Source organism: Agelaius phoeniceus, chromosome 3, assembly GCF_051311805.1.
Source record: "Agelaius phoeniceus isolate bAgePho1 chromosome 3, bAgePho1.hap1, whole genome shotgun sequence".
Taxonomy (NCBI): Eukaryota; Metazoa; Chordata; class Aves; order Passeriformes; family Icteridae; genus Agelaius; species Agelaius phoeniceus.
The window spans coordinates 42,094,984-42,383,341 of record NC_135267.1 but is presented as its reverse complement, the minus strand read 5'-3'; the positions used below and the strand labels follow the sequence as shown (position 1 = coordinate 42,383,341).

Here is a 288,358-nt window from a genome sequence, read left to right as displayed (position 1 = left end):
CTAACTTGATACTAACTTGTTCCTAGTAGCAAAACACTTCCAAAGAAAGACATCACAGTGATGTTTGTTCATAAATCACTGATGCCAGCAGGACTCTCTAAAGATTCTTGTTTAAAAACAGCAATTAAGGCTTGTGTTTCTTTGAACATCAGAAGTGGACACATCTTTATGTAAACATAGTATGCACAGGTCAATTCTGTTGAGCATAGTTGTAGTTTCTTTAAGTTACAATAACATTAAAATAAAAAAGTGAAGGCAGGGTGATGCTCAGCAACAGCTTAATCTGTTTAACTTTAGAATGGAAATACTAACTGTTCAGTCTGAGACTGGGAAATAATTAATCCAGATGTAAAGAGAGAACCTTTGTCTTTGAATCTGTGCACTGTCTTTTTTAATAAGCGGGCATTAATGAACTATTTTATGTTACTTACAGTGTTGTAATTGGACACATATTCTTCAATTATTATAGCTACAATTAGAACATCAGGCTTGGAGAAAAAAATAAAAGATAAGTTTTGTAAAAATCTGTCCTTAACACCAGAGGATAGACTTCTTAAGGCTACTCCAAATAATGCCTCTTTCTGAAGCACAGAGGATCACATTCTGTAGTGAAGTGAAATCTCATAGCAATGTGACTTGTAGCATATGAAATTATTAATCCTGGGACCTCTGCAAGAGTTTCAGAAGAGTGTTTCCACTGCTAAATGGGGAGCAGCATCTTACAAAGATGCATCTGTCTCAGGCTTACCAGCAGATGGAGTTGGAACGAGTCTTGATATGCATCATCATTAACATGAATAAGGGTCATTTCTGGAATAGCAGCACATAGCTGGTGTACTAGTGACATCTCCATTTATAATATGACAAGTGTGCAAGATATAACTGGAAAGAGATTTTTATTCAAATCCAAGTGAAAAAAACACACTTGAGAAGCCTGGAATTTGTGCTGCAATGTCCAACGCAATTTGGTAAAGGTAATACAAAGGACAAACATGGCTTTTTTCTATTCACAAGCAACTGACTGGGTTATGTGACTTGTTAGGCTTTAAACTACTTCCAGAAAAAGTGAGGTTATGAATGACAAAAAAAGCACCATGCCAAAGAATACATTGTTACAGATCCTCTTCACATACAGCTAATTATTATAGCAAATTTCTCTATGACTTATCTGCATTAATAATTGCAATGACAAAAATTGCATTTTGGGCAGTCTGAGGCTGAAAACTTTTAGAAACTATTTAATTAAATCAAGAAGTTAAGAAGAGATAAAAAAACATTACCTTTCCCCTTCTTCCTGCTCAGTTGATGTAGGAATAGATGCTTCTCACCTAAAATAATAATGGAAAAAAGATGCTAATTGCTTCCACTTCCACGAGACATATGAAAAAAGACTCACCCTCTGACTATTGTATTTTGGTATGAGGACATTCCACGAGTCTTTACATTGGAAGAAGCTGTTCTGATTGCAGACCACAAACCTCTCGTTAAAATTCTTGAAGCAGAAACTGATTATCTGGCTGATACATTACAGAAGTGGACATTAAGGCAAAGTTCTTATCATTATGATATCATAGCTAAGCTATCTGAAAAACAAAGCAGAGCTTTTTTTTCCTGTTGACTATTAGAGATGAAAAGGTTACCGCAAAGAATCCTTCCACGTAGTCCTCCTGCCTTCCTCCCCCTTTGAGAAAGTAGGACAATGTACTTTGAAAAGAGTCCCTCAGCAGGAGATCCTGCTGCCTTGCAGGTTCTGCAGCATTTAAAACCCGGGCAAAGTAGGTGAGAAGTGTTGCTCTGAACTGGCAGTTTTTTACATTCACTCCATTAGGGTGCAAATGGCTAGAAGGGGCTGGACAGTGAAGGAGCAAGAACACAGAGTTCAGAAAGATTTGGGAATTTGACTACAAACCAGGCAGCCACCTTGCGAGCTCACCAGCAGCCCCCAGATGAACTCTGTCAGTCACTGCAGCACTGCCTCCCTGCACATGCGCTGGTAAATTGGAAGGAGCAGAGTGAGGGATAAACAAAAGACAGTTGACTATCAGTGGCCTACCTGGGTACCAATTTTGATGTCAGAAAAACTGGAACTTCTGCTGTGAAGGCAAGAAGTCTTTAATTTGGGAACTAGAAGGCTTAAGCACAAACAGAAAGAAAAATTGTGTGATAACCTAAAAGTTTTCTTTAGTGTTCTCTTCTGACCACAGAGGATGCACCTAGGAAGAGGTGGTCATTAAGTGGAACAATAACCTCTAATAATTTTAAAATTACATGCCTCTTCATTTTCACTTTCTACCCTCTAATCTGGTATTCCACTTCATGGGTAAAGCCTGGAATGAAAGATCAGTTCATCTTTTATGATCAAACATCACCAATGCTCATGCACTCCTACAGCACCTGCTCTGGCCACTGAAGCCTCCTTAGCTGCTCTTTGACCCTAGCAATGCTCAGCAGGGCTCCTTGCAGCTGGCAAGCACGAAGCTTCTTGCCCTGAGGGACAAGAATACAGCTGACTCTCAAAGGTGTTTCACAAAATAGATAACACTCAGGTAGATTGACCTGCAGTGTTTAATCCAGGAGGAACCGTGTGGCTATATGTATGGTTCCGTATATATATATATATATATATATATATATATATATATTTGAAAACCATACATATATATCATATATATATATATATATATATATATATATATATGTATATCTACTGGTGTATAACTGGTGTATATTAGGTATATATACCAGTACTGTAAGCAGCACCAGCCTATGCATATGCAATGGCATTCAAAAAGCTGCTCTGTGAATTTACTAGGTACTTCCTGGCATATCTGTAGCCCAGGTTATCTAGCACTCTCATAAATTTCTGGGCACACTCAGGAAGTTAGCAAAAGCCAGGAAACATTCCCAAAAGGCTGTTTGTATCTGAACCCCCTGTTCAATAGGAAGACAGAGCCAGGCTGCCAGCCCCTGCATTGCTGCATTTATAAGCTGAGGTGTAAACTCAGAGCTCACCTACAAGACAAGAACCTAGAACAAAAGATATAGACCGAAATCTTTTGAAAGAGACAGAGGGGAATAACTTTCATTCTGCTCATTTTTTAATGGTAAGAGCTCTAAATCAGGGTAGGGGAAATGATCCTTGGAGGATGGGTATCTACACTGTACACTATAGGTGTATAGTCAGCTGCAGGGAATGCCTGCTCAACCATGGTACTCCTTAGTATAAGACAGTGTGAGATCCTTTATGCAAAGGGGCTTAAACTCACTCATGCACACTGTAGATTTGCATAGCACCTGATTTTTTACATCACTTCTCCTCAGTGGAGGAGAAAGGATTTGAATCTGTCGCACCACGGTGTCCGGATCTGCTGCAGGAAGGAGGGCACCCTACGCACATCCCACTGCAGGAGCAAAAACCCCTCTAATTTATCACTAAAACCAGAGAGAGCACTATTTCACCAAAGACAACCAAATTACAGATTGTGAAGAAAGGCACTTATGTTACTAATTTTAGAAACATGCAAATGTTCAGAATTTGGCAAGCAAAAGCACCTCAGAGTGTCACAAATCAGGTTCCTCACCCCTGAGCATCACTCTGCAGCATGCTCAGGCACCTTCCCCAGGCTCTGGAGCCCATTCAAGACCCCAAGCTCTTTCAGGTGCTTTAAGAGCAGGAGGATAGTGACAATCTTCTATGGTTCTTAGGCCAAAGCTTATCTGAGTCTTTTCTGCAAATATCTTCTAAGTCCACTTGGATACCCTGCAGCTCCACATATTTCCATAACACAAGCTTTAAAAAATGAAGGTCCTATTTATTTTCTCATTTATGTGCATGTAAATTCGGTGCAACTTCACTGAAACCAGTGACTGAAACTGGCAAAGCAAAACAAACTATAGGAAAAATCAGGCTTTGCATTTCTTAGTTTCAGTTCTTGTATGTGACAAATGATTCTGGGGCCCTGTTTTGGAAGCATCTAACTTGAAACAGCTTTGCAAACCAAAGTACATAATGCTGTCTAACAATCAGTCTTCTGCAGGCTCCCAAAAGTGAAGTCTCACTATTGTAAGTCACTCTTAAAAATCTTGGCCATTTTTTCAAAGGATGTGTCAGGGTCTCAAACAGATGCAAAAGCAATGACCACTCAAATAGTTTGGTGTTTACAGGTTCATCAATCAAAAAGAAACACTTTGATCACCTGACATGATTCAAACAACATACTTGATATCTGATACCGGACCGAGATCATGCAGATCTAATAAACTTTTGGCTCCTGCAAATTTCTTTTAAAAAATATAAAAGAGGATCAGTTATAGAGAAGTTGATTAATATGCACTCTGTTCAAACAGTCTTGAACATCTGTGTATTAAATTCATTTATTAAATTATACCAATCTGTATTTTAATGAGTAAAAGATACTTATTCTGCCATCCATCAAAATAAACTCAGGAAATACTTAACATTATAATCATTTTTCTTGTTTGAACATGAGTTATGAAATATGAATCCCACACTAAGAATGCTGTACTTGCCATTATGATCAAATATGTTTTTACAGGTGCACCAAATATTCTGTTTTCATTTCATTCTCAAACTGTTGAAAATATAAACCATGTTTTATATTTCTTTGGTAGGTAATATTGCCTTTTTCCCCCCACATGGCACCCATTATTAGTGAGTTATTACCATGCCTTTTTTCAAACACACACTACATATCCTAAAGTTGCTTAGTAATGAAAATACAAATTTATGTAACATCTAATATCAAATAACATTTAGGGCACACTTTGGCACTGAAAGGTTTGGGGCACTAATAACTTTCAAGTGCATGTTAATATTGCCAGATAAGGTGTATACAATCTGTTGGGTTAAGTTCAGCCTTTTACAACTTTGCTTTTTTGGCCCAAGGAAAGTTAACTTTCAGGTACAGCAGGGTTTAATACATGCATGCACAGAACTTTTGTTTCTTATTGTTCTGATAATTGTGATTTTGATTTCCATTTTCTTTGTCTCCTTTTATTAAAAAAAAAAAAAAAAAGAGGAAGAGAGAAAAATCCTGGCAGACAGACAGCAAGCACAGCTGGGACAGCAGGTGAGCTAAATTGTAGATTTCTCCCCAGTATCAATTTGACACTATATCAAACACTAAGTATAGTCATTTAAAAAATTCCTTCCCTCTATTTGTACAGAGTGGATATTCTCAAAGAAAACAATATTTGGGAAAATGCAGCAAGAAAAAGCAAGATATGACTGCAAGGCACAAAGCTGCTCAGCTGGAATTGACTCCACATGCCTCTGGGCACTTCCATGGAGCTGCAATCCAACAGGGAGGCTTGGCACTGGGACTGTGATAAACAGGTAAAACTCACCAAATCAGGAATCCAGTCTGCAGTGCTACTTTCAGCAAAGAAGTGGGAACCTCTCCACTGATTTCAGCAGGAGTAGGTACAAGCCACGAAAGAACACATCAGCAACAGAGCCAGCACATTAGAAAAAAAGCAGTCACACTCTGGAAAGCCCATGTAACCACACATTAATCTGTTTTCTTTGTAAAACATATCAAGAGACTAGGAAATAACCTGGCATTTTTTTGGCAAAGGGGGAACCCCCTTCAAGGAAACCATCACCTCATGCAGGTGCTACCACAGCAGAAGTTACCACCATGCCAAAATTACAGCTGGGGCAATGTTAACCCTTTTCACAGGTATGTGGAAACCAGCTGTTACAAGGAAGTTCTATGGTGATTGACAAGGAGTAGTAACTTTGTCATAGCTGATTGTGTCCATACATGGCACTAGGAATGAGAAAATTTACCACTTCTAACTTTAAATCAGTATTAAAAAAACTAATTTTCTTAAAAGACATCATTGTCACTGCCTTTATGATTTTTACTCCCTGTCTAGTTAGTCCATCTCATAAAACAACATTCTAGGTAATTTCTTTTTGAGGAACTCACTATTTTTGTCCTGTACCAACAGTTTATGTAGATCCAGAAAGTAAAGAAAAGCCACTGGTCTGAACTCTCTAAATAAATAGGCCAAATAACTAATACATTGTATTCTTAACTACTGTTTACCTTGACATTCTCCTCCTTGAAACAGCATTCAGTCATGACTGAAAGACTTACAATGATGCAAAAAATCTATCATATCCTCACAATCTTACCTGTGTTATTACAAATATTAATTGTGGGCGTTGAAGAATTTTCCACTTTTTTTTTTAGGCACAATTATCTAGAATTGTATTCTGAATACTAGATTCCTCTGAGAACACTTCAAAGGTAAGAAAAAAAGTAAAACACATCTGACAGGAACATAACCACCACTTGGTCTACCAGAAGTATCTGAAAATCAAGCAGGTTCCTATCTCTTCCATATTTATTGGAAAAAGAAAATAAAAAAGGGGGGGGGGGGGGGGGGGAGCATACTAATGCCTCCAGCTGGAAAAGCCTAAATCCTTTTTTGGCTATTCTGCACTATAAAAACTGAAATATGGACATATTTACAAGTGTAAAAAAACCACAAACAGTGGGGTTTTAACCAGAGAAGCATTTTCCCTGACTTCTTTTTTTTATTATTTGAAAAGCACCTTCCTGGGTTGCATTCTATGGACAGGTTGGAAATATTTGAAATGTCTCCTTTATTGTCTAGTTGGGATGATCAACAGAGATTCATTGTTAAATGTAAACAAATAATTAATTAATTTTCTCTCCATTTTACCACTTCTAGTCAATGCATCAAGAGGAAAATCTTTGAGTTGGTGGAATGATTTCTGCAGTCTCACATGATTCTAGGAGGAATCCCTATAAATACAGAAATCACCTTTGTCAGCGACAAACAGGGCTTTAACAGTCATGGTTCTTATAAACTCCTCATCAATAAACATATCAAAAAAGAAATATGCATTAAGTGGCAACCCAAAGCCAGTATAGATTTGGCATGCATCACAGACAATACTTAGTTAAATGCTGAACAAAGCTCATCAGGAATATTGAGGATGTTTGAAGTTAATTACTTGAGCCATGGGATTCTTTCAGGGAATGTCTTTCATTTGCAGATCTCTCGTCATTCAGCTTCAGTTTGGACTCTCTTTCTCAGGCTTGCCACACATCTGAAAATTTGGCAACTATTTTATTACAAAGCATGAACTCATACTCTTGTATAAACTTGGAAAAGATTGGATAGTTTGGTAATTTCTCCTCCTTGGCCCCCACCCTGATTTGTGAACCAACCAGCATAAACCAACATAACATTTCAGGCTAAACCAGTAAAAGAGTCAGTAAACTACTCCTGGACTATTTCTTACCTGACCAAAATTTGGAAGTTAGATTCTCTACCCTTACTAAAGAGGTTGCTCAACCTTCTGCCATCCTAAGGAAACTCAAATAGTTTCCACATGTGTGTGGCAATCCTGCTCATATGAAATATTGGCAGAAAGTGTTTTCTTTCTTCTACCCATTAGAAGGCCAAATGGCTGCAAAAGGTTTTTCATGGGAAGAATTTGTTAATTTAACTAATGTTAAGAGAAATAAGAGAAGAAAATAGCAGTATATTTATCAGTCTTCCACAGAAATAAAAACTTCAGTATCTACAAGCAGAGAAATAACACTGGGGTCTAGCTCCTAGTCCCAAACACCCACCCAAGGATGCTGATAACAGTATTCAGAATCAAAAATGTGTTTTTCTACTAGTAAGCCTTTTCCTTTGCCCTTTATAGGCTATTGCAGGTATCTATGAGACATTTTTGTATCTAGTGGTCAGGAAGAAAAGTTTTGAATAGAGAGAAAACACAAGCTAAGACCCTTAAGCGTATAGTCTACCACCAAACTCTTATTGGGATTTAAATCTTCTGATGCTTCTGATTATTTTTTTGCCAAAGAGAATCCAACTTCCCTATGTCCTAAAAAATCCTTCCTCCGACTTCCATCAGAGGTCTTTGGAGAGCAAAGCTTTCTAATCATTATATTAAATAATAAGTTCTTCAAGACTTTGAATGCATATAATTAACCCAAGGGTGTAGACAATAAAATGCTAAGAGATAAAAGATTACTTAACATGGAAAAACCCAAATCTCTTAGAAAAAATAACAGATCAGAGCAGAGACACTCCATTCAAATTGAAGATACCGAGCAAGGACTAATGCTGGAAAAACTTTGGTATAAGAAGCAAATGCAAATTTAGCACAAGTTCACAAAGTTATATGGCTTTTATAGAGGCAAATAAATCTCTGAACTACATACAGAGGAAAAGGAATGGGTTTTTTTTCTTTTATCTCTGGACTCTGCCATGGTCCTTTCTACCTCAGTGCTTGGAAGCTATTAATAAATTGGAGGGATTACACAGGAAAGTACATGAATTGTCCAAGGTTTTATAGCAGTTGATTTAAATGAATATGTGAATTTCAGAAGGTTAAATGCTAAGCAGAGAATATTAAAAAAACATATATTTTAAAGTCCAAAACACAGACCTGTTTAATAATTCTGGCTGGGTAAGTTGCAACTTCTTTTGTCAACATTGGGAGACATCAATGCCTTCCCATAAAAAAAACTTGGTTCAGGTGTTCAATTTCTGTATGTGTTTAGGTGTAGAGCTCCCAGATGGCAGCAAAGGTACAGCACATCTGTGAAGCAGCTGCACATGCATTACTTCCACATATCTGAATCAAGGATTTCTGCTGGTTTTGGAACCAGCACACTTACTGTACATATGCTACCCAGTGTAAGTTCACCCAGATGTCCCTGGGATTCCTTAGCTGGCTGTCAAAGATGATGTCTGAGATGTCCTCTGCTATTAATAGTTGGACAGTTGACTCCTGGTTGCCTTTCTCTTCCCAAAGCAACTTTAGGGGATACATGCTTTGAAGTAACCTCAGCTACTTCCTAACCATCTTTCTTCAAGGAAGACCTCCCAGCTCTAATGGCAAGGAGCATTGCTATTGCTGCAGTAGATCAGTGGAAATGTTTATTTTTGTTTGTAATGTCTATCAAATTTACATGTCTCTCTCAGAAGCCATATCTTGTAAAATCTGTCTGCTAATGAGACTATTGTTTATTTCCTGTATGCTGTCTTTTTTATATACCACACCAAGAAAAGCAATTGACCAAGAGCAGACACAGCAAAGATAATGCAACTGCTGAGAAGATAGCTATAATTAAAAGCTATTATTTACCAATTTACCATGAAAAATATTCTAAGTGAAATATAAACTGAAATTTTCTCTTGGAGATAGCTGAAAATAGTCCCTTAAGACAAAGGAGTAAGAGATTGTTTATAAGGGCCAGTTCTCAGCAGAGGTTTTGGGAAGGAAATAAGCATTCTTCACCAGTTGCACAGTATATTGCCTTAGGCAGAGTACATTGATACTAAAACAGTTTGTCTTATTATTCATCTCTGTTCATTTCTGTAGTTGGTTTTGGTGTTGACATGAAAATAAATGAATAACAGAGTATCTAAACAAATGTTTTGTCTAATGGAGATCTTATAAATGACATGCCAGTTACACAAAATGTCAGATTCTCTTCTGTCGCTGTGTTTTGCATCAAAACAAAGTATGTGATTTATGAGAAAAACAATTAAATACAACCAAAAGTGCATGGAAAGACTCTTTCTAAATTCCACAGAGCTTCAAAATGGATTTTTTAAAAGAAGAAATAAAATTTACTGACAAAAAGCTTTTAACCTCAGAAGGCCCATGGGAATATTAAGAAACTTACACTACTCTGAAAAGAAAGACTAAGTGGAAGTTCCACAAAGCACTTATAGAAGGGGAACAAAATCTAAAATAAGACATGTAGAATAGATTTAGATTAGATTACAGTAATGTAATCCATTAATATTTGGTACACAAGTCTACAGTTCCCACAGACATACAAATATAGATGTGAAAAGTTTAAGTGACCATTGTCTCTACCTCCTAAATTGCGTGTTTCTTATGGTATCAACAGAAGGGAAGACAGACTACCCCAAAGAATGCCTAAATGAATTTTCTGCCCTAAATTCTTCATCAGAGTCTAGAGAAGCACTTGAAGGAGCATAGATTTGCAATGCCTAGTCCAATTCCTTACTCCTCTTGCTACAGCTACAAGAGTAAGCACCCATGGCTTTTCATATATTGGACTAAATCTTTTGTGGAATGCTTTTCCCTTCAAATACTCATCAGATCTGAGGTGGAACGGTGCAATTCCCTGCCCTATTTCTTGTTGACTGCTCTTCCCAGGTCTTAATTTCTGACTGGTCACCAGCTGCTCTTACCTACCACTCACTACGAGTTTTACTGATATTCCCAGTATCCTACTCCACTGTGACTGCCCATGGTGCAATTTATTCACTGATTAATCACTGCTTCAGAGGACATTTCTAATTTTTCCACTCTTTTGGGGACTCATGCTTGCCCAGACACCTGAATAGGCTGCACATGATGCATGTTACAAAATGTCACAAAACTTGATGCCTATAGTTAGCTGGCCTGAATTGCTGCTCTGTGAACAGAAAAGAAATAATCCTGTTGAACAAACCTGTAATTGTACCTACAGATGCATTTGATTTGTGCCACTCAATACATTTCATTCTGATAAGCTCCTCTCAGGTTCTTTAAAGGAAGAGGACAAGAAGGCCACTGGACCAAGCCAAGAAAACATTCTAGACCAAGTCAATAAAGGAGATCAAGAAGCCAGATGCTGATAACTCTTTTGGGGATGAATTAAAGACTGCTGATCAATACTTCTGTTGGGGCACATATCCTAGGTTCAAATGTGACTCCACACATCTGGAGTTAGTCCTGACTGGCCTGACTTGGGGCTGCCACATTTGCCTCCAGCCCATGGGCCCTGCAGCCCCTGCTCAGGCTGGAGCCTTCACCTCCTCCATGAGCCATAACATAGGTGCACCTGCCTCTGTTTCTGGCCACAGACCCTTTGACTTGGACTCAGATCTATGGACCCAGTTGCAGGCTCAATCTTGGACCAGCCTGGGGATCAGTGGACTGTCTCCAATTCTAGTTACCATTACCAAAGCTGACCCCCATCCTGACTCATGCTCTGTCTCTACCCTGGCCTCCCCGTCACCATGGACTAGCAGGTGATCTGGACTCCTGGCCAATCCCAGTTGCCATCCCCAGGCCTGCCTTACTCCCTTGTTTGGAGGCAATGGGATGGGGCTGGCAAGGCCTCTGCCCTGCTGGCCATGGCTCCCATCTACCCAGCCCTTAGGGAGCAGAAAACCCACGCTTGCATTCCAACACCTGGTCTTGAAAGAGTGATCCCACCTTCCCAGTGTAAATCCTGAGTTCCTCTTGCTCCAAGCTCCAGCCACAGTGCCAAAAGTGAGGTGCTCTTTGTACAATTGGTCAATGGAGCTGTATCAGTCTGCCCCATGCCCTACACCCTGCTTGCCATACACAGAATTGCCTTCTGCAGGAAAAATCTATCCCTCTTGGGTTTTGTGTTGCTGAAATGGTTCCCAAGGTATTAGTCTTTTTTCCCCAGCCCCACGACCAAAGAAGAAGTCGAGATCCCTCAGCTCTGCTTTTCAAGGTTGTTTATTTTCTCTTATCTAATACATTCTTTCTCTGACCCGCTGAGGTCTGTCTGGCAGGTCAGGTTGTGGCACACTGACAACCCTCAGGGCAGTGTTAACTTTTTATTCTAAAAACTACATGTACTTTATTTACAATAATTTTCCAATATCTATCACCTATGTTAGACAGTCTGTCTCTACTGTAAACCAATCAAAAAGTGTCACCATCACAGCAGAAGATGGAGGACAAGACTAAGAAGAAGAAAGACAGGACATGCCCAGATTCCTCCATCTTGCCTCTTGAACCCCCATTCTAAATCCCCAAAATTCTACTTTTCCATCCTGTGATAAATTAATTTTCATTCTACTCAAACCCTTGTGGCTTTTAAATCTTCACACAAAGTTGATAATTTTTTCCATGGGTTAAAATTGATGGCACAGGTGTTTTTGACTCTGTGCCAAGGTCTCTGAGCCCCGTGCCAGGGTCTTGAGCCATCCAGGGCAGTCAGAGGAATGTCCTGGGTTCCAACATATCCCCATGTAAAACTCAAGGGGGATTGATGCTTTTTATCCTCTGTGTTCCAAGATAACTCTTCCCAAGCAGATTGTTCAAAATTTTCCAAGTCAGCCTTGGAGCTAATTCAATGTACAAGCAGGGATACAAAAGTCCCAAGACCAGAAGGGCAGAGAAGGGGTGAGCAGTAATCCCCTTGGCAGGGGCACATGTAGGGTACCAGACCCAGTCCCCCAGAACATGCATTGCATAAATGGATAAAATAAATGGAAGTGGTCCAGAGGTCATCTGTGCTCCCTCTTCCATTCATATTCTAATAACAAGATGAAGATGAAGACTGCTTTTGCCTTTTCTTTTTCCCCAAGACATCTGCCCTCAAAACCAGACAGCCAATTTCAAATTACTTCAACCCTAAGAAGTGAGTTGCCTAAGAATTCTAATACTCTGAAGGATGTTCCAGTGACTTAAGAAGAGTTTGAGTACCTCTATTCTAGGAATGGTTCACATGCTCCACATTCTAAATAACACTAATAACTGTATCTGCATTCAAAGATAGATGACAAAAATTGTATCACACAAATATAAGATAATGGCCCTCCACACACCTTTACAGTCACCTGAAACTAACTGCTCCTCAAAGGAAAGAAAATCTGAGGGTTATGTAAGAAGGGTGCGTATTATAAACTAATGCATATCCAGCTGTTCTAAAATTTTGTCAAATCAAACAAGAATTATACCAAAATAAATTTGAGTAAATTGCTGGCAGTTGTACCTTCCAGTGAGTTAAACTGAAGGCAAACAAAATTTAAAAAGCCAAATATAGAATAATTTTTCATCACAAACTCAAAATATGGATTTGTTTAGCTGGGGTAATTGTGTCATATTGTACTGTAATCACTCAACAATAATGATATCTATGAGGTTTCTAGAAACAAGGTGGTTTTCTTCTTTAGTAATTTCCAAGAACAGTCATTTATTCTAGAATCATATTGACCAGAAGGCTTTAACTAAATTTTTAGTGAGCAGCTACAAAATACTGAATACCAAATAACTATGCTATATAATCCAATAACTAGATCTTAGAATAACTGTGGGCTTTTGTATGTACTGGGGAAAAAAACATGGTCGTGTATTCTTTCTGTGCAAGAATGCTAATTTAAACTGATTTAAGTAGTTTAAATTTCTAATCTTTCCTTTGATTGAAATATTTATGGGATTATTGATAGTCCCATAAATTCTGAGCACAGTAAAGACCTGCTCACAAACTGAATACAAATGTGGATGGAAAAGGCCAGATTTCAAGCTTCATTTTAGTTCAGAATTCTATAGAATCAGTATAAATCCACTTTTGAGTCCTATTATTTTAAGTAATTTGATTTATAAATGATGTGAACTAAAAAAAATGCCAAAATTTGCTTCATAGTCCTTTTATTTAACTTTAAATTCTGCTTTGAATTCACCAAGTTTCAAGTTTCTTTAGTTTCAGAGCAAGTAAAAATTCAATAAATTCTTAAGAAACATGTTATGGATAATTACCTTGTTAAAATTCTTGAAGCAGTATGGGTGTTTTTTACTGTACTTACCCTAATATTTGCCCATCGCACACATGTACACTATCATCTTTTATTTGATTCCATAGTTCCTCTTTCTTTGAGGCCTATATATTAAGGAAATAATATTGTTAGGCTCATTTGCACAATCAAAATATCCTATATTCCCATGATTCGTGCATTTCTCTTCTCTACCTTGATAAGGATTTTAAAATTACCTACCTGCACATGGCATGATGATTGGTAAAGAATGCTGTATGAAAGACTGTGCCGGTTAGAACTGAGATTACCATTTGTTTCAAAATGTTCCAGAGAACAATTGCCCACTGAGATAATGTATGTTAAGTAAAGAAAACATCAAACAGAGTTTAACAACAAAGTTGAATCATGTCTTTAAGGGAAATTCTCTGTATTTAACATAGTGCCCTGTGTTGCAGAATGCAATAATAGACTCTTTAAAAAGCTTTCTTACCTATTTTTCTATCAGTGCCATAAAAAATGCAGTTACAATTCATCATTCCAAAGAGGTGACCCTAGGACTTCAGGGAAACACAAGTAATTATATGGAAAGGATATGTTATAGAAATAATAAAATTCCAGTATAAAGGTCAAGCTATGTGAAGTATAAAGCTTTTATTAAAGAACCTCTAGCTCTGACCTAGAGACCCTCAAAATCATTATGATCATCCCTACCTCTCTTAAAATTAAATGGTTACGTCAAGAAACATATTTTAATATCTTCAGCATAACTTTTACTGAGAATGCTCTCTTGAAAGATCAGATTATAGCAGTATCATGAGGATATTTGAATAAAATACCAGTATTTATGAATAGCAACTGCACCCAGCCTATCTTTTACTTAATTTTACTCTTCCTTACTCTTCTGGTTCTTTACTTTTAAGAGCAATTTGGGGCAATATTTATTTTAGTCTTAGTCTAAAAATTAATGAAATAAATTCACTCTGGAGTAGTTTCTTATATACTGTTAGAACAGATAGCAGTTCCAAATTTGTCAAACAGAATATTAAAAAATCTTGTAAAAATCACAATAACTGTACCAAAGAGCACCTGTCTTAGCAGATGATGAGTTAATGAGTCCAAAAGACATTAAATAATAGTGAGAGAAGTACGGACAGCAATTGCTCAGTGACCATTCATGACTGATCTGCAAAACAGCATGGACAAAAATAAAAAGGGACACAAATGTGTATTTGAAAAGAAGAAGTGAATGTGCACTGAAAAGTGCACATTGATGGTGCACTGTGATATATTCTACATGATTTTTCTCCCTCCAATGTCAACTCTTGTGCAAACTATTTTCAGACATTTTTCTTAGCTATTATTTTAAATTTGCTTGTTTCACAGTAGAAGGCAAGGTGAAAATATTGCAATATAGGCTATAAAGAGTAAGACACTTGTTGTTCAAACATGATGGGAGATGCTGAATGAGATGGAAGCAAGTGGGTAAGTGAAGAACTGTGAACTTGTACTCACTTTTTTGTTAAGCTCCTGGAAAAACAATATTATGTAGGAAGACGGATGCCAATGAAGCACACATTGATCTGTAATAGATGTGGAAAACTCGAGGCTGGGAACCTTTAAACATCAATTAAAAGGGTCAATAGGTAATGAAATCAATGGGATTCTTGTCTCATTTTCAGAACAGGATTTGAAGATCATTACTTTAAATACACTTTTCAACTGGGAATATGAAGCATTTATATGATGGAGAATTAGTCTTTCCATGTTTTCCTGCAGACCTTCCTGGCAGAGATAAGAACATCCTTCCCTATTTTCCCCTTCTCTGAATCCACTTCATTCTTCTGTTCTGTTCATAGACATTTTTTATTAACCACAACCCCCAATTTTTTCTATTTTTTATCTCTATTGCTTACTGTATTCATTAGCAGGTGAGCATATATTTTTATAGAGCATGCATGAATAAAAATAACATCAAAAAATGTTTTAAAGTTACATGCAGAAGTGAGAGTGGCAGAAATAAGCTTGCCCATGCAACCCCAACTGATTTATGTTGAGAATATGCATTTTGATACATGCCTTCATTACATGATCATTAACTTTTTTTTTTCCATTGCACACCAGCCATTTCAGTTCTCAGAGTGGATGGTGTTTACTTAATGAACAGCTGTTCAATATTTACTTCATTGTTCAGTACATGGCCCCATTGTTCAATGGATGGCCTCGTGCCATCTTTGTTGCACACTATTCAAACCCTTCTCTAAGGGACATTAATTAACCTCCCCACGAGTTTTCTTTTATGATGCTAATCAGTATAATTTTGAAAGCTTTACAAATATTAATTATATCCACAGTATCCATGTGAGTTTTGTGCATAGCCTACAAACATGAGACTGAAGCGAGGAGATTACACTTAATAATATCCATGAATTTTGAGTATCCTGTCTGACACACCTGGGGTTTGATTTCATTGACCTAAGTGGCAGTTGGGAGTCTTCAGCATGTCTCCCAATATGTTTCCCCAGTCTGAAGCTGGCTACCAAAAATATGAAATACATTCTTTTAGCAGCAATCTATGCAAAGTTTAAGTTACTTCCTCAGTCACATATCTAGAGCTGAGATGGGAATTCAGCGTCTAGAATTGCATTCAGTCTTCATAACTGTATTCAGTCTTCATAATGAGACTCTCCCTTTCTCTTATTAAAATCTTTTGCTCCAGCTTTACATTCCTTCCCAGTTCTGCAACAAATGGGTGATGAAGACAACCTTAGCTGTGGTACAAATTCCAGAAAGATACTCTCTGTCCTCTCATGGGGACAGAGATCCTAGAGGTAAAAACATATGGACCTCTAACTAAAAGTTGCCAGCATACATAGGCAAATCTTTAAAGCAGAATTCCCTACTCTTTGATGCCTAGAATTTTAAATGTTCATAATGTCTCATTTCACACTTCCAATTTTCCCTGTTACTGATTCCATGCCCAGGTAATTTCCCAGTGGAGAAGGAATTGGGCATACTGGTGGATAAGAGACTGGACACAGGTGAGCTATGTGTGTTGGCTGCCCAGAAAGCCAAATGTGTCCTGGGCTGCATTCCAAGCAGTGTAGGCAGCAGGCAAGGGGAGATTCTGCCCCTCTAATCTCTGGTGAGACCCCACCTGCAGTGCTGCCTCCAGCTCTGGGGTCCTCAACACAGGCAGGACATGGAGCTTTTGGAGCAAGTGTGGAGGAGGCCACCAAGTTGATCAGAAGAAAGGCTGAAACAATTTGGATTGTTCAGCCTGGAAAAGAAAAGGCTTTGGGGTGACCTAATTGTGGCCCTACAGTACCTTAAGGAATCCTACAGGAAAGAAGGATCAAGACAATTTACATGGTGATGTCATGACAGGACAAGGAGGAATGGGTTCAAATTAAATGAGAGTAGCTTTACATCAGACATTAAGAACAAGTTCTTTACTCTGAGGATGGTGAGGCCCTGGCCCCTGCCCAGAGAAGCAGTGGATGCCCCATCCCTGGGAGTGTTCAAGTTGAAGCTGGATTAGGCTCAGCAAAGTCTAGTGCAAAGTGTCCCTGCCCCTGGCAGTGGCTTGGAACCAGATGGTCTTCAAGGCCCCATTCCAAGTCAAACCATTCCATGATTCTATGATTCTCTGAATTTCCTCTCTAGTTTTTGTTTTCCTTTAGTTCTCCCTTACATCCCTGAGTTCTTGTTTCTTTAGATATATTGTTTCAGTCCAGCCCTTTTCTTTCTCAAATTTAGCTATTGTTTCTTTTGCATCTGAGCACGATTCCCTCTTTACATTTTTTGTGATAGAACAAGGTTTATAACTGAAAACAGATAATTGTCATAAAGAATATAATGTCAGACCAGTTCCCTGCTCTCATTTTAGTGACCATAGAAGTGATAAAGTCCACCTTTTTTTCTACCACTGTGAGCTGAGGCATGCTCAGTTCTGTGGTGAGGGATGGTGCCTACTGAGCAGAGAAAGATCTATGGACAATCAGACACCTGAGGATGCTTTGGAGCTTTTAATCCATAAAACTTAAGTTTTCTTATCTGTATCTTCACCGAAGTATGAAAATAACCACCGAAGGCATACTTTCATTTTACAAATCAGCCCCCTGAAATTTTTAATTTCTCTTGCCCTAAGTATAGAGGCACTGGCACATTTCAAAGCCTGGATTTCAAGAACTTCAAGGACATGGGCAAAAAATACTTTTTTTTCCTTGCATCATTCCTAGAAATGGCAGAACTGTTTTGGCCAGAGCTTTCCAGAAAAGTACAGCCTGGGACAGCTACTTGGCATGGAAAACTTCAGTCAGAGCAGTTACAGTTTGGCACTATTATAAGTAGAGAAAATCAAAGTTTCATAATAGGAAGTATTAGGTAATTTTAATAATAGGCAGTTCTATCACCTATAAAACCTTTAAACATAAAAAAATATTATTTGTGTAAACAAATATCAAGAAAAGTCCTTTTAAAAAGTGTCCTCGTGAAATGGAGTAAAAACAAACATACAAAAATGTGAAATATCACATCCTGACTCTGAAAAATAAAGACACATATACTTCTCCACCTTAACACAGCATGTGTCTTGAGCTTTCTTCACCTCAGTCCAAAAACAGAAGAACAAAAAACATAGCTTTAATCTGCCAGAAGATCTTTTAAAAAGAAAAATATTAAGTTAGAGTCCTTGCGCTTCCTTCCTTCCCTGTATTAAAGCATGGATAGTCTAGGGCCTAACTTCTGATATTTTTCTGGGTCCTTTAATTTAGCTTAATGAATCTCCAAATAATGTATTTAATTTTCTATGTACTGCAATCTGGTGAAGCCTCTTTTTTCACCTCTCTGTCATTTTTCCATTCTGTAATAAAAAATCTATTGCCCTTGATTCCAGTCTCATGGGCCAGGACTTACCTCAAAACTTTAAAATGTCTTTCACTAACTTTTGAACAAATTTATTACAAAGAACTGTCCTCCTGGAATTAAATACACCAGGGATATTCAAGGAATATCAATTGGGAGTGCTTAAGACAGTTGAAAATCACATTTATTCAATAGTCCCTACTTTCTAAAGTCAAAGAGGGTTTTATGACTGCCTAATCAGTCTTGGATAACATTCTATAAATCTTCCACAATAATTTCTGGATTATTCACATAACTTTTTCACTTGCTAGAGAACAGCATTCAGAATCATATTCACTCTGGATGTAAAATCTTCATGTCATGGCAAATGTACCTCATCTTTGGAACAGTGGATTTAGCCATGAAAAACAGACAATACAGCACCAGCCCTACATTGAAAGAAAACCCACAAAATCTGTTCTGTTGTACTGAGGGCAGCAGAGGATTGACTTGAATAAAAGTGATCACAGGCTATGTGGATAGTTCAGAATTCATATCAACCAGCAGAAAGTCCCTGGGATAAAAAGAGTTATCTAAATTAAAGAGTTATATAGATATATATGATACAATATTACTAGTATATATTACTTCTATTGTTTACCATAATCCCAGGCAGTAAACTCACAGAACCTTGCTGGTTTAAATAAAATTCAAGAATGAACTGACTGAAGGATACATTTTAATAGCCCTTTGTCAGGGAGAGTTAACACACTTGCACTTCTAACAACAGCATTTTTATTAAATCTTTATTATGTTGTATTAAAAAAAGTCCCCTTAGCCCTCAGGTAGTTGGTTGATGCTGAGTTTTCAAATGAAATATTTATGAAGTTCTTTGTTTAGAAGTTTAATTGTATCTTTAAATGACTTTCATATGTTTATATGCTTTACCCTCCCATATAAATGCCATATGATGCTCTATCATACTGTCCGGAATAGTCATTATGCATTTCACCATCACAACTGTTACATAACAATAAGCAGAAAAAAAGGACAAAAGGATAACTAAGTTAAACCAGATCTTATACATGCTTATTTTGTTGGTAACACAGATTGTATCTCCAGCAAAATGTGTTTCTAATCATGTAACATAGCATAGTGCTGTAACGCTTTCCATATTTAAACTTTTGGTCAATGTATAATACTATAAAAGATACTAAAATGTACTCTGCACTGACCTTTCTATTTCTCTGCCATGGGCAGAGGGAAGGAGAAGACTCTTATGAGAATGGGGCTAGAATGAGAAGACCTAAGGAGTACTCTCTGAATGAAATTCAGTTTTGCTTTTATAAGAGCTCTGGAGATCTACCACTCCTATGATACAATATTTAAGGAAAAAGCATGGCTTAGAAGCTTTATCAGCCTTCCAAGAAATGAATGACAATTTTCAAAACACTTTCTGGATTTATCAGCTAAAAGGACATTTTCTAAACTAAACTAAAAGCACACTGGTGATTTGTGTCACTTCATTTGCAAGTAGTGCTGCATTAAATTTGACCCCACTGTTTTCAACAATGCTATTCAGGTGTCTTCTGTAGAGCAGATTTTGGAAATCTGGTCCAGGCAGTCTCTACTATTAGTCTTCAAAAGGTCTAGGCCAGTTAGATGACTTGATTGGAGATCCCAAATAGAGGTGTCCACAGCTTTATCTGTGGAAGACATCCACCCATCCACCTGTGCAGCCCTTTTCTGACCCACAGCTAGGGAGGGAGATCATGAAACCAACTCAACTTATTGTTAAAAGTGACACTCTTCTCCATGCCTTGGGCAGGCTGGAGAGTCACCACAAGATGAAAGCAAAGGAGAGAAAAAGATATGAGAGAAATTTGAAGGAATAAAAGGAAATTGTAAGTTCATTACTTGGTATGCTTAGCTTGTAGTTGCCAGAAAGGATGGGGAAGGATATGATATCTGTGGTGTATATGAACCATACATGACTATCGTGTAATCACAGGTTTTAATACAATGTTAGCTCACAGCACTACTCAAACACCCTCTGCAGATTTCATATTTGTTGTTCAAGTATTACATAAAATCCCTTTGAGGAGAGTATCAGTTCATGGCTCATGAAAACCAGTTCTTTTGGAAAACTGTCATAAAAAAACTCCTGTTGATCAAGAGGGCTGTCAGTGCATGACTGAGTAACATGCCCTTTCTAAAATAGCAAGTACTGTCTTGCTAAATTTGTCCTCTTGATGACAACTTTCATTGTAACAAATGGTCCCTAAGCTCTGTCTTTTCCATATAAAGAACCTCATCCAGTTATTATACTAACAGCCAACAACTTCTGAGAAATAATCTCACTTATTATTTAAGGTAGAAACCAGTGTTTTCCTATATAATACAACAATATAGAACTCTATGTGCAATGGGAAAAGCTCTGAAAAGTATCTCTAGGGACTGATTTCAGAAGCTTTTTTTAAAGCTGCTGGTAGTCTATACTACCTGCAAGAACTGACAATTTTGCAAGTTTTTGTACAACTGCTCCAACAATCATGCACATAACTTTGAAGTCCCATGTGTTAACTGCACCTCCTGAAAATTTATGGAAATCTTCTTATCAAAATGCCTATCTTGAAAAGACAAAGTTATAGCTAGATATGATCAAGCATGGTAACCTTTTAAGTCACATTAAAAAAATCAACTGCCGGGTTTTTTCCAATATTTTATAGTGTAAACATAATTCTATGCTATAATTTTACACCAAATTGACAGTAGTATTTCACCAATTTCAGTAATTAGTTAGTTAAATGTATCACACATAAAAAAAAATTTTTTTCAATATTTTTCCAATATTTTGTTCTCATACAAAGGCTGGATTTTATTCTAGTCTCATTGATATAATTCTATTTACTTCACAGTCATTACTTATTAACACCAATGAGAAGAGAAACGGAGCCATTAAATCCGTTTCCTCTCTTTTTCTTGATGCAACCTGATGCTTTTTGGTTTACCATGGAATGGTTGCACGGTGAGAGAGACAGATTTGCTTGTGTTTCTAATAATGTGTTCTCTTCAGAGAGAGTCAGTATTTGCCCTGCCCAGTTTGACTGGCTTTGCTTTAAAAATCCTTATTTTTGCCTTTAAAAAATTGGAGGTGGTAAAGAACACATCCATTAGGACTTGCTTTCATTTGGGAAATGTGACTGAAAGGAATATCCATTTTTGTCAGAGGGAACTATATTATTCAATTTCTTTTGTGAAGGGAGCAAGTTCGGTCCTAAAAATAAATAAAGCCCTTTACATCCACCGGAATGACATCCAAGAATGATGCTTAAAACCTTTCAACTCTCCATGTCAGACTTCATGACCCTTTAACATCAATTTTTTCTTGGGCAGCACTGTCCAGTAGTTGTTCCTTCTGTGTTTTCACCCCTCTCTGATAGGTGTCACTTGGCAGCAAGTGGTACCCCCTGCCTGTTTCTGCCCCGAATAATCTTGGTACTTCCAGCACGTCTCATAAGAAATTAATTCCACTTATTGTGCTGAACTTATTCTGCTTTCTGGAAAATGCTTAGCAGAACAGTACATGCTATTCCAGATAAGGTCTTATCAGAGAGCTGAATCAGGACAAATAGCCTATCTTTATGGAAGAACTGTTTTGGAAGTATTTCAATTGAAATTTAATGGAAATACCATTAAGCTTTGTTTGGCTTTGTAAAAGGTGATACAAAATACTCTGAATCAGAGCAGCTGAAAAAATACAATCCTCACTGATGCTCACTGAGAAAAAAATTTTCCCTTTTGAAAGGACTTGGTTAATTACTTTGCTTATTTGTGACCAAAACTGAAAAGAAAAGCAAAAAGCTCTGTCATTACTCATTATGTATGTAATTCATCACAGAATACAGTTCTGTTCCTCTGCTTATTAAGCTCTCCCAGACATTCTTTTGTGTTCTGGGCTTCTGAAAAAGCCTAAAGTAAAACTGATGCTGCCTAATTGAATCACTGCAGTCTTCTGCAAACCTCACTGATGCTTTCTCACCGGTACATCTAAGCTGATTTGGGATTTTAGATATTTAATGACCTGCATGGAAAAAAACCAACTTGATCATTCATTTTAAAAAAAAATTTAAAATAACAGTTTGCACTTCTTGTATTTCATTACGCTCAGGCAGGATTCTGCTGAGCCCTGCAGACCCCTCCAGTGCAACATTCTGTTAGTGAAAATGGCATGAAAGGATGAGCAAGGGTGCCACACAAAAAACACCTCAAAGTGGAGAACCACTTTGACTTTGATTTCTTTCTCCTTCTCTAACTGATCTCTCCTTTGAGGAGCTTTTGTGGGCATTACCAGCATAGTTGCAGTACTCTGCTGCCCCAACAGTGTGTGGGTCTGTCAAAAAGATCCTGGTGGGTTGGGTTGACATCAGCTCAAGAGATAAAGGCCAGTTGTCTGGTGATCCTTGAAAAGCATTTGGAGGCAGTCAGCTCCAGCAGTTAGCCAGGAAAGATGGGCAAGAATAGCATGCAAGCATTTCTCAAAGGAGATCAGTCAGAGAAGGAGCCTGCAGCTGTAGAGCAGGGAGGTGCTCTGTTATTGCTCTTGCTATTTTTCTTTTTTCTTGCCTTTAAATAAAGTAGATTATTATTCTTTAAGTAAATCAGGCTCACCCATGTTAGTCCTTGGTTGAGCTCTGAGTGTTAAGTTGGAGCACTGTGCTGAAAGTAAGGCCATGATTTTCAAAAAGTCTAAGAACTTTGGGCAGATATAATGCAATTAAAGCTGGGATATTTAATGTTGGCACATTTTGAATTATTTTCACAGTGGTGCAGATGAAACACTCCAATTTTGTAGAGAGACCTATTCAATAGCTGAACCACATTCCCATTCCCTGCAGTGCTGCTTCTCCCATGTACTGCAGAGAACAAATAAAAGAGAAGGATCAGGCTGTGCTGTATCAGGTAATGTTCTTCACTCTGTTCCTTCTCCCTCAGTTTCTTCTGTTCCATTGCAAGAGTGAGAGGGAATGTATTCCCAACACCACATCCAGGCTGGAACAGTCATATCCCAGTTTTTGCCCATGGTAGACAGGAAACATGCAATGATAAATCATGGGGTCACAGGCTGAAATCATGCCTGCAGATATGTTCAAGCAGGTTTATGGGCTTTCCTCACCTGGACATTCCCTTCCACCCCAGGGAAGCTTTGCTCAGTGCCACCAAGCTGCATCACTGTAAATTCGTGGACACCAAGTTGAGCAGGAGTATTGATCTGCTAGAGGCTAGGAAGGCTCTGCAGAGGGATCTGAAAAGGCTGGATCTATGGGCAAAGACCAATGGTATGAGGTTAAAAAAGACCAAGTGCCAGTCCTGCACTTTGGCCACAACAACTCCCTGCAGTGTTACAGGCTGGGGACAGAGTGGCTGGAAAGCTGCCAGGAGGAAAAGGACCTGAAGGTGCTGGTTGAAAGCAGCTGTACAGTGTGTGCCCAAGTGGCCAAGAAGGCCAATGGCATCGTGGCCTGTGTTAGGAATGCTATGGCCAGCAGGACTAGGAAAGAGTACTGCACTCAGCACTGCTGAGGGACATTTAGAGTGCTGTGTCCAGTTCCAGGCGACTCCAGGAAGGACACTGAGGTACAGGAATGAGAGCAGAGAAGGGCAATGGAACTGGTGAAGGGTCTTGAGCACAAGTCTGATGAGGAGCAGCTGAGAGAGCTGGGGGTGGTTAGCCTGGAGAAAAGGAGGCTCAGAGGGAACCTTATTGCACTCTACAACTTTCTTTAAGAAGGTGATAGTCTGGTGGGAGTCGGACTCTTCTCCCAGGTACCCAGCAACGGGATGAGTGGACATAGCCTCAAGCTGTGCCAGGAGAGGTTTAGGTTGGACATTAGGAGGAATTTCTTCACTGTGGTTAGACATTGGAACAGGCTGCCCAGGAAGGTGGTGGAGTCCCCATCCCTGAAGGTGCTTAATGAAAGACAGGACACGGCCCTTAGTGCCATGGTTTAGTTAGTTGTGTTGGGTCATAGGTTGGACTTGATCTCAGAGGTCTTTTCCAACCTGAGTGATTCTATGACTGTGTGACACATCACGCCCATTGGACTGTATCTTCCTCAGAAAGAGTTTTGCATGAAGGATGCTGTAACCAGTAGTGGTGTCAGATATTGGTTAACTGCTATGAGTAGAAATATATAAAATGTAAACATAGGAAGCTTGACTTTACAGTGTCTCTGCCTCCTGCTAGAACTTTTCCTTTGTATAGGCATCATAGGCTCCCTCATGGGAGGTAACAGACAGCAACAGCTATTCAACTTCTAGTTTTTTAGCAAAATGGCAATGAACTTTCCTAGCTAAACCTTTCATGTCCTTTTGGCAAGCCCCAAAGTCCTCTCCTGCCCCCAAATCCCAAATCTTTTCATCTGGGGATAAAAAGCAAGAAATAGAATGGAAGAGGTATTTTTTCTGATGGGCTTGTGCAGTTAGAAATCATAAAGAAATCTACATGCTAAGGTTCCAACAGAAACAGAGATTTGGCTGACTTCCGTAATCTGAATTTTGCATTAATTAAGTGTTTTGAATTTGATTAGAATAAACTAGCCATCTGATTTGGTCCAGCATTTGCCCCTTTCCAGACTTTTTAAAAAACATATACAAAATGATCCAGGATTCTAACTAAAGTAATGAGAAGGGAAAGAGGAGGATGAGGAGTTGAAGACAGAAAGATAAGCAGGACGCAGACAGAAAAAAACAGTTTTCATCTCCCTAGGACTTGCATTTGGATTGAATATCTGTTTTACCTTGTGAGACCTATACAGATAACACTCGTATATTGATCCTGAATTCACATATTTTATATTTTTTTTTTTATTGGACTGTAATTATTTTCTGAAACTAAGAAACATGAAATAAACATGGTAACAATTATTGGTGCTTTGTTCCTGCTTTTGTTGGATCTTGGAGAGGCACTTGACAACCCAGACCAGGGCTACTTTGACAATGTTTGAAGAACCAGTTCAGCCATAGGTTGATGTCAGCTCCACTAATCAGAACTGTCTCAGCAGATAACTGTATTCATATGTTGCACTGCACTGCTCTGATGTGCGTGGCAAGCTCCACCCATCACACAGGCTACTCAACATCAGCTTTCTTTTCAAGAAAATTTATCTTGAAACTATTCATTCAGTTGTGGTGTCATTAATTTTTCCTTTAAATATGCCTTCACCAATTCCTGATAACACACATGGAAGTGTGACTATCCGGATGCCATCTGGATGCCATCCAGAGGGACCTGACAGGCTTGAGAGGTGACCCAGTGAAAACCTCACACTCATCAAGGTCCTGCACATGGATCAGGGCAATCCCAAATCCAAATACAGCAGGGCTGAGAATGGAGTGAAAGCAGCCCTGAGGAGAAGCTCTTTGGGGAGCTGGTGAATGAGAGACACAAGTAACCCAGCAATGTGAGCTTGCAGCCCAGAAAGCTAAACCAAAAGAGGAATTCTGGGAAGTGATTCGGCCCCTCTATTCTTCTTTCCTGAGACCCTACCTGGAATACTGAATCTAATTCTGGGGTCTCCAGCATAGGAGAGGTAGCGTGTCTGAGGAGGTAGCATGTCCGGAGGAGGGGCTCAGAGGACTGGAACATCTCTGCTATGAAGACAGGATAAGACAGTCAGGGCTGTTCAGTCTGGGGGAGAGAAGGCTCTGGGGAGATGTTGTTGTGGACTTCCAGTGCCTAAAGGGGCTACAAGAGATGAAGAGGGACTTCGTACAATGCCATGAAGTAACAGGACAAGGGAGAGTGGGTTCAAATTGAAAAGAGGGTGGGTTTACAGTAGATAGAAACAAATTCTTCACTAATAGGGTAGTAGACACTGGAAGAGGTTGCACAGAGAAGTGTGGATTGTCCCATTCCTGGATGTGCTCTAGGCCAGGCTGGATGGGGCCCTGAGCAACCGGGTCTAGTGGAAGGTGTCCCTGCCTGTGGCCAGAGGCTGAAACTAAATGACATTTAAGGTCCATTTCAAAACAAACCATTTTATGGTTCTATGCCTGCTTCAGTCAGTGTGAAACCTTGGAGAAGAGCTCATTGTTACACCATCACAGCCTTGTAAGTAAAGCACGGGGAGCAGAAGGAACAGACCCAGAGATCAGTTTCCCATTCAGCTACAAGGAGCCTGAAACCTCAGCTCCCATTTCCCAGCATGCTGAACTGCAGGCTATGCACCACTCTTTGTTTGTGCAAACATGTGAGCATGTACACAGAGAGAGGAAGGGAAGAAGGTGTTGAAATTTGTCCTGTGACACTGCCAAGAATTCAAGATTCATGGGGCCAGACAGACACTTAACCGAGTCCGATTGTGTAATCTGCTCGGCGACCCACAGTCCTGGGAATAGAAGCAGTAGCTGTTGATTTGAATCCCCCATTTTCTCCCTTGACTTTGTGTTCTAAGTTATGCTCCATGTGGATTTACCATCACCTATGCACCAGGCAGCTCAGGTGCCACGTGTTATTTTCTTGTGCAAAAGCTATACAGCCTTCCGAGGACATACTTTCAAAACATTCAGCTGCAGCAAAAGGTGCCTTAAAGCACAGGCAGCAGCCAAACTGTACCTTTTACCAGAATATTTCAGACCTTAAAACAATCCTGGTTGTTATTCTTGGATTCAGGTGCTTCACATCAGTTGTGTTCTGGGCAACTTTGTATTATTCTGGATCTCATCTTAGACATCCACAACATAATAGACCTTTAGCTCCTGCTGTTAATTCATGCAGCACACCAGTGCTTTAGGTTTTCTATAGAGCTGAGCAGAGACATGTCTGAACTGTGTCCAGTAGTTTCATTACTCTGTCACTTAGGATGTATGTGTTCCTGTTCAGGAATTTAAACATTGATAGAAAAATTGGGTATGTTGAAATATTTTGCTGTTCTTTTGATCATCTAGAATAGTTTCCCAGTGCTATACGTCGTTTGAAGAGCACTTTTATGCTAAAAGTTGCTGCTTTTTGTTGTTTTTTTAATCCCAGACTGGAACTAAGTACCATGCAGTTGCTCTCACTGCCCCTCCTACATAGAGGTGAATCAGAAAGGGGTAAAACCCGTGGGTTTAGAACAGTTTAATAACTGAAATAAAATACGATATAACAATAATAAAAATAACAATAAATAATAATTATAATTAAAAGAGAGAGAATAAAGAAAATGAAGGAAATAAAACCCAAGGGAAACAAACAAGTGATGCTCAATACAATTTCTCCCCACACACTGACCAATGCCCAGCCCATCCCTGAGCAGTGATTGGCAGGTCCCAGCCAACTCCCCCCAGTTTATGAACCAGGCATGAGGTTCCTTGGTATGGAATATCCCTTTGGCCAGTTTGGGACAGCTGTCCTGGCCATGCTCCCTCTGACTTCTTGTGCACCTCCTCACTGGCAGAGCATGAGACGCTGAAAAGTTCTTGACTTTGGGTAAGCACTACTTAGCAACAACTACAACATCAGTGTGTTGTTGACATTATTCTCAGGCTAAATCCAAAATACACAGCACTGGATGAGCTAGGAGGAAAAAAATTAACTCTATCCCAGCCAAAATCAGAACACACTTTCAATGCAGATGTGAAACAGAGAATCTGCAGTTTCCATTTCAAATAAATAGTGAAAGGGTGTGTTGTCAAAAAATTGTCATTCAGTTGAATTAGGATCTTAGTCATGAAGTTTTATAACTTAAAGACTCATCTCACAGGAAGCAAAAGAAACCTGTAAGCAGGAGAAATAGAGTATGCCGAGCAGAAACTCATAATAACATCTCTGTTGATTCACCAAGATGCCACCTTGATCCCTTTATATGTGATTGGGATAGTGGCAGAAGAAACAAGATTTCTCCAAGGTTTCTGACTTGGCCATGCCTCTTTCTCTGCATGGACCTGGAGTCTGGAACCAAAATCCATGGTCCCAGAAATTTTGAAGACTAGCTGGAGTTTAACTTTTACTATTTCATTTAATAAAATATGTATATTTGTATAACACCATGGCTATGATGTGCCATGATCCTAACTACAGTTGCCATCTTGGCCCAAGCCTCATCTATCAGCAAAGCTGCGTTTCATTCAGTAAGACTTAGGTATATCTCACTTGGAATTTTTTGTTTGAAAATTCCTTGCAAGACAAAGCCCATGACCCCAGTTCTTTACTTATCTGTATTAAATTACAAGTGTTGTTGCTACACAATGAGGAAAATTTGTATCAGTCAGTTTTAAATGGATTGCTCTAAAATTGTAACAGACCACAGAAAGATTTTGGAACCTTCTGTTTATAGCAACCAACAGAAGTTTTGTTTCCACCCAGTATTTTCCATGACATCTACAAAACACCACTAGTGAGAAGGCTCAAGTGCTGAGATCACTGTTTGTCATGATGACCAAAATTACTTTACAGTTTCCCTGTGCTTCCTGTTCCCCCATAATTATTTGTTTTCTCTTGGATTATAACAAGACTGTAAATTCCTTCAGGTTTCTTTTCCTTTGTTTTTTACAACACTTAGCACAACGGGATCCCAAGGATCTGAAACATTTCAGTAATACTGCAGCTAATAATGAAATCACTGGGTTTTGGTTCAGTGTGGTTTACTTGCAAATCTTTAAGGATAGGGAAAGAAAAGAATTATTTTCAGAGTTCATCTTTTCTACCTCCTTCCGATATTGTTCACCCAGTTCCTGTTACTGGAGTTGGGTTGACTACGTGGTTGGTCCAGCAGTACAATTCCTCCAGAAAAGTTCTTTGCCTGATGAACAAAGCTGAGCTCAATGGCATTGTTATCAGCAGTGACATGGGATATGGTCCTCTAGTTTTGTTTGTACATTTTTTAAATTTATTTACTTAGTTGAGAATACTCACTCATAATAAATCAACTCCAAGCCACTCCCAAAGATCCTCTCCAATACAAAAAGTATGAGGTTACACCTGCTGACTGAAAAGAAAGCACACCCCTTAACTAGGAGCAGATTTCCTCATGGAATTCCAGAGAACAAGTTAACTGACTCCCTCTCTTCTACTACAGTGGAAATGTCTCAATTCCAAGATTTCAAGTGGCCAATGCCTGGGAGGAGAGAATCTAGAAAAGTTCTAAGTTACACTGAGAAGGAAGAAAAGGCAGGTACAACATTTATGTAATATAAACATGCCCCTCCCACTCTCCCACTGCTCATATTAGACAGAAATATTACTGGGAAAGGTATTTGGAGTGACTGCTGTGAAGGAAAAGGAAAAGAAAGCAGGGATGATGCAATACTTTGGCAAGTGGATGAAGAAACAGGAAGGGGTTTTGAAGTTAAAATGAAGAAAGAAAAGACAATAATCAGAAGAGAATTTTAAAAATCAGAAAAAATAACATCCATCATGTGAATATAGACATTGGTGAGCAGGTGCTATTGCAGGTGCTGACTGGTGGGAAGGAAAGTGAGTACTCAGGTTTTGGTTGATCCTGGTGAGAGGATGAAATGTTTCACTGAATGCATAAAAAACCAAAGTGGGTCAAAGAGAGGTAGAGGGCCAAGGAAGAAGGCTCTGCAGTGCTACCTGGAGAGCCAAGAGGAGAACAAGGGAAAGAAGTGAGGGAAGGGGGAAAAAAGAGAAGAGAAGAGAAGAGAAGAGAAGAGAAGAGAAGAGAAGAGAAGAGAAGAGAAGAGAAGAGAAGAGAAGAGAAGAGAAGAGAAGAGAAGAGAAGAGAAGAGAAGAGAAGAGAAGAGAAGAGAAGAGAAGAGAAGAGAAGAGAAGAGAAGAGAAGAGAAGAGAAGAAGAAAAATAGAGAAAGCAGGGAGAGCTCACCAATCTGTAACACCAGCAGCCTAAGAAACTCACTATTAAAAATCATTCCTGCGGATGGAGAGAACTGAAGAAAAAGGTCAAAAAGTTTCTCAATTTAGGTTTGCTTCCTTATATTTTAGGTCAGATTTTTTCTTATATTTTTTCCATATGCCCAAAATGAACTTCTTAAATTACTCTGTTTAGAAATAAACACATGGAAACAATAAACATCTAGAACATCAGCTTGCATGTTTCCTTAATGTATGCATATTTCTCTCCAATTTTCCACATGAAATGAGACTAATTCACTTAAATTTCTTGGGATCCACCTCTGTCAAAGTTTCCATGATTTCAGGGTTAGCTCAGTAGTTGGTTAATATCTTTGAGAGCATTGACTTAAAAAGTTTAAGTCAGCCACTCAACTTGTGCCTAGCAGAATATTTACACCATATTCAAGTGACCTCTGTCAATTTACACAGATGAGAAATTACCCTTTATTTCTTTTCCTATAGAAAATAAAATAAAGACAATATTATGCATATAGATCTAAAGGATCTATATGCATAATCTACAATCAAGGTTTCTTCAAAGGTTTTTCTACTTAGAGGTATTTTGTGCCAAATTTACTAATATATTCTTTGAAATTTAAATGTGCTGCTTTATATTCCACAGTTATCTGCAAATGTAAAATTAGTTCACAGTCTTCCCTTGGTTAATACTGACAGCAGAACTTGGTTCAACAAGAGTGTTTTTCTGGCAATCCTGGAGCAAAGAACTTGTCTTCACACTGTTTAACTCTGTTGTCCCCAGTGGCAAAAGGAGACGCACATGACAGCCCATGATCATGGTTACTTTTTGTAACACATGCCCTTCAAAAATTCCCACAACCACAAGCCAATACATGAGTGATGCCAGAAAATGCATACCTATGTGGTCCTTTTCATATCTGTCAATGGACTGCTGCCCATTAATTTGGCTAATCCTGTTTTGAATGTGCTGACACCACCTCCACAACATCCCAGGGCACCACAATGCAGATTTGCATCGCCTCTTTTATAAAGAGTAATTTTTTTTTCTGGTCTGTTTTCCCTTTTTTCATTATTATGCCCATGACATTTCAGATTCTGTACAGGTGATTCATGCCAAAATCTCACTGACTGCTGCTATGAATTATCTGCCCCAGTTCATCCAGGACAGTTTTACTCCTAATTTTGTAGTGGGAACATATTCCCCAGCTGGAAGGAGAGTGTGGCCCAATATGCAGAAAGAGGTAAGAGGGAGAGGATGTAAGCACAGCAGCACCTATTCAGGCACCATGAACTAAGAGAGAAGGTCTTGGGCTGCTGAGGAGATCTGTTGATGTATTAAACTATTCTCAAGGGCTAGTTTAATGTTTGGTGGGAGCCAGGAAAAGACAAAAAACCACTCCACTCCTACCCCTGCTGCTTATACTTTCAAAGACTTCTTGATAGTTTTTAAATAAAATATAATATAAATATAAATTTATAAATATAATTTTATATATCTATAAAATAAATATTTTATGCTGTTCTAACCCAGTGGTCCCCAACTTTTACCAGGTCATATGTTGTAACACTGGTTAGAAACTACCTCTGTGTACAAACTCTTTTGGACTTTATGTCTGATTGATTTAAAAAGTTTAGTGTCATGCAAACATGAAGAATACCAAAATAATCCATCACCTTCCAGTGCATAGTATTTTGTCTGTTTAATAGCACTGGTTACCAAGCATTATCAAATAGTGGAACTTATATACCAAGTTCCATGGTTTATCCACTGACAACTAGAATCTCTCAGTTAGAAAGACTTCCATTATGTATTTATTTTACATGATGTCAAACCCATCACAGTCCTCACTGCACAACACTCTCTGGGAAAGACATCACTGTGAAAATGAAGCTGCCTACTTCTATTTTTTCCCTGGTCTACAAATTCTGTGCTACCGTATTTTTTTTCATGCCTTCTCCTTATTACAATGAAGAATGATGGAATATTAATTACTTTGTTCTCTGTACACATGGATGTATTTTAATACATCTGCATAAATCTGCTAATTTGGTTTATGTATCACTGAACTCCTTTATGCTTTATTTTTCAAATTGTGGACCATTCTTTGGCTTCTTAGGCTTTCTATTTTAATAATATATGGACATGGGAAATGAAGAGTATGCCAGAAGTTGCAGTATTAAATTAGTAAGTTGTATGAGTGATATAAAAAGCAGAATACTGTCCCCACTTCTGCTCACTATTTGCCAGTCCCCATGTCACTTAAGGGTGTGCAACACTACACTTCAGTTGCCCTTGGAATAGCTTAGTGCTTGTTCTTACAGATTCATCATTATATATACAACTACTTTAGCAGGGATTTTTATGTAGGAGATTCCCATTGATGTTTATTTTTAGGTATCCAGTTTATTTACTTATGCTCTGTTTTAACCAGCATTTTCTTCACACAATATCTTTCTTTTCTGTGATCGACTGCCAGTGGTCCTCCCATAGAACTTTATCTCTCTACTCCAACATACCCTTAAAGGTTGTTTCATGTAAAGGCTATAAAAATGTCAACATGGATTAGCTACATTCATATTTTTAATTATCCAATCATTTGTGAAGGACCTGCTTTCAACTGAATGGCTCTGCAATTGCTTTGTTCCCTTCACTCACGGCTTTTATTAAACTTGACACATTGTAGAGCCTCTTTGACAGCCACACAGGAATCACACAAACAGGAGACAAGGAGCTAACAGAATTTCACCCAGGTGTTTTGACACCACCCCATCATATGCACCTCTCTGGAATATAGCTATGACTTTCAGGCCTACTGCAGGATAATCAAATCTGTCAGATGATGCCATTTTTCCTGCTGTTACCTACACTATAATAAATGGAAAAGGGATTTGGTCTTTTTTACTAAGTGAGTTTTAACTTGTGCAGATAATACTTTTCTATAACTGAGTTACAGCTGAACTTATGAGAATGATCCCACTATATTTTTATGAGCTTTATAACTTTTACAACTTTTATGTTATTAGATATCATTGTTAATGTCTCAAAATTTAACATTTCAAAAGTTGCTAAGTCCCATAGGCTAAAAGGAACACTTGAAACTTTTAACAGGCAAGCTCTTGTTTGACAACTTACACATAAGTATAAGCTTAAGTTAAAAAATTTAAAGTAGGAAAAAGCACTTGTTTCCAAAAGTATTCACTGGAACAAACTACACAGTGATATGATATTTGGTTTTGTTCTTAGTATCTTCAGATCAAGACTCTCCTGCAACTGCAGGTTAACTAACCAGAAGGTATCAGAAGCAGTAATTATTCGATATTTACCATTTCTATTCTGCATAATGAAATTATTTTGATTAATATAGTGTTATTCTGGTCATGAACTCCATGAACTTTATAGGATGTACTTTATAGTCTGTGATGATAACAATTCTTTATTTTGAAATCCACATGTCATTCTGATGCAGTAATATGTTTTAGAAAGTCAAGCCTAGGAAATCTCGATCTTCAAATTTTTTGGGAAAAATAATCCTACACGAGAAATTTTGAACTTCTTGACACAGTCCAACAATGTTCTGCGAGGATGTCAAGGTAAAAAAAACATAACCAGCTGGGCAGTGATGCATGAAACATTCACAGGAGAAAGCTTGCTTTTACGACAGTAAAAGAATTAATCAGTTCCACATTTTGAACATTCTATAAAACTGACTTTCCAATTTTTTCCTTCCCAATTTTTTTGAAAGTAGATTTCATATAGATTTGGTCTGCTTTGGTTTTTTTCTCAATCAGATTTATTTTTATGCCTATTTCCCATGCAGCATTTGTCTCTGTTCACATTGCTTGTCTGCTCAAATATTCCTCAGGGAAGCAGGAATGGGGAACTTCAGCCTTCCGCAAGGCCTCCAGTGAGGCAGTGGGTTGATCCATGGGATGTAGAAGGATGGTAAAGGTAGGCCTGTGTTACTGGATGGTCAGATGGAAAACAGGGCTTCTTTTACTCTTGCAGCACACACATTTCTCCAGTTTGCAGGGATAGGTCGTGTTTGGACCCAGCAGGTGTGGTAATTTGGAAATAGCAATCCCCTCCTGACCTATGAAGGAAGAAGTGTGTTCCCAACTCACATCACATTTTATGCTCTGCAGACCATGCAGCGCGGTGCAGAGACCCATTGCAATAGCTCCTCCTAAAAGCTTTGGTTTCTTTTATGAGATGCAATATTTACTTTGTGGATGTCAAGAAGCTGGAGAGGGTGGTTTCTTAGCAGTGACACTGTACGACACACACTTGAATCTTAGCTAAGGAGGAGAGAAGGTTGGAGGCAATAAGGGCTGCATTCTTATGTACATCTCAAGGGAACTGCAAACAATACCCACAAAAGTCTGATAAAACTCAGTGATCTGAGGCACAGACAATGAATGACTTTTTGCCACCTTCCTCCACACATAAGTATGTCCTGTTCCACAATCATCACCTTGAAATCAAGCCAGAGCAGTGGCTGTGGAGGTACATGCAACAAGACATGGTTAACTCCTGCTGTGTGAAAGGTGTTTGTGATGTGCCATTACCTCCCGCTTTCAATTCTAGCTGAATGTTTCCTTAATTGTTACCACATCACTTCCAGTTTTGTTTCTCTTTTCACTGTTTTTATTGGGAAAATATGCAGATATTTCCCCTGAAATGGAAGCTGGAAATCAACTTGAGATACGGTGAGGTGAGTCTTTTTCAGCAGTTGATTGCTCCCAGCCCTTTCACATACTCAAAGTAAATGCTGGAGTTGGAATGGAATACTTCAGTCCCACAGGTTCAATGCAAAACAGATTTTAATCTGCAGTTTGTATTTTTGCTGGTAACACACATTAAGATACTTGATATCTTAATGAGTTGCCATATTCAAGGCACTGAATCAGGAAAAATAGATTTCAGATGGAAGTTAAGCCCCCTGTAAGCATCCCCAAGCAGAACAACTTTTCAAACTGTGTGTTTTCCCTTTCAAAGAGGCACACATGCAAACAGATTGTTTAGGGCCTCCTCTGAGGCAGTACATACCTCAGGAACAGCCATGCCTCTCTGCAACTTAATGGCCACATTTACAGCAGTAATGAAAATGAGGCACGACTGATTCTCTACCCAGCTGACACAGCAGAGGTTTCATCTGTACAACTGAGCAGTCTTACTGCTCAAACCCAGTGGTACCTGCAAACTTTTTTGCTGTGAATGAACTCTGGTGTGTGCCACCCGTGGGTGTCTGTTCAGGCATCACCTGGGAGACAGCTTCCTGGCATGAGTGAAATGCACACCGGAGCCTGTGTGCTAGCAAACAATATGGACAACATGTGGCAGTACCTGGACCTGCACCAGCAGTGATTACTTTATTGGAAGAGATGGAGTCAGTGCGTGTAGCTCCAATTATTTAATGTCAAAGCATTAAGTAGCTATGAGAGCCCCGTGTGGGATACCCTCAGGACTGGTTTTGGTGCCCTATACTCTAAGTCTCCAAACAGACATACCTCAATGAGCACCTATGGCGCTCGTTTGTCAGGATGAACGGGCAGGGAAGCTGTGCTTCCAGAAGTTTTTGCTGCTGTAAGTAAACCCAGTGGAACTGTGTTGGTCAAACTAACAGACCATCCATCCAGTCTGCTGTAGAGAAAGGAGACTCCGATGTCTTTTGTCTCTGGCAGTAATTCTTCCATAGAAATACAATGCAGTTGAACGGGTGCTTTCCAAACACAGTCTACACCATTCTCACAGGCCTGGAGAGCTTTTATTTATCTGTGCACAATGTTTGTTTTTTAATTGGACATTATGGAAACTCTGACAGTAACGTAAAAGATGATTAGCAATAAAACAACATATAAACTAGTGGCTTCTAAATTTAATAATAGGCTAAATGTCTACATTCAGACATGGTTAATCAAAACCAGTTTGTAAACTTCATTTTATTCAGGTCAGCCAGTCAACAGTACATGTAATGCATACTATAAAACTGATTTAGGGCTTTTGGACACCCAAGCATCTACATAAACCAAGCAAGCATTAACCAGGTCTGTCTACTCATAAATTACAGCACATTGTTTTTAAGTGACCAGGATAAAAAGCAACATGCCGTGAACCATCTACATCATGCATTTTTCTCCTTTGACCAATTTCCCAGTTACTCTCTCAAATTATCACTCCAGTTTCTTCTTTGTTCATCCCTGTATTGTTTCCATATAACTGTCCAAGTCCGCCTGCAAGGCAACTAATCAAAAAAGGCTGAATCTCAAGAACATTGACCACTTGATAGTTTGCCCAGCTTATTAAAAATATGAGTTTGACATCCTGCAGCATGTTTCAGCAATTGGTTTACAAATTACAGAATGGCTAAATACAATTAAATTCATTCCATTGTGCATAATAACTATTTAACATATGCTGTGAATCTTGTACACAGATCAGGACTCTGCACTGTTTTGCTACAGCTGTTTGTCAAGTCTTGTTGCCTTGTACTACAGATCCACCAGTTCTTGTAACATAAACAGACTTGAGCTAGGTCATAGCTTTGTTTCAATTTTAACAAAGCTAAATAAAACCTCAAACCCCCATTCAGATGGTTTTAGAAGTAGTGATGGCCTTCCATAAGTGAAATTATTCATTTCTCTGTACTCACTGCAAATCAATATTGGGTTCCCTCACCTCTCTTAGAGGTGAGCCATTCCTAAGTACTGGAACAGTGCCTTGACTCTTTAGCTCAAATACAAGAACACAGGCAGAGCTGAAATTACTTACTGCTTATTCTAACAGCGGGTTTTGCATAAATTTATATCACTTTTCTTCCCCTTAAAAAGTTCATATTTTATCCACTACCATATATGTGATAATATATGGGCTCACATAAGCTAACACGACACAGGATCTGTCTCATGGATATTCCATGCCACTCCGCGTGCATCAGATCTGAGAAGCACGTGATCCATGACTCCCAGGGGATATGAAACACATGTGGGTCTGATTCTCCACGTTGTTATTCCAACTCTACACCCTTGCAACTTTAACAAAGTTACACCAGTGCAAAATTGTTGTACTGAAGTGGAGGATTAAACCCATATGTCTCTTTATATGAGCCAAATTTACAGGACAAAGATTTTCAAATGCATTCAGTAAACATTCAGACTTCTTCAGAGTTCTATACCTGTTTGGTTCTCAAATGGCACTTTTCCTGCTTAAGGAAAAGCTTTATCTTAAGGACAGCAACTGTTACTTGTTAAAAGGCTGTCAGTAAGAATCTGAGTTATTGAAAAAAAAGGCAAAAATATTGAGAAAATTTGCAACTTACAAAACACAAAACAAGACGGCATTTCCTCAAACTCAGTCAGCCATGATTAGAGCCCCTTTTGCATGTTTAGATCCATATCTCTTTGTAGAATCACAACCCATAACCTTTTGAAAAGTCTTATGATTTCACTGTCCAATTTTGAAAAGTTTCTCCTGGCCTCTTTCCAGACAGTACACCTGCAAATTAGTTTAGCAATATTTTACTGCAATAGAAAATTAACTAATTCTGTTTGATTTGGATTTGTATACAATTCTGCAAACTTACAGGCTATATGCTTATATACTAAGTCAGATACAGACAGACATTCATTAAATAAATATTGACTGATTGTCATGAAGTGTAATTTAGGAACAGGGATCTGTGCTGGAGCTCTGAGGGTATATTACTAGTTTAATTTAATAGAGAAACCAAAAAATTCAGATTAGCTCTCTATATAAATCTTCAGAATATTCCACTGTATTCAAAAATTTGATATTTCCTTCCAGTCGATGAAAAATTATTGAACCAGCCTAAAGAATTTTGAGAGCAGATTTTAATGCTATGCAAAAAATACTGAGGAAATCTAATAATGATGAAGATAATTACAACAAAAATAATAAAATAATATGATTTTAAAACTAATGATGTATTTTTATTTCAACAAATTATAGCTCAATTCTGAATATATGTTCTGAATTTTTTTTCCTTCAGGAAGTGTCTTTGATCAAGGCAGTTATTTATTTGGTTTGTTAAGTGTTTAAAAATTATTTTATACCTCCCCACTTATTCCTGTAATATGATTAGATATAGAAATCAATAAATAAGCCCCATGAACAATTTCATAGTTAGTTATGATAGTTTTACATTCTAATATAGTTATTAACATAGTAACCAAGAAACAGTAGTGACTTCAGTTATTGAATGCCTTGAGTAATATCTCATATGACTATCATTCATGGCCTAAGTTAGAATCAGAAGGGCATATCTAAATACTAAAGGTTTTGTGATCTAAACACCTTTTTGTTTTTAAATAATTATGTACAGATATTTCTTTAGGCTATAATATCTCTCACCTAATTCTAATACTAACAAATATTAGGAGATTGTTTCAGCCACCTGAATTTAGATGTCATATACTTGGGTGAAGGGGCTGAACACATAAGGGACAGTAAGGGACCCACAGAACTGGCAGCTCTGATGTACCACCAACAGTTTTCTAGAGCAGCAGCTGGAGGTGAGTCAGGAAAGAATAATATTCCCATTATAATCTGAATTTCTAGTTTAAGCAGTACAGTCAGTGGCACTGAAACAGCAATTCAACTCACCTGGTACACTTAGGGTAGGAATTGGTTCCTTAAAGAATTGGTTCCCTTCCTTCCATTGGGAAGCGTAAGAGCCCTTTGGGCATAATATCCATTCATCCCATCCCAACAGACATATGTAGGAGAGAGGAGGTAATCTTTCCTCTTCGTTGAAAATAAACACTGTCATAAAGCTGAATTACATGGTCACTTTTTTGGGATTTCCTTCATTTGCCCACATGTCTACTGCCACGTTAGGTTTGTTGTGTCTGAGATGACCACACAGTGATGGATGTTCTGCAGCAGCAGCAGCTGGGAAGAAAATGAATTGAGATCCTCTGGTGAGACCCTGGCATCAGAAGCCATCTTAGATGCCATTTTAGATATCTGAAACTTCTGACAGGTATTAAACAGAACTACAGAAAAGCCATACCTTTCACCTGTACTGAAAGTCACATGGGATCTCATACGTGGTGTCTCATGAATCCCATTTATACAGTCTATCACCACTGTTGCATGCCTACTCTGGAATTTGGCCTATAGATCAAAGTTTCTACCAAAGTAGAAGCTGTTGGTTGGAGCTCAGCTATATGGGAATTTTCTAAATTGACTATTGAAGCCTTTTCACCTCCTCCTTCATCTCCTCTGTGCTCTCCCTGGGATAATTTTTTTTCTAGCAGAATTTTGTCCCCAACTTTATGGAGTATGACTGGTCACTTCACATGTACTGCTGCTTTCCTGAACATCAGACTCATTAGATGACATTCTCCAGTATTGTCCTCTTATGGACAAGATAAGTAATGCTACCAGAAATGCATTAATTTAATGTAGTTTCACCTCTAAGTCCCATGAACACTGAATCCAGGATTTGATTTTGTGGTTCTTTTCCCCACATTTCCAAGGTTTCAACATTTCTTTATAAGACAATTAAGCACCATTCCAAGACAAAAAATATTACAGAAATGGGCAAAGATAGCAAACCTTTGGGCTTAGCCCAGAGAGGAAAAGAGAAGAAAATACTATGAGCATTTCTTTCTATATCTGAATATGTATCTAACATCTGAATCAAAATAATTTCTACTTAAAGAAGAATTACATTACAGATACTTTTAACAATGCTGCATACAGCATCACATAATGCTAAAACTTTCACGATGCTTTAGAAAACCAACAGGAATTTAAATGAGATATAAACCAGGCATCTGCTAATCCTTCTTCAAGTTTTGTTCCTTCTTTTCTTCTTGTTCACAATATGACTCAGAAGGGCAGATCCTACCTGATATAAAACAGTCCATCCAGCTTTATCAAAGTCATAGTTACGGTCACACTGAAGGAAAATCTGGCATGATGCATCTAAAGTCCAGATTTAACATTAACTGTGACTAATTGTGAATGTTGTAGAGGTTTCTTCCTACGCAGAGTTATGTCTTTACCTGAACAACTTTCTGCTTTTTATTATTAGGCCTAAATAGGACATCAAAGGTTATTTTTTTTTTAATCTTCATGGAAAAATGTCTCTCATTTCCATAAAACTCCTTCTTACTTTAATTTGCTTCTGAGGACTTCAAAACATCTTATTGTCTGTAGCAGAAGAAACATCTGTTGAAGTCATACATAGTTTATTGGCTGGAATCAGTGATAAAAGACAGCATAGAGACTCACCAAAAAATTTCATTGCTATCAACGTAAAACAAAATATTACAAAAAAACAAGCTTTTTTTTTTTTTTTCTTTTTTCATTTTAATAAGAGAAACATGGGGAAAATTTTGCAAGCCAAATAGACAGGAAAACTGTGATTTTAATTCATTAAGCCTCACATGATCAGATTTTGCATCCCAGCCAGCTGAGGCCTAACCACACTAAAAAACTGTTTCGTAATTAGCTAAGAAAGAGAAACAATTTATGAACAATGGTATTTCTCTCCACAGGATTTCCTGTTTAGAGGAATTGCTTTCTACACTAGAATTGATTTTGCTCTTTCTACCTACTGATCTATTTTGCCTAGTGCAGCCTGATATTAATTACTACTGGGTTTTTTTGGCATAAAACACCAACAAGGCCCCAACATCACATTGCAGATCTAAGCCAGCCTCCTAGAAGTGAGGTGGGAAGTATATGCAATGAAATTAGAACTGCCATATTTTTTCCCTTTTTTATTAGTCTTCCCCAATTCATCAACTCTCTGCCTTAGACACAGTGAATTTTAGAAAGACCACCTGGCAGGTTTACAGAAACCTGACTGTCTTATTGGCATGAAAATACAAAGGCAAATAACTTGAATAATGCTTCTGGTGATGAGAAGGAAGATTTGCAAGGTGGTACATTGGAAACCTTGTTTCATAAAATATACTTCTTGTGTAGGAGCAAGGAAGGAAGGAACGGCATCATCAGAAGGAACTGATACCTAGCAAGTGTGGTCCCTGGGAGGTACTTTGGCAATTTGATACAATTGTCTATTCAATTTTCATCGACTTGCAGGTGTTCAAGCAGGTTCAGGTGCTTCTGCTCAATTACTCTTTTCTATTTTGATATTCCATTTCCTTTTTAGTGGTACCCTACCTACTTTTTCCTTTATGTTTTGGGTTGGTTTTTTTTTCTCCCTTACACCCTAGAAAATTTAATTTTTCCCATTTTATTAGTAACTAGTTTCATCTTTTCCTTTTACAGATTCTCTCTTCTTTCCACCATGTTCCTTACTCTTATGCATAATTCTGTGTGAATCATTTTTCGCCCTCCTGATTCCTACTTGCCTTCTTTTCTATTAGTGCCATATATACCATTTTCTTTTACTTCATGTCCAGTTTTGTCCAGTTTCTCTTATTTTCCTTTTCCTTTCTTGTCTTTTTTTTTTCCCCAGGTTTCCCAGGTACCTCGGTTTCTGTTGTACACACATATTGGCATTAGGGAGCATGAAAAAAGGCAAGTAATGAAACAAAGTTAGATGAGGAAAACACCAGAGGTCTGGTTGTCTTTTAAACATTTATTTTCTGCATTTCATTTTTGCCTTTTCTGCATTTGCCTCAAGCTTGATGATCATTTTATTCCTCAATGTCCTTCACACTTTTCCAACAGCATCAGTTGTTTTTGCTTCAGGTAAGCATTGTTTATTGTCCTAGGTTGACATTTATTCAACAAAATGTGTCTTTTTCTGCATATACAATTGTGAAATAGGCGTAACTCTTAACTATGGATGAACAGATAGGTTTTGCCTTTTTGAGCCAGATTTCTTAATTCCAAGGTCCAGAGGTTTATGACTTGTTTTTTGTAGTTACAGATCTGCGGTCAGGATGCCCTAGCACTCAGCTGGAAGCATCTATGGCTTCTTTAAATATTTTTTGAATTTTGTTGTTTCACAAAACTCTGTAACATTTATGTCAAACATCAGTATTTCAAAAAAACCCAGAATATCAATAAGGATCTTCTTCATAACTGTTTTTTTCAAAGCCTGTAAGCCTTCGGTCTCCTTTAAGGAAGCTGCAGACTATTAGAAGGATAATAAAAATATTAGGATAAATTAATGATTCACAGCAGAATCTTTACAAAACATATTTTAACAAGGTAAAAAAAAAATATGTTATAGACATCTACAAAGTCAAAAGCAGAATGTGTAGTGAAGAGTCATTGCTACTTGTTCCTTCTCAGCGAAGGCTGTTTCTGCTGTTTCTTCTCAGCGAAGGCTGCCTTTAGAGAGGCTAGAAACAGCATAGAGCTGTTTTGTTTCCATGCCTGAGTTTCTAATCTCTTCCCATACTTATGAAAAAGGAAAAAAAGCCTTAGGATATTACAGATTTAAACATAACAAGATTATATTCCTCCTCAGAGGTGCACACTATGATGGATCTTGTGTTTTAAGATGGTTATGGGTACTTCTGTATTACGTATGAGCAAAACTATGAAGATTCTTGGAGTCAGAGAATGTAGCTGTATTATAACTTTACAGGGAATTTTTTGAAATTACACTATTATCTCTTCTTTTCTAAAAAACCAAGATTTCCAGGTAAAGCTTGGCATCATAAGCAGCACTTAATGTTTTGCAGTGCAACTTGTTGAATTTCTGTAGATAAACTACCTAAAGCTATACTTGCCAAACTGAGCAGCCACAAATTCTTCTTTCTTTGACCTTTCTTGCATATCAGAAGTTCCTAAGAATACAGACCTGCTATATTTATCGCTGTTATGGTGATTATCAAGCACACAATGAGCAACAGTAAATAGTTTGGGTCAGCAGTCAAAAGGTAAGATAATGCAACCCACCCACTTGCTGCTGCAAGAGACATAAAGTTTTGCTAAAGACATCAAATCCTGAAGGGACTGTATGAACATAACAGTAATGGGAGGAGTTATTCTGAAAAGCCAATACATAATTAAATGTAACATTCCTTTGAAAAAGAAAAATCCCCTACAACAGAGCTAGGGATACCTGAGAATGTAAACAAAGTAATTTTTTGCTACTGTTTATTGCCATTTGACAGTTTCTCTATAGGCTGTGTAAAACAGAAAGGTGGTCTTAGCCACCTCTTTAGGACTGCAGACCATAAAAATTCCTTTTGTGCTAAATACTCTTTCCATAGAAAATGATCTGTCTCATCTAGCTCTATGGCATATGGCAGTTGTTAATACAAAGGAGTCCCATGACATTTCATATGTCTTATAGAATCTTCTCTGGCCTCCAGATGGGTCTATTGTACATTGCTTGCTCCAGGGGGACATCTTGGGTACCATATGTCACAGGCATCAGGAATTTATAGTTTGGCAATCAAACAGTTGCCTACATCATCAGTAAGGGAATCTTAGATACCCAGCTCACATGCAGATGCACAAATATTGACAGTTATTTAGGTTTAGGCTCTGAATTTGAAATTCATTCTGAATTTAAAGCAATTTTAATTCTACCCCTCAAATTACAGAAGATTAATCCTGCTCTTCATGTTATCCTCCAGTGTAAGCATGGGAAGCACACAGCTGGCTGTCACAAATCAACTCCTTGATTTCCATTGCCTCAGTCGAGCCCCACGACCTTGTCAGGCACAGTGGTGAGACTGACTGGCCTGTAATTCCCAGGTTTTCCTTTTCTATCTTTTTTTAAAACAGGGGTTATGTTTCCCCTTTTGCAGCCAGTGGGAACTCTGCCATAATGCCACAACTTCTCAAATATGATGGGTAATAGCTTAGTGATTTCATCCTCCAGTTCCCTCAGGACCAGGGGATGAATTTCATCTGTTCCATGGACTTGTGCATCTTCATGTTTCTTAGATGGTCTCAGACCTGATCATCTCTTCCAGCAGGTGGTTCTTCATTCTCCCAATCCCTGCCTTTGCCTTCTGGAATTCAGGCAGTGTAGTTGGAACACAAGTTGGTGAAGACCAAGAGTTGTTGAGTATCTCAACCTCCTCCTCATCCTGGGTGACCATGTCTCTCATTTCCTTCCAGAGAGGGTTGACATTTTCCCTAGTCTTCCTTTCATCGCTGAGGTACCTACAAGCAAATAAGCTTTGCTTGTTGCCCTCAATGTCCCTGGGTGGGTTTAATTCAATCAGCTTTCCTAACCTGATCCCTGGTCCTCAGAAAATGTCTCTACATTCCTCACAGCCTACTTGTCCTCGCTTCCTCCCTCTTGTACGCTTACTTTTTGCATCTGAGTTTGTCGAGGAGCTCCTTGTTCATTCACACAGGCCTTCTAAGGCTTTTGCCTGACTTCTACTTTGTTGGAATGCATCGCCCCTGAGCTTGGAGGGGGGGTGATCCTTGAATACTGGCCAGCTTTCTTATGCCTTTCTTCCCTTGAGGGCTCTATCCCACAGTACATTACCAAGCAGATCCCTGCTTCTCTAAGTCCAGGGTATTGAGTTTGCTATGTGCCCTCCTTGCCACCCCAAAGATCTCAAACTCCTGTGGTCAGGAAGCTGAACCCCTAGCTGCGGCACCAGTCCTGTAACCATTTGTCAATCAACCAGATTTGACTGGCCCTTTCAAACCCTTGTGACTAAGTCCTTGTGACCAAGAGAACTGATGAAAAAAATAGCAGCTCTGCAAAGTTCCTTACTGTTATTCCTAGGGCTCTGCAATCGTTCCTCATCCTGCTCAGCCTGCTCCTGCCTGTACCACTGGTGCCCATGCAGAACAACAGCAGCAGATAATGCTTTGTGTCCTCTACAAGGCTTGGCAGTCTCTCAGTGACGTCCCTGACACCAGCCCCCAGCAAGCAGCACACCTCTCTAGAGAGCACATCAGGCCAGGAAATGGATGCTCCTGTACCTCCCAGAAGGGAGTTATCTACTACCACAACCCATCACCTTTTCTTATTTACACTGGTTCTTGTGCAGGGAGCAAATTTACATTTCATTGCATCACACAATGCTTGACCAAAGAATTAATAATGTTGTGTTTGATCCAGAGCTTCCAAAAGGAAGACTTGCTTATGTTATGCTCTTAAATTAATCTCATTATATTTAAATTGTTTAAATTATTTAATTTTTTAATAGTTTAAACTAAATATTTAAATAATTCAATTATTTAAATCAGTAAATCACTGGCCCTGCTGGGGTCAAAATTATTGTTCTGTTCATGAGGATTTGCTATTGGTGTTTCCTTGATTACTGATGGGTGCCTGCAATAACCAAAATATCACAGGTAGAGTAGTTATTTCTGCATGTAAAGAAGTTGACAATTCCAGTGCCTTATACTATACTGTGCAACAATGTTCTAATATTTGGCCTTTCAGGTTACCACAGAATTCAGGGAGGTCAGAAAATTACAGATATTTCCATTATTTTTGGCTTCTCAATTGATATGTTCTTCAAGTTCCTACAAGGAACACTAATTAAGTGCTGGAGGCTTATCCACAAAAAGTCTCAGTATTCATTACCCTCACAAATAACCCCTGCAATACTCAGAGCTGAGTAAATACAGGATACATACACAATTCACTGAGTTTACCTCTGCTTTTATCAGTATGGATCTGCTTTAAAGACTACCCTGAACTGATCAACCATGTTACCAGGGTTATTTGCTTTCTGGAAATGTTAGAGATCAATGAGGACTGAAATCCACTTACAGCAGGCACTGTGCCTCCTTCCTTTAATAGCCAATCTCTGCAGCAGTGCTTCCAGACTTCAAAGACAAGATCAGCTAACTCTTCTTGTAAAATAGGCCAAAGTCTACCCAGAGAGAGCAAAAACGTGTAAAATTGGATACAAACTGACAAGGCCTTCAGATGTACTGTATATGGTGAAAGAACTCTGAAAACCTGAAATATGTGTCTGAGGTTGGAGCCTGTGGAATTGCTGCAGTTTTGCCAACATAAAATTCTCCTACAGACTTGAAAACACATAAGAAACTTAAACATTATAGAACAAAGATGGATAAAAGGAACAAAAAAAAAATTCCAGATTTTACACACTTTGTGGTGAATTATATTTTTAGGGTCAATCCAAATGATATATTTCATAGATTATTATTATACAGTGAAAGAGTTGCTACTCAATTATTAATTAGCCAAGATGGTGGGTTGGCCCTGGCTAGCTCCCAAACACCCAACCACTCACTCAGTCAATTCCCCTCTCCCCTACAAGGCTGAGAAAGTAGAAGGAAGGTGAGAAGACTCACAGACTGAGTTGATAACAGTTTAACAGAGAAAATAAAGGTTGCATGTGCAAGAAAAACAAAGTAAGTAATGAATTCATTACTTCCTTTAGGCTTGCAGATATCCAGCCTCTTCCTGGGCAGCAGGGGCCCTGCACACACAATAGTTACTTGGCAAGACAAATACCATAACTTCCCCTTCCTCCTCCTTCTGCCAGTTTTTATTTCTGGGCACAATGACATAGGATATGGGATATCCCTCTGGTCAGTGGGGATCAGCTGTCCCAGATGTGTCTCCTTGTAATATTTTGCCTTACCCCAGCCTTCTCACTGGGGTAAGCAAGGGGGGAGAAAACCTTGATGCTGTGCAAGCACTGTTCAGCAAAAGCCAAAACATTAATGTGTTACCAACACTGTTTCAGCCACAAATCCAAAGCACAGCACCACACAGGCTGCTGTGATGAAAATTAACTCCATCCCAAGCAGAGCCAAAGGGAAATTAGAATTTGTCTGGGTGGCTGGATAGTAAATACATAATAAAGACTAATTAAAGCATAACTGGGTTGATGAAATGTGGATGGAGGAAGCATGTAGAAGAGTCACCAACTACCAGCAAATAGGGACTTGACCAAGGATCCCATTGTCCTTAAAACCACATAGAATCATAGAAAGATTTGTGTTGGAAGGGACCTTAAAATCATTCAGTTCCAACCCCCCTGCCATAGGCAAGGACACCTTCCACTAGCCCAGGTCTCTCAGAGTCCCATCCAACCTGGCCTTCAACGGTTTGCCAGAGTTTCAGCGATCCCACACAAATGGCAATGAGGAGAAAGCAAAATGTTTCATGAAGGTGGAGGATTTCATCCTCATGCCATATTACAGAATGAGCATAACACCCATCCTGTGGGGAGAAAAGAAGGAGATGTAATGCAAGAAGTATAAGTGTAAAACATTTTTTTGAAAACACTGCAATGTGAACAGTACATGCAAATTCTTTCTTCTGATGAAAAGGGGTTATCAAGCCAGCAAGACAGGCAAGTTATTTCAAAGTTCTTCCAGTTTTGAGCAGTTTTTGATACATCTAGACACAGTCCCTGCTTTTTACACTGTTTTATGAGAGAAAGTGTTGATTTTCTTTACATTAGCATTTCCCACAAACCCAACCACAAGTGAGCTCATTCACCTACTTTTGCAAATGGAAGTGGATTTTCAAACCTGATGTTTTACAGATTAAAAAAAAAAAGTTTTGGAACTCTGCTTTGGCCTGGAACCCATTCAACTGTCACTGAGGACAAAAATTTTTCCAGTAAAAAAAAAGATGAAAAATAATTTTTTTTCTTTGACACTCTGTACCTCAGATCATTCTCTTCAAGAACTTGGCTCACCCTGTTGTCAATACACATTGTTTGGTCACTGTTTTGGATTTCTTGCTATGCACAAGAAGTTTTCACACTATCTTTCGTAAACTCTTCCAAGAATTAATCTGGCAGGGTGCTGACCATTCTGGCCTGATCCAGAAAAACACTTAAGGCTGTCTTTAGGCACCCGAGTAGTTCTAACCAGACTGAGCTCATAATACTATTGTTTTACAAGATGGTGAAATATCTGTTTACTCATTAAAGTCTGAATATTAACATTCAAGATTGCTTGGTCTATCCATTACAGATGTTTTCTCCTCATAAATGACAATCAAAATTTCATTTGTTTGATGTTTATATCTTTGTTCAGTTTTCTACTCTATTGAATAACTCTCAGTGAAAAATTCCAGGCTCTTCTCAAACAATTTATTGTTCTTTTCTTTTTCTTCATTATTATTAATGGGAAATTCCAAACTTTGCAGATAAGATTTATATACACTTTCAAATAGGTCAGAAAAGGAGAATATCAGAAAAGTTTAAAAAGCCTGTTTTGCAATTTATGGCTTTATTGAAAAAAAAAAAACCAAGCAAAAAAAAAAACCCCAAACCAAAAAAACCCCCAAAAGCTTCAACTGCTTAAAATAATATAAAATTGCCAAAAACCTCTGTGACTGATGTACCACAAAGGAATCTGTCTTGCAAACATTTATGTGCCCAATTAATTTTAAGCACATAAGTAGCTTGTATACCTCACTGTACACTTTCATTAATGACCTAACTAATAGGAGACAGAATATGACTATTAAGCATTCAGATCACACTGTGAGAGGAGAAATAACAATGTCCTGTTGCAAAAAGAGTTAGGCTTTATATTTGCTACATAATCTTAGATTCATTTCAAAATCAAAGGGATTTTTCTTTAGTTCAACTAACTCTTTTATTTCCTTTGGTAATCACTCTCTTAATGCATATAGAAAAAACAATAACCCTTTTCCAAGCAATCTATTTAGATTCTCCTGTAACTGATCACCTTCTCATCTTATTACCATGACTGTATTCCAGACTGTGCTTATTTTTCCTAAACACATGTGTTTCAAGCAAGTCAAGCATTTTCTTTCTTCTATGGCTTTCTGATTCTCTGCCCTGGGAATACTTACCATCTATCTCCATGTCAGTGGATTTTAGTGGAAATATCCATATATTTCTTCTGCACTCATGAATATGTTTTGTTTTGGAGAGTCCATTTACTCAAGGGAAAATTCTTTCAATTTTTTTCCCTGGATCTTCAGGTTTATTTTTGTCTCAGGAAAGAACTGAGGGTATTGGCTTCTGGATAAAAAACACTGTGACTCTGGTCATGTAATACTGATAGATATCACCTCTCTTTATAGTGCATTAAAAATGCAGCTTACTTGCATGGCCTGACGTTAGAGTATAGAGATTAAAACACTAAAGTCTATTAATAGTGTGGTATTCTCAATGATACTTTTTTGTTCTAGGATCCTTCATCTTTTTTTACTAATTTTTAAGACAAGGCATGACTTTTTGTAAGACTGCTTAAGATATTTCTCAAGCTTTTGGCTGTGCCTTTCTGAAAAGATGATTGTATTTGAGCAGAACTACAATAATTTTTAACAAACTTATTATCTAAGTTTGTTAAAAATTATTTTACTTTACAGAAGCTTTTAGTTCTGTACAGTCTACAGTCTAAAAGCTTCCAACATTTCCTAGTTAAAAGAGTTCGAATGGGAAGGAATGAAAAAGATGGAGCCAGATTCCTCTCTGTCCCCAGATGACAGGATGAGATTCATTGAAACACAAGAAACTCCATTTCAGAAGAAGAAAAAGCTTTTTTTTTTTTTACTGCAAACATAATCAAACACTGGAACAGTGGTCAAGAAAGCTTGCGGAGACTCCGTCCTGGAAGATGCCCAAAATCCAGCTGGACACAAGGCTCTGTGCAAGTGGCTCTAATGCACCCTGCTTTGAGCAGGTGGATTTGACTAAGAAACCTCCAGAGATTTTTGACAACCTCAGCTGCACTCTGAGGGGATAACTATGAAACCTGACTCTTCACTGCTGATATTGAAATACCCCTCTAGATGTGGACAGCTGTCTTTCAAAAACTATAGCAGTAGAACATTTGGTCACCATAAAAACTGAAGTCACTCTAATAAGATTGATAATAAAACCCAAAAGCAAAGAGGAAAGAGCACTCTTCTGGGATAAGAGATGCTGACACTGGGATTGTTGTTTATTTCAGTCACTGGGAAATGTAAAACCAGTTTCCATATTGTTAGCAGTGAAAACTGAGTAAACTTCAAAATCAGAGTTCCTGGTGCTTCCTCTCCTTCCAGACACCATTACTTTCTCATTTGTAGATACAAAATATTTTAACTTCAGCAAGAGAGTTAAGGTAATAACCATTTTACTGCCTTTTTTCTGTCTTCAGCTGACAGACAGTTTCATGGTTAGTAAACTTCCTTAGACTATGAGATAACTTTTCAGTCCCAATCATATTTGTTAGGTACATATCTTAACTATGAAACTGTGAAACTACTATACAAAAGACATTGCTGCTGCTTTGTAGGTTGATGCATAGGGGCTTAAGATATTAAAATCTAATTGTGTGCCAACTGAGGAAGTCTTTATTCATCCATGACTACATGTTTAATATCATAGCCAAGTGCTTTTGAGCTTTGTTCTGATAAGCACAAAAGCTTATAAATCAGTTAAGGCAGGGGTTTTTTTAAACTATTTTTTATTAAGTGTATATAATCTAGCAAAGAAATTAAGAGTTCAAACACCAGTCATAGGTGAATGAGATATAGGAGGCATGTGTATACATAATTATAGTTTGTGTCCTGTAAAGATAATCTTTCTTATGAAACAATGAAAACAAACATAGAATCAAAACCACAAAAAATATGAAAGAAAGAGTAGAGAGGAAAAGATAACATGAAAGATTAACGCAATCTGCTGTATATTAGTCTGCTATCTGATACTCAAGAGTGTGCTCTGTAACACTGTACTATGACTCAACTGATCTGATTGGAATAAAGGAGTCAGTTTGTGATGAAAAGGTGTAGGTCTTATATATTCAATTTATTTATACTAGGCCAGTCTTCTGCACAAAGCTTTTAAGTTCTGGTAGAAAATGTTAACATTGCATCATAAACCAGTTCTAATAATATTAAAGGGTATTAACTTAGTAATATTTGCAGAGTACACTTAATATTATTTACAAAAAGGAAAGTAAAATAAAAAGAATATTCAATTTCCCAATTTCTATTTTGCAGGCATCACTAGTATTCTTCTAGCAAAACATTTTTCAGAAAATATTTACATTTTCTGATTGTTAAGTCTTCCTTATTGAAGAATATTTGTTAAAACGTGTCTGCCTAAAGTCTCAAGACCCTTGGTGTCAGTTTCCAAAAGGGCTGTGCTGTACCACCCTGCCAGCTTGTTTGGAAATCACTCAAGAATCTCTAGTAGGGCACTGTACAACAATGGCAAAATCCTCAACCTAAAAGTGTTATGTCACCTTTAAAAATAGGACTAAACTCACTTGGCTGGTGCCACTAGAGCCTCTACCACATCTTTTTTACATTGCAAAACTGTAGTCCAGATAGAGAATTCTGTGGCTGAGAGCCCTGTTATTCTCCTGGAATTTCATAGCTTCCAGGACAACAGCCTAATGTCACAATCTAAATGGTATCATCCCAACATACTCTCCTGGGGATGTCAATATATTTCCCTTCATGCAGGACTCTTCCACTGCCACCTCCCATCCAGGCAAGGAGCTCCCACAGACTCTCCATCACATCTGCATCAGAAGCCATTGTCTCAAAAGCCCAGGGGCATCTCAGGTGGCAGCAGAGACTCAAGTGTGGACAACTGCATTAAGGCCATATAGTTTGTTCTCTTATCTAGGTAATTCATACTAGCTGTACTGTAGACAACCCAATTTAGAGGCCTGCATCTGAATCTGAATCTAAATCCCAAACAGAATTTTGACTTGGCATCTAATATTAAGCATAAATTTCCATAACTGGAAAGAAAGTATTTTCCAAGTCAGCATATTGACCAGAATTCTGTTACAGAAAGCTTAAAGGAAGTCAGAGGTAAAATCCCTAATTTTTAACTATATACGTAGAACTAGACATTTAGAAGCATTGCAAATTCCAGTGCTGCATATTTATGCACTTCAGTATATTAAGGAACCATTAAATGACCTGATATGTGAGCATTTGCAAGTACAGGACCTCAAAAAATCTTCTGCATTCTTCCAGATAAAATGAATTTTACAGTAAAGTAAATAAATTGGCCACAGTAGATGGTTTTGGTGAAATACCTCAGAATTTATAAGCAAGAATACTGACATGATGATTGCACTGTACCATTACAATATTGCAATTACATGCAAAATAGGGTTTGTGGATCTCAGTCATTATATTAAATTGCCACATTTATCCTTAGATTGATTTAACATGTTTATAAAAATTTATTAACACTTTCTTACAGTACATTAAATTATCCCAGAAAAGACATGTTCATATTTTGAACCATCAAATTTATTTTGAAAATTTGTTTTTTTCACATTTTAAGAAAGTATTTAATTTTTCTTATCACACTTTAGAGAAGTACATTGCAATAAGAAGAACACTGGGATTCTTCTTCACATGTCAATGGCTGGCCACACTTTTCGTTTTTCAAAGCAGAAAAGCTCAAATTAAGAAACAACTTAGAAGTGACAGATAAAAGCTTGCAAAAAAACTGAAAAGGCAGCCCACTGGGTTTCTTGGATTTTTCTTAGCAGATTTCTTTGAGGATTTTTCATTTTGGAAGTTCATCACTTAATCTTTATTTTCATCATACATACTTTAAAGAAAATCACCATGATTTTCAACAGTCTATTTATTGTGCTACACATCACAATTGGTAATTTAGAAAAATTAACAGTTTCTCTAGAACACATTATCAAAGAACATGTATAACTCTTATGTACCAGAAAGATTTTTTTCTCCCACAAAATCCACTGATGCACATCCAAGAAACCCCTGGACAGAGCCTGCTGAAGATCTTTTGCACTTCATGTATAAGACTACTCAATTCAAATAATGTGTGCAACACTGAACCTAAGAGGCATTAATGCCAGAAACAACAACTGCACCATATCAAGCCCAGGAAAAAGTAATGGGACTAGAAAGGGAGATTTTCCAAAAATCAGAGGTTTTATTTCATCTGTAATATCGTTGATAAATGGAAACGCTACCATGCAAAATCTCAGCACTTTTTTGGCCGGAAAGGCACTCATGCTAATATAATGAGTCTGGATTACAGAGGTTTGCCAAGCTTAGATCATGTATAGATTAGTAATGATGCCTTTTAATGTCTTAATGACCTCTTAATGAAATACATTTATAATGCTACAATTTGGTGAGGACTCACTAAACATTTTTCATATCAGAACATGATGTTCAAAGCTAAGTTCTTAATAATAATTAACACATGTATTGTTCTTTTACTCTTCAAAGTGCTTTAAGAACATTAATAATTAGTTAAAAACCTGTGTGCTGGATGTATGCTATCTGTTTAGGCTCGAAGAGGCCCACAACAATCAAACTGGAGCTAGCCAGTAAAGTCCAAGCAGAAAATAGTCACTTCTTCTGTGTTCTAAAGAATTTTAGATCAAGGCAGGAAAGACCTGTCACAAGATAAATTAAATGCAGGTGGTGGCCACTTCATACAAATAGTATTAGACAAATAATATAAACATAGACTATACTTTTAAAAAATGTACCCAGAATATTAAAGCTTAATTAATTTTTTCTAAAAAGCAGAGGAAGAAAAGGCAACCTCTGAAACAAAAAACTCCCCCAAACCAACTGAAACCTCATTTTGCTAATTTATGTTCTCAGCATCCAAAGTGAGCAATTTTAGCATAAACAGTGGGAGCTTGTGGTGCTGATTCAAAACTTGCTAATGCTCACTAACTGTGAGCTACAACAAACCCCGTGTACATCACACCCCTTTGCTCCTGCGACTGATACGTGGCAGGGCAGGGATTAACTGATCAAAGGAGGGACTGCAGCTGGCTAAATTTCAGGGGCTCATCATCTGCCAAATCAGTACAGGTAGGAAAAGAAATCAGAGGTAGTTGTGGCCAAGCAAGGCTCATCTTGAGTACCCAGAGAACATGGTTGCTTGAGAAGAGAGGCTTTCCTTCTCAGGTTCACAGGCATATGTCCCCTAAGCCAGGGAAAACCTTATTCTGAGAACTTTCCTTCAGTGCTAGAGGAAAATAATTGTTTCACACTATTGTACTGCTTCAGATGGAACAATTAACTACTGCATAACAATGTGAATTCAGAGACTTTTCTTTTTATCTATGAGTATTATAGAATTTTAACAAATAATTCAAATATATCTCTGAAAATTCATGCAAGAAGCCAGCTATACATGAAAATCTCATTCTAGTTAGGCTAGATTTTAAATTGTTTTAATACCTAATGCAACTGATGTCTTTGTTTTCTAAGGAGAGACAACAGCAACTCCTACATTCACAGGAATATTGTGAAGATAAACATATAAAAGATTAATCAGCAATGGCATTATGTGCTTAAAATAAATTTACAGCTAGATTTAGTCAGTCGGAGTTGGGAAAGATTTGGCTGTCTGCTTATGATCTCAGTTTCAAGGAGAAAAAAGGGTTTATATTTAGTTGAATTTGAATTTCAGCAGTCAAAAAAGGTGTTACTTATTATCCTTTCTAACTTCCTTTGCCTTTTTTAGCAATGTAAGGTTTAAAATAAAGCAATACTCCAAGCTTATTTTATTTGAAGCATTATGAAAAAAATTCCAGTATTAAACACAGTATGTTTTAGCAAAACATACTTTTTAAATTTTATTTGAGAAAGGAAGAAATTAGGAATAGAAGAGAATTAGGTGATTAAAAGAATGGCATGAGATATTCAAATAATGAATTGTTACTGATTATAGCAAAGGAAATACCTTTAGTAAGGGGCAGAAGCTGAAAGTCTGATTATTTACGTATTGCGCTCACTTGGATTTCTTCCAGCCATATGCTGGAATTTCACTTTACCTTATGCTAATTTTTTGGCAAATGGCAGTATGATGCTTGTGAGGTCTTCAGAAATATGACCTAGAAAAAGCCGATAGCAAATTCTTGAACACACTTGTTCTACCTAAATTATACAGACAGCACAAGAAAGAAGGGGAGAAGGTTCAAAAATGCTATGGGATCTCAAGCTGCTGACTTCTGAGCCTGAAGAAAAAGTGACCAATTTCCATTCTTTTTCTTGGAAGGCGTAGCGAGGCCAAGTTTTATGGAGCAAGCATTGCCCTACCATAGCCACCTCCCTCCTGCCTGCTGAAGAGTCAGTCTCCCCAGTAAAGCAATTCCAATAGACCTCTGAAATCCAAGGCAGGAAATTCCTTTCAGCACTGCTTTCAGCAATGAAAAGGACTGTCAAAACACCTTCCCAGAGGATTACAGGGCTCCTGCCCAGGAACTAGCAGAGAAAGTTCGGCACTTACATGAGTACAATGCCCCCAGCTCCAGTCCATGTGTAACAAGAGCAGCTTTAATGCACATTTATACTAAGGCCAGTTAACACTTTCAAACTCAGTGCAAGAATTTCACTTCTGTTCCACAGACTGTTCAGAACTTCTAAAAATACACCAAATGTATTCTTCTCTAAGTGTGTGTGCTTCCCAGTTTGCAAATAGAATTGTTTTCTTAATTAAATACTGTCTTTTTGTTTTTCATATCTGGGTAATACATAATTTTACTAAAGACCTTTTTATAGTCTTCCCATCAACCCACTGCATATGCAATCACATTCCACATGCACAGGTATCAGTATGCATACATGTTTCTTCTGCTCTCTTTCAAGCATAGTAACTATGAATTTATTGGTAAACTTGGAAATGTTGCTAATTTCAGTCTTTTTAAATACAGTTGGTAAGGTGGTGCTGCTCACTAGAATTCAGTCAATGATGGCAGGCTGCCAGGACAGGATTGGGTTACACAAACACCTGAAAGTCCCAGCCAAGATGTCCCAGGGGATGTCTCTGTGTCCTGAGATGTTCAGACATCAGCTGCCAGACCAGAAAGAGCCTGATAGGTCCTGTCTCTCCTGTGCCAGACCCCTACATATGTCTTAGGTGCACAAGAACATGTCAAATAGCACTAGATTGCTACACATAGGCAGCTGAATCCAGTTTCCAATGACTTTCTAAGAAGAGTGAACAGCAAAACTGGCCACAACAGTGAAACAGCTGAGCTCAGTAGCTCCAGTAACAGCCTAACCTCACCTTTGTGCTATTAAAAAATAGTTGTATTGAAAATAGCAACTACTTGAAATGTTACCCCCCGCAAAGGAAACCCCAAGAAAACTAAATCCCCAAAATAATAGGTTCCCACAGACTATAATGGAAATAGCCACAGGACATTACACAGCATTTCTCAAATGGAATTGTCTGGATTTATTATTTCAATGTACCTTGTAAGTTAAGAGGAGTTTGTTGTCAATCATAGAATCACTGAATCCTAGAGTAGTGTGGGTTTAAAGGTCCTTTGAAGATCATCTAGTCCAACCCCTCTGCAATGTGCAGGAACACTTCCAACTAGATCAGGCTGCTCAGAGCCCCATCCAACCTGACCTAGAATGTTTCCAGAGATGGGGCATCCAGCACCTCTTTCAGCAACCTGTTCAAGCATTTCACCAAGCTCTTCAATAATTTCATCCTTAAATGTAATCTACCCTCTTGTTTTTTTGTTTTTTTTGTCATGTGCCAGCAAGCCACAGTCTAATATTTGTGTCATTGATATATTTCTATATTTTTAAACAGGTAAGTATTTCAGAGTAACAGACAAAGACCACCACCTCTGGCCTCCTCCTCACCCTTTCCCCCAATTATCTTGTAATTGAACTTGCCTTGGACCTGAATAATAAAACCAGTTGAAACTGGAGGGATGTGTCTGTCTATAATCCAGAAGAAAAAGTCTGCCATCTTTTAGAAGCCTGCAAAGAAAAAAAAGTGTAGTAATGTTACGGAAAGAAATATGCAGACTCTGCACAGTCTGTGTCCATGCAGCATTCTAGAGAGAGGCACACAGGAAAAGTTTCTTCACTACTGCTAACTGATTGAAAATATAATAAGCCAAAAAGAGGTTCCCTTCTCCTGTGCAGGGAAAATGATGTCCTGTGAAGTCAGAAACACAAGCACAAGATGAAAAGGCAGAAGAATTTATCAGAGAATAATGGATGAACCATTATAGGTGCTTTCACGGGAAATGTAAGAGAATCTGATTTGCTGCAAACTGGGAAACTGCCAGAAATCATGGCAAAATATCATCAACTGCTGGGTTCAAAGGGCTGTAATCAGTGGCCCCACGTTCAGTTGAAGTCCACTCACTAACAGCACAGCCAGGGGTCAATAGTGGGACCAGCACAGCTTAACCCCTGCATTCATGACCTGGACAATGGGCCAGACCCTCAGCAGAACTGGGAGCAGTGGGGTGAAGGTGCTGCCACGCAGAGCAACCTCAGTGGGCTGCAGAGATGGCCATAGGGGAACATCGCACAGTTCCCAAAAGGAAAGTATGAAGCTCTGCACCGGGAAAAGGAATAATTCCACACACCCACACAGGCTGGGGAACAAGTAGCTGGAAAACAGCTCTGCAGAGAAGGACCTGGGGGTCCTGGTGGACAAGTTTTCTTCAGGCCAGCAATGAGTCCTTGGAACAAGTAAGGCCAACAGTGTCCTGGGGCTGTGGCAGGAGGAGCATTGCTAGGAGGATCACAGCAGTGATCCTCGTCTTCCACTCAGCAGTGGTGAGGCCTCATCTGGAGCGCCGTGTCCAGTCATGGGATCCCAATGCAAGAGAGACATGGACTTACATGGGCAAGTCAAGCAATGGGCCAGAAAGATAATTGAGGGATAGAAGCAAGAAAAGGCTTAGAGAACTGGGACTGTTCAACATGGAGAAATCTCAGGGAGCTTCTACCAATATTTAGGGGAGTAAAGATACCTGATGTAAGGAAGTAAAGAAGTGGGAGCCAGTGACATGACAAGAAGAAGTGGGCAAACAGAAATAAGGGAAATAAGATTAAAAATTAAAATACCCCAAACCATCTTTCTTATGGTGAGACTGGTCAAACACTGGAAGAGGTTGCCCAGAAAACTTGTGGAGCCTCTATCACTGGGGAGATTCAAACTCAAATGATCATAGAGCTTTGAGTAACCTGCTACAGCTGACTGTGCTTTGAGCAGGGGAATTGATCTAGAAAAATCTCCAGAGTCCCTTCCTATGTTATCCTTCCTGTGAGTATCTGTAACTGTAGTTTAAAAGGGCAATGAAAAAGCAGAAAAATAACATTTTGCTTTGTCTTTTCTATGCTTAACTTCTAGAGTGAAATTATAACTATGTAGTTACACTTGTCTGTGTACTCCATTCACCATTTGTGCTAGACTCAAGAGCAGATGGGTTGACCTCTCTTTCATTTGATGTCTAAACCTCGTGTTTGTTTTGGAACTATATCTCTTTCCAAAATTAAACAAGGGAATAGAAAATCAAAGTCACCTACTCTGCCCTATAAAGTACTATAACAATATAATGGTGGCAGGGAAAGGAGAACAAGGGTTCTAAAATATTAGAACTTTCTTTCATGTAACACTGACATAAATTAAATGAAAATTATAATACATCATTAAATTAAAATTCAGTCACAGATTTTACTTCACCAACAACACAGTTTTAGAGTATAAAGAATATTGCATTATTATCAAAGGTACAGACAAAGCACACATGACATTTTAGGGGATTTAATGTAGTAAAACTTATGCAAAAGCTGTGGTAAAAAAGAACAATTTGATACATTTTAAAATGCTGAAGCAGAAATAATTTTAATTTACTATCTGCATTGGGACTAAAACCAAAACATTACCACAGCAGGTTTTTTGCTGCATATTGACCTCAAGGGCAAAGTAGTTGGTCCCATCACTAACAAGAAGGAAATAGTGTAGAAAGGTGTTTGGAAATTTTACCACTTTCTAGTGGTTTGTATTTCATTGTCGCCCTTTAACTCTGCATATGGGTCTATGACTGCTTAAAGGGAGACCACATACAAGTAATCATAATTAACAGTTCAGAATAAAATTCAATATTCTGCAAAGGCTAAGCAAAAATGTGATCCATGTTGCTGAGGCAAAAGGTTGGGCTAGAAGTGACTTTTTACAAGAGACCAAGTTCTGTACCTGAGCTGGAGCCTGCACCCCCTGAAACATCAGAAAATCTCTGATGAAGATTCTTAGCCAAACACAGCTCTCATTCATGACTAACAGTTCTCATGGTCAGTTTTAGATAGCAACAGGAGAAGGCAAGAGGAAAAAGAAACCACAAATTATTCAACTAGTTCTCAAACGTACTTATAAATGGAATTTATTTTCTTGAAATTCAATGTTTTATTTCATTTACAGTTTGCAGCTATTAAATATGAGGCAGTTGCTGTGTGAGTTGTTCCAGTACACACAGCTGCATTAACAGCTAGCTACAAACACTTTTTACACTAGTGGGTACTTTCAAGAACCAAATGTCTCTTCAGGAAGTTTTACCAGCAACTTTTTTTCATGTGCTTATGCAGTTTCAGCGATTTTGGTATGTTATTTTCCACATACATGCACTTTTTTCTGTCTCTGCTGCCTTAAAACTAATTTCCACTCATCTGTGGGCAACACTAACAACGACACTTCCATCTGTTCCTCGACAGGATTTTCTATCCTGTAACTGTTGACATGTAAAGGGCATTTTCTATTTTGTTTGGACATTAATTGTGCTTTCTTTGGATTAATCATTTTAAACAGAACTATGAAATAGCTTTAAATATATAGGTCATAGCAATTATTGTGTTATTTATATTACTAAACAAGTCTGCAGCAGATGGCCTCCAGGGCTCTGGCCAGAAGAACCTAACTCCTGCAGATTTATTTGGTGCTTAGAGATACTACCAACTAACTTCTCCAACCTGCTTGAATGCCATTGTGCCTCTCATTTGATGCCAGAAAAAATATTCCAGGCTTATTTGTTTCAGCACCAATATTCCTCCAGGCCTTCCTGGTACCTGGCTATATAAAATGTTCCTGCTTGGGCCATGGGTCAGAAGCCATGCCCCTGCAGTAAAATGAAGCAGCACCAGAGACCCTTAGCCATCCAAGGCATGCAGCCTGGCCACATCTACACTTGCTAGTACTTGGCTCCGTTCTTTTTTGGAGCTAGGTGGTACCACTGTGGCCATTAGACAAAGTTGTTATATTGTTATAGTTGTGTAGGGTTTTTTTCATTCATAAGTGCCTGAAAAATACAAAGAGTGTACTGCAGCCCTCCAGGGTGACTTCTCCGTTTCACAAATTGTGGGCTGGATGCAGTGTGATGGCATGGGCTGGGTGAGAATGCAAAGGCTGCTAGAACAGCTCTGGAAGCCCACATGAGGTGAAAAACATCATGTTTGGTGGAGGCTTTTTAATCCTGACTACTTAACATGGCTTCTGGTGCAAGTCCATGCCATTGAATGCACCCAGGACTGTTCATCAGAGTGTTCACAGGCCCAGAACAGGGCAATGCTTGACCAATCTGAACAACCAGTGGTTCAGCACTAAAGGACACTCACTGGTCCTGTTTTGTGTATCAGTAAAAATATAACCAGGGAAGTAATGCCAAATACTCATGAAAATCTGACCTTATAAAGTGCTACCCCAAGCTTTCATAACATAATTTTTTTTTCCCTATGCCTGAATTAAAGGAGCCCTTAAATGTATTTATTGTATTCCACCCTGATCTACCAGAATTTTTTATGCATGTGAGCCCCTTTAAGATCACTGTTTTTCAGGATACTGTTTGTTTAAGCAAGCCTATGCATGTCCAGAAACTCTGGGACCATTGTTCTATGTTGGATCATTCACATGCTCAAAGTTTTGTGTTTGCTGTACTGTGACTTTATATATTAAAAAAAAAAAAAAAGCACCTGAAACCAGTATTATATACATATATACATATGTATATAAAATAGATCATACATACAACCTTCAAACTTCTGATTCCAAAGCCTTGCAGTTGTATTTTTTAGTCTTATAATACAGGAATACCTACAAAAATGTTACTGCTGCCATTTATGGTATGAACATAACTCAAAGGCACAAGATCTGCATGTACTCACACTATTAGGCACAATGAGAAAATCAACACTATGTCAAGTTCATTTTTTTCCAAGGAGATGTGGAATAATGACATTTTCCTACCTAAAGTTTCCCTTAGCTCACAGACCAGGGCAAAGTGCAAAGTGAAAGAGCTTTCTGTGACTTCACTACTTACCAACTCTTGCTCATATCAAAAGAAATACATGCATTCATTATTTTAATATCACGCATGAGCTAACCTGCTGCTGACAAACCAATTTTATAAACAGTTTAATAAAATGTACTCTGATCAACAATACATCAAGCACCTCAGTGGTTCTTTTATATATTTACACATTAGACAAACTGAGTTCTGGAATAAGAAATGACCTGAAGGATTTGATGTGAATCTCAGAAAAAAAGTGATGTTAGTTGAAAATAGGAACATGAAAACTGTATCAGATCAGGCCAAAAGTCCATTCTGTCTTTGACAGCCTCCAACAGTTGTTCCAAGGAAAGGGCAAGTACATCAGGCTACTTCCCTGGTGCAAACTCTGGCAGAGTGAGAGCTCTTAGGGCTACCTGAGCCTTTAAAGAGTATTCTCATGTTTAACAGTCCCTGATAGATTTTCTTTCCATAAATCTGCCTTATCTTTTTGCAAATTCCAGTGAAATTTTAGGAATCTGTGACACTTCCAATGAAGTTTAAGACTACTTAAAATACTTTTTGTTTTGAGACTGCTGCCTATTAGCCTAATTTGTTTTCCAAAGGTTTTGCATTAGAAATTAAAATGAGGAATCACTGTCCATTCAACTTGGTTTCACAAACCATTGCCATTATTTCCCCAAGCTACTTTTCTCATTAGCTTGTCTTCCAATTTCCATTTTACTTTCTACTTACTATGTGAAGGAATTTCAGATCTGTGAAAAATTTTGTCACATTTTCCATATCTTTTGTAGTTACTGTACCCCTTCTGAGAGATAGGAACTGCAGTCCCTGTCCAAGCAGAGAGCATGTCATCATAACACAGAGTAAGAATCATGACATTCACTTCCCAATGGCTGCTAAATATTACCTGATTGTGGAAGCACAAGGCTTTATAATGCATCTAGACACTCAGCTTTATCTCTTTTCCTATATCCTTTATCTCATATGTCAACATGTCCATCATTTTATTGTTCAGTAGGAATCAAGAAGTCCTTCTGCAACCTGACAATTTTTCTTAAATCTAAATAACTCAGTGTGAACAACAGATTTTACTACTCCAGCGTCTGCCCCTTTTTCCAGATTATTTATACCTGTGTTGAACAGTACTGACCTTCAGACAAACTCCTTTTAAGTCCTACCTGTTACACAATCCATTGAATAAGATGATAATCAATTCCTAACCTTTCTTTTCTACCCTATCTTTCTACCAAGTATCCACCCATCTGAAGGTTGTAATCTTTATCTCATTGAGCTTGTTCACCAGTGCACACCACCAATTCACACACTAAGGTGAAGTATTCCAATTTTTGTTTCGAGTTTGTGCAAAGTCAGGAGCTTGTAAGACACAAAAGGCTGGCTCCCCAGTCATCAAAACTTTACGCTATTTATATGTTTGAGCCAACAATGCCATCAGCATTACACAATTTTTACATTAATTAGCACTCACACCCCTTATATCCTAGTTATAACCCTTGTTTCTCATGATAATTAGTCCATATGCACAGTTCTTTCCTCCATTTGAGTTGAGAGTCTGTTTAAAGTGGTCAATGAGCTGATTCTCATGATCTCCTACTGCTGGACATACCTTTCCCTCAGTTACTATTCAATTTACCTGCTACCCTGGCTTCTACTGGAAACATCTATTCCAACACTTCTACTTAAAAAGCAGCATTTTAGCATGAAAACCTCCCTGAGCTCCTCTCTGATAAGCATGGGGTTTAGTTTATTCATTACATTTTCTCTGCGCTCCTCTTACACCTTACCCAGCAGGCATGCAGACTCTGTGTCAGGTTCCTGGTGCTTAGGGAAAAAATTTACGGCTACTTTTATTATCTTCACAGAATCACAGAATCAATTAGGTTGGAAAAGACCTCTGAGATCATTGAGTCCAATCTAACAGCAGTATGTCAACTTGGCCATGGCACAGTGTCATGCCCAGTCTTTCCTTAACACCTCCAGGGATGGTAACTCCACCACCTCCCTGGGCAGCTCACTCTGAGGTCTAATCATCCTTTCTGTGAAGAATTTCTTCCCAATGTCCAACCTAAACTTCCCCTGGCGCAACTTAAGACTATGTCCTCCTGTCCTCTTGCTAGTTGCATGGTGTTCTTTTGCAAGTTGATCCTCAAAACATCATTTTTTTAAAAAAAAAATTAAGTGGGGAGGAATGTGTACAATTTAGTGTCTTGCAACAGTCCAAGTGCTCTGGTCCAGTTTCCTCACTTAGATGCAGCTAAGGGAAACATCCTTGGGGATGCTGGATGACAGCCAGCTCAAAATGAGCCAGGAACATGCCCAGGTGGCCAAGAAGGCCAATGGCATCTTGACCCATATCAAGAACAATGTTGCCAGCCAGACTAGGCCTTGGTGAGACTGCACCTCCAGTAGCGTGCTCAGTTTTGGGCCCCTGATTTTAAAAAGGTCATTGATGTGCTAGAGTATTTTCAGCAAAGAGCAACAAGGCTTATGAAAGGTCTGGAAAACATTATGAGGTATCATGAGGAACAGCTGAGGGAGCTAAGGGATGACCTCTTTACTCTCTAAAACCACCTGACAGAAGGTGATGGTCCCTTCTGCCATGCCTACAGTGAGAGCACCAGAGGAAATGGCCTTAAACGGACTGGGGAGATCCAGATTAGATACTAGAAAGAAAAAAAAAATTCACTGTAAGAGTTGTCAGGCATTAGATTAGGCTACCCAGGGAGGTGGTGGAGTCACCACCGTTGGGGATGTTTAGGAGGTGTCTGGATCTGGTGCTGGGTTGATGTGGTTTAGTGGTTTTGGGGTTGCAGCAGCAGCAGCAGCAGAGGACTGATGGTTGGACCGGATTATTCCACCTTGGTGATTCTACAATTCCAGCCTTCAAACATACTGAAGGATAAGCCTGCACTTCGCTACCCCCTTCTCTGCCATTTTTTAGTCACCCCAGCTCATTTTGCTCTTTCAAAACTACCTATTCATTTTCTCTTTGCCAGAATTCCCAAAGAAACCGTGACCTGTGAGAAAGAGTGAATGACAGGCAGGAGGAAACCCCCGAGACGCGCGTCCCGGGATGACCTCCCCTCTTGCTCCTGCCATTCCCAAGCGGGTGGCGGGCGCCTGAGGCCAGGTGAGCACGGCTGGCTAGGAAGGGCAGGGTCGGAAGGGCTGGGTAGTAAGGCTGGTCCCCTGCCTCAGGGGGTCGTAGCCACCGCCCTCACGGCGCGGGCGGCGGGGGGCGGGTCGGGCCCGCCCTCAGCGCGCCCCGCGGCCCCGGCGGAAGGAGCGGCCTGGCCCCTCCTCGCCCGCTGCTTCCGCCCGGTGTCGGCAGAAACAGCGCCGGTCGCCGCCGTGCCGGGAGCCGGGGAGCCTGCCAACGGGGAAGGTGAGTGTCGCAGCGGCCCTGCCCTGCCCTCCCCTGCCTCCCCTGTCCCTGTGCCGGGGCCGAGAGCCGCCCCGAGCCCGCGGGCCGTCCCCCTCCGCCGCCGTGCGGGGCTGACCCGCAGCTTCGCCCAGCAGGGAGGTGCCGCCAGCCCAGCTGTGTCGGGTGTCAGCTCTGTTACGGACCCGTTGCAGAGAATAACTGGTGATCTCTAGGCGTGCGCTTGAGGATGGACTGACACATCCCATGCCGAAAGAAATGCTTCGTGCGTGCTCCCTTGACTTGTTTTGTCATGGAGGAGACTTCATGAAACGAGTCCTAAGTGGTGTCTCCTTTGCCAGAAAATAACTGAGGTGATGCTATTTGTGGTGTTTTTTTCTGTGTGTTAGCGCTTGTTCCTGTGAAGCATCTCTCAGAGCTGAGTGATGCTTGTTATCTTGGTGGCGTGTTATAAAACAAGAAACGAGGGAAAAGTCTGTGACCTGAAGGGCCTATAAATAGGAAAAGAGGAAAATAAGATTATAAATTCTTAAAAGCTAGAAGTGAGATGAGATTTTTTTAAGTGGAAAGAGGTGTATGTTAATGGAGGTACTGGTTCAGAAAAGCAGGGCGTCCTGCAGGCTCACGCCCTCTTTCCAAACCTGCTGTCTGCCAGGTTTGCTGTCACTGCTGGTTCTGGGGCGTCATCCCTGTCATCACCCACCTTCATGCCTGTATTTACTACATAGGAGAAGAGGTGCCTGTGCCACACAGGGTGAGCAGCAGGTTCAGGAAACAAGTAAATGCTGGAATGGAAATGTGCAGTGAAAGAAATTAAGGTAATAATGAAGGGCTATTTGAGGCATGACAGTTGATGAGAGCTTTCTTAGTGGTAAGTTTTTTTTTTGCATTGCAAAAATTTAGAAACAGCTTATTTTCTTGAGACCTAGCTATAATAATAAAGCCTTGAATGACTTGAGTGATGCAGACTCTTATTTTTTTAGGTGTTGAATACTCCTGGCCCTCTGGGACCTTATGGTGCCCAGTTAAGGCCTGGGAGTCCCTCCACATGGGTCTGTGTCAGAATCTGGATATGAATCTGTATCCCGTGTGCCTCAGAGACTGAAGCCTTCAGTTACTAATTGTGATTACTACAGCTTCCTATTTTCTTGTGACATTTGCTTATGATGTCAATGAGGGAAGTGGTCACACGTTTACATGCCTGGGTAAGCGGCGACACTAAGACTTTATACCTTCCATCATGGAATTACTACAAGGTTTATATCAAAGCAGTCAAAGTCAGTGATTTTTTATGAATCTTGGACAGTACACTAAGCCAATGACTGTGAGACAGGCAAGCATGTATAGTTCTTCCTTATGTAGTTCAGATACTCTGAGTATCCACTCAACTTACAATAAGGTGCAGTCCAGGAACTTTCTGGAATAGATGTGCTGAGGTCTTAAAGAGCCACTGTGGATTTCCCCATCAACGCATCCTTGCCTTTGACTCATAGGTAGCTCTGGTTTTCCAAACATCCAGCCTCAAGGACTTCTGTGGGCCGGAAATCCACTAACTCACTAACATCTGTTAGTTTTTGACACACTTCTTGCTACTTCTACATAGCATTATCTATTTCATTTGATTCACAAGGACAATTACAATAAATTGTGTATGAGTAATGGTAAAACAAAATTTCCAGTATGACTGGCCAAGCCAAAGAACTTGTCAGTAAATTTGACAAGATTTACCCTACAGCTTCCTAATTGTATTGTTTTCAGTGCTGTTTTTTGTTTGTTTTTAGTTGATAGCTTTGATTTCTTTTAAATGAAACTTTATTTTCCCATTCTTGTGGTTTGTTGTAATGAGGGCACCTTGTCTGGAAAAAGGGGTGGTCCCAGTTTTGGATGATGTCTAGCTTATTTTTATTGAGTATTAGAATCAGAATTTCAAGGTTTCAGCTTTAGAGCATGCTATGTATGCATTTGTACAGAAAACATGTTGGCAGGATATGAAGGACAGGTAATTTTCCCTTACTTAATTCAGGCATGCTCTTAATAGCAATGTGACTGTTTTTTCTGCAACTGACAAACTGCTGTGTTGACACTGAAATGTTTGACAACATTGGATACCAGTTTACATGTTGAACGATGACATTTAGATGTCTTGTGAGGCTTGTAAACAACTTATACTGGGGGAAGTAAATCATTCTGGTAAAAAAATAATAATAATAGGAAAAAAACCATGTAATATGAAATGTCTGAGCTTAAAGAACAATTAAGTGTGAAACAAATGGCAGTTTTCACACTGAATACGAGCCTGAGTACATAATCACTGGTGAAATGAATGAGAACTGCTTGTTTAGCTCGATGGGGTTGCACAACCACCTCATGTAGTGTGACAGCACCTTGTTACCATATGTTAGGTAATCCTGATGTGCCAGAACAATGTCTAACCGGTGATGCTACAACTTCAGGTTTGGCAGGATTTCTCTCATCATTATCCTTGTTTCTTTCTTGAGTATTTTTGCTTCCTCCTGCTGCTACCATGCTGTTCACTTGGTTCTTTCCTTTTTCCATCTCATCTCTAGCTTCCGTTTAGATTCTGTTCCCATTGTCTTTTGTTTAGACCAATTATTTATTCAAATCTTTAGTTTTAAAAAAAAGCCAAAGCACTTGCCATACAGACTTTTCGCAGAGTCTGAGATTTGGAATGAGTATCAGGTGATAATTAGATTTTTATTTGAAGCTGTGATGAGCACAGGCTTTGTTCTTGTATGTATTTGTTCAAAGTCATGAGTTATCAGGATTTAGCAGAGTTATCTTGATGGGAGGAGCTGGGCTCTTGTGCAAAATGCTGTAATAGAGTAATTTCAGGGGTTACTGGTGTGGTGAGGAGCAAGCTGCAGTTTTCCCAGCATGGTGAATTGTCTTTGGATCCTCTTGTGACTGGGACAGTAGGTCTGTATGTCCGAGCTCTGGGATGTGTGGGCCTTCCTGCAGCACTGGTTCTGGAGAAACCTTCTGGCTCCTGCACCACTGTGTCCAGCCTGGCTGTTCAGTTCCCTGTCCTGCTCTCCTGATGAGCAGAGCCAGTGCTTCTTACTGGGAAGGACTCGGACTCCAGGCCTCACATCAGTAGTACAGACATATTGCTGTAGTGACTTGGAAAGGGATCTAATGCTGCTGTTACTCATGTCTTCTGATCGTTGCTTCTCCTGTTTGACTTCTGTGTCCTTTGCACAGAGCTCTGTATAGTTTGCTTTCATGTCTCTGCTTGCAGTGCCTTCCTAACCTGTTTGGGTGAGTGGATGAGTATCAGAATGTACAGCTGCTGCAGGAAACATGAGGAGGTGGTAAGCAGCAAGCATGGGTTGAGAGGTTACTGAGAATGCAGCTGTGACTAGTAAGTTGGTCTACTGTGAGTTGATGGGATTTTGACTAATTCTTGTTTGTCCTCATTAGAAAGCAAGAAAACCAGCAGCAGCTGGAGAACTAAGCTGAAGGTGGGATAAACAGTTGATGTAAGAACATACACAAGTTGAAATAATAAAATGAGAAGAAAAAGGTGTTCAGAATTTGGAGCATATTTTTAGTTAAAGGAGAATAACTAACATGGGAATATGGAAGAAACAAAGAAATAAGGGATAGTTCTGTGGGAAGATTTATGCTGAACAGCATAGGAAAAGATGGGGGAAGCCAGATCAAGGGTAGTGTGATGCTACTTGTGGACTTTTTTTTTAAATTGTACTTGTGGACTTTTTTTAAAATTTGATATTTGCTTCTTGCTAGTATTCATTATGCTCTTTGAACTTTGCATTGCTTGACAAGACAAAAGAAAGGGTAGTGCTCTCCATGAAGTGGTGAATCTTATTCTGATAGGAGGAGGAAAAGGAGTTATCAAACATAAGGTGAAAGAGATTTGCTTTTTTCTGCTTTTGCCTGTTATTATTGCTGCTGAAAGATGGATGTTTCTTCAAATGCTTAACTTCTGAGAGCTGTGGTGTCAGTGAATACGTAGGTTGCTGTTACTTTAAATTGCTGCATTTTTATGTTTCATTGAATCTTAGGCAGGTTACCTGTATTACTTAAACATCTGCCCAACAGAAATGTGGGACCTGTAGTTCTTTTGATGTAGGAGAAAAAATATGAGTATAGAATATATGGTTGAAGAGCCAAATAGTTTTTTGGCATTTTTTTTTTCTTTTGAAAAGTTCTCATTTTCCCTAGGAATAGTAGGAACCACATGGTAAAGAAGCATCATCTTTTTTTAGTGGGCAAGTTTTTTTTCCCAAACTCTTAGACCACAAGCAGGCTTATTTGCATGAATGTTTCCGCTCTCTCAATTCTGTTTTCAGTTTCTTCTTGTCCATGTGTCCTTGATAACCTAACCTGTTCCTTCACTCTTTTTTTTTTTCTTTCTTTTTCCAGCATATTTTGATATTTCTCTCTCTCCTTTGAAGCAATACCCTGTAAAAGGCCATGTCTTCTTCCCATAATTCACATAACTGTTCACTTTTGAACATGCTTTGGTATGTGTGGTGATTTGTGCTGAAGTTTAGAGGCCAGGGATGTTTTTTCTATATCCAAACACAAGCATGATGGGTTCTTGTTCATGATCCCACCTCTAACTTCACGCAAGTTTTAACCCAGTCTGTAATCGTGGTGTTGCATTTCAGTTTTGCCCACTGCCTCCCAAAATACTGATGATCAACATAATTCTAATAAACAAGTTGCATACTTTGCAAATTTTACTATATTTGTGACAATTTTTTTCGTGCTATCCATTCCAAAGTGATTTATTCTCCCTTTGACTTTCTGGGAAAGTTTATTTACAAGATACTCTTGACATGAGTCTACTGTCTTTGAAATTTGTTGGTCAGAAGAGACCTGGCATGTAGTAAATCCCATGGAGCTGGCTAAGGCCCCATGGAGAATCGAACAATAGGAACTGCTGAGACAGCAACATGAGTTCCATAAGGCAGAGCTACAGTATCCATGAGAAGCAAGAACAACATCCTCATTGAAGGGCCTGAAGGCAAGCTGGCAACCATCCGCCCATTTGTGATAAGGGCCCCCATCACCCTTTGGGGCAGAGAGGTTCTATCCCTGTGGGGGGCTTCCCTACGTATTCCCACTCAGGATCTCTAATCGGGGCCACTGAGGCATGTGTGCTGCCAGATACACTTCGTCTCACCTGGAAACGCCACAAGGCAATCTGGATTGAACAGTGGCCCCTCTCTAAAGCCAAGCTGTGCACCCTAAACACCCTCATGGAAGAACAGCTCGCGAAAGGCCACATACTAGAGTCCGATAGCCCTTGGAACTCTCCAGTCTTTGTTCTACCAAAGCCTGGGACAAACAGGTGGAGGCTCCTCCACGACCTTCACAGAATCAACGAGGTGAACGAGGACATGGGCCCTCTCCAGCCTGGCCTGCCCTCCCCATCGATGCTGCCTAGAGACTGGACACTTGCTATCATAGACTTTAAGGACTGTCTCTTCAGCATTCCTCTGCACCCTTAGGATGCTCCACGGTTTGCTTTCTTCGTTCCCTCTCTAAATAAAGAGGCTCCACTCAAAAGATATCATTGGTGTTATCTTCCTCAAGGCCTAAAAAACTCGCCCACTATTTGCCAGTGGTACGTGGCTCACATCCTGTCTCCCGTTGGGAAATTATTTCCAGACGCTATCATCCACCATTACATGGATGATATCCTGGTGTGTGCTTCAGATAAAGCTTACTTGGACAAAACAGTTAAAAAGACTATTGAAACCATAGAAAAGGCAGGAATGGAGATTCGTAAGGATAAAATACAGTACACCAACCCATGGACTTACCTTGGAGTCCAGATCTGGGAAAGGACCATCGTACCTCAGCAGCTCACCATAAACGACGACCCAAAAACCCTCAGAGACTTACACAGCCTGGGCGGATCCATCAACTGGGTACGTCCACTGCTAGGAATTACAACAGAGGGCCTTGCTCCCCTGTTCAATCTTCTTCATGGGCCTAGGGACCTGGACTCTCCCTGCACTCTCATGGCAGAAACCAGAGGTGCCATCACCAAAGTCCAGGAAGCTGTGTCTTCACGCAAAGCCCATCGCTTTGAGCCCAGCCTGCCTTTCCAGTTCATCATCCTGGGAAAAGCACCTGGATTCCATGGACTGATTTTCCAATGGGACTCCCAGCTTCGAGACCCTTTGTTGATATTAGAATGGATTTTTACAAATAGCCAGCCTACAAAGACACTTAGCACCTACCAGGAGGTCATAGCACATTTAATAAAAAAGGCTAGGACTCGCCTCCGCTCTCTTTCAGGTTGTGAGTTCGAATGCATATACTTACCAATAACTCTTACAGACTTTGAGGATTTGTTCCAGACCAATGAGAGCCTCCAGTTTGCCCTAGATAGCTACAGGGGCCAAACTTCAGTTAAGATCCCAAAACACAAACTTTTTAACCCTGATGTAACCTTCCGTTTGATTCCAAAACGAATCCAAAGTAGAAAACCTCTCAAAGCTCTAACCCTCTTTACAGATGGCTCAGGGTTTTCCCACAAGTCAGTGATTACATGGAAAGACCCCCAAACACAAAATTGGGAATCTGACATACAAAGAGTGGAGGGATCTCCACAGATCGCAGAATTAGCAGCTGTTGTCAGAGCCTTTGAAAAATTTAAAAACGAACCTTTCAATCTGGTCACAGATTCAGCTTATGTTGCTGGGATAGCTATGAGAGCAGAACATGCTCTTCTCAAAGAGGTTTCCAATCCAAAGTTGTACCAACCGCTCTCTAAATTGATACACCTGATCTCCCACAGAAAGCAACCTTACCATATAATGCATGTGAGGTCACACACTGACCTCCCAGGTTTTGTTGCAGAAGGTAACAGAAGAGTGGCTGCATTAGCAATGGCAGCAGAAACTGCTAATGTTCCTAACATCTTTGCCCAGGCAAAGTTGTCACATGCGTTTTTTCATCAAAACGTACCTGCCCTTATGAGAATGTTCAAGCTCTCAAAGGATCAGGCAAAGGCTATTGTTGCTACATGTCCGAACTGTCAAAACTATCAGATACCATCTATGGGGACGGGAGTCAATCCCCGAGGTCTGAATAGCTGCCAGCTGTGGCAGACAGATGTAACTCACTTCGCACCTTTTGGAAGGTCAAAATATGTGCATGTATCAGTCGATGCGTTTTCGGGAGCAGTATTTGCATCATCACATCCAGGAGAAAATACACTGCACACAATAAAACACTTTCTCCTCGCCTTTCCCGCCCTGGGAGTACCAAAGAAGATTAAAACAGATAATGGACCTGCCTATACCTCCCGCAAGTTAAAGGAGTTCTTCAATCAATGGGGCATAGCACATAAGACCAGCATACCTGCAAACCCCAGAGGACAATCCATTGTGGAAGGGACACATCAAACCCTCAAAAGAGTCCTCGATCAACAGAACAGAGACACGAGAATCATATCTCCAGTGGAAAGACTTTGCAAGGCTCTCTATCTCATCAACTTCCTGAACTGCACAGCATCAGAGCCTGACCCCCCAATACTTCGCCACTTTGCAAATATCACCCAAGCAAAGCTCACTGAGAAACCACCAGTGCTTGTGAAGGACCCTGAAACACACCAAATTGCTGGGCCTTACCAGTTGATTTCCTGGGGTAGAGGATATGCGTGTGTGCCACTACCATCGGGTCCGAGGTGGTACCCAGGAAAAAACATAAAACCATACCTAGGCACTGCAAACACTACTCCTGCAAACACAGACAAGAACACTCCTGAGGCAAACACAAGACCACCTCAAAACCAAACCAGCTCTGCCTGGAGATGAAGATGTCGCTGAATACCCACAAACACAAGAACAGACCGCCCCATCACAAGACAGCAGACAAAATTGAAAACTAAATAACATTCTGCTGCATCAAGCAGATGTTAGGTAGCCTTAACACAAAAGTGTTCTCTGAATTATGTGTTGTTACCCTTTTTGTATTTCAAAAAAACCCTATTATTCCCTCTTTCTAACCTTTTAAAACCCCTTAGCCTTCTACCCACTCCCCCCCCCCTTAGTGTAGCTTGGAAATTAAAAAAAAAGGGGGGGAGGAGGGGAACAGAGAAAAGAACAAGGGAGAAATCCCTCTCATCATAAAGATAACAAATTCTGCTTATATTCCCTATCAGAAACCCTATTCCTGCCCAAAGATGAAAAATATCTCCGTTGCTGCTGTCCTCACTGCTGCCTGGATGTTCTTCACCGTACTGAGTGCCTTTGGCTGGATTAGCCCACAGCCTAGCCATAATGTTTGGGTAACCCTAGCAAAAACATTAAAACAGGACAACATATGCTTGTCCATGGGGAAGCATTGATAACCCACTTTCCACTTCCCACACAGTAGGAATTCCCCTTGTAGCAGATGACTGGCCCGTCTATAATTCAGACTCCTCCACACCACAGGTAAGAGACCCAATGTGGCTGATACTTGGGACAAGTGGACAAAAATTTTGCCCGATGCTCAAGAGGAACCCCAAGAATTAGATCTGTTGGGGTCCTCCAAGGCCACATATTGTGTCAAATTTTACTTTAGATGTCCAAAAAACAATTGGCCAGAAATTGACCAGAACAAAACACATATCTAAAAGAGATATCACTAATTAACAAAGCCTATAACTCTCACGATTGGTGCAATTACACGGCTCGTGTGATTTCTGTGTCCTCTCTCCATCCCAAAGTATTACCCAAGGGAATGTTTCTCATCTGTGGTGACAGAGTATGGGCAGGGATCCCCTCCGGACTCCAGGGAGGTCCCTGTACCCTTGGAAAACTTTCTACCCTTACTCCAAACATCACCCTGTTACATAATTGGAAAAAAGAAAGCAAATCAAAAGCTAAAAAAGGTCCTACAGGGAATTTGATGAAAATGTGATCCTAAATTATACGATTGGAACAAACCAAAAAAGATTGCTGTCTCCCTGTTCTTACCCTGGGTAGCTGCAGCTAAAGCCCTCAGTGAAATCAGTTGCCTCGGGTGCTGGCTCAGTAAACAAGCTAACGCTACATCTGCAGCCCTGAGTGATCTCTTAAAGGAAGAAGAGACCACAAGACATGCTTCTCTCCAAAATCAACTTCCTGCTGCTTGCCCATGGACATGGCTGTGAAGACTTCGAAGGGATGTGCGGCTTCAACCTTTCTTCACGCTCGGAATCCATCCATGCGAACATCCAGAAACTGAAAGATCTCGTGAAGGACTTGAAAGTAGAGAGAATCCAGACTGGGTCAATGAACTTTTCAGGCAATGGGGATTAACAGGATGGGTTGCATCTTTGGTTAAGGGAATATTGTGGATTCTCCTTGTAGTTGTTAGTGTGTTAGCTATGTTCTCATGCCTCGTTCACTGTTTCAAAAGAACTATAGCGAACACTTTTTTTCTAAAAACAGAAAGTGGAGTTGTAGTAAATCCCATGGAGCTGGCTAAGGCCCCATGGAGAATCGAACAATAGGAACTGCTGAGACAGCAACATAAGTTCCTGTCTCCCTGACCCCCGCCCCAAAGCTTATCTCTGTAACCCTATAGGCTATGTTACTTAACCCTTACTATTGGTCAAGTCTGGATTCCCCTTAACCCTATAAAAGGGGCCTACTTTAGCCCATTCGACAGAAGAAGGGCTGTCGCTGGCGCCCTTCACAGACTGCCCCAATAAACATGGCTGTGGAACCCCAAGGCGCTCCCTTCTCCTCTCTCGCCGTCTGCTGCAGCCTCAAGCCAAGGGCTACCTACCCTAGCAAGCAAGAGCTGAGATCCTAAGAGAGCATGCAATCACTAAAGAGCTGATAATCACCAAGCTTGCTAAGGGGGTTAGCCCACAGCAATCGGCCTCGAGCTAGCCTAGCTTTCGGGCACTCTGCCTCCCTGAGGACTGCGCTCCTGCTCCCGGGCTATCTTGCACTGCTTGATAATATGGCCAGAATAGAGGCTTTATTATACTGGCATAGTTTTGTTTTTTCCCTGGAAACCTTTCTTACCATGTAGACATTGTACTTCAGCAGCAGCTTTTTATGTTCTTTCACGTAGATGCTCTGACTGAGGTTTTTTGCTGACATTGCAGTTTAGTCTCAGAATATAAAGTATATTTATTATACCTACATGTTATTCATGCCTACTACCTTCTGTTTATTCCCCTGTGAGATTTCAGTTTTAAAAGCCCTGGTTTTTCTCTGGATCCAGTACTTTAATGCAGTATTTGGAGGGAAAGAGATTTTTAAAAGTTGTTTTATTTCACCAGTAAATTTCAATAGTGCGTACAAATGAGCAGCTTTTTCTTCCTTTGAGACTAAAAGGTTTCCCAAAATCCCACTTTCTGTTCTGGAAAATGCTTCATACTACACCAAATGAAGCCATCCTCTTTGCTTTCATGCAAATGAAACTATCATTACTTCCTAGAGTAGATTTGTTTCGTTAAGCAGCAGCTTTCTTGCTCATTTCATTTTAGGTCATGGACATTCTTAGTGTTATCATCAGGCCCGTGCATTGACTGGGAAATTAGGAATTTGCTGGGAGAATAGCTACCACTTTCTTGTAATCTGTGGGATTCCCAACCTTGATTTTGCTTATGAAGTTACTTAAAGAAAAAACAAACCAAGACAAAAAACGTTTACTCATTTGGGGTCATTTTCATGTTGGTAGCTCTCAACAGTTCATAACCAGTTTGCTTTTGAAAAAGTGAAAGTTACCATCTTGTTGTGATTAAATAAATTAGTGAGTCATTATATGAAGGACCTCTTCCACTGTATCCTGAAATGTGTTTGATAAAACATACTCCACTTTTAGAAAGTCATGTCTTGTTCTTTTGGATACATTTGTGGTGTCTGGTATTGTGTGAAGCCTCAGGGACCCTTGGCCACAGCAGGGTAACTTCTCAGTGATTCCTCCATGCTCGCTCTCACTCCAGTGTTCTGTGTTTCTAACCAAGTGTTTAATTCTGATGGCAAATGGAGGAGCTTTGATCTAGCTGGTAACAAAGGACATGGACTCTGCTCTTGGAGCACTGGGCAAGCATAACTGGAGTTTTGTGACCTTTGTTAAGCTGAAGGTCTGTGATTGCCAAAAGAGAAAGAGACCAGGCATCAAACTTAGAGTGTTGTTGCCAGAGCCATAGTGAAACGTATCTGCTTGCCGACTGTTAAGTGCTGTGGACCACCAGATGATGCTTTCAGAGGCGTGGCTGCTTTCATAAAGGCTTCATAAAGGTTCATAAGTGTGCCTGATCCCCATGGAAGTCTTTCATTTGCTTTTTCACCTTCTTGAGAGCAGCAAGGAAGTCAAGGCCAAGAGTACTTCCTAATCCATTTTCCCAGGGTTTTGATCATCTTATCTGCTGAATAATTTTGTGCCACACCAATGTATCATTGTGGGATCTGAAAATGTTTTCCAATTTCTTGATTCTCTAACTCCAAAACTCTTTCAAATTATTTCAGAGCAAAGCACCTTTTTGGAATAAGGTTGGTGGGGAATCCATCTGTTCCTGATTTGAGTCCTCAAATGGATCTTTCCAAGCTAACAATTTTTGATTTGTGAATCCTGTCCTGCTTTGATGAATAGCTGTCTCAATAATTGCTTTTATAATGTTTGGCAGTGACATGTGCACCTTGTATGGTACAAAATGAATACCCAGAAGCTATTTTCCCTGCATCTCTAACTCTGGGACTGTGCACACTTTCTTGGTCATTGCTACAAGATTATTAATGGTAATATCATGTTACAAGGTCTTGCAGGTAGATCCAGTTTTTAAACTAAGTTTCTCCTTCTTTAAGTCTTTGCACAGTCCCCCATGTGTTGTCTATGAACTACTTTCAGACTTGAGAAGTGATACCTGTTTTCATTTTGCACTTCAGCTTTTTATCATTACAACCCTAAACATGAGTAATCTGTGCCCCATTTCCACGTGTCACTGATATTTTTATACAGTCTTCAGTGAAATTCTCCCAACAGTTTTACTCCTTGAGGGAGTGGCATGGGGGAATGACACAGGAACAAAACAAAGTGAAGGCATTGTATTGCAAGCTCATCAAGTGATCACTAAAAAGAAGGCTTCCTAATTGCTTCACTGGTTTTAGAGGAAAGCAGTGTTATTTTGTATAACTATGTTGCTTCGATTGATGTGTCTGCAGTGTAAATTTTTTAGCTTTTTCATTTTTACACATAATGCCTAACAGTTTTATTTACTAATTCAGAGCTAGTGTGAAAGGGACTTGTATACAACTTTGACAGAGAATTGTGCTGGAAAGTACAATGAAGAAATGTTTCATTTTTATGTGCTACTGGCTGCTGCTGCTTTTCTTACACAGAATTGGTCAAGATTTGTGACTGATGTCACAACAGCTTGCAAAGTCTTTGGCCTGTGTTTATTGTTTTCCCTGAGAAAATCTGGCATCCATTGTTTGTTGTTTGTCTAGATAAATCTTTGATGAGATCTGGGCATCGTGTGTCATGTCATAGCTCATCTCTCACATCATGAAATCCCCACTTCCCTTGTTCCTCTTTGCAGTTTTCTTACCAGGTCACTCTGTCCCTTTCTAGTTCCTAGCTATGAGCCTGTAGGTTCCAGTCTGCAGATCAAAGAGCTTATGTCAGGTCTAGATGATTCTCCTGTGGGAGTAATGTAGAAATTGTCAGAGCCTTAGTGTAGAAAGCAGCTGAAGGAATCTTGCTATTTTTCCAGTTATTCTTTTACATAGTCACATAAAATCACGTATTAGGGCAGGGTTTCTTTTTTATTTAACCTGGTACAGTTAATCAATAGAATACATCTACTTTAGTTTCCTATATTTTTGGGGAGCTGGTCTCATTTAGATTACTTTTCTCTGACCTAAATACTTAGTTATTGTCATGGACTATGTTCATGAAACTCTGCATTTACTATGGTACTAGAAAACTTGTTTGAGATCCTTGTTTTATCTCCTGCTTTATTTTTTTCTGCTGTTTTAGGACCATAAGAATTGTAAACTGTTGATTTGTGGAAAACTCTGGAGAAAACTTAGTCCATCCTTCTGCTGAGATCAAAATTACCATTTTGTCAGCTGAGCCTTAAAAACCTCCAAGAAACATTCCACTGCCTTGCTAGCAATCATCCATTGCGTTCTAAGCAGCTAGTTTTTTATGATGCCTTGGAGTGTCAAGACACAACTTGTGGCTGTTGCCTCTTGTTTTACCATCTTTCATTGCAAAGAAAGCTTTGGCTATGCTGCTTTTGCAGGTTTCCTTCAAATGGCTCTAGGTTGCTATTTGATTGCAGCATGGGAGACTGAAAAAGCACAGTTCACAAAGCTTTTCCTCTAGCCTAGTTATTTACTTGACCCTCCCAAGTTTTCTTGTGTTCTTGATGTGAGGGGCTTGAACAGAGCTGGGCTCAGTGTTGGAGGTATGTTTCTGATGAAAATCCTGAGTTTTGTAGGTGCCACTATTGACCCAAGATTACTTGACAGCTGACAGACAGTTGTTGATTATCTTTTAAGCTTGTTCAGTTACTTCTCAAAATATGCAAGTCAGTTTATTCAGCCTGCATTTCCTTGGCCTAGAAAAGAGAATGCAGTGGGAGACAGTGCCAAAATTCTTAATAACGCAGTGTGCATTACATTTACATATTTTCTTTCATTCTTGTGGCCAGGTATTTTATAATTAAGGGCAGTTGCATTGCTTAGCATCGTTTGCTCGTGGCAGACTGGTCTCTTTTTCTGATTAACATCTCTTCCTTTATGTGATCAGAGGAATTTACACAATACATGCTCCTGTGATTTTTTCCTGTGGAGTCAGCTGAGCCAGAGCTGCCTATAGTGCCTTGGGTGCTCTTTCTTGCCTTTTCTGCTGGAAAATGGCCATGACTTTAAATATCTTTTCATCCTTAACCATCAAGACCTCCACTGATTTACAGTGGTTTTTGATAAACAGCATCCTTGCAATTGACATTTTATGGTGTATCTAGTCCAGTCTCACGAATTTACATGCATCCATCTTTGTAGGTTATCCCTAACATGTAGTCCAGGTCCTTTCTCAAAAAGGTCAAAGCAGGTCATGTTGCTGAAAGCATTGTCCAGTTGGGGACTGTCCTGCCTTTCAGGGCAACTTGCATTATTTGATAGTCCTAATTGCATGTAGGGGAAACCTTTATTATTGGAATTTCCTTCACTGCAACTTTTGACTATGTTTCCTTGTCCTTTGGACATACATCACATGCTTCAGCATCCGTATAATCTAATTGGCTTTCTCTAGTACACTGATGTCTTGCTTGTCTGAGGAGTCCAAAACTAGACACAGTTCTCCAGATGCAGTCTTTCCAATGCCAAGCAGCAGGAGATACAAACATTCCAAGATTGCAGGCTATTCCTTGTGCAGCCTTGTATACACTCGAGCTTGATGGTTACAGAGGGTCATTACTGGCTCATTTTCAGCTTTCTAATAATTTGTGTCTTTTTTGGAAAGCCACTTCCTAGCTTTTGAGCCCCTAGTCTGTGTTGCTGCATTGGGTTGCTGAACTCTTGGTGCAGGACTTTCTATTTGCCTTTGTCTTTCATGTAGTTCCCACCTTTTCAGCCTGTCAGGGTCCATTTGGATAGCAGCCTTGCCCTCCAGTGTTTCAGCTGGTTTGTCCTCCTCCCCCAGACATTTTGCAGGACCCTTCTGAGAGTGGCTCCTGTCCTGTGTGGAGCCTTCAGTGGAGACATTGGACATTATTGCCCAATACTCATCCTTGAAAGACATCATTGGTACATTAATGCTTGTTTCATGTTCTTGGGTACAACTTCGAGTGGGATTTACTATTTTATTTTTTTTATAACTTTTTGTGAACTGAGATGAGGTCGACTGGCCTAGAGCTCCCTGGACACTCTAACCATGGTGGTTGCCTTTTTTTTCAGTTTCCAGGCATGGTTTCCAATCATAGAATTGTTAAGGTTGAAAAAGATCTCTAAGATCATAGAGTCTGACTGTTAGGCCAGCACTTCAATGTTCATCACTAAACCATGTCCCCAAGGACCACATCTACACATTTTTTAACACTTCCAGGAATTCCACCACTCTCCTGAGTAGCTTTTTCCAATGTCATTGTAACTTACCAGAAAGGATAGAGAGTGGCCTCACAGTAGCCTTGACCATGAACACCTTGGGGTGTGTCTCTTATGATTTTATGGAATCTTTTATGTCAAATCTGCTGCAGTTGTCCTTTCTCCTTTATTTTGGTATCACCATTGTTTTATGCAAGTTACCTTTGCCCTTGTGGTTATCATTGCATGTTTCACTACAGCATCTTGCTTCAGAGTAGGTACACCAACCTGTTTGTCCTGTCTTGTGACTGAATAGTTTATATGCCAGATATCCATTTAATTACTCTGATTACATTACATGGTGCTTGTCTGAGTTTGTGATAACTCTTTTATTGAACGCTCTTAAAGTGTCGATCAAATTTTGTTATTTCCAAGTTATCTTTGAAATAAAATGTCAAGTCCAAGTAATAGTGTAGGATAGAGCAGTTAAAATATGTTATCAGGAGAGGCATAAATAATTAGCCCAATGCTTGCAAAGTTCACTTAGCTTTACTATCAGCATTTTACTTTGGAGTCAGTTGAACCAAAGACGAAAAGAATTGGTCCTACAGCAGAGATAATCTCCCCTTTGTGGATAACTCTATTTCCAGGTGCTCCTGTCTGAAAAAATGACTGCAAGTGGCTTCTGGATCAGTAGGGAGACACCTAAATACATGTGTTGGTTTGCAGGTGCACCTGCATGTCTTCATATGTTTTTACTATGGTCTTTGTTAACCAGGAGAGGATTTTTCTAATCTGGAGGTGGCAACCAAGAAACTGATCCCACAATTATTCCCCTAATCAGTTCATGTAGTGACACCTAAGGCTTTGTATCCTGTAACAGGAGTTTGTTTTCTGGTAGACACCTACGTTAAGGGTGTGTTAATCTGGAGCTAAAGCCCTGTGAATTGAATATTTCAATATTCTAACAGAAATTTTTACACTAGATTAAGTACTCTTGACAGAAGCTGAATTTCTTGTAATACTTTTCCTACATTTGGTTGCAGAATTTATGTGCAGGGGTTGAAGAGAAGGAAGAAAATACTTCTTGGGATGTAATAAGGTCTGATTTCTTAGGTCGATGCATCTCTTTGAGTCTTGTTACCTTTCTCCATGATAACTTGTGAAAATCCCACCAGTCAAGTTTGTCCTTCTGTCTGCTCAACATTCTTGGAGCTGCTGTGGCACAAACTGTGCTCTCTCTGTGGGCTGACAGAGTCAGTAGGAGCCTCATCTCTCGAAACCTCTGCCTGTTAAATCTGTTTGGAAATTGATAGACTGTCTTATGATATTTCTAGGGGAAATGCAGGCAATTTGTGCCAAAAATAGATGCCTGTAATAGAAATACTGTTCTTCAAAGCTTCATTTAGGAAGGAGGAAGGAGATCCAGAGGTATTTTTGGCTATTACTGATTTCATCTTGAAACAGGTCTGAATAGTATTCTGGAAGAATATCCACTGTATTTTCCCTGTTTTTCTCTTCTGTCCATTTTTATTACCAAAGGCTGTAAAGTTGTAAATTAAAACTTAACAATAAATAAAAAATCCCTCAGACACTACATAGAGCTAATACAAAGAAGCCATTTGGGATTGTCTCAGGCAGTTTTTCAAATAACCATTTCTTCTTCTCTGGTGTGCAGTCTTCTTTTCAGGTATACTGCAACACTATGTGTTTTTGAAATTATAAGTTAAGTTAAAGACTGGACCAAAGCTACAACAACAGGTCTGTGTGAACCTGAAAATCCTCCTGTGCCAGTCCAAAATGTATTGCTGAGTTTTCTGTTCTCATTGCTTAACTTCTGACCTTAGTGTTGCAAATACTTCTTTTGAATGAAAAGTTGTCAATGGGATTTCCATTTAGATTTGTTATGTGAAATCAATTCAGAATGAAAAATATGCAACAGATTTTATTGTTTGTGATCATGATCAGAAACTTTGTCCAAAACCTACTTTCTTGGGTAAGAACTAGTAAATTTTGCTTCTTGGATTGTAAACACCTCAGAAAAGGAGTGACAACTTATGATTACTGTGGTTGTTGATGTAACTGGATTTCTTTGTTGAAACTGTTCTTGGCTTCTTCTTTCAGCTTTAAATAATGAAGAAATACAAGCAGGGATAATGCATTAAAATGTACCTCTTTATAGTTTGGCAAAATTGACTTTACTTACATTTTAGTCACTACAAGTTAGATAATATTATGGCAAACAATGAAGTAGTAAAGGTGTCTGCATAATCATTAAAAGAACTTTTTGGGGATGCTGGGATGAAATGGGCAGATGGGGGTACAAGGTTTCATCCAGAGAATTGTGCTGTAATTGGCAGCATTAAAGAATACTTCTCCCTTCCCTCCAGAAGTGTTTTCTGTTTGTACTATATTCAGGTTTTTTCATGGTGGTACTTGTTAATTCAAAACAAAACATTTTCTGTCTTTTCTGCATTGATTGTTCTTTACCTTAAACCTTTCAAAACCTCAGATTAACATTTGCAAAAGTAAAGAAATATTGTTTATTCAAGTGTACTCTTCTAATGTTGTCAAGTGTCATTACTTAACATTTCAGTCAGATCTGTTCCTTTTAAGCTGTGTAGCACTGAGGATTTTTCGGTGACTATTAGTTGAGGGTAGTGCCTCCCACTTAATAGTGCAGCAGACCTTGTAGATCTTTCAGGCTTTGGTTTACATGCCTGAAATTTCACAAACTGACTAGGAAATAGAATTTGTGTCCTTGTACTAAAAAATGAATGGTCCTTTTTCACTAAGCAAAAATAGTTGAAAACCTAATGTTATTTTTAACTATGCTTTTGACAGTTAAAGAACTTGCAAAGACATTCATGCACTAGTTCTGTTTGGTATTTTTTCATTTGTTTGCCTTCAAACAGCTTTCAGATTAATCTTCTCAGTGGACAAGTATGAACAAGAAATTTAAAATAATTTGCCTTTAAGCTAGAATAGAGCTTATTGTCCAGTTCATCATTGTGTATTTCTGAGACAGAAACTGAAAGATGATGCTTTCTCTCATATAGTAGCAACATGTATCACCCTCTCCAGCCCCTTCAAACATCAAATACTGAACTGGGCCTCAGATTACTGGATATGGCAGCTGTTGGGAGAGGGGTGGTTTGGCTGGGTTTTTTTGCAGTTATTCTGGGGGAAGGCATAATGACAAAGAGACAGCTCTGTAAGTATTGACCTGTTATAACAGTATCTTATTCTGCTCAACAGCAAACATGGGGTCAGAAGAGCCAGTGCCCTTACATGAAGAATTTATCTACTGTTGTGGAGCTGCCACCCATGTCTTGAAGTGCGGGCCCTGGAAAGACCTCTCAAAAGATGAAAGTAAAAATCTACCCAGGCTCTTGTTCATGATTATTCCTGGTAAGGGTCTTTTTTTTGTGTTTAAATCTAGAAGTTTGTTGATTGAAAGGGGTCCAGTTTCATTTTCAAAATTCTCACTATCTAAGTGGTAAATTCTGGCTTGTGCACATGGCCAATAACTCAATAATACTACAGTGGTGAAATTTCTTTGTTAAATTCGATTGCTACTGCTACCTTTATTTTTAACAGTAACAGAAGGCAGCACTTAGAAATTAGGATGTCTTACTCATTTTCTTAGTGGTGGTGGTTTACTGAGAGCATTGTAGGCTTTTGTTTATTTTCATTGCTCTTCTTCTATTTATCTCTTGTACCTTGAAGTGTTACTGCAATGTCAGCTGTGTACAAACTGACAGATGAAAGTTACAGTATTTGAGGAAAAATTCTAGATCCAGTTGTTTCTTTTAGTTTTAGGGTTTTTTTAATAGGAAAAGTTTTTTAATTTAGATTTTTACACATGAATTTTTATGCTTACTCTCTTGAACTCAGTGAGTATTGTACAGCTCCTAATTATATTTAAATGTGGCTGTCTTAAAATGAGAGCTCTAAACTTGCCTTTGGCATATGTTAAAATTAATGGAGAAGTTCTAAGTTTGTTGAAGTCTACCAGTGAACTGTAGGAATCCTGATCCTAGCAAAAGTAAAGCTTGAACCCACTCAAGCTGTGACTCTTTGACCACCTTACAGTTTGCAGATTTCTAATGCTTTCTGTTGTTTATTTGGATGTTCCGGATACTGTTGTTATTTCTCCCAGAATGAGTGGTACAAATAATGACTTTTCTGAGTATCCACAACTTTGGTTCACTGTTAGTGTACCTAGTGGCTATTTATGGGACTGTGTGTGGCTTGGTCTTTAGTAGTGAAAGAGAACACAGGTCCAATTTTTCAGGGGTTTTTTTCCAATGTTTTGGAAGGTCCATTGGAACATTTGGAATATTTTATGTTAGTTTCCTTGGGCACAGTGGTTTTATGCCTTTGCCTCCAGGAGCAGAATAGTAACTTCTTAAGCCAGTGAGAGTGAAGTTTAAATTCTTTTCTTAACTGAAAAGAAGCCATATATGAGTACATCTTGTTCCTGTTTTGTGGGGAATAACCTTTTAAACCAAATACTCTATGCAGTATCTCTTCAGTATCTCTCTGGAGGTACAAGCCTGATTTCATGCTTTTCAATTGCTGCTTTTTCTCAATTGTGGAAGGTTTAATTGAACAGCTGAGTTTAGAGTTCCTTTTCCCCACAAGTTCTGGAGCTTTCACCTGTCTTCAGACTGATACCTTCTGTTTGGGGTGATAGTAGAGACTGTAACAAAGATAAATCTGTAAAGCTAGATTATATCAGTGGAAAGATATGTAGGAGAGGAGCACAAAAGTCAAACATTAGCATCCAAGGCATGGTACCTCTGCAAGGCATGTAATTATTCTGTTCAAAATGTACCAAGTCACATTCATTGCATGGTCTCCATATTCACCATAGGAAACCTTTAATGCAAAAAATGTAGTGGCAGGGCTACACGGAGCTGATTTCTTGCAGAACAGTTCTGTGAAGACTCCTTAATAACAACTTAAGATAGATGCTCAGAAATAGACATCAGTGAAATATTCAGTGTACTTCTGTCATGGTCTTCAGGCTTTTGCAAGCAGCTGATTTATGGTTTTGATCTTATTTCGGAATTATGTTGGTAATAAGCTGGAACTTCTCTCACTGCAAAAACAATTTAAGACCTCAGCAACCACTATAATGCTCTCTTCACTTTAGGTACCCAAATTCAGTAGTGAATAAAGTTACCCAAGCTTCTTGCTGTGGCTGGCAGGGAGCTTAGTGGGACCTGGCATAACTGCATAAGGTGCAGTTTTGCTTCTCATAAAACAAATGGTGAGGTTTTTTTGCTACTGTTGCATGCCTCATTTTTAGCCTTCAAGGAAACGCTTATCTACAGTGCAAAAAACACAGCCTTAGGAGAGATATGGACATTTGGTCAATGTGTTCATGTACCTAAAAATCAGGATTAGATAGCATTTCCTTTGTGCTTTTGTAACTTCCTGAGTATTAAATGTGGAGCCCTTCTAGAGTCTAGCCATTTTCACACTTGGAAGGTATGTATCCATGGTTGAGATTCTTTATGGAATGAGGGAAAGAGGGGCAAAAGGACGGCTTGGTACTGTCAAGGAAAGCCAGTCAAGGAAAGCAAGTCAAGGAAAGCAATATTCAGACAAGGGCAGCTCTGACTTTAAAAAAAGAGAGCATGCACAGGCAAGTGTTGAGTGATCTGAACTGAAGGTGGTTGGTCCTGCTGCATTTGTTACTCTGTTCTGTGTATTAAACTGCTCTGGTACATACTTTTCCAGTCCTAGTGAAATTCAGGCATATGATTTTGTTAACACGTGGTCAAACCAAACAGAGTTGTGGGTGGGTATTGAGAAAGGTGACAAAATTCTCAGCTTCTGCTGGTATTGAATTGTTGCAGGAGATTTGAGAATAAATCCTGTGTGTATTTATTTTTGGTTTGTGTTTTAATCAGGTTACTTCAGAACAGAGAGGATTCCTCTTGGGTCCAACTTAGCTTTCTCCCTCTCCCCACTTTTTTAAAAAAACACCTCTAAAACATTTTTCTACTCTGAAATCAGTGAGTTAAAATGAAACAGGATTCTGCCTCTTGAGAGCTGATAGCTCACTGTGCTTGAAGCAGTTGAAAAACAGAGCATGCAGCAGGGTTTAATCTCATTTAACTGCAACAAGCTAATTTTTTTTTGTTAGTGGCAGTGTGAGTGAACTTATAATTTTAATAAAGCTTTACTGTATTAATTGAAATGTTTAATACACACTTTGTTTCATAGCATTTCTTCTTGTGTCCACAAAACCTCTGAATAGGAGTAATAATGTGTCTACTAAAGTGTAGAAGGTCCAGTTTTTCCTCAGTCTAGAATATATGCATATACTTGTTTGACTTTCTGAAGATAAATTCTTTTCTGTTAAAATTGATGAGATTTACTCATGAGAGTAACATTAAGTGTGTACAGATGGAGGATCAGGTACATGGTTTTCTGGATGTGTAGGTGTCATGAAAAGGACAGGAATTACTGGTTTTCCTCTTGTGTCCTAAAGGACTGTTTTCACTTTTACAATGTTTGTTTAGTTTAAAATTAGCAGTGAAATACAAAATCTGCTACAGCAATATTTAACATGTCTTGTGTTCATTGAAAAACATAATCCACAAAGTGTAATGGAATTTTTTTCTGTTTTAATAGTATCTATTTGTGCCTGTGTATTTATGAAACATTTAGTCTTGTAAATAAATACTCTACAAATTTTAAAACCACTGTGCTGTTTAGCTCATGACATTTTGCTTTTCATCAAAGTTTTTCTTGCATTTCATTGCAGGGGTACATTGGGATACCTTTGTTTCAGGCTTCCTAATTTGTGTTACCGTTGCTGTAAACAAGGCAATTTTGCAATTTACAGTCTTGTACTTGGTAAACATATATAATGTAAATAGGTTTTTTTTGGTGGTAAATCATGTTACACAAGTTTCATTCATTAATATACAGAAATAATTTCAGAATCTGGTTCTCTGGCCTGCATTCAGAGTACTCCCTATGCTTTGCCAAGTTTCTTGATCTGCCTGTTTGCAGTTGAATCACTGCTGGGTTTTTGGATCATGTTACTGTTTTACCAACTCATGCTGTCACTTGGTGATGTTTAAGGGCTATGAGGACTTAAACACACACTTTTTTCAAGTATAAAGATATTTCTTCTGAACTAATTCTCTGAGTCAAGAATTGATTATGCACAACATAAATTGCATATTTGGATTCTCATCTCTTAGGAGTAGTTGCATGTACTTATATCAACAACACTGCTTCACTTGAAGACTGCTGAACTATTTTTTAGCAGTGAAAGCAGTACAAACAATTTGTCTGGATTATGACAAGTCTTTAGTATTCTCTCTCTTGAGATGAGAGTTCCTGTTAGTTTTAAAATCTTTAAATTGCCATTTTTAACTGTAACATAGGGACTCTAAAAAGCTTTCTGTACCTTATCTGGCTTTGTCTTCACCTGCTGTTTTACTTAACAGTCATCACCCTCAACACTTGCATAAGGAAAGTTATAATAAGAATCACAATGTTATAATACTTCTCAATAAAACTAATTGTATAGTCCTAAAGCTTAGTTTCTTTGTATTTTGTTTCTTTGGCTCCCACCAAACCAGTTTCTTGAAAGTTATTAATTTTTCACTCTGCTCAGCAGTTACTGGAATGAATTGTTCTTCAGGAGGGTCTACTGTCACCACTGAGACCAAGGGGTAAAAGCATCTATTTCCTCATTCAGCAAACTGTGTAAAGCATGTTTAATTCTCTTCAATTTGGTTTTAGAATGGGCATTGATTTATACAAAATTTATGTGATTGAATGCCCTTGTTGGTACAAAATCTTCCTGTTATAACTTGGTCTGCAACAACTGAAGTAGATGTAGTAAGGACTCTTAGTATCAGCAGATGAGCTTGCAGTGTGTAGCTTTTGGCAACCTTAGCCAGGATATAATCTGGAATCCTGCATGGAATCTTGGCACCTCATGTGGATGGGTCAGACTGTTTATGTGAGGCAAAATCTGATTTTGGAGTCAAGACCATGAAGTTACTTGGGGAAGGTGCTTTATCTTCTCAGACACTACTTTCCAAGTCAGCAGCCAGGGTCTCCTCCCCCAGCACATAGCAGTGTCCGTGATTTGCCTTTGAAATGCAGCTGGAGAAAAGGGAATGTTGCTGGCAATGGAGAGACATATTAGGAGGAAAATAGATTTCTTACTTTCTGGGCAAGGTGTGCTCTGGGTCATGTATATTTTGTGCCTAAAGGCACTGACTGAGCTCCAGCAGTAATTCTGTGAACAAAGTTGAGAACCTGTTCTGTCTGAATGCATTAGGCAGTTTTTTCCTCTTTCTAGTTTTGTGGTTGGTTGTTCTTATTTGGAAGAATAGTACCAGAGCATCATTCAGGAAAAAAAGTCTGTCCTCATATGTTCTCTGCAGTTTTGTCACTACCGGCAGGATTATGAGAGCTCTTAGGAAGTTCAGTTTGGGGGGTTTTTTTTGTTTGTTTGTTTACTTTTTCTTGGTGGTTTGTTGGGGTTTTTTTTGGGGGGGGAGGTCAGGGGGTGGTCAAACTGAGTCCATGACATGACACCTGGTTCAGAAAGGGACTCCAAGGCCCAATTTCATCCAGCCTGATTAAACAGCTAATTCAGATGCCGAAGGAAGGAGCATAAATTTCTGGGTAGTTTGTAGAACCAGAGGGTAAGGATGGCACCCTGAGCATTTCTGCCTACTGGGGGGTTAGGTGGCTGCCCTGAGATGTGAATCTCCAGCTGTGAAGGTAATAAAAACTTCACTGTGTGTGCAGCCTCCTCTGACTCTGCATGAGCAGGGAGGAGCTGGACTCACATCTTAGATAATCCCTTCCAAATTCAGTGATCCTGCAAATGTGACCCCTGAACTGGCCATCCAGGCTCCTTGACCATGTGTGGATTCTGGTTTTGGTTGTTATTGGGATACTTCAAAAGGTAGTAAAATCTATGAATAATCTTAGATAAATACTTGATAAGAATTAGTCATCCTTTCAAAAACTGTATTTTGCTTCACAGCTGTACTGAACAGTGAAAACCTTTAACAATGAAACTGGGTTTGTTAAGTGTTGGGAACCAAATAGAATTAAAAATTGGTAAGGAATGAAGTATGCTGCTTTAATATAGTATAAGCAGAGGATGCCAGAAGAGGGAGCTGTTCTAAAGATTAGAAAAAAAAAGGGTGTTTTGGCAAAGTTATTGCTATAGTTGCCAGATATATCATACTACAGGCTTCACGTTCTCCTCTGAATGCACAGGTAAGCCTTGACTGATTCTCTACTGTATTATTATCAGAAAAAAAATAAAATTAGTAGTTTTATAAGACCATGTTACAGTGATTAACCAGTTATGTTAGTTGTTGAGGGTCATACAAATGCCTTTTACTTGCATTAGGAGGAGTGAGGTAAAGCAAGTTAAATTAGAGCAGAGAATATAAGATTGGAGTGCGGGGGCTTCTGTTCCCACCTTTCCATTGGGTTTCTTCTCAGTATATGGCCAGTCATCCTCACAAATTGTGTCCCAAAGCACCAAAAAAATCTTCATTCACATTTACAGTATTTGTAATTATACAATAACCTAAGCTTCTAAGCTAGCATTCACAGCTAACACCAAGTAAATAAATTAACATCGAAGCACAGCTGCATAGAGTGAGACAACAAATACTTCCTCCCTGGAATGTTTAAATCATTGACCAGCTCCATGGGCAGTTCCACTCTTACTCACTGTGAAAAATTCTTGTGCCAGGGCAGGTATCACCTCCAATGTACAGCAATAAATAGCCGAAGGACATTAAGGAAAATAACTCATCACATAAAAGTACTTCAGGTCTTTTTTAAAAGAATCATTCATTTAACTTTGGATTTGGGGGGTTGAATTAAGTAATGCTTCTACATGCAATGAGAATTTTTAGGTGAAATTCTGAAAGTGTAAGTACACTAGTACTTATGTTGAAAAAAGCTCCAGAGGTCCCCTATTCATACAATAACACTTTCTTAATCCTGTGTCACATATTTCTGGTGACCTAAAGCTGAGGTTGTTTCTTATGTGGATGTTTTCCATGATATTAACATTGTACTTTATGTGTTTATCTTTACCTACCCCTACTAGTGTAAGGTACAAGTTTTCATGAGTCCTGTTGCCTTTCCTCATTTTGATCATGCCATCCCAAAGAGAGTAGTGCTTCTGTTGTCCATCCTCAGCTGAAACAATGGAGCAGAGAAAAAGGAAATTTTAGATGTTCAAAAGTGAAGATGTTGCTATTTTGCACATCTGGTCCAGGGAATCAACTAAAAAATCTTGTTTGATTGGAGTCTTGGCTCTCTTGACAAGGCACTTGGGGGGTTATGGAGCTCAGAATGGCAGCTAGTCCAGCTGGCACACTTGAGTCACATGTGGCTGATCAGCATGAACCAAAAAAAGTCTGACTTTTGCATCTGATTTGTGTCCTTATTATATGCTGTTCATATCCAAACAGCTGAGCAGAATTCCTTCTGTGTGTGCACAAATACTCTATTTAGGAACAATTTCTCTTTCACATTTTATCTTAGCAGTAGCATTCATCCATTCTGTGATATTTGCAGTGCTTGAAATTAAACTTAGTTCTGCAGATACTGTACTGGATTATTTACCATAAACCATTGTTCCTTACTGCGTGGAGAGGATGGCTGTGAATCTGCAGTGCTTTCCAGAAGAGAGGAAGAGAAATGCTGTGCTCTTTTATCATGGCCTCACCTGCAGCATAGGGATTGAAGCAACTACTTGATCTTTGAATGTGTTATTTGCCTGCTGGGCTGCTCATTGCACTGGCTCAGAGAAAACTACCTGGTGTTCCTAAAATTTTCAAGAATGTCTTTCTCTGTACTCCACCTCTCTGTATTATAATCTTACATGATCAGTATAACATAATTAGAATTTTCCTGGAAAGTCTCTACCATTACCTGCTTTGATTAGCAGGTAACACTTCAGCAATTGAACCTCTCTTTAGATGTGGGTGGCTATTGAGGAGACTGGCCATTCATATAGCTCTTGCCTTCACACAGTTGTTAGAACCATGATGTTAGGTGTAAAGCAGATATTCCTGAGTGTAAAGTAGTGTGGAAGTTAGAAACTATTTGTAGAGTGTTCATTAAGACTCACCAGACAATGGAAATCCAAGAGATTATTGCTTGGAGCACTTAAAAAACTTCCTGAGGCCATTATTTTGCAATTCAAAATGTTTGTCAACAATACTGGCATAGGGTATTCCTTTTCCCACCATGCTGTGCCATTCCACCCCTCAGTTATGCCAGAACAATACTTTGAGAGATCATGCTGTGAATTAAATAAATACATACATTTATTTCTGGGGTCTTTTTACAGCTGGAACAGTTCCCTGTTTGGGTTCACAGCAGGGCCCCCACAGAGCTGTGCCAGTGTAATTCAGGGGCTGGTGAGCTGTGGTAGGAGGGTGGGAATGATAGTCAGGGGGAAAGGTGGGAGTTCCTTCAGCTGCATTTGTCACAGAACTTTCTGTTGTTAAATTATGGTGTCAGTCCCCAGCACTCAGCACATACATGAGTTCACATGCTCTGTCTGGAGACCTTGGCAGGAGCTGGTGCCCCACCAGCCTCTCCAGGTGGTAGTGATTCTCTGAGAATGCCTCTCCCTTGAGCCTTCTGCTTTTGTTTCCACTGCAGCTCCAGCTGAAGCTGCCAGCTCTTTACATTTGACCCTGAATTCTCAGATTCTGACATCGAGAATTTGTATTTTACATTGAGATGAACTTTTTCCTTTTTTCTGAGTAAAAGAATTGGCTTACCTACTCTCCAGTAACTGGTATGGGGGATGCAAAAGTCATCACTGAGAACAGACTACACTGTTGAGTTCAAGGTTTGTGCTGCATAACAATCCAGGTAGAAGTACATAGAGTAAGATAAAATGCTTTTCCTTTTCCCTATGATTTCTCTTCTTATCAGCAGGTAAGGAAGTAACAGCACAGTTTTTTATTTCAGTGAGACATAAACACTGCAAGACAGTTTTTATTCTTGTGCTTGTATGGGGTGTATGTCATTATATTTTGTGTATTTGCACTTTGCACAGGAGCAAAAGCATACACAAAAACACACACAAATCAAGAAACAACCCACCCATATCTACCTGATATTTCCAAAGCTACTCCTCCCAACTTTTCTAGCCATTTCTTTAGCTCTAATGCAAATATTCATGACTTAATTACAAAATCAGCCTTGTAATTTCCTCAGGTGATCGTGCATGTAAGATACTGTAAGCTGGAGTTGTTTGTGCATGAAAATTAAAGTATTATTAGCCACTGATTATTTGGTTTGTTTCTTCTTTATAAAATGTGAATAAGTATCACATGATCCTCCCCTTCACTTACTGAGGTAAATAGTTTGACTTCCTGAGGACGTTATTTGTAATAGATAATACTAATTTGTCTGTACCTATTTGATTTCTGTTTTCAGTCCACACAAAACTTTGAATATGTTAGTGAATTTTCCCCAGGCTTTTTCTCAGACGTAGTGGATGCCAAAGGATAGCAAAATAAAAGCTTGGCTGGAAGACATGCATGCTGGTAGAGTACCCCTTGAAGGAAAGGTGTGTGTTCTATCCCACATTATATATTAAAAAATTAAATTCTTGGGACACTGTTCTTCTATATTTTTGCTGCTTCTGGACTACTTGTTTGTGACTAATATTTTAAAATATGCTGACAGTTGAGCTTTGTTTACTGGGTCAGCCCACGAGCTTCCATTGTCTTTAGAACAGAAAAAAACATAGTCTTTCATTAAAAATAAAAACTTCCTCATGCAGAGAGGAGCCTGTATGTCAGATCTAGACTTGGAATATGCCATTTTTTTTAATTTCACAGTGCTCCAGAAGTAACTCTGATGGGGGCTTGGCACAGTTGAGCTTGTTAAGTTTGAGAAGGCAGAGTAATGACAGGATGGTTGAATGTCCAGCTGTGTTTGACAGTACTTCCCTCCACTAAATCTGGGTGGCAGATGGGACTTACTGAAGTGACTTACTGAAATTTCTCAATCCACAGCCTTCTTTTGGTGTCCTCTCCCTACTAATGAGGCATTTTCAGCATGGATCCTTCCTGCCTGGCTGTGTGAGCAGCATCAGGGGAGGAAGTGATCCCTCTCCTGCAGCATGCAGTGGCTTGAGTTGGCCAGAGTTATGGAAAAGTTGTGTTCTAGGGTATTTTGCTTGATTTGAAAATTTTAAAAAAGATCTGTTTCTCTTCATGGGATGTCTGAGGTGGGAAGGAAGAAGAAATTGCTTAGTGAAGGACTTACCTATGAAGGAAATCCAGTGTTTCCATGTGCATCCTGTACAAACAAAGGATTTAAAACATTTAAAGCAGCAGTGTATAATGTACTTACTTTCTGGGAGCTGATACCAGAAATACCTGAGCTACTACAAATTTGCCTTGATATTAAACATTTTGACTTAGTATCTGAATAGAATGAAAACTAAAAAATCCTCTTTCAGATTCTAGTTAACACATGATCTTATTTCTGTCTGATAGTAACTCTTATGGATCACTGAATCAGTACTAGAAATAAATATGACCCATTATGTTCAATATCTGGATTATGGAAAACAGTATGACCAGAAACTCAGTCATATCTCTTGCTCTTGTTTTTGTGTTATGGGCATGAGGGTAGATTTTGTTCATTGTCCTGATTTCCCTTTTTGAAAACAAACCTTGATTATCCTAGTTGGATTAAAAAACTCTCGTAGGAATAAGTAAATACATAGTGATACATAAATACTGCCTTCCATCTCTAAGTTTTAGATATTTTTTATCCATTGTCACAGCCTTCTCTTAAGAGGCAGAAACTCTTGGCAGTAGGTCTTGAATGGGTGAATAAATGTGCTTGTGAAGTGATTTGTGTTTTTATGTTTGCCTGAAAAAAGTGTTTCAGTTGAAGTCTTCATGGAGCATCTACTTAGGACCAGTATTAATACCCCACCTACAGGGCCTTTTTCCTCAGTCAGAAAAACAGTGGTGTCAATGCAAAGAGTCTGTTCCTAAGGATGTGTGTTGGTAAATCTTGGTTTATCCATGTTCAGGACAGTTTGTTCTTTTATCTTGCATTTCTGAAGACCCAAGGCAGATGCAAATGCAAAATTAGTTCTCTAAATCACCTTAGATTGTTGGTTTCAAATGCAACATTCTTGAAGTTTCAATACACAAAAATTGCAAAAACACATTTTCAGTCTGTTTTTCTGAAATTAACTGTCTTGGTGCTCTCTCTTGCCATTTATTTCCTGTCTGTTACTACCTTGATAAAACAAAACAAGCAATAGCCAAAACTAATAACCCCAAAGCACCCAAACCTGTGTGTTTTCTTATTTTTTTTTAATTCTTACCAGTGGTACAATATAGGAAAATCTGATACAGGTTTTAAAATATTCTTTTTGGTGCCTTTTGAATGTATTGGTTCCTTTATCCTTGTATACAATTCAAAAGTGATCAAATTTTCAGAGCTGTGTATCTGCACAAAACAAATAGTTTGTGGTTATCTTGGGTTTGAATTATTTTTTTCCCATCTTTGTCTTTTTCCTGCTGCTGTTGTCTCATCAGAACTGTGTTATTCAGATGTTTCATAGGCTTTCTTGTGAACCCATTTGACATCAAGTCTCGTGTTCCTCTTCATGCACTTCCTTTGTTCTCCCTCTTTCTTTTAGGAGGTTTGTTTTCTTCTGGTCCAATGCTGCTTCAGACCACGGAGCTGGCTGGAAAATTCCCACTGGGAATTCTAGACCCAGCACAGAACTCGCAGTAGCCTCTCAGCCAGCATTGGTTGTAGGATGGTTTGGGTCAGACCAACCACCTCTGGGGTATTAAAAGTAGTTTTTTTCTATCTTCATCTGCTTAAGAGACTGTGTATGTGTAGGTGTGTACTAGGAGATCTAACTAAATGTTTTAATTGGGGAAAACAACGCACAAAAATTATTTAATTGTAAGCACTAGAAAATTCTGGGTTCTGCTATTGAAAAGTGTGAAAAATTGGCTATTCCATTGAGAACTCAATTATTTCAGTTTTATGTCTCAGTCTTAACTCCCTTCCAAGAAACATTAGTTTACAGACACGTTAAAAAATAAAAATCAAGGCTTCTTTTGTATTTATGTACCTCTTTTGGTTGAGATGGCAAAAGTAATTTTGAAGTACATCTGTGGACTTTATAACCCTTGCAATATTGCTTAATTACAAAGTTCAGTAGGTTTGCAGTGGATGAAATCAGCATTTTGTACTTCATATCTTATCTGCCTGGATAGATGCTGTTAATTATTGCCATGGGAAAACCAGCATATACTGTCACAATTTTTAGCTGGTAATTTTAATTCACAAGCTTCAGGCATTCTTATCACTTGGGCAAAAACAGCTGTGTTAGGTTAATTCAGGTTTATCAGACTGTCTGTGGGATTTCTTTAGAGGTGAATGAACCTACATTTATCCTAAAAGTGAAGCAGCATTAGGGAACAACAGACAAGCTTATTGGCTTTGCAAAATATAATACAAAGAATGTGTATTATAAAATCCTATATGTAAGTTTTATAGCTCTGTCAAACTAATAACAGTGTATGTGTGTAGGTATATATAGGGAAAAAATGTGAAATGTTCTTGAAGAAACTCTCTAATAAGCTGTGTTACAGACACCTGGCTGAATCCTTCTGAGATTCCCTATTTTCACAACCCAAGCAAATATCTTACAGTGCTTTCCAGCCAAATTCACTATTCCAGAGTTAGAGAGGATCAAACAGAGTTTTCACATGTGTTTCTGTATAACGTCCTTGTAATGTTTTGCTCCTTGGCTGATGCTGCTCCCCTAGAGTAGAGACTATGAAGGGATACAGGACGAAGAATGCCAGACCCTGAGATGTGCAAACAGGTGAAAGCTTCATTGACATGAGTTTATGATGGTCACTCAAATGTTATTTGACATGTTTTATATGAAATCCCTTGACCTTGCATGTCAGAGAGACCTGTGTGTTGCCTTTTAAGGCCTGTTCACCAGCCACGGTGTCAGATTCTGCAGTTTTCTCCCAAGTGTGAGAACATCATTGTGTGTTTTGCATGCTCCATTTAAATTCTTCTGACATCTGCGTGGGCTGCTTTCCATTCATTAACATAGGGGAGTTGCATCTTCTTCCATGGTGGCTGGTCAGATGCCAAAGGCAGATTAAGTTTCCTTGAGCAAGGAACTTGTCACTGAGGCTCTTCAAGTTGGAGCTGGGAGCTTTGGCAGCTCTGTCAAGAGGCAGTGAGAATCATCACCACAAAAATGATTTTCATGTGTCCTGCTGTGCGCCCCTGGATTTCAAATTTGATTTACAGCTGCTCTTTTTATTTTATTTTTCTTTTTAGAAGCTGCATTTGTTTTTTCATGCAGGAGACTATAGTGTAAATACTGCAGCATACCCTTCATTCTGAAACTGTGGGTTATTTCTAAAATTACATTTATGGTAATTGCTGGCATATTTTCCAGTTCCTTAAAGTTCTCTGTAAACCCACTGCTGGCTGTGTATTTCCCTTCTTGTATTCATGTAGCTGCCTTTGTACTTTATGGTCCTGCTGAGGTCCCAGAGCAAGCAAAAAGCAACTGCTAGAGAAGTGCATAAAGCACCACGGCTCAGTGCCAGCCGCTGCTCCCAGGGATGGTCAGGCTCCTGGAGACACCACTGGAAGCACTGGGAACATCTCACAGGACAGTGCATGGAACCCAAATGCTTGTTTCAAAGCAAGGTGCAAGAAACCTTGTCATTGTTTGGGATGGCTGGCTTAGTTACATGGCAATTTTTCATTCACTCCCTGCCACTATTGGCTTTTACTATATACTGCTTAAATAAATCTTTCTCAATTCAGCTATCCCTTCCAGAACTGCTAAAAATTACTTAGTTTTATGTTTTAGTCTCAATTTCTTTTTAGCAAGCTGTATATATTTTTGACTTACATTTTTTCTGCAGAGAAGGCTTCTTTCTTGTTTTGGTGACTATCTTCATTTCTAACCTGGAGCATTTTTTCCATTGGGCTATCTAATGCTTGTGTTCTCTTACCTGTGGTTTCCATTTGACATGAATGTGTTCTGTTGCTGAAGAATTCAAAATGCTTAGCAATTTGTAAGCCATAAAAGCTGTCATTGCTTGTGAGGAATGGCTATGGTCTGTGACTTTTTACATGAGCATGATGTGTTTGTTGTTTTCTCCATTAAACTGATGGAGTTGCACTGATAATGCACTGTATGTAAGTTTAAATTTATCAAGTCTGAATAATTTCTCTTGTGGAAGTGCAGCATCTCAAATATTAGTATTTCATTTTAAGACAGGCCAAGTTTGACTTTGTGATGCATTGTATAGGAAATAATGTGAAATTGGGATAAAGGTTATTCTTTAGAAGTGATTTCCGGGTAAATATTCTGTTTATAGAAGTTGTTCTCTCTCCACTGCCTAAGTGTCTTATTGAGAAAGCAGATGGCATTTAAAAATCTTGATTTGATGGAAAAAGCATTAACAGGAAAATGCTTGAAAGTGAGAGGTAGGCAAATGCATCTTTATAAGTCATGTTTGTATTTCTACTTATTTGGGTGACTAAAGAGTAGTAGTTCTAGTTCTTGGAAGCCTGTATCTGCAGTATATAGAAGTGGAGAATATTCACCTCCTAAAATAGCTCTAAGTTCCACCTCTGCACTCTTAGTTGTTCTGTACTGTTTTGTGTTAGCTGTGGGTGGAACAGATCGGAAAAGGAAGCAGTGGATTCCCGTCTTCAAATTAAAAATGGAAAGACTTTGAGCTTAATGTAGAATAGCTGGGTGAAATGTCATGTGTTACAGAGAAAAACAGGGAGTATGGCAGGAGTCCTTTGCATATTGCAGCCTATGGGTACATCAGATAAAGTAGTCCTGCTGTTCTCATTCACTGTATAAGTTGTCCATTTGACACAGTCCTTCCATGAAGTGCTTGGAAATCTTTTGCAAATTAGACAAATCCTCAGTGTATTACAGTCTTGATTCTTTTTCTATTATGGTCACCATTTACAGCTATTGTTTAAAAGACTTCTGAAACAACATAAATGCTGTTGAAAATTAAGCACAGTTGAGAGTAACTGCTTAAGATGTGCTTCATGCTTCAGATGACTGCAATTTGAGATTTATTGGCATGCATGAATGATTCAGCTGCCCTGAGGTGTCTAGGATTGATGTGGTATTCAAATAACTGGAGTAACCTTCAAACCATGAGGGTTAACACTGCATTTACTTATGGTTTCCATTTTTTGACACTTAGTTGCTGAGTGATAGAGCATAGGCAGTTCTGGTTTACTGTACTGGGAAATCCTTCTAAAGCACAAATGAGCACTGCCTGGGTGCCCTCATGATTGACCTGGTAGTTCTTTATCTATAAAATAAAATAATTTAATTGAACACAGTCCAGTTGCAAAGATCAACCTAAAACGTTATTGATCACAGACTGCTGTACATATTAAGTCCCAGTTATTTCTATTAGCTGTTACTATTACTCTGTTATATGAAGAAAATCTTAATCAGTCCAGGTTTTTTTTTTTGTTTCCTCTCATAAAGTATTTTGACAGCAGCTCAATCAAGAACAAACAAAATTACTTTGAAGACATATGAGATAACCATTATTCAGTCATAAATATTGTAGAGGCCAGCTTTCAAGAGCAGGGACTATTAATCTGCATTTACTTAGGTCATTGCAAATCTGGAATAACTCCATTGGAATTGCAAGTTCAATGAAGAATAAATTTATAGCTGCTTTACACATGGTGATTTTTGCTGTAGAAATTTTCTGCAGAAATTTTTGCTGTTAAAATTCTGGTTGATTTTCATTCCCCTGTGTGCCAGCAGTTCTCATTCATGCCCCCTCAAGGCATTTTGAAATGCCAGTAGCAGTTCTAACAGGTCAGATCTCTCAGATATCTCTTACCAGGAGAAGATGCTTATGAGAATTGGGGTTTCTTTTTCATTTATGGATTTTCTCTTTTACCTGCCTAAAAAACACACCAAATTATCACAGCATAAAAGTCTCTTTTCCCTGAAAGAAGTATTAGATTTTCTTAGGCTTTGTATAATATTTGATGCAAAGCCTCACTGTTCTTCAGCTGATGACCAAATCCTGAGCAGATTTTACGTCTTAGGTTCACCTGCTGCTTATGGAAAAGAGCACTAAGATATCTAAGCTGCTGTCATTTCTCCCCATCCTTGTTCTGCATTATTAAAGGAGAGAAAAGTGTAAAGAAAAAATGTTACGATTGAGATTAATTTTGTGATTCCTTTATCTCAAAACTCCTAATGGTGTTATATTCCAGGATTAAACATAATGCAAAACATTATGATCATTTGTACTACAAAAGGCACAATTGATTTTGGATTGCTGCTACTTTTTTCTTCTGCCTTGCTGAAAGATAGATTTCGTCTGTGTATCATCAATCCAAGGAACTTGACAAATGATGTCAAGATTATGTTTTATTGTCTCTGGGGCCCTTCATGTTATATATTTTTGATGTATGAAAGCGTGATTCAATTGTATGGATATGTGAACCTTGTGAATTTTAAATTGTTTTCCTGGAAATCAACTTGCACAAATTTGATTGTGTTCTGGAGTTTTTACAAAATGACAGTTTCTTTTTTTAAAAGTCTCCTTTAATGGCAAGCTTACAAAGAGATGCTCAGAAATACATAATAACTGATTGTGATGTTTTGGGGTTGAGGATTTTTTTTTCCCCCCACTTCTGTATAGTCCGGTAAAAATAATGTTTGTCTAAGATCACTAGTTTTATTAAGATTTAAAACCCCCCAGAGACACTTAGTACTTGCAAGTGAGGGGTGAAGTGTGTGAGATACATTACCTAGAGGGAAAGGCTCCCTTCCTGTGCTCGTGCATCATCCCAGGGTAAGCTGTGGTACCACCTCTTGTGCACGTGGCTCTGCTCCGGGTGGCTCTGGGTGCCTCGGTGGCACTGGGCTCAGGGAACCTCTTGAGACAGCAGTGAACTTACTGTGTGCTACCTGAACAGCAAAAGGGTGGGAGTAAAACAAGAAAATGTGAAAACACCCACAGAAAGAGAAGTGGAATAACCCTTGTTTTTATTTCCATACACCGTTTTCACAGGTACTAATTTGATTATAGGTCTAATCCTTCTCTGTCACTATCAATACTTGCACAGCTCAGCCTCTGTTATTACAATGAGATGGATATAGAGGAGTTGACAGAATTTGAATGAAGGCTTTTTTGTTTTGTAATACACTGCTGTTATTTTGGAATGTTGTTGTCTTAAAAAATGACAGCCTTTTGACACAATACTGCTCATGCTGCCTTTTGCTGTTGATGATACCCAAACTAAGAATTGCCTGATGTGGGAGTTGAAAGACACATAACTGAGCAATCCCAGCCATGATGGTGAACTTTGCTGGCGTCTAAACAATAATAAAAAATCAGTGTAACTACTCTGGAAAACCAATAAATAAATAAATAAATAAATAAATATGAATTTAATGTTCTGATGTCTGTGTGGAAATTTTATGCATCATATGGAAATCAGGAAAGTTCTGCTTTGTCTTCATATGAATTTCCTCTCCAATTTACATCACTAGTGATATCCAAATGAGAAAGAAAAAAGGAGGAGCACAGTATAGAGTTTTGTTTGGCAATCCAGAGATCCCTTTCATAGATGTACTTTTATCTTTGGGACAGTATTTCAGTTTCCACTTCAGCAGTGGTATATGACTGTTGATATTTTCTATGTTTAACAGTGGATTTTAGAGTAGGCTGGTCTGAATTCCCAGGGCAAGCCATGGCCATTCAGATACCAGCCTTTTATGAGAAGTCCTCAAAAGCTGCTGAGACACCAGGAGGGAGGACAGGTTATCCCATGGTTCTAGAGCAGAAGAGTTGAAAAGGAAAGAGCTTCTCCACTGGTGTAAAAAGGGACAGATAGAAAATGAAGTTGCAAGCAGGAAAATATTTATTTGGTCCAATGTGTTTAAGATAAAATCATCCTTTCTTTTAGGGTCAGGACAGCCTTTTTGTATAGTAACAATGCCACATACCTATTTTGAAGTGGTAACACTGAGATATTTGGAGAGGAGGCATCTGGATCACATGATACATACTGTAGACTTTGTGATGTTTTAGTTTCACATTCCTGTAACTGGATGGGATAGATAAGCAAGCTGGTTGACCTCTGATGGAAAAAGATGTTTTCACTTGTGTTGGACTTCAATTTTAGGTTTTGCAATTTCGAAGTAATTCTGTAAAATGCTTCCCATGAGTGCCATTGGTCACTGGAATTAAACAAGTTGAATAGCGTAGGAGAAATGAACATAACATTGGGGAAATGAAAACTGGAAATGTACTAGAGAAAATAAATTAGCAAATTGCTGTGTAATGCTGTTTAGTTTGTTTTGAAGCAGATTGCTTGCTGTTGGAAGGTTATTATTGACTGTGCTTCTATGTTTTGTTTTTTGGCAGGTAACCCAGGACTGGCAGGTTATTACAGGACCTTTATACAGGCCCTTTATTGTGGACTGAACCAGCAGTATCCTGTCTGGGTTGTGAGCCATGCTGGACACTGTAAACCTCCGAGTGGGATGGAAATGATAGAAGGTACAGTACTGTAACCTGTGCATACAATTGTTTATACCCTTCCAGTTTCAGTGGCAAAACTTGTGCTTATTGAAAACAGATTGACATTGAGTTTTATTTATTTATTCATTGAGTTTTAAATGTCTCCATTGTATATCCACAGAACAATTTTCAGTTGTATGAGAAGAGAAGTTAGTGAAGTATTTTAAGTAAATTAGATTTGCCAGACAAATATGTGCTGTTAAGAGAATAAGAGAGTTTACTGTTGGCAGTTGTTAGAGACACATTACAGTGAAGAAAGTCTAGAATGTGTTTATGTTGAGAAGAGTAGATAGAAAAGTACATTTTTTAATTAAATGTCCAGTTCAGAGATTGAGTACGTTAGAAGAGATTTAATTATCTCAGAATTTAAGAAGAGCTGTACTAAATCAGTGAATTACCTGGAAGCAAGTCTTTCTGAGACTAGAGTATGGGATGTTTGCAGGGGAGAGGTTGCTTGTGTATCTGTTAAGAGTCTTTTGACATGCAGATCTGCAGCAAGAGATGGTGCTCCAAGCATAGTTAGATGGGGGAACCTGCAGTGAATACTGTCCTGAAAGCTGATTGATGTTGGAAGTCCTCTGGACTTGGTCAAGCTACAGTGGCGTAGCATAAATTGGCATTTCTGATATTTTCTTCCTATATCACACTGTGCTGACACCCCACTTTGGAGACCACTGATTTAGAGTGTGCAAGCATTTAAACTGTGCACTTGACTTGTGAATTATGCTGCCCTGTAAAGGGGTCTTAAATGTAGCAAACTACAAAGGAATAATATGCCTGATAAGATTAAGTTCAAGTACATTTTGGAAGTCTAATAAAGACTAAAGTAAGTTTTCCAACAGCAGCCATCAATCACAGACTACTTCCTAATTGACTGGAGGGATATCACTTAGCAATTTGGAAACTGAACAAAGCTACACCCTTCATTTCCACTTCTGTATGATATCCTTCTTTTCAGAGAACTCTTGCAAGCCCTGCCCCACAGAGGCACACACCATTAATTGAACATTTCTCTGCTGTAATTCTGCTCCCAGCAATCAATCCACTGTGCAAAACTATTTGAAACTTAATTTTACTCATTGAATACAATATAGAAGTTATACCTCAGTTTCAAAGTCCTTATACTCCTCCTCAGCTTTTAAAAAGACATTTGTTTTGAACACTACTATGAACATAAAACAGGCCAACATCAATGCTTAGGTGTAGGCAAAATTACAAAAAGGAGAACAGTTTTCTAGTTCTCTCTTATTTTATTTAAAATTAGTGTAAAACATATGCATAGACAGCAGGTGTACATCCATAGCAATGTTTTAAAGTGGTTTAATTCTGTGGACATCTGCTGTGGCTGGATGAGAAATAAGAAATAGAACATTTCACACAGAAGTAAGTGTAGAATCTTGGGATCATTACATTTGGAAAAGATCAAGGCAACCAAATGCCACCATACCCACTAAACTATATCATGTGCCACATCTGCTTGTTTTTTGAACACTTCCAAGGTTGGTGACTCCACCACTTCCCTGGGCAGCCTGTTCCAATGCTTAACCACTCTCAGTGAAGAAATTTTTCCTGGTGTCCAACCTGAACCTTTCTTGGCACAACTTGAGGTTGTTTTCTCCTGTTGTATCCCTTAGAGACCAACCCCTGCCTGCTTGGCTACACCCTCTTTTCAGGTAGCTGTAGACAGCCACAAGGTCCTCCCTGAACTTTTTTCCAAGCTGAACACCCCCTGGTCCCTAAGCTGCTCCTCAGCAAATTGGTGCTTCAGACCCTTCCCCAGCTCATTGCCTTTCTCTGGACACACTCCAATGCCTCAATGTCCTTCAAGAAGATGGAAGGCATGCTTTTGTTTGTCCTTAGGACTGCCAATAAACTACTTTTGGTAGGAAAGTGAGACTGGGAGTAAGAAAAATTAAATCAGAAATAAATTATTAATTTATTTGCCTAATAGTCTGTGTTTGCCAAGTGCTACAGAAATATGGAATCCTGTGATTCATATCTTAGTCAACTAAAGAGGCACAATTGATGTATTAAAATGTCATATACCTAATTAGTAGCTAGTCAGCATTCATTACTTAATGATACCATATTTGGTTAAATGATAAATAATATTCAAGATAAATCTCTAGAACTTGGTAAACAATATGGATGAGTATTGAGTTAGACACAGTCAAATCAGCAAGGCATGTTTTTCCTTCTGAATGACAGGAAATTTGGAGTGGCATTCTTAATAGTCAATTTACAAAATAAATTTCTAGTTAAATCTTCAATGTTCTATGGACTGTAGAAGATAATAGTGTGTCCTTAAAATCTGCTAAACTAGCCTTAGTTTATGGTTCTTGGTGAAAAAAGATAGGTAATGATTGACTTCTAGTCCATCAAAAGAGTGTTTCCACTGCTTGCTCTTTACACAGGGGGAATAGGGCCTTCAGACCATTTTGAAACTGAATTACATCCTAAGAAACAGTATGGGAAAAGCAGAGAAGTGGTGAAGGAATAATAAATTATCTGTGAAGGCATTGATTATGTGAACCTGAAATGTTAATGTACCATCAGTGTGAAGTTTTGAACTCAAATTAAGTTGTGCATAAAAAGAAATAAATTCTAGTGTTACAGGAAAAATTGGAAGTGGTATGTAGCTTAAATTTATTTGATATATTGCTTCTTGGCTGTTGTTATAATTCATCTGAATGGAGTTTGCTTTTGCAGCCCTCTGGCTTCTAATGAAACTGCAGAATTGGCTATGAGTGAGAATCTGCCTCTAGCTCAAGTGGTATAAATCCAGAAAAAATGACTGAAATTGTTTGGGTAAAATTGAATTTATACTTCAGCAAGTTAATAATCTTGTTAATTGCTGGCTAGTTGTCCACCAAATGACAGATAGAAGTGTGGGCATGATTAGCAGATATGAGCCATAAGTTTTTACCATCATGATATGCTGTGCTGGCAGGAAAGAGCCCAAAATAGTAGCCTGAGCAAGACAAAGAGTGTGGTGTTCTGTAAGAAGAGGTTATGAGTTATTTAGGACCATGATTCCCAAACTGTGATCTGGCTGATCAGATGCAGTTGGCACTTTAGCTGCTTTCCACTTGCTGAGGGGAATGAATAGTAACTAAGAATACTTTTCCAATAACACTTCTGTGTAAGCATTTGCTGCAGTGCCCTTGGAGATGCCGTGCCACCGTGATGTGTGGCGCTGGCAAGGAGTGGGATTGTGGTCTGCACTGCTGCAAACAGGAGAGGAGGAGGTCATGGAAGTTTGGTGTTCCAAGAACTTGGGTTCCTAAAAATAGGGACTTTTCCTTGTTGTGTATCACAGAATTATAGAATGGCCTGGGTTGGAAGGGAGCTTAAATGTCATTTAGTTACAGCCCCCCTGCCATGGACACAGACACCTTCTGCTAGACCAGGTTGCTCACAGCTCCATCCAGCCTGGCCTTAAACATTTCCAGGGACAGAAGTTACATGGACACAGGGACTCTGTATGCATTTGGTAGTTTTTGCTGGCTTGTGACTCATTTATTTTAAGTAGAATAGATGTTTTTAGCAATTGCTGATGAGGGAAAATACCTACATTGCTGAATCAGGTGGATCAGCGATACTGGCAGTTTCTTTGGTCAGTACAAAAACACCTCAGAATTAATCTCTGTTGTACTCAGAAGTTTTTGTCCTGCAAATCCTTATCTATGCTTCAGCCCTATATGATTAGTTATAACAGCTGATATGTGGCCACACTGAGGTATTGAGTGATAGATATGTTTAAAAAGCATTTATGTCTGGCATATTCGTATATATGGGAGAAAAGCAGTAGGAAGGCAGCTGGGCTGGCATTTCACATACATACTTTAAGCTTTTGCATATACACATTTAATTCATGTTACATACATTTAATTCACATTAATTTCTATTTCAACAACATTTTCTGCTTCCTAGGCATATCGATTAAAATATCTGAGAGTCATTGAAAGATGAATTATCTTTAATGTAAGTTCCTTTGAGGTTTAGTCAGTTATATTTCTGTATTACAGATGCAGAAAACTCTGTAGTCATGTTTATTGCCTAGAAAACATTAAAATTCTGCTTAACTGTAATGCAGATTTATATGACACAATGTCTCCCAGTGTGGTGGTATCACACTGTAGATACAATAAAAACCCCAAGTTTTGAGCATGCCATCACAGTAGAATTATGCTGGTTTCACAACTATTTCATACCAAGTGTTGTTTTTTAATGTATAGAGAGGGGAAGGTTCCTGTTCACAGAGCTGGCCTTGGCACGGATGAATCACATGGAGCTCCTCACGTGGTATTTATCAACAGTGAGGGACCCCAGGTCAGGGTGTGCACAGAAGGACTGGCTGTTGTCACAGGATGGGACAGGAACTGTCCCTGCAGTGCAGTCCTGCTGCCCCTCGTGATCCAGCAACTGCTGCTGCCCAGAAACCTTATTCCTTCCTTGGAAAAGGCAGCCTAAGGAAGGAAGCGTTGTGTGCATGTGTAAAAGTTATTAGGAGCCATTTAAATGTTGAGGTTTTTGTCTTAGCCTGGTAAGATCTGAATTTTACTGTATGGCTTTAATACTAAGTGTCTATTTTAAGGAAACAAATGGTCAGTTCATCTTATGAACCCACTGGAATGCTTGAAATCTAGATGTGCGAAAAGTAAGCAGCCCTAGGGATGCTGCACTACTCCAGTTACTTTCCTTTAAACCACATTCAGTTAATTATTCATGGAGGTCCCGTAATCATGCCCATAATTATGCAAATACATCCTTAGAGTGATATCTTGGCATTTGGCATTGACTTTATCAGTTCTGCTTAATTTTAAGCATGTGTTTAAAAGTCTTGTTCCATTCAAAATCAAAACTAAGAAAATTAAAATTTTGCCATATATGAAATATTTCTAAGTTGCTCTGTTGTTTTCTTTTCTGACCATTCAAAATGTTAACAATTTTAACTGTTTATATTATCATACCTTAGCAGCCATGTATTTAATTATAAAGATCATTTAAACACTATTAAGCTCATTTTGATACCACAATGTATATCCCATTGAATTTGATGGAGTAGTGACTAATTTTTACTGACATTACAAGGAATAGGACTTTGTCTTTACATTTCTTACGGCTATATGAAAAATGGGTTTCTGCATTCTCCTATTTCTTTCAGGGTTTTCCACTAAGTCTGTTGGCATAATATCTATTGAAATATTATTAAAAAATGTCTATGTGGAAAGCTTTTTAATCCATTCTAGTATCTTCAACTAATTCCTTGGTTAAAAGAACCAGAATTTTTTATCCATACCTACAAATAAGAAAAACATAATTCTGTTTTTAAAGATTTTTGAAAACTGATACAATCTTCTGGATCTTTATCCAGAAAAAAAGTTGTTAAAAAAAAAAAAAAAGGCAAGAATTCATCCATTAGAGAGTGCAATGTCTTTACTGCATTCCAGGAAACTTTGGATGTAGGCTTTGAAATTGTTTATGGGTTATTTTGTGCATTTCATCCCATGACATAGGTATGTTCTGATTTGATACCAGCTGATACCAGCATTTCTGTTTAGAAGCAGGTGGCTTTTATTGGGGGGGTGGAAGTGCTCAAGAATGTTCTACCTGGTCAAAAGGTAACAGTTCCATCTTCCGGTATCTGTCTGAAGTCAGGTCACCGTTCCCTGGGATGAGCAGTGCTATGATGTTTTAGAGTAGCTTGCTTAAATGTTTACCATACTGTTAAAGGGAAAGTAAAAACCTAATGTAATTTGAAAAAAAACCCACAATATTTAGATGATCAGGTTATTTTCGCCAGGGTGAATACTTAGGCATCTTTTAACACAACTCAATTTGAAAGATATTCTTGCATCTGCTAACAGAATGACAACAAAGTAACCCCACAGCAGGGAATAATTGTTATGTCTGAAGGTGTAAGAGGCCTGGATTTGTTTTTGTAGTTGAGTCAAAAAGTTTATTCACTTCACAGGTTGGCTGCAGGAAGGAAAGCTGATCAATAGTTTAATTTAGCAATTCTAATTTATATTAGGGACTTCTGATACCCACAAAACTTGCAACAAGTGGTGCAGATCTTGATGGGATCAGTCCAGGGTTTAATGACATTTTTATTTTTAATTGATAGTGATCTACAGCTGTAAGAGTGAGAAACTATCAGTAATGCACATCATCATTACAGATTCTAAAAATAATCAGGTTTGGAACATGGACTCTTTCTGGTTGGTTTTGTTTCAGTTTTAGGAATTTCCCTTCCTTTGAGGAGCAATGTATGCATCTCAGGAAAATACAGGAAACTGTAAGGCAGAGTGGGCAGAAGAAGTGACTGCAAATGGCCTCATTTGTAAATAATCAGTAATGAATTACTGTTACCTCTAGTGTATCTTAAATTTGTAAGATCTGAGTAGAGGCAGAGTGCTTGAAGAAATGATAAAGAACAAAATTATGTGGTACTGTGGATTCAGATTGAATGAGTGAGTCTCATTGCTGCTTGCTGGATGAAGTTTTTCTTTCTTCTAGTTTTGATACTACGTGGCGCTACTGTCTTTCTTTTAAGATAGACATATTCTTACCTTTCTAAAGGCTGAATTTGAGGTTTTGTCAATTAATAAATATATAAAAATAACCTCATTTACTACAGTTATTGAATTACTTGGTGTGGTCAGGTGACTACTTGTTTGCCAAGTAATTCCCCATTGGGTTAAACATTGTAGATAATTAAAATTCTTTGGCACTTTCATTGGCACTTTTTTTAGAACAGAACTATGGTTTCAAGCATATTATTGCTGAGCCTGCTGCCACTTCCTTCCATGCTATGGTTTACGTGATTTGGGGGATTTTTCAGTTAATCACAAAGAGGGCAATATCAGTGTTCCTAAATACACTTCAGTATGAAAGTACTTGAGCATATTTGGAGCTGTTTATGTCTAGAGTGCAGGTAAAACTCAGGTAATGTCTTATTATATAAATTACACTGTAAAGCCTCAGGCAGTTTCAAAATGTTTGTATTGAGCTGTTGGTTCAATGTCTGCTAATGTAAATGAGTGAGGAAACCAGACTTTTTACAACCGTGACTCCAGAACTGCTTGTGGTGAGCTGATTTACTTTCCATGAAGGACCTCTCACATGTGTAAATGAACACCAAAAATCCCTTATTCATCCCCTTCCATGAGATAAGGCTGCTCAAAGCCCAGTCCATCCTGTCCTTGAGGGAAGGGACATCCACAACTCACAGTACAGAATTTCTTCCTTATACCTGAACTAAACCTACCCTCTTCCAGTTTAAAGCCATTTTTCTTTCTCCTATCACTTCATAGCCTTGTAAAAAGGGCATGTCCCTCTCTATCTTGCTTGTAGTCCCTTTAAGTACTCAGTTTTGTACTGGTGGCACTTGAGTCTCTATTTCACGTATCAGGTAAAACTCCAAGTAGAATAAAGCCATCACAGCAGTACCTTGGACAGGTTGCCATGGTTGTATGCTGGGCATTTCAGGTGGGTGGCTAAGAAAGAAACCTTCAGCATTTTCTTCAGGAAGGTTAAAAGGAAACTGCTATCTTGGTAACAGAGAATTAAATGTTAAACAGTGTAACAGAACACTGGAGAAGAAAAGATAAAAATCAGAATTTAAAGCAGTCATTTCACAAAAATGTGTTTCTTCCCCAAAGATACAAAATTTGCACTGAACAGCATATGCAAATGGTTACTTAAAGCATCAGCAACTGATAAAGAAACCTGCTACATTTATACAAAGTACAAGGTGAAATTCTATTTGCTCTGCCGAGTTTTACCATTGATTTTCATAAATTCAGACTTTTGCAGGGGCTGTTTTGTCTGTTTCTCTCTTGCCAGTGGGGATCAGTGCTGGGAGTCACTGAGCCATGGTTGGTTCCCTCTGCTGTCAGGTCCCACTCGTTGTGTGAAGAGGAGCCCAGGCAGAGATTACAAAGCTTTTCAAGGCAGGTAGCATTGGGAGTGTTGGCTGAGTCCTGTGAGGTGATACTGCATTGCAGAATATTTTGCAGATGTGCTGTGCTACAGCCCTCAGCACTGCTAGCAGGGGGTCATGTTCTCTGCTGCCATAAACTGACATTTTTGCAGTTTTTGACAGCTCTTTGCAGTCAGTTCTGTGCTACCAGTTTACTGCAGTAGGAAATAGAAGATAATAATTCTGAAGGGTTCTTATAATCTATCAGTTTTGAGGGATATAGGTGAAAGATGGAAAAATGTTATACTTGCCTAAGTAGATAATTTATTCCTTAAAAAGGATGTTGTTGCTACATAATTTACAATATTAAATTTAACATTTCTATGAACAAATGAACATAGAAACCTACACTTTTCTTTATACTTCTATTGAAACAGTGTCATCCAAGATGAATATTCACAAGGGCAAAGAAAAAGACTTAAGTTTATTGGCTCCCATCCTGATGCCTATTATAGGAGCTGGTGAAACAGGAAGTGCATTACTGTTATTTTAGTATTATTCTGAAGAGTCATACTTAATTGAACATGTCAGTCTTGGCTGATACCACACTAATGAATAAAATTTTGGGATAGATTTTCAAGAAAAATTGTGGCTGGCCTGGCAAATTAAAAGTTACAGCTTGAATTCAGTAGAAGCATCAAACACTTCAGAAAATGTCACCCATCAATCTGTCCAATCACTGTGAACTACAGATTCTGTATTGTAACTTGGGCTGTTGTATGACTGCCCCTCTCAACTCCCTGCTTTTTCCCTTTTCTTTCTCTTAACATCATGGTGTGCACCTTCCCATTTTCTCTTACTTTGAAAATAATTCTTTTTATTTCCTGTCTGTGAAATAACATGGGTTGTCTTCCTTGGCCAGCTGTCCTACTCTGCTCTAAACTGTGGCTCTCCCTTGTTTGCTCTCAGTCCTTCTTTCTCTATTTGTATCTGTTTAAACTTCCCAAAGTTTTGAAGTGCTGTTTTCAATAGGTGTGACTGTTGGACTTGCCTACTGTGGTGCAGCACCTCATTTGTCATAACCAATGGAATCAATGCCTCTGAAGTGATACTCATCTATTTTTGTTCGCTTCAATACACAGTTTCTACTGTCCTTTCCTTACAGTCTCTGCTACACCTCCCCATTCTTGGTGGTGTGCAGAACATCATTCTTCTGGTTTTCTTCCATTGTTAATCTGTATAAAAGCAAGTTGTGTTGAAGTGTGCAGTGTTGTTTGTGTGGGTGAGTGGGGGGCATTGACACAGCCTTGCCCTTGGCTTCAGAAACAAGAAATATAGCATGGACAATCACCTTCCCAGGGACTCAGACCTTTTTGCTTTTTGCTCCTTGAGGTCATTTTATGTTGGAAATTCAGATCTGCTCCTATACAGGAATGGGTCTCTAGCTTGTACCCTGCAAAGTGTGGGGTTTTTTGTAAGTTTGTTTTACTGTTTGTTTTCTCTCTTCATAATACAATGCTGAGAATTCTTACAGATTTCACTTCCTGCAGTTATTCAGCTTACTGACTATAAAGTGCAGTCATTCAAATATAGAAAACTTTACCCTATACATTATGTAAATCACCCATATAACATTTGCTTTATGCTCATTAAAGTGCTTGGAATGGAGATGTTGATTGGTGTAGAACTGCATAATAAAACACTTCTTAATGGTGTTTGCCTTGCACTGGGGACAACCAACAAAATTCTGCTTCAAAGTTTGTACTGTTATTTCATAATTACTTGATAATAGTTACTCTGAACAGAGGGGAGCAAGACTGGAAATGTAAAATAAAATAAATTTTTAAGAGATAATTTTAAAAGTTCAGAGTGCTCCTGTATGCTTTTAATAAAAATCTGGGGTTCAGTAGTTGTCATGTTTATTAGTTCATTCTGTCAGACTACTCCTGTACTAATTTAATTATAATACAGCTTCCTTTGAAAAACATATTAGGTGTTAAACAAGTGTCCCAGCAATAGGTGTGTAGAAAGCAAAGGAAATCAATAGTTCAATTTGTATAATAAGGCCTTGTTATTTTTCTAGTAAAGAAAGTATTACATATGACCACTTCAGTATCTTGAGTAAATGGTAATTTATTTGTGGAGGATACCTTTACAAAAAGTAATTGCCCTAATAAACACTAATGAGTGGTGTGTTTATCTTAAAAGTTGCATGAACAGTTCCTGAGGGTGCTAGGGCCAGACTAAGGTCTAAGGGTTAATCTAAAACACAATGCTTTAAGACCTGGTTCTTAGTGTCAGGAGGAGTTCTTCAATATTTATTTAACATTCTTTCAGGGTTTCCATCCTATTTCTTTGGCATTTTATTGCTTGCTGATACAAATTATCCATGGTTCACTAATCAAGTGAAAATGAAACAGTCAGGCTTTGAGCAATATATCTTTAGGGGATGCCCATACTAGACCCACAAACATTAAGTCTCAATTTTTAAGCTTACAGTTCTATTTTAACACTTTCAAATGGCATGGTTCAGTTTTGAGGAATTATGGTCTTTTGCTATGAAGAAAAAAAGCATTCAAATTATTTATTTAATTTCCAGAATTAGACTTCATATTATACACACCATTTTAACAGCTAATCTAAGTAATTCAGTTACAGTTTCTGCCTCTTGCTACATAAAGGAAAAGAGAAAAACTTTCCAGGTGATACTTCAACTAAACACAGATTATTCAGTCAAAACTACTGCTGCTCCTACCAGTCTCTATGTGTTTGTAGTGGAAAAAAGAGGTGGTATGTAAAGTCTAAAACACTTGACCCAATATGTTGGTTTTACTTGGGTATTTGGTGGAGATGCAGAGGAATTTATATGTCCCTGAACTACCCCACTAGTTCAGTCTCCAGACACTTGTCCTTTCCCTGCAAAAGGTCCAGTTCTGAAAATTCTTAACCACATGAGCTTATAGAAGTGATTGACTGAAGTTTGTCCTTAGATATCCTGCTACCACTTCTTAGAGTCAGTGATCCATGGAAGAGGAAGATACAGTGCAGGTAGACCAGTGGTTTTTACTTCCCTTTCCTTCATTATGTGTAATTGCAAGTCACCTTTCCTCATGGTCCTTTACTTGTTCAGGAGTAATTCGGAGGTCTTCTTTATGAGCTGATCTTGGGACATACTTCAAAGGCACTCCATGGCAAGTAGACAAGTGTCCATATATACTTAGCTGAAATACTCACTCACCTGTTGTGACCAGGGCAGTTCAGAGTTTGGACCTGTAAAATTGTGAAATTTGGGAAGTGCAAAGGTGTGCAGAGATTTGAAGGTCCTGTTAGAAAGTCAGACCTCTGGTATCTTTTTGAATCTTCCAGTAAAAAGAAGTCTATGATTCAGCAGACTTTTTAATGAAAGGCTAACTTTTATGAATTGGCAGCCTCAAGTCTGCTCATAAAACTGCTACACTTTTTTTCTGCATAAGAATTTCCCTTGCACACACAGCAGAAAAACAAACAAACACAATTCTCTGTTATTTCCCTGAAAACCAAAGTCCTCTTTCCTAGCAAGATTAACTTGTTTACTATTCTTAGAGCAAACACTTTATGTTAATCTATCATTGTTTTCTACCTGTAGTTTTAGCAGAGGTTAGAAAAAGACATTCATTCAAGTGATGGTGCATTTGTTTTTCCAAAGGCACATCAGAAAATTAACGCTTTGCCAAAAAAAATAAAGAAATACAGTATTTCTTTTAATACACCTATAAATAAAGTCTTAAAATCATGTCTTGGCCCAGATGGGGTGTTTGTAGCATAAGGTACAAGTCGTATAATTTCTACTATCTGAAAACTGCTTAAATGCGCTCTCCTTCAGCCATGGCATGTATTCCACACCTGAGGTGAAGTCACTCTGGTCTCTTCTTTGATGTCGAGCCATTGGAGTGCTGACTGCCAGTGTGTTTGTGCAAGTCTGTTTGCTTACACAAAGAACCCATTTAAGCTTCTCCACCCAAGAAATTCATGTTGATTTTGGATAATCCCTGGGCGATTTTATTCTGTAAAATAAATAAATAAATCTTTCCGACTTGTGATGCAGCCCAGCTCTTGCACATTTTGGACTATTAGAAGTGTAGCATTTGTGTTGGGGAAACATGAAGTGACACGAGGCGTGGGCAATTTTATGTTTGTCCAGATGTCAAATAGGATGTCTATTTCAGTATTTCATGGTTATGTGACACTGCAGCTTCACCTGAGGAGTGTGGGGTTGGTCCATGATGAGAGTTCTGCATGAGGATTACCAGACCCCACACTGCATGCTCATTCCCCAGTGAGGCTTCTCTAGGAATAGTTCCAAGGTGATTGGGTTTGGCAATAAACCACTATTTCAGAAGAAAAGGAAAGGTTGTATTAAACAGCTGAAACAGTTCTCTGGGGTCAGCTGTCAGGACTCACTGGCAGTCTCAGAGGGGTTCTCTGTGTGTGCAACACAGGCCAGTAGCCAAGGGAATCAGAGCATCTTTGCTCTGAGTGTGTGAGGAGGGCTGCACTGGGGGTGATTTGGCCCACAGTAGAATGAGTGTCCATGATCATCATCAATCACAACTGACCCATCCATTCAATTAAAAATCACTTCTGCAGCCTCCACTCTCCCTAGCTCCCTTAAGGAAACACTGGTGCACAGGCTTGAATTGAGTGTTCTCAAGTCTGGCCAAAAGCAAGGAGGTAAAAGCCATTGTTTTCACTTTATTCTGAATCCCCAGCCATGTCCTTCCTCAGGGTTCTTGCTCTGGCAACACAACTGTTCTGAACAAGCCAATAGCTTTGGATATGTTGGCCAGAATGTCTACACTGCTATTTATTAGATAAATAAACATTAAATTAGGTATGTAATGTCTTAGCTAATTAACTGTATTTGTCTAACATAGTTAATCTAAACTTGGAAAGGATTGAGATGGGCTTAGACTGTCTCTGCTGTGCTGTTTATTAATTTCATGGCAGCAGTCTTCAGCAGCTCTTTTAGCAGATGCTGAATTCGTGTACGGAAAAGCCATTAACCTCATGAGACTGAATAATACAAATAAAAATTTGTCTTGTTTCCTCCTTGGTTTTTGGGGTCTTGTGAACCATGAAAAGTTCTCTACAAGATTTATGCACCTACTTTACCTCATCTTCCCTTGCTTTAACTAGAAAATAAGCTGAAAACCCTTATTTTCAATAAATGAAATCAAATGTAAAACATTAAAAGATGTGCTGATAAACTGAGATGGCAGGGCCTGAGTGAAACAATACAGAAATGATAGCAAATGATTACAAGGGACAATTGACTCACTCAACTCAACACTATATATATTACCGACACATATATATTGCAATTTGTGTTGAAATATATATATACTTAATATAACTTATTCTTTCACTTGTTGCTTTATCCACTGGGCCATCATGTTTCTACTATGCTGGTGTTTTTTGTGTTACGTATACCTGTAACTTGGGATGTAGACCACCAATTCCTGCATGAGGCTGAGCTGCTGTGTAATTTAATGTAGGAAAGGCAGCTTTTGCTAAAAGTAGAAACTAAATTTAAAAACAGTGTTTTTGCCTTAGGCTTTTATTTAAGGTTTTGGAAAATAGAACAAACTCTTTGTTTTCCATTACATGAAGAAAGCCTAATAAACAAAGCATCACTTCTCATCTAATTTTGCATTCCTTGGGTGTATTTTGGTAAACCCTTTTTTGTTTTGAGTAAATTGCTCTAAATTATGCTGGGATATGAGCATCGGTAGTTTTAGCAGAGATACTAGTTTAACTGAAGAAAAACTTTGTTGGGACTTCGATGGTAATTATTTAAACTCAGAAAAGATCCATCTTGAGCAATTATTTTGCTTCTAAAGGGTATGTTTCCTACAGATGATCAAAAAGGTGATGTAGTGCCAGCCCACTTGGGCTACCAGTTAGTTCTGTCACTATCAACCTCTCAATAACTTCACTACAGCAGTGTTAGTAATCTTTAGTATTTGAGGTTACTGTCCAGTTGCCATGAAATTTACTGTGTATGAATTAAAGCACTGACAACCATACTTTGATAAATGCTGTTCACAGTCATAGGCAGTTAACTCATAGTTACCTCTTTCCTCAAGCAGGTGCAGAACAATCTGAAACAGAACTACGATTCTGACTTTCTTGTACAGTAGTTTTTTAATGCATTTCAGTCTTTTTAATGTATTTATCTTTACAATGTCGTTGCCTGATGGACATTTTCTTCCACATTTATTTTTCACAGAGGGGACTGTTGCAGAGCTCATCAGAAGACATCAAGTGGGAAGTTAAACACCTTACTGGGCCAGTTAGGGCTGTGTGTGCACTCTGTTAGCTGCTCCTGAGTTGTTAGAGGTGGGTGGCTTTTGCCAGAAGCCTAGGAGCCATCTGTAGGACCATGGCTCAGTAACTTGCTGGTCCCCACTGTGTGTCCAAACTATGCTGCTAGGAGGTTTAGCTTACTTCAGGCTAAAACTGCACTGCTAGTCAGCCTGTAAGGAGCATAAAAGATCAGAGGTTTAATCTGTAGTATGAAACTGAATCCTGAGATAATAGCACAGATTTAAGAGATTAAGTGATGTTAGTACCACTCCATCTTGTCTAGATAAGCTAGGGCATTCATTCCTTCATTCTTTTTGTCTCTTTTCTGTTACTCTTTTTTGTATTTCTTCTTACAGTCATGTTGGTAGAGTAGTCCGGCATAAACTGGAGTGGTGTATCCTTAACTTAGTGTTTAGTTTAGTGGGTAAAGCACTTTTCTAGCAGATGAAAGAGCTGTGAACCCCCTTAGACTGGGGAACTTCAGATGCATGTCACCCTTGTAGTAAGCAAGTTAAAGATGCCTGAATTGCTGTATATTTTTACAGACACCAGTTCAATTTGTCTTGTTGACTTGCCAGGAAGCAAGAAGCCAAATTCTCTTCATAAGGGATTGCCCAAGCTCCTTTAGAAGGTCCATGGCAAAGCAGGAATGAAATTGTACAGTAATCTAGAACCATGAAGCTCTAACTTGATTTTCCTCTTTGCAGCTGAATTGACAATGAAAAGAACTTGCATTAACAGGGATATTTTATGTAGGTGCTAGTGTTCTATGTTGACACATAGGCATTTTCTCTTTTTCCTCATTCCATAGGACATTTTTGTGCATCTTTAATACAGGATATTTTGAATATCTGAAGGTTGCTAGTGCATGATGACATATATGATAGCTTGTCTTCTGTGGGGAGGGACTCATTCCTGGGCAGTATTGCTGTTGTAGGTCCTGATCTCTCAATGTAAAGTAGGATTGATTTAAGCTGATCCAATGCCCTGAGTTTGGTTTTGTTCTGAATGAAGGAGATTAAAATAGTGGATGATGTGCTATGAAATCTCCATGTGTTTACATATCTTGTGGTGGTTCCCAAGCTACACATAAGGCTTTACATCCGGTGCATGTGATTTATCAGTGAGTATTTTCCAGTGATGGTAACTAAAAATTAAATTTTTAGGTCTGGTGAGGGATTTTTTGGGGTTTTTTTGTGCTTGGTTTATTTGGGTTTTTTAAAATGAATACATGTTTTTATTTCAGTGTTCTACAAAGAAGAGGGGCAAAAAAAAAAAAAAAGACATGCCTGAAATTTTATTCACTGAACCAAAAGACTTCTTTTCTTTTATGTTTCAGACACAGATATTAAGGAGCTAGAGGATGTTTTTGGACTTAACGGACAAGTAGAGCATAAGCTGAACTTCCTCAAAAAGAATGTATCAAAAGATATAAAGCTGGTACTGATTGCTCATTCTATTGGTTGCTACATCACCCTGGAGATGATGAAACGAGCATCAGAACTTCAGGTACATGAACCTTCTGGAGTGGGAGTTGCTTTATTAGCAAAGCAGTACACGTGGTCAGCCTATGGCTAATGCCATGTATTTCCTGTCGAAACTCGATTCTGTTATACACAAACAAACAAACAAACAAACAAAAGGCTTGATCCTAGTAACATATAAAGTAACAAACATCCTAGTAACAAATAAATACATATTTATGACTTCCTTGTTCTCATTTTTAATTGATTTAGAAGCAAATCACTAGATGTTTGGCAATTGCATTATGTGTTACACCAAAAATTAAGACTGGTTGTGATTTTTATAGTGATCTCTTGTCTTGAGGCAAACCGATTGCTGGTTAGACATGGGAAAATGTATAGGAATGAATAGTAACATAAATTATGAAAGACATTGATTTTAAAATTTAATACAAATATCACTGCTTCTGCAATTCAGTCTTGGTTTGTGTAACTCAATGAGAGTGAGAGCTGTAACTGCATGTTCTGTATATCTGAACATTTTCCTTTGTCCCTGTGAAGCAGTAAGAAGGCTGAAGCAGGACCATATCCTTGCCCTCTGTAAATGGCAAACTGTGCTCAGTACTAACTGTCTGTTAGTGGCTGATAAATGGAGAATAGGGAGTTTTTATTCTTAAACATTCACTCTTACTAAATGATTGCTTCCTCCTTTACTTTATAAAACCTTCAGTGGAAGGAAGTTCCATGTTAGTGGTGACATGAAGTCTGGGGTTAATATATGCATGTGGTTAATATATGTAATGTATGTGGTTAATATATGCATATCCACTGCTTCATAACCAATTCCACCATTAACTTCTTCCTTTAAAGGTAAAAGGAACTAAAAATGAGAAACATGAGGATAAACTGACATATAATAACAGGCATATTTCACTTTGTGATTGTAAACAAGAATATTTTTAAACAAGAGAAATTTTACATATTTTCAGAAAGGAGCATTCTAGAAAATATGTGCATTAATTTGTCCAAACATGCCAACTTTTTAGGAGTCAAAATCTTTAGTCTTTATTGCTCAAATGATTTTATCTGCTTTCAATTAAACTAAAAATTGTTGAGTAGCATTTTTACACCTGGCTCACCGGATGCTGGCAGCTTTTTGTCAGTATTTTGAAACGTAGGGATCTTTGGGACCCTCTTAGACCTCATGGTGCATGGTGTGCATAAAGTTAATATATGGCAAGCTACATTTAAGATGCATTCAACAATAGAAAATATTTATGTAAGCCAGAGAGTATTGTGCAATCTTTGTCCCTTTGCCAAAAATAAGTTAACTCTTAGGTTTTATAACATATGAAGTGTGATAATAAGAAACTTGTGTTTCCATCTCTCCCTTTATTTTTACTGGAATATTTGATTCCCACAAGATTTTGAGCACATGTGTATTTTAGTAGCTAGATCATTTGATTTTATATTTGTGTAGTTCTTGGTGATATTTTTTCATTATATGAATTTTGGGTTTGGTCTTTAAATTCTCTGCTTTGCAAAGAGCCTTTCATTATTTACAATTTATTATTCTGAGCTAGAGGTTAATTTGTTGTATTTTTTATTCAAATAATCCAGTAAACATTTATATTTGGAATATATGTTTAGCAGATTTGATATTTAGAATCACAGCATCATAGAATTGTTAAGTTTGGGAAAGATCTCTAAGGTCATTGAGTGCAGTTGTCAATGCAGCACTGCTGTGTTCAGCACTAAACCATGTCCCCACAGTGCCACATCCACGTGTTTCTGGAACACTTCCAGGATGGTGATTCAACCACTTCCCTGTGCAGTCTGTTCCAGTGCCTGACCCCGCTTCACTGAAGAAATTTTTGTTTCACAATTTAAAGCTCTTCTGTAGTCCAACCACTTATAGACTAGATTGTTCCTCCCTAAGCATGCATCAAAAGGAGAAAGTACATCCCCCTTCTCTCTCCTCCTTGGTTCCTCTCCAGCTGTCAATTTTCACAGAATTACAGAATCATCGGGGTTGGAAGAGACTTTCAAGATCAAGTCCAGTCATCAACCCAGGACCACCATATTCATCCCTAACCCATATCCTCAGGTGCCTTACCCAGTATGCCTTTTCAACACTTCCATAGACACTGCCTCCACTACCTCCCAGGGCAACTTATTTCAATGCCTAACCACTCATTCAGTGCAAAAACAATTTCTAATAACTAATCTGAATCTCCCTTATGCCATTCCCTCGTATGTTTTCCCTTGAGACAGGGCAAAAGAGACTGACACCCATGTCAGTGCGGCACCCTTTCAGTTGTAGAGGTCTCCCCTGAGCTTCCTCTTCTCCAGACTAAAAACCCCAGCTCCTTCAGCCACTTTCCATAAGACTTGTCATCTAGACTCTTTACCAGCTTTATTGCCCTTCTTTGGACCTGAATGCTGCTGCTATCTAGGGCCCCTGTGCTCTGCAGCTAAATGGAGTACTGCATTTTTTTCCTTAAACTTGTGTGAAATAATGCTTTCCTCTTTAATTAAGAGAAATGAAATAGGAATTGCCAATTTATTCCAGCATGAATTCAGTTTTGGAGCCCATCCCTATTTTCCCATTGACTCTCAGGGAGGCTTCCACTGAGTGTTCCTTCAGGAGACCCATTAACACAAACTTAGTCTTAGGTTGGTGCCTTTAACCAAGTCTGATTAGTAGAGAAGGGCACACATGTTACATCCATACTTGTAACTAAGCAGGGCTATGGCACAGATTTTAGCACTGGGAAAGTGATGCTTTAAACTTGTCTTTAAGTGACTTTCTGGCCCAAAGGAAGCAGCAACTCCCAGTAGCACTTTTGCATGGTTCTGGGCTTGGCTGAGGTCCAGGACCATTCCCAGTAGTTAGTTTGGATGCTGGCATCCTCTTTGGAGGCAGGAGACTCATCTATGTGAGCGCAGACCATCCTATGCCCTCCTGTTCAGTGAAAAGCTGCAGAATAATTCCTGGCTGCTCTGTTTTCTGGCTCATGAGTAACCACAAACACTTTCCAGTTGTCATGGTGGGCTTCAAGTCTTAAGAACATTCACCTCTCCGTGGGAAGTAGAGCATCCAGATTTTGCCAGACTGCTAAAAAATTTTGGCACTTGGAAGGAAAAAAATCAGCCTCACTTTGTGAGGATGGAAAACTGCAGTAATGTACAGCTTCCTTGATTCCTTGATACTTGCTCTTAACCTCATAATCTTCTTCGCTCTTTATTCAGACAACAGAACTGAAAAATGAAGCTCAGTGACAAAATTATTTTCTCAGTTGTTGGAACATGCATCTGACCCATAAATATGCTACATCCTCCATGCATTCTATTCTAAAATGGAAATCCTTACTTGGAGAATTTCCTTGCATTTTACTGGCAACACTACTGAGTGTTTCCTAAAACACTCCATTTAATCATTAATTTAATCAAAGATTGACAAGTTTCCTTGCTAGTGAAATTCAATCTCTTACAGCATTACTCTTTCATTTGCAGTGATGCTTTTGAAATGCTAACACCTTTGTGGTAGTAAATTAACTCTTGTTGGTGAGTACAATATAAATATTGCTCTTCCTGTAAAACTCATTGAAGAGGATGAGTTTAAAACCTCTGAGTATTATCAATTTAAGAAAATTAAATTTCTGTAATATGTAAATCAAACCCATGCATTGCTACTGTGTCTCAGTGGTGTGAAGAAATATTGGGTATTGCTGGAATTTGTTGATTTCATAAATGATAGCTAAAACCACAGAACTTGGAATAGTTGTGCATAAAACACATGTCTAACTTGGAAACCCTGACACATCATTTCTGTGCACATACTGATTATTTCGTTTCAGTTGCTGAACACTTGATTGTGAGTATGGGAAGCACTTTCATAATGTTAGGAAAGGGAAAACAACCATGTTTTTAAATATGGGTACTTCAACAAGAAAACAAAGTTCTTTACTCTGGAACTACTGGAAATCTACAGGATCTGTGAGATTGTGAGATTGAAGGAGGGGGATTTTTTTAACAGTACAGGAACTACTAAGCATGTCTGACCTTTGAGATCATAGGGAATCTTTTCAGCAGGATTAAAGGAAGGGGTGACAGTCATTCAGTTTCTGTTTTGCTGAGATTAGAATCTAAATATGTCATCCAATACTCATGGTGTCACCATTACAGAAAACATCATCTGAAAGGATAGCAATGTAGCAGGTTGTGACTAGAAGTTCTTGTGTTTTATGGAAAGAGAGACAAGATGAAAATATATCCACTCATGAGAGAAAAAGGAATATAAATTTTTATTCCATATTTGAAAGTTTCATTTGATATAATAGCATCTGATTCCAATGTTGATTACCTAAATTAGATGTCATGGTACTTTAAACAAAGTCAGTTTATATTGCTGTTGTCTTGGTGAATTAACTTCCGATGGTCTCACTGTCTATTATAAAATATGCTTGGCAAGGCATATTTTTAACCACCTTGAATGCTCCTTTTCAACAGTAAGCTTATCTCAGATGTTTTGAAAAGTACAGTGAGACTGCATAAAATAGACAAGTATTATAGAAATATCTATTGAGAGAGGGAGTAATAAATATATGAATTTCTTGTTAGTTGCAGGCCTAAATGAAAAAGTGAAAAAAATCAGCATAAAAATAAAAATGGGTAAAAGACTTACATTAACACAAACTCAGTGACAATATTTGTGAAATTATTATACAGGGAAAGAAACAGATGGCTATGTTTAGCAGACTTCACAAGGGAATTGGTGTACATTTCAGATAAATGTGTATCTTGTGAAGAGAACTATGATTTTCTAGGCCATGATATAAAACTAAACTGGGTCTGGTGTTATTTTCTTCTTCAGTCCATCCATCCACATACATGAAATACATATTAAAAGAACAAGCAAATGGCATTGGTCTCATATACACCCACCTTCATCCCCCTTTACATGTTGAGGAAGCAAGAAAAGACTTACTCTGACACAATTTTACACAGATTTAAACATCGATATAAGTTCAGTTGCCTTCAGGGAGATGAGTGTGTTAATTTAACTTTATGGGTGTTTTAAGTGGGTCTCTGAGTTGGATTATTTTTATGAGACACAGAGAGAGATTTGGCAGTTCTATCAGTTCTTGGTGTATCGAGTCTTTGGAAGCATGTACAAGGAAGCCCAGGCGGTCTGAGACAGCAATTGAAATAAAATTTGCTTTAGTTGACAGTTTACACATTACAGAGTCTGCAAAATCCACCTTGGAACTCTGGATAATGCTTCAGGCAGTATCAGTAATTCTGATGGAGCAGGCAGTAAAGCAGCAATAGGAACGTGGGGCATATGCAAACATTATGCAGCTCGCTCGCCTGGAAGAAGAGAGAAGGAATGCAGATGATTTATTAAATCTAACCAAATAAAATAAATATGATATTGTAAGATACTTTATTAAATCTAACCAAATAAAATAAATAAGATACAAATAAAATAAAATAAGCATCAAAGAAGTTGCTATGAAGATTTGTAGAAAGTTTTTTTTTCCTAAAAAAGAAAATATGAAAAAATCTTCACATGAAAAGCTAAGGCAAATATAAAATATGCTCTCTGTTTGGGTGGGAGGCTGCAAAATAAGGAGATGGGTTCATGGCAAACAAAGGTTTTTAAGGGAAATAGTAACTTTTGACTGAGACACTCATAAAAAGCTTGGATTTAAAATTTCAACAAACCTTGAAAACACCATCAGCAAAAGGCCGATAACTGCAGAATGAGGTTGAAAGTGTCAGCTCACCCAAGAGACTGCTAGCAGCCATTATTTTCACTGCCTTGATGACAGACCCTAACCCTGAGGGATCCAGTTATATTGTCTTCTACCTTTCCCCTTCAAAAAAAAGCTTTAAAAATGTAAACTGTAAGAAAATGCAGCAGTCAACAGGCAGACAGCTCTTTTGTATAACCCTCAATGGACACAGCCTTTGTCAGCAGGAGCAGACACTGTCCATTACCATGTGCTGTGTAGGTCTGCTAGAAATTACTTCACAGGCAAACAACCCCACCTTGTAATACAGCGAACAAAAGAATGTTAAGTGTCTCAGGGATGCAAAAAAAAAAATTCAGGAAACTTAAAATGAAATGAGATAAACCCTGTTGAAGGTGATACAACTCTTAAGATGTGATGTACCTGAGGGAGGTTTATATTTTGAACAGTTTGCCATGTGTGTATCCATAGTGTACTTTGTGTGGTTTTTGAAGTGGGTGAGGCAGGTAGGTGTCACCTGCTATATCCTAGATCTCTATGGGGAATAATGGATTACATATCCTTCAATACTCTCCTGAGTCAAGAAAATTTGCTGTCCATAAGTGAAGATGAGATTGGTAAATAGCAGAGTGACAATTTTTGCAATTAAAAGACAGGCTTGACAAAATCAGCAACACTGGATCTGTCAGCTTGTAATTACCAAGCAGATGAATGATAGCTTTTGCTTTTAACACTGATCACATTTTAAGAGTGAGAATTCAGAGTTGATAGCAGCATTACCCTAAGATTTCCATAAGATTTGGATCATAAGCCTCTGATCAGAAGGCCTGAGATAAAGCTTAATTCCCAAAATTTTCTGTGAAAAATTATGTTTTGTTAATAATGTTCACTGAAATGTCAACTTCTCTCAACTTGTTTAATATACTGGCTTACTGCTCAGTTGAATATAGAAACAATATGAAAAGCAAGATTTTGATCTGTGATGATTCAATGAAGTAAAACTTAAGAACGATCATTCTGATTTCAAGAGACTTGATTTTTTTCATAACATAGCGTTTATTTCACTGCTAATGAAACATCTGATTTCAAGTGTATGTATTCAAAATTCTAATACACCTATAAAAATTATTTTTTCTAGGAAGTTAAAAGACATTGAAGTAGCCAAGCGTATAAACAGAAAAGAAAGAAAAATAAACTGAAAAGTGGAATCTATGATCATTCATCAGGAATCCAAAGTAAAACATGAGAATGAGGCGGAAATGAAGGACTAAAAATAAAAAGATGGTTAAAATGGTAAATGGCAGAATAACAGGATTTACTAAGTACTTTGAATTTTTACAGATTTGTTAATAAAATCTTGTTATTTTGAGTCTTCAGAAATTAGATTCATATTGTAATAACTAACTGAAATGATTGTATAAAAATGAGGGAATTGAAAGCAAGAAGTGAGTTTCAAAAACAATTAGGATTTCTGTATTTCTGTTTTAAGAAGAGCTCAACTCAACGCCCTTCTACAAGCCAGATTTCCAAAGAACATTTTATGCTGGGAGGTGAGATCTTTTGAAATTCTGCAGATGTGTGCACATAGCTCTTGAAAATCAGAGAGTCATCTCTTTGGAGAATTGGGCCAAATGATTGGAATTCAGTATATGTTGCACATAGCTTGAATTTTTTTAATGTTTTTATATGGCAGTTAATGTGCTTTTACAGAAGTCAACGGAGCCAAAAATCTAGCAGTTCTCATGCTGTTTTAATAGTAGGTGAAGGAGAACATAGCCAGTTAGGACATTGAAGAGTTGTTCATGAAAGGAGCAGGTGAAGGGATATTGTATAGTTTTTGAACATAGACTTTGCAAACAGTTAACCCTTTGAGCTCAGCTTTAGCTCTAGTAACCAATATCTGTTCCTAGAAGCTCTATATTAAAAGGGTATTTTGCTGCCAATTTAGAGCCCTCAGCAAAGAAGCTGAGCTACTTTGTCAGCTCTTGCCTCATGCTGTATGTGGTACAGTTGCTCAAGCCATGAGGAAGAACTTGGCTTGGAACTTTATGAAAGAGGTTACTGAAGATGGACAGGGTTGTAATTGCAAATATTTCCTACTCTGCCATATTGTTCATTTGTTCATTGCACATGATTCATGGTGAAGCCTAGGGGTATTCTGCTGCTTTGGTTCCTACCCAAGAGTGGTTTGTCCTGTTTGAAGAGTTCACTGCGGGAGTGAAAGGAATCAGAAAAAGACACAAACTTCATATCAAATACTTATAACATCTCTGAGCTTAGTTAGCACATCCATTGCATTGGAGGGCATTTTTAATACCCTGTAGAATTAAGTTCAGGCAAATACTGGAGACTTTTTTTTCCTGTATCACTCTAGTACTTCATTGATTGCTGATTATTGTAGGGGAGTTTTTGCCAATGCCACTATTGATCTTTTCAGATACCTGAGGATGTGTTCCATGACCATAAGCCTCTCTTTAGGGAGCTAAATCAAGCCCTAGATTTCTTCTTAGGAATCCCCATCTGTACTCTTATGACTTAAGCTATCTTCAAATTAAATGTAATAGAAGTCCTCTTCCTTTTCTATTTGTTTCAATGCGTAAGTGTTTGAAATACTTAATTTCTGGTGTTTGGATGCAAGTCTACTTATCTGTGGCATTTTGTGAAAAAAACTCATTGGAGTTTGCTCTTTTATGTGGAATTGAGTGTTAAGTATACATTTTAGCACAAGTTCAGGAAGGACAATGTGTTTAATTAACTTATTACCTTTGAAGTCCTGTAAGGAAGTTGAATTTATGTTAATGAAAATATGCTTTTAATAACTTTGTTACAACATTTTTAGTCACTGGAAAATGTTAAGAACATTCCGCTCCATTTCAAATTCCAAAACAAAGCATAGTTTTGTATAAGGAGCAGAATTTACTGAGTCTTAATTGTTCTTGAAAACACTGAATTTCTGCTCCTCTATTTTAAAACAGTAGTATGACTACTGCAAGTGTATTTTACTGAAACGGAAGATACAAACCCCAGTTCTCAATAAATATAATTTAAATTGCGACCTTTAATGGCAGCTGGCATGGCTCAGACTTTTTACCTGGCACTGGCAATTGAAAGATATTCTGCAAATTCTTGTTTTCAGTTGCACTAAAACCCTTACTTACCTGATGACCAGTTTTATTTGTGTGATAAATTAGATATGATAATTTTTCTCTCTTAGCCGATTTCTGCATATATTCAATTTGTTATAATAATTCAGGCTAGCAGTAGTCTCTAGTATTGCAAAGGAAGGAATTTTCTATTTTTCCCTTACTATTTAAAATCCTAACAGTTCTGGAAAGATGAAAGCAAGGATGGAAAAATGAGCTGAGAGAATTCCTAACTCCCTTCTCTCTCTTTTTACCTTCTTCTGATACCCTGACAAGAATTTGGGATATAAGTTCACTCTCAAACCTCAAATATTCATGGTTTCTTTTCATTCTCTGACAAAAATATGAAGTTCTGCTTAGTGTATACTTCCTGACTCACTCATCCTGTTTTTCACTGATATCACAAGGCAGAACATTACTGTTCTTCTTTCTCTGGCGTACAGCATTACGCCACTAAGCGACTTTAATTAGTTAAAATGGTAGGGGCCTGAACTCCTTCCAATATTCAATACCAGCTTAGCTTGTCTAACTCCTAACCCTTTGAGCTGAGAAAGACTATGGATCTGGTTTGACTGGATGCCTTTTTGAGGGCTGACTTAAGTGAGCGGTAAAATAAACCCCTTCCAAATGTCATGAGTGGAGCACTTAAAAATACAAGTCCAGGGATCTCAAGGCACTGATGGAAAATCATGGCCTTTCCTTTTCATCAGCAGAATGAGATTATAATTGTAAAGCTGGTTTCTCATTTACTTTGTTCAGCTCCATTTCCTTAAACTGAATGGATTGTCATTGAGATTTATTGGTAGGTATGGCTGTACATCTATGGCTGTGAAAGCAGTTGGTTCAAGACAACACAAAGTCTGATTGTTAATGTTTTCTTTTGGTTGAGCCACCTCTTCAGTTTAAGGGCATATTGCTGGTTCATCCTAAGTGGTAAATGTGCCAGGGCATGTGTACAAAGGTCACATTTGCCAGTCCCTGTGCCATAAGGGTACCTGTAGATGCAATGTGGTGATCTCACGGGAGTGCTACACTGAAAAAAAAACCCACCCTGTTCTTCCAAAATGAAAACGGAAAGAATTTCTGCTGGAAAGTGGCAGCTGCATTCTGACATTCATGTAATGGGAGCAACTGAAAGCTTTATGGTGTGTAACTGTGACACTGCATTCCAACATAAGCTTCTCCCTGCCCTTCTTCCAACCAATAAACTATTCTTCCTCTCTTTTCACTCTCACCCCTCCTAATCTTCTTCTGTTTATATGCTTTAATCATAATAGCAACAAATCCATCCCTGCTGGTATTATCACACCGTTGCAAATTTTGGCTGTCTCCTTTGGCACTTCCCTTGTAGATGGAATGACATTGCCCACTTTGATGGGGCTTAATTCTCTATGTAAAATACTGCCCTGTCAATGAATATTTTCTCTATTAAACTATTTTCAGTCCAACAATAAGATACAGATTTTTGGGAGAACAGTTTTCTCATTATTACCTTAACCCATAAAAAGGCTATTTTTTTTTTTTTAATTCAAACATTTTGGGCAAGTTTTCAGTTACCCAAATATTTGTAGTACAGAGTAATTTGCATTTCAGCCCTGTGAGACTTATAAATGTAATGAACAGTCTGTGTGTTTAATATTTTTTATATTTTTAATAATTTGCAAATAGTTCAGTACGTAGAGCTGACCTGTTGAAAAATAGTTTGCAGTGTCTGTAGAGAATACTTCTGAGACTTTTGTGTATTTAACAGAATTCTGAGCTTCAGCTGGAAAAATTCTAGGAGTACTTCTTACTGGAAAATATTTCAAGTAATGTGAAGCAACAGATAGTTTTTTCCTGTGCCATGACCCAGTTGTAAGGTGAGGTATGGAAAGTCCCTCTCCTATTGCTATAAAACAGGTTTCAGCATTGGAAGTAAAGTACACAGAAAATATTGATACCAGCTGAAAGGTGTGATTGAAAGTGTATTTATTTCAAAGGAAATTGTCAAAGGTCTCAATTTACTTGTCAGTCCAAGAGATTAATCTCTAACTACCATGATCAGTGTTTTATGGTAGCCATGGTCTTCATCTGTCTATCCAAGAATAGATAAGAGAGTCTTGGTTTCTAGAGCTGGGAATATTGTATCTTTGGTCATATCTACATGGAGTGTAGGCTGTCACGTTTAATATCTGGGAAATGATCCTTTGATCAGAATTTATTCCTGGGGCATAATTAAGACATATTAAATTCTTGAAAATTTTGCCACTAGTTTCAACAGGAGCAATATCACACACCCCCCTGTACTGTAGGTGTAGTCACAGACCAGCAGGAGTACTCAGAGAGACATTGGGCACAGTCTCATTAGGGCTCTTCTTTTTGGTTACTCTGTTTGTGATCACTGATAAAGGTGATTTCTTACTCTCAGCAGCTGTAGCTGGATACTGCTGAGATTTCCATGCCTCTCACTTGGTTGTCCTCAGTTACCTTTGTCCCATTCCAGTTCTTTTGTAATTAAACTCTGCAGAGCAACTTCTAGTATTCTCATAATAATACAGCACAAAGTTAATACTGTAGAAGCCTGATGGTGATTCATGTTTTAGCAGGACTCTTCATATGGAGAGTCCAATGAGTTTGGATGCAGGACTCCAGTGCATAAGGCTCAGAATCAAATTTATGCTAAGTCAGTGGAAAGGGGCCTTAAAGTAGACATAAATTTAATCACACCTCACCTTGGTGCAAATGACACTCAGATCCACATACCTAAGGATGTAATCATTGTACCCAGCACTGTATTTGTCATTACACTGGAGATCATGGTTTGAAATACAAATATATTAATAAAAATGCTGGTCCTTGAATTTTGTTTCCATCCAAGTGGAACTGCCAGGAAGCACTGGAAGCTTGGGGTCTTATAGGTGTACTTCAAATAAAATTGGATAATGTATGTTAAATAAAAAAGGTGCCAGGACATGGAAAAACCGTGTGATCACTGTAAAGTATTTTAAACAGATGCAAATTTTACCTGCTATATATATATATCATCAGGTAGAAGTTAAAAGAAAATAGTAAAAAAATAAGCAAAAGTTTTAATCCATTTGAAAAAATGTGTGGATTATAAATATTTTAAAATAGTTGGTCAAATTCAGATGTTGAAGGAGGTATCATTTATATTATAATATTGGATATGTTGAATGTAAGAAACAATAAGTTAAATAACATAAAAATTCAGTTTGTTGTGCTCCATTGTAAAGGAAGGTACCAAAAAGGAAGATACCAAAAAACCTTATGGTCAAGAAATATGAACCAGCTTACACAAAAAGGAAGTTTCCCTTAGATTTACTTGACTGCTTCTTGGCTTACATTTCTGCCATTTGCAAATAGTGACTTTGTCTGATATCACTGAGGTAAGCATTGCCCATACAACTTAATTCCCTTAAAAAAAAAATCCAAATATGACCTTACATTTTGCATCAGTTGGTGCCATTATAGAACATTGTGAAGTTGTGAGAACTGAGTTATGCCCAGTTTCACAAGATGGGTGAAACAGTGTGCCCTGTATCTTTCATTATCTTGTATCTCGAAGGAAGTTAATGCTATTGAAATGTTAGGAAACAACATACTTCTGAGGTTTTCAGGAAGATTTATATGTATGTTTTTTTTCTTAGAGAAACCTCCCAGGAAGTATATATCTATATACACTGTTTCCTGAAGAGCTGATATAGCTGATACTTCTTGTGTAGGTCCAGATAGGAATAGCTAAAACCATGGGGTATGTGGTTATATGAATTTGTGTTGTCATGAAGCCAGCCTGTTGTAGTCCCTGGAGTTCTCTCTTTTATAAATCAGGATGATGGAGACCTGTCTAAGTTGACCACCTCCCTTAAGGTCAGTAATAGTGATGAAGTTTTTTAGAGGTGAGAGGGGTCTGCATGGGCTGTACCTATGATCAAACAGAAACAAGAATGGTCTCCTCCTCAAGCTGAATTGAATATCCCAATCTATTAGAGTATGCTATAAGTAATTTTAACTATAAAGACATAAAGTTAATTCTGAAAAAAGGAGAGTGCATCAGACACCAAGAGGCAAAGACATCCTTGACATCAAAGGTAAATGGAAAACAGCACTTGGACTGGAAACAGCCCTTGTCACACAGCCAGCCTGAGCTTAGGATGTGAGTAGTTAATGGAAAAGACTGTAAAGAAAGCTAAGAGAGTACATCTGTTATGGTGGCTGTAGATTTGCACCATGTAGATACTGTAAATATCATACATATATATGTTTATGAAATTTATTTATTATTATTATAATACCTGAGATGTTTATGGACTTTTCCATAGTCCACCAAATATTTTTTGTCCTGATGTTAAGTATAGCTTCTGTGCCCTCATCATCAGATGATGCCCTCATCTGCCTTCCTTGGAAGCAGTAAAAAATGACCACAGGTAGAGAGTATATACAGTGTTCCCTATAGCACTGTAAACCTCATTTACATGCTCACAGTAAAATTCATTGAGTATTTGAAATCACAAAGGAATTCTCCACCAACACTGATCTCTGTGTTTTGTTTTGGTAGCATTTTCTCTAGGCTGAAAAAAAAATCCTTTCCTGGGCTTTTAAAAATATTTTAATTTAATGAGTTCCATATTAGAAAAGGGGGCCCATGAGAGTGATAGTGTTGTGAGTCTGCCATCTTCTCATCCTGTGCTGTATCATCAATTTTGGGGGTTTAGATCTTTTTCCAAAGCATCATAAAATATGTCATTGGGTGCTGGAGGATTTCTTACAGCTTGATGGGAAGGAAATACAGAATGGTTGTGGACTGGATTTAATGATCAATCTTGTGCTGGAGTGTTGAAAAGTTCATCTTATTAACAGAATACTTTGAATTATAAGTATTTTTTCCATGGTGTTCTCAACTTCACTTTTCTTCTGATTTTTTCTCTTTTTTTGGAGGAAGGGTGAAGGCTTTAGGAATAATGTGTGATTGGTTTTCTCCTCCTGAAAGGATATATTTCTTTCCTGAGCATAACCCTGCAGATATTCTGCCAGCTTGCTGTATAACTGAAACATAAATACATTTTTAATTTTTGAATGTTTTAAACATTTACACGAAAGAAGGAATAGCGGGGGGAAAACCCTCGCTTTTTAAGTGAACGCATTTGCTTTTCATCATTCATTTAGTCAACATCTGTAATATGCAGTCCCAGGGCCATGTACTTGCATGAGAAAAGTTGAATATATAAGTAACATCATCAGGCTTTATATTAACTAGTTTTTTACAGCTCCCTGACACAATGTTCTGGTTTGGGAAGTCCAGGCTGTCTGTACATCCATGTAAGGGGGCATTTCTCTTTCTTGCACCATTCCTGCTGGTAACAGTTCAACAGCTGGGACACTATACCTTGATGCAGCATAAAAATTTGTGTCAATGCAGACTCCTAATGCTGCTTTAACATTTTAGAGTTTTCATTTCTTTCCATCACATTTAGTTATGTCACTTGTTCCACCCATAATATTATTGAGTATCCTTTGCATTTATAGCCCTTAAAATTTTGTGTAGGTATGATTCTCCACCCCAATACCTTTTTGCTCCCATTTTGCCATACAATTAATGTGGTTTTTTTCTCTAAATATAACCTCTTCCAGAAATTTTATCATCCAAGCCCCTTGTTAATTTTAGGCTGTATTTGTGGCTCACTCTTGGTTGAAATCTTTCCATTTAGGATGTAGAGCACAGGATGCAATCTGCATTATCTCCCAGAGGCAGAGCTTCCTCTGGCATTTGTGATGTGTTTCCTCACTGTGTCTAACATGAAGTTGTAGAGCTTCTCTCTTGTTTGCTTTCTGCACCATATCATATTGCAAACTTGCATCTCCCACTTGTCTTTATAACCATATTGCTTTCCAAGATTTTTGCTACTCATTCATGCTTTAGATTATTTTTACTTAGCATATTTAAAAATAGTAGTAGCTTCTGAGTTTGTTCTGTGAGCTGAATAATTAAAATACCAAATTTAACTTAACCTCATTATTACACCACTGCTTTCCAGTTCAGGAGTGGGGTGAAGGTGGGTGTTGTTTTGGGGTTCTTTTTGGTGGGCAGGTATTTTCTGAACTTCTGCTTAGGAAAACTACCTTAAACATCATAAAACAGACACCCACGTTAGATCTCAGAAAGGTTGCTTGGCATTTACTGAAGCACCATATCCATGGAAACTGCAGTCTAGCTACAAAAGAGGGAGTGACAGTCAGTATGAAATACCTCTAGCTTCTTGTCTTATACTGCCTATCTGAAATTTGAAGATCAAATCTTCAAACATTCACCTGATATCATAATTACTGCACATTTTCAGTTTTTACAGAAGTAATACATTCTGGTTTTCTTACATTGCCATGTTAAGGGGCACCAGTGTATTTACAGTGTTTTCAGTGCTAGAGATCATACACTGCGGTGGATGGGCCTCTTTAGAGAACACTTGCTCAGATGCTGCTTCATGGTAGCATTTCGTTTCCAAAGTATTATTTAGAAGTGTGCCCTGCTGCTTCTCCCTGGATTTTGTTCTATATGATGAAGCTCCTAGTTAGAAGTTGTAGGTCCTCTGTAATTAGTGGGAAGCAGATAATTCTACTAGAAAGTGTTTTTAGATCACTTGATATTTTTTGAGGATCTGTCCATGACAGACTTCAGTTGGGAGTCTTGGGTGATTTAACTCCTATCTCAGGCACCTCAGTTTAGAACCAGTAGTGAACTTGGATAACACTGAACCAAGATGGACTCTGAAAGGGTGAAGGTTTGTTCTCAGTTATTTTCCCACCATTTCATGGTGCAATTTCAGCAGATACCTTTAATATCTGTGTTTGTAAACGCATACACAGTTAGTGATGGGCTGTTCTTTCTTTGCTGAGCATCTGATGAATGATCCCTTGATAACAGAGGGGAGATCTTTATATCCTTGCCAAGGTTGCCCCACAGTGTGTTTAGAACGTCATGCAGACAAAACCAATTATTAAATATCACTGAAAAGGTCAAGGTATTTCTGACTGATTGAGGTAAATATGCTAAAAATTGTATTTAATTTTTTTTTTTTATAAAACATACCAGGGCCCACCCTGTGGCTCCTGTCAGCAAGTGGCAAATACAGCTTAGATTCCAGCCATGAATATTCCAAGACCCAAACTTGATTGCTTCACAGACGTCCTGTATTTAGAAGAATCCCTGGTCTACACTGTTTTTTAACCTGTGCCCAGATGTCCTGCTGCCTTTGGCCAGAATCCTGCCAGAGAACATAGTAAAAGGTGTTGGTCTTGGAGCCTAGGCCCTAGCCTGGTTTCACTTACCAGTACTGAGGTTATGATGCAGACTGGAAAACGTTGGTTTTATCACATGTGAGGAGATAACGTTTTTTGTACTGGTTTCACCTCTTTCTATTTACAGAAGACATACAAGGGGGAAAAACCATGCTAGCTAGTCAACAAGGAGTGCCTCTGCTCTGATAAAGCTCAGGTTATTGCTGTGCTGACAAAGAGAACTGTTTGTTATACTGCTCTTCTGGCACAGCTTAGCTGCTCTGTGCATGTATGCATGCTTTACTGTATTTGTGAATTTGCTCTTTTAGTGTAAGATGTCATTAATATTCATGTAACCAGAGTGCTGGATGGGGATCTCTAGGTATTGCTGTATTTATTCAGGGAAGAATTAGAAGCATGTACCTGAGTATGTGCACGTGTGTGTGTGTGCATGTGTTGGACTTGGCACATGCCCAAGGTAATACCAAGGCCTAATGCCTTAGAGGTAAAGGCACTGAAGTTGTCAAGCAAAATTTAATCCAAAGTTTATGTGGGAAATGGGTCTATGGACTGCTTGCATGCTTTTATGCTCAGTCCTTAAAAGTTCATTTGATTTTACATACTCACATTTTATATCTTTGGCGCTATTGTTTGGGTGCATATGTTTCTATGTAAAAGGAAAATAGCATCCTGGCCTTGTAAATCATGTTCATCCTTAGGATCATTGCTCTCTGCTGCTGTCCTGTTGCATTTACACTGCTGTGCTCTAACCTACATGAAAACACGAACTGGGTCATTGTATGTTTAAAGGTGGCATAAGGTAGTTCTACTGAACAGTAATTTCTTCAGACACTGGGAGAGAATTTCTGTCTGTGTGTCTGTGCATCCTGAATGTGCCTTCACAGCCCTGCATGTGTTGATTCCCTTCAACAACTCAATCCCTAGCTGGATCCTCAGGATGCCTATGGAAATTCTACCAGAAGGTCCTGTGATCAACCCTGGATCCTTGATTCACTTTGTTCTCAAACTATGACAATTCAAATACCCTTAGTGAAGTTGAGCTGATAAACATGAACATGATGCTGTTGGTGACAGTCAAAAAGTCTGTTTTTCTTAGGGAGCAAGAGTTCCTTCAGCCCGTCAGAGAATTTAAGAGTGTTATTTAGTTTTACCAGCATGTTCACAGAGTTGCATATACTAACTGCATTTGTCTTTAAAATAAATTCAGCTCTTCAGGGAGCATGTTATGTGCCTCATAGAAGACATTTTGTAGAAAATTTAAAAATCTTTCCTTCTGTCACCTAATCTCACAGATTTTATATAATGGAATTAGAAGTCTGGAAAGAAAGAAATAGAAAAAAATAGAATGCATCTGATGCCGGGACACAAAGGGAAAATTTGGGCACTAAGAAACAGGAAATGTAGAAAATTTTAAAGGAAACTTTGAAATCAAGTGCTTATTCCTCTACCCTGTTCTATAGTCCCTGTATGTTGGGAGGAGTCCATAGAAGATGTTAACAGAAGATTCTTGTGCACTAAGCGGCCACTAGTGAACTAAGCCACCATGACATTATTTGTAATAAAAAATACAAACTTTCCTACAAAATGTTGGTTATTTACAATTTTTTACATTTTTGTTTTACAGAAACAGTTTGGTTACCCAGAAAAGTAACCTTCAGTTAAAGCAGAGAATTGTAATTTACCATACAGTTATTTAAAATATTCCAGCTTTTGCAACGTATATTTTCATGTGGAGTCATCTAACTTCACAAATTTCAGTTTATTTGTCTATAAAAAGCATGCTAAGACTTCTCTGTGGTGCTTAATTCTGATAAAGCACTTTGAAATAACAGTTGTAAGATCTTCTGTTAACTGTGTTTGAAATATTTGTTTTCTTACCTTTTTAATATGCCAAACATTTGTTTAGAATTACAGGAGATCCATAGGGTAAAGTAGAAGAAAATGCACACAGTATGTTTTTGATTTCACACCAGGAGAAAAAAAGTGTTTTGTCATTTGTGTCCATTCTTTGGCTCTTTTGCTGTCATGAAATCCTGTGGATTTGTTGATATTGAGCTGTGACAGAGTTCACTGGTGCAAAAACCAACGACATCTTAAACTGACCAAGAAGAAATTATTCAAGATTTTAAAGTAGATCTCTATATTTTACATATTATATTCTATTAATGAGTGAGTAAAGTGAAGTGAACGGGCAAATCCAGCAGGTCCTGCTGTGCGGAGAGGACAGCCCAAGCCAACACTGTCTGGTTTATCCTGTGCGTTTTCTTGGAAATCTGCTCAGCACAGCTGTGGCAATAAAGCACAGAATACTTCCCTGATCCTTGTTGTTTTGCCTGCAAGTTTCTGCATACTGAGTAGAAGAAATTGTGTGATTAATGTGGCATTCTGTGTCAAGGATAGACTGTAGATTACTGTTAAGTGCATCATTATGTTATCTTTGAGAAATTTACTAGGTTTCACCTGACAGATAATAGCTTTTCTTCTGCCAGCACAAGAGGGGAATAACAAACTAATACATGGAGTGACCTAATATATATCAAAAGAAATGCTGCTTTTGACAGAGAAGCAGCTCTTGCTTTTTGAAGGGTTTTGAAGGAATTTTAAATTAAACTTCCTCACTTGTTTTCTTTCCAGAGCTGGTTGTGTGGGTGCAGTGCTGTGCTTAGGCTCTCCATTACTGAGCACCGGATGGTGCAGTGACTCTGATGTAACACATCATGGATTGTTTCCTTCCTTCTGCCCCCTGATTTGAAGTCTGAGTTCCCTTTGGGCTCTGAAATGCATAACTGGTGTGGGATCTGAGCCTTGTGATCTTTTTGGCGGTGGTTATTGGTGGTTATAACCATTTCTGCCATCCCAGTTATCAAGAATGGGTTATGCAGCAGAAGCAAGTGCTTTCCAAAAGCCTCCCTGCTCAAAAGCCAGCGAGAGCCTCCAGCAACCACTGCTTCTGTCATTAAAGCAGAGTGAACCGGTGATTTATTTCTGAGGAAGTTTCACTTTCTGGTATTTTCTTCAGTGGACCAGAATATTTTTATTTTATGGCTCTGATAGAGATATCTCAGCATACCTGTGGTCTGTCATGAGCAGGGGTGGTCTGTTCATTGAGATCCAAGGGACAGGACTGAGAAAGCATGGCTGTAATTACTGTATTCACCTACTTGGAGCCTCCTCTGAAAAAAAATCTTTGAAATGGCTCTTGCTCTTTTCTGTTGGTCAATGTTTGCCTTTTTGCATCCTGACTGCTTTTCTCTCCTGTTTTGTTTCTATTAGCAAAATGTCTCTCTGTATTAAGAGCAGGTAGCATGGTGTGACAGCCCTCTCCAGGCCCTGGCTGTGTGAGCTCAGAAGGCACACACCTGGGGGCCTGAGTCTGCAAACAGCATTTCTTGTGTAATCAAAACTGGCTGATTTTAAAAGCATTGACCTCCTGTTGTTGGCATTGAAGGACTTAACTGCTCTGAAAATTAAGTGACTTCTTTCAGTACTGGTTATAAGTGGCATCCAGTTTTCAAGCATGATTTTACATTCTCAACACCATCATTTACCAGTCCCTCAAAGAAGTGGTATTACCCATTCAAACTTCAAATTGTAGCTGAAGAATATATTTCAACTCATTCAGTAGAAGGCACATAAATACATAAAGTGGAAAATATTACTGTGGGGATGTTTTTAACTTTATCCAATTTGCATACTTGTAGTATTTTTATAAGGAAACCATTTAAACATTTTACAAAAATCCTTTGCTGGTGTGGTTGAGACTATTAAATTGTGCAGTGTTAAGCAGCAACTTATTGGAAATTTAATGGTTTGGCTTTTTTGTACTCTGTTCTCATTTTAATCAAAACAAAACAACTTGCAACTTTTACTGCAAATCCAAACCCAAGTTTGGTCATAACCCTTATGCAGTGAAGCTGTGAAGGTACTCAGTTGTCATTTTGTCATGTTGCTTTGGATAGATTTAGATAAAAGCTCAATTGAAAGCCTGGATTGTACAGGAATGTATGTGTGGAATCTTGCTAGAAGCCTTTGCTTTATTCTTTAATATTTATATGGACCAGTGATCCTGGGAAGTGAATCATATTCATTGGGGATTCTTCCTAAACAAAGCACCTTGGTAAATACCATGCTGTTACGGAATGGGTATTTAATATTCCTTGTTTTGAGAGCTCACTTTTCCTGTAAAATAAGTAGTTTCTCTTCCCTCTGTGTTCTAAAATTTACTGTGCAGGTCATATATTCCTGAAGTTAATGGACTGATTGCTCTAGATACAGAAATATATAAACAGTGTCAAAAGGGAAACTCCCCAAGTCCCCACTCCTTCCTCCTGTGGTGCGTGTTGAAAGAATCAAGAGCAGAACATTCTGGGCTGGTTTGTTCTCTGGATGCATGCTCAGGCCATGCACCATTTCATTCTCTCTGTGATATATACACACTGCTAGATGAGGGAGTAGGAGCTGCCTTGGCATCCACATGAGTTATGTGAAGAGTTTGCAGGTAATGTTAGCTTTTGGTTCTTAACAAAATGTAGAACTTCTGAGACACTGCATCAGATTATAGGCCCTTAAACCATTTGGGGTTGGAGCCCTGTGAAATGTAGAGTTAAAAATTAATGATTAAATAGAAGCAGCTGCCTTGGTGACTAAACAAAAGAACATCTATTCCTTGAATAGTGAACTTTAGTGTAGGTGCTGTCCTGAGTGTTGAAATCTCACAGTTCAATAGCATGATAAGTGAATAACTGGTAAATAAATTGGCCAGTTGTACAAATACTGTTGATTGTCACAACAATCAATAGTGACAATTACAGTATAATTTAAGAATGCTTGTACTGTTTTTAGTGGGTTGACCAAAGCAGAGTCAAGGATAGGTGGTACACATCCTGGACACGAGGTGTGTTTGCCTTCTGTCGAATCACTGGCCAACTTCCTGTAGTCCCTGGATCCATTTGAGTCTCTGTTTCCAGAGTCTTCTCTTGCTCAGCTCTCTGCCTTTCCATGTGCTTAACAGATAAATATTACTGGACTTTGAATTGGGGGTAGTGTAAACTAGGTGAATCTGAATATTACTCTCTAATATTGTTAATATTTGTGCATTATATCTAAACTTATGGTAAAATATACTGTATTTTTGTTATATAAATAAATATTTGTAATACTTCTTTTATTTTGACTGATGGTTTTCTCAAGAAACTTAAATGAATTATGAGGAGGGTTACTATAAATAAAGGCATCATTAACCTTTGCACATTATTTAATGGTATTTATATGTCATTCATAGTTATGACAATACATGGTGGTTATATAGCCAGTGTCCTCCATTTTCAGAATAATTTGTTTTATATTAATTCTGAAAAATTTAGCTTGAATAAAATTCTGTGCCATCTGCCTGATTTCAGGTAGTGTAAACTGTGTATAGATAAATTCCAGGCATTTAAAAAGTAAAAAGACAAAAAATTATTAACTGATGGTGAGCATTTGAATCTTATTAATTTCCTTAATTTTACCTGAATATTTCTACTTCATTTATTTCAAGACACAAATAGGACATGCTTTTTTGTATGTGTCATTATAACAAATTGGGTTAAATCTCATATCTACATTTCTGTTGCAAAGAAGTTGAACTAAATCTTTTAAGTAATTCTGCAGCCAAATGCACATTTCAAGATCATGGCTTGGGAATTCAGCAGTACATTAAGAAATAGTGGATAAATGTTTAAAAAATACGAATTTTACATTTCTCTGTTATTGTCTGCAAAGGGTTTAAAAAAGAAATTAAATAAAATTATCCTGCATTTTTTAAATTTGTGGGTCATTACAAAATGCAGGAATGTACAGGATGGGGTAACAGTTTTCTTGGTTTCTCCCTTTTCTGCCAAGGTTTAGCAGCTTTCTCTGTGGTTAGTACAGCCATCCAAGCAACTAATCCTATATCTATAAACTGCAATGTCAAAGGATTAAAGTGTGCCTGGGAACGCAGGTCAAATCTGCTTTAGATCACAACAGTTTGGGTTCAGCTCCTAGCTGAAATATCACACAACTACCATGTAATTTAGTACAAGTTTTGCATTCCAATACTTCAGCTGCTGGTTGCCTTTAATAAAAAGAGGCCCAGGATTGATTTCCCTGAGAAGGTATTTTTCTTTGTCTCAAACCAAAGCAGTATCAGCTGGAAAGCAGAAGGATTTATTAAAATAGTATTTTTATATAAATAACTCTTTCAAATTCTGCTTTTAAAATTCTGTAAGAAGTACAGTTTCTGATGGTGGGTGCATGACACAGAGGTTTCCCTTCCCTCTCTCTGTCTGGCTGAACACAGTGACTTAGGAGACAGGGGGCAGTGGTGACAAGTTCCTGCCTGGCAGTGTGTCTCCTCTGGGACTTCTCCACCCCTCCAGGTGCCCCGGAGTGACAGCTGTGAGGCTCTGCAAGAACAGTAACCAGAACAATGGTTCACCTGGCTTGAAGGTGTTGCTGAGGTTGTCAGTCTACAACCTGCTTCTATAAAAATAGCTACCATGAAAAAAAACAGACGAGTCATTTTCCTTCAGACTCCTTCTGAAGAAAACAGACCCACTTCTTACAGAAGCCTGCTGCCTCCCTGAGCTGGGTTAAAGATGTGAACAGAAAGCCTCCCATCTTCCCACGCTGGTACAGCTCTTGGATTATTATCAATTATTCTTCAGGTAGATAGTAATGAAATTGCAACAAGCAGCCCAAGGACAATCAAGAGAGACTTCAGGGCCTTGGGACAACTGGTTAAGGAATCAAAAGCACAGCTGGTATTCTCTGGCCTTCCAGCTGCAGGGAATGATGAGGGAAGAAACAGGAAGAACCAGCAGATCAGTACCTGACTCTGACCAGTTGTTCTCTGAGTATCCAGACATGGACAGTGAGCAGAATGAAGCCCCCATAATGTATGGGGAAATGGTTAGTGACCTGCTACCCAGCACAGACACACAGTTGTCAGTGACCAGCAGGACAAGGGCAATGATTGTCACCCTGTACTGGGCAATGTTGAGGCCATACCTCGAGTGCTGAGTTCAGTTTTGGGTCCCTCATGATAGGAAAGACCTTGAGGTACTGGAGTGTGTCCAGGGAAGGGCAGGAGAGCTGGGAAGCACAAGTCTGATGAGGAGTGGCTGAGGGAGGTGAGTGGAGAAAAGGAGTTTCAGGGGGACCATATTGCTCTACAACTACCTGAAGGAAGGTTGTGGCCAGGTGGGGATCAGTCTCTTTTTCCAAGGAACAAGTGATAAGACAAGAGGAAAAGGCTTGAAGTTGTGCCAGGGGAGGTTTAGATTGGATATCAGGAAAAATTCCTTCACAAAAAGGGTTACCAAGCACTTAATAGGCTGCCCAAGGGAAGTGGTTTATTCACCGTCCCTGGAGGTATTTAAATGATGTATAGATGTGGCACTTGAGAATATGGTTTATTTGTGTATGTGGCAGTGCTAGGCCAACAGTTGGACTCAGTGATCTTAAAGACCTTCTCCAAACTAAAGGATTCTGCGATTTTATTATATTTCCTGAATTTTTGCAGTTTGTTCTGTTACAATGCCCAGATTGTGTAAGCATTTCTGGGTGGCATTCCCTGCCTTCCATTGGAGGGCTGCTGGGACTGGGAGTGCTGCACACAGGTGTAGAGGCATACATCAGCTGCATCTCATCTGGGAGTAAAGAAATATAAAATATATTTTACAAAAATAAGAATCTAATTTACACAACATGTAGAATAATATGCACTAAGCAGACATATGTAACTGCATTTATTGATATTGAGTCACCAAGAAAGCGCAGCTGTTTATTCCTTATTATCTACCAATGCAATATCCAGATCCTCTCTTACTTTTTTTTATTGATACTTCTGTTAGGTAGGGCTGTATCTCTTTGAGGGTTATTCCTATGTGAGTTATTGCAATATATTTTTACTTCCAGAAGAAAGTTGCAATTATTCTTTTAGAATATTTGCTTGATGTTAGCATTGAAATACAACTATGAGTAAATGTATTAACTCAGTTTTGATTAGTATGGGTGGGTGTGACTTTAATTCATTTCTTTTTACTTTAAGGCTATAGTGTATTATTGTAACATAAACTAATTACCACCTTCAGAAAGTCTATTTCATTATAAGATATAAAAAGCAATATCTTATGCCAGTGTACCCATTGTAGTGAAGAGGCTGTATGCTTCTTGTTCTGACCAAGTTTACCTGTATTAAGCTGCAAATTGAAAACCCTATATGTTGTCAGTTTTTAAAGTTACCATCACAGCAGCTGACATTTTTAAATTTGTTTGTTTGGTTTACTTAGAGAAAGCAGTTTACCAGGTGAAATGAAAAGCGGTGTACTTTTCCTGAGATAAAAAGCCCGCCGGGACTGAGCCGAGGGCTCCTGCCTGCTGCCCTCTGCTGGGGTTACTCCTGCTGGTGCTTCCAAAGGCCACTCACCTCTTGAGTTCTTATCATAAAACATCATTTTGTAACTGTGTACTTGTTTGCTTCATGTTTTAAAAGACTGAATCTGGGCACATCACACACCTTTGGGGCAATGTGCCTGGAAGCTCAGTCTCACTGCGATGGAGGCTCATGTAAAGGTTGGGTCTGCAGGCTGGGCTGTGCTGCTGTGCCTGGAAGCTCAGTCTCACTGCGATGGAGACTCATGTAAAGGTTGGGTCTGCAGGCTGGGCTGTGCTGCTGTGCCTGGAAGCTCAGTCTCACTGCGATGGAGACTCTTGTAAAGGTTGGGTCTGCAGGCTGGGCTGTGCTGCTGTGCCCTTGCTGACGGTGCTTTCTGTGCCCTGGCAGGTCCTGCGCTCCGTGCTGCTGTTCCCGACCATCGAGCGCATGGCTCAGTCCCCGCAGGGCAAGCTCATGACGCCCCTGCTGTGCAAGCTCCGCTACGCTCTCTACATGCCCGTGTTCCTGCTGTCCTTCCTGCCCGAGGGAGTCAAGGCCTCCCTGGTGAGGTTTGCTCTGCGGGGGATGAAGACCTGTGATGAGTCTTCAATAACAACCTCCATAAATCTCTTCAGTGTCGACTGCATTGGTGAGCACCTTTCTGTGTTAAACCATCTTTTGTATTTTTCTCATTTAGTAAATGTTGATTTAGTTTTTTAGTATTAAAGCATGAGTTTTGAGGAATAACAGATCTAGTCTTTTCTAAAATTAAGACCATGGGTACAGGAAAGTCTTGTATGAGTAAATTAATCTTAAAGGCAAAATAACAAAATATTTTCACAAAGAATATATATTTCTTAAGCAAACTGACCTATACTACTGACATGATTTCTCATGTGATTAAAACACTCTTTTTACAATGTACTTTATGTGACTTACATCTGCTTAGTTTTTGCATTTCATTCATATTGGATGGTGAATGTAAATCAGTAATCAGTTTCACAAAGAGTTCTTTGCATCTGTTTTTATTAAGCTGTTTTAGCCAGCTGTGTAGATTCTGTCATCTGAATTGGAATATTGGTAAATTCAGAAAAGGACCTTCAGTCTACAAAGACTCATAGAATTTACTTTATGCACTGAATTTCAGCACTTTTTTGGGCACAAAGAGAAAGATTAACGCTCCTCCAGTGTATATTGTACATATATTTTACACATTCTAGCAAGAGAAACAACTTTTAAGAAGCAGAATAATTTCAGATATATTATGTTAAGTTTAGAATGAAAACCAGAACGTGAATTGTGCTATACTCCAGGTATTTTGGTAAGTTAACAGTTTAAAACAATTTGGAATGGAATTGACATGCTAACGCAGTAATAATAGCAAGAAGGAAGTTTTGATTGCGTTAATAGTAGTAAAAACACATTCCTACATTTCCAGTTGGGCTCTGTCTTCTATCAGTTAAATTTTACTTACTAATCATCCAAACAGATGTGCCAGAGTAACTGGGATTGCATTGAGGGGCTGTGCCTTTCATGGATCTGTGGCTCTGTGTGGGAGGCTCCCTGTACGACTGTAGGGTTTGTGCTGCCAGCCTGGAGAGCCCCACTTTTACAGACTGGACATAATGACAGGGCACTCCCTTGCAGTGCCCTGTGCCTGACAAAAGCAGACTCCTGCTTGCTAATACACATTTCTGATTGAACTCCTATAGTTTGTGGCTTGAATTCCTATTAATTGATGACAGTTTCGTGGTGAGCAAGGAGAAAGCAAGCATGCAGTCATACCTACATGAGGTGCTCAGGTGTCTTCCTTTGATAGTTTTGTCTCAGAAAAAGGTATGTGGGGGTCTGTGAGGTCACATCTCCACAAGCCAGGAATCCTTCTCTGGTCCCCACAGATAAACTTGTACCTCTAAAATACAGGTTATACACAGCCAAGGTTGTATTGGAAATGGTCCTTGGCCTGTGTTAACCTCCAAAAAACAGGGCCAGCCATTGTTTGTATGTGTTGTTTGGCCCAGGCCACAGTGCAGCAGCAGGAATAATTGAACAGAACGGATTTTGTGTTCTGCTGTTGGAGGCTGACCCTCTGAGCTCTTTAGTCCCCAGGTGAATGAGCCAGGTTGATGTGTGCCTGTCAGCCTGTTGTAATTTCCTCTGCGTACCAGTGTCTGACCTGTGTCCTAGCTGTAAGGTAAATTAAGGCAAGAAACCAGGCTGAAGGCTCTTCACTCATGGGATGTGTTCTCTGCCTATGTTCAGTTTGTTGCCTGAATTAATTCTACCAGAATGAAAACCCCTGGGAGCCAAAGTCTTGTAAAACTTGCATAAATAGGCCTTATTGATGGAACTAGTTCTTTTGGGCTTGTGATAGCATCTCTCTCAAGTAGAATTCCCCTTTGGTTTGCATCTTTGGAAACTGATGGTGTTTTACAGCCCAGTGACTCAGGACCACATGTGTGGATTAATAATCTCTGAGCATCCGGATATTGCCTGTTAACCTTCTCTTTTATTGTTTGAGGACAATAGAAAATGTTAGCATTCAGCAAAAATTTGATAAATCTAGCACAACAACTGAGTGTGTCTTATGAGACTGCTCATCTGTGAGTTACTGAAGCCTCTGAATTTTTGGTAGACACTTTTCTGAACACTTCCTTTTCCCCTAAAAAATTACTAGATATAGTTCAGAAACATTCAGCAAATGAGGTTGTTTCTTCTCTCCAGGAAGGTTGCATGTCAACTCATTAAAAATATACATATTGCCTTTGGCATGTAACTCTGTTGCATTACTGTAATTGTAATAAAAGCTGTGATTAAGGGCAGAAAAGATGGTAAAAGTTTCCTTAAATCTAATACGTCCGTTAAAACAACCCGACCTGCCAGGGATTTGTTACCACATCCAAAGCTTAGTCACAACAATGTTTTCTCTCCTCTGAAAGGAAATGAGATTTGAAAACTTAATTAGAACAGAACTCTAAGACCAAGTGCTTCTCCCATTGACACTGAGAGTGAAAAGCTCCATTCAGTTGCTGCAGGATCAGGCCATTGGCTGAAAGAATCAGTGAAGGAAGAATTACATTACCTATTATTGCCCCACTTCCAAATTATGTTTGTTCCTGCTTCTTATCCAAACACGTCTTTCTGTTGTTCTAACTCCATAGTTGATGATATATGGAAGCCCCAGTTACACAGCAAGAGGAATTGTGATGACACTGTCCAGAAAGGGAACATAATAAAATGTCTTGTCCCAAAGAGGAAACAGCACAGAAGGAGAAGAGACAGCAGGGACTGTAAAGAAGATGGATTGTAAGGAAGGATGGGAACATACAGTGTATAAATAATAAAGGACCTATAAGAAACAAGCAAAAGGGGCTGAAGGGCCTTTGCTTACCTGGTTTAACTTCTAGCAAAGATATCTTACGGCAGAAAAAAACATTATAATGAACAAACAAGCATTTGGGTACTTGTATTTATGAACTTAGGAGATCAATAGACAGAAATATTAAACATCAGTGACCCTGACTTATCTGAAACATTGTGACTCTGTTTATTCAGGCTAGCAAAACAAGGCTACCCCTATCTAACACAGCAGTGGTGGTTCTACAAATCATGTTTAGTCCTGAAGTGCTGGAATACTTTGGCACTCCAGTGCCCTGAAATTTGTAAACATTTTTTTGGTGACAGATGCCAGTAGCAGACTTACAGTGACAGTAAACCATTCTATCTACATGGAACAGGATTTATTGTCCAGCCGTTCGACTGGCAAACTTCCTCCATTTGTTTCTGTAAAATTTCCACAAAAGCACAGACATTACATAATGGGTAAACACTGCACAGCTTTTTTGAGAGGCAGGCTCAAAGGTCAGAGGTTAATGTCTGGATGACAGGGAAGATACAGATAAGCACAATAGCAAGAAAAACCTCTAACTGGCCCAAATGAGGTGGGTCCTTTGTGATCTTGAACCTGTGACTTCCCTGGAGGAATCTCCCTGTTTGTTTAACCTGGTCGGGGAGCAGGGTAGCACTGCAGCCTGGGCCAGGGCGAGGTCTGCTTTGTACTGTTGGGGCAGGTTAGGAAGGAGGGGACTCAGAAGCCTGAAACAAGGCTATCAGATTCATTTAGGCTGTCACATAAGTGAAAGCTGGAAATAAGAGATGCCTAGTTAATTTAAGCATCCAACAGAAGTTGTAAAACAAATAAGATAAAACTCCAGAATTGTGTTTCAAATTTTATCTTGTTCCAAGTGTGGAAACATTCAGATTTCATGTGGAGGGTTTAAATTTCCCTTGTTTTACAGAGGCAAAAAGGGCTATAGCAGTTTCAGGCACTCCACAGGACTGTAAAGAAAGCAAGTCCCAGCTGAGGTATTGAGGTTTGTCTCCCAGCTGTAGCTGCTTCTCCCTCTCAGATGTACAGGATGACAAAATTAAATCCCTGAGGTGCCAGGGAGTAAAAGATTTTATTGTGGGATACATTTTACACAACTATAAAATAGCATCTTTGAGATTAATTTACATCAAAAGCCAGTAAAATGTAAGCTTTCAGTTGCTATGAAAATGGAACAGAAGTTTTTACATTGATGACTCAAGTTATTTTAAAAGTTTATTTCCAGGAAGCCAACTGGGAGGTAGCATTCTGGGTTTGAATTACCCAGCCTCAGGAGTTATCATGGCTTGAGATCTGTTTCTATTCCAATTCTTTTTATTTATCAGAGAGATTTGAAATGTGACATTATGGTTGGTCTCCATCTGATCACTATGAACATCATGCTGTCTGAGTAGCTGGCTCTAAAGCAGGAAAGGCGAATCACACCCTGCAATGACCGATGCGTTTTACTGATCACAGAGGGACTCTCTCTACTAGAAACCAAAAGCAGAGGGAGATAAATGTCATTCAGAATCCACTGACTGTTCTTTTTGCTTCAGATACCAGAAAACAATGTGTTCCAGATTTTCTATGCAGCTTTTACCCTTGCTGCTAGGACAGTCACATATCTCATACTTTGTCTGCATTAGAATTTACAGCTGCTGATTTCTAGTGAGAGTCTTGTTATTTGTTTCCTGCCTTCTTTGAAAACTCATTTTACATTTTCACCTCAATTTCCTGACAAGTAAGATGGGAAATTTTTTTGAGATCTTTTCCTGGGACTGAAGTGCTGTGGAAATACCCATCTAACCAAAATGTTTGGGTAAGGACAGCGCATCCTGTTGTGTTCATGGAACTCAGTAGCACCTCCACCTATTCTGCTTGTTTTTCAGATATAAAAACCTGTGCTTAAGGTATTAGGTAAGCACTTGATAAAAACCTTCACATGAAATTGTGAAATAAGAGGTTTTGCCCCTGAAAAATGTTTTTAAAAGCTATGTAATTGCACATATAAAATTTAGTTTATATGTGCAATTACATAGCTCTTTCTTGCTCTGCTTTTTAAATTAAAATGCAACAGAAGTTATGACGGGCAGATGGAAATTCAGCACAGAAGGCATAGTTCTATTGATTTTTATTTTGTTTTATGGAAAAAAATCAGAAGAGCTCTGCCTTCCATGCTGAATGGAACAAAACCCATCCATTGAGGCATGCACAGCCAAGGAGGATATGCACATTATATACTCATCTAGGTTTTATTTTTCAAATGCTGTACCACCATGTTTAAAAAAGAACCCAGTGTTCAAGACAATGGATGAGCTATTGGCCAGCATCACATAGCTGGTCAGCAGCAGAGCTCTACATAGACCTGCATCCCAGGGCAGCAACTTGATCTACTGAACCTGCCTAGCCACTAGTTTAATCTAAAAATACATATATGGATGTCAGTCATGAGCAGCTTCCCCAAACCACACTGGCCAGACAGGATGGTGCATGCAGTGCATTTTAAAATAGAGACAGAAATTGATACTACAAAGGATTTCAGGTAGCACCTTTCAGTCTCACACCTACATCTTTACCATCCTACCATCATAGTAGGCAGGAGAATAAAAGCTTTCCCTACACTCTGGGCACTGGGTAACTGTGCAGATCTTTGAACCCAGACCAGAACATTTTCAAGTTGGTTTTCCAGGCTGATGGAAATCCAAGTCCTGGTAGTAAAAAGTGATTGCTTTATTTCTTCTGATGAATGTACATTGCAGATAACTTCTGGCTACAATGCAGAAACCATTTCAAGGATGTTTTATATTTAAATATGTGTAGAATTTCAGACATGATGGATAGCCAGACAAAATTTCATGGTGAACAGAAATTACTGACATGGTACATAAATTCCATCTACATAAACTAAATCATGTTACATCTGTGCAGAATAGTGCAGTATATCACAGGTGGGCAAAAACAGTGGAGCTCAGCAGGTCTCCTCTCTTCCTATGTGCATTCTTTGATGCTCAGTGGGACAGAAAGAGGTCAGAAATTATACAACAGATAGTCTCTCCTTCTTCACTAACATCTGATTAATTAGGCTTCAAGAGAAGTCTGTCCTGAAATCAGGTAACTCTACAGCCATCTCCTGAAAGATGTTTTTTGCCCCCTGAATTTGCTCTGCCAGAAGGCTGCTTTGGTAGCCCAGCAGCCTGGCCCAGTGTGCAAAAACCTCTGGTCCTGCAGCGTTTCTCAGCAGCCTCTTGTGTGCTGTCACAGCTCAGTCCTATCCACTTCTGACATTTTAAGTGATGATCGTAATATGTGTTTCTGCAAAGTGTTTAAGAGCGTGTTTCCTTACCTGTGGAAACACAGTAATATTTTATCACCTGCTTCGAAGGAAAAGGCGCCAAAGAATAACAGTCTTTAATATTTTCATGTTTCCTTTGCTACTGTTTATTTTCCTGTGTGATGCCTGACTAAAATGTTTGTTTAATGTAGTCGGACAACTCACCTTACCAAGGCAGCACTTAAGCTGATGGAAAAACCTCACATCTGCTCTATTCTTTCTGTGTGAATAAACTTTTCCTTATTTCAGAGTGGGATGCTCATATTAAATTACTGGAGGAAGGCAATGACTTTTATGTATTTATAGTCCTATTTATTTATTAAAGTTAATCTGCTTCATAATTTACCCCATTTCCAAAAGAAAGAAAGATGTTTAATGGGGACTTTTATTACTTGCAAAAGCTTTTACTTTCCTGTGAAAGCCTTATGAAAATAATAGTAATAATGTGGAAATTTCTCATTTGGTCTGTTTCTGTTAATTATTCCTCTCTTTCTTCTTGGGGGAAAACCCAACATAAAAAACTCCCATCATAAATATTACTCATAAGGCGTGAATGTTTTGATAGTGGAACTGCTGATCATTTCCATGAAATGTGAGGCACAGTTGGGATTTGGTTGGGGAAGGGGAGATTGTTTATTCACCCCTGGTGAGGCTAAATCCCCAGGGACACGATTTACGCCCACAAATTTACAGTGAGTCTAATGATGTGTTGCAAATGGCATGAAAAAGGAAGAGGTAACATCAACAAAGCAGAAGGGATGTTGAAAATAAGTATATGCCAGTGAAGTGCTACCAGCTACAGTTGCTTTGTGTTAAACTATGCCAGACAATTATCTGTGAGCTGGCACTTTATTTTTCCTGGGCCAATACAACCCCCCCTGAATTCAGGGGAAGGACTCCCTTCTGCAGTAGGCTCATGCCTTTTGAATGAGACCTGTCTGCCAAAACTCCCCCAAGGAATATATGAAGTAGAATTCATGGCTCTGATATAACTTGTGTTTACTGGTTAGAAATTTAGCTTGATCCATCGAACTCCTTCATCATGCAGTACCAGCAAAGCACTTAAACTCATGCTAAATCCATACCCATGGGTAAACTCTAGACATTTGTCTTAGAATAAGTTTTTTTTTTTCTGAAAATGACATTTACAAAGCTGGTAATTTATTTAGGGTTTATTTATTATGTGACTGAAGGGGACACTGGTTTTAATTCCTATGATCAGCTACATGTAGCTACTCTAGCATCCACTTTGCTGCTGCTCCTTGTCATGAAGATGTCCACCAGCACTCAGTAATTCTATAATGTGACAATACTGACAAGGAGAAAATTCCTACAGAATCTTCATGGATCTGAGAAGGAAATGGGGGCTTTTCTTAAGCAAACATAGTGGCACAAGAGATTGCTTTCTGCTTAGTGCAAAGGCCAGGTCTATTTAAAGCAAGCTTTAAAAGAATGGATTCTGTTTATGAGTACAAAGTGGTATAAAGTCCACCTTTCTTATGAATCAAAGCCACTCCAGTTGAAGAATGTTCACCTTTTTCAAAGAATGGGTGATCCAGATGTTGAATTTCATGAGGCTTCCTCAGTAAAGAATCAGCCCTAGGTCCCAGTCCTGAAGGGCACTTAAACTGACCTCCATGTAGCTACTCCTAGGCTAGACCCCTGTCTAGCAAAGCAGGGTAATCCCACAGAGCTCAGGCAGGAACCACAGAGTGGAGATGCTGAATTGCTGCAGACAGTGTCCATCCTGGCCATTCCTTATGGACTGAGCACCACCTACAGCAGACCCTTCTGTGTCCCTCTTGCAGACACTTCCCATAACCAAAGTCTGGATGCTGGCAGAACTCCCAGCATCACAGCCATCTGCCACAGAATGAGAGCTTAAGCTGGAGATGAATTTTTCTACCTAAGGGACAGTTCTATCATTTGAAGATGGTGGGAGTAGTTCCAAAGTAACTTCAGGCAGGATTAAGCCTGTGGACATTTCAGTTTTCCATCACATATGCCACTTCATCTGCACATGCTTCATCACACAAAGTAAATGAATGTTTTTCACACTCCGCAACAAAGCATCTATTGTTTGCAAAGCACCTGGGTATAATTGTTGAATAACTTTTTATTTTTGCCTTTAGCCTCTACTCTGCTTTCTCAAACACAGCTGACTGATTTTCTTGTATAGTCCTGCTCTTTCTGCAACTGTAGTACCAAGCAGATTGGAGAAGCCCATCCATAACAATTGCAGCTGTTTCTGCCTCTTCATGTCCATCATGGTTATACATTAACTGCTATGTTTGCATTCTAAATTCAAGTGTAAACTTAAGCAGACCCCAAAGTCAATGTTTATATCTTTTAAACCTCTAAACATCAACATTTTATCTAATGTGTCTGTGCATGTGTGGAAGCACATGTTCCTGCATTAGTCATCCTTGATACAAAGCAGTTCCTTCTGTTTGATGTTTTAAACAATAAGTTATACGATATTTCCAAGATTGCTGTTGGCAATAATTACCGGTAGAAAATATGTTTTCCTCATAGGAAATTACAGTGCTGTTTGGTATTATTAGTTCTTACCACTGTTTTCTGACTCCTTTAGAGGAATGACAGAGATTGCTTCCTCAAGAGCAAAGGATAAACTGGAAATGAAACTAATGTTACACTTCACTGAAGAACCTTACAGTAAGACAGGCAACTTACCAGGAAGAAAATGTGATCAGATAGTAGTATATTTCTTGAGGTAAACTTATTTTCAAAAATTAGTCAACTATTTGCAGGTTATTTTGATACAAATGCAGCATTTAAGAGCTGTATTGCAGCATGTCAAAGTTCAGATAAACTGCACAGCACATGAAAATCACAGACTCGCAGAGTGGTTTGTTTTGGAAAGGACTTTAAAGATGATCCTTGCCATGGGCAGGGACACTTTCCATTAGAAAAGGCTGCTCAAAGCCCCATCCAACCTGTCCTTGAACACTTCCAGGGATGGGGCACCCACAGCTTCCCTGGGCAACCCATTCCAGTGTCTCAGCACCCTCAGAGTAATAAATGTGTTCCTAATATCTAATCTAAACTTGCTCTCTGTTGATTTAAAGCCATTCCATCTTGTCCTATTACTCCACACCCTTGTAAATCCCTGTCAGCTCTTGTATAGACCCATTAGGTATTGGAAGGTGCCATAAGGTCTCCCAGAGCCTTTGTTCCTCCAGCCTGAACAGTCGCAACTCTCATGGGAGAGTCTTTGGCCATAATCATCCCATTGAAGTCAGATTATTTTATTCTTGTACCCTCTGCATGAAGTCCCTTGGAAGGACAAGAAAAACTCTGTGTGCATATCTGCAACTCGATGTTCAGCAGTAGCAATTTAGAAATAAACTGTAAAATCTGTGGAGCAGAAATGTTATTTTTCCTGATAGCCTAAGTAGCCTCTGTGATGCTGAAGCCAACTTGACTGGGGCTTTTTGCACTCCCATGTAGTATAACTCTTTCTTAGATGCAAAAAAAAAAGAAAAAAAGATCGAGTCAGGCACGCAGGACTCTTTCCTTTGGTTACAATTACTGGAAAATTATCAATTTAATTTTATATTGTCCAATTTACCTTTACAGAGGCCAGGAGTGGGAATTTAAAGTTGTCAATGTGCATATTTTAAAATATTTCTGAAGCATTTTGTAATAACAGATTATTGTGAAATTATCCTGCTGTGAGGCAGATTTGCTAAGGGAGGCATTAATTAAATGTTCTGGAAGAAAGAGACTGAGAATTTGTGGAGGTTTTGTGGAAGTCTCTTGTGTGACAGAAGAAAGCATCACTTCAGGCTTTTCCATGTCAGTATTGCCAGCACCTGACAAAAGACGTCCCCAGTCTCTGCATGGTCCTTAGCCAACACAAACAACAGTCTGATGTAATAGCAGTAATAGAAATTAAATGGCAAATGGTAAAATAGCAGATTCATTCTGTGAAAAAAACCTGACAGTAAATGATGGTTTTGTAAGGCAGAGCATCAGAAGTGTCCAGGGAAGCTGTAGTGTCAATATGGGAAAGAAAGATGTATGGAAACAAACTGTAGAGAGTGAGAGACTAATGACAGGGTAATGAGGTTACTTGGTTTTCACAGGGCATAAGACTTGGCTATTAAAATCACTCTGCTTCCTCAAAAGAATATTTTAAAGTATGCATAGTGGTTGAAGCACTTTCAATCAGACCAGTGTCATGGGAGCTTTGGCTTCCTTAGCCATGAAAAGGTGATTAACATTGAAACATTTAGTAAAGGATGCTTGATGATGAATTCAAGGGAGAAGATAAAAAATCCCTCTGTATTATCACTGTGAGCAAATTTGTGCTCATGAATGATGTGAAATTATGGTAAAGAAAGAAAATCGTAAGGGAGAAAAGGACTACTGGAAGGTGGTAGATGTGGCAGGTGATGTGCAGGTCATGTAAATTTCTAAAGTTTGGAAAATAAAATCACATTGCCAACCTTTAAAAATCATCAAAATTATTAGTTAATTGTCTTAACAGACACAGGTGGGAGAACTGACAGAGCTGGAATATAAATATGAAGGGACCTAACACTCTTGGGAAAGAAGAGCAGGGAGAAAGGAGGAGGATGTGCTTGTCTTAGCATCCACATATTAAAGACAAGAGACCTGTTGAATATTACATTCACCAGAGCATGACAGATGGAATTAAGGGACTTCTAAGAAAATTTGGAGCTATCCAAAGTGCAATATGTAATATGGTTGATGGTTGTAGAGTAGGGAGTCCACAACATACACTGTTCAGCTACTTCTCACAGTGCATTGCTTTACCTATATATTTATATATATAAAATATATATATATCTATATAAAAATATATATTTAATAGAGCAGAAAAAGAAATTGGCAGACAATATATGCAGTTTGATACAGAGGATGATGCCTCATTTGAAGATGAGGCAGATTGGCTTCATATTTTCACAAAAGGGTCACACCTGTGCTAGAACAGAAATGCTTAACACATTTACAACATAAAGCTCTATTCACTCACTAATCTCCTTAAATCCTGCCATAGTCAGTGGAGAAATAGGTAACACTTGTCTAATCTGTCTAAGTCAGTACTTAAGGATGAGATGAACCATGTACTTTCGTCTGACTGTGAAGAAAGAAAAATTAAGCTTTAGATACCCACATTTAATCAGGTGAATCCTATGACAGGCATAAAATAGAGTTGTTTAGACTGAACAGGAGACAAATGAAGAACATAGAAAGAGTTTTCAAGTAAAGGGCAGTAATTTAACTTACATGTCCATGGTAGATGAGGTAATATATAATGGAGTACATTGCAACAAAAGTGATTCAGGTTAGATTTTAGTTAATGATATGAGCAGAATTCTAGATGGGATTTCCTATGAAGATAATGAAACTTTCATCATGTGTGCTTCCTAATGACAGGACGCATAAGTACCTGCTGAAAATAACATAGTACCATTGATTCATCTTAAGAAAAAGACACCAATGGAGATCCCTTCCAGCCCTGTAATGTCAGACACACTGATTAAATAGACAAGAGTAGCATTGAGGATTTCAGAACCCTTAATGAGGGACAGTTTACCTTAGAGGAACCAAGCAAAACAGGTGAACAGATGCAACATAGAATGATTGAGGAAACCCAAATAAAGGTAAAGCATGCCTAATGTCAGACATTAGTTAAAAGCAAATATGAAAGTTCATAATGTGACTGAATTTGGGTATGTTTTTAACCTTCTCCAGTTAGCATTCTCCAGCTATTCAGACTCAGTTGAGTTAGCACTGCCATGCATTGTCCCCATAAGCAGTTTGTGTGGGGGAAGAATCTAATTCTGTGGAAACAAGCCATTCTATTCCACTTGGCCTCAGGGTCTCAGAATAGTTTCTGGCTCCACTTCATACACTGGTGCAGATACAGCCTACATTTGTACCTGCAAAAGCAACAACAGTTTGGTTGTTGAAAACAGACTGTGGAAGTTTGACTTCACAATTGTCAAAGCAGAAGCTGGAAAGGTGCATTTTGTGTTGGCAGAAGGGTAAAACAGACTAGGAAAGGCTTTTTACTAAGCTGTTGATCAGTGAAGGGACAAAGGACTATCCAAACAAAGCCAATGTGGAAATATGTGCTTTACAGCCTGGCCTTTATGGAACAATTTAGTAGATTTTTCTGTAACCAGTGAGTACTTGATGAAGGTACAATGAAAGGCACTATAATTTTCCAAACCATCAGGCCATGTTTGGGAGAACTATGCTATGCACTGCATTTAAGAACAAACCTATAAGGCTCTAATGTCAATGAAGGGCAAACTAATAAAGAGCTTTGCTCAGATTTCTGTGTAAGAAATGTGGAATAGCTAAGTAAATTGTAGCCACTCTTCAGTTTTTTATTTCAAGTCTAGTAGAACTGATGCTCAGTACTTGTAATAATACACTAAACAAGAATGTTGTTTTTTTAATAAATAGTGACAAATATTGCTGAAAAATTAGCTCAAAATTGGATGAATATAAACACCATCATACTGAGATATACTGTTGACTTACACAGGAAATAATAGCTGGAAATGAGGTCCAAAGTCCATTTTGCCTGGTCTCATTTCCAACAATAGTCAGAACAAAATGCTTCCAATAAATAGGCAAAAATTCTGCATTAGAAAGGTCTGCCAGTTAGTAAAGGCATTGTTCTTTGAGGTAAAGGCTTAAAGACCTGAGGCATTTGTAGTTACAGTATGCAGCTCTAAATTATAGTATGTTAAGAGAATTCTAAATATTTCTTGACTTCCAGTGTCTTTGTCCTCTCTTGCTAATTTCTTGGCCCTGAGAGGTTCTTACTGTAATGGGCTGATGTAAAGTTGCTTTCCTTTCACATGTTTTTCTACTTTTTAATATTCTTTTATATTACAAATGATTTGCAAAATATTTTTTAATAACTCAAGAGTTCTCTTCTGGGCCTGGTTGCACATCAGGTTTGTGGCTTTTAATCAATAGTGAGCTGTCTTTCATTAAAAGACAACGTCAAACACAAGGGAGGACAGAGACCAGATGCAAAATATTGTTTCACTGAAGAATAAATGAATTAACTGAGTGACATTCAACCTGGAAAAATAAAACTAATGGAATCCGTAAGAATTTTTTTTAAATATCTAAAGCATAGGTTCTCTATACATAGGGAACAGAATCAAGGGAGCCAGAAGTAGTGAGTGAGTGAGCGTGGCCAGGAAGGGCCATTAAACTTGTTGTGCTGCAGAGTCTCAGAATACCCTGCAGAAGTACTGAGAATACCCACAGCCTGCACCACAGTCACAAGGGGATCACTGATCTCTTACAAACCCCTTCAGTTCTTTAGTCATTCCTTGGTGAAAAAAAGACAGTATCTTAGTATGTATGACCTTCACAAAACAGTGTAAGGTGTCTCTCCACTCTCTGTATTCATCTGCTTGAGGGGTTGGTTGATCTGAGTAGTGGCACCAGCTTTGCATTTTGTAAGCATCATGAAGGCAGGGCCATGCTTTTCTTTTCCTCTGAATTTGTCCACTCTAGAAACTGTTACAGTATGTTCTTCCAAGGTTGATGCTGCTGAAACTGTACTATCTGGACCTTGAAATAAAAATTTGGCTTTGTGTTTCTCCTTGTATCCATTGCAGAGCATAGCTCCTACTAACTTATAAAATAGAACAATGTGTAGGACTTAATAAATTTACACCTACAGCCACAATCTTGTTGATAGAGTCAACATAATCTAAAGCCAGCAGCAGTGGGGAAATGAAGTGAGCTCGGGTAACCCTTTGTAGTCTTATGTTTGTCTGATGAACAAGCTATTAAAGAATGTGTGTGTGCGTCCATTAAGTTGTCTAGATTGGGGCTATCTTCACAACCACTCATTTTTGTTGGAAAAGGAACTATTTTGATGATTTCCTGAAAACTATTAGCCAATGAAGTTGAAAAGGATTTTTTTCCTTTGTTATTGTCCCTTGTTTCATTAGTATGGCATCTCTTTCTGTCTATTCTTTCAATCACTTTAAATTCATTTCCGTAGCCCAGCAAAGAACACAGTATCATTTTTATGTAATTAATATACAGGAAAATTTATATTTATGTATAAATTATATGATTTATACATAAATAATATTTAAATAATAAAATAATACTTAAGTAATTAATATACAGAGCAAACCAAACAGAATGAGCTCTAGTCACAGCACTACAACACACTGCTATTTTTAAATTAATCTAGGGCATGTATATCTCTGAAAATTTATCAGGATTAAGTCAGAAATACATAACCTTTTGTATTTTATGGATATGTGCACTGTGTTTAAGTAATTTTTTTCAAGAGTTCTTTCCATAAAACATAGTTCCAGATCATCTCGAATTTTCTCAGGCAACAGAGTGTGACCCCTCAGTTTTTAGTGTGAGTTTATGATTAATTTAGCCCTAATCTAATCTTTTGTTTGCAAATAAGCAAGCAAATCTTCTTTGGATATTGAATAATCAAGCAAGAATTTTAAAGACTTGAGGAAAAACACATATTTCTGTCCAAGTACAGGAAATCTCTGTATTGCTTCAAAAATCAAGTATAAAGTTTATCTGTCCTGAGTAAGAAATGTGTGCAATTTGCACAACTTCCCAAGTTCTAGCATAGATCTCTTGATATCCAGAGAGTCAGCAGATGAGAAATTAGTTTTGACTATTGTTCTAAAATCTTTAGAAAACAATGATAATAATTCTAGGCATGCATTTCTTAAAAATCAGGAAGTTGTCTATCTCACACATGGTTTGCTTGGCTACACTGTGGCTGTATCAATGTGTTTGAAGTTTAGCTCAATAGATATAGGTATCCATCTAATGACTGGCTGCTTGAATTGGAGATTAAAGAACCCGAAGCATTGAAAAGCTTGATTGATTTCAGTCATTATTGTTTGTGAAAACTAATAATTTAGCTGAAGGATATTAAGTCCTTGCTGTGACACTTTGGGTTAAAGAGCTACCAATGATATAAAGCACTCTATTCTTTTCTGGATCCTTGATTTGAGTCCAATCAGGGTTCCTCTATCACAAAACCCCAACAAATAAATCAAACACATTTTGGCACAGTTTGTCGTCTCTGCTTAGCAAATGTATGAGACTGAACTGACACTGATCCTTAATCACCTTTAATCCATGGAGAGGGAATGATCCTACCAGGGCAGGAAAAAGGTCACTGGCAGGATCATGGGGAGAAGCTAAGTTGGCAGTAAATTTCATAAGCCTGACCTGGGAATAAATGAGGAGCTTCATTTTCAAAGTAATCTGTGTATATAAAAGATCTGCAAAAGTTACAGCATTTTAAGGTATTTATGTGTTAAAAACACAATAAATATGGTGTTTGTCTGTTTAAACTTTGATTCACTTTTAAGCTCTTAGGCCTAATTGTTTATAATAGTTAATTAACACTAGCTTTTTTTGTTACTAAATCTTGGTAACCTGGTTGTGAATTACAAGGGGTATCAGCAGCTTGAGATGGAGTAGAACATGATAAAAACTTTGGAGTTCTACAGCTGTCACCAGGTACCTTGGCCAGTTTCTGTAGGTTTGCAACCACATTTTTTTGTTTGTTTTGTTAGAAATAAACCATATGAAGGAATATTTACAAAGGCCATGATACTGGAAAAATTCATGTTATAAGCTTCGGTTTCTGTGCTTTGGATTTTCCCACTGACTCATACTGACTCATTATGCATCAGTCCAGTATATGCAAAAGTACACATTTGAAGGAATGGGATTATGCCATGAAAATTAAGAACAAATCCCACTCAAATTTGCTTTAGACTGTTAAACCAGATCAACATATTGAATAAGCAAAAAGATGTTAACAGGGAAAGCTAAAGAACTTCTATATTTCTTTTCCTAGAAATCCTTGACTGGTTCAAAGCCAAATTGTTAGGAACCTGTTTCCTAGATAGGAATTGAGAGTGCAGGGGCACTGGACTTTTGCCTTCCATGCAAAGGATAAGAAAAAATAATTTTTGTTCCTTTCTTCTAAACTTTTTTCAGGAGAGAACTGCAGTTTATGTATCCTCAGCGGGTAGGGAGATGGCTTCATAAGTCACATCCCTGCAAGACAGGATTTAGCATTTAACTCCAGCCTTGATACTGCAAACCATCCTTGCCCATTGAGGACCTTTCAATCCCCTGTGTGTGTCTGTGACTGGAGTTGTGGAGCACTCACACTTGTGTCTGTGAGAACACCCTCACTAAGCCAGTTCAGAGAAAGATTTTAAGTTCAAAAAGCACAGTTTTCTCACAGAGGCATGTTTTGACTTTGGGTACTTTCAGACTAACCTTCGGCTCTGTTTTTGAGGTTTTCTTCATCAGATAGCTGTGAAGATTTTGTTACTTGATCACTGTAAAAAGCAACGTTCAAGGTAGTGGTGAGCAATAATAAGGGAATATGATGAAATTGGCTCTGTAAATTTCATTATTGATAAAGAAATATATTTTTCAAGGACTAATTATTAGACATTTTTACACAGTGTTTTTCACTTGCAAGTATTTTTAAGACAGTCTACAAAACACACTTCATTGTCATAGCAGCCTGAAACGTGTTTTTAAAATGAGAAAACTGAGACATAGAGATTTTTTAATTTGTACTGGGTCTCAGAGGATTTCAGTGATAGTTCACAAAAATTCCAGGCCTCTTGACCTTTCATCCCACAGTCTTATCTTTCACTTGTAATGATTTTTCAGAATACTAATTTCAGTCTTCTTTTACTTTTACTGAACCCTGGATATTTCTCTCTTTGGTGACGGTGCTGGATGCCAAACAGATGGAAGCTACACACTCACCCTAGCCCAGGATGGACACTGAGGTCTCAGCTCCAGCAGAGCTTCCACACAGCCCATTAAGTGCATTTCCTACAGTTGTATTTTGAGCCACAGTTCTGCAGGTTGCTGGATGTGCTTTATTTTTGTGCAGTGAATGGTTCTGCAGGCTTGGGTGAAACAGCTTTCACACAGGAAGTTCAGCGTGTGGGCTCTACATTGCATTTTATATTCTACTTGAAATCATGACAATAAAACCCAATAAATATTTTTCCAGGACTCATGGTAATAATTCTGGGATTCTAGAGATTTCCTGCTAAAGCAAGCATTGGCACAGGTTGGAAATCTTTCCAGAGTCAGTAACACCAGGTAGCAAACACTGTGCAGGTGATCTCACAGGACAACCTTCCTCTTCAAACCCAGTGACAGATTTCAGATGCTATTCATTTTTTAAGTGTCAGCACCTGGTTGTGCCCAGTTCACAACCTGATTTTCAGAACTGCTGAAAAGCTCAAAGTTACAGTCCTTGAGAGCTTTTTTAGATGGCTTTCTAATTGCACACAAAAGAGGTAAGTTCTGAGTTATTTCCTTAGAAAAAGCCGTTTGGTATTCATGAAATAAGGAAACAGAACAAGTTTTTTTTTGAAAAGGAAAGAACTAAATATTCAAAAAATGCCAAGGTTAGCAGAGTGTAGTATTAGGAAATAGCAGAGAGATTTCTCCCTGAACTTGTGACTTAGCTTTTGAGAAAAATAGCTTTTTTGAAGAAGCCTGATTGACATTCCATAGCAGCCAGAGAGAAGGTTACTGTTCTTGCTTTATAATGGTATAGCTTTAAATATAGCTTTCCCCAAACATTAAACATCTTACAGTAATGTGGATTAGAGGGAAGCAGTGGATTTAGGATATTTTGACTTTAATAAAAATATTTGCAGTGTTCCCATTATGTTTTAAAAAAGTTTGGGAAATATGACATACCTGACAGCACCTACTAGACAGATGTATGACTGCCTGGAAAATGAGATTCAGGAAGATTTTTGAAACTAGAAAGATATATCTAGTAGGGTTTTGTGACAGACTTATCTTCATTCCTTTAGTATTTAGTAGCTGTTCCCTATGTGACCAGCAGAACACAGTGTGTGTGTTTGCTGAGGTTGCAGAAAGCACCATACTAGAATAGGCTGCAGATGTGCTGGAGAGGGACAGGATCAAAGTGACCTTCATAAGCTAAGACAGGTGCTGGGGAGCAAGGAGAGGACAGTGCTGTCATTCCTTAGGGAGCCAAGTTGTTGTCTGTGTAAATTTCTTACAAGGGTGGTAAATTACTGGTTAAGGAATAGTTCCACAAGAAAATATAATGGGAATATTGTGTGTCACAAGTTCATGTGTGTTAATGTGTTGTAAAATGAAGCATGATTCTCATACATATGAAGAGATACAAGGGCTGAAAGAGCTGCAGCTCTGTTGTTGAAGAGAGAGAGATTCACTGGCATGAGCTGAAATTCAGCATCAGTAAAATTCAAGAGAGAGATGAGCCACTGGTCATATCTATGGGAAACCAAGAAAAAATAGTAGCAGATGTAGAGAATGGTATCTAAAAGGTGAGGTTGATGTAAGTATAAGGTATCTGGCCTTTGTAGAGATTTGCCCTAAAATTAATTTTATTAACTGTGTTTACAATTAGAGGAGCTCAGGGCAACACACTTAAAGTGAATGCGTCAAATATGTGTACAGATCAGTTTCCTGTGGCAGCAAGGTTCATAATTAATTGCATATGACATTAAAAAGTATTTCCTTTTATTGTTTTGTATTTAAATGTTTTGTGCTCTAAGAGAGGGAAGACCAGTGTGTCATAAAGTAACACAAATGTGATGGCAACAGATGTTTATTGTACTTCTTTGATTGTTTTGCCCACCATTGTCAGTTTTGCAGTGTCCCTCAGGGGTTGTGGCTGTCAGCATACAGAGTAAATGGTTCTTCAGGTGTGGTCACATGGTGTAGTGGTACTGCAGAATTCCATAGTGGTACTGCAGAATTCTGCATCATCTTCCTCCTACTGTTTAAGAAACTTGGTCTATGGTCTGATTGGACTTTTGAGTTAATGTGGACAGTGAGCACCAGTCATCTTGGCGATCTCTGGATTCTGATTGCATTCTTTGCATTGATTATAAGCTTGTAATGGAAAAAACACTGGTTTTTTTTTCTGCATGTATCTTGATTTCTTTAATTTGAACTTCATTACTGCATTGATTTTTTTTCTCTCTTCTCATTGGCTCTGTCTCATTCTCACTGCCTGTTCCTCACAACCTAACATCATGTCCTGAGTAAATGCTGTCAATAAAGGACTTATCTCTTTACCAGATGATTAAGAAATCAGGTACCCATTTGCTTTTAATATCGACCTGGACTAGAATCTTTGGCCAGGATTCATTCCACTTCAATTTAGTAATTAATTAATTCAGTAATTAATTCAGATTAAGGTCTAAAGGTTTTATCCCTGAAAATAGAGTCATCTTGAAAAGTGATTTAATCCATAGCAGAAATTATTAATTTGCCAGGTATGTTCAGTAATTATTTAGAGATTTTAAAACAAAACTTCAAATTTTATTAATTTATTAGGATTTAATTACATTTTATTATTATAAATTTATTATTTTTAAAATTGTGATGACTCTAGACCTTCTTTATTGTTATGAAGACCAGATTATCTAAGCCTATTTTTTTATTTGCTTCCAAACTCCTTATCATATTACAGCCTTTCATTTTATAGATGTTTAATTCCAGCCAAAGTTTGTTGTGTCATATGTGAGAGAGTTTTTTAAAGACCTGTAATTTTTGTAATCTAGTTATTCATATTTCAGAATTTAAAGATCAGTAAAATCCTATTTTCCTTTGTAAAATCAGTAGCAATTAGATGTATTTTCTACTCCCAAAGCCATAGAACAGGGTGATTCTTGTGTAGCAAGCTGTGTTACTAACTCAGCAATTCTCAATTTGGAGTTCTTTCAAACCCTAAATATACCTTCTAGCCCTGTTGTATTTCGTGTTCTCTCCCCACTGTTTCTTCTTCTCGATATCTCACTACTCAAAGAGAAATTGTTATCACCAGCAAAAGAATATAGAGAGCAAAACCCTCCTGAATGTATTGAACAAGAAAGTTGGATGCCATAAAGGAAAGTCATTTATTTTCCAAACAGCATCATTATCTTCTTTAGCTGCTCCCTTAGCCTAAACAAATTCTGTTGTTGGCCTCTTGTTTCTGATATACCTAAGGAATATTTTATTGTTTATTTTTAAATCCTTTAATGTTTGTTCTTGGAAACCTACTTCTGCTCTTTGCAATTTCCTCTTACTTAACGCCTGCTGAAGTTTAAGTTCCTGTTTATTGGTTTCCCTAGGATCATGTTTCCAAAATTTGAAGGATTCCTGTTTGGTTGAAATAGACTCTTGAACCTTGCTGTTCATCCGGTTTAGCTTAATCCTGCCTTCCTGGTTCCCTTTCTTGCACAGTGCCCAAAACTTCAGAGACATTTCCTTTTGAAGTACTGCCCTTACTGCCTTTGCTGTCTTACAGTTTTACTTTTAGTATCTCTGTGACTCATCTCAGCTTACTACATGTGTGAATTTCACTTCAATTCTTACTATTTACTGAAAAAAAACACCCAACCCACCCAGAAGTATGAGCAGAGTGCACTGAGAACAGGAGGTAGGACAGAGGACCCGGGAAGATGGGAGAAGAGGAGCAGGACAGTACTTCTGTTCCCACTGTATGACTGAACTGGGGGTGGAGAGCTGCCTGCAGCGTTCCAGTAATGTTGAATCTGTCAGGTTCTGCCCTGAGGACCACTGCTATTGTCATCCCTGGCCTCCATCCACTGCAGGTACTGCAAGGTAATGCAGCAGCTCTGCCCATCTGCTATCTCCTGTGGCCTGCTAACAAGAATTGCATTTTGGGCTGAAAAGTAGAAGTCCTGACATAGTGAGATCCTACAGGGTGTTTGGTACAAGTCCTGTTGCCACAGATATCCTGCCAAATCCAGGCTATTGCACTTGGTGCTTTGTGAAATCCTCTAAATCCAGGGAGATAACTTGGTCACCTGAATAACCAGCACTTAGACTAGCAAGGGCTGCTCTCCACATCCTGCCTTCTGACACAGACCAGGGCTTTTGGCAAACAGCTTCAGTTACAGGTAATAGTTCTGAGCACTAAAGTCATAGAGTTACCACATTAGAAACAGAACTCAATCAGAAATTAACTGCATTCCTATGGAATTCCTCATTATGGACTTACAGAGTAGTTTGGATTGGAAAGGACCTTAAAGATCACCCAGTTCTAACTTCCCTGCTATGGGTAGGGACACCTTTCACTAGACTTGGTTGTTCAAAGCCCCATCCAACCTGGCCTTGAACACTTTCACAGATGGGGCATCCACAGCTTCTGAAGCAACCTGTGCCAGTGCCTCACAGTAAAGAATTTCTCCCTCACAGTAAAGAATTTCTTCCTAATATCCAATCTAAACTTGCTGTCTTGAGCTTAAGGCCATTCCCCCTTGTCCTATTACTCCATGCTCTTGTGAGAATTCCTACTCTGTTGCAGCCCCTTTGGATACTGGAAAGTGCTATAAATCTTCCCCAAATCCTTTTCTCATCCAGGCTGAACAGCCCCAACTCTCTCAGCCTGTCTTCACAGGAGAGGTGTTCCAGCCCTGTGGTCAGTTTAGTGACTCTCCTCTGGACATGTTCCAATTGTCTTTCTTATCTCTTGTTTAAGTTTTTCCTGGATGATTTTTGAAGATACATTTAAAGATGTGCATCCTTCTAAAAACAAGGAATTTAACCCATCAGTTTGAGGCTGAACTGAGAGGACAACAACCAGTGTCAGGATATGAACTTAGCAAAGCTGTAGATGCACAGATTTTGCCAGCTGCACCACAGGATTGGATGACTGGGTTGCTAGAAATGAAACTGCACAGCGACTCCTTTTCCCAGCAGAGTAGGGTGGGACCAGCAGATTTGTTGGATTGTCTATGACAACCCTTTCATCTTGTCAAGGAAAGAAGAACTTGCACAAGCTGCATTCAATGTTTAATTGAAGAAGGCAGAGCTCTGCAGGCCTGTAACTGAATTGCATCTGTTTTGGCTGGCTCAGAAGTAAATATTACTTTCTAGGATTTTTTTTATTCATTTGAAAGCACTGGCTTTGTCTGTTAACATTTGATCTCCAGTGGCATCACTCATCTCTCCAGTGGCATTCTGTTTCCTTAGAGCACTGCTGGAATTCGGCCAACTCCATGTTTTGGTCACCACCAAAGACCTGTGTGATTGCCACTTCCTCCCCTATCTCACAGTGTGAGAATGTTTTACTCCTGTTTCAAAGCAGCATCAAATCCAACACTCTCATTACCTACTTGTGCACAAAACTTAATTGGTTAGGATTTTTAAAATTATCAAAGTCTTTCAATTTTCTCCTCTTTTTCAGGAGAAGATTTAGTATCTTAAAATACTTTCAGTTATTTTGAGACCTAGAAATTGAAATGTTTTTTGATAATTTAGCCATGTTGGTTTTACCGGTGAGAAAGTAGAACCGGTGAGAAAGTAGAATATTGTCATTTATTCCCACATATAGGTTGTGAATGTCTCTGTGATCAGAGGTCAGGAGAGGCTTGGCCATTTTATTAGCCCAGTAAGCTAACTGGTCCAAAAAAGAGCTAAAAGAAGTGCTAATTCTTTGGCTAGCTTCACATTTCTTCAGTACAGCGTGATGATGACAGAAATGGATAGCCCTTATTAAAACACTCTCTCATATTCTGGAAACATAATGCATGGAGCAACTCCTGATTCTGCAGTTGAATACAAGGTTTTTTCTAGCAGCAGAATTCATAATCTGCAGTGCTTGTTCAAAGCCAGGCTTTGGACTGTATGATGAGCTTCTGTAGGGTCTGTTGTATGAGAAGTCAGGCTAGGTGGACAGTGTTATCCTTCTGTGTCAGAATGTTTAAATTGGGGAATATTTAGGCATCCAGAAAAACCAACCCAACTAAGCACTTTTCAGAAGTGCTTAGTTCCCATTGCTGTCTAACATATAAGGGACATGCCTGAACTCAAGACTTCATAAAATTAATTAGGTGTCCAAATGTTAGACTCAGTCATTTATGTCTCTAAAACAGTGTCTTGCAGATCAACTCAAAATAAATTGCACTAAGCTATTTTTAATACTTTACATTCCAGAGAGCTAAGACTTAGACATTTGGTGTCCAGTCCAGTCTTGATTGGACACGTGCCATCAATTTTATGAAGGACAACCACATATTTGTAGCTGCCATTGTTTTTTTTACTTTTTTGTGTTGAATGTTCGAATGACTTGCATAATGATATGTCAATATTTTAATCATCTACTGATTAATAATGCCTTGTAATGTATGTTTTGTATTTAAAATCCAGTCTTGAAAACCCTCCATATGGGATTTTCATGCTGACCTTTACTTTTCTAAAAGCATGTAATGAAAGCTATCATTAGAGTTCTTTCTCTGGTCAGGAGAGAAAGTCATCACCCTGGGCTGATCTAGAAGTCTGTAGGATAGATGGATTGAGATACAATTGAAAAATCCTTTCCCTCTTCATTAATTATGGAATTAATTAATAGGTGGTGAGTTAATTCAGTCTGTATGCCTTTTTAATTGTTAGGTGAGATAAACTCTTCTCTTTCTGCCCGTGGCATTATTTTCCATGGGATTGTCAAGACGATGACTGCTCGAGTTGTTCTGGTTTTTTGCAGAGTTGTGTATGTATTGTACTTTTTAACAGTTTTGCTATGTATTTACATTATTCCCTGTTTCTTTTTCTGTAGCCAACATCTTGTACATGGCAAGCCAAGAAATGATGAAGGTGGTGGAAAGAGACAGTACAACCATAAAGCAAAATTTAAAGAAGGTAACTGTTTAATCCTCAGTTTTCAAAGGAAGCCCACATGCATGAGGTGTTACACACAGTTATATTTATGCAAAACCATAATTTCAGCAGGCTTGATTCTGCTTTTTTGTGAGCGTCATTCCATTAAAGGGATCACTGATTCTTAAAACGCGTTGATCCACACCTTTGTAGATGTAGCATTCATCACTATCAGATGTACCAACCCATCTGGTTTGTTTTCCTTGCTGGAGGAGAAGCAGTCTGTGTTCTGGCTGGACATGAGGTGTGGCTCCCAGTGGGGCCTGTAGTTACCTGGGTTCTGATCACACAGGTGGGGTGTCAGTTATTATCATGGGATTCTCCTGGCTCAATCTTCATGGCTTCAGAATTGAACAGAGAGGAGTCAGCAAAATTATGGCTCCACCCTTTCACCCATTGGACTGTAACATAAGGGAAATTCCTCAGAGGCTGGAGCTACTACTCTACAGGTGAATTAATTCATTTCAGGGACCTTTCTCACACTGAGCTTTCTTGTCTGTATGGATTTATTGTTGAAAGAGATTCTGTAAAGTTCTTATCTGCACCAATCGCATTTTCCCAGTCATGGTTCAAGAGTTGGCACAGGCCAAGAACTGTTCTAATTGGAGTTCTGATGTGGTCACCCTGTGGTCACCATGTTTTGGAGGCTGAAATAATTTAAAATGTGACCGTGGTCAGACAATTCCAAATGGGTTATGAGCCAGAAAACTGTCACATTTAATAAACTTCTATTGTGATAGCCCCTGTGAAAGTAGATAATCAGGGTAACATTTTCTACTGTGTTCCTTTCCTTCTCTACAGTTTTCTGTATCATCCCTGTCTTTTTGCTGGAAGAATGATTCTAGCACTTTGCACTGGAAGAGATTTTCCTCAGAGAGGAGTTTTCTAGGACAGAGGTCCTAGATTTTTAGGACAGAGGTCCTAAAATTACTCCATGCCTTTTAAATAGAAACGGTATAAAGTTCATTTCATAAAACAGTCTTTCTTTTTGTGGCTGAAAATATTTATTTTTTAGTTAGTCCATTTGCCTTCTCTGCACTTTGAAAGGTATGTTCATACTTTAAAGGAGTTGAAGTAGCACACATTAACAGGGATCCATGCACTGTACCTGGCATGCCTGGGCTTTCTCATTTTTGTTGCAGAGCACTCAAAGTTCTGCACTTTGTGGGGAATCTCAGAGAAGAGACTGAAGGGCTCACCTTGCAGACTGCAAATACTCCCATTGTCTTTAAAAAGCTTTCCATGGGTTGATCCAAAGCCCAGTGAATTCAAGGAAAATGGTTGATTTTATTGACTGAATCACTCCTCTGAGTGTCAGGGAGCTGGAGGGTCTGCCTGTTCCCTGAAGGATGAGCCAAGGCTGACCCCACACAGGCAGGCAGTGCCCTCTCCAAGCAGGATGCAGTCCCACAGCACCTGAGCAGAGCACAGGAGCAGGGTCTATCAACTGACCCAGACAAGGCAAAGCAATGTAACAGGTCCAGCATCCCTCCAGAGAATCCAGTCAGGAGCAAAAGGGGACAGGGGCAGAGACAGGAGTGGAGACAAGGCTACAACGTGGGTCCAGAGTCTATCCAGGAGGGATTACCAAAGACATGGTAGAAGGGAGGCTGCAAGGTGGGAGCCATCCAGGTGTCAAGCTGTGTACAGTGTAGATCTGATGTTGGTCTGGGACACAGGGCCAGGGCTGGAGTCACTCCACAGCATAGCTTGGGACTAAAGAAGGACAGAGCTGGAGACCCGGGAGCCCTGCGCAGGAGGTGTGGGCTGGGGCCAGGCAGGGCTGGTGAGGCTGTCAGTGCCCTGAAGGGTGGGACTGCAGGTCCCTGTGCTGGCCAGGCTACAAAGAGTGCAGGAGCAGGACTCCAGGTGCTTGAGGAAATGTTTATCACTAGCACACGTGCTTGAAGTTAAGCAGGAATGCTTTGTTGGGTGGGACAGTGGTGGTGACAATCAGCTGCAGCTCCAGTGACTTCAGGTGGTCAATCAGATGCCTCACATTACAAAAATTCTGATTTCTTGTACTGAATGAAGGCCCACAGCTAACAGTAAAGTTTGCAGGTGTCCTAGTCTGCTCCATCTGTGCTTTTGTTGACTCTGTCAACCTAAGCGTGGCCTTGGCAGGCAGGAGCTGGTTTAAACCTGTGTTAACTTTCTTTTATTGATTTTTCTGTGTCCTCATACATGTGTGGCAAACATACTCAAGAAAACAAAAAGCTGAAGCAAGCTTGTAAAAGTTAGCTAACTGAAGAAAAAGCAAGTCTTAAAGTGAAGCTAAATGCTTCTCTTTTTTCATCTTCTAGTAATTTCTGGGAATGTAAGAATTAAGGGAAAAATTTTCAGTTGGCATCATGTTAAATTTGAAGAGTATTGACAATAAAAATGGGCTTAACTTATAAAGGTTGGAAGTTTATAAAAACAGGAACTATAGTCCAAGTTGCTATAGAACTGGCAAGCTGTTACTTCAAAAAATTTATACTGTTTAGTAGTCTCTGTGATCATATGGTAAAAGCCAATCTTAACACCTGACTTTGCCAGCTGCTGTGGAATAGAAAAGTTATTTCTGGATCTTATTTGCATTCTGTGATCTGAAAGAAGAGACACAAAATTATTCCAATCTTTCCATGTCCATGTTTAACTATAATTAATACTAGCTAGGGACCAGGAGAAATTTTATCACCAGACTGCAGATTCTTAGTGTAACAAAGTTAATTGCTTGGATTTATGTTGAAAGAATGGGGGCTGGAATATTGTTTGGATAGTTAAGTGAGGTTTTTCACTTAAACTCTTTTAAAGTCAGGACTTGTGCACATTAGATAGCAGTGGAACTGTATGAGGAGGATGGAGACCTGTCTTCTAACAAAGTAATATATGATAGAGCCTTTGAAATATTGTGTAAATCTATTTGTCCAGATCAAGCAGTACATGGATGTACAGGAGTTTGAGCTTCATATTGCAGTGACATGGGGGGTTGTGATAAACCAGAAAATCCAAACAAATAAGGTAAGGGATACTGATAAAAGATTTCCTCAGACCTGGAGGTTAATTATTAGCTGATCATGTCTAAGCTGAGCTACCTGTGTTCTTTCACTGTAATAACACCAACTCCCTTTCCTAACAGAAGCTGGAGGCAAAGATACTACTGAACTAGAGGAAGTTTATTGAATTCCTGCACAAAAGGAAGTGGGTGTAATTCCATGTTCTTAAAAGATGGATCAATGCTAGGCATCATGAAGCTTTTACAAACAGAATAAAAAAATTTAAAAGGCAGAGGAAAATGGATGTATTGGGCATTCACTAGCATGCCTGGAATGGACAATGATTTTTCCTTATAGAGATTATCTACAGAACTTAGCTTTTTAAGTTTGCATTGGGTCCTGTTTATTGCTCTCTTTTAAGACAGCCTTATTGAGTCTTTTTCTAAGCATATAAACCTGTTATAATAAATATAACCTTATATAAATCAAGAAGATAATTGCATGAAAGGGTAAAACTAGGTGCTTACAGAGGAACCCCTCTTAAAATAATCACCCCTCAGATTTTGTGTTTATTGAGAGATGTATCTGGCTCATTAGTCCATGTGTAATACACAATAGTCCTATTTTAAAATGTAGGATCTGCTCCAAAGCCCTTTTAAATCCATTGAAGAGCTTCCACAGGCTTCAGCAATTTTTGAATCAGTGAACTTTTGTAGTGGTTCATAATTTTTTAAGATCATAAACTATCTCCTCCAACTGCAAATCAGGATTCTTCTGGTTGACATGTTAGTCCAAAAACATTTATATGTTCCTTGAGCTTTTTGCCAGTGGTCTGGTGTAGCAGTTGCATAAGGAAAAAGACAGGAAACATCTGAAGTAGAGATACAAAGATGAAAAAACCCAACCTGTTGTCTGATAAGAAAGTTACAAACTGGAAATTTATCAACACATTAACCTATTTTCACTCAAACTGTGGAACTTTGTATTGTAGGTGGCTTATAGACCTTATAGATGATTAAGTGGGGAAGAAATACAGTTTTGAAAAAATTGAATTAATGAAGTCTATGTTTACTACTTTGTGCTTATTCCAATGGTGTATTTAGAATTTAAAGCAGTGCAAGTTTATATCACGCCAATGATACCGTAGATAATATGTTCTCCAGAAGTATCAACTAAACTGTGACATGCAGAGATTTAGAATAAAGGCTGAAGAATTAAGTATTTCCTCTCCACAGAGAAGTGCTAGGCTTTTCTTTTGCAAAACTGTCCTTGCTAGAGAATTTTTTTTAACTAAGCAACCAAGAACTATTTTGACCCCTGAAGCAACTGTTTTGATGTTGCCCAGTCTTTTTGTTTGAGTCTCTGTGGACATCCATGTGGGTTAGTAGTGATTCACAGTGACAGGAGCGTGATCTGAAGGTAGTGCTTAAAAAATTGTTACAAAATTTTTTACAAAAAATTGTTACAAATACTTTGCCTGCCCACAGCATGAGTGAGGTGCTTGCCTACATTTGTGAAAAACCTTTCAAACACTCTTTCTGAATAGGTGCAAAGTGTTCTCTCTAGCCAAGAACACCTCTTTTTTTGGCTGGTCTCACATCCTTTTTGGCTTGCACTCCCTGGAGGTGCAGAGTTGAAGCCAGGGAAGTTGCACATCTGCTTGGGGATTTTGGTGTCTGTGTCATTTAACCAGAAGAACCAGCTTTTCTTTGAAGTGCCCAGAATGCCTAATCAGGGATCAGCAGCTTCTCTCCTTGGTGGAAAAGGATCCCAGTGAGCATTTTAAAAAGTCAGTGTAGCACTATATACTTACCTGTGATGTTTAATTTACTCTGTAACTGAGTGCCTGTTACCATCATTTGTAATGTGTGGTATTCTAGTAAAGAAGTGATGACAAGAATTTCCAAAATGTTTGGGGTGGGTATAAGGTGTGTGCTGCACACAGTGAGCAAAGATAGCATCCTTTCCCCAGCCTTCTGAAGAATATTTAAAAGTTACCATCAACCCCTTACTACCCCTTTATTTCTTAGTTCTCCTTTGCAGTGCTTCCTACTGGGGAGCATTGCCTTTTACAGCCAGATTCTGATCCTGCTGGTGCAGGAGACATTTGACTTACATTAAGTCCTACTGAATGTAGACTATGTCAGGCTGATACTCAGAGGGAAAAACTGTTTGCAGTAAATACAGTTGGAAGAATCTGTCCCAGCAGTAGTATTGCTTAAATAGGGGTTTCAGGTCTGTTTGTTTTTATTTTTGTATTTATACAGACTTGACTTCTGAGATGTTCATGTTCCTGACACATCTAAATATATATCCTCAAAATGCTTTTAAGTCTTTAAAAGTAACATAGATAATATAAATAAGTTAATCACTCTGATTTGTTGATAAATCCTGTGCATCCTTTTTAAAAGCACAGTTTTACTTTGCATTGAGTTTCACCCATCATTATCTGTGAGAAAGTGGAAATAAAAGTGGTCTCTGTTGATCTCATGGGTCTTTGTGCAGAGCAGCCAGTAGTGTTGATAATAAACTGCAGCAGAGTTAGAGAAGCCCTTTTCCCTTTGCTGATTTACCAAGTCTCAGCATCGATAAAGGCATGAAAACTGTGTGAGAATACTTGAATATTCTTACTGGGGAGAGCCCTCAGACACCTGGAATCACATGCAAAATAGCCACTACATCAGGCCCTATCTAAGGGATTGCATCCTAATTTTTCTGATAGTAAAATGTTTCTTCACCTCCTTTCCAGACAGGGAAACTGTTTTGTTTTTTTTTATTTATGTTGGCTTAACAACACTGGCCACCATTATGTTAAATAAATTCAGCACAAGCACTTGAACTACCCATTACACCTTCACTGCAAGTCCTACAGGTGGGTATTTAAAAAGAGCATCAGGACCCCAGATTGTCAACTGCCTTTTCTCCAAACAGTCCAACTGAAAACATTGGGTTTCACACTGCTCTTGGAAAGCTGAGAAAACCCAGTTCTGATGAAACAAGCTGAGAAGCAAGTTCCCCAGGACCTTGCCATCAAACTGGCTGATCTCAACCATGGCAGCATCACGAGGGAAAGAGATGGTATCTCAGAGAACCATATCCCAAAGCATTTAGGGCTTCCTAAGGCAATGCCAGCTCTTTGAATTCCCAGAAGCCAAAGTACAACTGAAGCAAATTTTAAAAAAGTATGTCCCAAACCAGTCTGTTCCCCTATTCTTTTGGCAGGATAAGGTGGAGACACTTTCATAATTCCAGAGAAGCTAAGTAATTTTCTATAAACCTTGGTTGAAACTGAAATTAATTCTGGGATAATGCCTTTTAAACTAGTTTTCATCCAAGAACAAATAAAACTGGTTACTGTTGAGAGATGTCATCCAGAGAGAAGCTGCTGGAGCAGCCAGTGAATGCATGTGGGAGTAATACTGATAAAATGTGAATGTATCAGAGACAAGGATTTCAGCAAGGACACTGGGGCAGTCCTGCTGTTGCATATATGCCACTCCTTTATATCCACAGAGATCAGTCCTTCACTTTTGGCCATCAGCTGGAGTGGTGCCTGCCCATGTAATAAGATCCTAAATTTGTTATAACATGTACCAAATTCCAGAGAAATAAAAAAAATTCAATTAATATCTTTTAACTTTTTTTGGTTTTTTTCAGTGCTGGTCTTTGACAGTTACAGAAGAGGCAGAAAAGAAATCTCTCTGTAATTTGTACTTCTGTGAACTGTCATACATATTATAACAAGTGCCAATGGAGTCAACTGCAGGAAATCTTTATTATTTTCTTAGAAACTCTTTAAAATGTAAACATCCTGTTGATACAAATCTCAGATTCTTCTGATGTTTACTTAGCAGCTGCCATCATTGTGCAGTGTCAGAGTACAAATACCATATTACAGGGTATGAGGCTGACAGAACACTTTTTGGACTTGTGTTTTATTTTACAGAAGCTAAGGCTGAAAATACTTCTGAGCCATTTAATGATAAATCATCATCTAAGAATACTGCTGTTATTTTAAAGCTATTTGGAGTTTAGAAATTGCATAACTATTTCAAATGCAGCATTGAAATGGCTGGCAAAGACAGCCCACGTCCCCTTCACTGTGCCTTCAGGATCAGCAGATCCTGAAGGAGGACATGTTTTAGTCACTCATAGCAAGCAGGATATTGCATCAGGAATCATAAAGTCTTTGTCATGTCCAGTGGTAGGTGCCATTTCCCTTCTGAGTCAGGAATACCTGGAAGTCTCACCATTCAATATTGAAAAAGAATAAAAGATAATCCTCCCACCCTCATGGCAGAAAAGTTTAAAAAATGCAAATATTGGGAAGTTTAAGCCCACAGCAAAACCAGAAAGAACTTCCTATTTATTGTTTTGCAAATCTGTTTATTTTTAATCTAGTCTAATTATTTTGGGGGCCTGACTCATCATTTCTGAATGCTTAGATTGGCAGCAGCTTTCCATTGCTGGTGCAGTGGTTGTGCTGACTCAGGCTGTCTTTACAGCCATCCACCATCCACAGGAAAATATGCATTTTACAGATCCATGCAGGCCATATAGTGCATGCCAGTGTTCCCTACATTAATGGAGATCCCATGTGCCTCTGGTTACACATGGTTTGTTAATTATTCCTGCCTGCCTGCTGCAATAGCAAAGCTCCTGGTGTTAAAATTAAATGGGAAGATGGATTCTGGAAACTTTCATTTAAATATATCTAAAATTGTGCTGCTTAAATGTATTAGGAAAGAGGGGGACATTTTAAAATCTGTGTATTTCTTGTCTGTGTGTGACACAGGCAAAGAACAGATACATTTTGTTATTCAAAAGGAGATGGTCAATCTCATAAATGGCAGTCAAGTAGCTGTCAGGTTTCCTAGGCCCTGTACCAACATCTGGATCACTGAAAATTTACACCTTGGTTGCAGTCTTGCTCTTTCTCATAATCCAGTAATAAGGAAGAATTTGAAATTAAAAACCACTTCTGTTAAAGTTTTGGATGTGCAGGTGTGAGCACATGGGGAGAGTGCACACACCAACACCTGCGCATGAAATAAGCAGGCAAAATAACTGCACCATCAAGTTCCCCAAATCTTGTTTAAAAACTGTTCTTAGTTGATTATAACAGACCCAAACCTTACTTAGTTGCATGTATGACACACATCTGTCCTACCTTGACTGGTTCTGTTTCAGTCCAAAGGATTCTACAATGTCTGCAAAAGCTTGGGGAAAATGCACTGTTTTCTCATGGTAGCAATTCCTAGCTTGGAGAGGGAAGCTTCTCATTCCAGTGTAGAGGAGACAGATGCTGAGCTAGTGAAGAGGTAACTAGTGAGGGAGCAGTAAACAGAGAGGAGGAGGAGGCAGGAAGAACCAAAGGCTCTGTTTGTTTGGCCAAAGGCAAGCTTCTGGTGCTATAAGAGGTGATGGATTGGAACTACCCAAGCAAGGTCATTTTTCCTGAATATGTGATGGAAATTGGGATGCCTGGTACACATGTAAATGCCACAGTACAGTCACCTGTACATAAGATGTTTTTATGCTGAACTGAACCCAGCCCTGCTGACAGGAACAACTGCTACTCTGAGAGATGCTTGAGGAACAGTGCTGGGAGTAGAGGCTCTAGAAAAAACAACTAGGGTTGAAGTTGGGACTCAAAATGAGATGAAGGACCCAGGAGACTAAAATCTGGACTTTTCAGGGCAAGAATGGGGGACTAGAACTAGAAGCAGAAGTATTACCAATTGGAAATAATGACATATGGAGAATAAAAATAAAATAAAGAACCAAAGGCGGTGTAGGGCAGTCTTGAGACCAGAAAGGGTTTCAGAAAGTCACCTGTAAAAAGTGAGCAAATGACTGGACAACAAGACCAGTAGTTGGTAAAAGTTCTGCCCTTTTCTGCTTGGAATGGAACCTAAATTTCCAAAATCTTATTGTTCTTGTTCTCAGCAGATGCCATTTACTATGTTTGCCTTGAGAACAGAAGCAGAACAAGATAAGAGAATTTGTAGAGATGGATAGTGAGTAGTGAGGACCTGGTGTTCCAGGTCCTGAGGTACCAACACTTGACTAAATGTCCATTGGTGACTGGAGGTTTTTAAGTGTGATCCTGAAGAGCATCTTCAGTTTCAGTTGGAAGGACTCCATGTGGTCCAGAGTATGGTAACCAAAGTATGGTAAATATGGACAAACTGGATGTTTGCTTCAAAAACACACCATAGATTTTCAAACTAAATCATTAATTTCTGTGCTGGATGCCTCCAGTGTGACAGCAGGAGGAAGGTGTCCCATGCTTCTCTGGCCAGAAGCTGACAGTGCTGCTTCTTTCAATTACACCATGACCTTAAGGAACAGAGGCCTAAAGCAGCAAATCTAGAGGTGTTGACACTGTTGGCAGTACTTGTAGGTGCCACATGTGAAATAGCTGAGGTTTGGTTTACCTCCTCAAAGCCCAGCAGACTGTACACACAGGTTCTGCTAAAACCAGCTGCATTACCAAGCATTTCACAGCTGGGGAGCACTGACCTCAATTCAGACACCTTTTGTGTAAGTATGCAGCACTGATCTTTCATTTAAACATCCATTTTCCTTTTTCTTCTTTCATTAACCAAAAGAGGTGTGTAATGGAGGAGACAGCAGGATGTCCAGCCTCATCTGTGGCAGAAGGGGTAAAATGCCTATTGAAATAAAAGGGACTAAGTTGATGGTAAAGGCACCTAAAATTTGAAGAGAATAGGCTCTTGGTGAAGTCATCAATATTTTTCATAGATAGTCACAGTTTGTTCTCATTTTTCTGAATATCTCATTTAAGACCTTGAAATGTGTATTACAGACAGATAAACTGTGTTTCAGAACACCTGCAAAAGCAGTCCAGGAATGCTGTTCTTTGAGTACAGTCGATACTGTGTAATGCTGCACACTCTGGAAAACCAGCTTGAGGTGTTTCACTCTACACTACATGCTTTCATATTAATAAATGTAGTTTGACATTAATTTCTGTGCTCCCCACCTGCAAAATGAAGATAAAAATTGCCACTAAGGTGTTGCAAAACTAAATTAATAAATGTGAGCATGTGAATCCTGTAGTAGTGCATGCCAGAGGAATGCAGAGCATAAAGAAAATAAATCCTGTCTGTAAACCATGAAATATGTAGTAAATAAATCCCCAGACCGCACACAGAATTTAAAATGAAAAATACTATCAAATAGCAGCTCATCAGCTGAATATCATCCTGTCAGTGGATTGAGTGAATCAAGGATCCTTTGGATCATGCAGTGAAAGATTAAACTGTAATGCAAATATACCAGGGGCAAGCTAAGAATGCACATAAATCTTCTATTTAGGCATTTTCAAATCTGTGAGTTCTCAAGTTTACAACCCTACCTGGAGAACAGCCCATTTCACAGTCCATGCAGACTAAGCCAAGTATTTCATCCACCTTTGTAAGTGTAAATGGCTTTTCATCTTTTTCTAAATGATTGTGTGATGAGTCTCTAATTTGCCTTTCAAAAAATATAACCATTTCAAGGACTACTCCATTAAATTGGAGCTTCTCCATTGCTTTTTTTCCTCCTCAGTTTCATAATCTTTAGTTCTGTATCTTTTGGTAATGGAGCCCAGGGTTAAAAATAATTTGGTCAGATGTTTTGCTTCCAAAAGGCCTGAATGCATCTGGACATTTTACATTAGCTTTTGTGAAGAACTTTTGCTAGTGTGATATCTTGTAATTGAAGGCAAGATCAAAAGAAATTTTCTGCTAGAGCAAGCAACACACACCTTGTTTTCAGCAAGTAGTGAGTGACAAAGGAAACCAATAATGTTTGTTAATATGGGATGGTTTATGTTCTATGTTTTGCACAGAAATAGAAGTATAACTGGGCTTGGTGTCTGTGCTACTGAGATACTATATTTTGGATACAGCCAATAGTCAATAATGTACAAGATTTGGGCAAACTTTAGCAAGAGAAAAGTGAGTTAGACAAAACCTTGTAATAGTTTGTGAAATGCAGTCTGGGCTCTTAGCCCACCTCTACCCCAGTGGGTCCATTTATTTATATTCCACATGGCTACAAAATGATGGAATTGAAGATATTTGTGATGAAAGGAAAACTTCTTGTCCCCTAATTTATGTTAGCATTGCTCAATTATTCACCAAAGTACAGAAATGAAATATGAAACAAATGTGAATAATGGAATTGGGCCAAGCTGTGTGTGATGTGTTGAGCAATCAGCATCCTTCTGGTACCTGCATTCAAACATTTTAGTATGAAGAGTGCTCCCCATTAATCTTGTCCTTGTACAGTCTGAAATCCATAGGCTTTTACTCTCTCCCAGAAAACTACTTTCCCCTCATATACTTTATAGAAATTAAAAAGCATAGCTATAGCAGGCAAAGTTGAGCTGAAATGAGGAGAAACGATGACATGGGGAAATGTGACATTCACTGCTTCTAACAGAGAGAAAAGTCACTCCCTGAAGATGGCATTTTCCTGGAATTTACAACTTTCATGTTTAGGTGGGCTCTAGGACAGGTAGCACCTGCTTCATGTATGTCATTGGCCAAGGTTATTTGGGCAAGATCAAAACAAAATGGACTTTGGCAGAATTTTAGTTCCATGTTACAACCCAGAAGAAAGTTGTTTGCTGGTCTCTGGGAGGTGCCTGCACTCCACACAGGCTTCACAAGGGTAAGACAGAGAGTTGGGACAGTTCAGCCTGGAGAAGGGAAGGCTCCAGGAGACTTTGGAGCACCTTCCAGTACCTAAAGGGACCTGTAAGAAAATCAAGAATGTAAGAAAATTTTTCGCAAGGCCTGTTGCAATAGGACAAAGGGCATTGGTTTTAAACTGAAAGCAGATCAATTCAGACTGGCTGTGGGTAGGAAGTGTTTTCACAATGAGGGTGCTGAGACACTGGCACAGGGTGCCCAGAGAGGTGGTGGAGATGCCCCAGACCTGAAAACATTTAAGATCAGGTTGGATGAGGATTTGAGCAACCTAATATAGGTGAAGATGTGCCTTGTCATTGCTTTTTTAAAATAGCTGGAAAGCTAACATAGAAAACTGCTAACAGCTATGAAAAACACAACAGCTGGGCTGCTTGGGGGGGTGGACTTCATGGACAAGTCAATGTTTTGAGCCATAATAAGAAATTTACTAAGTCAGCCAGGCTTTCATCAGCAGATTTCTGTTTTCAGAGTTAAACCTGTATTGTGTTCCACAGTTTTGCAGAGCATTTAATTGTCTTCATCATACATGCAGACCTGGAAACAGCCAAGAAGTACCAGTCTGCTATTCCTCACAGTGTATCTCAGGATTTGATGCGTTACTTCTTTCCAAACTATTGCATTGGTTGCTCCATCAGTAACATTCCACACTGATTATTTGATATGCTTTTCTTCCTAGCTGATTTTTTACTATGGAACTGGAGACAGCTGGTGTCCACAGCACTACTACGACGAGATCAAAATGGATTTTCCAGACGGGGACATCCGGCTCTGTGAGAAGGGGCTCCGCCACGCCTTCGTGCTCGATGCCAGCAAGGAGATGGCTGCCATGATCACAGACTGGCTACAGGATGATCTGACCAAATTATAAACACTAATTCAGTGATCAACAAGAAAAAGAAGTAATTATTTTGTGAACGTGTAAATTTTTTTTGTGAGAGAGTCTGTCTTATTTTTTTTCTGTTTACTATAGATTATGGCTTGTTTTCTATTGAGATGTTTCAGAGAAAGTTAAAGAGAGACTTACTGGTCCAAAGTATAGTTTTATTGACTCAGTGCTTATGTAGTTTCATCCTGAGTCTTCAGGACTCTGGAAGACATGGTAAAGGGTGGAATATTTATTGACTGCTGGCATTCTAGACAATGCTGACACAACTGTACCTGAGCTGCTACCACCCCACTCTCTGCTGCAGAAGTGTCAGCATGTGGGTGGGTCCTGGCAATGGGTCCTGGGCAGCCCTGACCTTGTCTCCTCTGGGTCTCAGGGGGTTGGTGGTCAGGCTGAGTTTGGGATGAGTTCAGGGAAGATGTGGAGATCAGGTGTGCAGTTTTTCCAAGTCTCACCATGGGTTTGGGGCACTGCCAGGACTCCTCAGGGTATTAGAAATGCTGTAAGGTATCTGTGGCTGCTCAGTAAGGGAATATATAAGGATCTCTTACCTGGAACATGGCCAAGTGTTTCATTTTTCAGTTGACTGTAGAGAAGGGAAAGTACACTGGTCAAAAATGCCAGTATTTAAAAGTTAAAAGGATCGCAGAATCCATGTATAACAACTTCTAGGTGGCCTAGCACTCCTAATGAAGTCCATGAGAACAGTGCTTGCTCAGCAACTTTAAAGAATTGAACCACTTTTGATGCATGTCTAAATTTCAGTTCTTTGCTCTAAGGACTGAAGTATGAAATTTTCTGCCAAGCCACAAATTAGGTACGTTCACCATCAGAAAACATCTGTTACTGTGCCATGGCTGCATCCATGACATGGCATGAATGTTACTGTGGAGAACCAGACCCTTGCATGGTGCTGACAAGTTCCCTGTTCCTCACATTTGGTGAACCCTTTCCTTTACAGATGGAAAAAAAAAAAAAAGAAAAAAGCCTCCTACCAGTTGTGATAACAAAAGAAGTTGCAGGGAATAGCTAGAAATGAAAATATTGCAAGTAAGGGGAACAGAGCCAAGTGTAATCAGGAAAAGCTTTCTAGCCATGAACCTGTGAAAAAGTCTCCCTGTAGAGTTCATAAAGACATTTATAAATAAGCAAAACACTACAGAGTAGTCAGGGGAGGTCCTGTCCTTGCAAAAAGATGAATTTAGATGATGCACTGAGTATCTAACTTACATGATTTATTACCAGTTTTGATACGTGTGAGAATGGTATTGGAGAATGTTCTCTGTGATGCAAAAAGATCAGTTAGTTGCTTTGTTTTCTTACACAATTATGCACACCCCTTCCACTGCTCTCTAAATTAGCCTTGAACCTTTCACTAATATTTAGAGCAACTTGTAATAGAGTTCAGTTCCTGGATATCTGGGACTAGTTTTCAAACCTGCAGACTGACACTGGATTTAAGTGACCTTCTCTGTATCAGAAACTGGTTTAGCTTTTGAGACTAGCCAGTGGTTTTTCCAATTACACTGCCACATAATGAAATGGCCATGATGAGTGGGGCAGGAATGCTGGGAGCACAGTTTCAGCAGTGTGGGGAGGAACCAGACACTTTCAAAGTGAAGAGACTTTGCCCATGCAACTGATTCTGCCTATTGGAGAGTCATGGGACTTTCCATCTTTACAGGTCCATATTCAGTCATGATCAAAACAATCTTTGTGCTCACTGTAGAAATCCATAGTTGTGTGTGTGTGTGTGATAGTCCCCAGATGTTGGGATCATCCCAGCTGGATGGCCTTGTGGCAGATGCTCCCTGCATCTGCTGGCTGAGGTTTTCCCTGGGGCAGAGCCAGGGAGGACGTGCCCATAGGTGGAGATACTTTAATGTACACATATATGTACATGTGCACCTGTCTGTATGTCAGCAGCATAAAAACCACAGCTCACTTGGTTGTTTAGGTTTGCACATTGGTGTGGTTGGACAAAACATTTGTTCTTTGAAGTATGTGGAGTCAGGGAATGGACAAAGACTCGGTTTGTGGGAGTTCAGCTGTTGTAGTGGATCTCCTGAGACCAGACAGATTCTTGCATTAACCAAAGATGACAAGCAGCTACTACAGCCTGGAAACTGAAGCACCTACGAGAAGCAGTTGTTTACAGTGCATTATGCGTATACTTTGTATGAGGAATTAATTTAGCAATACTTGTACTTGACTTGTGTATGCCTTTTATACAAAAGTTAATCCATTATACTAAATCCAAATTGCATTAAGACCTAAACTGAGATTAGGTCTGGTCAGTGATGACCAGATCTACTGCAGAAGAATGCCTTACAATTTTCTTAAAAGAATTTTCTCTAGTATTAAAAATAAAAACCATATTGATTCAATTGCTACCTTCTGCCTAGAAGCTGTTACTGTAAGGCAAAGATCTGAAAATTTGCTACTCTGTTCATTGCTAAAACACACGGGCCTACTTTCCACAGCTGTATTTCCTGAGAGGAGCAGATCCCACACAGTGAGAATCCAGCTCCTCAGAAGCCCGTGGTGTTCATTGTCACCCCAGGCAAAGAGTGTCAAAAATGCTTGTGGTCCAAATGTGCCAATTTACCATGAAAACACAGTGTGGTTTTTGCCTATTTTAGACTATTTAAGAATTCTTGGAAAACCTATCACAAATATATTGACTGTAAGCTGTAGCACCTACTCACTGTCATCCACATCTGTGCTTGATTCTCACCACACATGTAACCCTGCTAGTGCAGTGACTTTGACTCATGTGCAAGTGTTTTGCTAGATCGATACCTTTTAATAAAAGTACACAGCTCCAATAACAAAAATAAAGAAATTTATGGTAAAATGTAACTTGAGTCTTTGTTTTGGTAACTTGTTTAGTTCTAGTTCAGCTCTTTTATTACTTCATGCATACAAAATCTACAAAAATACTTTCCAGACCCCAAATTTCACATGCAATGCAGACATCTGCCAAGTGCACAGAAAATCCGTGGGTGGTAGGCACCTGACTCTCTTAAGCATTTTTATCCAGAGCCTCTCCAAAATAATCAATCAGTTTCCCCTTGCTGCTTCCAGCTCCATGTTTGCTGCTCTGAATGAGCTATAGAGTGTGTGGATCAGTGAGGCTTGTCCCTTCAGGAAGCTGGATGAGTGCTTGCCCAGTGTTTATGGTGAAGAATTTGGAGTTGGACTCCAAGCTAAACACCAGATTCTTGACTCACAGAGACAGATTGCATACATGAGCCACAGCAGATAATCTCTTCTCTGCAGCTGAGGTCATTTATGTATTTATTTTACAGAAAATGGGTTTATATGTGCATCCACCCCCCATCCCTTTCTTTGGTCTAGCTAATTGCCAGCAAAGACTTTAAACAAGACGTTCAATGTTATCATTTTAAAGTCACTCAAACTATTACTGGGTTTGGATAGACTCACTAGACCCAAGAGATTTGTTTTACTCTGTGTCACAGGTCGTGCTGAGACTCCCAGCTACAATAAAAACTACAATAAGTTTCTGAGGCTCTTCATTTGCAGGCAAATGTTCTCTTTCCTGGCACATTTACAAAATAAGGACCCAGAGAGCGTTTGTGAGTGACCAGGAACTATTAAAACAGCATATATTTCTGGAACAGCTGATGGGGCTGAGCACAAGCAGCAGACCCAGCAGTCACAGCACAAGCAGCTGCCAGGAGCGATCACTGCTCTCAGTAGCAGCAGGCAGAAGTTATGGAACAGGCTGACACTCAGGTGGGACAGGCAGGAAGGGATTTCATTAAAAACTCTTTCAGAGTGCTTGAGCTGATAGTCAACAGCCTGGGTTTTGCCTATTGCAGGAATGTGCTTGCAGGAGAACAGTTGTGTTGCAGAAAGTAGTTTGCAGCAGCTAATAAAATACAGGTGTTTTTTAAAACATCTGACTGACTGTACCTGACTGCAGGGTTTGCCAGTCAGACACTCAAAAGATCTCTTCCATCCTGTTTGGAGCAATTCACACTGAAGGAGGATATGAGGGGGGCCTCCTGCTCTCCTGCTTTGTGAACATCTTCAACAAAGGCCCCACACTCAGAAATACTGTGCTTCATACATTGAGAAGGAATCCATGGGATGAGATAACTTACAATTAGGAAAAATGGGCTTTCCTAATGGCAAGACTCATCTACTCCTCTTCCCTAATGGCAAGACTCATCTACTTCCTCTTCTAACCAGCACCCTTAAAATTTGGAAAGTATTCCACTGTCCTGATCTAACTTGTAGGACACAGGAATGCCATTTTCAGAACATAAATGTTTTGATGTCCTAACATGCTCTCATCATGCAGGGGGTATGGCAACTCATTGGCGATTATAGGAAAGAACTTGTATTTTCACCCACAAAGTAAACCCATGGGATTTTAAGTATCCAGAATGAGTGAGCCCCAATTCAGGTCCTGTCCTGTTTTACCAGTGCTAGGCATTTTCTTCTGTTGTATTCATGTTTGACCTTGGACATCTCCTCTGTCCTTGCTGTGCCTTTGATTTCTCTTCAGTTACAAACTGCCCAGTTTATGTTGTCAATCGCTTGAGTAGTCTGCAGTGCTGTGGAGTGAAAACCATTGAACACAAACCCCACTACTCCCACTGGTTTCAGTGAAGATGTGGTGCAATGCCTGTGAACAACCATTTGCTCTCACCCTTCACTGCTCTGTTGAAAACAGTTTGTTAGGATAGCACATTCCTGTAAAACTGCTCACAGCAGGGGCCAGGGGCAAAATGTCATCCTGCCTCCCTGCTCAGGGAACCTCTACCAAAAGATCTCCTCTTTGGCCAGTGTCACCAAAAAATGGGCATGTGGGGATGCAGAACACTGACCAAAAGGTGGGTCCTGCTTGGTCAGTCACTCAGTGTGCCCTGGGAATAGAAATGACCATGCCTCGCTCCAGTTCAGTTCTCCACATTTCTTCTGGGTCTTGAAAGCTGAGTTTGCTTTGTTATGTCTAAAACACATACCTGATGCCTTCCATGCCTCCAAATGTGCTGTACTCCACACCTGCATGTTCACAGTACTGTGTGTTTAGGGATGTAGGAGAGATAATAATCCCTATTGCCTTCACTCTGTCTCCAAGGCACCTGGGTGATGGCCATGGCAGGAGCACCTGCTAAAGCACCTCAGTCCAGCCTGTCCTTGAACACTTCCAGGGATGGGACATCCACAGCTTCTCTGGGCAACCTGTTCCAGTGCCTCACCACCCTGACAGGAAAGAATTTCCAGCTAATATCCAGTCTAGATCTCTCCTTTTTAGTTTAAAACCATTCCCCCTTGTCCTATCACTATCTGCCTGTGTAAAAAGTTGCTCTCCCACTTTTTTACAAGCCCCCCTTTAAGCACTGAAGTCCACAACAAGGTCTCCATGGAGCCTTCTCTTGTCCAGGTTGATGGAGTCAATGGAGGGAATCCTGGCTGGCTGTTCTGGAGCTGGATAGCTTCTCATCATGGCAGGTGAACACTACTCAGAAACACGGGGAAGAAAAAGGATGTACATTTGATGATAAATCCATCACAAACACTCACTGTTCTGTGACTTTATTTATTGGAAAATACCTGTGGCTTCCCTGGAAGGCAGTTTAAAATGAATGGGTATTTCATTTTTGGTTTAACACCTTAGGTAACCCAGGGAATAAAGGTGGTTTACAAAGGCTGCTCTTGACATCTGGTTTTAGGACACAAGCACAAGTCAACAAAAGAAAATCTTGCAGAGGTCTATTTATCAATAAAATATTTAATAAACTTATCTGTACAAAATATTAAAAAGGTTATTGAAGAGTATACAAGAATATTTATTTAACAAATATATACTGCTATATAATATATTCAAGAAAATATAGATTGCTGTTTACAGTTCATTTACAATCCCATATGTACAATCTATTTAAACTTTAGATACATACAAACAATGCATTTACACCATCACGTACAGAGCTATCTTCTTCAGAGATATTTCACACACCCAGACCTGAAAAAGCTGCACAAATACATGGATAGTTCAGAGGCACACACAGGGATACAAGTATTGCTTCAAGAATCATAACTACTAGAAATACAGCTATTAAAAACTTTTTAATTTTTTGATATTTTTCTTTCTAATCAAAGAAAAAAAACATATAAATAAAACCACGACTGACCAGCAGAGAGGCTCGTTTTGTCAGAGGAACTCCAGAAAATGTTGACTTGACTCCAAAAACAGAGAACAGTGATGGGATACAAAGGGACTGGGCAAACTGGATCAGCATTGCTCCCTGCTTCGTCTGAGACAGGGAGCACGAGGAGCAGAGCAGGTCTGTGCTGCACAGACAAGTGTCCATTTCCTTTCAGCAGCATCTCCACCAGCTTTTGTAGTGGAGCTGCAGAGCTGGACAGAGCTGGTGACTCCAGGTGGGCACAGCCCCTGACTGCTCCTCAAGCTGTGGGAGCTCCATTGGCACACTGCACAAATGTGACTTCAGCTGAAGCTGAAATGTGGGAGCTCTGGGCCTTCAGCACCTCAGACATTTCTTTAAAAGGTTTATCACTCACAGCAGGTGGGATGGATGTAGGCAGCATGATCACCCCCTCCCTGGGCAAGGACAGGATGAGCTGCTCCTACAAAATGCCCCATCCCAGCTGATCACTTCCTACACAGCAACTTAACTCTGGCACCTTCAATGACCAATGGCCTGTCCCCGTGTGACCATCCCTTTTCCTGGCCTGTGGATGCTGTTCCACACTGCTGCTGCTGGCTGAGCTCCTGGGAGCTCCTTGGTGCTCAGCAGCTCCTGGCACACAGCTCCCTGGGATGACCAGCTTGGGAGCAAAACAGCCCTGAACTTTGCCTCCTGTTTATTCCCTACTGTTCTCCTCCCGTCTCTTCACCAAGGCAGGATGGAGGAAATGAATGAAACACCACAGGGAACGCTACCATCTCCCCAAAAACTGGGACCAATGCCACAGCTCCCAGAGAGGCTTGGCCCAGCCTCTGGGTCTCATTCCTCTGATGATGGAGACCAGGGTGGCACCAGCACAGGCTGATATTGTGACAAAGAGAAAGGGAGGAGAGACCCAAACACTCCCAACTTCCATCAGAAAGGCACTTGAGTGTGTGACCCATTGTTTGCGGGTCCCCTTCTCCCACCAGCTTCAACCCTGCCAGACCTGTCTTCTCTCTGTCCCCTGCCCAAAGGCACAGACTGCACCACAGGGACAGACTGCACCACAGGGACAGACTGCACCACCTCCTCCTGCTGCTGAGCCTCAGCCTTCCCTTCCTCACCCCTCCTGCCCCACCAAACACCACAGCAATTCTCCACACTCCCCATCCTGAAAACCCAAAGCATGAGCACAAGTATCAAAGCAGAAAAATGAGCTCACAAAATGTATGACTGAACTATTAAGTGGTGATGACAGAAAAGTGGAGAGCAAAACCTGCTGAAAAAACATTGAAAATGTGTGGAGTTCTGGTTTTATCCATGGAATGGATGGGAATGGATCAGGCTTTGGTTTAAGATTTTTCAATACCAGTTCCATGCAAATGCTCTGCTGCCCAAGCTTCCCACCCTAGTCCATCCATTGAGCAAGAGTATCCATGCTGCATCCATCAGCCAGCCCATTCTCCTTCCCACCACTGCCTGTATCAGGCTCCTCTCCAACATGGAAAATTCAGGGGCTGTTTGAAGACTGCAGTCAGTAAAAGTGAAAAGCAGACACAGGGATTTTTGTGTCTTGAGGTGCAAAGATGCAAAGCATCCTCTAAGATGCAGGGAAGGCTCCTTGGTCAGTGGGCTACACCAGCATGAATTCCAAATTTTCTGTAATTTTCTGAAGGCCCAGATCACTGGCTGGTAGGACATAAAGTGATTTTCAGAGATATCTTTGCAGTTCTATGTACCTCACAACATGTGCTGGGAACAAAGAGCTTAGAAGGACTGAATACAGCTGGTTTTACCTTGGAAGACATAAACCAGCTTATGACAAAACTGAAGGTGTCACACACACCAGCCTGGTGGAACATCTCTCTCTTTTACCAGCCATTAATTCAAAGATAGGAAAGAGAAAAAGCTCTCCCCCTCCCACACAAATTCACAGGCTCCTGACCATCAGCAGCACCCCACCCACAGAACAGGTACTCCCCAGCTCCTTTCCTCGTTGTGCTTCCATGGAGGACACACTCCCACAGTGGGGACACTGCTACACTCTGCTCCTGCCACCCTGCATCTCCATTCTGACCCCACATAAAGGGACCCCTGATGCCAAGGGAGCTGCTCTGAGTCCAGTGGGACACACATCACCTGCTGATCATGAGCAGAGTCACACTGCTCTCAAAGACCTTGCTTTTTCCCACACAGGTTTTCCCATCCCCTCACCTACCCCTCAGAGCATGATGTGAAGAGAGAAAAACTCAACCCAAAACTCCAACTGCACCCAGGAGAGGGGGCACAGGAAGTGATTTGATGGAACTGCCCAACCAGGTCCATGGGACAGCCCTTTGCTCTGATCATCTGTCACACACAGACGTGGGGCACCCAGCCCCATTTCAGGTGGCAGCCTCTGCGCAATACCCAGGCTCTCGCTGAGGGTTTTTGGCTTTTCCTCCCTGGCACATGGCCCTGCTGCCCAGGCACAGACAAAAGAGAAGGCACTTGGATTTCAGAACTCAGCATGGATTTCATGCTCAGCAGGAAACCATGGCATTTCCCAGCAGTTTTAGTACAACACAAGTATGAGCTGGGCTGGTATTTATGATGTATCTGCCCCCTTAACGTGGGTCCTGTGGGTTTTGATGGAACTACAAACACTGCTATTGATACAATCATGACAAAAAACTCCTGTTAAGGCTGGAGAGCAAAGCCATGGCAGCCCCTCAGCATCCAAGGTGCTCTGCTCCTTTTGCCCAGATGCAGCCCTTGGCACCAGCATTCCCAGGAGCTCCCAAGGGATGCCCCAGCCTGTCCTGTCCCCTCCCTGCCAGCAGCAGGGGGTGTGTGTGTGTCTGCTGCTCCGTGGGGGAGAGCACAGGTGACTCTCCCCAAATACCACTTTAGTGCCTGTGGGATAAGGGCTTAAACTGCAAAAGGAGCTGTTTGTTTTGCAAGGGGAGTGTGATGGATAAATCACTGCCCAGTGAGAGCTGTGCAGCCAAGGGCTGGGTTAAAACCCACTGGGTGCAAACACACTCAAGAGTCACTGGCACTCAAACTTGAGCAGAAGGTTCAAGGCTTGGGTTGGCTTTTAACCAGAACTGGATTTTGCCTTTGCAGCCTTTTCCTCATGGGTATGCCAACCATCAGCCAACAAGCAAAGAGGATGTGGCTCCATGTGCCAGTGCTGATCAGATGTGAGGGCACTGGGATCAATGCAGATGTGCCAGGATGAAGCCACATCAAGCCCTTTTCCATATGAATCCTTCTCTCTGCCAGAGGATACTGATTTATTTCCCTCCTATCACAGGATTTAAGTATGATGTAAAAAACAAAAAGAAAAAAAAAGGGAGGCGACACATGGTTAGAAAAGCCCCCTATTTTAAGATAATTAAAAATAAAATTTTCCTTTAAAAAAAAAAATCTGTGATTCTTGGGAAGCATTTCTAGGCCAGAAGCACCTCTGGTGACCAGGGTTAAACAGGGCATAAAGTAATTTTCCTCCCAACTTTTCCTGAAGGCAGTGGTTTGAGCACAAACTCAAAGAACCTCCGGATAAGGCACACACACCAGTCAGTCCCTGTCCCAACTGGGCAAGTTCCCCCAGATCCCAGCCCCAGTGCTTCTAAGTCAAATGAGATCACTCTGCAAGTTTCCCTACTCCTGTGCAATTACATTCCCAAGTCAGAGAGGAGGGAGCCAGTTAAGCATGGATACATAGTCCTTTTCAAATGCTTAATATTTCTAGTTTCACTGTAATTATATCCTGCAGATAAAAATGGTGCTCAAGGTCAAACAAATCCTCCAGGAGAATATGCACTGCATGGAAACTGTTTGGGTTTTTTTTAACTGGAAAGGTTGTATAAATACTGCAGATTGAGAACCTATAATTATCCATTAAAATCACTCTGAGACTGCTGAATTAATATTTGTCCATGTTCAACCTCTAGTCTCATAAAGTTTACATGTGCCCAAAAATCAGCTCAGGCAGGAGGCAACTGATCAGAAATACATTTTTCAGGGCCTTTCCTTTAGCATTAGAGCGTGATGTTCTTTGGAGAAGCAGCTCCAGGGATGGGGGCTGGGCTGGGCCACCATTATCCTGCAGCCAGGGCCCCACCAACCTCTCCAAAGGCAGGATTCACTGCTCCATGGCCTCTACAGACACATCCCTGTGTTGCCCCAACAGTGCAGGACTGCAACAACTCAGCTGAGAGAACCTGGGAAAGGCTTTTACACCCACCACTCCCATTCAGAATCATGCAATCATTAAGGGTGGAAAAGACCATATCCCTACCATCAACCCCACATCACCATCAAATTCACCATTAAACTGTCTCCTCAAGTGCCATGTCCACACAGTCTTTGAACACTTCCAGGGATGGTGACTACACTTCCCTGGGCAGAGCTTTACAACTCTTTCTTCCGGTGACTTTTTTCCCCAAATATTTAACCTAAACCTCTACACATTTGCAGCAGCTCTGATGGTTGCTGCCCAAGACTAATCCCACTGTTTGGTGCAACCTCCAAATCTGCCTGGGGATGGAGAGGCAGCCCTTGCAGTCATCATGCAGGGATTCATGAAGGGGACACTGGTGGCTTTTGCTCTGGAAATACTCTGGGATCAAGGAGCAATGTGAGAGCCAAGCCCCACAGCTCACTGGGGGGGATCAGCACAGTTCCCCACCTGAGCCCCCAGCTCCACTCTCCTCCAGCCCTGCCTTGCTCATACCCATCCCCCTGGAGCTGCCCCAGGCAGGGAGCTGCCTCCCCTGACTCCTGAGAGAAGCAGAAAGAGGATCCAACTCCATCCTTTGCCCTGCCTTTGTCCTCCAGAGGTTGTTTGCCCAGGAATAGAACAGGAGACACTTGGCACACTTGGCACAGGCCCCAGCACCTCTGGGCTTCTCTTGGGGGGATGAGGTTTGCTCCCCCACCAAACACTCCTGGTTCAGGGGTGCCCACAGCCAGGACAGCCAGGTTGGGTTCCCAAACGGGTGAAACCATGGACAGCCTCACTGCCAGCAGCAGCAGCCTCTGTGCTCCCCCCAGATCTTCCCCTCTTGTTTATCCTTGTGATCCAGGCCATGGAACTGCAGCAACTGAGCCACTGCTTTTGTCCCCAGCACCAGCAAAGCCATCACTGGGCTCAGGAAAAAAGCCCCAGCAGTGGGCACTACCCCAGAATTGGGGTTGGGGTGAAGAGTTGCAAGACCCAACCTGTCACCCTACTCTCCATCAGCCACCTCCAGACCCGAGGCGGGTGACATCTGTCTGTTCCCTGCAACTCTGGATGAAAAAGACCCACAAGAACTGGGAGCCACTGGCATTAGCACCCCTGGGACACAGGACCACAGGAGCAGGTCTCAGGACACCTTTTTGGTGGAGGCTCACAAGAGCCACCAGCCAGCAGGGGCTGCCAGGAGCTATATATATCTTCCTTGGATGTGAACTGCCCATGAACCCTCACCACAAATATTTGGAGGAAGGGGAGGGGGTAAAGGAAACAAAAACATTTTTAAAAATTGTCTCAGCAGTGAGAAAAACTATCAACCGACCAAAGGCAATTGAAAAATTAGGTACTTCCAAAGCTTGGTAACTTTATAACTGATGTGGAATCTGGCAGCTCGAGCACTGCTGTGCCAACCTCCTTCCCCAGCCAGCTGTGCTGAAGGCAAAGGGCAGAGGAAATCCACAAACCCTGGTGCTGACCCCTCCTCACCCACTCAGGGACCTCAGCCTCCCAAATGCTGACAGGGAGAAAACCCATGGCATGGACTTGACCCTTCCTCTTCCCCCCACCTCCATCTCTCAGCATCCCCCTGGACCCCTGGAGGCGGGTACATCATTAGCATATATTTACATGCATGCTGAGGTAGGGATATGAGTTTTCCTCTTGGATGCATGGATGTAAAGCCAGAAGAGCTCTGCAGGTGTCAAGGGGGTACATGAGACTTGCGGGCCCCACACTTTCTCCCCTGAGCTGCCACCAGCCCCAGCCTGAGGGTGCAGAGCAGGCTCCGTGGGCAGGGATGGAGGGAGGCTGGGGGGTTATCCCAGTGGATCTGTCACTGTTTTCCATGGACACATTCACTTCCTACTGATGCACTTGAGGGGAAGGGGCTGTTGAACCTCACCAAGGCTTTTCTGATCTTTGAAATCAATTGGATCTCAGTAGAGTTCTTTGAGGTGACCCCCTCCCTGCCCTGGCCAGGCCCAGCACTCCCAGCAGAACACCCCTGCCATGGAGGACAACTGGATCTATGTAGGAAAAACCCCATGTTTCCAGCAGGGATTTACCTCCTCCAAAAGCAAACTACCATCACTAATAAGCACTGATGCTTACACACCAACACCCTGGCCACAAGAAAAAAAACAAACCATCAAACACAAACTCTGTGCAAATACATCTCTGGTCTAAGCCAAGCCACCCAGCAAAGCCAAAGTTTGGTACCAAAACCCACAGAGGTGAAGCAGCAAAGCCTCCCAGCATCCAAAGCACACCCTGGCATGGATGAAGAGCTTCTCTGGTTTAAAGGTAATTTATTAACTCAGCTCCTGAGTTACTAAAACCCTTTCAGCACATGTCAAAGGAGCCCACTTCACATAGCAGTCCCTGAGGGGAGCGCTCAGCCCTCTGCATGGGAAAGGTCTGTTCCTGGAGGATCCAGCTCCCTTAATGGAGCAGGGAGCAGCCAGCACTCCAGGGAGGGACACAGCTCCCTGGGAAATCGATGCCAAAGGAAGACAGGGTGGAGCTTAGTGCTTTTATAGAGATTATTTGGAAGGAGAAGAACCCGAGTGAAATGGCTCTTCCCTAGGGAACTTAGGACCTTTGTTTCTCTCCAGACATGCTCAGGATGGCAGTGTGACTTGCAGGCCTGAAGCTGGGTTCCCAGTATGCCTTGGAAACACAGTTTTGTGCAGGAAAGGGAGGGGACTCAGCCACCAGTACCTCCTGCAAGACACAGACAACAAAGCCAGCGCTTCCGACCATGTGGAGTGGAGGCACCTCCAGCGAATGCCTCCCAGGGCCACTCCCATCTTTCTAAGAGCACAAGCTCTGCATCACACCTGACTCTTTTAGCCTCTGGTTCTCCCTCTTTCCTGTCTCTGCCAGCAGACTCACAAACCTCTCCACACTGCAAACAGGTCTGGACCAAGTGATTACAACCCACACCAGCCACAGGTTCTCCACCCCCTGCCTTCCCCCAGGGATCCCTTATTTTTCCACCAGGAAACTCAGGGCAGCAATTTGAAGACTGCCAGAAAAACTCATTTGACTCAAGAAAAGAGCATTTCTATCTCACCTCCATCCCACTGCCACAGCCAGAGGGTGATGCTGACCTGATCCCTCTGCTGCAGACACCACTCCACCTCCCCCAACCCCAGGTCATCATTCTGACCAAGACAATTTTGACTAGACATTTTCCAAAACCTTTGGGGAAGAAGTTGTCAGCTCCACTTAGGCAAGCCAAGTGTATCAGGCAGAGCTCAGAGGCTGGGGAGACATTCCCAAGGCACAGAGATGGTGGCAGCCTCAGTCTCAGAGGGGCACCCCCCATCCCTCTTGGGGTCATGGCCAGGGTGGCCCAGGGAAGACAGGGGGCACCTGCTCTGAGCTTGGCATTTGGGAAGGCACACACCAAAATGTGTATGTGTGTATATATCTATATATATATTTTATATATATATATTTATATTTATATATATATATAAAATGGGCAGGGCTGCTAAGCAAGACCAGGAGGGACAGGGAGAGCTGCAGAAATTGCTACCTGCAGCCACACGTCTCCACGACCATGTCCTCATACTGTTTGTAAACCACGTTGTTCCCAGAGTCAATGTAGAGGATGCTGATGGGGCTGAGCTTGGAGGGCACGCAGCAGCTCGGGGGGGTGGACTCGGGGTCCATGGAGTTCATCAGGGTCTGGATGATGGCGTGGTTGGTGGGCTCCAGGTGGGAGCGCAGCGGGAAGTCGCAGACCCCCTCGCAGTGATAGGCCTCGTAATCCAGGGGGGCGATTATCCAGTCATCCCAGCCCAGCTCCTTGAAGTTCACGTGCAGGGGCTTCCTGCTGCAGCGCGTCTTCGCCTTCTTGCCGTGGCCTCTGCCCCCAGAGCGGGCCGCAATGGTGGTCCTCCTCTTCCTGCGCCTGAGGAACGCCTCCTGCCCGGGATCGGGGGGCTCCAGGAAGGGGGGGCTGCCCAGGGCCTTGATCTTATCCCGGATCTCCTTGAAGAGGTTCTCCTTCCTCTGGGTGCGGGAGAAGGCCACGAGCAGGGCTCGCTCGTGGGGCTGCGGCCGGGGCTTGCCGAAGCCCAGCTGCCGGGGGGGCAGCGGCTGCCCCGAGCCATCCGACACCACCCGCAGCTGGAAGCACAGCAGCTCCCCCGGGGGCGAGCTCTCCCTCTGATCCCGCAAGGCCTCCCGGACATCAAACACCTCCCATCTGGAGGAGCCCGCGTCCAGAATGTCCGCGGCGCGGGAGTCCAGCAGCCGGGGCTCCTCGCCGTCCCGGGCGGGGCAGGTGGCGAGCAGGAGGTGGTGGAAGGAGCCCTCGGGGGACAGCGCCAGGCTCCGGTTCTCGGGCACGGAGCGCAGGATCCGCAGCTCCGCGCCCGTCACCTCCTCTGCCTCAGGCAGGCTGGAGATGTCAAAGAGGTACCGCTGCTCCGAGGCCGACGGGGAGGCATCTGGAAGAGATAACACAGAGAGAAAAAAAAAAGGGGGAAAAAAAGATTTAAATATCAGCAAGCCAAAGCAAGCGCCCATTAGGGAGGTGCAAGTGACGCAGAGGTAATGGGGGAGATCTCGCTGTGCAGCACGGCTTCCTGAGCATCCCAATCCCAGCGGGACACAGGCTGTGTGCCCTGCATCCAGGAGCGCCACTCTGCCCGGGGGCACCGAAAACAAATGGGAAGGAGAAGGTACAGAGGGAGGGAGGAATCAATTCAAACAAGTGGCTTCTCATCAGCACTCTTCTCCACATCCTGAGGAAGCTTCTCTGCTTCCTCCCAGGTGTTCCAGTGACCCCAGATGCAACACTATTCTGTTTTGGCACGGAAGCCACACCTGAACCTGTGCAGCACATTACCAGCCCCAATCGGCAGTTTGTCACCTATTTCTTCTGCCCCAAGCGTCACTCACATACACATGCTGTTAAAAATTCCACTTTCCCCTCGCAGACAGTCACAGGCACACAGGTCTGATAGAGGCAACCAGAGCGGCTGAAAGCGAGCCCAGCCTCAGTTTGGCACTATTTTTAGTGCATCCAAAGACCTGACACAGACTTGTGCAGTTTCTGGCACTGAATAAATATACTCAATGTGAATTAAAAAAGAAGCACCAAAGGAGGTGGAGCTGGGAAGAAGAGGTGAATTGAGTTCTGGGAGGGTTGTTTTTTTTTGTTTTCTCTCTCGTTAACGAGAAACCTGACCTGGGCATGCTGCAAACATCTCTGCTGTGCCCGGAGCGCCCCGACCCGCTGCCGGCAGAGCCTGCCCGACCCCTCCCGCCCCGCACCCGCCCAGCCCCGCCGGCAGCGCCGCTCGGCGCAGCCTGCGCTGCCCGCGGGGGGAAACTGCTTCTCCCTGTCATTCGCTGCTGCTGCTGCTGCTATTATTATTATCATTAACAGTACTATTATTATTCATTATGGTTATTAAAATTACTATTTGAAAAGCAGATCTAAAATTCCTATGAGAAGCAGATAAGAGCAGATAAGGAGATCTCTTTGAAGAGTTCATCTGGTTTCGTTTTGCGCTGAAACTTCCCAGGACCTGTGCTCAGCTTTCGCCCAGCACTCACAAGCCGAGCACTGCCCACCCTCCCACCGGAGCATCCTCCTCCCGGTCCCGCCTCGCTCCCCCGACGTTTCCCCATCAGTTTCCAGTAAACCTCCTCCCGCAAAGGCTGCCGGCAGGATACGGCCCCTTCTGGGTGTGGGAATGGGACTGGGGGGGCTCTCCCACCAGCGACAGGGACAGGGTGCGGCTGGCGCTGCTTTTCAGTTTGCCTTTTCATTTTATTCGATCAGGAATGTATTATTATTTTCCCCCCCAGCCGTGCGAACTTGGCCGGCAGGGCGCGAAGTACATATATACATTTATTTGTTAAAAGTTTATCATTAGGTGCGTATATTATTATTATTATTATTATTATTATTATTATTATTATTATATTCTCGGGTATGAAGAGGGCAAAAGAGGGCGAAGAGGGGGAAGGGGACCGCGATGCCGAGCTCAGCCGGTGGCGTTAGCGGGAGTCGCTACCTGCAGAAATCGCTAACCCAGTCGCTCCGGAGCGCCGCGGCCGCCCGGGACATCGCGGCTGCGCTCCCTCCCTGGCCCAGCCCGGCCCGTCGCGGTGCCCCGCGGAGTTTTTCGGGCTGCAAAGGCTCTGGCAGGACGGGGGATGCGGCGCGGAGAAGCTGCTCTCAAAGGGCGCCGCACGCCCCGGCCCCGCATCAGGTGGCGGCAGGTCCCGGGAGCCCCGCACCGCCGCTCACGCCGTCCTGGCCGGCTGCACCTCGCACCCTGTCCCGAACCGCATCCCCAGCACCAAGCGCCATCCTCGACACCGACTGCGTGTGCAACCCCATCGCCACCCCAGAGCCCCGCTCTGCGCCACGCTCATCTCCGCCGGCAAGCCCCTTCACCAGTGCCAGGCACAAACCTTTGGCTGCCCCCATCGTCAACCCTCCTAACCGTATGCTCATGCACAACCCCACTCCCAGCCCTGTCCTCGCCCCCACTGCCACGCTCAGATTCGCGCACGGCTTCGTTCCCGTTAAACAACCGGGATGCGCAGCCCCTATCCCGTGAAGCTCCATCCCCTGCAACCACCCCGTGCGGAAACCAGCGCACAATCCTATCCCGGGCACAGCCCTGTGCTCGGACCAACATGCGAGCATCCTCTCCGTGTGCCACCACGTCCCCAAACTCACGCTCAGAGTGATGCACAACCCCGTGTATCCATCCCCACATGCACACAGGAGCCGATCCCCACACGCGTGCACCGTCTCCGTCCCCAAGCCGCATCCTCATCCCCAAGCCCATTCCAAAGCCCAGGCATCGATTTCTCTCCCGCTCGACGGCGGAGCCCCGGCGGGGCGGCCGTTCCGCGCTCGCCGGCCCGGCCGCGGCTGCCCCGCACTCACCGCTGCGCGCCCGCTCCGCGAAGCCCGTCACGGTGTCGGCGCGGCGGCCGGGGGCGCGGCGGGCGGCCAGGCGCTGGTACAGGGCCACCATGTAATGATGCGGCACCACCGTGCCGTTGCGGAGAGCCCCGTCCCTCCGCGGCGGGGAGGAGAAGGGGGAGGCGGCGGCGGCGGAGGAGGAGGAGGCGGAGGAAGGCGCGGCTGCCGAGGGTCGCTGGGGAGCGGCCGCTGACGGGCCGCGCACGGCGGCGGCCTCCAGCCCGCGGCGAAGGCGGCAGGCGCCCAGCAGGCAGAGGCAGAGGGCGGCGGCGGCGGCGCGGAGGCGCATGGCGGCGGCCCGGGGCTCGGCGCGGAGCTGCTGCCGCCGCCGCTCCCCGCCCGCTTTTGAACATCGTCTTCGCCGCCGCCGCCGCCGCCGCCGCCGCCACCGCCGCGGCCGCGGCCGCCCGCCGCCCGGGGGCGCCCCCTGCCGGCCGCTCGCCCCTCCCCGCCCGAGCGCCGCCCGCGCTCGCAGCCGCCCCGCCCGCCCCGGCAGGTGAGAGACCCCCCCGGACACCCCTCGGGCTCCGCCCCGCCCGCCCCGGCAGGTGAGAGACCCCCGGATCCTCCCTTAGACCTCGCCCCGCCTGTCCCAGCAGGTGAGATACCCCCGGATCCCCTCTGGACCTCGCCCCGCCTCCTCCGCCAGGTTAGAGGAAGCCCCGGACCCTCCATCGGATCCCGCCCCGTGTCCCCCGGCAGGTGAGAGATCCCTCAAGGCTCCGGGCCAGCACCCGGTGGGGGCACCCGCACCCCTCGTTTGGCGGGGGGAGCCGCGTCCCACAGCCCCGTGCCAAGGCGTCACCCCAGCCTGGCTGTGGGGTGGAATGGGGCTGTGTTTGACTGTGGAAGGCGACCCCGGTTCGGATGGCGGGAGGTTGGGGGGCACTACCACCTCTGTTAGCCGGGGTCATATTTCGGAGCGGGGACTGACCGGGAGACCACCGAAGACTGGACCGGGAAACTTCTCCCGGTATTGGAGCGGGTCACTCAGCACCTCGTACCGGGGCGGGGGTCCCGGTCCTACACTGGAGATGGGCCTGTCCCGGCTCTGTTTCGAACGGAGGAACCGCCACCCCATGTTTCGGACAGACCCCTTTTCCCCGACACTGGACCGCGGGGGTGATGCCGGCGGCGGGGCCGGGCCGGGAGCGGCGGGGGGAGCCGGAGCGACCCGCTGTGGGGCGGCCCCGGGGCCCAGGCTCCCCCCGCACCGCTCCGAGATGCCCCGGGCTGCCCCGAGCCTCCATCGGCCCCGGTAATTCCGCCTCGGGAGTCCGACACCGGAGCAAAACAAAGACCCAGCCGGGCTGCGGGCTGATGTTTTCCCTCGCGCGGAGGGTTTCCTTGGTAAAATTCAGATGTTTCCTTGGGTCTCGATTAAAATAACAAAGTGGGGTATTTACTAGGATGTTATTTCAAGTCTCTTAAGTCCCTGGTTATGTCTGTTGCGATTTCTCCGCAAATACAAAAACAAGCGCTGCGATGATTTATTTGAAAGAATGTAGGTGTTTCGCCAAAACAAACACGTCTTTTTTTTTTCTTCTCCCCCCCGAAACACAATCGCTTCTCACAAGCATTTGTCACTGCAGCCTCTTGGATTTCTTTCTGCTATAATTTTACAGGTGTCCTGTCACAGCATTGTGAGCAGGTTTCTAATGCCAACCAGCGGCTTTGCTCGGTATGTACACACACACTGTGCAGAGACACGGACGGCACTCCCAGGACACCATCCCAAGAAAACCCCATCCCAACAAATTCCTGTCCCATGCACGCTAGATGGCCAGGCCTGAAGCCATTTGCACACCTTCACAGCACTTGTGGAGTTTGCACAGCCTTTGCACAGGGCTTGCACAGCCTGCCCATGGGGTTGGCATGGCTTGCATGGCATTTGCACACCCAGTGTGTTCACACGGGGCCTTGCCCACACCAGCCTCCCCCAGCAGCTACTGACCCCTGCGAGCCTAACCCAGCTGGGGCAGGAGGCAGGGCAAGGGCTCGCAGAGGAAGGCTTCCTTAACTGTTATTCTTCTGTCAGTCCCTTATTAAATCCAGCCTGATGCTGTTCAGATAGTAAAGGTCATTTTTAAAAACCATCTGACAAGACCTCCCAGCCCTGAGGCCTCACTCCCCCCTGGCCAGGGTGCTGAGGCTCCACTCAGGAGCCCTTCCAGAACCAGAACATGGCAGCAGGGCTCAGAGCAATTCTTCCCAAAGATGAGAAGGCTGAAAAGCACTTTCTGGTCCTGTCCCACTTTATCCCATCTCAAAGAGCAGCCCCAGGCTCCAAACTGTGCTCCTGATGCTCCCACTGCAGCACATGTCAGCACTCAGTGCTGCCCAAGGAAGGGATCAAAAGGGTCAGCAAAAGGATGGAAGGATGGTGGGGTGGGAAGGACTGTTCCATGGGCAGACAAGTCTATCCATAAACCTCCGGGCTTCTTGCAATGGTTTCTGGAGCATCCTGCCTGGAACCATGTCACACAGTCAGTTTTATGGGAAACAGTGAAAGGTACAAAAATGGTGAGTGTGGGCCCCAGTCCCACAACCCTTCAGCCTCAAGCCCCCAAGTCTGTACATCCTCCTGCAGGCTGGGGCACGTGTAGCACACCTGTGGAACCCTAAGCTTCACCGAATTCCCTGGGACTGGCACTGTCACTGTCACTGCATTTTTGATCTGTATGTTTCAAAAATTAAAGTTACATTGATGCAACAGACAGCTGTGCCTCCTGATTGTTCTTCCCCCACAACTTTTTTTTGCCCACAGACCAGTTCTCTTCTCAGCCCCCAGTGTGGGCACCAGGGCCAAATCCCTCCCTGCTGCGAGCTGGCAGAGCTGAGCAGTGGGTTCCTGTGCATCAATTTGCACCACACCATCCTTGTCCCTGTGTGCAGCTGTCCCCATGACAGAGCCTTGTGGTGCTGGATGACAAGAGGCAGATCCCTGTGCTCATTGTCTATATGGAGACCCAGACACAGGCACACAGACCCCCACCCAACCCCAGTGACATGGACACACGTCTGGGAGCACCAGAAGGCACATGAACACACACACACACACACACACACACACACACAGGTACCCCAACCCAAGCAGCAAATCCTGCCCAGCTGAGCCAGAGGGTAGATGTGAAACCCCACAGCTCATCCTCCCAACCACACAGCGTCTATCGAGACGCACAGGCACTGACTTTCCCATCTGTTCTCCATTGCAGCCTCATTTAAACCCTTTTGGGCTTTCTTGAATTTCCATCAGCCCAGCCCAGACCAGCTGCAGGACCTTCCCAAGCCTCCCGAGCCCTGCACAGCAGCACAGCAGCTCCTACCCCCAGTCCTTCCCTGTGCTGGGGATGGGCTCCCTTCTCTCCCCCTGCAAAACTTTTGTGCATAATTTCACCCTGGCAAAAAGCCACTTTCTACCAGCCCCCTTCCAAACCCAAATTAGCACGCTGCTGCAGCAGCAGAAATTGGAGAGGAAAGGCTGCAGTTTTATTTTACAACTCAATTAGCAAGTTTATACAGAAAAAAACACCCACATAACTGAGGGAGATTTTCTGTCCGTTCAGCTTCACCAGTAAATAGCCTGGTTCTTCCTGAGGGCACTCCCCACTGCTGTGGGCACAGCAATGTGCTCCTGCCTGTGGGGCCCCTCAACCAATGGGCTGATCCTGGCTCCAGCCCTGCTCACTTGCTCCATCTCTCTTTGCTCTTACACTTAAGAATCCTCTAGGTATCTCTATCATGGGCTGAAAACACAGTTTTGAGACTCTCCTGACACCCTGTTCACAGAGTATTAAATCGGAAGTGTGCCAAAACCTAAGATGAAGATAAAGGGCCACATTTGCCCCTATTTTTTCCCCAAGAACCAGTCCCAAGTAACATGAAGCCAATGGCTGTATGCCCAGGAGGGATCCTGACTCCTGAGACAGCTTGCACCATGTCCCACTACCGTCTCTCTCTTCCTTGACCAATAGACCCTTCTGGTCAGGTTTCTGGAAGGAAGGGGACAGTCTTCTCACTAAGCCAGTTTTATTACTGGGAACGTTTTTTGCATGGTGATTGCTTCAGGGTCAGGAAGGAATAATTTGGGATTGTCCCCTCTGTTGCAGTCCCCCTTCCTGAGGGGGGACTACTTGTCCTTCTGCATTGTTCATGGCAGCTGGGGACCTTTGTGTGTGGAGCACTGAATCATCTCCGTGCTCAGGGGTTGAGTCCTGGTCATGGTGAATCACCCTGCCACGGCTACCTCCTCTTGAACAGCTGTGGGCATGGTCCCAGCCTGGCAGAAGGGCTGCCCTACTGATGCTCTTCAGCACAGGAGTGATTCAACTAGAACCCCACCAGGCATGGAAGACCACTTGCCAAAGTAGGAAACTGAGGCAGAAGGGAAATCCTCAAGGAATAACCATGTGCCTCATGTCTCAGCTACATTCCCAGAGCTCTGCACCTTCCCTGTCATCAGCCCTTTCGACTGGAATAGAAATAAGCTGCAGTGACAAACCCCCTCCACACCTCAAAACTGGAGGTGTTTGCAGCTGTTAGCTGAGCCAGTGGGGCTCCACCAGATTTTCAAGTCTTAAGCAAGTTCAGTGATCAAACCATTGATGCCAGTGGCTGTTTGGAAGAGTGTGTTTTCATGTAGTGACCACACAAGAAGCCTCTTGGGGCTTCACTTAACAAATGTCTTCTAGCGAGATGGCTACAAGTGATGGCAGGGCCAGCTCAGCAAGTAGCTAAGCAACAGCATCGTTTTCTTTCCAAATCCTCCAGCAACTCCTTCCAAAACTTACTTAAACTGAGGCCAAGCTGAATTCTTTCTGATTGTCTGCTCAGGGATAGCCAGGGAAGATAAGACAAATCAAGGTACAAACTCCATGCATGAAACATCAGATGGATTCAAGGACCCCGTAGGCTGCTTTGCTTCAGGCCCAGAGACCTGACGTCAGCTCAGTCTGGCTGCCTAAAGCTGTGCTTGTCTCACATCACTTTCTGTTTGAGCAGTTTGAGCACTGAGCTCTAGCTAGGGGACAGGAAATGCTTTGTGGAGAGTTCAATCCTTCTGGAAACAAAAAAGCTTCTTGAAAAAAGCTTTCCAATATCCCCTCAGGGAAAATTGTCCTATTCAGCATCTGGTTGACAGGGTCTGGCATAAGCAACCTGAAAATAGTGAGTCAAAACACAACTGAGCACTCAGTCAATTTAAAAAAAAAAATTTAAAAGCTGACTCTGCTTTTTGAAAAGTGCAGAGTCAGCAAGTAATTTGTCAATGCACCATCACAGATGCTGGATCATGGTGATGGCTCACCCCAAGTGTCCTCACGGTGGTAATCTAGGCCAGCATCTGGTTGGAAGGGGTGGGATTCACTTCCCTTCAATTTTGGGTTCCTCTTCAGTCTAACTAATCACCTTCTTCCCATTACTAGTTCCTGGAGGGAGAGCAGTACCTCCAGAAAGCAGTTCCGGCAGCATGAACACAGAGCCCAGCTGAGCCAGCTGTCACAGAGGTCAAGAAAGCTGTCAGCTGTCTCCTCCCCACCCCTGGATGAACATGCTACAAGGGGAGGCATTGCCCTACAGCTCTCCTCAAGCTCTGCTCCATGATTCCTTATTCTTATGTATTAAATCCTTTGATCTCCACTCAGTCTTTTTTTCTCTCATCAGTTTCCCACATCACATCCTCCCCAACTTCTTGTCCTCCAGCTCCCAGTCCCTTTGTCAAGGCTCCTGAGATCTGGGGGGCATCAGGGAGGAGAAGGGGACACCTGGCTGGGAGAGTATTTGCCAGCAGATACCCAAAGGAACACCAGAAAAGGAACAGAGTACATCACCCTGATCTTTCCAGTTCCCAGCTCCTCCTAGGAGATTCCTTCTCTGCCCTCTCCCCATCCCTTCCAGCCAGTGCTGTTCATGACTGCTGTGTCAGGTTCACTTCTCTGCCACTTGAGACAGAATTTCTCCATACAAAACCAAGTTCTTTGCTTTCCATTGCAATGCAAAGTCTTACCACCAACTCCAGTTATGGGTCATAACTCCAATAATAACTCCAGTTACCTCACTCATAACTTTCTGGGTGCAGCTGTTCACCACTATGAACATGTAAGGAAGGTGTCTGGGGTTTTTTTCCCCCCTTTAAGTTATCCTCCTATCCTTTGGTATTGTTGTTACCTTTTTTCTCTCATTCACTTCAGAGTTCTAATCCCATGCTTTTATTTTCTGTCACAGACCTGACAAATGGAACTAAATTCTGGCAAATCTGGTTTCCTGGACAGTTACTGGGACACCAGCAAGCCCTGGGGGTCAGCTGAGGTGTGCAGATGGCCAGAGAAGACCTGCCACCCTCAGCCCCAGCCCAGCACTCCTCTGTGCCTGCTGCTCTGCTGGGCTGTGAGGAGGAGGAATGGAGGAAAGTGGGTGTATGGGTGGGGGAAAAGATGTGGTGCAAAGTCGTGTTTGATTGCAGCTTTGCATGGTCTGCATCACTCCCATCAAAGCTTGTCCCTGAGCTCCCTGCCAGGGCAGCATGTCCTTCCATGACACACGTGGGGGGTTTGGCCCCACAGGAGAGATGGATCTCACCTGAGAGGCCCCACAGACACCAGCACACACCATGGGGCAAACTGAGCAGTTCACAAACCAGTTCTTACCACTGACACCTCCTGGTCTCCTACCCAGTTCTGCATTTGAACCCCACAACTTCTGCTTTCCTTTTCCATCTTGCCTTTTCAAACTTTTTTGTTTTGTAAACAAAAACTCATGGTGTGTTCCTCTTTCTCCTTCAGCTGCCGAGCAGCATGAGAGGCTCGGAAAAGAACTCATCCCACGGAGCCATCGCCCCGTCCCAGCTCAGCAGAGGGGCCGGTGGCCGCGCTGGGACCGAGCATCCTCTGGCAGCCTGCGAGCCCTGGGAAGGGCTCTCCCAGGGCAGGAGCACCATCTCCTGGAGAAGGGATTTATAGCACCGCGGCTCCGTGGAAGGCGTTTTCCGAGGCGCGGATGGAATGTGGAAGGCACTAGCAGTTCGGAAGGCACCCACTCTGGTTTCTCTCCGCGTAGGCTGTGAAATACTCATAAAGCAACCCTGTACAAGTGTGTCCTGTAAAAAGGAGGGAGATGGGAAACTGGCTGCAAATGGGAACATATTTTGTGGGCACACCCCTTTTTCTCTCTGCTGTGCATTAGACAGACTTGAGTGTGAGTTGCAGGATCAGGTGTTAAAAGTTTTTACTATGGGTGTGTCTGGTGAAGTTGCATTTTATTGCACATTTGAGACTGTCTCAAAGAGTCATCGAGTTAATACAAAGAGCAAATCACATCTTACTTAAGGAAGGGTCCTTTGCAAAGTTTTGAGATGTAACTTAGAACAAGCTTTCTGCCTATGTATCTTTCCATTGGTAAATGCAATAAAAGGAGATACGTGCAATGCATTACATCCTGCAGCCCCTGCAGATTTATTTAGTTCTCTCACTAAAGTTAAAGGCATGCCTCTGGACAGGGACAGCTGCATGGATGGAGCCAGTGACACACATCAGTGTGGAATGTCAAGTGCCCTGTTGGGCATGACCTTGATTGTGTGTTCTCAACTGCCTATCTCAGCTCTTTGCAGACAAGCTGGTGTAGGCTGACATCAGTATTTGGGTAGCATCTGTTTCTGCCTCAACAAGAAAGGCACAGACCTGTTATTTATAGTAGGACATAATATGGTCCCAGGGCTGGAGCACCTCTCCTATGGAGACAGGCTGAGAGAGCTGGGGCTGTTCAGGCTGGAGAAGAGAAGGCTCTGGGGAGACCTCACTGCAGCCTTACAGTACTTACAGGAGGCTTACAGAAAAGAAACAGAGCCATTTTTTATATGTGTAGACACAGACAGGACAAGGGGGAATAGTTCTAAACTAAAAGAGGAGAGATTTAGATTGCATGATAGGAAGAAATTCTTTATTGTGTGGGTGGTGAGGCACAGCCACAGGTTGCCCAGAGAAGCTGTGGATGTCCTATCCCAGGAAGTGTACAGGTCAGGTTGGATGGGACCCTGAGCAACCTGATCTAGTGGAAAGTGTCCCTGGCCATGACAGTAGGAGGGGCAGAACAAGATCATATTTCAGGTCCCTTCCAACCCAGGCCTTTTTATGACTCTATGATTTATATTTAATGCAGGCAACACACTTGCTTTGCCTTGCCCACTTGTCTGTCCTTATCCCCCAGAACACTTATGCACAGGTTCAGGCACCTGAGACAATACCAGATCTTTAATGTGAATATATGGTGCTACCTGAGACATCCAGACCTCCAGCTGCTGCCTCAGAAAAGAGGACAGCCTTCTAACCTTCTGCCTCATTGACCAGCACAATGTCTATAGACCTTTTCCAACCTAAATGATTCTGTGAGTCCTGAGTATCCTGCAGAGAAACCCCAGGTACTTATTTTAGCACCTGAGCACGCGACCTTTTGAAAAGATCATCAGAATTTAGTAGGAAAAAAATAAAATAAAATGGACTTTCTGATACTGAAGAAATCCTTGAAGAGCACAGCACTGTGTGTGGGTCACTTCAGCAGTGTACAGGGAGCTCTGCTTATTTCTGTGGTTCACACATTGATCTCAAGGTTAGTAAGTCAAAATATGCCATTCTGGGCTCCTTCATCTGTGTCCAGAAGAAAAGTACAGCTCAAAATACTTAATATGACTGAGTCCTGTATGAAATGAAATGAAATGAAATGAAATGAAATGAAATGAAATGAAATGAAATGATTCTTGGGAGGGCAGCTGCTGATTTGCTAACCAGCACCTCACACTTGGAACAAGGAGGTGCTAAATTCTGCCTCTGTCCTTTCTGTAGGGCCTCACCCTGCATGCAGATTCAGTCCTGGCTGACAGTTTTTATAAAGAGTCAAAGGCACAAGGACAGTTAAAGGTTGTCCTGGGCATTAATGAATTACCACTGTGGAAACTACAAGTGAACCCAGATCTGACTCTTCTCTTTTTTCCTCTGAATCTTCTTCACAGTTTTTTCCTCTGTACAGTACTGGCTTCTGGATACAATATTTATAAGAGAGGTTGTGAATATAAAGGCTCATGAGCTCTTCAAGCAGACATAATTGTGCAAGCAGAGGTAGCCACTTGGGCTACATCTAAACATGTACATGAAATGTTTGGAGGAACACTCATTGGTACCAAGGTCACGTGCTGTGGATCAGCCTATGTCCACATGGATAAACTCCCATCATCTCCAAGGCTGATGGTCATGTACAAGCTGTCAGCTGAGAAAGGTTCCCAGCCTCTGTTAACAACTGAACTGCCCCAGGAACTCTTCATCAGGGTCTGAGTCCAAAAACACACCAGAGACCCTCATAACTCTGTGACAATGCTGAGCTGGCTCCCTGGAATTATTTAATTTTATTGGGTAAATGAAACACTGGAGACCCTGGAGATCAGGGCAGGGTACCTGACAGGCTTGTGTATATAAAACTTAGGTCATGGTCAGGATTGTCTGTGACCCTGCCTTCATTCCTTCAAAAGCTTATTCCAGCATGGCTGAGCTGAACCTTAGCCAGCCAAGAAAAAGTGGCTTTTCTTGTTGGAAGAAAGGTCTGGGCCCTTGGTATTTGGTGGGGAGCTGAGAAGCTGGCAGCAAGAGCAGTGAAGAACATTGCCTTGGGAAGGGAGTTCAGCCAGGGCTGGCTGGGACCCTGGGGCAGCCACACTCCTTCCCATCTTAGTTTTTCCCTCTCTTTTGCAACAGGTCCCTGACTGCTCTTGTGGGCAGCTTGGGAAAAGGATTAAGGAAATACTAAAGTTGTATTTACATCCTTGCATAGGATTGGAATGGATGTTCCTGGTGGAGTGTCAGGAAGGAAGAGCACTTTCCATGCAAACAGTTTTTTCTCAATTCCTGCATTTCCCTTTTTACTTCCCAGTTCAGCACTGCCCAGACCACTTCCCCTGACTGTGCAATGCTTGGGTAGCAATTACCATTCTGGTTTTGTAATTGTAGCTTTCAATGCCCCAGTGACTGATTCTAGCTTAGGCTCCATCATATGAACCAGGAATGAAAACAGCTGGTTGTAGGACCAGCTTGAACAATGTGCTCTCCCAAGGAGACTTCATTTCCATTCTCCTCAGGGTGATTGTTTCTCTCACCAGGTGGTGGTTGCTTCTTGCACTAGAGAAAACTGAAAACTTGACTCATGAGAAAAATATCCAAAATGTTTGCTACACCACTGTACCATAAAAGGCCACATCTCTCTCTGGGGACATTTTTCCCTCTGTCTTTCTGAAGCACAATCACCCACTTCTCTAAAATATCCAACACCCATATAGTGCCACTTTAGTATTCACTGTTTTGGAAGAGTGTGATAAAGAAGTATTTAGGGTAGATTCATTTCACTTGATCTACAACATGAGATTTGTTAGAGACACATCAGCTGTGCCACTCCTTGGATCAGAATTTTTCCTTTTGTCCATTGACTACAAAGCCAGTCTACCAGATCAGCACAGAGCAAGATGCTGTGCAGGCCAAAATCTAATTTAAAGCAAGAATAATCTCCCTGTGTGACACTAGATAAGCAAGTAGTTACTGCTTCATAACACCTTTACAATTGTAGCCACAAATATCTTAATTAAAAACCCATGAATGTAAATACCCATGTCCATAACCTGGGGACACCCAGACTCTGATAGCCACTTTCCAAGTAAGCATCAGAGCATCTGACTCAAAATGCTTGTTGTAAAATATCTGTGGGCTAAACTCAGCTCCTGAAAGAAACAGCAATGACCTGGCAAGATATTCCCCTTCCTACCCCAGCTGTGTCTGAATGACTGGTTGATGAGATGGGTTGTACTGATGGTGCTATGAGACAGAGGCATCTTGCAGATCTCCTTGGACAAGTGGGTCACTCTATCCTGGCTTGCTGTCACCTAGAAAAGGTTGGGCCATTGAAATGGCTCTCATGGCATCTGCCAAATTAGTTATCTTGGGATGAAAAAATGCAACAGAACCAAAGTGACTCAGTTTACCAAAAAGCCTGTATTGTACTTGCCTTTTATTTCCATCACATTGGAGGTATATGAGAAGTGGCTGGTGAGCCAAATCAAACAGGTATCTGCTGAGTTTATGCCTCAGTTTTTCCCTTAGAGGGACACAAATCCTGGCCTCTCACCTACTGAGCTGCCAGGTTTTTACAGTGGTTGGAGGAGCTGAAATTTGTCCAGCCATTTCCTCCTGTGTTGTGCTTGGTTCAAATGGGTCATTGAGTCACTGCAGTGTTTTTCAGTGGGGAGCAGCCACAGAGACTGGCAGATACAGGGAGCAACAGACAGAGCACACCTTTTTAGGAAGAGGTGCTGAAGAATAAAATACTAACACCCCTTCACCTCCCAGCCCTTTCTGTTTTGCTTGCTAATTCCAAAAGTTGAAATTTTTCCTTTTGTGAGAATTTCAGTCAGGTCCAGAATCACTCATAAAATGGAGGAATTGTTCCAACAATGACCCTGAAAGGTTTCCTAATTTTAAAAGGAAATCCAGGAACAAAGCCTGGCCAGCTCTAACCAGGATGGTTCGCACTGTGCCCTGGTGGGCAGTTCAGCAGAGAAGCCTGGGTCTCCATCACTCTCAGCCTTTACACTTACAGTCAGGAATCTGCAGGAAGGGAGTCACTTCCACACTTTCACACGGGTAATGAGCAACCAGGAGCCAGCACCAAAACCAAGCAGGCCTTGGGCTCTTGCTCATCTCCAACTTAATTACTTAGCACAAACATAAACACCTCCAGAGCTTATTTGGTGGGAGTGAGGGAAGCGATGGTAAAATCCTTGGGCTTCGGTCGGGTGTGTGGTGAAGACAGACTTGAAAAACTTGGCAACATATTTAGGTGGAAACTTGTGCAGTTATTGACTGTTCCTTCACTTTTCCTGGACTGGGGAAATACTTTCCATTGCTGCTATGTAAAGATTTAACTACCCAAAACCTATGGTTTCTTTGGGGGGAAAAAAATTAAAATCACTGCATCTCTCTACTGTAGATGTGGTTTTTGAATAATACAGACAACTTTCTGCATTTTAGGGTTTGGTTTTATTAAACTGAGGGAAACCAGGAAATCTCATCTTTTCTTCCTCACTGGCTACCATGAAACTGATCCATGATTTACCTAGTACCCCCAAACTTAAGAGAGGTGGAATTTTAATTCCAGGGCTGCAGCAGGTCAAGAGCCAGGCTTATCTTTCAGCAGGGATTACCTATGGTTTATACTAGATTATTCCTGACATGTGGCTCATCATATTACAGGTTAAATGTTTAAAGCAGGGAGGAAAGCATGAGGCATAATGAATAACAGCTCTATAACTCTGCTCCCTTCTCTCCAGAATAAATCTATACTGAGTTTAGGAGGTGTGCAGATTAAAAGACTGCCATGACAGGCTATCAACAACCTTACCACATCATATAACAAGAGTGAACCTTAAATCTACCATTTTGGCTACCTTTGAAACTCACTGAGAAGCCCAGTCCTAATATAAAATCTCCTAGTGGTTCACATCTGGGTTTTGTAATTGTCATCTGAAAACAAATAGTGTTAGGAGTGATAAGTGAGTGATCATCTCACTGGACTCTTAGCACAGCCTTTTTCAGTAATGAAATTATATTGCATCTCTCCCAAATCAAGCTGGAAAAAAGTTCCATGTCCAGCTTTTAAACTGTGTTTCCACCGCTGATTTATTTTGTTTTTAAATATGTTCCTCTGCCCTTGCTTTTTCCCCCCACATTTTATTTACTATACTCTAAGCAGGGCTCTGATTTCCCCTCATCCTGCCATGATTACAGCTAGAGTCCTCTGCCAGGGATTCAAAAGTTGGTGGACAATTTCCTCTGGGCTTATAAACTCACTGTTGTTCTCCTGCTGCTTTGAGGAGATGAAAAGCAAATCCATGAGCTGCCAAGAATCACACCCAGGCAGGGATGCAGTGCTGCAAGAGCTGGTCCCTGCTCAGTGTACAGGAGACAGACATGACCCTGGGATGAGTTCATGGGGTCACACCTTGACCCTGATGGAGACCCTTCATCTCCCCGTGCCCCTGTGAAGAACAGGGAGGGATTAAACTGTAGGGCTGCAGTCCCTTCACATCGAACAGAATGAACAGAGCCCAGCCACAAATCACTCAATATTCTAACAGGCTCTGAGAGGTTTTTCTCCCTTGCTTTAACCCTTTGTGGGACCTCAGTGCCTGCTGGAGATGGCTGGTGAGCAGTCCTCGAGCACAGGTGGTGATTATTCCCCTTTTTCATACCACTAGGTCCACCTTCATCCATGCTGAGGCTGGTGGCTGAGAAAACCCCTCTGGGCTGTGTGTCAGTGAAAGTTAACTATTTGTGTATCAAAAGTAAATACAGACATCAGTCCTAACTACAAACACATCTCTGACTGACTTTAGCTCTGTAGAAAATCCCAGTGTAACTGGTTGTGAGCATGAGCTGAGGGTTACCCTGGAGCTGGGATTGCGTGTGTGAATGAAGGGTGCCAAACAGGGCTGGGCAGTGGGCTCCCAAAGGGGGAGTGCCACGATTTAGCAGATGCTATGAAGAAAATTAACTCTGCTGCATGCAAAACCAGCCCGATGGGACACAGCTGGGGACTGCAGTCAGCACCAGTGCCCGTCCCGTGTCCATAGGTGGTATTTGAGTGCTCTCTAGTGGACAGAAAACGGATCAGAGGCGAACAAAACTGATGTGCTGTCCCTGAGCCTAAATCACTCTCAGCTAAGTGTCTGAGCATTGTGTCTGTAACACCCACACACCATGAGCCTGTGCTGAGCGTCTGGGAGCAGGATTTGGGAAGGGGGCTCAAAGCCAGGTCTCCCTGATCTGTGACACTTCAGGGCAGAGGTTTGATGAGAGAGCAGTGCAGGGTGGCAGGGGATGCCCACCTCACCTGGTAAGAGCTGACTCACAAGCTCTGACTCACAAGAACCACCTCCACCCCTTTACAGTATTTTTCAGTGCTTTTCCTTGTGTTGAAGGAAACACCTGCAGTTCCTGCTCTTGTGTGTAGTCAGAGGTTAGAAGAGCAGAGGTACTGTGGAAGGAGAGTAGCAACATTGGTCATGGAAGGGAAGAAAGAAGTGAGGAAAAATTATATGGACTCGTTTCCCAGCTGCTGCTGAGCCTCAGGAGCCCTTTGCTCTGAGAGCCCTGCCAGTGCTGGACGTAGTAGCTCTGAGGGAAAATATTCTTGTTTCATAGCACAAAGTGATAAGCAACTGGGTAAAGTGGAAACCTAGATTATGTCAGTGTGAAAAACCAAGGTTATCAAGAAGTTAGCTCTGGACACAAGCCATAAAATAGTTATGTAGTAGGTATTCCCAGACCAGCAGAACCATACTGCTGAACCCAAATGTTCAAAAGGTGTCCCAAAATCATGACATTTATAAGGATATTGTAGTGCAGTTGGGATTTACTTATAGTAGGTATCTGTTGTAGTGTGTTTTTATACTTTGTAATACTTTGAAGTAGTTTTGTTTTGTATCCCCATATTTTTCCCAAAGGGTTTAGCCCAAACTGTACCCCCCTCCCTATACCTGTGTAATTCCTCTCCCGGGATGAGATCATCCCCAAACCCCCACCCTGGTTCTCTGTCAATCACTCAGCATCCCATCCCCTCCATCCAGAAGTTTCGGTCCAGGTCATTGAGTGATTAGCCAGAGGCTGGGAGTCAGCCCCCCAAGCCTTGCCCCATACACTGTCCTATATGTCTGTCCCCCAGTACCCATCCCTTAGGGTCGCTTATTGGTTGGTAAAATGTTATCTACTTTTGGTTTCCACCTCCCTTTAAATGTGACCTTGGCACATCTCCCGAGGCTCCTGGCAGGAGGCCCCTGAGGTGCAGGAGCTCCTTTGGGACTCCTAATAAAACCCTGGATTAACCCCTGCTAAGAGTCGGCCCTTTCTCTTCTACCGATGTCTCTGGTGTCTCTTGTGCTGCACAGGAGACCAGCCCAGGTGCCCTCAGCACCCTCGGGGCACACACAGAGAGTGTCTCCCTGCCAGCCCAGGTGCCCTCAGCACCCTCGGGGCACACACAGACAGTGTCTCCCTGCCAGCCCAGGTGCCCTCAGCACCCTCGGGGCACACACAGACAGTGTCTCCCTGCCAGCCCAGGTGCCCTCAGCACCCTCGGGGCACACACAGACAGTGTCTCCCTGCCAGCCCAGGTGCCCTCAGCACCCTCGGGGCACACACAGACAGTGTCTCCCTGCCAGCCCAGGTGCCCTCAGTACCCTCGGGGCACAGAGAGTGTCTCCCTGCCAGCCCAGGTGCCCTCAGTACCCTCGGGGCACACACAGACAGTGTCTCCCCCCAGCCCAGGTGCCCCCAGTACCCTCGGGGCACACACAGAGAGTGTCTCCCCCCAGCCCAGGTGCCCTCAGTACCCTCGGGGCACACACAGACAGTGTCTCCCTGCCAGCCCAGGTGCCCTCAGTACCCTCGGGGCACACACAGACAGTGTCTCCCTGCCAGCCCAGGTGCCCTCAGTACCCTCGGGGCACACACAGACAGTGTCTCCCCGCTGTCGGCCGTGTCGGGGCTGCCCCCCCACCCCCGGTGTCTGCCGACTCGGGACTGGCCCAGGGCTCCTGAGAGGCTCGAAGAGGGACTGGGACAGATATCTGAGTTTTGAGTTCTAAGAATAACTCATTTTCCTTTTGATTCTGTGAAATGACAGCTAAAAGATTTTTTATGGTGGTGGTAGTAAAACCAGGAACAGCCCCTTGACTCATGAAACAGCAACACCTCTAGTTAAAGAGGTTATATGCATCTTCCCATAAACTCTTTGTTTAAAACCTGGCTTCTCCATTACCACTGTGTTGGGAGAGTTATCTTAGCCTTCCTGGACAATACCATTTTCAGCATGAGTTCCTCTTACATGGACACTGTTGTACTGTGTTCTGTTAAAGTTGGACTGGTCTGTTCCCCCCTTGTTTGGTAATGGTTCTGCCATGGTTCTTCCTCCTCTGCCTGTTAGTGTCTGTCACCCTAACCCCACCCCAGTTGTCTTTGTATCTTTTAAAACTCCTCCCCAGTTTCCCCAGAAACCAATGTATCCTTTCCTCAACCCCTCCCCAGTGCCCTGCCAGTCACTCTCCATTCCCACCTTTGTTGCTAGAAGTTTCCAGCTGGAGAGTTGGATGATTGGTTCAGGGACTGGAGCCCCTCCTCAGAATTGTCCCCACTGGTGTTTTCCCCATGTCAGTCCTTTGGATCCCACTCCCCACTGTATCCTTATTGGTCCAGGGACTGGCACCTCCCTTACATCCTCCACCCTTTAAAAACTGCTGTAGTCCCTCCTTACCAGTCTTCTCCTGCTGGTTCCCTTAGGATTTATTAAAGCCTGGGTTAACCATAGTTGGAGTCCGCCCTTCTATTCCGCTGGTTGCAGCTTCGATACGGCCTCGTCCTGCACAAGGCAATGCCCACAGCTGTAACACTGGGCAATGGCCTTGGGCGCTGTCCTGGAGCAGAGCTATCGGGACAAGTGCCCCCTGTGCTGCTAGCGGTGCTGCCCAGCTAGCCGGACGTCTGTCTCGCAGCCGCACTGCTGCAGGACACTTCCCAATGCTCAGACATCTTGAAGACAACAAAAACCTCCTTCAGCCTCCTATTGAGCTTAATTACTTGTCTCCCACTCATTCTTTTCCTTCACTTTCTAGAAGCTTTTGACAGAAATCGGACTTACATTTTCTTCGAGTATCCTCTCTCCCTTGGAGCAGTCATCTTTGGCCTTGCCTCATTTATGCAGAAACCACAGAGGGTTTAGTACAGTACCACACATACCTGCAGTAAAAGAACATGCATTTCTGATTAGGCAGTCATTCTATGCAAATTAATTAATAGTTTTACAATAGAGGCTATGCATAAATTAGGCTAGTAAATACAGACTGTGTGACTATGCTGATTGAGTTTGTTGAGGGTATGGAAAGAAAGGGAAAATAAAACAGAAAAAGAATGGATAAAATTAAGTCAAGCAACGTACTAACCAGTCAGTACTGCAGAGCTAAGAGGCAGGGAAAAAAGCCATAAATCCCAAAGAAAATAGTCCTGAAACTTCAGAGAGTTTCTTTGTCTTTCCTTTGCTCATAGAGAATTTAACTGAGGCAGAAGGGACCATGAAAGGGAGAGAAACAGCTGAGAGTAACCCAAGTAGTAGGTAGGAAAATATAAGTTTATAAGTGATGATTATTATTGGTATTGGTTCTCAGATTCTTTGGACATTCTCCCATAGGCATCCCCCTGCATGTTTCCAGTGGATAATTGAGTAAAAAAATTGGTTCAGTGGAAGAAATTTTCTGTGTAGCATCCAAAGCAACATGGGAATCAAACTCCAAGTATTCTGGGAGTTGCTTCTCAAAGAGGCAAGTTGATGGTTATGTCCTGCAGATAGCTCTACTGGCATATTAGTTTTCTCCTGACAGGTTTGATTTATGTCCACCTTTATGCAGAGGTTCACTCTTCACAGTCACCATCTGAACAAAGACCCTGCCCTAACCTTGTGGGAAAATCAGCTGATTATTTCCACAACTTCAGAGGTTAGCACCACTGAGGGACTTGTTTTATTCACATGTTATGATGATGTGGGCTGTGGAGTTATAAAAATGCCATGTATGATAAGACTTGTTAGGAAATCAGATAAACTGGCAGTGCTCAGACTTCTCCTTGAGTGCACAGACACAGCATACACAGCCTCTCCAGGACACAGAGTGGCAGCTCACTGAAGCCAAGCAGACACTTCTGTTTGGGGAGAAAATCCCCAGCTTTTGAAGCCCCTTCACAGGCACTTAGCAACATCTGGAAGGACACTGCTCAGTGAGCATGACAAGCCTCAGTGGGAACTCACGGGCTCAGATCCTGCTCTATTTTTGCTGTCTCAGACAGCAAGCTGCCAGCTGCTTACTCCTTGTTACTATCTGAATAAATTGCATTATCCAGGAAGTCAAATGGGAATAAAAATGCCATTAGAGAAGCAATTTGTTTAGCCATAGAACTATTCATTATAAGCTTACAGGAACTCAACCCCAGAGCTTTTTAACCCTTCAGAGGCCACATGAAAACAATTAATCTTCCAAAAGCACTTTCTGGTGGCTTGCAGCATTTCTGGAAACTGCAACTCCTGTGCCAGAAAGGCTACAGCTGGGTGGTGGTGTTTACACTCTGCTTAACAAAAGATTTGTAGTGGCAGGGAGAGAAAACAATGGGGATTTAGGAAGGGACCCCACCCATGAAGTCTCCCTTTTGTTTTGACTCGTGGGTTTCATGTTCCAGATTTCTTGTTTCACCACAAGCATCAAAAGATTGTTCTGTGTCTGCCACTTTGGACTGCTCTTGATTTTGACATTTCCATCACTCCCAAACTCCTCCAACTTTCTGGGGTGAAAAGTCTTAATCCACTCACTAGGTCATCTTTCAAGGGCTGCTTCTCTCTGGGGACACTGCTGCATACCCACTTGAGGTGCTGAGCCTGTTTGGAGGCTGGCTGCACTGATGCAGTATCAGCATCTGGTTTTTTATCACTTTTATAATATTCTCGGGCTGTGGTTTCTGTCTGTCCAGAGAAGGACAGCAGAGCTGGTGAGAAGGGTCTGGAGCACAAATGTGATGAGGAGCAGCTGAGGGAGCTGGTGGTGTTTAACCTGGAGAAAAGGAGGCCTGGGGGGAACCCCATCACTCTCTACAACTACTCGACAGGAGGGTGCAGGCAGGTGAGGGTCGGTTTCTTCTCCCAAGCAACAAGTGACAGATGAAGACATAGCCATAGCCTCGAGTTGCACCTTAAGAGGTTTAAATTGGATATTAGGAAAAAATTCTTCACTGAAAGGGTGGTCAGGCTGCTCAGGGAAGTTGTGGGATTGCTGTCACTGGAAGTGTTCAAATAAACATGTGGCTGTAGCACTTAGGGTTATGGTTTAGTTGTGAACATGGTGAATGAGTAAACGATTAGATCCCATGATCTTAGAGGTCTTTTCCAACCATAACGACTTTGTAATTCCGTGATTCCACGAAGCTGTGCCCGCTGCGAAGCTTTTTTCCCAGGCGCTTCCCTGCAGGAACCGTGCCCAGGAGCGCAGAGAGGCCGCGGGATAACCAAGGGCCCGGGTACACCCAGCAGCCCGCAAACAAACCAGGGCAGCCCAGCCGAGCCGCGGGTGCCCCAAGCACCAGCAGCAGAAGGACCGGCTGCTTCCCTCTTCTTTCCCAAAATAAACTTCGGAACACACAGCCGCTCCGAGGTGTGTGGCCAGGCTGCGGGGGTGGCCGTGCCTCGCACCCGGCTGGTGCTGCCTGGGGAAGCAGCGCCGTGCCCGTTGTGTCAGCGGGAGGTGCGTGCGAGCTGTTTCCCGTGAGGAAGAGAAGCGCCCAGGGATTCACTGAGGTTTGGGGGAAGTTGCGGAAAGTTTGGGTCCGGGAGGAAGAGGAATTGCAGGGTGAATTAGTGGGGCTCACGTGGCAACACACCCGCCCGTCGGTGTAGTCGTGGCCGAGTGGTTAAGGCGATGGACTAGAAATCCATTGGGGTCTCCCCGCGCAGGTTCGAATCCTGCCGACTACGAGCCGCGCTCTTCTTTTCCTCCCCGTGCCGGACGTTTTCTTCCCCCCGCTCCTTTTGCACCGGAGCCGCCGACGCCTGACATCCGGCAGGACGGCGGGTCCGGCCCCGGGAAGGGAGGCGGGACCTCCTCCCGCGGCCATGGAGCAGCGCGGCGCGGCTCCCGCCGTGCTGGCCACCACCAGGTACCGTCAGGGGACGGGCCGGGCAGCGCCCCGCGCCCGCAGCCGCCGCGGCCTCGGCGGGGCAGCCCGGGGGGAGCGGGGAAGGAGAAAGGGAAGGGGAAGCAAAGGAAGGAGTGGCGTAGGCTGAGGGGAAGCCGGGTAGTGCTGTGTGGGTTTGCCCCGGGGCACTTCAGATCTTCTCCAGTTCTCCTGCATTCCACAGCCGGGGGGATCCCTGGCCCGTCCTGTGTGCCCTCCCTCTCCTCTTGTGACAGCTCCGCGTCCTTTGCCGTCCGCTCTGGCGCAGCTCTGGGTGCTGTTGCCCACCGGACACATCCTTTCCTTGTCGGTGTTTGGCGGTGGGTGGGCAGAAATTAGGGTTTATCCTGCGGTGTGCGGCGGTGTCCCCAGTGCTTTGGCCGGTGCCCATGCCCGCTGCTGTGCCCTGTATCCCTGTGTCCCCTCCTCGTGTCCCCTCTGGCCGGCAGCCCAGGAATGGGCAGAAAAAGAGTTTCTTCTCCTTTCCCACCTCCTGGAAGCTGCCCCCTGCGTGGTGCAGGGGCGCTCTTCTCCTTTGCATTAAATGTTTAAACCCTGTTTCTTCCTAGGTGTGGGAAAGGAATCCTGATGAGAAATACCTCAAGAAGAAAATGCTTATGGCAATTTCTTATAGGGAAATTGATGGATCTCTTTCTCTCTCTTTTTTTTTTAATCCCCATGAGATATTTGAGACCACATGAAAGCAGTTTCCTATCAGATGAGACATGAGAAGCAGAAGTGTTGATTCAGCAAGGTCCTTACCTCCTAGGACATAAATAATGAGTATTTCAGTCGATTTAACTTCAAAGTCATTATTTTAATCCTTAAATATTTGGCTGTATCAGGGCTGGACTTTGCTTGAAGCAGTGGCCTTGAACCTTCAAATGTATCTAATGTGACTAACAGACGTTTTGCAGGACTGACTTTATATAAAGTTTAGCCTTGGAAATGGAAATTGGAACACCTGGATTAATTTTACAGTTGTTAGATTGAAAAAGACCCACTTGCAAATTGTCCCACTGAAATTGGAATGCTTTCAGTGATAAAATTGGGTATATATGCATGTGTGGGATTAAGACTTTAGTAAGTGGACATACTTTCTAGCTTCTGTGGTGAAATAACTGTATAGTTGTGACCTTTTCCCCTCTTTTTTCCACATACTTGTTTTGGGAATAGGATTCCTAGTTGCTGTGGTAATATAAATCATGGAATCACAGACTATGCTAAGTTGGATCATGGAGTCCAACTCCTGGCTTGGCTCAGGACATCCCAAGGATCACACCATGTGCCTGAGAGCATTGTCCAAACACTTCTTGAACCCTGTCAGGTTTGGTGCTGTGATCACTTCTCTGGGGAGCCTATAAAATCTGTATACTTGTAATTAGACCAGACAGAGAAATAAACTATTTGGTGAGTACTTTCCCTTCACTTAATAAATAAAACTGGTTGTACATTTTTTTCTCCTTCTGTTATGACCAGGAATGTCACAATTTGGTCCCCTCTGGAGAGAGGTTTTTGGAGCTGGGTGCTGCTGGCAGGGCTGAGTTTATCAAGGCAGGAAGCATAGACTCTGCTCTCCTGGTCATACAGATGCTGGAATAAATGTTTCTCTGGTCACAGCACTTGCATCTCTTGTTTTACTTTCTTTCTGGAGGTGCCTATTGACCACTCTCCATGTTGGCCTTTCAGCACAGAAAGCAGATTAACTGAAATACAATTTAATGATTATATGCAAATCAAAAAACCAGGAGTGAACACCCAGCTCTTCCATGAACTGTGGAAGCTGCTCAGTTCAGCTGACCTTTATAGTCTGCACTTCCTCTGTTCTGGGCTGGTCCTGCATGATCTGATTGTGCAATGCTCTGATTCACAGCAATGCTGCTGGTATGAACAGTCTCCTTGTATTTGGGTGAAGTGATTCCTGTTAGGAAGGTTAACCATGTGCCCAGGTCTCTGGTGAACTGTCTGTTTTGTAGACAGAAGTGTAAACTGGAGGTAAGCTAGATTCAAATAAAGAGTAGAAGCAATAAACCTGTGTGTCCAAGTTAAACAACCAGTTTTCTCCTTTTGCTGCTTTTTTTTTTAAAGATACAAGTGTAAAAATAGTTGGTTTTATGTGAAAGATGCAGTGAAGCTATATTCTGTCTTGGGGTTTGCAGGTGCTGATTCTGTTTGAATAACAATAACAGTATTTAATTAGTTAAAACATTAAGGCTGCTTATTTGAAGGCATTACAAGAACTAGGGAGCACTTTGGATAGTATGCTCTGTTTGTCTCAGCCTCCCTGCTGATTTCTGTTTCTTTAGAATCAGTTTTATATTTGAAAAGAAATCCTATTGCTATAGAAGATAATAGGATTGGGTTTCCTGTAGGAGATGATAATGAAAATGATCATAAGGCCTAAAGCAAACAAACAAAAATGTAGCTATTCCCCCTCCCTCTAATAATTTCCGTGACATTTTAGCACAGACTTCTAACAACTTTATAAGAAAAACCCTGGGTATACATAAGGTACTTACTAACTTCATTGCAGTTTCAGAACTCTCTAATGCAGCAGCTCTTTCAGTGAAGTTGTCATTGTGTCATCTCAGAACATCTGTACAAGGTTGCCGTTTTCAGCTAAAGGCCATTGAGGATGGTTCACCGGTCATTACTCCTTTTATTTATATTAGAGGTGAAAAGCAGGTTAATTAGTCATTTATACTCTGTGTTAACAGAAGTAGAATCACAGACTCATTTGAGATTGAGAAGACCTTTAAGATCATCAACTGCAAGCATTAACCCAGCACTGCCAGGTCCACACTAAACCCTGTTCCCAGGTGCCACTTCCACACATCCTGTCGAGGACTGGTAATCACACACTTGCCTGGGTTTGTGGGTCACTTTTGAGTATGAGTGCCAGACCTTTTGGCTGCCATAGCTGCAGTCACAACCTGAGTGACTGTACATCTGGAGAGCTGTTAAGATCTGATTATTGTGATTATTAGAGAGAGATACTTCTCCCCAAATTAAGGTGCCAGTGAGATCATATGCTAAAAATCAATAATGCAGATTTTATTAAGTGAAATGTGTGAGAGACAAAGACACAGAAAGGGTGGAGGGAAAGGCAGAGAGAGAACAATTAAGTAGAAAGATAATCACTAGCCTTGTGGATCCAGCATTGTTTTGTTGGTCCTTCTTCACTCTTTTTAGTGGTAAGGGTCCCACAAAACATAAAGTTTAATGGGCTAATATGCATTCAGGTATATAGAGGCATGCCCAAGCACCTCCCCTGCAGGGTGGAGTTTTGCACTGTCTTTTGCTACACTGTGAATCATATACAATCCTCTGATGGCCCAGAAATAAATCTGGCGGTGCTTTGGGTGACTTTGCTGGTTTATGACACCTTTTAAGACATGGCAGCTGCCTCTCATGCCTGTGTAGTTGAGCCCCATCAGAAGGGATAAGTACCCTCAGGCCTACATAGGAGTGTGACTGTCCTGTGCTCAGTGTGTCTCTTTGGAGTCAGGGGACTATGGTCTCCTGCAGCCAAGAGCTGACCTTCAGCACATTTGCTGAGCTGGCCTTCTCCATGGACTCCTTGCAGTGTTACACTCTTCTCCCCCACTCTTGTTTATCTCTCCTTAGGCTTGAGATAACTTGGACAATAGTACTCCCTTTATCTTATCTCAAGTCCCTGTCATGTGGCTTAATTTACTGTCCATATTTCCAGGAATTTGTGGGGGCAGATTTGGGGTGGAGGCATTGGTGGTTGCAGATGAGGAGTTGCTTCTTTATACAGTCTGCCAGAGTGGGCAAAGTCCTTTGGTGATCTTAACAGTGTTCAGGGCTATTGTGAGCTGTAAGTTTCTTCTAAGAGCATATCCTCTGCTGCAGGTATATTCTAAAAAAGTCCAGATCCAGCTGAGGTAACTGGCAGGTGCCCTTAGAGCCAGCATTTTGGCTGCTACTGGAAGAGGCAGAGTTACAGGTGATGGTTGTTACGCCCAGGTCCCACAGGCTGCTGTGTGAAAGCCAGGCACCTGTGCATTCACACATGAGCACTACTGGTCCTGTGTTTTAGAGCCAACCACCTGTAACTGAGAACAAAATTTTGTCTGGATGTGTAAAGTGAAGTCCCTGACTGGCACAGCATGAGAACAGAATCAGAGCAGTCAGAATAGCATCATCAAAATTCTGGAGATGGTAAGAGCTGTTGTTAAAGCCCTAATGCTTTAAATATGGCTTGCAAAGAGGATTGGGTACAAAACTGAGTCTGTGTCCTTGTTTGTTGTTATCCTATTTATCAGGAGCTCTCAGGATATTCTCTTTAAAAGGCTTTTGATTCAAGCTTTGAATTAGAGATTCAGAGATTGTCTTCTTGGGGAAGCTCAAGTTTCATGAGAACTGATCAAGTTTTGACATGATGAGAGGATCTTTTGAAACTTTGTTTGAAACTAGATTGTTTAAGCCTCTTGAAAGTGTATATTAAGTTCTATGCATTGTGTATCCTTAGGTGAAAGGGCACTTGTGTTAATGATTCTAAACTTCCTGAAGGAAGAGGTGAAGAATTCCACAAAAACTCTGCAGTCCACAGGAAATCCAGGGAAGATGGAACTTGATAATCCTCATGGTTAAAGTTTAAAAAGAAAAAATGTTTAATAATCCTAGTTTAGTTTTCTTTTAAGTGGTCCCTTCTGATTTCTCTAAAAAACATTTACACATAGGAAGAATGTGCTCAGAGATGTGTTCAGAGGGTATTCAGTGCTGTGGACAGTGAACTTCCAATTCTGGCAGAATACCCAGCAACAGCAAGTGGTCTGTGGCTTGGCATAGGGTAACTTTGGGGAAGGGGTCTTTGATCAGTTTTGCTTTTCAGGCTATTAAAACAGACTGTTTATTTCATTATATGTACCGATTGATGCTCCAACAGCAAGTGCTTGGTCTTACTCTTGATGTGTGAGCACTCTAATATGACCTGGCATTCCTCTTGCAAAAACATCATAAATATTTTCAGGGGGCGCTCCAGGGGGAAGGTGGTGCCACAGTTCTGTGCATCTGAAGAGGTCAGGAGGAAAAAAATCCACTGAGTAAACTGCAGCAGCAGCTCCTCTGTTGCATTTTCCTCCAGGAGGAACCATGGGTGGTTATGACTGCTCTCAGAGGTTAATGCTATTTAACTGGGTATGAAAGGACAGGTGGTTCTGTTTCCAGTAGGATCTTCTGTGGGAAAGCCAATATGTTTTGGCTAGTGTGCCCTTTAGGCTGTTTGGCAGCAAGACTGTGTATCAGATAGTCAAAACCAGAAGGCAGCTCTGAGGGATCATGTCCTTCTTTAACTTGCTCAGTCCTGATGTTTGTCTGATTTTCCTCAAGGATCTTCACAAGTGGAAACTGCAATTGGCCCATCAGTCTGCTCCAGCAGCTTCCTTTGTATTTTGGCTTTAATCCACTTTCCTGATTGACTCTTCACAAGTTGTCCCTGTGCTCCAGGGAGCTTCTTCTTTCTTTCATGGCACTTTCAGTTATTGTCTCTGTCATTTCTGGGAATGTCCTTAGATAAAGGAGAGGTGGATAGGGCTCGGCATGAGTCACTATGAACAGACCTTTGTCTCAAAATAAACCTGATGAGAGATCCTTGGATCTTCTCACCTGCCAGGTGGGCTAAGAGGACTTTCAGCTCCTGCAAGTGAAGTCCCATTCTGAATGAAACCACATCTCTTCACAGAAATTATGTGTTCCTGGGATGCTGCCTGCAGAGGCTCACGGCAGGTGCTTTGGGATGGAATATAGGAAACAGGCCATGTCCCAGTTAGTCTTGTTACAGAGTAGGAAGTGTTGGGAACAGGGTCTGTGTGATGTCCTGATCCAGTGAGAGCTTTTGCATTGATTTTCTAGGGCTTGTAACTGGGAGAGGGACAGCTAAAAGTCTTTGTGCCAATGCCTGAACTCTGTGTATTTTCTCCCCTAGGCAAATTCAGAATACACACACGGGGCTGGATTTGTCCGTACCGGAATACCAGGAAATCCGTGGGAAGATGATGTCTGGCCATGTCGAGTATCACATTGTTGTTGTTACCCGACTGGCTGCCTTCAAATCATCAAAGCACAAGCCTGAAGATGTGGTTCAATTTATGGTAAATATTTCATCAGACCTAAGTTAGTGATCACTTTCTTAACCAGCTTTGATTATTTCTGTCATGATACGGCAGATGCTTCATCATCAGTCCCAGCCTCTCCAAGTCAAGGTCCTTGGTAGGACAGCACAGTCTGTACCATTTCTGCAATTCCTGTTCCATTATGCATATTCCATTATCCACACAGTAATTGAACTTTTTATTCCAGGAGCTGAAAGTGGCGATGCTGTTGTTGCCTTTAAGGCATTTTTCATTATGGATCAACAAATAGAAACCAATTAAACTTTTTGTAAGTTCTACTGCAAATTAGTTTCTCTAATATATGTATCAGTACTAGACTTTGTATAAAAACATGAAATAAATATATAGTAGCTTATTTGAATGGGTCTATTACCTGGACACAGATTTTAAAATCCTTTATAAGAGAGGTTTCCAAGGAAGTGTCCATATAAAACATGATTTAGCTGGATTGTCTTTTTCACTATACCTGCAGAGTAAAGGTTTGAAAGCACAGCACATGACTTAAAACAGGTGAAATTAATCTCATCTATGGCGTGTGCACATCCACTTAAGCTGTTGCTCCTGGGACTGTCTGTCAAGCTGATGGGAAAAGGTGCATTTAGGGTTTTCTCTTTGATCTTCTTTAGCTGCCTGCTGAAGCACTCCCAAGAAGTGCATTTCTCTGTCCATTGACCATAAGGGGACACACCTTGTTGCATGCTGTGACCATCTGCTCTTTTCAGATGTTTTGGCAATAACTGTAATGTCAGAGTGATGTGAGTGTGTGGTTACCTGGTAGACCATGACCCTGTAGTGTAACTCACACTTTGTGGAAGATAGCTGATAAAAGCCTATTTAAACAGTCTGATTTGCAGATAAATATCTAGCAATGTTGTAAAGAAATGCTTTACAACAAATGAGATTTCCTGCATTTATTCCACACCTTGTGCTATATATAACCATGGTAAAAGCAGCGATGCTGGCATAGGAGTCTCTTCTGTTCACCCTGCTCATCCCTGACTGCTTGTTCTTGCTCCTGCAGTGTTTCCTTTTGTGTCCCAGTGTTATGTGGCTATTCCATAATGTCAGCTGAGGAGCTGCTCCTGGCTAAAAATGGGTATTTTGGGGCTTGTTATTCAGTACTGATTTACACCTGTTTCTTGAGTCTGTGACTTGCACAGTATCATTATAGTTTCTTTTAGGGCAGGGAAGCACTTGAGGGGGCAGGGGCAGATAAGAGATGGGGATGTGCAGTTGCTTTTTTTCATGCAGCAATGCCTGCTTATATTATGTAATTTTTCCACACAGCTCTGTGGAAGAAAGAATCTGGTTACACCTGAGGTGTTGAACTGGGCTGTCGTCATCTAACTTCATTTTGTATCATTTCAGAACAAGTTGATAAAATCAGCTTGTCTATAAAGAGGAGAAACAGACTTTGTACTGCAGCCCCCTCTGCTTGCTGGGGTTGTCTGTTCCCATGTCTCTTTGGAAGGATTTTCAGCACTCAGTTGCTCTTCTCAAGTGAAGTGAACCTTCCTCATTTCTCCTCTGGTGAGGTCTCCTGACATTTCATTCTTCATGAAGAAGATAACTGGTGGAGCCTGACGAGAATAACATTTATCTCATCAGTTACATTTTTTTCAGCTGACTAAATATGATATACTATATAGTTTGTTGTGTGAGAGTAATTTAAAACTGTGAGCTGGGAGGTTGAGGATGAATGCTTTCCATCGATTCATTCCGATGAGTCTTGTCTGTGTGTATTACTGGGGGGAACAGAGGGATTCACCTGTCGTAACTTATCTCTCTGGAAGTTGGATATTTTAATCTGAGTCTGTCCGTGCTTATATGGTCAGTGGGGAGGAGGGGAATGATGTGACTCATCCTCTGGAAATGTCTCTCTTCTTTGACCATAAAGGGGAAGTATCTACATTGTAGACAGCTGCAGTGGGGGGCTTCAACTCCAGGCTGAAATGCTTGAGGGTCAGTAGAGTTGTGCACAAATCACTGTGCACTTGGAGGTGCCCTGGGATTTTCTACCTGGCCTTCAGAAGTTGTGTTTTTCCTATAGATCTTGTGTCTGCCACACACAAGCCCTTTGGATACCCCAAAGCATCTCAGATAGCATGGGATGCCTTTTTCTGGGCAGAACAGTCTGCAGATGTCTGTGTTTGGTTTTCTAAACTCCCATCCCCATTGGTGCAGTGCTGTTGAAAAGGATGTAGCTGAGCATCTGCGGGGTGGGGGAACCCACTTTGCATAACATAAATGTCTTGTACCATTTGAGAAACCCTAAATTACCATAGGTGTGTGCACAGGGCTGGCAGGAGTGACAGAGGGCATAAAGGCATTGGCACTGCCCTGAAACAGCAAGAATGCATGCAGCATCCAAGGTGCCACTCGCTGCCTGTGTTCAGGCAAGTTGAGCTTCAGTCACTTTCACCAAAATCTCATTTTACAATGACTGTCATGGGAGCTGAGATACCTCATGCATGTAGGCAGATGGCTCAACCTGGAGAGAAGTGCCAGTCCTGTGGCTGCTGGGGAAGGCAGGTTGCACCCAGAGTGTCTGTGCAGTGCCCTGTTCCGCTGGGTGCTGGAGCAGCACAAACAAGAGCTGTGACCCTTCCCCAGAGTTTGCAGTGAAGTGTAAGAGAGGTACCTGAGGAACAGCAGAGGAGAACGAGGCTGCAATGGGCAGCAGATCTAACACATCAGATTTGTATCACAAAGCAGAGTGAGATGAGACATCTGAAGGAGGAAGAGGAAACTACTATGTGCCTGTTCTGGAGCAGAATGGGAGAGGGGGCATCTTTTTTTGCTTTTTTTGAAACTGCCAAATTGGAGGAAGGAGTCAGTGTCACAGCGCTGAGGTGACACGGAGTTTAGAGAAGGCAGGCAGGTGTGGCAGGATTTTCCTTGTCTCTGGATGCTGATTTTGGATTGTCTCTGTTTTGGCCAGCTGGGGAGCCAGGTCTGTATTTTTTGGCTCCTTCTTGCCCTGTTGCTGTCCCTGAGGCCTCAGAGGAGCGGCTGCTCCTGCCCTGCCCTCGGGGCCTGCTCCTCGCTCAGTGAGCACTGGTTAGTGAGACCAGCGGCTCCAGCAGCTCCTCTTTTCCCTGGGGAAAGGCTGGTGAGCAAAGCAGAAGCATCCTCTAAGCTGGCTGTGGTCTCCAGGATTGAATCATAGGATCATTTGGGTGGGAAACAGCCTTTAAGATCCTTGACCCAGCTTTTGACGGATCACCACCTTGTCAGCTACGCTGGAGCACCAAGTGCCATGTCCAGATGTTTCTTGAACATCTCCAGGAATGGTAACTCCAGCACTTCCCTGGGTAGTCCATTCCAATATTTAATGACCATTTCCATGAAGAAATTATTTCTGATGTCCATCCTGAACCTTGCCTGGTGCAGCTTGAGGCTCTGTCCTCTTGTCCTGTCAAGATCGAGAGATGTGTTAAGGGGATAACAAAAACCAGATGAAAATCAGAAAGAGACTTCAGATCTGACCTGTGAAACCTTTACTGTGGGTCTAAACAATCCAGAGTGCCCTATTCCCCAGCCTTAACAGAACTATGCAAAATCAGCATCACGACATCTCTAATTAAAATATTTGTGAAGAATTAACAGAATAAGAAATTCACTTCTGTGATGACATTCTAAATTATTAGAGAGTGGAGGGATTTTTTAATTTAAAAAAAATGCTAATTGTAAGATAGGGCAAATGGGTTTTAGAACTGCATAACCTTAAGGTTATATTTGGTAATTAAAGGAAAAGTCAGTTGCATTTCTTTCAAAGGTCAGAATACTCTTGTACTATCGAAAGAGGGAAATTGGTTTTCTCTTCAGTACTGCTACCAAGGTGATATTTAATTATTGCCTGTAGATTTGCCATTTTCTGTGATAAAAAGAAAAGGCTTTGCTTTTCTTAAAGGCATTTCTTCTAGCCACACCTTAGCTTTTTTAGCAGTTAACTTCTCCCTTCCCAGCCTTACTAAAAATCCACCCAGCCTTAAGTGCCTTCTCTTTGTATCTGCATCCAGTTTGATTCTTCTGTACAAGTTATTTGTTAGTCAAGTTTTTTCTTTTTCAAAGCTGAACAAATAACTACTGGTGTTTGACAGGCATAGTACAATTTAGGGAGGCATTTACTATAGAACTATCTTCCTCTCTTAAAATGAGGGAGTATATGAATACGTGGGTGTGTATTCATTTATGTTTTCATCCTTGCCTTTTTGCATATGTTGCCCTTTTTTTTTTTTTTTTTTTTGGGCCTCAAAATCTGAAAATCTGTGCATTGGAGTTGCATTTTCCTGACTGTGCAGGTATGTTGTGAAGATAAATTCCTTCACCTTATAGCTTCTGTGATGTGAGAGGAGGGGAAAAAAATCCATGCTCAGTGTAGCAATAGGTTCAGGAGCCACTAAGGATTCATGCTGATTAAAAAGAAATATTACAGTTCTTGCTCTTCTGCTGGGCAAAACAGATGAGGAGAACAGCACGTGGTCATGTAATTAAAATCTACCATAATGCACACCCACGGGGTCACCAAGCAACATTCATTCTGGTATGGCTTGAATTGGGAGTTTCCAAGCAAAAGCTTGGTTTGTGCTGCCTGGGAGAAGGGGTTTTGATTCTGGTACCCAAAGCTAGTGGTTGTTTAAAAGGACAGAGATGCTGGATCTCCCTTTTCTGCAGTGTTAAGAAGTGGGCTTTGTAAGAAGAAGGTCACTGTAGCCCTGGTTTTCATGAAATACTGTAAAATCAAGTGTGCTCTTTGTTGGTGTGCTCTGGCTGGCAAAGGGCTTGAGTTAGCTCTGAGATCTCCATTTTGTTGAAATCCTTGCAGTAGATAAAAAGCATATGAAGACAAGTTTGAGGTCACAAATGGGGCAGTAAAAGGAGCTTTGAAGGGTAAGAGGCATTAAATGGCATTAATACTGAGTGGGATCAAATTCTGCACACAACTGTGAGTGCCAGGCTCATATCCCACAGCCATTCCGGTGTGTACTTTCCTGTGTGAGGCCCTTGGGAAGAGGGGGGCAAGGCACATGCATGAGATTTGAAGGATTAGTAGCAAACTTCAGACTTTCACTTTGAACTTCATGGTGGTTTTCTTAACCTTCTAGCTATACTTGATCACATTCAACTTACTTATTTGTTCCTAGTGGGAAAAAAAAAACCCAAAAAAACCGTTCAACCCATCCCTGTCTGTCTTTTAAGTTCTGTATTAGATGTTAATTGTTACAGGCAAATAAGGTCTTGACCTGGCAAATGTGCACATGCTTTGCTGTATTTGCATGATTAACTCTTTTAAAGTGAAGCAGATTGAGCCTTTGATATTGTGACTTGACAGAACTCCTTGAAGTGTGTGCACTCAGGCTGACTTACAGGTGGTGGGGTTTAGCTCAACAGTGTTCACAGAGTTCAGTTAGAGGCATGGAGGGGGGGAGGATAACTGCAGGATCAACACCTGGAGGAATTACAGGCAGCAGAAGAAAAATATCTGAATATTAATCAAATCAAACTTTGTTTATTTAATAGGATTGGTAAAATAGGGTTTACAGCAGTGCTTATTTTCTATCCTGACATTTTGGGCCATAGGATCCATCAAGGATTTTCAAAGCACTGTAAGTGATAACCAGGAAAGGCAAGATTTAATTTTGTTACATGCTGATACACCTTTCTCCTGGAAGATTACCGGAGGATGTCAAATTGAAAGGGTCCAGAATTGTTGCAGCAGCAGTGCTTTCTAACTAGAAAGATGTGAGAATGCTCTGCATCACGTCTGGGATTTGCTTGAAAAAATACAGTGTGTGGAACCTGTCTGGCACTTGTGTAAGGCCTCTGTGCTGCTGCATCCAGCTCTGGGGTGCCAGGTACAGGAAGGACATGGACCCGTTGGAGCAGATCCAGAGGAAGGGTACAGGAGTGGTCATAGAGCTGGGACAGTGAGGACACAGGGAGGGGAGAGCCTGTTCAGCCTGGAGAAGGCTCCAGGGTGGCACTGGATTCCTTCCAGTACCTGAAGGGGCTGTAAGAAAGCAGGAGAGGGACTGGCTACAAAGGGCCTGGAGTTGACAAGGGGGGATGGCCTTAAGCTGAAGAAGGGAAGGTTTAGATTAGATGTAAGGAAAAATTCTTGACTGTGAGGGTGCTGAGCCACTGGCATAGGTTGCCCAGAGAAGCTGTGGCTGCCCCATCACTGGAACTGTTCAAGGCCAGGTTGGATGGGGCTCTGAGCAGCCTGGTCCAGGGGAAGGTGTCCCTCCCATATTGAACAGGATGATCTTTAGAGTCCCTTCTAACCCAAACTGTTCGGTGGTTCTCAGCACACCAGTCTGGGGCTGCTGGGCTCAGCCGGCCTTGCCACTGCATTTCCAGCACCAAACCCCAGGTAAATCGAGCAGCAAAACTGACTGAGGGTGTCGAGGAGCCCATGGCTGCCAGGGCTGGAGGCACAGGGACAGTGGGTGAGGAGCCTGGCTGGCAGGGGCCAGCACTGGGCTTGGGTAAGCAGGGAATGGTTTTGGCTGGAGGGCTGACACCTCTCTGGTACAGCTGGGTGTTCCAGCAGAGGGCTGACACCTCTGTTCTGGAGGGCTGACACCTTGCTGGTAGAACAGGGTGTTCTGCAGGGCTGACACCTCTCTGTACAGCTGGGTGTTCTGCAGGGCTGACATCTCTCTGGTTCAGCACAGTGTTCTGGAGGGCTGACACCTCTCTGTACAGCTGGGTGTTCCAGCAGAGGGCTGACACCTCGCTGGTAGAACAGGGTGTTCTGCAGGGCTGACACCTCTATTCGGGAGGGCTGACACCTCTCTGGTACAGCTGGGTGTTCTGGAAAGCTAACACTCTGGTACATCAGGGTGTTCTGGGGGCTGACGCCTCGCTGGTACATCGAGGTGTTCCAGCAGAGGGCATCCCGGCACTGCAGGATATCTATCGGCCGGCCCGCTGTGCTGCGGGCTCGGGGAAGCACATTAGTATGCTTTGGGGACAGAGCTGTCACACTTGGTATTCCGTGTCGCCTGTGCGTTCCCGGCGTTGTTGTTCAAAGCCCACGTAGATCCACAAAGGCGCAATTAGCGATGGGATGCGAGGGTGTGCGTTTGCTTTAGGTTCAGTGGTGTAATTAGACATAAATTGAGATTTATGAATAATTTACAGACTTTGATAGAGGAGGAATGAAAATTAAGTGGGGAAAGAAATAAGTTTGTGTATCTCAGTTCAGTGTTAGAGTATTTTTAAAAAACTGTTTTGGCATAATCTTGATTGGCTGCTGTCTTGTAATGCTTTCAGAAATTAATTTGGTAGTTATTATTGAAATTAATTAGATGTTAAATGTTTTTTGCAAATCAGACTTTTTTTTTTTCCTGGGTGGAGGGTAATGATGTTTATTCTTTTGAAAGAGCACCGGTGAATTCCTTACTGCCCTTACATTTGTGCTTACATAGTATGTTTGGGAGGGGCTCAGGCATCCTACCCTGCTCAGAGCACTACTGGGACCTAGCAAACTAAAAATGTACAGCAGTTCAGAAGCTCTGGAATTGCTTTCCCCTCTCTTTTTGGGGGGTCTTTCAGAGGGAAGAGTGTGATGTTCTGGAACATCTCTATTGCCCTCACTTTAGTGCCTGGTTGCTGAATGTCATTTCAGATCCGGCATGTGGAGCACAGTGTTACTCACACTTTACCTTTGTTGCTTTCACAAGACAAGTCTAAAATTCTTGGTTTTCATTCCCCTGTCGACTCAGGTTGGGTGTTGTGTTTCAGATCTTTGTTACAAAGCTGCTTGCCTTTCGTGCCTGGGCACTGAACCCACAGTGAACATTGTACAGCTGAAATGCAAATGCTTTTCCAAATCATCTGGCTAGGTTGATAATTACTGCGAAAGGCAGGGAAGCGTGACGCTGAGGTGGTTATTGCTCTTTGTGCCCACATCTGAATCAGTGAACTGGCTGAGGTGTGCCTGTTACTGCCAGGGCCTGTTCCCTGGCCTGGAGGGCAGCTCACACAGTCTGGCTGCATGCACAGCATTAAACTTCCTTACCATCTGCAGTGGGCATCAGTGCCCAAACTGGCTGCTCTGGGGTCTCTCCACTGGGCCAGATTTTGGGCTGAAGAGTTATCTGGGAGCATGATAGCTGCCCAGAGTGTAGAAACTGTGCCAGACATTGTCAGGTTCCAGTAGACGCTGTAAATGAGGTTTCTAGTAGGTGCTCTCAGGTTCCAGTGGCTGGGAATATGCCTGATGCTGTTTAGTTTGCCTGTATAGATGCAGTGCAGGGATTCTGCACTGATCTATAACTCATTTCCCTTCTGTGCTTTTTGTTAGGTTGACTTTCTTTATCACTGTGTTGGTGGGAGAACTCTGCATTACTCCACACCAAGATGTGGTGCCTGAGTCCCTCCTTCTTCTATATCCATCTCAGTATGTGCAATACTGCACATATTGCAGTGTTAATTAGGATTCACTCCTCTAGAGTTCAGCAACACATGTTACAGGACGATTAGAGCTGGACCCTAAAAGAGTATCTGTGCACTCCACTAGCACTGTTTTTGGAGTAGTTTTTTATCTCTATATTAATTGAAACAGTTTGGTAGATTATGGATCCATGGAGGGCCTTGACAAATACAACAATCTGTGTAACACCACAGAGCAGGGAAGTCACCCTCATTACATCTGTAACATCACTTAGAGATAGTGTTTTGTTTGTGTGTGGGTTTTGTGTATTGGTTTAAGGTACTGAATTCAATACTTAATGGGGCATAAAAGCCACACCTTTTCTAACCAACATTCCCATAGCTATTGCTTTCCTTGTAATATCTTGAGCCTTATTTCTCCTCAGGCTTCCTGTCTTTGTCCACAGAAGGAATGACTCCATTCACTGCTGGCATCTTCTCCCTGTATGAGAACCTTTTAGGCCACAGCCAAGTTGTTGATTTTTATTTTCTCATGGATGAACTAAATAGTCAGGAGTCAGCTGAGCTCTTTGCCCTTAGGTTTTTGTGTCATGTGCTCTTCAGGGCAGAAAACGTGACAGTTTTTTAGGCCTAAGCAGCCAAAGGGCACTGAAGCCACCAGGAGTGAGGAGTGGGACAGTGGTGCAAAGACATGGGCAGCTTTCTCCACCATGTACCTACCAGGCAGGGCTTTTCTTCCCTCCTGTCTCTCAGGACTGGGCATCACTTTTAGTGGACAAGGATTCCTGCTGTCAGAAAAGTATCTGCAGCAGTGACCTTCCCAGTATTTCATTAGCTGATGAGTCAGACAAATGAATTCTGGCAATGAACTTTAACTCGATTAAGCAGTGGATTTTTAATAACAGAATTAGAAGACTAGCAACAATGCTTAAGGATTCACTGGGTACATAACAGGCTTTTGCTAGGTCATATGTAAAGCTCCTTGCTAATACATGGTTTTCCACTTCCACAGTTAATGTTTCACAGCACTTCACTGCTGCTTTGCTGCTTCTGTCTCACCTGTAAAGAAATGAACCCAGGCAATACATTTTCATTGCAGGTTTCCAAGAAGTACAGCGAGATCGAGGAGCTCTACCAGAGACTGGCAGCACGGTATCCACAGGTCTCTCTGCCACTCCTGCCTAGAAAAGTTCTCTTTGTGGGGGAATCTGACATCTCTGAGCGAAGAGCTATGTTCAATGACATCATGAAATTCATCTCCAAAGATGAGGATCTAGCAACGAGTCCTGAGTTACTGGAATTTTTAGGTAACTAAAAGATGTGAGTGTCCCCTCTCCCAGGAATGTGCTTTATGGAAGTGTTAAGTTCTTGACTTGGGCAGCCAAAAACTAGAGAGTGCCAGAATAAAGGCTGTCCCTGAAAATATCCTCATGTGCATTTACAGTGCTGCACAGTCATGTTTGCTAGTGTTTCTCCCTCCTCTAAATGGACACCTGCCTCATTTACAGGTGTTGATAGGTACCTTCAAAACAAGCATTGTGCTAGCCTGTCCCTGATTTCCTGCTGTACTTCAGAGCATGTAAGTTTAGAAGGCTTAATAGTCATATGTTGTCAGTGGGGAGATGGACCCTAAAGGGACAGTTCAGGGTTTCTCTTACTGAGCAACTCTTCCATGTTTTGTCTGGTTTTCCTGCAAATTATTTACTCTGGGAAAGATTTAAATGGAAGACAGATTCTTTGTTAGTTAAACACATTCTATAGCTAGCTTTTTCTTCTTTTTAGTTTGCTTTAATTTTTTTTCTTAGTTTTCCTTAGCTTTATGTCCAGCTCTTGTTGTCTTGTCTAGTGATTCTTACAGTTCTTTTCTGCTGTCTCTTGGGCATAGCAGGGAGTTACTGAATGGGTGGAACATATGAGTTCTCTGCTTTTAATTCACCTGAGGGCTGCTGAACAGCGAGTACTCCAGCCTGGTGCTGTGCAGGATTCTTAGTGGAGGGTTACTTTTAAGTGAAGTTGCAAGAAGCTAACAAGTGTAAACAGCCCATTTTGCAGAAGTGTCAGGTGTGGCCAGATTAGTTCTGTGAACTGGGAGCTTCCTAAAGTCAAAGGGGGCAAAGCTGCTTAATGCATGGCAAAATCCAGGTAGTAAGGTTTTTGTTTGGGCTTTTTTTTCCCTGAGCAGTATTCTCTTGGAAGCAGATCCCTTGCACAGAGTATTCAGAATTTATGTTGATTGATCTTTGCTTGCTGGTTAACCTAACCATGGTGCACATCTGTAGGTAAACTAGGCTGGACTTCATTCTGTGGGCAGGTTGGGTGCAAGTAATGTGAAATCAGAATTTGCATTAGAATAATGTCAGTCTTACCCTGATTTGGCAGATGCAGACATGAAAAGCTGGGTGAGATGAGTCTCCCATGCCATGTTACTTCAACAGTCAAAATGGTGTAGCCATGAATTTTATTCATCACAGTTTTCAGTAGCCTTTTTTTTACCTGGGCTCATGATTTCAAATTGCTTCCCTGGACATTCAGAAACTCCCCAACAAAGAACCATTTTCTCCTCATTCTGCTGCTCTTTGCATGAACAAGTGTGGTGAGAAGACTTAGTTTTATTTTTCAGTTGGCTGAATTTGCTGAGCTGGATGCATCTTGCATACTGAAGGGTGTTAGAACTTCAGGCTTCATTTTTCAGTGTAAACTGAAGAGCTGCTGTAGAAACATGCTGTCCAATGCTCTAATTTTAACCCAAGTTAATTAAACTGTATCAAAAAGAGGATTTTATCTCTACTAGCTATGTGAAAGTTAGCTACCTACATCTATGCAGAGTATTTACAGTGTCTCTGTAGCCAGTAGAAGAGAAATAAGCACTTCAGAGAGAAACTCACATGACTTCATTTGGATGGGATGAATCACCACGTGGAAATTCTATTGTTTCTGTTGACTGTAGAAGGAACATAAATAACAGATTTGACATGTGCTGCTGTGTCTCAGATAAAGTTCATTTCCTCTATCTTTCTCTACTTAACTATTTTGAATCAGTAAACAGATCAGACACAGGATGACACATAAAGGGAGCAGTGGGAGTGTTTTGAAAGAATTTCACAAAAGCTGATCATGTCCTTCATTCCTTAAACAAAACTCTCAGCAACAAGTGCAAGGTATTAAAAAACTGTATTTTTTATCTTGTATACTCAGTTTTGCCTCCATTATTGTGTTTTGCAGGAACAAAATCTTCCAGTGCCATTGACTTCAAGGGTAAAAACATGCCTGATGACAGGGAGAAAGATGAAGATGAGGCATTGGATTTTTTCAAAGAGGAGAAGACACCTGACTTAATCTCACAGCTTTTATCAGTGGAAGATGTCAAAAAAGGGGAGAAAAAAGAAGAGGGAGATGAGGAAGAAGAAGAAATTTTAGACCCTCTTGGTATAATCAGGTATGCCTAAAATCCTGTAAATTAGGTATTTAGACTTCAGCCTTTCTGAATAAGGCTGTTGTATGTCACTGTCCCCACACTGCTAAATTTCACAGGGGAGGAGGGGCCTCTACACTTCATGAATGAGGTGCTTTGATAGAGGGAAGAGACTTGGTAGTGCCTTTTCAGTGCATCCCTCAGGACATTGAAGTGACAGGGACATGATGAGTGCCTTGGTAGCAGTCCCAGCTACAGAAGGTATTTTGCTGGGCACTGCAGGATTCCACCACAGAGCATCAGCCCTCCAGCACCCAGTGGATGTGCCTTCTGGAGTACACAGGACACTCTGATTACAGTGTCTGGAACTGCTTTTGAGCTCACTTGTGCCTTTTCTTTCCTTTTTCCTTTGTCTGAAGGTGTCAGATGCTAAATGCCACTAAGGCATATGCAGGAACAGCTTGAGAAACAGTAATTGGGTCAAAGCTTCCTGATACTGGTATCTGTGTGTCCAGTAATTTTCAGCCAGTTACTTTCTTTCCTTCAAGATGGAATTTCTCACTGAATTCCAAACTGATTTCTACTAAACTCTGGAAGCAAATTAAGCTTTTCTGTGCTCGGATCATGAATATCAACTACTTTTTAGGGTGTCTCAGGCTTTAGATGTCCAAGTGGAGAAGGTGTAGCTGTTCTTGATCTTCAGTAAGCACTGACTGACCCAAGTGGATGGTTCCAGCCACCCAGAGAGCCAGCCACCACTGAGTGTTGTCTTGGATCTAGACTGTGCTTTCAAAATGCTTCTGCATAGCAATAGGAAGTAACTGAGAGTAACAAGCCAGACCCCTCTCTTGGTGTTTCCCAGTGGCATTAAATAATTTCTGGGGGATCATTCACTCTAGGTCTAAGCTAGAGTCTCCTACACTAAGTTTGGTCAAATAAGATGAATAATACTGGAAGCACCATTTGGACTTTCCTCCTGCTATTATAATCATGTAATTGTGGATGCCCAGATATTGTCCTTTTTACTTGAAGTATTTAATCCTTTAAATCAGAAAAGATTCACCAGAAAAACATTAACTATTACTCTTTTGATAAAATGTGCTGAATTACTCAGCATCAAAATTATTCTTTTGTTTAAGGAGAGTTAAAAAATTTAAGTAACTATTTACAATAAGAAGTTAGATAAAGCAATACTTCCCACAAAATGGTCCTTAGTTTGTATTTTTACAAAAGCAGCTGTCCTTTTTTGGATAGGAAAATGATCTATTGGGTTAGCAAATGCAATGTTATATTTTCCAACTTATAACAAATAGAAGCTGTAAAAAGCTTGCTATGCCAAAACAAGCAAGAAGTTTGCTTTTCTGCTCTGCACAGCTTGACATAGCATTTGAAAATCTTGATTATTTTGGTCTTCTAATGCACTGAAGGATGACAAGACCTGGTATTTAATCCTCATTTAGTTTATTGCTTCCATTCCTTCCAAGTACAGAATTGTTACTGAATCAAAATAGCTTCATTTATATAAGAAGTGTGGTCTTCACTGGGACAGAGCTGCAGCTCTGCAGCAGCAGTTATGCAGTCAGATGTTTTTCACTCTAAAGCAGTGGCTGGCTATCTATAAAAGACATCTCCATATCTGTTTATTACTGTTTCTGTGATTCTCACATGTGCAGTGTTGGGGCAGAAACATGAAAGTGGAAACAAGAATTCTGAGGTGGATTTTTCATTGTCGCTGTTCTCCTGCAACTCATCCTGCTTCCATGGAAGTTATTTTCAGCTCACATCAATGGAGATCAGATTGTACATCAGCACTGTATCCCAGCTCTGTGCCTTCTAGTAAGAGGTGTCTAGGTGAGAGGCCAAAGGCAGGAGCTTAGTAGTCAGTGGATAGGCAGTTCTCAGGGGACATCTTAGGGTCTTCTGTGCCTGTTAAAATGTTTGGTGCTTGCATGCTTTGAAGAGGGTGCTGAAGCCCCATAGCTTTAGTGCTTCACATGTGCTTGAAGTTACTTTGGCATGGGAATGAATAAACAGGAGGTGAAGCAGATAGATAAATGTGTTTAGTAGTAAATTGTCCCCTAGTGCCTAGTAAATTCAGGTTTAAAAGAAAAAAAAAAAATCCATGCTCCTTTCCCCTCTGAAAAACCTTTGGAAAGCAGTAGAGTCAGCACTGAAACAAGCCAGTCCATTTTGTGAAGTAGTGGTGTCCAGAGTGCTTTGAGCAGCAGAGCTCCAACCTAAATTGAATCATGTGTTTGGCATAATCTTACAGGTTTTTTGCTTTCTGGATGAGGATGAAACTGCTCCAGTAGCACAGGCCTCCATATGCTGTCAGCATGCTTCATTTGGTAACAACTTCTCCTGGGCCAGAAGGCTGTGAGTTGGATTTGGCCCAGCACTGCTGCTGTGCTGCTGAACCACCCAGTATCCAGTTAAATATCAGGCCTTAGGGGTAAAATGCTAAGCTAGGGGCTTTTTTTTCTGGTTTTGTATTGCTGGTGTCCATCCAGGTGGAAGCTCATAATGGGCTGGTTCCTTTTGCCTGGAAGAGACATCCCAGTGGTGCTGATTGTCTGCCTCACTTTCAGGGCTGTGTCTGAGCTGCTCTTTGATGTCAGTTCAGCTCCTCATCTTTTGTGGGTATTAATGATGATCTACAAACTTGCCAGTTCAGCTCCCCATCTTTTGTTGTTTTGTTAATGATGATCTACAAACTTCATGTTTCTCTGTTGTATAGTTCTTATGCCTCAAAGCTTTCTCTCTGTGTTAGCAGAATGATTCTGGGATTCTTACTCTTAACAGGATTCTTACTCTTAACAGCATTTTGCTCCTCTTAACAAGAGGAGGGCTTGGGGTTTTGCTCTTTTTCCAAACCAGGAACGTGTCAAAAACAATAGATATTTCTGATTAAGTTTTCATCTTTTAACAAGCCTCCTCCTTTATATTTTTTTACCCCAGAAGCCAGGTTCTTCCTAGAATAAAAGGTGCTAAATATTAACTTATATTTGTGGGATGCAGTGTTGAAATTCATTGAAATATGTTCTCTTCACCTTCTGCCTTTCTTGATAGTTTGGAGTACTGGTATTCCAGTGTATTGTCACCAATTACTCTGCAGGTTTTCCTGGACATTTGTAGAAATCTTTTCAGCTTTGGACAGAATATACAGGTCCTGTAGGAAAAATAACTCCTAATGCAGAATAAGACTATTCTTTGATATCACCTGTGCATAAGGGAATGAATTATAGTATACTCACGTTTGTAGCAGTGGCACACTTATAGCTCTATTTCACTCTTCTTAGTACTTTAAGTATACAGTGACTTGTAAGTCATTGTAAATCTCTCATAGCATTTTTTAAAGGTGCATCTCTTGGGTTTGGGGTTTTGTTTCCTTTTTTTTCTCTTGAGTCAAAATCACTATAATATTCCTTTGTTAAAATGTTTTATTTCCCTGATAAGTAGGAAACATAATTAACTCCCCATTGTAGGGACAATATTAGGTATATTGACTTTGCTTTGTCACCACTCTTTGTCACTCTTCTTTAAATCCATAGAGCTCACCATTTGCAGATACGTATTTTTAAATCCTTAGTAGGCCACCATGGTGCTTTGGTATTGGAGTTTTTAAAGGCGTAGTATTTTTAAAAAATGTTTTGAAGGATTTTCCTCATAAATTGCAAAATAATATCATGTGGCTAGTCTCAGTTGCAGGGAGTTCTCCAACTGACATGCCTTTAGGAATGAAAGAAACAAGAGCAGCCTGAAAGAGGCTAATACATCTGAAGGACAAGGCCTGGAAGAGAAGCACAAGTTGGATGATCTATTCACCTGAACTTGATAGTACTGTTGAAAATTCTGCAATGGAAGAAAGGTGTGATTTGCCAGTGGTTTGAAGGGAGGTTGGCAGGGAGTGAGGGGAGCTGTGTGCAGCAGGGATCCAGAGCAGCAGCAGTGCTCAGCCAGGGCTGACTGGGCAGTGTCTGGCTGTGGCTGTACTATGACATTCTCTGTCCTCTCAGTGAGGCTGGCTGTGTCCAGAATGCAAGTGCCTGCTGGCCTGGGCTCCCTCCTGGGCTGTGATTGGCATGGTTTGGGAGAAGGCAGGTTGTCCCAAGCCAGGGTGTACCAGGGGCTGTTCTAACAGCTTGAATTGTTGAACTGAGCTCCTGTGCTCAGGCCCAGGCTGTGAAGAAATTATTCAAAAAACTAGTATGGCCCCTGTTCTTCTACCCACAGAGCTTTCTGCCTGCTGCCATCTTTACTCCACTCTGCCCTCAAGTTACCTTAGGGCTTGACTTTCTGTAGACAGGTCAGGCATCCAGTTTGGATGCTTAATTCAAGCAAGATGAAGTTCACATTTCCAGGTATTCTTCTTAAAGCTAGTTAAAAACACATCACAGCAACTGAATTGGGTTTTGTCTTCTTCCTCTGTGGGTGAAATACAGAGTTCCACTGTTTATATTTTGAAGCCAAGAGCTTTAGCATCCCTCTCCTCCCACTTTGTAGTCACAACAACTGAATTTAGTACTTGTATTCAGTTCATTCCAAAAACCTCAGACAGCAGCTGATTAAAATGACTGTGAACCAGCTCCTCTGAACAAAGCAGCAGCAATTCTGCAAAAGGAGTGTGGCTGCCTCGTGGGTTAAAACATGCAGCAGCCCTTTCAGTGCATGCATTTCTTCAGCTGCAATTACCTTCTGAGGTAATATTTGTTCACCACTTTGGGAGAACCCACCTTTTCCTGAGCTTTTTTTTCCTGTCTTCATCAGCTCTCTGCAGCCGTTGTAGGAGCCTCTCCTCCACACAGGGTTCCTCCCTTCCGTCCTTTTTCCTTTGCCTCCCTAAATCTTTCAGTGACAGCATGTATTTCCCCAGGCATAGGTTTTTCCTGGCAAACTGCACAGAGGTGAGTATTCCCTAGGCAAGAGTTCTTCTGTCTCATCATGGCTCCTGGAGAGTTTCTATCTTGATTCTGTGCCTTTACTATTGTTTCAGAGGATTTCCTTATGACTTCTCCTCATCCAAATTTGTGCCTCTCCTGAGGAATACAGACACGTGGGTAGGTGGAAGCTTTGCATCTGGTGTGTTTAAATACAGACACAGCTGAGTCCTGACAATAGTTAGGAAGGGATGGGGCTGGTGAGGGCTGACCTTTTGGGTGTCTTCTGCCAGGGGTTTTTTAAGTCTTTTTGTAGCTGGTTATTGCTGGGGTCAAGCTCAAGCACCTCTAGTGCTAGAGGTTTGCTGTTGCTGGGTTTAGTTGGTAAGGAGATTATTAAGGCTTTCGGTGCTTTTGCTGGCTGCAGATGAAGTAGGTGATGGCTTGGAGCAGCAGATTGGCAGGGAATGAGCAGCCAGGAGCCAGCCCTGGCCTTGCCAGAGCCTGTAGAGCCAGGCAGGCTGCAGGAGGAGGGTAGGTTGGCACACAAGCCAGAAGTTGTTTCTGGGTTGCATCCTACACCTTTGTGTTTCCCAGCCCCTTAGTGGCAGTCAGGCTAGAGCTTGACTCCTGAGTTGTTGATCCCAGTCCTCCCTTTCCTTTCCTCTTCCCTGTTGTGGCAGAAGAGCTGAGAACAGCCTCAGCCTTCTGTCTTTGGGGAAGAAATAAGTGGCATCATTTGATCTTGCTTCCTCTGCCAGAAACCTTGGGCAGCTGAGAGTGGCTGATGGAGAGGCAGAAATCAGCTTAAGGGCAATCCTGCATTCGGGAGGATTCACCTATTACAGCTCTGGGCACAATCCTGCATTCAGCAGGATTCACCTATTACAGCTCTGGGCACTCCATCAATAAAACCAAGTGGTTTTATTGATGGAGTGCCCAGAGCTGTAATAGGTGAGGGCAGTGTACTTGCTCATGGATTTTCCCCCCCAAGGAAGAAAATTTCTGCAGGCTGGAGTGGTGTTGCAGCGCAGCTGCTGTCTGCTGGACAGATGGTCTGGAGCAAACTTGTCAAAATGTGCATTCAGCTGCTGTGCCTTCTGGTCCTTGGCTGGCAGGATTGTATTGCTGCCACTCCTCAGGCATCCTGCTCCTCAGCCACTCACAAATTCACAGCTGCCTTTTGGTCCAGCCAGGTACGTGTTTGCTTCCCCTCTGAATCCAGTAGGATTTATACACAGCATAAAAACAACTTGTCTGTTTGTCCTGGTCAGCTAAAAGAGAGTGAAGGTGTCAAAACATCAAAGAGTGAAGGTACAGGTTATTTTTTTCTTTAACAAAATTCAGATAGTCAAAACAATGAATGGCAAAATAGAGCTTTGTTTTCCTAGCAGTGTGTGTATCTGTGCTCACAGCTGTGAGGCCTTCAGAGATTTAAACAGGCAAATCTCTATTTTCTGTCAGTTGTTGAGTCACAAGCTTAGGTTGCAAGGCATGCTTGACCATCACTTTGCCAAGTGACACAAGTATTTGTCACAATTCCAATCCAGCTGCTGTCAGATTGGCAACTCACAACATCCCAGTAAACAACCCTCTTGGTCTTCTACTGACAGATGAAATTTTTCTGAAAACCAAAGATAATAGTCTGGTATAGTGTTCTTCTCCATCAAAGAGAGAAGGAGAAAAGGGAGCAAAAATTCTGTATTACCTAACCAGTTAGAGGATAAGCCTGCCTCACTTTTCAGAAATTGTCTGGTCTCAGCCTTTTTTAGGGGCAACCTTGTAGCCTCTCCTTGGACTGTTTTAACTGAGTGTCTAGGGAGTAAAGCAGGTTGGCAGGAATGCTCTCCTTGCAGGAATTCAGTCCCTTCAGTTTATCTCCTGAATATTTTTGGTTTTATAGGTGCTTTGTGAGTGGTATTTCCTATGCAGAGGGCTTTCCTTTCTTTTCTGCCACCAATCCCATCTCCTGAGAACAGCTTCCAATGTGTTTCCTTACTGAAAATCTTTCTGTGCCCCCACAAATGGGAGGTTGAGGGAGATCGAAAGGAAACAATGGAAAATGAAACCATGTTTAACTGCTGGATCTCACAGACTCATCCATATTCATTCTGTTTAAAGTCTTCTGAGTGGCAGAAACCTGTTCTTTTGAGATAACTCTACAAAGGTTTGTGTGGCTCTGAGTAGTGGAACTGAGACCCCTTCCTAGCTGTACTTCCCAGCCAGGAAAATCAAGTTGGATATGAGAAGGACTTGGCCCTCTTTTCTCATGGCTTTCTTTGGGAGGGCAGACTGAATGGAATTATGCTCAGGAAAACTGAGATTTTTGGGTACTCCTGGACTTGTAGTTGACATATCCATAAGCACTCCTTCAGGAGAGTGTATTGCACAAGTGGTTGCTGCTATGTCTGCACCTGGCAATCAGAAAGAACTGTACCTTGGGATCAGAGCTAGGGCATTCACACTGTCAGAGAGGTTGGGAGTGGATACACAAGTCACAGCTCTAAAGTTGGCTGCTCTGTGTTTTCTTTTCTTTTGGAAATAGTCATTTCCCTGACCTAAGGAAAAGTTGTGTGAGTTCTCCCCGTGCCAGCATTGTCCTTATCTGCATTCATATTTCCCTGTCTAGTGTTGGATTTTTGGTCCCATGAGATTGTGCAGTCATTATTTCCCCAGGTTTTTAAGCAGTTGCCTGGCTTAAAGTTCAGTGATGAGTTTTTGTCATGACAGGCTTGAGTGATTCCAGTACATCCACAGCTGGAACATGAGAATCCTCTGGGAAAGAGTTTAAGTAATTATTTTAATGTGCTTCATTTTCTTTCTGATTAGAACACTGAATATACTTTAATGGGTTTTATAAATAGTTAATTTGTGTTTATGCCATCATCCTAAGCCCAAAGGGCTGAAAATAGCTCTCTAGTCTGTGTAGTGTTACAGCTGTGTACCATCCAGTGGTGCTTCCAAGCAGAACACAAATGTGACTTCACCTGGGGTAAAATGCAGCAAGGACTTAATTGCTTCATGCAACACTGCATTGCAGCACTATAAATGAAGAACACTTAATTCAACTGGAAATGCAGAGAGAATTGCACCCATGTAAATGCAAATACCCAGCTTGGAATTTGACCAGATTATCAAAGTATATTGTCTCCTTTTGATAAAGATTTCACAGGATTTTTAACAGACCTGGTTCATTGTTTACAATGTACTAAAGGAATAAAAGTTAACATGCATTTTTCTGTATACAGAAGAACTGTAGAGCCAAGTAATATCAGGGAACTGGAATGAAATGCCACTGCCACTAGCTGGTACCAGCTTTCAAATAATTCCCATACTCCTCTGAGTGAACTCCTGGTTTTTGGTTTCTCCCTCCTGTTTGGCAGGACGTGCAGACATTTGTAGCAGAGCTAGGCAGCACTGAAGGTGTGCAGGAGCTGCTGTGAGCATATCCAGCAAGTCCTTACTTAACTGAGAAAGAGAGGAGTAGAAGGCAGGAGATCCTTTAGAGAGGCCACAGCATAAATTTATGACTGCACAGAATCAGAAGTGCCTTTTTTTTTTTTTTTTTTTTTTTTACTTCTCCTTTGGAAGAGGATTCAACATGATGTAATTGGGCAGATTTAAACATGTTTTGTTTCACGGACTTTACAATAATAGGATGACTCAAGTCCCTAATTAGAATAAAAAAGCATTACCTCATCGATGAGCCTGCTCCTTTCACCAAGGCAGGGGAAATCTTTAATCAACAGATGCAGGGAACTGCTCATAGATGAGACAGACTGCTAATGAGGGAGGGATTCAGAGCTGCCCTACTGCTTTACTGTGCACTGAAGAAGCTGTCTGTGGGGTGAATGTGGGCTCAGTTTAAGTAGAGATGGGAGACTTGTTTTTCCTTTCATCTGATGCTGTCAGGTTCCTAATTCAGCAGACTTAATAAAACCATTGTTCATTTTCCCCATGGACCTGCTGCAGACATTTCTGTCTTCATTTCAAAGGATCAAAGAATCAGCTTTTGAAAAACCATTTTTGAAAGCAATCTGTAAAACTTCGCCAAAAATGCATGATTTAGCTGTATAACTATAGATTGGTACTAATTAACACACCTGGGGATCACATCTTTTACTGCTGCCCCTTGCAGCATTTGGCCAGGTCTGGAATCACCTGAATTTTCAATTAAAAAGGAATGGCCCTAAGGACAGATGCATCTTGGACTCAGCAGCTCTTCATTCTGCACTAGAATTTCTTGGGTCATATCACAGTACTTAAAAGTTAGATTTCTCCATTATCCCTTTAGTAAAAGGAATAAAACTGATTTTATAGATCTGCCTGGGGAAAACTTTCCCTTTGCACAGAAATATGGCATTCAGATAGTTGTTAATGACATTGTTGTTGAAGCAAAAGAAATGCTTTCCATTACCTTCTGTACATTTTGGGTAAAAGTCAAACCCTTTTTTTCCATATTGCCTGATATGCCCAGTCATGTCCAGATCATAGGGGGAGTAAGATTCATTATGAAAGTGAAATACACAGCTGTGGTCGGTGGTTTGACTGTGGCTAAACTAGTAAATAAAAGCAGACAGGAGCGGTAGTGTTGCTTTTGCCAGCTAGAATAAAGTTGCTTCTGTCCAACAGTTGAATCCTTCCGCTCCCCAGAGCAAACTGGCCATGTCCAAAACAGGAAGAGCCCTAAGCTTGTACTGATCCCTAAACTTTGTCCAGCCATCATTTGGGAAAGCAATAATTAGCCTGGGCCAAATTCATGCTGGGGAGCATGCTACAAACTCACAAGGCAGTTACTGTGCACCATTATCCCAGCCCATGCACCCACCACATTTATTTGCTGTTGTTGGCCTTTTTTTTTTGCCCTCTGGGCAGCCTGAGGAATGTGCATTTTTAGAAATGAGGATTGGAGCTGTTGGGGCCCTGTAAGGAGGTGCCAGGCAGTACTGAGTGTATGACTGTCACCTGAGGATGCTCCCTGCCATAAACCCCCAGGTTCTGGCTGCTGGCTCCTCTCAGCTGGCACTCTCTGGGTGGTGGCACAGTTCAGGAGCTGGCCTGGAGCTGGATAGGTGCAGCCTGCCTCTTTGGGGCTGTAACAGAGTTCAGCCCCGTGGGTGTGAGCTATGGTGTATCACATGGCTTGGAAAAGGTCTTGATTGTGATTTTCACTAGTGTAGGTTATTTTCTGAGGTCTGCTCTCTGAACCACAATTTTCTGTAATAACTGCTCTTTATTTGTCACAATACACAAATGGATTGGAGTGGCTTGAATGGAAGACTTCTAAGCTTCTTTGGTCTTTGCTTTATTGCTTTTTGTCTGTAATAGCATCTGAGGCATACTTGATGGCATCATTAAACACAAAACACAGTGTCATGCCCTCAAAACCATCTTATAGAATCACTGGGTTGGAAGAGACCTTCAAGATCATCGGGTCCAACTCCATGCCCTAACGCCTCAACTAAGCCATGGCACTGAATGCCACATCCAGTCTTTTTTGTAACACATCCAGGGATGGTGACTCCACCAACTCCCTGGGCAGACCATTCCAGTACTTTATCACCCTTTCAGTAAAAAGCTTTTTCCTAATATCCAACCTGTATTTCCCTTGACGCAGCTTGAGACTGTGTTCTCTGGTTCTGTCAGTTACTGCCTGGAGAAAAAGACCAACCCCACCTGACTATAGCCACCTTTCAGGAAGCTGCAGAGAGTGATAAGGTCACCCCTGAGTCTCCTTTTCCCCAGGCTAAACAACCCCAGCTCCTTCAATCATTCCTCACAGGGCTTGTGTTCCCAGCTCCTCACCAGCCTTGTTGCCTCCTCTGGATGTGCTCAAGTTTCTCAACGTCCTTCCCAAACTGAGGGGCCCAGAACTGGACACAGCACTCAAGGTGTGGCCTCACCAGTGCCGAGTACAGGGGAAGAATGACCTCCCTACTCCTGCTGGCCACACCATTCCTGATCCAGGCCAGGAGCCATTGGCCTTCTTGGCCACCTGGGCACACGACTGGCTCATGTTCAGCTGGCTGTCACCAGCACCCCCAGGTCCCTTTCCTCCTGAGCACTGTCCAGCCACACCGTCCCCAGCCTATAACATTGGGTTATCGTGGCCAAAATGCAGGACTTGGCACTTGGATTTATTAAACTTGATCCTATTGGACTCTGCCCATTCATCCAGCCATTCCGGGTGTCTCTGCAGAGCCCTCCTACCTTCCAACAGATGGATACATGTTCCCCAGCTTAGTGTCTTCTGCAAATTTACTAATGAAAGACTCAATCCCCTCATCCATGTCATCAATAAAGATATTAAACAGAGCTGGTCCCAGCACAGACCCCTGAGGGACACCCCTGGTGACTGGCCCCAGCTGGATGCAGCATCGCTCACCACCACCCTCTGGGCCCGGCCATCCAGCCAGTTCCTAACCCAGCAAAGAGTGCTCCTGTCCAAGCCATGGGCTGCCAGCTTTTCCAGGAGTGTGCTGTGGGAGACGGTGTCAAAGGCCCTGCTGAAGTCCAAACAGACAACATCCACAGCCTTTCCCATATCCACCAGGTGGGTCTGATGGTCATAAAAGGAGACCAGGTTGGTCAAACACAACCTGCCCCTCCCAAACCCCTTCTGGCTGGGTCCAATACCCTGGCCATCCTGTAAGTGCTGCATGATTACACTCAGTATAAACTGTTCCATCACCTTACCACGTACTGAGGTCAGGCTAACTGGCCTATAATTACCAGCATCCTCCTTCCCACCCTTTTTGTGAACAGGCATCACATAAGGCAGTTTCCAGTTATCTGGAACCCCACCAGTGGGCCAGGACTGCTGGTAAATGATTGAGAGCAGCTTCACAAGCTCATCTGTCAGCTCCCTCATCACCCTGGGATGGATCCCATCTGGTCCCATAGATTTATGAATATCCAAACATCTCAGCAGTTCTCTGACAGCCTCCTCCTGGATAACAGGGGGACCATTCTGCTTCCTGACACCATCTACCAACCCAGGAGGACAGCTGTCCTGAGGACAAGCCATCTTCCCACTAAAAACTGAGGCAAATACTGTGTTAAGTACTTCCACCTTCTCTTCATCTACAGTTACTAAGTTCCCTCCCACATCCAGTAGAGAACAAAGGTTGGTCTCACCCTTCCTTTTGCCATTAATATATTTGTAAAAACATCTTTTATTATCCTTTACAAAAGTTGCTAAATTAAGTTCAAACTGAGCTTTGACCTCCCTATTTTTTTTTCCTACATGCTCTAGCAACTCCCTTAAATACTTCCTGAGAGACCTGACCCTCCTTCCAAATATGATACACCTTTTTTGTTCCTAAGTTCCTCCAAAACCTCATTGCCCATCCAGACTGGACATTTGCCTTGTTGACTCATCTTTCAGCACACAGGGACAGTCTGTTCCTGTGCTCTCAGGGTCTCTGTTTTGAAGCTCATCCACTTTTCCTGAACTCCTTTGTTTTTAAGGGCTGCTTCCCAAGGAACTCTCTGAATAAATCTCCTAAATAGGCCAAAGTCACCTCTCCAGAAGTCCAATGTAAAAGTCTTAGTGATGTTCCTCCTGATTTCACCAAATATCAAGAACTCTTTAATTTCATGATCACTGTGCCCCAAGCGGCCTCTAACCACCACATCTCCCACCAACCCATCTCTATTTGCAAACAACAGATCTAACATATCCCTCCCCTGGTGGGCTCACCCACTAGCTGTGACAAAAAGTTGTCCTCCACACACTCTAAGAACTTCCTGGACTGCCTCTTTTCTGCTGTGTTAAGTTCCCAGCAGATGTCTGGTAGGTTAAAGTCACCTACAAGAGCAAGGGCTGATGATCCTGAAACCTTCTTCAGCTGCTTGTAGAATAAGTTATCCACTTCTTCTTCCTGGTTGGGTGGGTGCTAACAGACATCCCAGACTCCCAGGATGTCAGCCTTGTTGGCTTTCCCCTTAATTCTTACCCACAGGCATTCAACATTAGTTTCAATACCCATGGCAACCAAATCTTCCCTAATATAAAGGGCTACCCCTCCACCTCTTCTCACTTTCCTGTCTCTCCTGAAGAGCATGTAGCCATCCAGTGCAGCACTCCAGCCATGTGAGTCATCCCACCACATTTCTGTGATGGCAATTACATCATAGCTCTGCTGTTGCACCACAGCCTCCAGCTCTTCTCGTTTGTTGCCCATGCTGCACACATTGGTATACATGCACCTCAGCTGGGCTGCTGATTTCACCCCTAATTCAGGCTTATCACCCTTGGGCCTGCTTCCAGACAGCCCAGCTGCATCCCCCTCTCCCTTCAAACCTAGTTTAAAGCCCTCTCAATGAGTTCCACCTGTTCATGAGCTAAAATCCTTCTGCCCTTAACAGAGAGAAGGGGCCCATCCAGTTCCAGCAGACCAGGTGCTGTAAAAGTGGCCCTATGATCAAAGAACCCAAAATTCTGCTGATGACACCAACCCTTGGGCCACTTGCTGAGAATGTGGCCTCTCCTACTCCTTTCATCATTTTTCTCTGCCGCCCAAGGGACTAAGCAAAACACAGTCTGTGCTCCTGCCCTATCAACCACTTGACCCGGTGCCCTAAAGTCCATTTTAATTCCCTTGGCACTCCTCTTTTCAATCTCATCACTGCCAGCCTGGAGTATCAGCAGTGGGTAATAACCAGAGGGCTGAATCAGCCCAGGGAGTCTCTCAGTGATATCCTGTACCTGGGCCCCAGGGAGGCAGCAGACCTCTCTGTGGGATGGGTCCAGTCAATGGGTTATGGCGCCCTCTGTTCCCCTCAGAAGGGAGTCATCCACCATGATTATCCTTCTTTTCTTTTTAATGTTAGAGGAGGTGCTCTGTCTGACAGATGAAGCATAACTGGGAGGCTCACTGGGCAGATCATTTTCTTCTACATCATCTGGCTGACCCTCTAGATCCAGGCCCCCATACTTATTCTGAAGTGGCACCTCAATAGGTGGTGGGGGTTGGGAGGAATTTTTATTACCTCCCTGAGTAGGGACCCATTTCCACTCCACTGGTGGATACCAGGTGTCCTCCTATTGCCTGCCAGTAGGAGGCATGGGAGTCCTCTGACTCCTGGTGGGCCTCCCTCAAGGATGGAAGGGCAGAACCCCACCAATCTATTTCCTTTCACTTTTCCTGATACTCCTTAGTCTTTCAACTTCCTCCCTAAGCTTGGCCACCATCAAAAAGAGATTGTTCACCCGTTCACACTGAAATCAGGCTTCTGCAATGCCCCTTGGTACCACTGATAAGCTCAAACACTCTGCACAGGAAGGGGTCTGGACAGATGTATTCTTTTTGGAGGGTTCTGTTTGGCTACAAAAACTTTTACTAACTGCAGTTTTTGATCATATAAAAGCCATTACTAACAAAAAACCTCAAAACCAACCAACCAATGAAAATAAAACAAACTGCAAACCCCACTAGCAGGAGGAAACCTGCAGCCCTGCCTGAGGGTGCAGAGCCCTCTTTCAGTCACCGTGCCACTGGCCGGAGGAAAGCCGCGCCCTGTGCCTCCATGGCTAATGAGAACTCACTATATTATCTAGACCTGTTTGCAGCAGACATCTCATTTTTCCTCTGTGTGATGGGTTATCTGCCAGCATTGGCTGTCATTGTGTGTTAACAGTCTTGTCCTGGAAACTCATTCCTGAATCATCCGTCTTTCTCCTCTTGGCTATGAGTGACAGAGCCATGGCCCCAGCTGTAATTTGGAAAAAAGCAAATGTGTTCTCAAGAGACTCCTGAAGGTTAACCCTCACTTCGTCCCTCAGGGGCTGTAACACCAAACCCTGACCTCACTGGAGTTGTTTTTGTTTGTTCAGTGATGCTGCCAAGAGACAAGAGCAGTGCCACACAATGCAGGATGCTGGAAAAGGAAGGAGAAGCACATGGTCTAGAACTGTACACCAAAGTCTCAGGAGAATTAGTTTCAATTTTTCATTTCAAAGACATCCTGTTTAGGCTGCAGATAGCTCACTTCTGGTTTTCAGGACCAGATTTCATTCCTGATCTGTAAAGGAACAATGCTGGCATGTCCTGACATGCAGGAGTGCAAAGACACTGAATTCTGAAAGGCTGTGAGGTGTTTTGGGGCTATCCAAACATTGTGGTTTGTTGTCAGTAAACATTGGTTTAGCTGCCCTTGGGAGGTGGTGCTGGAGATGTTACCCAGCCCATTGTATCCATTGCTCACAGGGGGGATGCTGCCATGGTGCCATTGTGTGCTGCTGGTGGATATTATGAAAGATGATGAGGTGTCCTTAAGCCCTACAGCCAGATGGACAACATGGCAAAGGACAGCAGTCTCCTTTCTGCTCTCTGCTTATCAGTTCTTCCTGGAAGGGGCTGGTACCCAGAACGCCTCACAAAGACCCTTTCTAGAAGGTGACTGGGACATCAAGCTTCCCTCCATATATAGTCCTGTTGCAGCATCACACCAGCCTTTGCTTCTTCAAACACCCCCATGTGCCTTTGTTCTGTGCCCAAAGCATGTCATTAGCACCAGTTCAGGCTATGACTTTGCAGAGCTCTAGCACAACCCTCATGTCATTTCAAGCACTTTGAATTTAAAAACAGGTACAGAACAAACATTAATTCCAGAATGCCACCAAGAGCAAGGGAAAACCAAGGCCAAGTGTTTTAAAGTATGGATAAAGTCCTTCCTGGACCAGCCCTCTTGTTCAGCACAAGGTGTAGGTGTGTGCTGCCTCCCGTGTTCATTGCACCTCTGCTGTGGAATTCAGTATCAAAATCTTCCCAAAGCCACTCCATCACTGCTCCCCTCAGCTGTGCATGGGAGAGAAATGATAATGACAGGCTCATGGGGTGAGGTAAGGACAGGGCGAGATTATTCACCAGTGACTGTCACAGGCAAAACAGGCTCTACTTGGGGAAATGAACTGAATTTATTACCAGACAAATCAGAGCAGGACAATGAGAAATAAAATTGAATTATAAAATGCCTTCCCCTCACCCCTCCCATCCTGAACTCAGCTTCACTCCTGCTTTTCTCTGCCTCCCTACCAGCAGTGCAGGGGATGGGGAATGGGGGCTGGGGTCACTTCATCACTCGTTGTCTCTGCTGTTCCTTCTCCTCAGGGGGAGGACTCCTCACATCCTACTCCCTTGGGGTCACAAGTCCTGCCAGCAAACCTGCTCCAGCATGGCCTCCTCCGTCCATGGGCCACAGGTCCTGCCAGGAGGCTGCTCCATTGGGGTCTCCACAAGGTCACAGCCTCCTTCAGGCATCCCTCTGATCTGGGTTGGATCCTCCACAGGCTGCAGGTGGATCTCTGCTCCCCCATGGGCTGCAGGGGCACAGCTGCCTCACCAGGGGCTGCAAAGGAACCTCTGCTCTGGCACTGGAGCATCTTCTCTGCCTTCTTCACTGCCTTGGGCATCTGAAGGACAGTTTCTCTCACATTCTCATTCTCTCCTGGCTGCAGTTGCAGAATAGTTTTTCCCCCTTATCTATGCCATCACAGAGGCACTACCACCATGGCTGATGGGCTCAGCCTTGGCCACTGAGGAGTCCTTCTTGGAGCTGGCTGGCATTGGCTCTGTCAGATATGGGGAAGCTTCCAGCAGTTTCTCACAGAAGCCATCCCTGTAGCCCCTGCCTGCTACCAAAACCTTGCCATGCAACCCAGTACAGGTACCAATGTCCCTTCTTGGAAAAGCAAAGGAAGATGAAGAGAGACAGGAGTGAGGCCAGGAGCTGGGTGGGCAGCATGAAGGGGTTGGCTACAGGAAGAAGTCAGCCCTGTGAATCAGCATTTTGACCTCTATCCTATTTGAAGCTTTTTTGATGTACTGTATGTTTACAACCACACTGACCCTGTGGTGTTCTCTGTCCTCGCTGTCTGGTGTGTGAAAGGTCTGCTGTAGCATTTCTGCTTATGGATCCAAATCCTGAAGTGCCCTGGGTCTGTATTTTCTGTCTGTAGTGATCATTCTTCCTCCAACACTGCCATAGCCACTGTAACACAAGGGAGTAAAAGCTCGGAACATTGTGCAGTTATTTGTAGTTGCTACTCCCCTGCTCTCATCAGTATCATTTCAGCACTTTTCCAGTCATCCCTCTTACTGACAGACATCAGTGATACAATTTGTGTTCCCACTCTGTATTCAACCAAAGATCCTCCTTTAGCAAACCTCAGGTAATTTCTCACATCTCCAACTTACTAGATGGTACAAGATTCTTCACAGCATAGAGCTTTAATGTTCTTTGAATGAATTCAGGATTTGTGAGTCAGCAAACTGACCCAAAGGATCAAGTTAGCTCACAGGTGAGTGACCAGTAGCTAAACCTGGCTCACCCTGTGAGTGACCAGTAGCTAAGCCTGGAAAGAGCTCTCCTTGGCTGTTGGAACTCTATGTTTGCTGGTTTTTGTCCCCACACAAGCCTGAGATCTCATGTCATCTGGGGTATGAGAGCCTGAGGTGTTTACCAGCATTTCTACCCACAGTCTGTGGGTAGAAAAGGTCCCTGATCCATTTTTCTTGCTGCACCCTTCAGCACAGGAATCTTCAGGGTTTAATACAGCCATCTCAAGGGCTGGTGGGCAGGAGCAGATCATCAGGTGGCTGAGCAGGAGCAAGGAGTGGGGATCTGCAAGGAGCCGCTTGTGTGGATCTACAGGCTCGTGTTGTTTGTGTCACGTGATAATCCTCTGGGGATGTGAGATGCTAGATGGAGGCCTGAGATCATCTGTCTGCCAGCTCTGAAGAGTGCTGAGGGAATAGCAAGTGTCCTCTGGCTGGGCTGAGTTCAGAGATTTTTTTTGCCAGTAGGAGGGGAGTGAATTTTGTTAAGATTTTGGAATATTGTCATGGCTGCCAAATAACACCAGCACTGAGTTGGATCACATGCATAAGCCAGAGCACTTGTGAAGACTGCTCATTTCTTCTTTCAGTCATGTGTTGTGGCTTAGCAGGTTCCAGTGATTCAGTGCCTGGCCCCACTGTGCTCCCCAAGGGGTTTGTGGTGCTTCCCCACTGGACCCCCCTCCAGCCTGGCAGCCAGCCACTGGCACACTGAGCTCAGTGCCAGCCCCTGGAATTACTGACCTTGCAAAAACTCTCTGCTGAGAAATCAAGCTAGTTAACAATAAAATCATAAATAGGAATCCAATTTAAAAAATGCAGAAAGCAGAAGGCAGCAGAAAGCAGCCCCTGGGCAGCTGCCACTGCAGAGCCTCAGTCTCTGGCTTAGGAGGGAGGGATTGTGTCTGGGGTGCTCTCTGGTGTGACTGTTCCTGCAGCCTGACCTCCAGCAGTGTCTGCAGCATCACAAGTGGAATTGCTTCATGCAATAGGTATATCCATGGCCCAGGCAATATTTCACCCAGAGCAATTTTATCTTACCTCTGTTTTAAAAAGAAATCATCACAAGAAACCTGTAGGCAGGAAAGCGGTGTTCTCTTTTCAAGGAAGCTGTTTTGGTGTCGTGATCAGCAGGAGAGGCAGCAGCCAGGGCACGGCACTGTGTCTGCAACAGCAGTGCCATTTAGCTCTGACAATGTCTCACTGTGTCCTTCTCTCTTGTAGCTCCTGTGGAGCCATCTCTGAGTTGTGGTGAGAGGTCTGCTTTACCCATGGCACAGCCAAGAGGAAGAAGTGACCTCTGTGAGCAGCAAGATGTGGGGGAGGGAAGGCAGTGGGGAGCCAGGCTCAGCCCCATCATCCCTCCTGGAGTTGATGCAAGTCCTGCTTGGCCTTGCTGGAATCTGCTCACTGCCTTGGTGACTAGAGCTTCTCCTAAGCTCTTTAGATATGCTATGGCAGGTATGTCAGACAAAATGTTACACTCAAGGTTTTCTGTAGGCTAGGGGTTGTTCTGTGCAGGTACCAGCAAGGAAAAGGAAAGGTTCCTTTCAGACTGAATTTTATATGGAGTGTCAGGGATTAGAGAGGCCAGAAGTTTTTCATGCAAACATCCTCTATCCTATTTGAAGCTTTTCTGTTCACATATAGAAAAGCTGGAGTTGAGTCTGCAGTCTGGGCTCTTGTGCCCCCTATGCTGTAGGATGTAGTCAGGAGGGAATTCAGGTGAGGCAGCAGCAAAGTGGAAATTATCTCCTCCTGAGGAGCACAGTGTGAGTCCAGGGGGCTGGACTGCATTCTGTTGTGAGGAGGTAAAGATTAAATAACCCAAAATTAAAACTTTATTAAGTAGAGGTAGCAGTTGCAAACAGGCTGCCTGTCCTTTGAAGCAAACAGTTGCTGATTAGACCTTGCCAAGGCCTGTAGTGAGACGACACTTTATAAAACTTCAGGTGTTAAGCTGAAAAAGGGTAGGTTTAGGTGAGATATAAGCACAGTAAAGGTAGTGAGACACTGGCCCAGAGAAGCTGTGGATGCCCCACCTCTGGAAGTGTGCAAGGCCAGGTTGGATGGGGCCCTGAGCAGCCTAATGGCAGGTGTCCATGTACACAACAGGGGGGTTGGAATAGGTGATGTTAACATCCCTTCCAACCCAAACCATTTTGTGACTCGACTGTTCCATGAGGTGTGAGTGCCCAACACATCTGAAAATGGGGTATCAACTATTCACATGTTCAGTGCTTTTTCAGAAAACAGATCTAACAAGAAGCTACAGTAGTATGTTCATTTCAGGAGGGGAGCAGGTTTCACCATTTCAGTGTAGAAGAAACATCACTTCTCCAAAACGGTTGCTATTTGCATTTGTCACTTATAGCTGCTACTTGTAAGAATTCTCAACATGACATTGCATACTTTATACCTTTAACTCCCTTTTTGTGAGGCCTTCTTTTAAAGTGTTTGCTCCCAAATCTGTTGAGAGTGTGGCAGAAAACATGCTTACTAGCAAGTTTTTTTTTCACATGCTGTTTCAGCTTGGGTGACTTGGATCGTGAAGCTTCTCAGGATGTTTGTGAAGAATGTCTCATAAAGGGGTGATATTGGGAGGTTGATTTCATTACAGTGGTCAAATTTAAATTCTTGTGGCAGATTTTATTGCTGAGGTATACTGCATATAGACATCACTTAACAGGCAACACAGTACCTACTCAAGAATTTGTTCATTTTGGAGCTACAGACCTGCAGCAATCATTAAATAATGTAAGGGAATGGCTTTTTTTTTTTTTCCTTAGAGTGCAATTTTTATAGGGTTGAAAGAAAGTTTCCTGAGAAGTAACTCCTGAAATGTAACTGTTCCTGAAAGTAACTCCTTTAGCTTGAATTTTACCTTAAAGGAAATAAACCAAGGGATAATGTCTTGCAGAATTTTTTAAGTGCAAACTGTTCTCCCTCATTTTATTTCCTGATAAAGCTTTGTTTCTTCAGAAAGATTATTGCATTTATTTAAGATTTGACGTGAATTTTGCCTTTTATTGAAAACTGACTAGTAATGTTGTTTATTTTTAGGGGCTAGCAGTTACAGCTAGTTATCATTAGTGATCAGCTTCAACCTCTCCCCTTTCTCTTGTTTTGCCTTCTGTTACCTCTGCTTAGTTCTATCCCTTTTTTTTCCCCTTACCTTTTCTCATCTGCATTTTCCCGCTTTCTGAGTGAAGTTTCCTGTTTCTCCTTCAGTTACTGCCTGGGGTCTTTTTCAGAAGCGTAATTTGACCAATGATAATAATCTTCAGGGTTAAAGCAGAAAAAGAAGAGTCCAGAACAGAGGTCTGGAGAGTAAGAGGTACATGATGTGAAGGAGGGAGTTCAAGATGACAAGGAGGCCTTATTGTCAGTCTGGAGGGTAAGGCAGCACTGCAGATTCTGGAGGTGGAGCAGGAAAATGTCTGATACTGGCCAGAAACATTGGGAAAATGAGGAGGAAGGATGAAAAGGGGAAAAAGGATGGAATTGGGCAGAAATTGTAAAGGCTGGACCTAAGGAAAAAAAGGTGCACCAGAAGAGGGAAGCAGAGCAAAAATCAATGCTTCTCTCCTTTTATCAATTTAAAATCAAGTTCTGCCAGACATACAGATAGAGAATCAAGGGCATGATAAAAGCTGGCATGCATCATGCCCTGATGCTATCATCATCATATTTGCCTTGTAGCTCTTTTACTAATTCATAGACAGACATAATATTCTCGTGTCCTTGTCCTACCAAAAGAGTGTTGTGGTTTTATCCCCTGTTGCTTGTGGCATCTGAGTGTCCAAGTTAATGCAGAGATGGCTCAGGATCTCCACAGAGAAGCAGGTTCCTGCAATGGTGCAGTGAGATCACTGTCTGCAGGACCCAGAGGAGAGAAACTTCCCTTGTCCTGCTCCTGCTTTAGAAAGAAATTATGGGAACTTACAGGATTTCTATGTCACACCTGGGGTAAGATACCATTATTAATCAAGGCTGTAGGTTGATGAAAAGAAGATAGCATGACTCTGGACAGATTTTAGTAATGAATGCTTTTCATGGCTCTTTTAATTACTAACTGGTTATATCTGATAATCTGCCTTTCTATAATTTTACTGAGCATCAAGGCAATGTTCACTGGCCCATGCTTATGTTCTACTTTTTTAACTTTTCTGACTTCTAAAATAGCTTTATTTTTAGCCCTGTGTAACTTCCCTGGAGTTCTAAACTGTGCTGAGTAGTTACATCCAGGGTGCAGAAAATGCCTGGCCAATTTTTTCCAAAACATCTTAGTTCATGTTATCTGGTATTGCATATCTGAAAATGTTCATCATTAGCATGAGTGTTAGGATAAGAAAAATTTCACTGCTGTCAGAAACCTTGGAACTACCATTTTGCTGCTTTGCAGACAAAACCCAAAATACTAATGAGTATTTTTGGCTTTTTCACATCATTATTGACAACTTTATTACGCTTCTCTTGTTCTGTACCACTGTGGTTTAATTTAGTCATGATTATGTTTTGAAACTTCTCTTTTGTTGTTCTTTAACTTGTTTCAGCAAGTCTTACACTCTGGCTTAGTCCAGAAAATCAGAGGAAAATTATAAAGAAATTTCCTTTATGTTAATTTTCCTTCTTTGCAATCTAGTCTCAAACCCCAGTTCCCTTGCCAGGTTTATGAGTGCTTGAGTGTTTTATTAGTTATTTAGTTGAAAACATTTTAGGAAATGTTTCTCTATTATGATTATTGCTAATGAGCTGTGTACTAAACAAAAGTTGTCCATCTGTGGTCTTCTCATCTGCTTTCAAATTACATTGGAAAAGGATATAATCAGAAAACTTGAGGACAGATTATAAACACAGCTTGCCTTTGTTTAGGAAGAACAGGTACTCTTGAGTTCTGAGCCCTTCAGAAAAATCTCTCCACAGAAGCAGGTCCCTGGATGGGAGCTGAACTCTTGAAAATCTGTTCCTTCAGGCTTTCTTTCCTGTCTGCTGCTCTGCTGGAACAATAATCCAAGGCTGACCTAATCTCAGAGCAGCAGCAGACAAACTTTGCAACTGGATACTCTTGTTCCAAATGATTTCTAATTGGAGATTTATTCCATCAATTACACATTATCTTAATTTGGGACATGCCAAAGCCATTTAAAATCCTGTAAATTAGCATGATGTCCACAAGAAAAAGATTGCTGTGTGAGGTACAGTATCCCTGCAGCCAGCACTTGTGGTGGCAGCTTAATGCTTAGGAGTGAGGCTGTGTGAGCTGATGGGCTTAGAGATTCTATTGGGCATCCCTCGGCCAGAGCAATTGAGAATGACCCCTTTTGTCCTGTCTTTTATTATCAGGCAGCTCTGGAAAACGAGCACTGTTGAGTGAAAAGAAAGCAGCAGATGACATTTTGTTTTCTGCAGAAACGATTGTATAGGATCTTTGTTTTTCAGACATGGTTTTCAAGAAGATGTGCAAATATTGCTGCTATTCTGGCTGTAGCTCTTTTGTTCAAGCCTGAATATAGATCTGTGGGAGTGGGGGTGTCCATTTATATTAGTGAGCTCTTCCCTTGTAAAATTCCATGGATGCCTAATGTAGAAGTATGTATGTCTAATATATAAGTATATATTATATATATTGTATATATAATATATAAGTATGTATATTCTGAATAAGTCTTTTTTTAATATTACTGTAGCACTCCTTTTCTGAAGTATAATTTTAGTTCTGTAAAAAAGATATGGTCATATTTTCAGAATAATAACACCTGAAGACTTTTGCCTGTATGCTGAGATTACTCATGCTCTTGATTCCAACTCTCACTGTTTTAACCCAGCAGTGAGCACGGGGCAGGGACTCCTCTCTGTATAGAGACAGTAGACACACTGTGATTTAAACCAGGGTCACCCAGCATTGGATCTGTAGTTCCAGTGTTTCACAAACAGCTGTCACACACAGGTCTGGAAATCTTCTGACTTTGAAGTGCCTTAGTCATCCTCATGGCTGTTTTCCACAGCTGACCAGAAAGCTCTTGTGCATTGCTGCTGTGCCAGGGAGACCTGGAGGCTGCCAGATGAGTGACCTACATTGTGTCAGTAAACAGTAGCAGGAGAGCTGTGCTCACAAAGTGAGTGGGGTATGAAAGTGGCTGCATACAGGGTTTTGTTGACATTTTCATGGGTGATTTGAGGATCATATGGGAGGCAGGATTCTCAGCTGGGCTTTCGAGTGTTCCAGCAGCCTGACTAGGTGGATTCATGTACTCTAACTTTTGATCATCCAGTTTTGGTCCATGTCAGTTAAAAGGTCATTCTTTATGTACAGTCACTTAGGAGGCTCCTTTTTAGTTAGAGCAGGAGACAGGAGGGTTATTTGAGTTATTTTCACAGTGTTTCAGTGCTTCCTGTGTAGACATCAGTAGGCTCAACTGAGTAAATAGTTTCTGCTGAACAAAGGATCACGTCATCTTTAGGGCTGGTTTGGTTTTTGTTAAGGTTTTAAAAGTCACTAGAGTGATGCTCCAAAAGTTCACTTGTTTCATAAATGAAGAAATAGCAATAACATGGGTCATCTTCTGCCAGCTGGATGCTGGTAGTTTCAAAATGTCAGATGCCAAGGTTGTGAGCATGATGTATGAAGAAGGTGCTATTGAAGTGCAGGGTTTGAATACAGTAATACTTTGGAAGACTTAATGTTCCTTCATTTCTGTCTTCTCTAAAGACTCTACATTCCTGCACAAGTTTACTGCACCCTGGTACATCATGATCATGGAATTAGCTGTCCTTGCAGCTTCTCCTCTGCATGCCTGCCTGCTTGGAGCTTCACAATCAGCTTGGCTCCAGTGCAGTCCTTGGGCCCTGCTTATGGGGAGGTAGCACCAATATACAGAGAGGGGATGGGTGGGCAGGCAGATGCAGCCTCAGGCCAGCTGCAGAACCTCAGACAGTCTCTTAAACTTCCCACACCCCCTTCTCATCTGTTAACCTCTGCTCAGCAGTGCAGTCTGGGCTGGCACAGCTAAATACAGAACCATGGGAATCCTGTTTCCCACTTAGGGATTGACCTCAACAGTGGCCCTGTATGGATATGCTGGAATTACTTGGCAGTCCAACAGTGGCTTCCTTAGAAGGGCAGTGAAGGGAAACAACTTGAAGGCAGAAAAACAATTTCCTCCCGTTCCTACCGGTACCAGTCAAGCTCAGCGGGTCTGGCCCTGTGCCCTGTAGCTGCCAGTGGAGTCCCCTGGCCAAACAGAAAGTGAGCCCGTGTCAGTGGGCTGGTTTGGTGGCCAGACCACACAAAAGGTCATTACCAGGACATTTCAGTTCCATTATTTCTGTTTTACATGCTGTATGATGCTCTTTATGATTCTCTTCTTTGGTGTTTCCACTATTCTGGTATTGTTCACTGCAAAAACTTGAGCTAACTAATAGTAAATTCCTTGCTAACTTCACTGGGGTGGAGACCTGTTGCTTGGCAATGTACTGGCTCCTGTATATACCTACCATTCTTCCAGTTTTGTTGTTGTTTGGTTTACCTTTAATACTTAGGGTCATTTGAGTGATAAATCCCTTACTACAGTTAATAAAGCAATGGATTTGAGTTTGTGTAGTATCCTGGGTGAAAGCTGCCTGTACGTATTATAACTTTAGATTTTGACAGAAGAAGGGTTTTAGAAGAAGGGTCTTCTGCAAATGCTTCACTTTGAAGCAGTTCTTGGAGCTGTGCTTTCAAAAGTTGCTCAAATTCAGAAGTTACTCAAGGCATATCCCTAATGAATATGAATGCAGAAAATCATTAAAGTTCCTGCTGCTTTAAAATGAAAGTTTTTGTCATGAACAGTAGTTGTTGACACCTGCAGATACCTTTAGAGTATCAAATAGGGTATATTTCCAAATAAAGCAATGTTTAGGTTCTGCATGGTGCTTGCTCTTAGGCTGCATTTGTGACAAAGTGGTGGCAGCAAGATAATACCATCTGTGAGTTCCAGTTTGTTGATAATAAACTTGTGAAAATATCTGGAAGTAACTGGACTCTGCTTTTGTGCGCAGCTGTAATTGGAAGAGGATTTTACAAGACTCTTTAATGTAGTTGGAGTGTGTGTGTAATCTTTTGACCTTGTTCTTAGTTTTTGATGAGTATGGCATGTTAAGTGCTGATAATTGGGTTTGCTCTAGGCTGAAACCTGACCTGCTCTCTGCAGAGAAGATCAGATCTTCTACTGGAAGGGGCACTCAAAAGGGGCTACCCTAGAAATTGCAGTGCCAGGGCTGCTGAGAGTGAAGATCTCTGAAATATGGCAATTACTTTGGAAGGGCATGTCGTCCTAGGGACTGCTTCTCTTTCAGCCTAGTTTGAATTGGACTTTTCACCCAAAGGTTATTGTCCTCTAAATTTTCTTTTCTGTGCCATCTGGTTTGCCTCATAACTCAAGCTCAATTATTGTGAGAGCTGCCTTGTAGCCTCAGCTGGTGGAATGTGAGTGCTGGGTATGAGAGCAAGAGGCAGGTGCTTTTCATTTTGCTCTTGGAAGAAAAGTCAACTGTCTTTAAGCCATGTGCAAATGAGAGGAGTGTCTAATACCTTTGTGAAAGGAGTATGCAGCAATCATAAACAGCAGCAGGAGCTGGCAAGGAAATGGAGCCAAAGGGATTTTTTAAAACCTGTCCACAGGGATCAGTGCAATGGACCAACTTGCACTTTGTATTTCAAGCCATCCTTTTCTGTCTGTCTCAAACAGTGTTGATGGAACTGATCTTTCTTATTTTAAGCCTTCTGTGTGGGAGCAGTAAAACTGCTTAAATGTTTCTGAGTAGTAGTTTGCACAGTGCAGTATTGTTAGCTCTGCTTTTCCCATTCCCATTGGACTCCTTGACATATATTAAGAATACACAACATGGGTCCAGCTAGAAAATGCCAGACCAACTGTCCCTCCAGGTCAGTATCCCATTCCTGCCAGCAATTAACAGATGCCTCTGCACCTTTGTCTAAACCTTTCCTAGACTCCCACCGTCTATTTTCAGCTTATGAGACTTTTAGCCATAAATCTTGCTTGTTAAAGGCAGAGTTGCAGCTAACTTTCTTTTCTCTTATGTTTTAGAACCAAAAAAGCAAAGAAGACAGCTGCTCCTCCAGCCAAGGAAGAGAAGCCCAAATTAACCATTTTTGAAGAGGAGGTGGATCCAAATGAAGGACTCTTTGGTCCAGAAAAAGATTTCTCATCAATCGGTCCCAGAAGAAAGATTAAAGAGAGTAAATCTGTTCTATATTTGTATATACACAGATTGTTTTATCTAAAGCATGTGTATAACTGAGCCTTTAAATTACAGTGATGCATAGTATACAGGCTAAATAATGTCTTGGAAATGTTAAGGCAAATCTTCAGCTGGGCAGAATCATCTAGAATCATTCAGAAAGAACAAATGAAACCTGTAGCTCTCATAGCTGTTCTCTGTAAACATTTTGAACTGAGATATTAAGGTCTGTGGGAGCTGGCTGTCCCACAGTCATTCATGCCACACTAACAGGAGTAATGTGACCTACTTTTGAATGCAAGGAAAAAGCAGATTTACCAAGTCCTTAGAGTGCAGAGTATCACTGCATTTTGTAGACTGGAAGTCTTTGGAAAAAAAGAATTGTCTGCATGATCTGTTTTTTCAACCCACCTAGCCAGATTTACTAGTTAGTGTTAGTGCAGGCCTTGTGTTACATAGCATGATTTAAATACAGCAGCTTCTGATTCCCCTTTCTAGATCTGAAGTTATTTGAAGACCCAGACCTTGGTGGGGTGGTGAGACTGGGTGACTCACTCCTGCTGCCAGCTGCCTGTGAGCACAGCAAGTATGTGCTGAGCAGAGATCCTGAGGAGGACACTGAGGAGCTGCTGAGGTACTCATCTCAAATCTGGCATGTGGGATGAAGGGGGTCTGATCTATTCTGATCTGTTTAGATCTTGAAAGAGATGAATTTGGGGACAAAACTTAAATACTCAGAATGCAAACTGTGAATCAGTACTTGTATCAGCAAGTAAAATGTAACGTGTGTCATGGAACTTGGACATCAAACACATTTAAAAGGAAATTAGGAAGACCCTTTGAGAGAGGTGGGGTGCAAGGAATTATTCTGTGACTCCAAAGGAAGAGCCTTGAAGGCCCCAGGTGTGCTATCTGGTTCTTGTTTTCTAACAGGACACTTCTTCTTTCTGCAAATGATCCACAGGGAACCTGACTTCCACTGTGAAAAGTGGGGAACAAAGCCCAGAGATAAAGAGCAGTTCAGCTTCAGGGCCCTGAAATCAGGGGCTCTTGTCACAGGAGGAATGATTTTCATGCTGATGGCTCACAGACTTCTGTGCATGTTTCCAGGAGGGACCCTGTGCATACCTCCACAGCCATAAAGGACTCTATCACCCTGTGTTTAATTTTTAATCTAGTGGGAAGGAGGGCTGGAGCTCAGAGTTGCAGGAGGGTATAATATATTGCTTCTCCCTTGGTAGTGCAGCACTGGAACACATCAGCACACCATGCATTTATCCCTGACACCTCCCTCACAGGGCTGGTTCACCTGTGCTGATAATCCTCCAGAGATGGAGCAGGGAACACAGGGAATCTGTGCTGCAGTAATGAGTCAAATTCCTTCCTTCTGGGTCTCAAGCTGGCATCTGAATTATGCTTCCAGTGCTAATTTGTGTCAACCAGCTCCTGTTAGGATGTATGATTTCCACAGCAGGTACTAAGCCCAGGAGAGAGACTCTGTGTGTAGTTTCAAAGCTTTCCTGAAGCAGGTAATTCTGCAGCTGTTGCTTTCTACTCATGGAAAAGTGCTGGCTATCTCAGCAGTAATACCTGACTGACTTTAAACAAAGGTTAAATTGGGCTGGGTGCCATCTTGCATTAGACCCTGACAGCCCACCTGATGTTTATAGAAGCTGATGGGGCAGGACATGACCTGATTTTATGCTGTAGCATACTGAGAGCAAACACACGTGTGCTTGCAATATTTTCTTGTCTGCTAGTGATCTCAGCATACAGCACTTCATCCAGAGTGTTCATATGACTACAGGAGAAGGGCCTGTTCCACTGCAGTCCTTGCATTTTTATCCACTAGAGAGAACTTCTCCATCTGTTGTGTTAATGTCTTTTGGATTATATATGTTCAGAAAGGTCTCTGAAGTCTGCTCTGAGAACAATAGACCATGCTTTCAGATCAGTTTGGGATCATCAATGACAGCAGCACACCCAGATGGTTATGGGAACCCATGGGAAAAGATGTAATTTCTTTTAAATTCCAGTAGTTTTTGGTTATTCCTGATTTGTCTCAGTGCTTCCAATAGTTGATAAGTCATCGAGGTCCAGTTGGAATTGAATACATGCAATGAAGCAGAAAACCATGCAAGTGGTCCAATGGGAAAGTTGCTATGGGAATCCAGAGGCAGGTCCTGGCTGTGCAAGAGGTTTTGGCACATAGATCAGGATCTGTTGACCTGTTCAGGTGCCTAACACCCTCTGAAATTCCCCTGGTAAACCCAATTCATGGTGTTATCTGCACATCATAGAGAGCTGGTGAACTCAGTGCAAGGCAGTTGAGGGTAAAGGAGAAGCTGCTGTCCAAGAGAGGAGGAGGAGTGGCAGTGCTGTTTTAACCTAGTGCAACACTTCACCTCCCCCCTTCTCTTCCCACCAAACTGGTGTTGAATGTTCTTGCAGGGCAGTACTACAGGCTCTTTTCCAGGCAGTGACCCTTTGTAGTGACAAAATGTTTAGTATAAGCTGCACTCTGCAATGTCCCTGCATGGGAGCTTGAGCTTATTTTGAGGCCTAAGAATAAGTCTTGCCTTTACCATGTATGTGTTGACAATTGCTCTCCTTTCCCAAAAGGGACTGAAGAAATCTCTCTGCAGCCCTCAGATCAAAGTAGGGGCTGTGACAACCCATTCCTTTAGCAGGCTAGAGCTGGATATGCTACTGGAAATGGAAATGGAAACCTCTTGGTCTCTTGGACATACTCGGTTCTATCATGCCAAAAGTTTATGTGGACACATTTTGTTGAGATCTAAGACTGTCCTGAGCTGTGATGCACCAGCAGGTCTGTGGTAGGTCCAGAAACCTGGACATGTTCACTGCACTCCAGTGGAGTAGCTGAATAATGCAGATGTGGGAGCTCTCTGCTGGTGCAGTGAACAGTCACATGTACCTCAGGGTCTGCTCTCATGTGTGTGGTAGATCTGAGAAGTGTCTGACTCACTCTGAATCATGGGCAGAGTTAGAAGAGAGCTGCCTAAGGCAGAGGAGGGCAGAACCTTCTTCCAGAGGGGGTTGGCAAGAAGATAATGTCCAGCACAGAACACAGGAGCAGCCAAATCCTTTGTGATCTTTATGGTACCTGGGTGGTTTGAGCAACAGTAGCCCAGAGCAGTGTCAGCACAGCAGTGAATCCTCAGCAGTGGCTGTAACTCATGAGGCAGAGGCTGTTAAGGAGACAAATGAGTCTGCAAAATGTGCGTGGGCAGGGCTTGTCACAACTTGAGGGAGAAGAGAATCTGATAAATGTTCTCACTGCAAACTGAAGACTGTGCTCTCTGTGGATACTTGCTCATATGCAAGAGAATTACTGTTTTAAATAGAATCACCAACTTGACATTAACAAGAGCTGAGCATTGAGAAGAACTAATTGCATTCTAAGTGCAGTGGGAGATTTCATGGGCTTTATCCCATGGACTCTACAAAGCAGATCCCTGAATAGGCCAAAGTTTGCTGTCCTGAAATCCAGGGTTTGCTGAGCACCCACTTCACTGCCATGAGAGAGTCAAACTCCACCATTTCATGGTCTCTGCAGCCCAGCTGCCCTGGAGCTTTACATTCCCCACCAGCCCCTCCTCATTGGTGAGAATGAGGTCTAGCCTAGCACCTCTCCTTGTTTGCTCCTTTACTTGGAGGAGGAAATTGGTCTCAGTGCATTTGAGGGACCTCCTGCATTGCTTAAGCCCTGCTGGCTGTCCTTCCAGCAGATGATGGGGTGGTTGAAGTTCTCCATGAGGACCAAGGTTTGTGAATGGGAAGCTTCTCCTGTGTGTAGAGTACCTTATCCACTCCCCTTCCTGGTCTGGTGGCCTGTAGCAAACCCCCACAATAATGTCACTGTCCCTGCCTTCCCTTTGATCCTGACCCCTGAGTTCTTGGATGGCTCCTCAGCTGAGGCTCATGGCTGAGCTCTGTGCACTCCAGCTGGTCACTGGCATAGAGGGTGACAGCTCCTCCTCATGTCCCCTGCCTGTCCTTCCTGAAGAGCCTGTATCCTTCCATTCCAACACTCCAGTCCTCACCTGTCCCTGTCTGGGACCTGTCCCACCATGTCTCCATGATGCCAATGAGATCATAGCCCTGCAGGCATGAACTCTTCTGCCTCATTAATCTCAATCATGCCTGCCTGGTGTGATGGATCAGGTTTTTGTGGAAAACCAGTGCTGGAATTGATCCTATGAATGTTGCAGCAGCTCTGTGTGCCCACAGAATTACATAAATTATCACACATCCTAGCCTGAAATAATTATCACAGCTGTCTGAGCAGCCTTTCAGGATAGATTTAATTAACTTCACCTTTGATAATGAATAGGAAGCTGAGATGGAAGGAAGCAGCTGTGAGCACATTTGTCTTTTTCCAGTGTTGAAAAAAAGTGTCAGCAGCAGGATCCCAGTTCTACTGCCCTGTGATGGCAGATCTGGGGTATTCCTTCTTAGGATTACACTGATCAGAAGCATTACACTTTTTAAGGCTGAGGCTGTTTGTGACACTGCACCCCAGACACCATTCAGTCCATTGAGCTTCTTGAGCAGGTTCATCAGCTTCAGGTTTGCCAGGGAACTGTTGTCACCCTTGAAGGAGAAAATGTTTGTGTGTTCTTTCAGCAGGCATTAGCAGATGCTGAATTACAAGAGTAACACATCTTCAGCCTATCCAAGAGTCATGTGGAACAGCGCTTCCAGCACCAGTGCTCACTGTCCTGAGAGTATGAGAACAACACTATAGCTGGGAAAAAAGCTTTGAGAAACTCCAAAGGGTTTATATGTAGATCCTTTGGGGAGAGGATTATTTGGGCAATGTACAGGTGGAAGAGAAGGTTGCAATAACTGAGTCAGAAATTTCCTGTCCACTCCAGGGCAGTTTCTCTTGCTTGCTATGATGGAGCTGTGGGGAAAGGTCCTTGATTTGGCTGCAGTAGGTTACAGAAAAAAAAATTTTTCTGTGATGGTTTTCAAGAATTTATTTCATTCCTGTGATGTATTGGGATGCTACTTACAACCATTAGAAAAGCTATCAAGTAAACTTGCCAACAAAACAAACAGTTTTTTGCTAGACCAGAAACATTAATCCTTGCCCCACCCCTTGGAACATGTATGGGTTGAGACCCACCAGATTTCAACCATCTTGCCTGAGGTTGTTTGCATTTTGACAGACATCATCAGCTCAAGGGGCAAAAGTTGCCTGCTCTCCCCTGCCCCAGCTGTGCCTCTGGCTGGTAATTGGGGAACTTTCTAGAGAGGCAGAAGAGAAAGGTTTTTAACTTTTTCAGACTGGAAAAATTGAGTTTTCTCATTTCCAAGGTGAGTGATATAACCAGCAGGCTGATTTCCTCAGAGGGCTTCTTGTGGGACTTACCTGCACTATTGAACCTGTTCTCTGGCACTCAGCCAGGCAGCACCACCAGGCTGCCTGCATCCATCCTCTTGGACTCTGCAGCTGCAGGACAAGGGCACTGTGTGCAGCTGCTCCAGGGAATGGTCACTGTCCCACTGCAGCTTTGAGTTTTGCCAGAGAGGTTTTTGGAGGAGGGCTGATCTCTCCCAGCCCAAAGCCATGCCAGTGGTTCTTGTAGCAGTTAAACAATACAGACTGTCACATTCCAGTGTCCAGACATATTTTCTGGCTCTGGTTAAAATATCATTGTGAATTTACCTGTAATGGATTGCAGGGGAAAGCTGAAGCAGGAGGAGAGAGATCTTCACAGCCCCCAGTGCTTGGCATTCCTGGGATTAACTCCAGCCTGTATCTTTCCCTGAGTCTTGCTGGACATCACACTGTCTCTCCTGACCATAGCAGATGTGATGGGTAACAGATACTTTGAAGTCTCCTGCCTATTTTTGGGCACAAGTCCTTTCCCAAGTTGTAGATGTGATGTTACAGCACTCCCCAAGGCTTCACCAAAGTATCTCTTGTACTTGGAATTAACACCAGACAAAATAAAGAACATAAGATAGCAAAAGATGAAAGTCTGTTCTGCAACAACTGCAGTTAGTTACACAACTGAGCTTCAAGCATGAGCCTTTTGGATTCTTCGCAAATTATGGGGGTCTTTGTCTCTTGCTTTCATTACAGATTCTCCTCATTAAAGCATTCCCAGCAAGCAGAGGTCACTGTCCCTATCACGTTGTACATGCAGACAGTCATTCCTGTCCCAAAGATTGGTCCAGAGAGAAGGGACAAAGTCCAGGGAAATGGCATCAAAAATGTTGATGTTCTTGTGGCAGCTGCATCTGTCTCCAAGTCAGAACTCATTTACTGTCTGAAAGTCCACATGCCAGCAGTCATGAAGGGCTTTGTGACAGCCTTTCTTCAGTAAGGGCTTTGATGGCTTTCTTTTGGAATTCTGAGAGAATTTCCACCAATAGAGTCAGTGAATCAGCACAACAATATGGCGAGAATTTTAAACAATGTGGCACTGCTTTTCTTTTACAGAAATAGAAAGAGACTAATTAAAGAATGATTAATTACATGGATTCTCTGTCTGATTCTCCATAAAAAGACGGGGTGGGAAGGTTCTTCCTTTAATCATGTTTCAGAATAATTGCTTGATTTTTTTCTTCCTTCTCCTGGCCTGGAGTTAAATATGGTGGTAGTTATGCACTGTAGCAATTCATTTGCTTTCAAGAAGTAGAAGTCCTTGTTTCTATCTCTGCCTGAGGCGTTTTGCATTTTACCTCTTTAGTTTTGCAAAGACAGTTGTGTCTCACATGATCAAACAGCAGTGGATCAAACAGCTTGCCTAGCACTGCAGTGCTGAAAAGCAGGTCTTGAGACAAAGACCACATATTATCTGCTGTGTTCTCTCTAAGAGACTTCTGTCTAACCAAGGTCTTGAAAAAATCCAGGACAGAAAAAGGAAATTACATCATCATCTTCCAGACTTTCTTCTGCAGAATCTTTGGCTTAAAAGCAGAACACCAAACCCCCACCCCCTAAAGACCCCCTACAACCTACTGGACTGGATCTTTTGGGGGTATTTTTTTGGCTGTGCTGAGTGGTTTTGTTGCTGTGATTAGCACAGAAACTGGAGTAGACAATTCAGGAAGTTGTATCATCATACCAGGTTAGTGAGCTGGATTTACTGCTGCCCTTTATGGGTAGTGCATCTAGTTCAAAATCCTGCTTCCTCCATATGGTCTCTATGTATTGTACATTGTTCCTCTGCTTATTATGTTTTCTGTTATTTAAGACCAAAACTTTATGACATGGACACTGATTGATTCACTATTTGTTTATGCCAAGAAGGGAGGCTTCAGAAATACCAGCCTTAACAAGTTTTGTTTATTACACAGCAAAGAGAACAAGAACATGTCTTGGCAATGTGATCACAGGTGTGATACCTCTTGGATATCAGAGTTTGCAACAAGCACAAAGGCCTGGGCTTAAATGAAATTAATTTCTTTGTAGATGAGGAATTCAGAAATACATTGAGTGTGTTTTGTAAGTTAAGTAGGATATGTCACCCACAAAGAATGATGGAAAATAAAAGACATCAAAAGTCCTGTCTAAATAAAAAAGAATATAATTTCCAGAGTTACTTAGAGGATGAAATTTGAGATGCTGCTTGCTGTAATACCAGAGGTAGAGTTCAAGGTGCAGAACTCTGGGGCAGTGAATGGCTCTGTCCATCAGCTGATCTGTCCAGGTGCTCCCTACTTTTAGATATCAGTGTTCATGCTATTGATTTTACAAGAGCAGCCTTGGTTAAAAGTGATTCTTTTAAGTTTCCCTTTGGGAGTCACAAGAAGATCTGTCTGACTTGAGGAATGGTTTTACCTTAAAGAGTTCTGACTGTCTCTACACCAGAAAATTAAGGCTAATCCTTATTAACTTCATGGCTGGTTCATGGTGACTGTAGTTTGTCTCAGCCTGGGCAGTAGTGCTGTAAGTTCCTCTCAGGTTTTAATGAGGGTGAACATGAAAAAGAAACCCTTGAAATGATGCTGTTTATCATAGTAATAGTGGGAGCCTTAGCTTGAGGGGGCTATAGCTCTTGAAATACCTATGGTCTTAACATTCAAACAGTGTTCATGGGGGTGGAGGAATAAAGTGTCTCAGAGATGTTGGTTCTTTGATCATGTTCCTGGTCGTCCCGGACAGTTGCCTCATCAGCTGCTTCCCAAATTATGGAAAAGCTGAGCTTTACTTTTAACTGTCAGCAGAAAGCCCCACCAGTTGTACTGCTGTGTGGTAGAGGCATTTACAGCACCTCTCCTGAGGCAGCTGGTGAGCAAAGAGAGAAAGGGAGGAATCACTGTCCCATTTAGGAAACAGAAATTATCCCAGGGGTTTCACAGGCATCTGGGTAACACCCCAAGATGCCTCATTGCCTGGCAGTGGAGAAGTTATACACTGGATATTAGGACAGGTTTTTTACCCAGAGGGTGGCTGGGCACTGGAACAGCTCCCCAGGGCAGTGGTCACAGCACCAGCCTGACAGAGCTCAAGGAGCATTTGGACAATTCTCCCAGGCACATGGTGTGACCCTGGGGATGTCCTGTGCAGGTCCAGGAGCTGGACTTGATGATCCTGATGGGTCCCTTCCAGATCAGGATCGTCAATGGTCCCATGAGTCTAACTACAAAAGGCAAATGAGAGGAAGAACCAAAAAATACATGACTTGAAATGATTTATTTATGCTCCAGGGACTGCCTACCTATAGGTAATGGAGAAGAAGAAACTAAAAAAGCATCTTCCTTAGACTCTAGCACCATATCCTGTTCCAGTGAGTGGAGCTGCTGAAGAGAATCCTTCTTTTTCTTTACTCCATATTTTGACTTTTCAAAGGCACACAGTTCTTGGAGTCACCAGATAATCTGTGATAAGGGCTCTCTTGAAATCTTCTAACAGCTCATGTGGGAACAGAGTTGGGCATGCACAGCCTGCGGCATATCTGTTAAGGTCAAACAATGCAGGCAGAAAATACCCTGAAGTGTTTGAGTTGTTCTGGGTTATTTCAGTAGGAATCAGCAGCAAATTATCATCAAAAAGAGTTGTTGTATGTGGTCAGAGATTGCAAAACTTCTTCAGTGTCAAAGAACTAAATATGAACATGGAATTTTAAAATCCATTAGTGTTTACAGTTTCTCATGATTGAGCATGGGGATGCTCAATCTCATTATTGGGTGATGGGGATGAAGAGGGAACAGAGATGAATGTGGATAATTTTACTTTCCCATGAAAATTTATGGGGAAGCAAAGCATCCTGTCACAAATACATTTTTTTCCCAAACTAAAATAAAGTTTGGTGGTTTTAGTTATCGCTAATTGCATTTAATTTAGACATTTGAAAACATGCTGTAAAATTAACTTGTATAAGTTAACTTGTATAGCCACATTATAAAAAAGATGGTTCTTTTGGAAACTTCTATGGAGAGAGAAATTTATCAGAGTAGATCCTTTCCTGCAGAAAGTTTTGTTTTGAAAGATGGCATTTTCTTACAAAACAAAATGCAGTTCAGAAATTCCCAGGACGTTACTGATGTTTTCTTTTCATTCCAGAGTTGAAGATGATTTTGAGAAACTCTTAGAGGTTACCTCCAAACCAAAACCTAAGGTCCCACCAAAGCCACCTCTGCCTCAGAAGCCAGCAGTTGCCCCCAGGAGCACTAATTCACCTTCACTGGCAAAGCAAAAGGAAGACAGGATTCAGACGATGAATGAAGTGGACATTCTCCAGTATATCCAGGAAAATGAATCTATCAACAACCAGGATGCCAGTCTTTTTTGAACATATGTGTTTTTAAAATGTCCTGATGGCTTCTTGGCCCCTCCTCCCAGTGAGCTGCAGTGACAGCAGCAAGAACTGACCAGGTGTTTCTGCTGTCACAGGGCTCATTTGTGTACCAGGATACAGAGAGCAGCAGGTTGAGTAGCAGAACCTCCCTGTGAGGTTTGCAAAACACTGCAGCTGTGATCTAATGTTGCCTTAGATTTTCAGGGTTTCACAGTCAATGTGGACAAGGATGCAGCACTACAGATTGTCTACTGCTATTTTAGTATCAACATTGTACAGTTTTGGCCAGTTGATTGAAAATGTTGAGGATGTTGTACACATGGGAACTGTGAATAATGTCCAACAAATGTTCTGAGGCATGATAGGATGCTGTTCCTGTCATTTTTAGATAGTGTTTTTCAGCTCAGTGGAAAGGCCATTTCCCTTTTATCCAGTGTGTTTTTGTAGAAGCCTCTTCCTCCCTGTCTGGTATTTTGGTAATTTTTAACAGGAACTGCTAAATGTAGTTAACAGTTCCTCTGTCTTTCCATGGAACATTGAAATCCCAGCTAACCCTGACAACCTGCTGCCTTAATTGCTGCACAAATGCCAACTTGTAAGAGAACTTTAGGCCTGCAAAGACCATGCTAGGCATCTCTGATTCCCAGGGAGAATAGCAGATGACTGGGGGTGGCTAAGAACACTCTCCAGACATAGATGGAAGTTGCAGTGCCCAGGAGCTTTGGATGCTGTAGTTAGTGGAGAGAAAGAGGGGCTTCTCCAGGAGGTCGTTCAGTGCAGGTGTGTTAATGGAGGAAATCTGAGTTGCTCTCTGGAGCCACTCTTTCTCTCCTATTCCTTCACTTCTTCCAGAATTTTTAAGAACCAGCCATGGTGATTAATTCCACTAAGCTAAAATGAGTTTGTGTGATAAGATGGTGGTCTGTTCTTTACTATGTGATGGTTAAAACAAGGGAAGACAAACTTGGCATTATCTAGAGGGAAAAAATAGGAAGAAAATATACTGGAGAAATTTTAATATGCAAGAGAAGAAAAACATTGTAGAGTAGGTATCCAAGACTTTCCCTCTTCTTGTCAAACTCAGGTACTCTGGTTGAAGATACCAAAATTACACCTAATGTGGGTTGATACCTGCTGTCATGCAGTTTCCTGAATTCATTCCATGTGTGGTCTAGCTAGAGATGAAGACAAGCTCCCCAGAGGGAAAATATTAATATATTTAAGCCATATCATCATCTCAATATTTGCCTTTCTAATATAGAACAAAATAAATAGAAAACATTATCTATTTTTAATAATTTTTTCTATTAGCATTTCCTTTTTAAGCCAGGGGGAAATATTAGAAAGGTATTTTGCTTTGATGGGACAGATAAAATATAACCATTGGTTCTCCTCTGCGTATGGTATGTTTTACTATAATAAAACATTTTGCTAACCTGCAGGTGTTACTGTTGTTGCTGTTGTTCTCTGGCTTGTACAGTAGCAGCAAAGAATCAATTCCATTTAGCTCAGGAGTGCTGTGTGGTGTTAAAGTGTAAATAACTATGAAACTGAAAATATAGCTGTGATCATATTTCCTTTGAGAGCAGCTAAAGGCAGAACCAAAGGTACTACCTGGTCCTGTCTGTCCCCCCAGTGTCCTGCTGCAATTAGGAATAAAAAAGGTGAATAAAAACAGTCAGGAGAAAATAAATGCCTTGCCCAAGAACAGGCAGGGAATAGCAGGTAGGAAAAATTAATTCAGGGCAGCCTTCCTGTTGCACTCCCTGCTGTCATGAACAACCACTATATTTAACTGAGGGCTCAGGGAGCATCATCTCCATTTTACTCAGCACTGTTTGGGAACTCTGCCTGCATTTCTGTATTTTTGGGCCACAGCCCACCCATCTCATAGCCTGAACACTGCTAAAACTTCCCAACTGCAGGCCATGGATTTAATGATCATACAGTGAGTGCAATTCTTCACCCTCCTTAAATGGCCAAGGAATATTTTGCCCCCCAGCTCTCCCTAAAATTGTCAAATTGCCTAAGCACAGGGAAGGAAGAGCTGTAAATTGTTTCCTGTGCTAGATTTTTAAGACTATTTTGAGGTCAGTATTTTACTTCAGAAAAAAATCTTGCATTCCCATCAAGAAACTAATATAAAAGAATCCTTCATAAACCCTGGTGTTATGCTTTTGTTTTACAATGCAAATGTCTAGCTGCAGTCATATTTTTGGGCACTAAGAGGTGAGTTACAGTCATTGAATATATTATATATAATGAATCATTATTATACAAGAGAAGAATGTCAGACGAAGGTAGCTGAGAAAAATGGAACATACTATTAGAAATGACATAGGGAAACTATACAACATACTTTGCATCCTGCCAGAAGAGAACTTTAATTTTTTTCTTTCTTTAATATTTTACTTCTAGTAGCAGCTATTTGATTAGCCTGCTCTTGACAACTCTTGAAATTCAATTATGGACTCTAATGTAGTTCTTGGCTGACAGTCATCACCTTCCAACATCAGTAATAGAGTTCATCAAAAGATTTGACAAGAAAGAGTTATATTTAAATCCTTAGAAAAGATGGGGAGGTTAGTTAGAACTCATAATTGATACCTCTATTGCCTTATAAGCAGCTTCTTGTTTTGCATAACATTCTGCTTGCTCTGTGGTACAGCACTAATTGACAACTAATGCTGTATACTTCATTATTTGGGTCACAGTTAAACAAATTATTTCCCCAAGCTGAGTATTTCACAGATGAGTTGTGGGTCATCTACTCAGGTCTGTTCAGTTGCTGAATTTTTAGGAAAGCTAATTCCCATGTAGCACTTAAGGCCTAGTTCTGTCAGTGACAATTTGGGTTGAGTTGTAAAACAAAATAATAATTGAAACTGATATTTCTGCTAATTTTTGCCCAGATGTTAGCTTCTGCAAAGAAGCTGAGCTGGGTACAGCAGAATACACAATTCAATCTCTGATTAAGGCCATGAAAATCCAGCATGCTCAAGGGCACTACCTACTGTAAATGAGCAATCCCTGAGGTTGTTAGATTTAATACTGAGTACCAGAAAGCACTGATGTTTCACTTAAAAATGTGACTGTCACTAATTCACCAAGGAGTCTTGAATCTCTGTGTGTGTGTGTGTGCATGCATCAACCACATTTCATCTCAATTGAAGTGATCACACATTTGTGACAGTTTAAATGTCTGTGGGTCAAGAAGATAAAAGACTTTTACTATGAAGTTTTATCTGTATTTTTTAATCTGTATTCTTTTCATCTCAACATCAAAAACTGGAGTAAATTAAGTCACTTGCTTTCTGTATTGTGCCCATTTCTTCCTTAATTTATCTTTAAACCCTCCTGATCAAATTTTTTTCAGCCCTCACCATATCACTGATTTTCCTTTAAAGCCTCCTGCATATTGTTATTTCATGTGATGCATTGAACCTAATAAAGAATTCAGGTGATGGGAAAATTTTGTGCACTGCTTTGAGTAAAGATACTAGCACCGGAAGGTGCTAAATTAATTTTATTAAATTAAATTAATTTTCGAATTAAGTGCTGCTGTGAGAGTTCAGAAGTCAATAAGGCTGCTTAAAGGATTGATTAGTTCTAGATATTTAGGGACTAAGTTTTATTCACACCAAGATGTTATGGGTGCCTAAAATTTAAATGGGGTCAAGGAGACACCAGTTAGATTCATGGAAGATAAATCAATTGATGGTTATGCCACTCAGAGCTTGGAAAGTCCTTCAGCTACAAGTTACTGGAAACAAGGAGAATACTCAACAGCCAGATACTGTCATATTTCCCTAGAGTGATTTGCTCTTGGCTGTTGTAAGGAACACTGTTCTGGGCTAACCCAAAACTCCCATGGAATATGTCACTCAGGGAGGATTTGATGACTGAGGGAACAGAACATATTCAGTGCTTTATCACCCTGCTTCCCAGCACCCTCCCAAAGATCCCTCCTCTGGCCTTACAACAACAAAGCAGGTTCTCCCATTTACTCAGGAGAAAGTCCCGGAGTCAGTGGAAATTTTGGTTTCCAATCTATACTTTTTCAAAAGCCGTTTTTGACATTTAGTGAGCAGTAAAAGTTTAGATGGTATCAGAGGAAGATTCCAACAATTCTTTAATGCCCTTCCAGATCCAGACCCTCTGCTCTACTGAGGATTCCCCATCTGGAATACAACACACAGTTCTGGTGCCCCTGATATAAGAAAGACGTGGAGCTGTTGGAGCAAGTCCAGAGGATGCCCTGAAGTTGGTGAGGGCACTGGAGCACCTCCCCTGTGAAGACAGGCTGGGAGAGTTGGGGTTGTTCAGCCCAGAGAAGAGAAGGTTGTGTTCAGGCCTCAGAGCAGCCTCCCAGTGTCTGAAGGCGACTACAGGGAAGATGGAGAGGGAATCTTCTTCAGGAACTGTAGTGATAGGACAGGAAAAGAGGCTTCAAAGTAGAGGCAGGGTTAGATTAGATATTAGGAAGGTATTATTTACTGTAGTGGTGCCCAGACACTGGAACAGGTTCCCCAGAGAAGCTGTGGATGTCCCTGGAAGTGTTCAAGACCAAGTTGGATGGAGCTCTGAGCAACCTGGTCTAGTGGAAGGTATCCCTGCCCATGGCAGGGGGTTGGAAATGGATGATCTCTGAGGTCCCTTCCACCCAAACTGTTCTGAGACTCTGATGCCAGCCTGGATGGGAAGGTTAGGATACACTACAGTTTGCTTAGGATGTCACACACAGGAGGTTTAGCAGAGTAACCTGGCAATAAATGGGCATCATCACAACACCATCAAATGGCAGTGGAATACCCCAAACAGAGCAGCTGATGTTATGTTATGATCTTTTCCAGCGAGGTGCTCAGGAACCCCAGAGTCTGAAGTCATCAGCAAATACAAAAAGACCTCACAGCCCACTGCCCCCTGCTGCATTAACAGCTACCATGGTTTCTTACCCTCAGATATATTGTTTTTATTATCAAGTACCAAGGAATCACAGTATTAAATTGGAGATGTGGAGCTGTTAAAGCCATGGGGAAGCATTATGGTCAGTGTGACATCTTCCTTGTGGTCCTTCAGTCACCAAAACATCCTAACAATGTATGAAAATCTATCATTTTGTTGGGTTTTGGTAAAAGAAATGCAAACCAGTCTCTCCTTGAACTCATTAAATACTCTCAGAATGCAGTTTAGTTATTTTCTACCAAAGGCAATGTTTCTGATGTCATCAAAATGTTGCTTCCTGTGACTGCTGTGAGGGTCATGCTCTCAATCTAAGCTGTCAAAACCTGGTGCAGATCAGTGGAAGCCTGGTCCTGCTGATGCTGGAGAGAGGAGGCAAAGGAATGGGATGTGACACCACTGACAAGCTTGGAGGGCACACTGAGAAACAGGAGAGACAGGGTAAAATGAAAGGAGGCATCTGCCTGATTTATACACACAGCTCCAGAGCCATTCAATTCCCCTGAAATATCACAGCTGTAGGACTGGAATCAGCAATTAGCTTAGTGATTCTGTGGTGAGAGAAGCTCCATGGTTTTTCAAATGAACATAAAACACAAAATTATAAAATTCCTGGGGTATTTATGGAGCACTTTTCTTACTTCTCTGGTAATCTATCTGCCTTTTAAGTCCTCCCAGAGATTTTGTCTAACACTCACAAACTTCTCAGATTTTTTTTTTTGCAATAATGGTTTAATGATACTGATTGTGCTCCCAAAGAGCTTAATGAAACAGTCAATTTGGTAATGTCTGGGTATGTTAACAAGTTCTTACTGTGAAAAAACCAATCATTTATTTACATTGGATACTGAGAACAAAACTGCCTAATGCTTCCCCCCTGTCTTAAGCAATCAAATCTGCAGGCTACTATGATTTGTTTTCCTGTTTATGCCTTCTCCATCTCAAATTTTTATAGCTTATTTAATCTTGTATACAGTCCCCAAAAGGAATTTTCTATGTCCAGAACTACATTCTAATTATAGCTGCAATGCCTACCTAAAAAAAAAAAAAAACCAAAAACAACAAAAAAAACCCCAAAACAAAATAAAACAAACAAACAAAAAAACCAGCAAACAAACCAACAAACAAAACTAATTTACATGGAATTGTGTGGAAAATTCATCTTTTTCATGAGGAATGAGAAAAGAAATCTGAGGCTGTCTTCAGCAGTGGTTTAGTTTAGCTCAAGGGAGCATTTTCATAGCACACATCTGGTTGGCTCACCTAACTATACTCTGGTTCCCATCACAGAGCTGCCATGGCAGCAAACCAGACACTTGGGTCCAGAGACCCACCCAGAGGTAGAAATAACCTCCCCCAGGTGTGGGCAGTGGGGACTCACCACCAGCTCTTCCACTCTGCAGCTGGTGGTAAATTGAGCCCCAAATCCCCCTGAACTCAGCCAGTTCCCTTCCAGCTCTGCAGTGAGGGATTGTACTGAGGGAGCAAAGGGAGGAAGGGCAAAATCCTAGGGAGGTTCAGGTGTTCCATGGTCTGCAGGGGCTGGGGTGGGTTTCACAATACCCAGCCAGGTCCCCTGCTGTAACAGCTTGGTCTCTGATCTTCTGTCTCTGCTGCCCACGCTGTTTGTGAGTTTTGCATTAAGCAAACACTGGCTCAACTAAAGGAAAAAATTGTATTGTGTGGGGATGTCAGGAGAGAAAACTAACTCCTGCTCTCCTACTTGCAGTAAAATCTCTGGTTTTTCTTCTAGGAATCCTGTTTCTTTCCAGTTTCAGCTGGGAAGATAATGCATGATTTTGGCACTGCCTTGATTCTTTGCTGGAGAAATGGAAATGAAAGTCCCTGTGGCTCAGAAGGGCAGAGGCCTGCACATCTGCCCTCCTGGGTGAGCAGGCATTGCACCAGGGAAAGTCAGAAGAAATAAAAATTTCCTTTTTATTTAACAAGAGAGGAGACTCAGTCCCAGGTCTGGCTTAAAAACCTGTCACTGGGGGTCACTATGAGATGCTGTTGCTTTCTCCCATTTCCAAGCTGGCACCACACAGTCTGGATGGGCTGTGTGTGCCAGCTCTGTGCCACCCTGAGGTGTGCCTTCAGCTAGGGCTGACAAGCAAAGGCTGTTCTGAATACTGTAGCATTTCCCCATGTACCAGCTCCAGTTTGCCCATATTTCCAAGTGTGTGCATGATAACTGGGCTTTGTAGAGTAGCCATGAGCTCACCCATCTCCATTTAATGCAGTAATTAGCAGATTGACTGCCTTCCCCTCCCAGATACTGACCTGCAGTGGCTCCTCCCCTGAATCACTGCAGGTGCAATCTACAATGTCTTCATTTACCACAGCTTTTTTTTTTTTTCCCATTTCTGTTGCTATTTCTTTATTTTCCTTTTTTTTTTCCTTCTTTTTCTTTTTTCCACTTGACCTGCAGATTTTCCAGCTTTGTTAAAAAAATCACGGAGTTTCTTTTGTTCAGCCAGAGGATAAGAAGAGAAAGAAAAAATGGGGAGTTTAGTGGAAAAAAGGAGAAGTTTCCCTAGAGCCATGTTTGAGTAACAAATTCCATGTCATTCTAGCAGAGATCCACACAGGGCAGCATCAGAATCCAGTGAGAGATCCCAGGAGATGGCAGGTACCACTGCTGCCTGCTGTCTCACCTGGCTGGGAGCACTGTGCTCCTTGGTAGGGACACTCCAAAAGGTGCTGGGGAAGGGTGACAGTGCTGTGCCCCTGCCCTGGGCTTGGAGCATTCACCCCTGTGACTGTTGGAGACCTGCTGCCCCCTTTCCTTTTCCTGTGGCTATTTTAATAACATGAAAACAACTCAGTTATTTTCAACACTTCAGTAGAGACTGGGATTTAATGCTTGGGAGTAATTTATAGACCCTGTGTTCCTCTCTGTCTGACAATATGTAAATATATAGTACATATGAGAACATGGAAATATCGGAGAGGCTCTTTAACCTTCCCATAGTTAAAGAGGGACTCTGTAGCAGAGCCAGGAAAAGATTTGTCTGGTTTCATATCTTGGCCATGAACCTCAAGGCTAAACTAAAAATATAAACCAAACAATCCTGTGGGTTAAGGGATTTTCTGATTTGTTTTCACATTTTTGTGATATTCATAAGGATGACCTGAAATATTCATCATCTGAAAAAAATTTGCCTGCCTTTTCTGTGTTTTGTTAGAATTTTGGGGATATGCTTTGTCTGCTGGACAGACAGTGAACTGGTCCCATTGTGACAGATGAAAGGAGGGAAAACTATCTATTTTGGTACTACAGGTTTTCATTTCTTTTCCAGTTGATTTTCTATTGAATTTTAAAATATGTAACCATATTTGTGAGAAAAACAATGTTTGTTAGGATTGCTAAAGAATTTTCCCAACACTAAGGGTGTGAGAATCTGGGTTTCCTCCTATTTTTCCCAATAAAATATAAAAAGGAAATGACTGACCTTTAAAAATAAAAGAGGAAAAGCTTAAGTGTTTTCTTTATTATGTCAGAAAAACAGGTTCAAACTCTAAATTACTTTAAAAATCATCTTTCCCCCATCAGTCTCAAGTCCCTGAACCAGTCACCATTCAGTCACCACAGCCTGCTCAGAATCAGGACAAATAAAACTTCAACTGGATTGGTGTCAGAACACTGTGAGACAAAACTTTTTAGTGAAACTTTTTCCTGAACTCATAAACCACTTGAGACAGCAAAACCCAGAGATGCCTGGAGAGGCCCAGACACCAGAAAGCTGCCAGTGTGGCTTTCCCCAGGATGAAGCACTGCAGGCCCTGTGGTTTGTTAAAAGAACAGGTCTGGGGGCTTTAGCTGGTCACTGTGTCCCCAGGATGCATTTGAAAGTCTCTTTTCCCAGCCTGGTGCTCGAAGAAGGAGTCAGAGCTCTTCATTTCTCATTCTCAAGTTTGTTTATTGTTTCTTATCTATAAAACTCTTTCTCCTGGCCTGCCGAGGTCCGCTCAGCAGGTCAGACAGAGGCACACTGCCTGCCCCCGGGGCAGTGTTATCTTTTTATACTAAAAACTACACCTACAATGTTTACAATTACTTCCCAATACCTATCACCTGTGTTAGACAGTGAGCTTCTACTCTAAACCAATCTGTAAGTGCCAACATCACAGCAGAAGATGGAGGCCAAGAAGGAGAAAGGCTGGACACGCCCAGATTATTCCATTTTACCCCCTGAACCCCGATTCTAAAAACTCCAAAAAATCTATTTTTCCTCCCTGTGACAAACTAATTATTATTCTACTTATATATACTAATTATTACACTAATTATTATTCTACTTTTGTGGCTAGCAGATCCTCATACAAGGTTGGTCACTTGCTCCATGGGTCATAATCAAAGTCACCGGGGTCTTGGGCTCTGTGCCAGGGTCTCTGAGCCCCCTGGCAGGACAGCCAGAGGGATGTCCTGAATTCTGACAAACAGGTACTGGCTATAGATATGGGATAGGCCTCTTTCCCTGCCGTTTTGCAGCGTTGCAGGAGCGGCTGCCCTGTGAGGCGAGCCGAGCCGAGCCGAGCCGAGCCGAGCGGAGCCGAGCGGAGCCGAGCCGAGCCGAGCCGAGCCGAGCCGAGCCGAGCCGAGCCGAGCCGAGCCGAGCGGAGCCGAGCCGAGCGGAGCCGAGCCGAGCCGAGCCGAGCCGAGCCGAGCGGAGCCGAGCGGAGCCGCTGTGCCCCGGCACGGCCGAGGAGCAGCAGAGCCGGGGCAGCGCTCCCGCTGCGGCCCCACAGGCCCACAGTGACGGCCGCACCCCCGCTCCTTGGGAACGCCAGGGCTGCGGGAATGCTCGCAGCCTGAGGGAATGCTGACTAACCGGGCACCGCCGGCACTGTGACTGTGCGCTGCTCCGAAAGGGAAAGCGAGGGCAGGGACTGAACCCAGAACCTGCCAGGTCACCGGTGGCGACGGGCGCTGTCACCGCACCCCGTTACGGGTGTGGGAGGGAGGGGGAACAGCAGGCAGAGCGAGAAGTGAGGTCGTGGAGTAGGAATAGAAGCGAAGATTCCTGGGATCTGAGTTGTTTCTAATCACAGCACGCTTCCTGCTATTATTTCCCTATTGATTACATGTCACAAATGAGACAATAATCCCATTTGGCACCTGGCTAAACCAATATGAACATGATCCTTATTAGAATTAAGTGGCAAATTATTCCTGATGCAGAAAAATACATCTAGCCATTTCCTTTGTGTTTTTCTTTCCTGTTTTCAGTTCCTTAAACTTTGCCAGGTTTTAATTGTTCGGGATAACATTTCACATGCCCCATTATTTGGCTCCACTTGAGATAGTAAGAATGCTTCAACTCAAACAGCTCATGAGTCTTCATATGAAGTAGTTGTAGGAAGTTCTACTTATATTTTTTCTTAGAACTGTGGGTGAGAAGGCTTTATGGTCTCAAAGCTTGAAAGAATGGTTTGGGAATCAGCATAGAAATCACTTGGATGTCACAGTTGTTTCTTTCGGTTTATTAATCAGAAGCAGACAAACCCCACATCTTCTGAAATTTGTGTGTCTGATAAGAGAAAAAAAAAAAGAAAACAAGAAAAAAAAAAAAAAAGAAAAAGCCTGATGTATAAACTGCCAGTACTGAAATATTGTGGGCAATTCTGTACATTTTGCCATGAACTGTCAGTGCCCATCTGCAGCTGGTCACTGGGCACAACATCTTTCCTCCAATAGCTCAGTGCAGGAGGATGCTGGGCAAGACCTGCACAACTCTTGGCCACCAGTGTCCTGCTCTGGAGGGGCTGTGGCACGTGGTGATCAGCCTGGATCTGGTGACAAGACAGACCTGGGGGCCAGCAGCTGCAGGCCAAGCAGATATTGGACATCTGCGCTTAGGCAAAGGAACCAAACCTCAAGGATGGTGCATCTCATCCCAGAGCTGGCAGCTGAGAACCCTTTTATAGTCTGTGAAACAACTGGTGTTTCCAGGCTGCTTCATCTGACCTCCATATAACCCAGGGTGAGGTGACAAGGCCTCTGGAAGTGCCTGATCTCCTCTCCAAGGGACTGTGGCCAGCTTGCTCAGCTGCAGGCTGGGAGCATCTAAACTTGGGTGAAAGGGATCCTGCCCAAGGAGCCTTTCTCCCAAGAGTCAGGCTGGGTGTCCCTGGGCTGTTAGCAGAGGAGGCAGCTGGCTCTCAGGAGGCTGCTCCAGACTGTGACCCATCAGCTGGAATCATGCCATGAGTGTTATTTTGGTCCTGTTCTGCACATGTGCTCGGGGTCATTTGCTAACAGATGAGCCAGCCTAAGCATGCGCTGGCAGTGGGTACACGAGAGAAAATGGAGAGACAGTGGCTTGTCCCAGGAGGGACTTGGCTCCTCTCAAGCCATGAAGGTTCATCTCCTGTGGAGCAGAGGTCTGTCTCTCTCTACCAGGTGCTGGCCTTGTGGCAAAAGTACATTTTCACAGGGAGTCTTTAAAAATTGCTTCATGAGTGTTAACCCTGGGAGGGCTATAGAAGCATTGGGGTGAACACTTAGAGCATCTACCCACTGAGAGGGAGGCACAGGTCTGTCTCCCCTAAGGGAGGCACAGCTGTGCACGTTTCCCCCAGCAGCTGCCTGAGTGCTGGCCTGGAACATAAAACACAGCCCTGGACACCTTCTCCCCAGACATGTGTTTAGCACAGTTTGTTCCACTGACCTGCAATAAGCAGCTGCTCATGTGGCCATGTGGTGCTGGGCTGGGCTGGGCTGTGGGCAGCAGGAGCTTCTTGCCCTCTCTAGTTCAGCACACATGAGCTGCCACACTGATATTTAACTACTGCCTTTCTGACACCCCAGTGAAATAAATTCACCCGAACCTGAAACCTGTGCTTGCTTTAAAAAAAATTTCCACGGATATTTTGATCTTAAAGGGATTACTACCCTGGGGCTTTTGTACCTCAAGTGATTATTTGACATTGCCTTCATGTTGTATAGGAAGGATTGGCATTTAATTGAAGTATTTGGGAGTGTTGAGATACTTCTCATTACAGAAGCTGGGGGAACACCAGAGTCCAGGTGCTGAGTTTCATGTGTACAGACACAACACTTGTGTGATCTGCACTGTTGTGCAGTAAAAATGGCAGGGAGTAACTTGCTGGGTATCACTACTGTTCATTTGCTCCTACAGCCACCTTCCATTTTCCCATAGGAATAGCTAACAGTAGAGAGTCTAATAGGTTTCCAAATGTTTCCCTGCTCTTCAGGGTAAAACTGCTGGGTTTAGAGTAAGGTTAAAAGACTCCAAAAATTGCTTCAATAAGCTGAAATTTCTGTTGATAATGAAACCTTGCAGAAACCTTTGCTTCAATCAGCCAATTAAGTTCCTAATCTGAGTAACTCCTCTGCCACTGGGATTTAAAAGACAAAAGGTCAGGCTGAGATGAATGTGCTAACAAAACCCTGATGTTAACAAAACCCTCAGCTCCATGACTGGCCTGGGCCCTCACATCAGCCCAGAGCTGGGGAGCACTGAACAGCCAGGGTGCATCAGCACATCCCTGGGATAGCAAATGCCATGGCTGCCGTGTCCTGGGGACCATAACAATGGGTGTCCCGGCAGAGGTGCTGGCACAGAGGGTGGCACCACCTAATCACCACCTAACAAATGTGTTCTCCTTCAACATCCCTGCTGTGACTCCTGCTTCCTGCCCCCTTTTCATGGCCACATTCTTCAGCAGGTCTGGTTGCCCTCTCCTGGGGAACATCATTCCAACACTACATTCTCTAGAACTCCCACCTGGGATGGTGAAATCTAAACCTCAGTCTAGGAAAGCCTGACAGTGCTGTAAGGCTCAGTGGTGCTGGGCTGGGATGGGCTGTGGGCAGCAGGGGCTTCTTGTCCTCCTGCCATGAGAGGAATGATCCCTCTTGGCTCCCAGCAGTGCTGCCCAACCTCTTCTTGCCACAGCCTACTCACATCATTTCTGCTGGCCCAGGACATGCTCAGGTGTTTTTTAAAAAGCACTGACAACCCTACTGGTAGCTGATTCCCTGCAGGACCTCCAGCAGTGAGACCAGTGGCACAGGGGGATCACACTGCTGTAGGAGTGGTCCATGGTGTGAGCTGGCCCCCAGACCAGGGGACATCATCAGGGCCAGATGTGTGCCAGGGACCACCAACCACCTCGGGTCTATGAGAGACTGAAATGTTAAGGGTTAATGATTCAAACAGTCGACCATTGGTAAAAGCAGCAGGTGTGCTTTGCTGAGCCCAGGTTTGCACCCCCAGCTGAAGGGGAGAAGGAGACCTGTTGGGTGTGTGGTGCTGAAACCTCTGATGTGCACAAGCACAGCCCAGGTGCACACCCACCACTGGAAGATGACTGTTGCAAACCAACCTTTGTTTAGCAACTCCCTGATTTTTGAGCCAAATAAGAGAAAAAGCTGATAAGAAGTAGATCCACCCTCGATGGATCAAGACTGCAGCCATCACTTTGCAATAATGAAGTCTCATTGCTAGATCCTCGGGTTATGATACTCTTGTATTTTCAGAGACCCCCGACAATGGAAGGAATGATGCATCTGACTCCATGTTCTTAGAAGGCTAATTTATTACTATATTATATTAAAGAATACTATACTAAACTATACTAAAGAATACAGAAAGGATACAGACAGAAGGCTAGAAAGGTACTAATGAATCTTGTGACTCTTTCTAGAGCCTCGACGCAGCTTGGCCGTAATTGGCCAATGAGTGAAAACACTCACACCAGGAACCAATGAAACAATCACCTGTTGGATAAACAATCCCCAGCCACATTCCAAAGCAGCAAAACACAGGAGAAGCACATGAGATAATATTGTTTTCTTTTTTCTCTGAGGCTTCTCAGCTTCCCAGCAGAGAAATCCTGGGCAAAGGGATTTTTCCAGAAAATATGATGGCCACATGATACCTTTTGTCTCTACTGTCTACTCTTTTCCTTTTTTTCTCTTACTTTTCCTTATATATTTTCTTAAGTGATGCTTTTATACTTTTGTATTGTTACATTTCTACAGAGAATAACAAAAATAGCTACACACCTCCTTTTCATTGCAACCAAATTGTTCTAAAATAACCCTTAAAAAATAGATATGTATATACCAGTCATTCAGTGTCATTTCAATTTAATCCACCCCAAGGGATCTACCAAAAAGGTCCATTATGGCATCACTGAAAAAGTCCTTTTGGTGCTGGCACCCTGGGCTGGTGCAGATTGACTTTCCCTAAAGGTCCGAGCCAAGCTTGGGGACTGCAGCTTTGCAGTGAGGGAAGAACATGGCGGTTCTCAGAACTCCCTCTTTTCTTGCTATGCTACATGAGTTTTTTACATATATTCCATCTTAAGGAGGATGATTTTGAAATAAATTAATTCCCAAAGTAACCTTAACTTCCCAAAGGATGTTAATAAAATCAATACGTTCTCAACATAACAAAAGATGACTGGCAAGGACATGCAGAAGAAAGTAAACTCTTAAGCAGCACATGAGCTCAGAAGGAAAGAGCTGTTTCCCATTACACAGACCATTTCCCATAAATGTTAACTTGAAGCAGTTACTTCAATAGTGCCAGCCAGACATTTGTTGTTCTCTGTTCAGTTTTGAGTAAATCATGACTAATAGGCCCAGCCTCACTGATAAGTGCACAGAAGGCTCACTGCCCATGTTTTCCACCAGTGTAATTAACTTTTATGGAGTTGCTCCCAATTTGCACCCATTAAGATCCTCTGACACATGACTGCAGATTGGCAGGTTATCACACAGCTCCTCAGCAGCAGCAAGTGCCCAAGTATGATGTGAGGCCCTGGCAGCAGAGGCTGTGTATGACATCATGTAGCTCACAGTGAAAGAGGATACAGCTGCACCAGATTGCCTCATATCTCCTGAAGGCTGAAATGTTGGTCCAGACAGCCATGACAACTCCCACTGCACGTGGGAGGAAACGTGTCTGACTGTCTTCCATGCAGAATATGCTTTCCATGATTGCCCCAGGCTATTTTAGGGTGTTGTCTCCACTTACATACAGCAGTGCTGGATCCAGCCAAGCTCCATGTCCTGCCATGGATACACCAAATGCTGGAACCTTATGCTGTCCAGTGAGCACCAAGGTCTCCTGGCATTCAGCTGTGTCAGTAACTCCACACCTGCTGAGGATGCTGGCCTGCAGCCACCAGAGCTGTCTGACACATGGGGTGGCAGGTGGGATTGCTGTGCTCCTGCTGGACGTGCACCGTGTGGTGGCACTGCCTCCCCAGAGATTTCCACCGACAAAATCCTCACTCAGCTCCAGCTGCAAATAAGGACAGGATGTTCCTGCTAAAACCCAGGTGCCCTGCAGCAGCAAATGACAACTGTTGGAAATGAGAAAAAGCCCCAGAGGGGCAGAAGAAGAAGGGAAGAATTTCCATCCCTGCTTGAAGTCAGTCAGAAATCAGCTGCCACGGACTTAGCCCACCACTTCCACTCTGCAAAACCTGCTTCCCAGTATGCTGACCCAGCCCCAAATGACCTCCACCCTGAGCTTCACCTTACATGTTGGATATCAAAAAACTGCCCTGGCTGTGTGCTGGCCTGCCAGGGACCTTCCATGTTAGGCAAACACCTCATCCAATTTTTTTTAAAAAGCCCTTTTTTTTGTTGAGCTGTAGCCTAGAGCCAAGGTATATTTAGTGCTTTTTTTCCACCTAGATCAAGCAGTGGTTGGTACAAGTTTGGATACAAAGAGGAAACAAGAGAAGCAGCAAAGGTGGTGAGGAGGTTAAGCTCCTAGCAAGCAAGGGAATGGTTGATAGAGAAACATTGAACTTTGGAATGTTACTGGTAATTAATAGTTAAAAATCTTCAGCAAAATAAAATGTTTAAGAATACTGTATGTTTCATGAAGGCTTTATACATGGTATTTTTTTCCAGTGGTCCCAAATGTTTAATAAATTGTATTTATCTCCCCTTTAATCTGCCTTTTTGTTCATGAACTAGCTAAGTGAGGTCAGAGTGAAAGAGCACTTTTGGCAAAGGGAAGCTTTAAATATGTCACATTTAATAGAAGTAATAAGTGCACAAAATCCCAGGATTTATAAAGGGCTTTGTGGAGGGAGGTTAATTTGCATCTCTATTGGATATCTTTCCCTAATTATCTTTTTGTTGTTGATGTCCTTAATTCCTTTACCATATGGATGAGTATTAGGGCATTTCCTCTGCCATTTAGGGAATGGTTGACACAGTTCACTGCAGAGCTGGCACTCTTGAGCACAGATCAGTCATGGAGAGTGCTACAAGCTCCCTGTCATGCCAGGAGTGAATCATTATGGAGAGATGCCCACAGGGACTTGAACTTCTTTTTCCCTGTCTTTGCACTCACAAATTTGTTATAGCCCACAAGATCAGCAAGCAGAGGCATGCCAGAGGTTATTTGTGAATCCATGGATGGACTTGAAACACAGGTTAGCATCAAAAATAATCCTCTGGTTTCCAAGACACCCTTTATCTCTGAAGTATTTGCCAGCACAGCCAGGCCAGGAAAAGTCTCTCTCTCTCACATGCAGTCTTTTCAGTGATGATGCTGTTTTACCACATCTTTTAAGGACTGACACATTTTCCCATAAAATAAGAGGAGTAAGCACCCAAAGTCTGGAGGAAACAAATGTTGCTCCTATCTTCAGGAAGGAAAGAAGGATAACTCAAAGAACTACAAATTGATGAGCATCAACTTTATCCTTGAAAACCATTTCCAGGTACATAAATGACAGGAAAGCTACTAGGAGCAGTCAGCACAGTTTCACTAAGGGGAAGCCATGCTTGACCAATTTTACAATCTCCTATGAAGAAATGACTGGCCTGGATATGGAGGAAGAGGAGTGGATAGTTCCTACCTGGATGTCTCTGAGGACTTCAATGCTATCTCACATTAGATGCCCATAGACAAGCTCTTGATGTGTGGGTGAGTTGAGCAGACAGTAAGGGCGATTGAAAACTGAATGGCTGAGTCCAGAGGGTGGTGACACAGTTTAGGTGGAAGCCAGTGACTGGGAGTTTGGGGTCTACACTGGGTCCAGTCCTGTTTGACATCTTCAGTGGTGGTCTGGATGAGGGGGAAGTGTGTACCCTCAGCAAGTCTGCACATGATACAAAACTGTGAGGAGAGGCTGATAGCACAGGGCCACACTGACATCCAGAGACCTCAACAGGTTGGAGAAATGGACCAACAGGAACCTCATGAAGTTCAACAAGGGCAAATGTGAAATCCTGCACCTGAGGAGGGACAGCCCCATGCACCAGAATATGCTGGGGTACCCCACTGGAAAGCACCTTGTCAGAAAAGGATCTGGGGGTCCTGCTGGACACCAAGCAGAACACGAGTCAGGAGTGTGCCTTTGTGAGAAAGGAGGCAAATGGTACCATGGACTGCATTAGACAAAGAACTGCCAGCAGGTCAAGCTCCTTCCAGTGTACTCAGCACTTGTGAGGGCACAGCTGGAGTGTTGAGTCCAGGTGTGGGCTTTGCAATATAAGAGAGACATGGACATACCAGAAAGACTCTGGAAAAAGCTCATGAAAAAGATTGAGGGTTGGAGAATCTCTCCTGTGAGGAAGGACTGGGACTTTTCAGTGTGGAGAGAAAGTTCAAAGGGAATTTCCTCAATGCACATAAATACCTGAAGTAAGGCTGCCATCAAGTTAGAGCCAGACTCTTTTTGGTGGTTTCCAGTGACAGGACAAGAGGCAATGGGGACAAACTGAAACACAGAAGGTTCCTTCTGAATATTAGGAAACACTTTTTTACTGTGAGGATGACTGAGCATTGGCACAGGTTGCCCAGGGAGGTTGTGGTGTCTGCACTCTTAGCCCACGGTGGGGGAACAGTCACATATTGAGGTGTTGTGATGGCCTCTGTTGAAGGTAATCGCTTATCAACCCAGCTTCCCAAAGAGCTGGAAGAAGAGCAGTGAATTCCCACAAGACTTGGTGCCCACCAGTACTGGAGTATTTCTGTGGAAGCCAAGAGGACTGAGTGCAGGATGGAACCTGGGGTTTTACACATCATTTTGGCCATCATTGTGGCTCCCCAGTATTACCCAGATTTTTGTCCTGCATGCAAAGGCTGTTTGTCATCACAGGTCTCTCCACCTTTCACCCAAGCCACCACGGCCTGTCAGCTTACACTCAAATCCCATGCTGTATATCAGTATACTTATTCCTGTGGAGAAAGGTGAGCAATTTAATTAATGCTGAATTTGAGCTCAGAAGAAAGCAGGAAGCCTCACTATCAGATAAAGATTAATGCCAATCCTGCCCTTTTCTCAAAACTCTCTTCTTGGCTGGTCTGACTTCTTGCATGGATGCAGCCTGCATGTTTGAACAAGGAGCAGCTGTTTTCCAGGCATCTTTGGCTCCTCCTGTGCTGAGGTCTCCATTGTTCTCTGCAGCACTGTGGTGAGTGACAGATCTTGCACCCATGCCAGTGCC

At 41.5% G+C, this 288,358-nt stretch overlaps 3 protein-coding genes and 1 non-coding gene across 4 annotated transcripts; 3 read left to right on the top strand and 1 right to left on the bottom strand.

Moving 5' to 3' along the window:
* Positions 1-64,380: 64,380 nt before the first annotated feature.
* LDAH (lipid droplet associated hydrolase) lies at positions 64,381-181,461 on the top strand. The gene is made up of 7 exons (XM_054629501.2): positions 64,381-64,541; positions 82,817-82,969; positions 101,077-101,211; positions 116,844-117,013; positions 141,966-142,206; positions 165,906-165,988; positions 178,390-181,461. Exons 2-7 carry the CDS (start codon positions 82,822-82,824, stop codon positions 178,579-178,581), a joined length of 969 nt encoding a protein of 322 aa, XP_054485476.1. The 5' UTR covers positions 64,381-64,541; positions 82,817-82,821; the 3' UTR covers positions 178,582-181,461.
* Positions 181,462-184,350: 2,889 nt separating this feature from the next.
* On the bottom strand, positions 184,351-196,289 carry GDF7 (growth differentiation factor 7). Its single transcript, XM_054630497.2, has 2 exons — positions 195,920-196,289; positions 184,351-193,454 (listed from the first exon to the last, which is right to left on the bottom strand). Exons 1-2 carry the CDS (start codon positions 196,245-196,247, stop codon positions 192,532-192,534), a joined length of 1,251 nt encoding a protein of 416 aa, XP_054486472.1. The 5' UTR covers positions 196,248-196,289; the 3' UTR covers positions 184,351-192,531.
* A 19,171-nt stretch (positions 196,290-215,460) lies between these two features.
* On the top strand, positions 215,461-215,542 carry TRNAS-AGA (transfer RNA serine (anticodon AGA)). Its single transcript has one exon. It is a non-coding gene; the product is annotated as a tRNA-Ser (tRNA).
* A 33-nt stretch (positions 215,543-215,575) lies between these two features.
* On the top strand, positions 215,576-271,379 carry HS1BP3 (HCLS1 binding protein 3). Its single transcript, XM_054630355.2, has 7 exons — positions 215,576-215,724; positions 221,693-221,858; positions 231,382-231,589; positions 233,505-233,718; positions 260,005-260,156; positions 260,657-260,792; positions 269,706-271,379. The coding sequence occupies exons 1-7, from the start codon at positions 215,681-215,683 to the stop codon at positions 269,932-269,934; spliced, it is 1,149 nt and encodes a 382-aa protein (XP_054486330.2). The 5' UTR covers positions 215,576-215,680; the 3' UTR covers positions 269,935-271,379.
* Positions 271,380-288,358: the final 16,979 nt, after the last annotated feature.

What these genes read in the sequence shown, in the direction of transcription:
- LDAH (XM_054629501.2), top strand. Translation starts at nt 82,822, where the DNA reads ATGGGGTCAGAAGAGCCAGTGCCCTTACATGAAGAATTTATCTACTGT. An exon ending in CTTCAGTGTCGACTGCATTG is followed by an intron (nt 142,207 to 165,905) that starts GTGAGCACCTTT and finishes CTTTTTCTGTAG; the next exon opens with CCAACATCTTGTACATGGCA. An exon ending in TAAAGCAAAATTTAAAGAAG is followed by an intron (nt 165,989 to 178,389) that starts GTAACTGTTTAA and finishes TTTTCTTCCTAG; the next exon opens with CTGATTTTTTACTATGGAAC.
- GDF7 (XM_054630497.2), bottom strand. Translation starts at nt 196,247, where the DNA reads ATGCGCCTCCGCGCCGCCGCCGCCGCCCTCTGCCTCTGCCTGCTGGGC. An exon ending in CGCGGAGCGGGCGCGCAGCG is followed by an intron (nt 193,455 to 195,919) that starts GTGAGTGCGGGG and finishes TATCTCTTCCAG; the next exon opens with ATGCCTCCCCGTCGGCCTCG.
- HS1BP3 (XM_054630355.2), top strand. Translation starts at nt 215,681, where the DNA reads ATGGAGCAGCGCGGCGCGGCTCCCGCCGTGCTGGCCACCACCAG. An exon ending in TGAGTTACTGGAATTTTTAG is followed by an intron (nt 231,590 to 233,504) that starts GTAACTAAAAGA and finishes TGTGTTTTGCAG; the next exon opens with GAACAAAATCTTCCAGTGCC. An exon ending in GACCCTCTTGGTATAATCAG is followed by an intron (nt 233,719 to 260,004) that starts GTATGCCTAAAA and finishes CTTATGTTTTAG; the next exon opens with AACCAAAAAAGCAAAGAAGA.